The sequence below is a fragment of the Narcine bancroftii genome, chromosome 13 (genome assembly GCF_036971445.1).
Source record: "Narcine bancroftii isolate sNarBan1 chromosome 13, sNarBan1.hap1, whole genome shotgun sequence".
In the NCBI taxonomy this organism is placed as follows: Eukaryota; Metazoa; Chordata; class Chondrichthyes; order Torpediniformes; family Narcinidae; genus Narcine; species Narcine bancroftii.
This window is the reverse complement of record NC_091481.1, coordinates 80,468,508-80,756,865: the sequence shown is the minus strand read 5'-3', so window position 1 is coordinate 80,756,865 and position 288,358 is coordinate 80,468,508. Positions and strand designations below refer to the sequence as shown.

Here is a 288,358-nt window from a genome sequence, read left to right as displayed (position 1 = left end):
TCTTGCAGTTACATGGAAAAATTGAGTATCCAACGATGGCAGGTGGAGATGAGATCCTCTCTGCAACTCTCATGCTCCTCTGGATTGACCTCCAATCCATTTCTCTCAGCAACTGTAACACGACGCGATATAGCCGGCCAGGAAGCTCTCAATAGAGAGCCTATAGAAGATTGACGAAATGGTGGCCAGTAGCCTTGCCATCTTCGTTCTTCTCAGCAAGCTCAGTCACTGTTGTGCCTTCCCGACAAGTGTTCTGTGTCCACGATAGGTCACTAGTCAAGTGAACTCCAAGGAACTTGGTTCTCTCCACCACCATGCTGTTAATATGTAGTGGGGAATGATCGCACCTGTTTCTCCTGAAGTCCACAAACATCTCCTTCAACTTGTCCTCGTTGAGACTAAGGTTGTTACTCCCACACCATATCACAAGATTTCCCACCACTTCTCTGTGGGGCGACTCATCGTTGAGGCCAACGGCTGTCGTGACATCTGCAAACTTGATGACACTGTTGGAGCTGGATCTAGTGATGCAGTTGTGGGTCAGTAGCGTGAACAGGAGCGGGATGAGTGCACGGCCCTGAGGAGCTGCTACTGACCTGGACAGACTTTCTCAGAGACGGGTGATGTGTCCCAGAGAGGACAGCTTCTCCACCACCCTTTGAGGAATGATCATATTAAATGCTGAGCTAAGTCAATTTACTTGGCCTATGAGGAGTCATTCTCCAGGTGGGTCAGGACAAGGCTACAGCATCGTCTGTGGGACAGTTTCTTTTATAGGTGAATTGAAATGGGTCAATCACCAGACGCTTGAAGCATTTCATCATGGTGGAGGTCGGTGCCCCAGGGCAGGAGTCATTGGAACCTGTTATTGTTACCCTTCTGGGTAGCAGGTTGATGGTGGCTGTCTTGAACCCTGTGAGAGCGATGGACTGTTGCAGTTGAAGATGTCCATGAAGACCTCCTTCAGTTGGTCTGTACAGTCCTTCAGTATCTGAGCAGGTACGTCGTCTGGTCCAGCCACCTTGTGTGGGCTCACCTTGGATAGGGTTTTCCTCAGCTCAAACGTGGCCACGCAAGGGGCCCATTCATCAGGGAGACACTGAGCTTCCTTTGGTGTCATCCTGTTATTCTCATCAAACCGTGGATAGGAGATGTTCAGTCTACCTGAAAAGGAGGCTTCATTGTCCTTAACTCTCAAGGTTGACGTGATCTGTTATAATCTTGATCCCTTGCCACATGCTCCTCATGTCACCGGTATCGCACAGCTGCCTGTGGATCTTGGGTGCGTACCCTCACTTTGCCTTCCAGATTGCATGGGAGAGTTCATTCCTGGCTGATCTTAGTGCCATCCCATCCCCTGTCCTGAAGGCAGCATCAGGAGCTCTGAGAAGGGCCTGGACCTCTGCATCCAACTATAGGCTTCTGGTTAGCCCTGGTTGTGCAGCGTTTGACATCCTCAATCCACTTGCTGATGAAGACAGTCACTGAGCTTTTCTAGGTTTACGTGACTGTTGTATGTGGCTGCCTCCCTGAAGCAGATCCAGTCCATGGTCTGCCACCAACACTGCCCCCCCTTCCCCCCCCACATTCCCTGGCCATATCCTGATCTCCTTGTGAACTGACTTAGTTTGCTTTGCCGGCAGGTCTGTACGCAGGGTTAGCAGAATGGACAAGCGATCCAAGTAACCAAGGTGGGGTCTACGTGCAGCCTTTTATGCACCGGGGATGTTGGTGTAGACCCGACCCAGGGTCTTCTGGTGGTGAAGTTGATGAAACTGTGGCAAGGCTGCTTTCCGGTGGGTGCGATTGAAGTCGTCATGGCACCGTCAGGTGGGGACCCTTGGGTTTGGCAGATGGCACAGTCAATCTTCATCTTCATTAGCCAAAGGCAGAAGCTGGACTGTTGCAATCAGCACGGCTGAGGATTCCCTGGGGGCAGAGAGAAAGGTCTTCATTTTACCAGCAAGTACATTATCCCTGCTGAGCAGGCAGTCTTCGCAACAGAGGCATTTGTGCACCAGTTCCCGTTGATGTAAATGCACGGAATGCCAAGGAATCAAGAGTATCCACAGAGCACTGTACTCTTATCATGGTGTCATTAATAACCTCGGGAGAATTTAATCAGTTAACCAATAACATGTTACACAACAACTCCTTGGCAAACTTTGAACTGTAGGACTGATTAGTCTTTTGTACAATAATTGCTAAACATTCATTCAATTAATGAAAATGAATTAACAGCTGGCCAAGCAAATGACCAACAAGAAGCTGTCAGAGTGTTTCAGGAAAGGATCAGGATGAGAAGTGAAGGGCAAGAGACTGAGGCTGGCATGATATGGAATCCAGATACGCTCAGCCCAACCGCGTCTCGCTGAGCTGTGACAACGCACCTGCATCGTCCAGGCATGTACGGTGATTCCCCTTCCTTACTTGTGGTAATACTCCTGTCAGGGAATAGAGTATAAGATGTTGAGGTTTTATAAGGCCCTGTTGAGACCCTCACCAGTTTGGGGCTCCTCATTTGAGAAAGGATGTGCTGACGTTGGAGAGGCTTTGAAGGACGTTCGCTAGGATGATCCCAGGAATGAAAGGGTTATTGTATGAGGAGCATTTGCTGGCTCATAGCGTGTAACCATATAACAATTGCAGTACAGAAACAGGCCATATTGGCCCTTCTAGTCCGCACCGACTTAAGTGAACTCCATTAGATTCACCTACCTGCTCCCTGCCCCTAACTCTCCAACCCCCTCACATCCATGTACTCATCCAACCTCCCCTTAAATGACAAAATTGACCCTGCTGCAACCACCTCTTCCGGAAGGTCATTTCACTCAACCATCACTCTCTGAGTGAAGAAGCTCCCTCTCATGTTTCTTCTAAAGTTTTGCCCCCTAACCCTTAACTTACGACCCCTCATCCAATCTCTCCTACCCTCAAGGGGAAGAGCCTATTCACTTCTACTCTATTCCCCTCATAATTTTAAATTCCCTCTCAAACTTCTACTCTCCAATGAATAAAGACCCAGTTTACCCAATCTTTCTCCTTATTCTAGATACTGCAATCCAGGCAACATTTTAGTAAATAATATCTGCACCTTCTCTACCTTATTGATATCCTTCCTATAATTTGGAGATCAGAACTGCACACAGAATTCCAAACTTGGCCTCACCAATGCCTTGAACAGTCTCATTCATTGGAATTTAGGAAAATGATGGGGGCAGGGGGGGGATCTCATTGAAACATTTCTAATATTGAAAGGCATGGACAATGTAGATGCAGAAAGGTTGTTTCCCACGGTGGGACAGTCTAGGACAAGAGGGGGCACAACTTCAGGATTGCAAGGCCCCCATTTAGAATGGAGGTGCAGAGGAATTTCTTCAACCAGAGGGTGGTAAATATGTGGAACTTGTTGCCACAGACAGTTGTGGAGGAGAGGTCATTGGTAGTATTTAAGGCAAGAGATTGATAGGTACTTGATTAGCCAGGGGATCAAGGATTCTGGAGAGAAGGCTAGGCAGTGGGGCTGAGAGAGTGATTGAATGGTGAGGCCAACTTAATGGGCTGAGCAGCCTATTTCTGCCCCTACCTCATACGGTCTTATGGTTCAAACCAAGCCAACACCAGAGGCAGTGGAAGATGACAAATGGGTCTCTGGGGACTAGGTTTTTAATACTGACTGGACAAAACACTGAGGAATAAGAGAATGTTAATGAGAGATACTAATTTGCGTGAGGTTGCTTGAATGAATTCGTTAAACTTTATTGGTAGAGAAAATATGAATCTATAAACAATTATCCTCTTGTTTCACCTTCTTGAAGAAATATGAAATGACAGATTCTCAATTGAATAATTAGCAGAGAGGCAGATGAACAGTGACGAACCCAATTAATTACTTCCTCTCTTGTTACTCAAGCTGACATTGAGCGATGCCATTCAGCCCATCAATGACATCCTCCCCAAACTGCTTGGATGTCTCCAACTGAATTGATTCCTTGCTCTGGATCTTTCTAAACCTGCCGATTTTGCAATGATCCCCCTCCAACGAGGACATTGGCTGCGATTGAAGGAACGTCCTTGGTGACACAGGAGGGGATCATGAAGGAAATTTCTGACCTGTTTCTGAAAACAAATCTTGCACAGTTTGGGGGGGGGGGGTTAAATGGGGGGTAAATTTGGCGGCACGGACTCGTGGACCGAAATGGCCTGTTACTGTCTAAAAAAAAGTTGCAACCCAATGCTGGGGAAAATTAACAGGTTAAACAGTTTGAAAACATTTCAAAGATGAACCGAGTAAATAAATGAAAGGAATAAAGTGTCCGGCAGTTGAAAGTTGATCTTAGCAGTCTCTTTTAAAGAGGCGACTCTTGCACAATGGCCTCCATTAGATGATATTCTGTGAGTTGCTTTATCATCTCCTGCTCCCAATGTGACAATGGCTGGATAATCTGTGCAAGGAGAAAGATCTCTCCAGAGGGTAGTCAGTGGAGGAGAAAAGATTCCATCTGGGCTCCTGAGTGAGTGAATGGCATCTAGGGGGTGAGCCCGGGACGCCGCGATTCACTGCTGAACCCTATCAGCGGAGCATTGAGGAAGGAGGGTACCCTCTTGATAACCCAGAAGATGCCACCACTCACTTGGCTACCCCGCAGACTCTAGGCAGCAAGGCTCAGGAGTGCAATAAGGGATATTAACATCACGGTCTACATAACATGCCTCGCTGTAAGAACAAAATGATGGAGAAACTCAGCAGGTCAAACAGTGTACGTTATGTAGCAATGTTAAGATACCTAACCAACGTGTTGGACCAAAGTACGAGCAAAATGTTGGCAGGCGCCCAAACAAAATGGTGGGGGTAGAGGGGCAGGGGGAGGAGCACGGTCCCAACGGCAGGAAGTAATAGGTGGATAAGGGAGGGAAGGCACATCAGGAAATGGGCTCTGTGAATGAAGAGGTGGGGGTGGAGAGCTTGAGGAAATAAAACAGAGGGAATCAGAAGGGAGGGGGAATGAAGAGTAGGCTAGCAGAAACCGGAGAAATTGATGTTAATGGAGTCCAGTTAGAGAGTGGCCAGATAGAAAAATAAGCATTGCTCCCCCAATTGACGGGTGCCCTTAGTTGAACAGTACATGACATATCAAGACGGGAGTAGGGTGCAGAATTGAAATGGTTGGCCACTGGGCGATCCCTGTCGTCGATGCGGGCAGAGCGACAGTGCTCAGTGAAGCGATCTCCCAGTCTGCGCCAGTCTCTCTGATGTAGAGAAGGCCAGGATGTGCTGTTCCTTCACTTGAAAGGACTGTTTGGGGCCCCAAATGGTGGCGAGGGAGGAGGAGGGGAAGACCACCCGTAATTTGAAGGAGCAATACTTAACTTTCCATCAGGGCACCCTCCAACCAGATGGCATTAACATCAACCTCCAGTTCCTGCGAGCCTACTCTCCATTCCCGCTCCCTTTCCATTCCCCCTGTCTCCTTTCCTCCAGCTCTCCACCCCCCTCCCTCTCCATTCACAGAGCCATCCCCTCCCCCCACCTGTTTACTGGCGTGCCTTCCCTCCCTTATCCGCCAATTACTGCCTGCCTTTGGGACTGTGCTCCTCCCCCTGCCCCTCCCCCCCACCATTTTGTTCGGGCACCTGCCTACATTTTGTCATACCTCGATGAAGAGGGAGGGACCTGTTTCTGTGATGTAATGTTGGATGGTTCTATGGTTTGAAGAGGTCAAGCCTATGTAAACTACATTGGTTGACCTGCTGAGTTTCTCCAGTATTGCGTTTTTACTTCAATCACGGTGTCTGCAGACCTTCGTGGTTTTACTTCATGCAAAGATGCTCCAATCCCGTCACCACTTCTTCTAAACATTCCGCTCAAATCGATTTCTTTCTCATCTCTCCTTTCTGAGGTGGCAAGATGGGGGTTGCAATTTCTGACCTTTCTGTCCTCTCTGCTGTGGTTTTCAACCTGTTTCTTTCTACTCACGTACCACCTTAAGAAATCTCTATGCCATTGGTGCTCTGTGATTAGTAAGGGATTGGTGTATGAGTGGAAAGAAAAAGATTTGAAAACCATTGCTTTAATCGTACCTAATTGACTCGTACGGTTTCATAGTCCCAAAGGAAATGGGCCAATGACAAATGTTGTCAAGCAAAATATTTCAGTAACAATTGGGTCTAAAGCAGTGATTCTCAGCCTTCCCTTCTCACCCACATCCCTGTGGTGATATGACTACCAGCCGACTGCAGGGGGCGATCTCCATCCCTGCAGGAAGACCACCTAAGGACTGACTCCACCTGACCGGCTGTCAATCAGCTGACCCGATGTGATAGTACAGATCTATCACCAATGTACATAGTGTATATAGTTACTGTATCTAGATTGTGCTTACAGCGATTGGCTGAGAGCTAAGCCATACCTATTGTCTGGGCCTTAAAGGGTTGTGTCCCTAGCCAGGTCGGATCGTTCCGGACAGGTCGGCCACCTGTGAAGAGCTCTGGTCTTTTGCTAATAAAAGCCTTGGTTTGGATCAACAAGTCTTTGGTTCTTTCGACGAGCTCTACACCCGAATATAGGCCTGAGCCAGCCAGTCTCTTGGGAGCCACCACAGCTGAAACTGGGGTGTACAGACTTCTAGCAGAAGAAAGCCTGTAGTACAAGTCTTTCAAGTTTTTGTGTCTGCTTGCTGTTACCACAGCACATCACAATCCGAGCTTAAGCAACCCCTTACTAATCACAGAGTACCTGTGGCGTAGGGATTAGTTAAAGTGGGATGTGAGTGGAAAGAAAAAGGTTGAGAATCACTGTGCTCGACTCTGCGCTTCCAAACTGGGACTACAAAGTCTCCTTCGTGTACACAGATGAACTGCACAACAATGTGTCTTCTTCTTCGAACCAAAGGACGACCCATAATAATAGTGATGTTGCGCTGCTCACCCAGGGAAACCAAGCACCAACTGTATCAAACCTTGCAGACTGGGGCGGCGGGGGGGGGGGGGGGGGTGGGGGGCCGCAAAGTGAGAGTGGGAAAAGGCAGGGTGGGAAATGAATAAACTGAAGGATTAATTTTAGGAGGCAGGGAGGTTATGCTGCAACTGAACGAGGTCCTGCTTGAGGTCACACCTGGAGAACTCCGCCAAGCTCTGGTCTCCTTATATGAGGAAGGGATGTACTGGCTTTGCCAAGGAGGTTCATCAGGTTGATTCCAGTGATGAGGAAGACGATTCCAGAGATGATTCCAGCCTGTAAGAGAGATTGAATCGTCTGTGGCTGTACTTGCTGGAATTTAGAAGGATGAGATAAAATGATGAAAAGCATAGATAAGGTCAAGGTTGGTAAGTTGTTCCCATTGGTGGGGAAGATTTGATCTGAGGATCGCAGCCTCAATATCCAGGGTAGTCAATTTAGGATGGAGATGAGGAGGAACTGCTTTTCCCAAAGGGAGGTGAATCTATGGAATTCGCTGCCTATTGGAGAATATACTTGAGAAAAGGTTGGATAGACTTTTTACCAAATTGGTGAATCAGGGGATATGGGGAAAAGGAAGGCAGGTGGAGACGAGCCTATCCTCAGATCAGCCATGATCTCATTGAATGGAGGAGTAGGCTCGACAGGCCGATGGCCGACTCCCGCTCCTATTTCTTACGAAACCGTGCTGTGCTTATATGACGTCTTTCTCTCCACTTTGTCAGAGATGTTAACCCAACCGTTCCGAAGATTTTGATGGAAGAATTTCAGGCATGCGAATGCCTTGTCTGTTCGAATCACAGTTCCAGGTTTAAATTATTGGATACGTTTCAGGATCCTTAGCGCCTCTGATCCCAGAAACTAATGCTGTCTACTTACGAGTTGTCTATAATCATAGATTTTCTGCTCGCCCGTCATCTCCAAAGACTTCTCAGCAATTGTAATCTGAATCTTCTGTTTAAAAAAGAACATAATTATTACACTAAATACATTGATTTCACAGTTGCCAACAGCCCCTTCAGAATAGTTTTCACTCTTTTTTTTCCCAATTGATCTGCACATTTTATTAATCCAGATTAATAAATGCAAATAATTCAGAGTTTGATCTTTGCCTTCAGGCCTCATCTCCTATTCTTTGGAAGTTCCCCCCAATCCCATATCTTACACAAATGTATCTACGCTATCTTCAAATAGATGTTTGGTTAGGCAATTTCGCCTGTCGTTGCAATCGCTGTACAGCAGACACAATATCACTGGCTCTCCACTCACCCCTGGATCACCTCAAAAAAACATATGGATGCTCTTCATAGACTACAGTGCAGCTTCAACGCCATTATTCTCTCAGTGCTGGTCAAGAATCCCCAAACCCCGGGCCTCTACGCTCCCCATTGACTTCCTCATTGGAAGATCATAATCTGCATTGATTGAAAGCAATGTCTTCTCCTCACTGACTATCAACACGGGCACATCCCAAGAGCCCACTGCTCTTCTCACTATTCACCCATGACTGTGTGGCCAGGCACAATTCCAATGCTACTTACAAATTTGCCGATGACACCATGGCTGTCAGCAGGACCACCAACAGTAATGGCGCTTGCAGGGGGAAGAGCAGCTCACTGAGTGGTGCCACTGAGGAAGGAAGGGGTTAACAGCAAGTAAGAACACCAAGCCAGGTTTTGTAGCATTCTAGTAAGGCGAGCAAGGCAATTCAAAAGGACCAATTAGCACGGTGACTAACTATAGGAATTTACTTTGAACCAATCAACAAGCAGGTCTGATAAGAGGCTGTCAATCTTATGTAGCAATGGAATTTGTACTTAGTAGTAACTGCATTGGGTAAGAATGTATTGTGTAGACTTTTGATTGGGCCATATGTAACCCAACCCATGTGTACACTGAACAAAGGCAAGCTGTGAAACATGAGGTCAGTCTCTGCCTTTATAGAGAGAGCATCTTTGTGAGGCATGGCGCAGATAGCTCACAATTCTGCAGAATGAACTAATCTGACCGGGACGATCATCATTTCGTGAACGAATCAGAATCCACACCACTCTACCTCCTGAGAAGACGAAAGTGGGCAAGGCTACTGGCCGCCATTAAGTCGGCCTTCTACAGGAGTTGGGAAGGGAGGGAAGTGGAGCTGGGGAAGGGGGGGGAAGAATCACAGATGCTGGTAATGATAAGTTAAACTTTCTTTGCAACGGAAGGAGGGGAGGTTAACAAGTGGACAGGATCACAAAATGGAATGTTGAGCTGACCACAGATGAGGAGACCTTGAAGCAAAGGCACTTTGAGAATGGTAAAGGGAGCAGTTGGACCCCTTGCCGTTAGCTACATTTCTCATTACCCAGAGAGCAGATATAATCACATCAACTAAGGACTCAGACAAGAGGGAAAAAAACGAAGTTTCATTGCTCATTGTTACTGCCAATTAACGGCATACTAAATCATGTCACCAAATGCTCAGCGAAGGTTTATTGTCGCATCCTTAAAGATTCACTGGAATCCAAAATTATTATAAGGCGTTAACAGCTCTTTGTTAAATAGATTTTAATTTATGGCAACGCTCTAATCCCGCTGAGCATCTGCTAATTTTTGGTGACAATTTTACGGTTGAACATTTGCTGAGATTCTGCGGTGAGGTAAACATCAGACACCAACTCTACCTGAAATATGCAGTAAATCTTCTAAACCTTGTTGCTTGGAAAGCTTGGGCCCGTCCTGAAAGGAGCTGTCAATTTGATGTGGTTCAATTCTTCGTCAGATGGACCATGGGTTGGTACATCTGGGGATGATTATACCTGTAATAGTAAAATTCGACCCACACTTCCCCCCCCGCCTCCATATTTTCGGTCCCAGCTGCAGGGCCACCGCTACCTTTAGGCCAACTAGGCAGCTGCCTAGGGTGCAGACATAATTGGGGCGATTCCAACAGCTCCGGTACCTCTGCGACATGAATGATGTGGTTCTGACTAACACGAGTTAGTCTGGTAAGGCAGAGGGAGGAAGTGGTACGGTGCGCGTCAAACGTCACATCAGGTATTGCACCCACCACTCATCTCCTCGCCCCGCCACCACCATGCTCAGCCTGGCCTAAGGCGAAAATAGACTGACCCTGGACCTGACTGGCTGCCTGCCCATCCCAGCTCCCGACGCCCTGACCACGGACTCTTGCCTAGGCCCCGGCCGCCCACCCATCCAAGATCCTGACGTCCTGACCGCGGACTCTCGCCCTCCACTCAGTTCTTATCTCTGCTCCGTAGGAACCCTCTTTTTCTCCTGGACCCATTTCTGCTTTCAGACAGTTGACATATTGAAAAATTTGGACACAAGGTAAAATCGCTGTTATCTGAAATTCGACCTCAAGCAACCAGCAAAAGAAAAACATCGGAGAAAATGAATAGGTAAAAAATAGGGACGTTTAAAATTGGTGCACCTCACCGTTACTCCTCCATTCACACAACCTGCAGTCTCAAGCAACCAGAAAACTTGTTTATCTGGCATTCTTCAATCTCCATGGGTGCCAGACACGAGGGTTTTTGCTGTACGTGAAACTGATTGACCTGAACACCCCAGTGGTTATTTAATTCATTCAGTCATAATTCACAGATCAAGGTGTCAATCAGCGCCAACCATAGTGCAGTTCCCAAGATTTAAGCCTTTGGACTCCGGCCATTTTTAACCTTTCGTAGTATATAGTCCGGACTGAGCCCATGGCTAAACTACAGTATGAACACCAGAACATACTGGTGGTTAGGTATAAAACCAGTCTCATAAAATGGAGACATGGAGAATATAGTCCTGGAAAATTGGCACATGGATTCCAAAGGATTAAGCAAATATACACATTGGTGAATAAACAAGCCAGATCTCTTAAGGGGAGCAGATTTCTGTTGTTGCCAATAAAGTCTTTGATAATAACGATGAGTTTATTGCTGTGTACAAGATTATTATTGTCGTAATAATGTAATATTACTCAAAATCTCCTTCTGCCTGTTGTAAGGCAGGCAAAAAGTTGCCATTAGCGTCGCCCGGTGCACCTTACAGTACGAGAGAAAGAGAAGCAAATGAGAGTCCCTTCAGAGACACCGTGGATACACCTCCAGCCCTCCCGCAGCCTCCATCGGTGACCCAGGCTTCCCCCAAGATCGGGAAGCCTTCAGCGCCTTCTTGCCCTCAGCGCTCTCGTGAATCCCGGTTCCCTCGTGAGTCCCTCGGCCACAAGACTTGTCTGCAGCCTGCGTGGGCCCTTCACCGTTGACCTCCTCGCTGGTCCGCTGCCGTGGTCACCGTCCTGCCGTGTCCTTCAGCCACTGAGTCCCTCGCTGGTCTGCTGCCGTGGCCACCGTCCTGTGGGGTTGTCTCCTCTGCTTCTCCTTCTCACTGGCGACTGTTCTCCCTGTTTCTGGTAATGTTCTATGTTCTAAACATCCTTAGAAAGGGAGAGTGATGCTCTGTAATTGAATGTTTTCACCTACACACAAGCTTTTTGTGAGTGAAATGCTGACACCCAGTTCTCTCTGCAGCCTCACCTCATTTAGATCACAGTGCCTCTTCTCAAACTCTTCCTTATTTCCACCCAAGCCCACTCTTTGTGACAAGACCAGACCATCTTCGAGTTACTTTTCAAGGATACCCAGCTCTCCTATCACTTTGCAGGGCCTACCTGCTGTCTGAAGCAACGTGTAAATGATCTTCTTACTGGAAAGGATCACAGGGAGGCTGTTTCTCAGCAGATAGTCATTTTAATTACATTTTCATCTCGGAACATCCTATGGAATCAAGGATGAATTGTTTCCGCTCGGTTTCTGTGAATTCTGAGGCAACTGATGAGGCCAGTGTGGGGACGGCCGACTCTGCTACTGTACACAGTAATGCTACTGGTATCTGGGCACCTCATGGAGTGAGTTGATGCCAGATGTGTACATTCCGGTTGCTTGAGACTTAATCTTACAATGCCTAACTAATACACCTGCATTAAGAATAAAGAGTTTAAAAGACAAAAATTTTGCAGTGAGATAATAACTCACACTGCAAGAATGTAAATACACCTTGAGGAAAGGATGCCCTGACATTTCCCAGCTGTCTATAACCCTAACCCTAACCCCCTCCATAAATCTTCGTCCGCGAAGCCAAGCCAAAGAAGAATAGACACCACAAGGAACATGTTGTGAAAAATAAAATGCCAGCTGTGTGAAACTTGTGTGAAACTTGTAGGGTCTCACACAGACCCCTTCCCAAAGGAGTATAAAAGTGGAATGAGCACTCCATATGCTTTGAGTGGGGCTTAGTGTAGAGAACGAGTTACTGAAATCTTTCTTGCACCCCTCACTCCTGCTAGTGCTATCAAGGCCAAATAGGAAACCGTTGTACACCTCACATCGGATCTGCTGTTTGTTTTATTACAGCGTGGACTGACTTTAAAGTCACATTGATATTACTGGGATCTTACTGTATGCAAATTGTTTTATGTCTACAATGCATTTCAAAACATAGAATCATAGAACATTGCAGCTCAGAAACAGGCCCTTTGGCCCTTCTAGTTTGTACAGAACTAGTATTCTGACAAATCCCACTGACCTGCAGTCCATATTCCTCTATTCCCCTTCTGACCATGCACCGGTCCAAATTTTTCTTAAATGTTAAAAATGAGTCCATATTCAGCTGGCAGCTCTCATTACCCTCTGCGTGAAGATTATTCAAGATTCCTTTATTGTTCTGTAATAAAACAGAAAATGTGATATTATACAAAATTTCCTTTGGTTCACCAAAAGCCAGACGAAGATTCACTACCAGCTGCAAAATTGCCCAGTGCCCCTTACAGTCAGAGAAAGAGAAGCAATAGAGGTTTTCCCCAGAATCACGAGGCCTTTTTATACTGCTGAGCTCCATGGCTCAGGAGGATGGAAGGAGGGACAGTGCCGGGCAGAAGAGCTGGAAGAAGAATCCATGGCCATCTTCATGACCCATTAGCCCCTATGAAGCTGGAACATCTCTCCGTTTCCCAGAGCGGTTCCACCTGCGTGGGGGGGGAATTATGGGTAACGAAGGTGGCCATTGCTCGGCGTGGGTGTTCCACCTCACCGCAACGGGGCAGCGCAGCCCGCCTCCCTCAGCTCCGGAGGACGGCTCCCGATGCCGCTCTCTATAAAAGCAACGCTGGAGCAGCCTTGTAGACATTCTCCATAAAAGATACGTCTGCCTTTTCTCCTCTCTTTCAGCCAGGTGCAGTGCAGCATCACGCCATACAAAGGGCTACTGAGTCTCCATGGCTTTGCCTCCAGCGTTCCCATAGACACCGCAGCCACACTGATCCACACCTCCGACACGATCAGGAAGCTTCCAGCACCCTCTCGCATCCCAGTCCGGATACCCTAAAATGTTCCTCTTAATCCTTTCTTCAACCTTAACCCATTTCCTCTGGTTTGTATCTCACCGAACCTCAGTGGAATAAGCTTGCTTGCAATTACTGTATCTATACCTCTCGTGGATTTGTATAGCTCTATGAACTCTCCCCTCATTCTTCTATGCTCCAGGGAATTAGAATTTAATTGACTGTGAAATGCTTTGATGAAGGTACCTCTGGATATGCAAATCCTTCTTCCCAGGGATCATCTTTGCCTGGAATCTCAGGGAACTGCTCCAGAACCCTGCCTGACCTGGGAGCATTGCTCCAGGATGGCGATCAGGCTGACCTTGGCAACACAACATGAGCTTGGAGTCGAGACCATGACAGCACCCCCCCCGCCCCCCCCACCTCCAACACTTCCTGATGCTGCAAAATTTTGACCCTCTAAATCAGATGTCCTTTTCACAGAGTGGATTAAATCTCCCATTTACCATCTGGTTGTTGATATCACTGGGCAACAAAGATTTTGTTCCTGAACATGTTTGAGTATATGGATTTTGGGCTACTAATCATGAAAATCACCTTAAAACTTTCCTATCACATTCTGTTTTTTTAGCTATAACCTAGTTTTATGATTTCTTGTCATATTTTATGTCTACTTCAAGCATTCACAAAATTCATTTTCTGCATTCGCACTTGGACTCCTTCAGTGAAAAACACGGTGAAAGATTTCACCAGCACATTGCGACCATGGAAAAGAGGCACCAGAATCCATCAACGCGGGCCGACTATTGCTGGACACTGACATGAGAGGCATCAGATTCTGAGTACAAACGAAAACCAGCAGCAAAACATTTTTAGGTCAGTTGAACTAACGCAATGTGTCAGCGTCATTATGCTAAATTCAATAAAAGTTAATTGAATATTTCTCTAACTTCCTACGTGATACAGAAAATTTGAAATTACCTTTGTGTTCAGCTTGAGGTTGTCTATCGTAATCTCCAATTATTTTTCAGGAAGCAAAACTTTTTGAAAAATATGCGCTCTCCAGTGTATTCATTAACTCTGAAGAATGGAGAGTGACTGGCTTTGCCCGATTGTTGCTATTCTTGGATTAAATGTCATTTAGATGAAGGCTTAAAGACCCAAAGAAATGGTTTCTGAAATCCTTTTATGCTTCTTTCAGAGTCTAAAATGGCAAGAGACCCAGCAATAACCTGGAATAACCAGCTGCTCGTGTTGCACCTAGAGCTCTCTCCGTACTTCCCTGACACCCAATCTTCTCTGAAAGCCAACACTCAATGTCCCTGAGTAAGTGAGGGTGCGACGTCTTGGTCGGACAAACCCAGTGCCATCACGCTGGTGATGAAATATGGAAGGGACAACATAATTCAATGGTCGGAAATATGTTGGGGCATTGGATTCTGATTGTAAAGGTAAAAGGTAAATATTCCATTATCATCACGTAATACTACATTTAGAATGTTACATACATGTAATTCTTTAACTTTTGTCCACCATAAGGCAGACAGAGAGTCGCCACTTTGTCCAGCGCCCCTCACAGAAATCTACAGCACCTGGTGTTCCCAGGCTGTCTCCCCTCCAAGTACTGACCAGGCCTGAGCCTGCTTAGCTTCCCAGGTCAGACAATCCCAGGCATATTCAGACTATTAGGTACTTCAAACCCCTCAAAAACACATCATGCCTTGTCAGCAAAAAAAACCAATAACATTATGACGTGTGTGGTAAATCACTGCTATGTCTATAAAATTGTCTCGTCAGGCGCACCTATTGGCCGATTGTACTTGTGGCCCCTCCCCACAGGCTCCTGCATAAAGGTGGCTGTTCCACAAACCCCTCCTCAGTGCAGGATGGCCGAACAGTTGTTCGGCGTTGTTCTTAAGTGAATTAAAGCCTCCTGCTAAATTCAATGTAAGTTAATTGAATGTTTCTCTAACTTCCTATGTGATACAGAAAATCTGAAATTACCTCAACAACAGTCTTTCGAGTAATTGATGGCGCATCAACGTGACTTCCCAATTTCTTGCTGTACCTGCAAACTAACATTTCATATTTCGCGAAGCGTGCACCAAGGACACTCCCCATCCCAAACCTTTCATTATTCCTCGCCATTTTGAGGCACGTGTTTTGCTGCATTTTTGTTGAAGTAAACAATTTTCCACAACCTCCTTCTTCCCCTGGGCACTTAGCCAACCCTGAACTAACAGCACACATTTTGAGCTGACTTAATTTCTTTAGTAGCCCCAGACATGAACTTTTATTAAGATGGTCTGTTGTTTTGCATGGTCAATAGCCCAGAAATATATCGCGGTAATATGGAAATCTGATGCCCGACTTCACATTGACCGTTGGAGCATGGAAGGGCAAAGTTGTATTCCCCTTGAGAAGATTGCTTATAGTCCTAGGAATAGATACAGAGTGTTCGTCGAAATTTGGCAACCTTATTTAGATTACTTAAATGCCCAGAATGTATAATTTATTTTGATATTTGTCAATTAGAAATGTAAAATGATGTGACTCTGAGATGTCGAACTTTGCTCTTGTTACTTTCTCTTTTTTTCTATTTTTTTATTTTTCTCTCCCTCTATTCCCTGTTGTCTGTGTCCTTTTCTTCCAAATCTGGGGAGGGGGTGCTGGGAGAAGAGGGACTCTCCTTTACTTTTTAGTTTTCGGGTCTTATGAAAGTTTTTCAATTATTTTATATTCAATGCATTATTGATATTATATTAATCGAGTTCTATGCTCTTTATTTTCTTAAAACTTAAAATATTTAAAAAAAGATAGCCTGTTGTTTAAGAAAACATAAATATCTACAGGGTTCTGGTGAAGCTTTCGATTTTTTTTTCCATTTACAGCATGGTAGAAGCAGATTACGGCCGTTTAAACCAATTGCACCCAAATTAGCCTACAACCCATATTTTTGGAGGGTGGTTGGAAACTGAAGCGCCTGGGAAAACCCCCACATAGCTCACGGGGAGAATGTATGAATTCCTTACGGACAGCCACAGGTTCGAGGCTGGGCTGCTGGCGCCATAATAGCGCTGTACTAGCACTGGCCGCTCCCACGCCGCACTCTACAATTCTGACCTTAGTGAGAGTACCACCCAGGTAAATGCATCAGCTCTAATTGGCAGCAGTGTGCAAAACAAGTCAAAGATCCTAGCATTCTCTTGTTAATTGAAGGTAAAAGGACTGCTGGGCCCCTCTCTAGCGTACAGCGAGATGTCTGAAGATCAGGTCACCACACTCAATGCACTTTGGGAAGTTCTCCATCAGCCCAGAGGCTCTGGGGCTCCTTTCCTGAATCTAACAACAAGTTGCATTTTCCTAGCACCCAGATGCCCTAAGCAGCTTGAAGATACTTTGTTAAGGTGCAGAATCACTGTTGATGAAAAGTTTGGCCATAGAGATTTCAGGGGAAGGCAGAAAGATTGTTGAGATTGAGGGAGAGAATTCAGCATCCAGGCAATCTGAAGACAGGGCGACCAGTTAAATTAAATTGGGGGATGAAAAAAACAGATGTCAGAGGGCTGGAGGAGTAACTGAAACTGGGAAGGCGAGATGAAAGGTGGGTAGTGTGGATTATGGAGGGTCATGTGATCTTTCTGTCTGGAACCTGGTGGGAACGTGGATGGCGGAGAGTCTCTCCGCCTGGAACTTGGAGGGCATGGGGATTGTGGAGAGTCATGTGACCTCTCTGTCTGGGACTTGGTTGGAATGTGGATTGTGTGTGTGTGTATGTGTGTGTGTGGGTGTGTGTGTGTGTGTGTGGGGGGGTCACGTGACCTCTCCATCTGAAGTCTAGTTGGAAGACCCATCACCTTCCAATTAAGGCTGCCCACCCATTAGTGCACCCCTGACCACCAGCCCCTTTAATTACCTCATGATTACTTGGGCCGGACCCTGCAGCTTGTGCAGTAGCTCATCCTCCTTTGTTCTTCGGCCCTGAGATGAACTCAGCTGTGGAGTCGCTGATAAGGTGTGTACTATATGGGGATCAAGGCTGTTGTATACAGTAGTAGTTGTAGATAGCACCTGAGCCATGCCCACATTAGACAAGGAATGGTGAGTAGCGTATTATAGTCCTTGATTGCGATAAGCCTGTGTATGCTAGTATCAGTAGTATTAAGTCTGATGTGACTGGGTTGCACTGGGTTCTAAGTGTGTAAGCAGTGGCTGGTGTCGATAATGTTATGTCCGATGTGACTGGTTGCGCTGTGTTGTGTGATTGAGAATACTTGCTTGTGTTATCCCTGTTGCGATGCCCTTACAAGATTATTTCTGCATTCAGCCTGTGTCCAGACTAGCTATTCTTTGAGCCCACTGAACTTTTCTCTTCCGACACAACAGTGGAATTTGAAAATAGGATTCCCAATATCCCCCTCTGCTTTCCACTCCTGTCGGAATGATGAACGGTCCCCTCTCTACTATCTGTACTCATTCAGTTTACTGTCCATAGCGACCACACTGCTTCTGACTGAGTGCCCTGTTGCAAGAGAGCAGTGTTCTGGGTGGTCAGGAGACAGACAGGGTGTTAACCAAGCATCAGAGTTTTGGCTCCTGTTCAGTGTCTCCCGTCTACTTTCAAATGCAGAGCACCGCTGTCTGTGTGCCTGGAATCGAAAATGGACACAGAAGTATCTGAACTGAATCGCCAATGAGCTTGATAACTCATTCACACTCTCACTGACATTGCTGCAGTAGAGAATATAAACCGGGCATTGCCGGGGGGTTTGGGTGCCTGTCAGCTGGACGCTCGAACATGATGCAATTATTACAATTATGTTTTATTAGTGAGAGCCCCACCCAGGTAAATGCAACAGCTCTAATTGGCAGCAGTGTGTAAAGCAGCTCAAAGATCCTAGCATTCCCTTGTTAATTGGCTGTAGCCCCAGGTGAATGGAACTGCTCTCCTTTTGGTGACCCTGTGCCAAGACACCAGATACACCAGCGAGTTCAAGCACCCAGAGCGGCCATCTGTACATGGAGGGAATTTCCTTCCTTCTGACCAAGTGGAGTAACCCTGTCTATCAGTCACAATATAACAATTAAAGTACGGAATCAGGCCCTCTCGGCCCTTCTAGTCCGCACCGATTTAAGCGAAGCTCCACTAGTTCCACCTACCTGCTGCCTGCCCATAACCCTCCAACCCCCTCAAATCGATGCACTCATCCAACCTCTTAAATGACAAAATTGACCCTGATGTGACCACCTCTTCCGGAAGGCCATTCCACTCAGCTTACTTTTGATTGAGCATTTCAAAAAATTTCAGAATCAGAGTCGTGAAATCCATCGCATCACCGTGCAAACATTTCTATAAATCATTAATGATTTATACTCACAAAAGGCTGGTTTGTGAAGCTATCAGGGCTTTTTATTGACTGTCGGCTGGAACATTGACTGATCGAGGCAGAGTGGAATGGGGAGCTTGCAAAGGACTATGGGTAGGATCCATCTCAGTAGGCGTGTCCAGCCGGAAGCAGCCAATCGTAGCCACAACCACCTTACCAAATTAATAAAAATAGCGCGAGAAAAAGAAAATAGTCTACGTGAGGCAGTGTCTATGGTTCATTGTTCAATCAGGAATCCGATGGCAGAGGGGACGAAGCTGTGCTTGTGGCACTAGGCAGCCTTCTTGAATTGCTGAAGTCAAGTGGTGAACATATCCCCATAATGCTGTCGGAAAGGGAGTTCCAGGATTTAGACCCAGTGTGGCAAGATTAGGGTAGCGGTTCGTATAGCGACTCGGTTCAAATTCGGCGCCGACTGTAAGATTGTAAGTTACCCTTGTGGGTTTTCTCCTGGTGCTCTGGTTTCCTCCCACCCTTCAACCCCTATGGAGTTCTGGGTGAATTTGGTTGTAATTGGCCGACACGGATTTAAATGGCTGGAATCGGCTTCTGCCGTGTTGTGAATAAAATTTAAATTGATGATGAAGGGACTACTGATGAGTCAGGGAGATTTGGAGGGGAACCTATAGGGAACCTGAGGCCCGTTTGGGTGGGGATGCACAGGCTGACAGGTGGGCTATCAATCAAATACGTTTCACACAAACAAGCTGGAGAAAGTCAGCAGGTCCTGCAACATTCACGGGAGGTAAAGAGAGATAACTAGCATTTTGGGCCTGAGGCCTTTGTCAAGGTTTGACCATAAAAAAAGCAGGCAGGAGCCTGGATAAAAAAAAAATATGCAGGGGGAGGGGGAGGAGGGAAGAAGGGACAGGGAGAGGAGCACAGGCCAACAGGCAAGGGGCCATAGGGCAGGAGAAAGGTTGAGAACTGATCGGGGGAGGGGGCGGCTCTTAGGCTTTTTACACGATTTTTTCCATTATGAAGTGTCTCTATAGCTTCTGGGAGTGGCCGTTCACATCGGAACGACCAGGACTCCAAATATCCGTATCACACCGCGGGTTTAGACAGAATACCTGAAGTGCTGCCTCTAAGGAGGCTGGTCGTCCTATTCATTAGCCCGTTGTTCGGTTTAGACTGCAGGCAATCCGTGAAAATTGCAAGGGGTCGGAATGAGAATGAGTCCCTTATTCCCGTTCCAATCTCTTTACACAGACTGTGTTCCGGGAAATTGGGAATAATTTCCTGAAATACAGCGGCTGCATTTTAAAAAAAAAACATAACTGTAAACGCACATGGTGATGGAAAGGATCTAGAGCAGTGGTTCTCAACCATTATCTTTCCACTCACATCCCACTTTAAGTAATCCCTAGGCCATCGGTGCTCTGTGCTTGGTAAGAGATTGCTTAAGGTTGTATGTGAGTGGGAAGGGAAGGTTGAGAATCCCAAATGTTACTGAAATATTTTGCTTGAGAAAAATTGTCATTGGCCCATTTCCTTTGGAGTTCTGAAACCCTGCACATAATGAGTCCATGAGGTACGATTACAACTGTGGATTTCAAACTTTTTCTTTCCACCCACATACCTCCTTAAGCAATCCCTTTACTAATCACCGAGGGCCTAGGGATTACTTAAAGTGGGATGTGAGTGGAAAGAGAAAGGTTGAGAACCACTGATATGGAGAGACGGGGAAAGAGAGAGGGAGAGAGAGCCTGATGGACAGGCAGACAGACAGGGTTTAGGGAGAGCTAGGCAGAAGGAGACAAGAGCGTGGAGGGGCTAACAGAAACTGGAGAGGATTCAAAACTGGCTTCCAAATCCAATCGAATGAGATACTTTGTCCTGGTTGGTGATTAGTTACTTGGAGTTCCATTCATCCTGGCAGGGGGAGAGTATCCCATAACTTATCTCATAGTACTGTCAAGCTATGCTAATGGGTTCATCCAATTGCCAGACAACTCCTTAAACTGGTCGGGCTCATGAGGACACACCCTAACCTTCAACCAGGGAGGGAACAGAGGGAAGATTCTCGGGCTTGATCTGCTGGAGCCACGATACCAATACCCTTATTCCTGTTGTGACAGGGTATTTAGAGATGGTTTGGGAGGAATTATTAGAGCAGGTGGCACACACACATTTTAAAACACAGAATATTTGCAGAATGCTTTTTACAGAAAGCAACAAAGTATCGACAGCAGCTTGCAAGGCAAGGGACAGAACAATTTTGCTCTCAGAGAGGGAGGGTGCGAAACGGAGAGATAGGAGACAGAAATCAGTTCCAGAAGCTGGCAAACTTTGGAAGGCTGCCTGGTCAAAGGAGAAGACTGGCAGTCTGAAAGGTGACCTGAAAGAAAGAGGATCATCTGGAGAACCCTGAAGGGGGCAAGTTTCGTTAGCAAGACTGATTGAGAAGGAATCAGGTGCGGATGTCCTGGAAAAGGAATCTCTCTCTGAAAGCCAGCAAGAACCCTCCTGAGTGGTAACCATTCGCCTGTTAAGCACCAAAGACTGGTGAACTTTGTTAATCCTAACTCCTGTGCACAGAACAAGAATTGCCTGCAACCAATGAGATTGGACTTTGATCCAAAGAACTTTTCTGATCTTAAATATACATTACACACACCTGCGCTTAGTATTAGAGGGGGGATTAAGTAGGTTAGGTAGGTTAAGTAATAAGTTAAAGTTTAATTCTGTTTTCTTGTTCAAATATAACTAAAAACTACTTTTGTTTAAGTAACCCTGTGTTGTGGAGCTGGTTTTAGGGGTCCTCTGGACTCCGAAACATCGTTCCCTTACACTCGCACTTGATAAGAGGTTGATATTGATCGTAGCATTGGAAGCGCCAGCTAATACCCACATCTATTGATGGCAGAGCCAGATCTAATTGGAAGAGAAATTACAATTTTAACTAGGTCAAAAATGCAGAATACAATTTATTAGAATAATCCCCAATTCTCCATATGATAAAAAATGAATGCAATTTATGAATCAAATATATTATTAATAAATAATCAATCCAGACACAACATAAATAATTCTCATTGAAGCATATTATAAAATGCATAACTCATACTTGACCTATCTGCAGATTAAAAAGGGATGTTTCAAATGCATTTGACCTTGGAATCTGAACACGCTTCTCAATTTGGAGAATGCTTCAAATCATAATGAAATACGAGGAGAAGATTTATTTGGTTTAAGCTTGTGTTTCTTGCTCTTCGATGAAGACATCGATTGCCACCAATATGCTGACTCAGCTCAGCGATCTGTTGAAGGATAAACGCGCTGCATTACAAGGGGCGATCTCTTCAGATGACACTAGCACCCTGTTCCGGGAATGAACTGGGAATTCACTGGGAACAGGGCCCAGCGGAAAAGGAACACCGTCTGAATGCCGGCGTCAAATGATGTAATTTCACACCAGGGATTAATCCCCTCCACCCCTACTCATTTCCCCGGCATCTGCTGACACCAGTGAGCTGATAAAAACCAGTGGAAAAGAGACAGCAGAAAGCCACTGGTTTCCAGTGGAAAATAGAACACTCCGATCGCCGGGGGCTGAGTTGTGTTCAGTGGAAAAGCAGTTAGTGCCCAGGTGGAGACAACACAAAGGACTTCCTATCCCGGGACACTGCACTGGGATGCCAGTGGAAAAGGGGCGTTGTGGAGAGCGAGAAAGGCTTTCTAAGCTTGCAGAGGGATCTGGACCGGCTGGAAAAATGGGCTGAAAAATGGCCGATAGAATTTAATGCAGACAAATGGGAGATGTTGGTTTTGGAAGGACAACCCGATAAAGGACATCTACGGTAGATGGTAGGGCACTGAGCAGTGGGGTAGAACAAAGTGGTCTGGGGATACCGTAGTGGTTAGTGCAATGCCTTTACGGCACCATGGATCAGGACCGGGATTCGAATCCTCCGCTGTCTCGCCTTGTGCCTGTGTGGGTTTCCTTCAGGTGCTCCGGTTTCCTCTCACCCTTCAAAACATACTGGGGGAGAAGGTTAATTTGGTGGGACGGACACGTGGGGAAAATTGCCCGTTACCATGCTGTATGTCTAAATTTAAATTTAAAATACAGATATATAATTCCATGAGAGTGGCTTCACAGGTGGATAAGGTGGTAAAGAGAATTCTTGGCACATTGGCCGGGCAAATTTGGAGTATGGTCACCTAACTACAGGAAAGATATCAATAAAATGGAAAGAGTGCCAAGAAGATTTACTACGATGTTGTCCGGGCTTCAGGAACTGAGTTCCAGGTAACGGTTAAACATGTTTGGAATTTATTCCCTGAAGCACAGAAGAATGAGGGGAGATTCGATAGAGGTATTTAAAATTATGACAGTTCTAGTACATAGGCCTTTTTTCCATTGATGGTAAGTAAGATACAAACCAGAGGTTAAGGGTGAAAGGGGAAAGGTTTAGAGGAACGTCGGGGAGAACTTCTTCAAACACAGAGAGCGGTGGGAGTGTGGAATGAGCTGCCAGCTAAAGGCCTCAATTTTAACCTGTAAGAGGAATTTGGACAGGTACATGGATGGGAGGGGTATGGAGGGCTATGGTTGGGGTGCAGGTCAATGAGACAAGGCAAAACAATAGTTCAGACTAGAAGGGCCTGTTTCTGTGCTGCAATGTTCTATGGTATTATGATGCTATGAGGTGTTAAAAGTATGATCCTAACTGTCTGACAGGGGCCTACAAGAATGGAGCCCAGTATTTGTCTCGGGCAGTGTTTATGGTTTCAACTAAACCAGCAAGAACTGATTATCCAGTCGTTATCACACTGGTGTTGGGAGGAGCTGAGATACATGGGGAACAGGAGATAATAAATTCACAGAATATCATCCAAGGGAGGCCATTCTGTACATTGTGAACGTGCCGTCTCCTTAAAAAAGGCTTCCCTCAGATCAACTTTCAACTGCCGGACACATTATTCCCTTCAATTATTTATTCAGTTAATCTTTGAAGTGCTTTGTTAAAATAGGAAGGGAAAGGTACTTTTAGTGGTAATAGGGTCAGTGATTGGAGGATGCAACTTGAAGGTCATTGCCAAAAATCCAGAGGGGAGATAACAATTTTTTTTTACACTGTGTGTGGTTGTAATTTAACATGGTTTGTGTGTGAGTCTGTGTGTGTGTGTGTGAGTCTCTGTGTGTGTGTGTGTGTGTGTGTGTGTGTGTGTGTGTGTGTGTGTGTGTGTGCGTGTGTGTGTGTCTGGAGGTGTGTGTGTGTGTGAGTGTGTCTGTGTCTGCGTGCATGTGTGTATGTGTGTGCACGTGTGTGGTTGCAATTTAACATGGTCGTTTAACATGATGTGTGTGAGTGTGTGTGTGTGTCTGTTTGTGCGTGTGTAGGTGTGAGTGAGTGTGGGTGTGTGTGTGTGTGTGTGAGTGTGCATGTGAGTGTGTGTGTGGGTGTGTGTGGGTGTGAGTGTGTGTGTGTCTGCGTGCATGTGTGTATACGTGTGTGGTTGTAATTTAACATGGTCATTTAACATGATGTGTGTGAGTGTGTGTGTGTCTGTTTGTGCGTGTGTAGGTGTGAGTGAGTGTGGGTGTGTGTGTGTGTGAGTGTGCATGTGAGTGTGTGTGTGGGTGTGTGTGGGTGTGAGTGTGTGTGTGTCTGCGTGCATGTGTGTATACGTGTGTGGTTGTAATTTAACATGGTCGTTTAACATGATGTGTGTGAGTGTGTGTGTGTGTGGAGGTGTGTGTGCATATTTGTGAGTGTGCTTGCATGCAAGAGGTGTTTGTATGTACATGTGTGCATGTACACGTGAGTGTGCATGTCTGTTTTTGCGTGCATGTGTGTGTATGTGTGAGTGTGTAGGTATGTGTGCAAACATCATACATGTTTGTGTGTGTGTGTCTGTATGTTTGTATATTCATGTGCACGTATGTGTTTGTGTGAGCACTTCAACAGAATTTGATAACTTTTAAAGCCTCAATTAAAACTCCTAAACTCCCCATAGCAAGCTTGACTGTTCCACAAATAACTAAAATTCCCATACTTTCTATCATACCAGTAAATCTTCTCTGACTGAGATATCCTTCCAAGAACTGGATACAATATTCTAGTCAAGGTCTCACAGATATACAGGTAATGTAAAACTGGAAGCACCGAGATCCATGGTGACTTAATGTTCCATGAACAGACATCATTAAAATGTCATGGACAAGCACAGAATATAAACAAAGAGATTAATGGAAGATGTTTCACTGTTTCTTTGAATGATTTGTCTTCAATAATAAATTAAATATTGACCCCTCAAGCACACACAAACACACGCACACACGCACTCCCACACACACCCACACACATGCACACACAAACACACGCTCAAACCCACACCCACACCCTCATCCGCCCACACCCATACCCACATCCACCCACATACTCACCCACACCCACACACATAGATACTTGTACACTCAAATGTGCACGTGTACATAAACAGGGATGCAATTACACACATGTGTGCACTAACACACACACACACACACACACACACACACACACACACACACACACACACACACACACACACACACACACACACAAATTGTAGTTATGGACCACTGATCAATGATCTAGAGGAAGGAAGTTGAATGCCAGCACAGCAATAAACACACTCAAGTAATTAAAAGAAGATCTATCTTCAGAATCAGGACCGTGAAACTGCTGGGTTGTGGTTCCCATCGAGTTCACTAATGTCTTCTGGAAGGTGATCTGCTGCGCTGCAGTTATTCATGTGCTCTGGCCTGTGTGTGACTCCAGTTCATGGTAGCATGACGTCTTGTCCTTTGAAATGCCATAACAAGTTTATTACCATCTGGTTGTATATATACATATTCATATACAACCTGACAGAACAGCATATCTTTGGACTGTAGAACACATATACAGACACACAGTACACCCCACACACAAACGACATGCTTACAGTATCCCAAGGCCAGAGTAGTACACGGACCTCTTCAGATGTGTGGTGGAAGGTGGACTGATTGGTTGCATCACCCATGGCCCTGAGCATAATGCCCTCCAAAATGTCATGGATACAGCCCAGGATATCACAGCAAAAGCTCTCCCCACCATTGAGAACATCTACAAGGAACGCTGCCGTCGGAGAGCAGGATCCACCCCACCCAGCACACGCTCTGTCCAAAGCATCAAAAAAAGATTTAGGGACAAAAACTGGTCCAGCTTGAAAAATGTCTCAAAGTTTTGGCGGGTCATTCATTTTAATAATGTTAGCATTGTGGCGACGCACAAATCTACTCCCGCTTGTTATGCGCGGTGGGTCGGCATGCACGATTGCGCCAGCATGACACAAGCGGCAGAGCGTACGCACGGCCCTGCTGCACAGCTGGAAACCGAAGCACACGAAGTCTAGGTAAAGATTCCTGCAGTGATCCTCCGAGCTCACAGCCTGTGTCTCCAGTCTGTTCACGCGCTCGCATCTCGCCCGCCACCACATGTCCAATTAAGGACACTGAAAGTGCGGACCAATGAGTCCAGGACTTCTTAACGCAGGTTATTAAATTTCCTCATGATGGTAATACCCAGATAAGTAAATTGATTATTGACTATTTTAAAAGGAGCAGTGGAATCGAAAGAGTCCAATACAAACAACTCATTTTTCTGTAAATTTAATTTGTATCTTGAAAATTGACCAAATTGCTGAAGAGGAGATAGAACAGAGGGAATAGATCGATCCAGATTTGATACATACATCAAAAGGTCATCTGCGTAAAGAGATACTTTATGGACACCTCCAGCTCTGGTAATTCCAGAAATTTCATCTGATTGTTGAAAGGCCACGGCTAAAGCTTCCAATGCTGTTAAACAGCAAAGGGCACGATACAATTGAAAAGGTTTGGATTTAATTGAGTTAGTAAAAACTGTAGGAGATAAATGTATCAATTTTATCCAATTGATAAATTGGGGGCCAATTTAAATTTAGAAAATAGAATCTCAAGGTTGTATGTGATGTCTGACATTAAACCTGAAATCTGAATGCCACGTCTAGCCATGGTTTCTGGTTCCCCCTGGCGGTGTAGTCACTGAGACATTGTCCATGCACTGGCCTGTGTAGCTGGTCACTCTGCATGTTGATGATATGGTCATTGGAGTTGGCCTTCTCCCTGAATCTTCTCCACTCCGTGGTTCCAAAGCAGTCCTGCGGCCCTGCTGTGGCTTCCCCTGGCTAAGGTCTGATCGCCCTGCAAACTGGTTTGACTCGTCTCACTAGTGCTCCATAGGCCGGGGTGAGCAGAATGGAAACGTGGTCTGGGTTTCCGAGGTGGGCGCAGGGGACAGCTTTGTACATTCCAGGGATGTTTGCGTGCATCCTATATTGGAAGATATTGCAAAACAGATGGAAAATATGACTGTTCAAATGAATGCAGGTGTTTTCTGAATTTATGATCAATTTGATGCTATGAAAGTGAAAATGAATAGTATTTGTGAAGATGTTGCTACAGTGAAAATGGATGCTAATAACTGTTTGCAAGCAATGGATACTGTTCAAGATAAATTTAAGAAAATTGAAGAAGCTTTTATTGATTGTAAATATCAAGTGGATCAGTATAAGGAAAGAATGGATCAAATTGAAGATTCGTTTATGGGTTGGGATATTCAGAAGAGAGATTTGTTGAAGAGGATTGACTCATTGGAAAATCAGGGTCGACGGAATAATATTAAGATAATGGGTCTTCCTGAAGATTTGGAAGGGACAGAGCTAGTAAAAAAAATTTGGAAATGGATCCGTGAAACTTTCTGCCTATAATTTGCATCTAATTTTCTCCATTGTATCATGTAACCACTGTGTTTGAGTAGGTGAAGAGTCATCTTTCCATTTCATTAAAATTGCTCGTCTAGCTATCAACATGCTAAAATCTAAAAGAAAATTCCAAAACATGTATTTATATGGAGCGTACTTTATATAAAACGTACACAATTCTGTATAGAGGTAGGTGTGTAGAGAGATCGAACATCGATCTTAAAAGTGGGATGAGTCAAAGGAGAAGTTCTTGAAAAGGGATGAGTGTCCACAATTTGTTCAGTTCTGAAACATTGATTATGCATCACCTTTGCTCTATCAAGTTCAGGTAGTCCTCGACTTACGGCCGTGTCCTGTTCTGATCGACCGGTCGCATCTAGAAATGGACGCAAGTCGGAAATTCACTGCATCTGTTCTATCGTTCGTCAAGGACAATATGGCAGCCACCAAGGCCAGCTCTCATGAGAAGTTGGCTACCCCTGTCTTAGGCGCTACGTTGAATGGGTAGGCCCCTACTTTTGCCCCCAAAGTGTAAATTTTGTATTTACACATATCTTTTTCTTTATATTTAAAAAAAAATGCAGTATTGCTTTTGGCCGCATGTACGGATGGTCGTAAGTCGCATTGGTCATAAGTTGGGGACTACCTGTACACTGTTTGATATGCTGAGTTTCTCCAGAATTGTGTTTTTTTTAAAAAATAGATCAGATGCTCAAAATCATTGGATTCTACATCACCAGGTATTTCAGAGGGTATCATATGGGGAAGTGATAACAGAATAGCAATCATGAACCAATAAACTACACTGAATCCTTCTCATCCAGTTAAATCAGTTCATTGCTTGTTATACTGTCCTCTTGGCCTTTACTGTCCTCTCAGTTACTCCATTACTGTGGATATATTGGCCTCCAACCTCACCCTGTTCAAATAGATCCGCCCTAAGGCGAAACAGAAAAGGTGGCACTGAGTTGAAAGCTGCACTAACCGGACCTGCCCTAACTTTCCTTAAATGCAGGGTTGTCGATTGTGTTAGTTTCAAATTCCGGGTCTGCCGGCCTTGGGGATTAGAGGAGAAGAGGCAGAAGGGCGGCAAGGTTAGCCTGACGGCTTTACAGTCGGGATGGGTGTTCGAGTTTGTATGTTCTCCCCATGTCTGCGTGGGTTTTCCCCGGTGGGGGCGGGCTCCGGTTTCGTCTCACCGTTCCAAACGTACCGGAGGTGTAGATTAATTGGGTGTAAATTGGGCGGCATGGACTCCTGGGTTGAAATGGCCTGTTGCCGTGCTGTATGTCTAAATAAATAACAAATAAATAAATGTTGTACTCCAGCAATGTTCGGTCACCCAGTATACTGGGAGTGGAGCTGGATTCACACCTCAGTGATGAGTGATTGGTTGTAGAGCGAGCTCATTGCAGATTCATCAGAATGACGCCCACACACACACACACACACACACACACATGCATAAAGTATATATTCCCTGGAATTTAGAAGACTATGGAGTGGCTTCAATAGACTTCAGATTTATTGTCAGAGTCTGATTGTGGAGGGGTAGCAGCTGTTCCTTAACCTGGTGGATGCGAGTCTTGTGGCACCTACACCTCTTCCCTGATGGCAGCAGCAAGAACAAAACGTGCGCTGGGTGGGGTGGATCCTTGACGATTGCTGCTGCTCTCCGACGGCAGCGTTCCCTGTAGGTGTTCTCGATGGTGGGGAGGGTTTTGCCTGTGATGTCCTGGTCGGCATCCATCATCTTTTGCAAGACTTTATGTGCAGGGGTATTGATCGGTGCCCCCATACCAGTGTATGATGCAGCCGGTCAGCACACTTTCCACTGCACATCTGCAGAAATTTGGCCAGGGTTTCCGATGTCGCACCAAACCTCTGCAAATTCCTGATGAAGTAGAAGCGCTGATGTGCTTTCTCTACGATGCCATTTGTGTGTTGGGTCCAGGAATGTATTAAGAGGTTGGGACGAGGGGCAGTGCCTGGACCCAGGCTGGAACAGTGGAGCAGAGAGCAGATGCACAGTTACAGGGACCTGGGGTCCATCCTGACCTCCAGTGCTCTCTGGGTGCAGTTGGCTCACATTGCCTATGGGTTAACCCCTCCCCCCAACAACCCCAAGTCCTCTGAAGTTTTCCCACTTTCCAAATTTGCATGAGTCAACAGGTTAAGTAAGCATACAACAGAGCCTTTATTTAACCCTTTGTGATGCCAGCGGGAGTGAGGGGAATCAAGAAAGAGTTCACTGAGCCCCACACTCAAAGCACCGGAGTTTTCATCGTAGCAGGGGCAGGGGTCTGCATGCGATCCTTACAAGTGTCCCACGAGTTTCACACCCCTGCATTTTGTGTTTCCCATAACATGTTACCCTGTATAAATGTCTGGGAAAGTCAGAGGGTCTTGAACCCAAGGTATAATGGCATTCTTGTGGAGTCAGCTACAATCTCACAGCACAGATGTTAAGAAGGGAATTACATTCCCATCATTACACAAGCAGCTACTGTATTTTTCTTACCTAATCTTGTTAAGCATATTCGTAAAACTTATTCTTTCACACACCAAGTACAACAGTATTAATTAAATGACCACAAAGGGCCAAGATACAAACAGATAATAAGTACTAAAGAATAGATAGATAAATGTTTACAGTTGAAGTTAGCAGAAGGAAAAAGTGAAGTTTCAGAATCAGGATTTATTGCCATAAACAAGTCATGAAATTCAATGTTTTGCGGCAACGTCAGGGTGCAAATATTCATATTATAACCATCTTACGGCAATACTATAAAAATATTTACTAGCAATAAATGTGAGGTCGTGTCTTTGGTTCATTGATCATTCAGGAATCTGAGGGCGGAGGGGAAGAAGCCGTCCTTGTCCCACTGAGTGCTCGTCTTTAGGCTCCTGTACCTTTTCCCCAATGGTAGCAGAACAAAGAGGGCAAGGCCTGGGTGGTATGGATAGAGGATAGAGGCTTCAATTAGCAAAATTAAGTTCCCCAAGGTAGTTGACCGGGGAGGAAGGAAGACAAGATTGTCCTTTGCAGTCACTGAGATTGAGAACTGGGGTTTTGACATTCTTAAGCAGAAGCATAAATATTTTCAGATTATCCAGTCGTTATCACACTGGTGTTGGGAGGAGCTGAGATACATGGGGAACAGGAGATAATAAATTCACAATTAGTCTACCAGCTATCGGAACCGGGATTCGAGAGGGCGCAGCGTTGTGCCAGAGCACTGCAGGAGAATTCATGGGCACTCAGTGTCTCTGAAGGGAATCCCTTTCGCTTCTCTTTCTCCTGTTGGTGGGGGCGCTGGGCAATGCTCATGGTGATTCTTTGTTTGCCCTTACAATGGGCAAAAGTTGAAGCAGATCATGTATCCCACATTTTTAATGTATTATCACATGAATCAGAGCAGAAATTGCATTCTGCTTTTTCCAGGAGTTGTTGGGCATTGGTTGACCGGGTTCCATAGCTCAGGGGTTAGAGCACAGGTCTTGTAAAGTTCAAACCTCGCTGAAGCCTTGGAGAGTTCTATACGGGGTAGCAAGGCTGGCATTGGGGTTAGCGCAACTCCTTTAGAGTGCCAGCGATCGGGACCAGGCTTTGAATCCCGTACTGTCCGTAAGGAGTTTGTATGTTCTCCCCGAGTCTGCGTGGGTTTTCCCCAAGGGCTCCAGTTTCCCCCCCCCCCCCACCACCATACAAAGCCTACCGGCTATGTAGGTTAATTGAGTATAAATTGGGCGGCACGGACTTGTGAGCTGAAATAGCCTGTTCCTGTGCCATATGTCTGAATTTAAAAAAAATTGGCGTAGACTGCACGACAAAGCTGGCCAACTTCCTCTTTCACATATTCCTCATGAGTGAGTCCAAATTGTGTTCAGCAATCATTCGGTCCACTGAATGCCAAAATACCCAAGACAGCAAGGCGATTACATTGCCTTTTCACTCCATTACTTCATGGCCTGACCCCACTGCCAGCAATGCTACCCCTCAGCCTTTGATTCATTGGTATGAGACTCTTTCTGAGGCTCTCTTTCACGCAGGAGTGGCTTCTTGCCCTCACTGCCATGGAATGGTATTGGCTTGTGGAACACAAGAGTCACCGCAACGCTATTGCAGTGCGAGTGACCTGGTTCGAATCCAGCGCTGTTTATAAGGAGTTTGTATGTTCTTCCAGTGTCTGCAGTTTTCTGTTTCTTTCTGGTACTCCAGTGTCTTCTAACCCTTCAAAATATATGGGGGCTGTAGGTTAATTGGGTGCAATTGGGTGGCATGGGCTCATGGACCAGAAGGGCCTGTTACTGCGTTGGATGTGTAAAAGAAAATAAAATAAAATAAATTCAACAGCTACTTAAGGTATCTTTTCATTTGATTGACTTTTTTAAATTATTTAGCATAGTCCATTCTGTAATCCAGTGGTCCTCAACCTTTTCCCTTTCACTCACATCCCACGTTAAGTAATCGCTAGGCCATCGGTGCTCTGTGATTAGTAAGGGATGGCTTAAGGTGGGATGTGGGTGGGAATAAAAAGTTTGAAAGCCACTGTTTTAATCATCCCTCATGGACTCGTTATGTGCACCGTTTCAGAACTCCAAAGGAAATGGGCCAATGTCCATTTTGCTCAGGCAAAAATATTTCTGTAACAATTGGGTCTAGAGCAGTGGTTCTCAACCTTCCCTTCCCACCCACACCTCACCTTAAGCAATCCCTTACGAATGACCGAGCACCGATGGTACAGGGAATACTTAAGGTGGGATGTGAGTGAAAAGAAAAAAGGTTGAGAACCACTGCTCTGACTCAGGGGCACAATGAACTTTTCCCGAGACAATTAGATAGATGCTGAACATAAGTCAGGTCTTCAGTTTGAAAAATTGGGTCATTAGCTCTGTGCTTAAAGATTACAACTCAACAGCCTATCGTTCAGCCAATTACACAAGGAAAACAAAACTGTCCATTAAGTGGAGGCATCTGATGGAGAAACGCTTCGCTTCTGCACCTCTCCCTTGGCTCCACTTCCTCACCCAGCTCGAAATTAATTTCGATCTAATATGTAACTTTCTTTAAATTTTGACGTACAGTGCGGTTACAGCCCCCCTCTGGCCCACCGTCAGACTTCTCTTTCTTTTCAAAATATTTTTATTGAGTTTAACATATAAATTCTACCTACAAAATCATCTAATATAACGAACAGCAGGTCATATCACAAATTAAATATTTCCCTAATTGATTATTTAACAATAATTCTTTAAAACATCAAATTCTACCAATTTGGCAATTAACCGTCATCTCTTTCTCCTAATGAGGTACTGGATAGAAAGTAAGTAAGACTAAATTAAACAATCCCTTGATCTAAACAAAGGGTAAATTCTGTCTTAGTGAATGATATGATCCATGACAACCATTTTTAAACCCATATTTAACCAGTAACATTGAAAAATAGGTAAAAAGAAATGAATTAAATCCCCTCCCACTAATCAACGTTAGCTTGTAAAAATTGTGAAAATATGGATCGAATAGCGACCTTCAGACACTAGACTGAGGATCTCTGGAGCATCCAGAGAATCAATTCCTTTATTGGTTTATTCAAATAAATGTTCCATAAGTTCATCACGATAAAATAAAGCATTTACAAATCTCGTCGAGCAATTCAAATAGTACTGAGACCTGCGTTACATTAAAAAGAAAGATTAAAATGATACTGAATATCTAATTCAATCCCCCAACACAAACTGTCCACTACTGATAATTACAAAACAGATAAACATCGGGTTCAAAAATCAAAAACTAGTTAATCTTCCAAATTTTGAAACAAAATTAAGAACAAAGCGAAGATTCATTTCAGGAGTGGAACGTCCAATTTTTTTTCCAAAGTCAGGCATGCCATCACATCGGACGACCATTGAGTATGAGAGAGATGGACGCCATCTTTCCACCTCATTAACATGAAATCCCTCCACTGATCCCACTTCCCTGAGCTTACCCAACACCCCTCTATCAGTCTCCACACTGATTCCAGTCCCCCATGCTCTCTCAACAGCCCACTATCCGTCCCCACGCTGATGCCACTGCCCCGTGCTCTCCCAACAGCTCACTATCAGTCCCCGCACTGATCCCACTGCCCCGTGCTTTCTCAACAGCGCGCTATCAGTCCCCACACTGATCCAACAGCCCCGTGCTCTCCTGACACCCCGCTATCAGTCCCCGCACTGATCCTACTGCCCTGTGCTCTCCTGACACCCCGCTATCAGTCCCCACATTGATCCCACTGCCCTGTGCTCTCCTGACACCCCGCTATCAGTCCCCGCACTGATCCTACTCCCCTGTGCTCTCCCGACACCCTACTATCAGTCCCCACACTGATCCTACTGCCTCCAGACTGTGCTGTACCAGTCATATGTTGCGAGTTGAGGATTATCTGCAGTGGGTTCAGTTTTGGTCGCCGTTCTGCAGGAAAGATGTTGTCAGGCTGGAGAGGGTGCACAGAAGATTTATGAGGATGTTGCCAGAACCTGGGGGGGGGGGGGCTGAGTTATGGGGAGCTGTGGAGCAGGTTGGGGCTTTATACCTTGGAGCCCAGTAGGATGAGAGATGAACTCATAGAGGTGTACAAAATCAAGAGGGGAATAGATCGGGTGAACACAGAGAGTCTTTTGCCCAGAGTAGGAGTACCAGTTATCTGAGGACATAGGTTTAAGATGGGGTGGGGGGGGGAGATTTAATGGGGTCTGAGGAAAGAATGGGCTGCCAAAAGAGATGGTTGAGGCAGGTACTATTGCAATGTTTAAGAAAGAAATGGGACAGATACATGGATGAGATGGGTTTAAAGCAGCCATGCAATGCAGGCCATACAAACCCGGGGGGGGGGGGGGGGGCAGCACATTTAAGTGGTGGGGGGGAGGTCCACACGGAGAAGTAGGGAAGAAACCAACTAAACTTGACTGCTTCACGGGGAAGGGGGCTCATGAACTTTGAGCAGAGCCCTCAGTGGGCCTTAGCCAAAAATGAGTTAGTTTAGAACAGGGGTCTCCAAAGTGGTTGATGGGACTATCTAAGGGGTCGATAAATGCCAGTGGGTTGATAACACCGGCCGGGGGGGGGGGGCGGGTAGGGGTCGATTGAACTTTTGCGGTGTAAAGCAGGAGCTGATCAATGGAAAATAGCGCCTATGGCAGGGGTGGCCTAACTCTGAGCCTTGATGGCCACCATGTTGTATTTGGCTTTGGCCTTTGAGCAAGTTGAGAGTGGATGAGAGGATGGAATGAGCGTAGAAGCGTAGAAGAATGATGTATGTGTTCTTTGTACCTTTGGTAGCATCCCCCCATCAAGCGCCTGTGTCCATCGCCACCACCACCCCCCCACCCCCCTCCCCCACCCACCCCCATCCTGCAGTGCCGGGTTTCCCTGCCTGATGAGCGATCAAGTGGTCGATCGTCTAAAATGCTCGGGGAGCCCTGGTTTAGAAGGATATGGGCCAAAATGCAGGCAGATGGGACTCTGGTCGGTCTGACACTTTGGTCAGCATGGGCAAGTTGGGCTGACTGGCCTTGCCACGACTCGAGGGCGCACATAAACCCTTGGGTATTTACCCTTCTGGCACAGAGGAGACGTCTGTCTCCTGGAGCCCACTTAAGACTAGCGTTGCCAGGCATGACGAGGTTGTGAAGCCATTTCCCTGGCACTGAGCTGTGACAGCCACTTTGTTTACATTCACAGTTTATTGCTAGTATCAGAGTTGTGGGCGTAAATGCATTCTCGGAGCCTAATCATAGCGTAGGAACACTGACAATTTGACTTATTAGCATATTTATAATTAAATCTTCATAGAAACATTAATTATTTATATCAAAACTATTACATGTCTGCATTTCCAAAACTGCACAACAATTTAAATTCAGTTGCCAGAACAAGACACCTTCTCATTTTGATCTTTTATTAAAGCACTCACTGACCTTTAACCTCACTGTTACCTGGAAACTGCTTTGCCAGATCACTCCCTTTTTTTTAACAAAAGTTTATTCAAACAACAGAGCACAAAAAAAGTACACAGTGTTGGGAACTCGTGAGAAGTAGTAAAGTCAATATTGTCCCTCTGTTGTGTAAAACTTACATTTACAAATTAAAGTCTCGTCGTTACTCTCTCGACACACGCGATTCCCTGGGGCCCGTCCACCCGGATGCTGTGCGCTCCCTCTCTAACGATACACGGGCCTGGCCGTAACCCCGAAAGAGCGACTTGGCTTGAAACCTGGACCGCCCGCTGCCTCTACCCATGGATGGCCCACTCGGACAGGCCCAGCCACAGCCCCACAAAGAGAGCGTCCGAGGGCCCGCCGCCGCCCCTCCCTTCCACTCCGCACCGGATAACCGTAAATCAGGAGCGTGGGGGCTGAAGAGAAGCCAGAAGCTGAGGAGTAGCCCCTATCGCAGTTGACTCGGACTAAAAGGACCCCACCCCTTCCTGTCTTTATGCACTCACCAGTAAACTCCAAGACCTGGAACTGTGCAATTGGATCCTGATTTCCTCACCTCCAGACCCTAATCAGTGAGGATCGGTAACAACGGTGAGGGCGGCAGTTGCTGCATCGTCTTTACAGTGCCAGCGATCGGGACCAGACCTGGATTCGAATCCCACGCTGTCTGTAAGGAGTTTGTACGTCCTCCCTGCGCCTGTGCGGGTTTTCTCTGGGGGCTCCGGTTTCCTCCCACTACTCAAGACGAACCGGGGTTGTAGGTTAATGGTGTGTAAATTGGGCAGCACAGACTTGTGGGCCTGTTACTGTGCTGTATGTCTAAATTTTTAAAAAACCCATCTCCTCCACAATCTCCATCCGTACCAGAGCACCACGAGGCTGCGTCTTAGCCCCCTGCTCTAATCGTTATATATCTATGACTGTGTGCACTCGATACACCATCTACAAATCTGCAGACGATACCACGCTGTGGGTTGTACAGGAGGGAAATTGAAAACTTGGCTGAATGGGGCATCAACCTTGCAGTCGATGTGAGCAAAACCAGGGAGCTGATTGTTGACTTCAGGAAAGCCAGAGGTGCACAATCTGGTGATCATTCATGGATCAGAGGTGGAGAGAGTGAGTAAATTTAAGTTCTTGGAAGTCATTATCTCAGAGGATGTTTTCTGGACCCAACACACTAATGGCATCATGAAGAAAGCATGTCAACACCACTAGTTCCTCAGGAGTTTGCGGAGGTTTGCTATGACACTGGAAACCCTGGCAAAGTTCGACAGAGGTATGGTGGAAAGTGTGCTGACCGGCTGCATCACGCTCTGGTACGGGAACACCAATGCCCCCCAAGTGAAAAGCCCCGCAAACACAAATTAGTGGGCATAAATTAGGACATCACAGGCAAAACCCTCCCCGCCACTGAGAACATCGACAGGGATCGCTGCCGTCGGAGGGCAGCAGCGAGCATCAGGGATCCACACCACTCAGCGCACGCTCTGTTCTCGCTGCCGCCATCAGGAGAGAGGTATCGGTGCCACAAAGACTCGAACCCACCAGGTTCAGGAACAGCTGCTCCCCCTCCACCATCAGACTCCTCAATAACAAACTCAATCAGGGACTCAATTAAGGGCTCTAACTTCTGCACTTTATTGATTTATAGTTACTCGAAATGAAAAATGCTGCCTGGTCAGCAGATAAAGAACCTCAGGGTAATATGTGGCATCATATATGTAATCTAACAACAAATCTGAATTATGAACTTTGAAAGATAGACCATCAACAAAGTCCACCAGGCCGAGATTTAGGTGCTGAAGTAAAGGTTTAAATTATTGATATATTTCATACTATGAATTATTGAACTAATGCAGACGATGCATCTGGAGTGAAAAGGTGTCGAGGGTCTTTGTGAGTTTAGACTGAGGACAATTACGTTTTCCTTCAGCTGAATTGACCAGCATTTTTGCTCATTGCCCTGACTGGATTCTGCCGGGTCACAGATATTGGAGCAGAATTAGGTCAATTGGCCCATAAAGTGTCCTCCGCCATTCGATCATGGGCTGATCCGTCCTCCCACTCAATCCCACTCTCCGGCCTTCGCCCCCTGACCCTCGATGCCCTGACTAAGCAAATACCTGCCAATTTCTGCCTTAAGTACACCCAACGACCTCACTTCCACAGCCGCCTGTGGCCACAAGTTCCACACGGCCTTTTGCCTAAAGAAAGACTCTGCTTTAAATTACCGACTTTCCCCGTATCATTCTAGTAAATCTTCTCTGAACCCTCTCTAACACCAATATGTCTTTTCTCAAATAAGGTGCCCAAAACTGTACAAGCTACTCCAAATGAGGTCTCACTAGTGCCTTATAGAGTGTCCCTGCTCTTATATGGGATACCTTGAGAAAGGAATGCCAACATTGCATTTGCCTTCTTCAGCACTGACTCAACCTTCAGGTTGTCCTGCCCGAGGTCTCTGAAGTCCTCTTGCACCTCCGAGTTTTGAATCCCCCCCCCCACCTAAATGATAATCTGCCTGTCTATTTCTTCTTCCAAAATGCATGACCATACACTTTCCATTTCATCTGCCACCTCTTTGCCCATTCTCCTGATCTATCAAAGTCTCTCTGCAGTTGTTCCATATCCTCAGCACCACCTCCCCTACCACCTGTTTGGGTATCATTTGCAAATTTAGACACAAAACCATCTATTAAGTAATCCAAATCATTTATAGACAATGTAAATATTTGTCCTTGTTAACTCATGCTGAATGTATAAGAAGACGTCATTGAAGTCAACCAATGGTGGACATGGGTGCCACAGAAAATGAACAAATTTCATCTATGGTGTGGACCCGGGAGAGCAGGGAGCGGAGACACAGCCCTGCTCTGCTGGTCCTACTGCCCAGTCATGATGCTAATGGCTCTGTGCAGGCTTCAAACAACCTGTTCGAGGAGCCAATGGTCGTTTTCTTTCACATCCTGCAACCATGGAGGTCTGTGCCCAAGATGGCAATGCCTATCCTGGGAGTGTACCTTAGGGGGAGCAGTGCATTGGAAATAGGGAGAACACCCCATTTGAGGAGAAGCAGAGGAGACAGACGGGCAGCAAGGTGACCACATCGATGGAGGGGCTCAGCGGCTGACGGCTCCAGGTTGATGGCAACCGGCAGTCAGACTCTTCCTACTAGGCTGCGGGCTGCTGGCCACTAGCAGATGAAGGCTCGTTGGAACCAGGTATGGGAAGCAGGATTCAGGAGGGTACTGAGGGCAAGACGACCTCACAAAGAGCCTCAGGGGCTGAAAGATCCCTGATTATATTGGTGGTGGTTTGGATCTGGAGCTCGGGTCGCCAAGTGATGGACCAGGAATCTGTGAAGCTGGAGACATATCTACGGATACTCAGTGTCTCTGAAGAGACTCTCTTTTGCTTCTCCTTCTCTCATTATTAGGGGCACCGGGGCAATGCTCACGCCAACGCTTCATTTGCTTTCACAACAGACAGAAATTGGAGAAGAATGACGGGAGATTGGATCAAGTGGAAGGGAATAGGCTTTTCCCACTTGGATTGGGGGAGAGGTCATAGTTTTAAGCTGAAGGGGGAAGGTTTTCACTCAGTGGGTGGGAGGAGTATGGAATCAGCTGCCATCTGGTATGGGTGATGCAGGCTTGGTCGTGCGTTTTAAGAGTAAATTGGACAGGAGAGGCCTGGAGGGGTAGGGTATGGGCGCAGGTCAGTGGGACTAGGGTCGGCGCAGACTAGAGAGGCTGAACCGCCTGTTTTCTGTGCTGTAGCTCATTCTATGGTTCTATCTCGCATGTATCACATATATTACATTATTACCTGACAATTAAGGGAACCTTTGAATATTTCCGTTAAGAGGAGGAAAGTTTAAAACAAGAGGACATGAGTTAAGAATTAAGGGGCAGAGGTTTAGAGGTAACATGAGGGGGAACTTCTTGACTCAGAGAGTGGTAGCCGTGTGGAATGATCTTCCGGGAGAAATAGTGGCGGCGGAGTCAATTGTATTATTTAAGAAAAGGTTGGACAGGTCTATGGATGAGAAGAAGATGGAGGGTTATGGGCATTGTGCAGGGAGGTGGGACTAGAGAGGGGTGTTTGGTTCGGTGCGGACTAGAAGGGCCTAATGGCCTGTTTCCGTGCTGTAATTGTTATGTTATGTTATGTTATGTTATTCAGAAAGCCCGACTCTGGCCTGTGCCTGTTTAAACTTTGCTCTTGGTGCCCAGCACTTGTTCCCTCTAAGCTGTGCACATATGCGTGCATGCACACGCCTGGCAACCAGCGCCCAAAGAAAAGGTGCACACAATGCGTAGAATGCGACCATACTTGTATGATATTAAAACATCCCAGTACAGTTTTATTAGTCGTGAGAGATCGGCTGGGCCAAAGTAATCTTGAAATTGTTTCAAGTTTACATTTGCACAAGCGTTCGGGGTGTCCAGACCTTTGTCACAGGGGGAACAAAAATTGCACAATATAAGATTTTTGTGCACACTGACGACTAAAAATGAGAGGGAACATTGATGCCCAGTCACTTTATCCTCATGAGAGCAACCTTTTAGATACTGACAGTCTCCACATCGGCAGGAGCATATTCTGCTCATTGTCTGACTGTTCGTCTCCTTGCATTTGCTTCCCTGTGTGGTTTTGTAGATCGGCTGATTTATTCATGGGCATCCAATCATCCCAAGATCTTGTGCTACCCAAGTGATGTCACCACGTTCGAACGTCTGTTCCTCGACATTATGTAGGTGACCGCGATGTCCGCTTCACATGCTCATGCCTTGACCAATGTAAGCCCAGCTGGCGAGCTACATCACGCTCATGGGAAATTAGCATCGTTGTTTGCATAGGGAACATTGTCAGAATTTGAACGAGATACATCTACAAATTGTCAACTGCTTAGCGATGCAAAAAGACAAAACATTTGTTCAGGAATATTCATTAAGGACGTAAGGTTTGGCAGTGTTAAAGAGCAGATGTTTAGTTTCCACTTTTACATCAGAAAGAAGAATTTTTTTTAATCTAAGTGGAGCAGTTTGTCCCAGGGGACTTTTCCATCTCCATTTTGGTTGAGGAGGGAACCAAGTAGATGTTGGTCACCCTCCTTCTTATGCCAACTGCCTATAATGGCAGAAGTAAGTGAGCATCTGCACCCAGTCCTGGCAATAGAACCTAGAACAATACAGTACAGTATAGGCCCTTTGGCCCTCAATGTTGTGCCCACCTATATATTCCATAAATAAAGTACTAAACCCTCCCTACCCTGTAACCTTCTATTTTTCTTCCATCCTTTCGAGATGGCCCTAATGATTCTACTTCTACCACCATTTATGGTAAGGCATTCCAGACACCCACAACTCTCTGCATATAAAAAACTTATCTCTGATATCTCCCCTAAACTTCCTTCCTTTCACTTTGTGCACGTCCTCTGGTGTTTTCTACTCCTCCCCTGGGAAGCAGCTGCTGGTTGTCCACCCTATCTCTGCCTCTCATAATCTTCTAGGCTTCTATCAAGTCTCCTTATCCTTCCTTCTCTGCTCCAAAGAGAAAAGCCAGCTCTGCTAACCTTGCTTCACAAGACTTATTTTCCAATATAGGCAGTATCCTGGTAAATCTCCTCTGCACCCTCTCCATAGCTTCCATATCCTTCCTATAATGAGGTGATGAGAACTGAATACAACACTCCAAGTGAGGTCTCACCAGAGATTTGTAGAGGTGCAACATGACCTCTCGTCTCTGAACTCAACTCTCCTATTAATGAAACCCTCCATCCCATTGACCTTCTTGTATCCTATCAACCTGTGTGGTAATCTTGAGAGAGGTATGGATTTGGATGCCAATGTTCTTCTGTTCATCCACACCATTAATTATCCAACCATTAACCCTGTACTCAGCCTTCTGGTTGACATTCCAAACTGCAACATCCCACACTTATCCGGATTGAACTCCATCTGCCACTTCTCCACTCAACTCTGCATCCTGTCTATATCCTCTTGTAACCTTGGACAACCTTCAGCTCCATCCACAACCCTGCCAATCTTCATATCATCCGCAAACTTACTGACTGACCCATTCTTCTGCCCCTTCATCCAAGTCATTTATAAAAAATCACAAAAAGCAGGGTTCCCAGAACAGATCTCCACCAGACACTGACCTTCAGGCAGAAGACCTTCCGCCCACTACTGCTCCGCTCTGAGAGGTTGAATAGGCTGGGTATGGAATGTTGGAAGCTGTGGGGGGGTGGGGGGGGTGGTGGTGGTGTGCTAGTTCCTGCCTCATCCCATCATAATGATTCCTTCCCTAATTAAATACATTCCCATTTTGTCTGCTTTTATCCTTATCCATAGCTACGCTAAAGCTCAGGGAGATGTGGCCACTCTCACCAACATGTGCCCCCACCAAGAGGTCCACCGCCTGACCAGATTCATTACCCAGAAGTAGGTCCAGTATAGCCTTTCCTCTTGTCAGCTGTCCACATACTCTGACATTATGTCCACATAACCCTTCTTGGACACACCTGACAAATTCAGCCCCAGCCAGAAAGTGCTAGTCAATTTTAGGGAAGTTGAAATCACCCATAACTTACAGCCCTGTATTTCCTGCACCATTCCAAAATCTACCTGCTCATCTGCTCCTCAGGGATGTTTGGGGGCCTACAGTCTACTCCCAGTACAGAGATTTCTCCCGTCTAGTTTCTGACTTCCACCCACACTGTCTCAGTAGACACTCCTGCTGCATCTTCCCTTTCTCTAGTTGTGGATACTATCCCTGACCAGTGATGCTACTTCCCCCCAACTTTTTTACCTCCCATCCTATTCCTTTTAAAACATCTAAACCCTGGTACCTGCATCAGCCAATCCTGCCCTTCCTCCAGCCCTGTAATGACCACATCATCTTAAATCCATGGTCTAAGTTTATGTGACAATAAAGAGAACATTGAACCTTTTGAATATTTGAACTACTTCCCCAGATCTCCAGTGACTCAGGTTTGATTCAGATCTGTCCATTTGGGATGGACATTCTTCCAGTGACCATGCGGCCCTCGTCCAGCTTCCCCCTACATCTAAACGACGTGCAGGTTGGTCGGTTAATTGGCTGCTGTAAATTATCCTCATGTGTAGAAGAATCTGGGGGGAATGAATGGAAATAGCAAGACACAAAGCTGGAGAAAACTCAGCAGGTCAAGCAGGGTCCTTTATATAGCAAAGGTTTCGGTCTTGAGCCCTTCATCAAGGTATGGAAAAATGTCGGCAGGCATCTGAACAAAAGAGTAAGGAGGGGAGGTGTGGTTGCAAAGGCAGGAGGCAATAGCAGTGATCAAGGGGAGGAGGGATGGCTGGGCGAAAGGAAAGGGGAAGGGAGGGAGAACTGGAAAGAGGGAGGGAGGGGGGAGGAGGACGAGCAGAAACCAGAAAAGTCGATGTTAAAGCCATCTGATTGCCCAGACGGAAGATCAGGTCTTGTTCCTCCCATCAATGGAAATGTTGGAAGAAGAAAATGGGATTAGTGTGAAGTTTGCATAACTGACACTTGGTGGCCAGCATGGACTCGATGGGCCAAAGGGCCTGTTTCTGTGCTGCATGACTCTACGTGTGCACACTAAGATCATTTAGTCACTGAGCCCATGTCAGCTCCCAGCACAGCACGGTTCGATTCCTTGCACCTTATCTCCTTACGCTCAAAATTCAAGGTTCAGGTTTATTGTCAGAATGCAAACACAATGTCACGTACAACCCTGAGATTCGTTTCCCTGCGGTCCGAGCAGAATATTCCCACTTAAAGGCAGTACAAAAAAAACTGTTCTCAAGTGAGGAGAGAAATGTAAACAGGAAGGAAGTGCAAACAAACTGTGCAATACAGCAAATAAATGATGTACGAACTAAAAATCCTTAATTGAGTTTCTGCTTGTCCAGTAACTTACTATCTCCCATTAACTCAACAACTTCCCTTTGAGTCTGCAGTCATCAATCTCTATTAAGGGATGATCTTGCCTACAATAGTCAATTACTCATCCAACATGTCTTCAGGATGTGACAGGTTACGAGTCGCCAGAAGAAACGGGAGAAATCAGGGGTCCTTTTGAGGTCATGAAAAATGGCGGCGCTGCTGGAACTGCTGTCTACTGCTGTGTTGCCACCGGGAGAACAGGAAGCGGAGACACGGCACTGCTCCGCAGGGTCCTATTGCCCAGTCATGATGTCGTGCAGGCTTTAAACGGCCTGTTGAAGGAGTGTTTTTTTTTAAATCCTGCAATCATTGGGTCTGTGCCTAAGATGGTGGCAGCGGTGCTGGGCAGTGTACCACAAGGGGTGCAGAATCCAGGGAGGCATTGGACCAGTGTAGGGTGCTAGAAAGGAGTAGAACCCCACGCCATTGAGGAGGAGAAGCATAGGAGACCACTCTCCAGGAGGGTGACCACGGCAGCGAACCAGTGAGGGGCTCAGCTGGAGGTGGTTGGTGACTTGCGGTGGAAGGACTTGCGCAGGGTGCAGACTGCCAGAGAGCAGCTCGGGGGAACCAGGCATCGGAACTGTAATGCAAGAGGGGAATCGAGCACTGAAGATTTCCTGCTCGTATTAGAGATTTGAACCTGGAGCTCGGGATGCCCAATGATCTAAACAAGAGCTTGTGTAGTTGCAGAGGGGGCAGGAGGGCTAGAAACAAATCCACGGACGCTCAGTGGCTCTGAAGGGAATCCCTTTTGCTTCTCTTTCTCCTCAATCCTCCTGGCGACTCTGCCTTAAGTCGAAGTATATCATGTACATTACATTTTTATTTATTATTACGTGGCAATAAAATCTTTGACACTTTGAGGTAGAACCCACAAGTAGGATCGAGACCAGGAGATGAGGTACCTCCTGACATGTAGGGTTTCAGTATTTTAAGAGCCTATATGCTATTTAGTTGGCCACTAGCTATTTCCTCTATTCTATTAAAAATAATGTATTCCTGCACTTTTTTGCTTAATTATGCCAAATTAACGAGGATTTGTGAAATTTGATGGACCATTAACTCCTGATAACATGAGGGCTAATTACCCATTAGTTTTTGTACCTTGTTTCTTTGGGGTCAGATGCCAAATGAAAGCCAGCGAATGGGAGGGTCAGCTCTCACATAGTCCACTCCAGTGGCGCTGAGGAAACCTGAGGTGGACCTGCTCTTCCTCTCCCCTAAAAACTATTGTACCTCGACACGTTCAGCAAGTGGCAGATCCTGAGGGCATCGGTGAACGCTGACATTTGTCCACTGTCCAGCAACTCGTGGACATTTACATTTCTGGAATCTCTAAAAGCCAAGTTTGAGCCATCCCCTGGTGAACCTTGGCATTCATTTTCTCTGAATTATTATCAAGATTCTGCAAGAAAACAGAAAATGCAATATGACACAAAATTTCCTTTAGTCTTCTGTAAGGCAGATAAAGATTCACCATCAGCAGAAAAATTGCCCGACAGCCCTTTCAGTCAGAGAAAGAGAAGCAGGGAAAAAAGAGTCAATCAGGGACTCATTTAAGGATTCTTGCTTGTGAACTTTATTGATTTTCTTTTTGTTCTCTCTGTATTGCACAGTCAGTTTGTTTACATTGTGTTTACAGATCCTTGTTTGTTGAGATGTTTGTGTTGTGTACAGTTTATTTTTTGCACTACCAATTAGTGGTAATTCTGCCACGACCTCAGGAGAAATGGATCTCAAGGTTGCAGGTGAAGTCATGTATGTTCTCTGACAATAAATCTGAATAAATCTGAAACCTGAAAGGAATCCCTCCGGAGTCACCAAGTGTCCATGGATTCACCTCCAGTGCTCCCGCAGCCTCCGCAGCCACACCGACTTCAATCCAAACCGGGCTCCAGATTCAAGGCACCGTCACGATGCCCTCAGCCCACCCTCTCGCACCCGGCCTCGAGCCAGTCTTCAGCGGCCTGCAGCCTGGATGCGAGCCCCTTGACTGCAGTCAACGGTGCCCTGCAGCCTGCGTGGGTCCTCCGCCTGGAGTCACCAGCGGCCCGCTGTCCCCCTGGTCCCCCTACGCCAGTCCGCTGCTTCCCCAGAGTCAGCGCCGCCACCTTGAACCAGGATTTTAAAATATACCACTGCCGACTCCTTTAACAGGCCATACAGAGCCAGCGGCAGTTGGACTGGGTGGTTGGGCCATGAGGGGGGATCGCTGTATCTCCGGACCCCTGCTGGTCCATACCAGGGGCAACACTGCCCCTACAACCGCTCCAGCAGTGCAGCCATCTTTTATTTTGGCTTTCTTTCAGATACTCCCTTTCTCTTCAAACATGAGTATCCAATGTCACTTCCCTCCCCAGCCAAACCAACCACAGAAATCCTGGTCCCCTGGTACAACTGGTTTAATTAATTAGGGTTCATTCCGTCAACATATTAGCGATAAAACATGCTCACATTGATATGCTGTCAGAGCCAAAGCAGCCACCGGTAATTAAGCTTCATCTGGACGCTGAAATTCTACCCAATGCACATCCCAGCCAGACCAAGCCCACATACTGGCAATGTCACATAAATCAGATCATTTTAATCAATTTTAACACAGGCTACAGGGTCTCCACAAAGATCATCATCCGTTCCATTAATAATATGAACTCGACTTCCCCCTGAGGTGGGAAAGACAATTGATGCAAATCTGTCCCCCGAACGAGGTCCAGCGATGTGCCTGGCTTTCCCAATGCCGGTGGAGGCAGGGCTCGAATCGTAGGAATTTCACGCCCAAGTTTCGGTCAAAAGTCAAAATTTAAAAGCCCCAGCTGCAAACTCTCAGAGGAAACTTTCTACTGCCCTGTGTTCAACATATTCTGCCTGCTTTCTATGAGGTAGGAACTGGTGGTGGGGTGGGGGGGCGGGGGTGGTGGGGGTGCGGGTGGGGGGGGTGGATGGGGAATGGGAGTCAAAATTAGTGTCGCAAGTTGACCATTGGTTCTACCACTGATGGTTCAGGAGAGAAAGCAGCCAATTTGGTTAAATGCGGCTCTCTGACAATAAATCTGTGGCAGAACTGGGAAAGGCCGAGAGGGGGGAGGTCAGTGACAGTGAAATGTTGGATCGGCTCCTGTTGTACCTTCAGCCGAGGACTGGGAGAAATGGAACCTTCACTTAGAGGTCTTTGCACTGGGAAAAGTCCTGAATTCAGAGACAGGGGGAGATTGTTTCACTGAGCACTTTCTCTCTGTCTGTACCAATTACAGGGATCTCCCAGTGGCCAACCATTTCAATTCTGCGCCTCATGTACTGTCAAACAAAGACCTCCTGAAAGTTAGAGGAGCGACCCTTAGTTTTTTTGTCTGGGCACTCTCCAACTGGATTGGCTTCTCCAGTTTCTACCAGCCTACTCTCTCCGTCCGTCTGTCTTCTTTCTCCCAGATCTCCACTCCCTTCCTATTTCAGAGCCATCCCCCCCTCCCCCTGTTTGCTGCTGTGTCCTCCCTCCCTTATCCACCTATTACCTCCTGCCCGTGGGACTGTGCTCCACCCCAGCGCCATTTTGTTTGGGGCGCCTGCTTACGTTTTGCTCGTACCTTGATGAGGGGCGGAAGCCCGAAAAGTTGGTTGTGGATCTTTATCTTTGCTACATGAAGCACTCTTTGACCTGCTGAGTTCCCCCAGCCTTGTTTTTCTTTCAACCAAGGACTTTCATGTTTTACTAATGTCCAGAATTAGTTTGGAAAGTATCTCAGAATAAGTGGGCCACAAGTTGCAACTGAAAGGAAAGATGGTCAAAGTGCGCAAGGGGATGAAACTGGTTAATTATCCAAAGGAAAGAAATATTTAATATATTTAAATTAGTCTTCACCTTGGACATCTCTTTAAAGACTCCCCTACTGATAACTATTTACCTTATCTATGCCCCTGAACCTCACACCTCCACCCACCATTGATCCAAGGAGAAAAGTCCAGCGGCTCTTTATAATTCAAGCCTATTGGTCAGAATTAGAATCAGGTTTATGGCCATGAGCAGGTCAAACTTGTTGCTTTGCTGCAGTAGTATTTTGCATTACAGGCACCGAATCGATATACATTACAATTCCGTAAATGCAAGAATTTTTTAAAAATGCCGAGAAAAAGTGAGGTCGGGCCTATGGTCCATTCAGAAATCTCACAGCGTGGAGAGGAAGGAGCTGTTATTGGGTGTGGATCTTCAGCTCCTGTACCTCCCTCCTGATGGTAGAAGTGGTGGGGTGGGGGGGGGGGGGTGGTCCTTGGTGATAGAAGCTGCTTTCTTGAGACAGCAGGGCAACCTGTGAATCTTTTCTATAGCCGTTCCAGGGTTAATACATTATTTAAATCATGGATATCTGACCTCCGCTGCCTCAGATCCATCCCAGGCTACTCATGGCGCGACAGAGTCGCAAAGGTCCAAGTCCTGGAGAAGACTGGAAGTACGGACCGCTACCTAATCATCCGCGCTGGCCGCCTGCGGTGGGCTGGCCACATTGTCCATACAGATGATGTCTGATTGCCCAAAGATGTCCTCTATGGTGGGCTACCCCGTCCTGTTGGCTGCCCATGTCTTCGCTACAAAGATGTAATCAAGTACAATCTCCAGTTATTCCATGTCAACCGTACTGACTGGGAGGGCCTCGCAACAAAATCGCACTGAACGGCATTCCACAATTCGCAGTGGCACATCACAATGCGCCAACAAAAACAAAAGGTTCCGTGAGGGCAGAAGAGCTACAAGGCACCGTGTTCATCTTCGCTCGCGAAGAGATGGGCCGTGATGATGATGTGACCTTGTTGAAGTGACCAGTGTACCTCTGTTAGTGAATGGCCCTGCTGTTAACCCTGACGGGTTGTTGGTGACAGAATTGGGGTGACGCCGGTTCCTACCCTCACAGGGGGTTTCATCACATGATCAGAAACTAAAGTCGCTGAATATAAGAGGCAGAGGGAGAAAAAGGTTCTGCTGCCCCTTGTCTGCTCCAACATTTGAGATCTTGGCTGTCCTGAACCACTTTGCTGCACTAACTACTTCTTGATTCCCCGGATACCCAAGAATTCCTCAGATATTTTGTGTATATTTGGAAAGGTTCAAAAAGTGCAAATGGTTGTCAGATTATTCCAGATTCCAGATTCCTTTACTGTCATGTAATAAAACAGTGTAATATTACACAAAATTTGTTTTAGTCTGCCATAAGACACCATCAGCATAAATTGACAGAAAGAGAAAGAGAGTTTCCCCCCCCCCACCCCGGGTCACTGAGTATCCAGCGCTCCCGTGGACTCCATGGCCACACAGACCATTGGCAACCCGAGCTCTAGATCCAAACCACCAGCATGATCAGGAAGCCTTCAGTCCCTGCTCATGTCCCGGTTCCAATACTTGGTACCCACTTCAGCCAGTCTCCAGCCTGGTCCCTTTGCTACCCCACAGGGTTGAACAAACCAATTCACTCCTGAATGGCCTTGACGATATAGTGGACTATTACTAAAAATAATTTAAGGCAGACATGAAACCCATAATGTATAAGAGTCTGTGCACAACCTTGTCATCAAATGTTTCTCGAAGGAACATCATATTATTTCTCCAACTACCCTTCACAGGGTGGCGGTCTGAACATCTCATTCAGCACAAAATAAGCCCGGTGGAAAAAATATCGGCTCCCAAAAATATTGCAAAGATGTTCAGGTACAATGTACAATCCTAGAGCAGGAGGTGGGGACAGAAGAAACTGGGGTTGGCCCATTGTCGTACCTGGTTGTTGTTCATCCTTCATAGTCGAAGATGACCAGGGCTTCAAGGTCAAGTTGGGTTTGAAGTCATGACGTGCTTGACCTGGATTAAAGTAAGGGAGAGTTGCGTAGGTTGTCATCCTCACTCTCGCACCCCAGCCTACTGGACCCAGTGACAGGACATAGTCGAGATGGCTGGAGACAGGTCAGGATGCAGAAGATGGCCAGCAGTGTTCTGTATGTGTCTCCCTGTGCCCTCTTAGTGCTCCAATTGATGAGAACTGCCTTTCTACCTGTTGAACCAGTGATGGTTTCTTCCACGCAGTCCACTGAATCCAGTCTTCACACGCGAGGTCAACAAGCCCTGAGTGTTGGGGGGTCCATGGCAGTTCTTGCGGCGTGTTCGCAAGCCTTCCCATCCAATGTTGGGCATCCTTGTATGCCTTGGCAGCCGTTGGGAGAGGTCTCCTCTTCCATTTACTCTGCCGTTACAGCGAGGGTGATAGCCAGTAGAGGAAGGGAGGGATGAGGTAAGGGATTGATGAACCATGGAGGAGTGAAGAATGAAGTACAGATGGAGCTGGATGGGTGTGATTCAAGGGTGTTGGGAGACAGAGGCAGATGATTGATGTGCGACAAAGGGAGGGAGGGGGGTGGAGAGAAATGTCAGATGGTTCAAGATGAGGCAGGGAAGGGAAAATGGATCAGCTCATGATTGAATGGCAGGGCTGACTTGATTGGCTGAGTGGCCTATCTCTGCTCCAGCCTGAGGCATGGCGCCTGCAGTTTGTGCCGACCTTTGCTCTAGTGCTGGACAAGGATGGGCAGGCCAATGTGGGGGTGTGAAGGAGAGCTGGAACAACGTGCAACCTGGACCTTTATTGGTCATGGCAGACTGAGCGCAGATGCTCCGTGAAATGGTCCCCAAGTCTGCGCCTAGTCTCACCGACACCAGGAGCACCGGATGGAGTAGATGACCTTCAAGGAGGTACATGTGATTCATCATCAGATAGAGGTTACGTGTGTAAATGCTGCAGGTATCCTTGCACAGAGGATCTAGCAAACAGCAATAATATTTTGTCAATGAACACACACGCCAGGACAGATGGTAAACCGAGGGCCCATATGGCATCATCTGATTCACACTATCACCAACTCAATCCCTACCTTTTTGTTTTAGCGTTTAGGACTAGAGACAGTAATCACAAGGCTGGGCATGCCTCTACTAGCTGCCAGCTCAAGGTTATTTGCGAGCGACCATGTAGCGGTTAGTTCAACTCTACTTCAGCACTAGTGATTCGGTCTCAAATCCCGCGCTGCCTCTAAGGAATTGGTACATTCTCCTCGTATCTGCGTGGGATTTCCCCCGGGGCTCCGGTTTTCTCTTACCGTTCCGTACATACGGAGTTTGTAGGTCAATTGGGTGCAATTGGGCAGCAATGACCAGCTACCCCGCTGGATCTGTACTGGGACCCCAGCTGTTCACAATTTACATTAATGATCTGGATGAGGCGATTGGATGGAATATCTCCAAATTTGTAGATGACACTAAGCTAGGAGGGGTTGTGTGCACGGAAGAGGGGGTCAGGAAGCTCCAGTGTGATTTGGATAAATTGAGGGACTGGGCAGATACATGGCAAATGCACTACAATGTGGATAAATGTGAGGTTATCCACTTTGGTAATACAAACCGGAGGGCAGATTACTATTTGAATGGCAATAGATTGAGAGATGGGGAAGTGCAGAGAGACCTAGGGGTACTTGTACATCAGTATCTGAAGGCGAGCATACAAGTACAGCAGGCGGTTAAAAAGGCAAATGGTATGTTGGCCTTCATGTCAAGAGGGTTTTGAATCTAGGAACAAGGATACCTTACTGCAGCTGTACAGGGCCTTGGTGAGACCCCACCTGGAGTATTGTGTGCAGTTTTGGTCACCTTATCTAAGGAAGGATGTTCTTGCAATGGAGGGAGTGCAGAAGCGATTCACCAGGCTGATACCTGGAATGGCAGGAATGACTTAGGAGGAGAGATTGCGCAAATTGGGATTGTACTCGCTGGAGTTTAGAAGATTGAGAGGGGATCTCATAGAGACCTATAAAATTCTGGCAGGACTGGACAGAATGGATGCAGATGGGATGTTTCCAAGGATGGGAAAATCCAGAACCCGGGGCCATGGTTTGAGGAGAATAGGCAAACCATTTAGGACCGAGATGAGGAGGAATTTCTTGACCCAGAGGGTGGTGAATCTGTGGAATTCATTGCCACAGAGGGCAGTAGAGGCAGGTTCATTGAATATATTTAAGAGGGAATTAGATATATTTCTTCAGTATAAGGGAATTAGGGGTTATGGAGAGAAGGCGTGGACAGGGTAATGAACTTTAAGATCAGCCATAATCTCATTGAATAGCGGAGCAGGCTCGAAGGGCCGAATGACCTAACTCCTGCTCCTATCTTCTATGTTTCTATCTGGGTGGGTTTCCTCCGGGGGCTTCGGTTTCCTCCCGCCTTCCAGAAGGTGCCAGGGTCACACATTCATTTGGATTTTTGAGCAGCATGGGTCGGTAACCAAGCTGTATGTCGAAATGAAGACGAAATTTCTACGTTTATATCAACAGGGCATACTCCTCAGCTTGTAATTCACTCAAAGATCAATCTTAGTAAAACTGAAAAAGAACTTAATTACTTTAAAATAAACATTGAGAGCTTAGTTTATCAAATCCAAACTATTTAATTAAAATAAATTAATAGAGTTTTAATAATTGAAATTTTTAAAATCATCGAATGGATCTTGTATTTTAATATTTTACTTAAATGACCATTGTTTAATCACTTTGAAGATGGGGACTCAGTACTCAGGCTAGTCTGATATGAAGGGTTGCCTCAATTGCCAATTTACATTCTAGTCCCTCTACAGTGGAAGGGCATGAATGAGGAGATATGGGGAGAAGGCTGGTAGGTGGAGTTAGGTCATAAATTAGATCAGCCATGATCGTATTGAATGGCGGAGCAGGCTCGATGGGCCATTTTTGGCCTACTCCTGTTCCTATTTCCTATGTTCCTATACAGCAGATGTCCTAAATCTAGGCTGAGGGCCCTGTGATACCTGTCCCTGAGGACGTTGTTAGAACATCATTCAAGAGGGTGAAACCTCTCAAGGTGTCAGGCCCTGGTAGGGTACCGAAAATCTGCACCAACCAACTAGCCAGAGTGTTCACGGACATTTTCATTGCGGCTTCAAAAGGTCCCCGAGAAGAGCATCGTGGGCTGCCTCAGCGACTACCGCCCAGTGGCACTAACTTCTACTGTGATGAAATGCTTCGATAGGCTGGTCAAGGCCAGAATTAACACGTACCTAAGCAAAGATCCACAGCAATTCATCTCAATCGCTCCACAGCAGATACAATATCGTTGGCTCTCCGCTCAGCTCTGGATCACCTCAAAAGCAGCAACTCATACATATGGCTACTCTTCATCACCTTCAAAACCATTATTCCCTCAGTGCTGGTCAAGAGGCAGCAACTCCTGGGCCTCTGTACCCAAATCTGCAACTGGATCCTTGACTTTTCCACCGGAAGACTCTCTGACGGTAACGTTCCCTGTAGATATTCTTGATGGTGGGGAGGTTGTTTCCTGTGATGTCCACGACCTTTTGCAGGGCTTTCCTCTCAGTGACCCCCCATACCTCAGCACCCTCTGCAATTTAGTCACCTCCGTTCCTGTGGAGTGGGAATTAGAGACCTGGACTCCAGGTGAGGACTAACTCACGTTAACATCAGGACCTCCACAGTCCAATATTTGAATCATGGCAAGTATTTCACATTGCCTCATCTATCTTTGGGATTTGTGCTCCAGGGTCTATCTGCTCCTCATTACTTCCCAGAGTTCTACCTCAGAGGGTATCTCCAAGCCTTGTTAGCCCACCCAATTTTCAGGAATAAGCTCCATTTGCCCATTTCACCAGCTCATTGTGATGCAGATGAACACCCTGTCTCACTACAATAGCCACAAATTTTGTACCACAGATTAATTTGTCAATCATATATCCGACATTCAAATCCAGACCTTTCATTTCTAAAACAAACTTCAAGAATCCAGGTTCCAGTACACCATGGGTACAAGGTTTCCAATTTCTGCTTCCTTTATCCAAGTCAATTTCATGTCATTTCATTAAATGGCCTTCAATCCTTTGGGCTCTTACCTTTTGGCCCAATTTCCCATATGCCAAAGGCCTTCCTTAAATCCGTGTGGACATCTCAGCAACATTCAAATTCAATTAGTCGTCCAAAAGCTATATTGACTATCCTTGATTAATGTAAAAAAAAACACAGGAGCAAAAATCACTCAATACCCTGTAGTTAATTATCACCTAGATAATCAAAATGGAGTAAAATCCCCATTATCCAGAAATCAAGCAACCGGCAAAAAGTTAAAAAAAAATCATGGAAAATAGACAAAAGTTAAAAATCGGTGCCTCCTAGCAGTCAGTTCGCCACACAACCTCAAGCAACTGGAAAATTCACATCCGGCGTCTACCAATCCCCAGAGGATACTGAGGGTTTTATTGTATATTTGGAATGGTGACAGAATTCTGTTCGCCAGTCTCACAGCCTGTGAGAAGAATCTATTCCCCCTGCCTGGCAGTCCTGAGTTTGATGCTCCTTGAAGATGCTGTGCACTGGATGGAAAAGGACTTCTATAATTCCTTGAGTTCCTATTTGGACAGCGCTCCCAGTAACTGTCATCGACAGAAGAAAGGGAGACCCCCCCCCGTGATCCTCTCGGCTGTTTCGAGATGAAGGCATGTCATCTTCGTGCCCCCGGTGGCATGTTTCAAGATAAAAGCAGTTCAACCTGCCATTTCTGCTACGGCTTGACCCAATTCCCATGAAGGAAAGAGACTCACATTTAAACAGCATTGAAATGAAGGAAGGATAAGAATTATTGTCAATCACTCCATTTGAAACATAACCAATTTGTTTCGGCCAAGAAATAAAAGTGAAGCAAATGAAACCAGGTCATTTTCATACTGCAAAATCAAAATGAATGAATCATTAATTGTGATTTACAATCAATTATAAATGAATTTGTTAAAGAGATTGTTTGGATAGCTGCCTGCCAGAGCAGCAGGATTCTACTCTAGTAGCACAGAGCCTATAATGAGATCACAGAGAGCAGTGATGGGGCAGAAAGACTTTCAGTCTGGCCAATACAGCCAAGAAGTTAGACCCACCTTCTCACAGGTAAACATTGTTATTTACATGCTACCAGCTGAATCACCCAAATGCTTAGTCACTGGGCAACAATTTCTTTTTCCAAAGGTTTGCTTCCTTAAAACGGATTGGGGATTATGATAGAGACTTCAAGCTGAACATTTGGGATTTGCTGTGTCAACTAGGAAGTTGGACAAACATTCAATTAACATTTTATTGAATTGACCATGTTAAAGCGCAAAATGATGCAGACACATCGCGTTAGCTCAACTTGTGACCGACATCAACCACATGAAGCAGGGTGAAGTTTAAATGCAGGCTTTTATAGAGTGAGATATAGCTAGGTCTTGCCTCTGTGCAAGCCCGGGTCAGAAGGAGGAGCATGAACTCTGATTGGCGTCAGGTGACCTACTGGTGTGATGGCATATCACCACACGACTGACCTAAAAAATGTTTTGCCGCTGATTTTCTTTTGTACTCAGCATCTGATACCTCTCGTGTCGGTGCCCAGCAATAGTCGGCCAACACCGATGGATTCCAGTTACTCTGATACCAACCACATTTCCATGGTCCCAAAGTCCTGGTGAAACCTTTCACCATGTCCGCCACCGACTGCACCAAGATCAGCGGGGAAGGAGTCCAAGTGTGAATGAAGAAAATGAATTTTCAGCGACACGTTGCCCTTCATTGTTTTGAACGCTTGAAGTAGACTTAAAGTATGACTGGAAATCACAAAAAAAAGATTATATCGAAAAAGGAACTGTATGTGCAAGGAACATTTTAAGGTGATTTTTAAGATGTGCAGCCCAAAATCCATAAAATACATCCACAAGTGCTCAGAAACAAAATCTTCATTGTCCAGTATAATCTGGAAACACAAAACCACGGTTTCATTGTTAACACAAAACCACGGACAGATTAACCATTGAACAGCGAATTAAATCACAATCTGAATACATACTCAAAACAATTAATTTCCAACCATAGACAACGGGAAATCTGAACCAACTGTGGATCACGGGAGAAGTTCAAGAAGTTAAATTGAAGGAAAAGCCGTTGCAGAAAAGCCACAAAGCCCGAGGATTGGGGATGTTTTAGAATTTTACAAAGTACGAGTGAGAAAGCACAGGCAGCGGGACTCTCGCCGACTCGAGGCGAGGAACCCATGCAGGCTGCGGGCTGCTGGTGACTGCGTTCAAGGGACTGAACCCCAGGCCGCCAAATACTGGAAACTGGCCCGAGAGTGGCTAGGGGAGGTGGGGGGGCTGGTACCAGGTATGGGCTGGTACCGAGATGCGAGAGGGTGCCGAGGGTGGCGAGGGCTTCCTGATCGTGTCGGAGGTTCGGATCTGGAGCTCGCTTTGCCGACGGTTTGGCTGTGCAGCAACGGTGGCCGCGGGAGTGCTGGGCGCGAATCTGCAGACACTCGGTGACTCGGGGAGTGGGGTGGGGAACTCTCTTTTGCTTCTTTTTCTCTGACTAAGAGGTGCCGGAAAATTTCTGTTGATGGTGAACCTAAATGCCCAAAGCAAATTTTGTGTAATATTACATCTATTTTATCAGATGACAATAATAAAAAATGAAAAACAGAATATGAGCAAACTATTGAGAAACATTTAAAAAGGCTGTCAGACCTTCTAAGACATGTCGGTGCCACAAGACTCACGCCACCGAGTTCAGGGGCAGCTGCTGCCCCTCTACCGTCAGACTCCTCAACGACAAACTCAATCAGAAACTCATTTAAGGTCTCTTACTTGTTTTTATTGAAATGTGCTTCTTCTTTGGCTTGGCTTCGTGGATGAAGATTTTTGGAGGGGGTAAAAAGTCCACGTCTGCTGCAGGCTCATTTGTGGCTGACAAGTCCGATGCGGGACAGGCAGGTATGGTTGCAGCGGTTGCAAGGGAAAATTGGTGGGTTGGGGTTGGTTGTTGGGTTTTTCCTCCTTTGTCTTTTTCAGTGAGGTGGGCTCTGCGGTCTTCTTCAAAGGAGGTTGCTGCCCGCCGAAATGTGAGGCGCCAAGATGCACGGTTGGAGGCGAGATCAGCCCACTGGTGGTGGTCAATGTGGCAGGCACCAAGAGATTTCTTTAGGCAGTCCTTGTACCTCTTCTTTGGTGCACCTCTGTCACAATAACACAATAACGTAGCTTTCCCCTTAAAAAAAAACGTCTACGTAACAAAAACATCTACATTCCGTTTCCACCAGTTGCATCTGATGACTTCGTTCAAGTTCATTCAGGGCATCCGCAGGTTTCAGGTGAAGTTCACAAATCCGTGAGGAGGTTCCTGTTTATCACCAGGTTCACGAACAGTCAACGGCAGCTGTTGATCTGCAGTTCAACAGGTCACCGGATGCTGAGGAATCATTTCAGAGGAACTGGTTATGCGAGCAGAACTAACCTCACCCTCACAGAAAATACGATTTCCGCGCGCCTCTTCCAGTTCCATCCCACTCTGCAAGTGCCGTATCTCTGATTCTCCTTGTTGAGCAATGAAGCTTATTCGCCTCGTCAGTGCCTTTTTTGCAAACGGCGAATTTCCTTCATGGCATCTTCAAATTTAGCTGAGAGATTGGCCACAGATCTTTTCGCATGTTCATATTCTTCATGCAGGCACTTCAGAAGCGGAGATTTCATCTCCACTTCTTTCACAATTTCATCCGAATATTTATTCACTCTCTTACATTCCTGTTTTGCCAAGAGCTGTTGATCTTGGGCCTCAACATATCCATTATTACAACACTGTGAGCTTCGTTCCAGGCTTCCCAATCTTGGTCACAGCTGCTGCAGTGGATGACAAAAGCTGCCAATTCCTTTCTGGTAGTGTGCAGAGGCTTGCTTAAGCTTTGTAGCTGAAGGGAGATGGTTTGCATTTTCCAATTCCTTATCATGAAGAGACTCTTCAAGTTGTTTCCTTGAGCTCAGATTTTTGTATCGATCTATTCTTATTCTCTAATGTAGCCATTCTTTCTTTTAGATGCAGCTACTGGACCCTGACGGCAATGTGTCTGACAGACAGTAAGTTGTGTTCTTCATTCATTCTCTCTCTCTGTCGGCCCCTTTTGAGTTCCTGATTCCTTTCTTCAAGCTGAGTCTCTAAATGCCTCAAAGGCTCTTCTATGCTGCCACGCCACTCTTCAGCCTTTGTCCGAGCTGGGAACGTTCAGCAGCTACTTCTGGTAATATTGCTGCTCACTTCATTGTTTGCTGCAGTTTCTGTTCAGCCAGTTTCAGACCTTCCGGTAACTGTCAATTTTTGTCTTCTAGGCATCCTTATTTGCCAACTCATTTTCCAGTTGGTCACTCATGTCATGTCATGAGGTTGGTTCTCTCTGTACGTTAAGGTATCGCTTCTCCAGTGCAGTTTTCCTTCGTTTCATGAGTGATCTGTGAAGGCACTATGAAAACTCTTTTCACCAGGACGAGCACTTTGCGTGCACTCAGACTGTTCTCTCTTTTCTACAACCAGTAGCTGTGCCTTTAGATGCCGCCCTTTGTGTTTGAAGGTCACCAGACAGCCTCCTTTTGCTGGAACGCTCTCTCCAGTGTAGCCGTTCACTTTTAATTTCACAGGATAAATCTTGCTCTTTATGGTGAGGGTCCACAGTTAAGAGATTCACTTGGGCTCCGGTGATGAAATGAAATGGAATTTCTGTCTCATCCGCAGTCACTGGAACGATCCATTCTGTTTTGCCTGTAGTGAATCCATGAAAATTCCTCCATTTCTTCATTCACTATGTGTACCTTTATCTTGTTTCCACCCCCCCCCCCTCACAAGCTTTGCAGCACTTTGCGAAATTCTTCTTCTTCCCAAATTTATAGCAGGACTTTCCATAGGCAGGACCCATCTTTGGAATATGTCAACCTCCGCACCTGCTGCATTTGCGGTTTGAGTTCACCACTTTGCTTTGTTGTTGCTTTGGGAAATTCCTGGTGCCCATCGCATGCACTGTTGTGTCTAACCTGTGTAGCTCTGTAGTTGGGCTTGTGTGGTCTCTGCTGCCCTACATATATTCACAGCCTTTTCCAGAGTCAAATCTTTTTCACTCAACAATCTTTCTCTAAGGCCATCATCCAGGATTCCGCCAACCATTCTGTCTCTAATGACTGGATTTTTCATATCTCCAGATTCACAGGACTTACTTAGTGAGTGAAGCTCGGCTAAGTACAGGTCGATACCTTGTTTACGGTCACAGGAGCAAACGTTGAATCTCTCAAACAGGACCTTTTCACTTGGAACAAAATTTGTCATCAGGTTGTCCAAAACTGTCTCATCAATTTGAAAACTGTTGCAGATGTCCAAGGCATCTTCACCCATCATGTACAGAAATATATGACGCTTTCCGTTTTCCATCGGTCTCTCCCATTCCACCAGTTCCTAAATAATTGTTGAATCGCTGTTTGAAGCATTTCCAATTATCAATGAGATTGCTGGTAAACTGCATCTTTCAAAAAGAACAGCTTTATTTGAGTTTGACACTTAACCAACTTTATTTTCCTTGAGTTGTTTCAACCAAGTTCCTGTCAAATGTCCCTTCCAGTTTCTGCCAATCGCACACATTGCATGCTGGGAAATGCAGTTCTTAGTTGCCCTCATAATAACACAGAGTATATTAGTGAGGCTTTCTCTGTATATTTGGGGAAGGGATGTTCATTAGGATGGCGACACGGTTAGTGTAGCGGTTAATGCAATGTTGTTACAGCGCCAGCGTCAGGGGTTGGAATTTAAATTGACATTTTGTAAGTTACTGGAATGGCTTGATTAAAGTAAATTTACATAATTAACGATGCTGTACTGATGTGTTTTTTTTCAAATTAATTTACATTTTGCACTGTCTTTTGTATTTTAAACCGTTCGCTCTTAATGCAGGTGTATGAGTTAGGCATTGCGTCTCAGGCAACCGGAAAAACCCATAGGCGCCAGATACCAGGGATTCTACTGTAGTTGGTTGAAAGACAGCCAATAAAGACAAGCCCTTCTTGGGTGTGCAGGTTGCGATGAGTGGGATACTAGTTGGAACTCTTCCGTTAACTAGTTTCTCTTCCCACAGATGCTGCTTGACTGATTGAGTAGTTCCAATGGTTCCATTTTTGCTGAACTTAGCCAGAGTTTGTTTGAATTTTATCTTATGCTGTTTACTTACAGAAAAATAAAAGTAAATTAGTTACCTACGAACGCTGAAAGACCTGGACAGAGCAGAAGTGGCAAGAATGGTAGAGGATTCTAGGACAAGAGGCCATAACTTCAGGATAAAGGGGCGTCAATTTAAAACAGAGACGCAGAAAAATGTCTTTAGTTGGAGGGTCGTGAGCCTAGGGAACTTGTTGCCACAGGTGGAAGCGAGGTCGTTGGGTGCATTTAAGGCACAGATTGACAGGTATTTGATGAGTCAGGGGTTCATGGGTGAGGGGGAGAAAGCCGGGAAGTGGGGCTGAGTGGTACGATGGATCAGCTCTCGATTAGAATGGCGGAACAGACTCGATGGGCCTACTTCTGCTCCTATATTTCGTGATCTTGTGACCTTTCTAAATGAGCTGTTCACAAAACATTGCAGGAAGTTCAGCCACATCCTCTCAACATTCCTGATGACCCTTTGCTACAAACAACTGGCGGGAACTGGACCAAGGACAAGAACCCGAAGTTTCCAAAGATTAGAATTAAATGATTTAAATGTTATAAAAGTTAACTACAGGTTAGCTTGCTTCACTTCAGTGGAGAAATCGGGTCTGGACCAGGGTTCGAATCCCGCGCTGTCTGTAAGGAGTTTGTACATTCCCTCCATGTCTGCGTGGGTTTTCTCCAGGGGCTCCGGTTTCCTCCCACCATTCAAAAATGTGCTGGGGTTTAGATTAAGGGATGTAAGCTGGGTGGCACGGACTCGTGGGGCCTAAATAGCATACTGTATGCCTACATTTTTAAAAAAAATTATATTTCTGAGGATTATCTCTAAAGGGTTTCATTTGAAAAGAAATTCATTTGCTTTCATTGACTAAAGAACATTTGATTACCAGAGGTGGAATTGAAATGACCCATTGAGGCAGAAGCTAAAACCTAGAGTGGCCTTCAGGCAATGGGCAAGGATGCCATCGCCTCTGTAAACTGGCCACAGCATCTGTCTCGGCTCTCTGGGGGGGGCGGGGGGATGTCGTTAGGTGTGCCAGCTTTGTCCCACATATTCAGAGCTGCCCTTGCGGACGATAATGCGAAGTCCAGATCAGTGATGGGATAGGGGTTAACGGCGAGAAGCCTGCAGCAAGGGCTTTGTGGACAGAGGCAAAGCCAGTTGAAACAGGAAGCAGCGGTGAGGACACATCACAGCAACTATAATACTGAGATAAGAGAGAGGTTCATCTGGAAGGCCAGCAGCATTGCAAAAGCACAGTAAGTTCTGCTAGACACATGCAATAATCCCTTACTAACCACAGAGCACCTATGATATCCTTTGCCATAGGTCAGTGGTTCTCAACCTTTTCCTTTTCACTCATGTACCACTTTAAGTAATCCCTATGCCATCGGTGCTCTGTGATGAGTAAGATGGGATGTGAGTGGGAAGGGAAGGTTGAGAATCACCGACCCAATTGTTACTGAAATATTTTGCTTGAGAAAAATTGTCATTGGCCCATTTTCTTTGGAGTTCTGAAACCCTGCACATAACGAGTCCATGAGGGACAGTGGTCTTCAAACATTTTCTTTCCACTCCATCCCACCTTAAGCGATCTCTTACTAATCACAAAGCACTGATGGCATAGGGATTACTTAAAGTGGGGTGTGAGTGGAAAGAAAAAGGCTGAGAGCCGTTGGTTTAGTGGGAACACGAGGGGGAACTTCTTCGCACAGAGAGGGGTGGGTGTGTGGAGTGAGCTGCCAGCTGAAGTGGTGAATGCAGGCTCAATTTTAACATGGATGGGAGCGGTTATGGAGGGCTATGGACTGGGTGCAGGTCAGTGGGGCTAGGCAGAATAATAACCCAGCACAGGCAAGAAGGGCCGAAGGGTCTGTTTCTTTGGTGTAATTGTTCTACAGGTTCTATCCAAGCTTGGCACAGATGCAAAGCTGAGTGGATCTTTGACTGAAAAAAGGGAATAAAACTAGATAGGGAATCGTGAGATGGAATATCATGTGAAAATGTGAAAATGGTTGACCATTTGGGTAGGAAAAATAATGCCGGTGAAACTCAGCAGGTCAAACAGAGTATTTTATATAGCAAAGGTATAACAAAGGCTTAAGCCCTTCATCAAGGATAAATATATTGGCAGATCACATATTGCCCTATTGGGTTTGATGAGGAAAATGAGATTAATTTCCTGGACTGAGGTGCTCAGAACCAAGGACCACACTTCAAAATAATAATTCAGGACTGAAATGAGAAAGAATTTTTCATGAGAATTTCATTTAGGAGGTCTTGTGCATGAATCGCAAAAGGTCGGCTTGCAGGTGCAGAAGGACATCAAGAAGGCCAATGGGGCGTTGGGGCCTTCGTTGCTGGAGGGAATGAACTTTGGAGCAGGAAGATTCTGCTGCAACTGGACAAGATCGTGGTGAGGCCTCATCTGGAGCACTGCGGGCGGTTCTGGTCTCCTTACTCAAGCTCCTGATCCGAGCCTCCGACACGGTCTGGAACCCTCCGGCCTCCTTGGCGTCCCCTCGCACTCCGGTTCCGATACCCGACGTTCCGCGTTCTCGTGAATCTCTTTGTCAATAGGATTCTTTATCTGAGAACGTATGGAGTCTCAGATCATTGGAGATTAATAAAATTTTTAGATGATAATCAGGACTAAGGCCAGGGTGACCCACTGCTGATTCTATATTTTATGTTCGGAATACTAGAGAGGGGAATAAATCAGATGGAGTGAAACATGCAGATGCTGTGATTGTAAAAAATACCAAAATGCTGGAGGATCTCAACCAGCCTTTCAGTGTTCACAGGAAGCAAGGACCTTTGGGCCTTGGAGAAGGGCTCAGGCCCGAAACATTGGTTGTATATCTTTACCCCCTGTGGGCGCTGCAAAACCCCGCTGAGTTCTTCCAGCATTTCTGCGTTTATTTATTGAAATAAATCATTTCCTTGTTCAGTTCACTTCGGAACGGGAGTAACGTGTCGGTTCAGGCCAGATAGTTAATTAAAATGTGTCTGTCGTTGCCAAGACTCCCATGGGAATAACCGTTGATAAGTGGGAGAAACCTCCTGTGTTGCAAAAAGCCCAGTGCCCAGCTGGTTGCTTGGCTGAGCAGAACTCAGGCGCGAGGCTTGTCAACCACATTAAACAAGAATGGACAAAGAAGAGTGGCAGAGGGCAAGGGAGCACAGAAACTTCCACAGACACAGGTCAGTTAGGCAAGCCAAAGGCCATCACAGTGGGCGTAGCGGTTAGCCTTTACAGCGCCAGCGATCGGGATCGGGGTTCGAATCCCACGCTGTCTGTAAGGAGTTTGTATGTGTCTCCCCGTGTCTGCGTGGGTTGACCCCGAGGGCTCCAGTTTCCTTTTACACCTGTAAAGCTTTCAGGACATCACAGACAACGGGAGTTTGAAATTGAAAGCAGAGAAATGGATTTCAGTAAGGATGAGAAACCCTCCATTTTTTCCGTTAAAAAGACTTTGCCTTTCCTTTGAATTCTTCTTCTTCTGCAGTTGTATCTTCTTCACTTAGAATCATCTTCCATTCCAGGCAAGTCTTCTTCTTCTTCTTGCAGACCTGACGCGCTGGACTGTCCCTTTAAGAGGGGTGGTTTTTTTTCTCCCCTTTAACTTTTTTCATGCGCAGTGTGGAAGTAGTTTTCGGGACAGCACCATCTTTGCGGAGAGCCGCAGGGATGGCTCTGTGAGACGGTCCCTGGAAGAACTCCAACGGCCGGCTTCGATGGAGGGCTAGGCCCAAGTTCCTTCTCATTCCTTGGTTTGCGTTTTTCTTTCGGTGTAGTTTTCAGAGTTTTTTTCTTTCTTCGGTGGCATTGTAATTAAAACTAACGGCATTTTTAAAAAAAGACTTTAAATTAACTTTAATGATTATAAACAATTAGCACTTTTTAAATTAAAATCCCTGGGGGGTCATAAGGGAGCGCTGCGTCCCCTGCGGAATCATGCGACCTCCCCCATGAGAAACTCTCCTTCTATAGACGGGGGTTGCACCAGGAAAGGGGGTTGCACTCTCTTGCCCAGGAGCATGAGCCTTCCCCTCAAGGGTCTGGGGTTACCTCCGCCATAGTCTTGAGAGCTGAGATCCTCCTTCCACACTCTGGGGTTTCAGCGGAAACTCTCCCCTCTCCTGACTGGGATTAAGAAGCCTCCCCTCTAGGGTCCGGGGTGGCAGAAGGAACTCACCCCTCCCCAGTCTGGGCGTACAGCAGGAATTATTTCCTTCTCTTGCCTTACCATGGTCCAGAGATACTAATCTAAATGAAAAGTGTTAATTACCACCTCTGCAACTCCAACAAGGCCCCAGGAGTCGATGGGTTCGATCAGGACTTATTTCTTGTATTATGAACTAGTTTATTCAACTGGGAAATAAGATGAAACCTCAGTCAGACTCATTCTGACACTAAGGATATTCTTAGCTTGCTGTGAGCTCCCTTCTGTTTTTTAAACAATCTGTTAATCTTTTCCCTTATCTTAAACTGCCTGCTGTTATTGTTTCGGGCCTGGTTGCATCACAAAAATGCTCATTTAAAGAGAGAAAAAAATCCCTTTGTCAACCATTCATCAACTCTGCAGGTTACGATTCCCATCTCTTTAAATGGTTAAAAGTTCAAATTTAAACATCCAGCTCAGAAACAGGCCCTTCCAGCCCACGAGCCTGTGCCGCCCAATTACACCCAGCTAACCTACAACCCCTGTACATTTTTGAAGGGCGGGGCACCCATGCAGGACATGGGAAGAACCTACAAGCTCCTTACAGTGGGATTTGAACCTCGATTCCAATCACATCGTGCAAACTGTACTCGCTGGAGTTTGGAAGATTGAGAGGGGATCTCTTAGAGACATATAAAATTCTGGCAGGACTGGACAGAATGGATGCGGAAGGGATGTTTCCAATGGTGGGGGGGGTCCAGAATCCGGGGCCATGGTTCGAGGATAATCGGCAAACCATTTAGGACCAAGATGAGGAGGAATTTCTTTACCCAGAGGGTGGTGAATCTGTGGAATTCATTGCCACAAAGGGCAGTAGAGGCAGGTTCATTAAATATATTTAAGAGGGAATTAGATATATTTCTTCAGTATAAGGGAATTAGGGGTTATGGAGAGAAGGCGGGGACAGGGTACTGAACTTTAAGATCAGCCATAATCTCATTGAATGGCGGAGCAGGGCCGAATGACCTACTCCTGCTCCTATCTTCTATGTTTCTATGTGGCCATATGAACAGAAATCACAAAGGCTGCAAAACACCTTTCACAAGCTCACAAGCGAATGCAAAGGGTTTAGACGTGTCCATTTTTTTTTCATGGAGACAACAAGGTTTGCCTGGTTCAGCAATCCAGTTGAGGAATTGATTCGAAATTTTAAAATTTAGACCAGCCGCGTGGTAACAGGCCCTTCCGCCCATGAGCCCGTGCCGCCCAATTCAACCTCTGCAAAATGGCCGATGAACGCAGCGATCGGGTGGACCTGGGGGGATGGGATGACACCGGCTGTCATCGCAGGTGACGTCCGCACGGCGGGAAGGTGGGGAACTCTGGCAGGAACGCTGGCCGGTGTTCCGATGAAGCGGGGCTCTGACATCAGCGCCTGGACCTTATATAAGCGCGACGGCCAGAGCAATGAACCAGTCTCGTTTTCCAAGGCTTTGGTGTGTGCGTTGTTCTTCTCAATGTTCGCGTAGCACAAACACTACACTACCACCCCCCCCCCCCCCATATTTTTGTGGAGGGTGGGAGGAAACCAGAGCCCCTGGAGGAAACCCAAACAGGGCGTACGCACAAACTAATTACAGGTAGCGTGGGATATGAACCCCTAGGTCACACTGTTACAGCATTGTGTAAACTACTACCGAGCTGCCCTGAATAACTCAAATGTTTACTGCACTTTGGAAATGCCATTATCCATAAAGAATTCCATGGAAATCTTTGGACCAATACACGATGCTCAATTCTCTGCAACCTAAGGTGGATCCCTGGGTAAGTCACGAGCTCCTGGAGGGGCAAGAAGACTATATACTCTGGTTTCAGCACCAGGTGGCTTGTTGTTGAAGTTCCCCTCCAGTGTGCAGCAAGTGGTCCAGGCCTGTCAACTCTTTCAGCTCCTAAGAATTAGAAAAGAGACATCTTTGTACAATTCTCCAGCATTTCTTTGGCATTCAGTGATTTACCGCAAATGTTGTCAGGGAGACGAACAAAACTGATTTTACATGCACCAAACTAAATGGTTGATTTAAAAACAGGTTCAATTAATCTTTGTTTTTTTTGTGATATTAGCCTCCAGAGGTGTGTTAGCTAACGCAACAGGAGTTAATTTCAATAATGTGCAATAATTGCTGGTCCCCTCATGCAGTGCTGTGAGTTATTGAAGGTAGAATTAAATCAGAATCTCCCTTTTCCCTTACCAAGTATCTCCTGCAAGATGGGCATTGAGGATTCAAAACAGTGTGGAAGGACAGAGGGGTCCTTGGGGGTTCAAATCCATACATGTCGCAAGGTCACTGCGCAGGTGGTTAAGAAGGCCTGTGGGATTCATTAGTTGGGGAAGTAAGTTGAAGAGCTGTGAGGTAATGTGCAGCTCTGTAAAACTTTGGTTAACCACATGCAATCACAAAGAAGGCTGGCCAGCAGCTATATATTTGAGGAGGTTCGATATGTCACCGAAGACTCTCGTAAACTTCTACAGGTGGACCCGTGGAGAGCATTCTGGCTGGTTGCATCACTGCCTGGTACGGAGGTGCCAACTCTCAGGACAAGAATGAAACTCCAGAGGGTGGTTAACTCGACACCACGGGCACCAGACTTCACTCCATCGAGCACATCTACGAGGGGGTGTCTTAAAAAAGCAGGCTCTATCCTCAAAGACCCCCACCAACCAGGCCACGCCCTTTTCACTCCGCTACCATCGGGGAAAAGGTCCAGGAGCCTGAAAACGGCACAAAGACAGCTTCAGATCCCGAATGATCAATGAACCAAAGACACTGCCTTTTCTTTTGGTTCACCGTTATTGTTAATATTTTATTTTTATAGTAATGTCGTAAGATGGTTTATAATGTGAATGTTTGCGCTGTGACGCTGCCACAAAACATTGAATTTCATGACTTGTTCGTGACAATAAATCGTGATCCAGCTTTGCAATATTGTGTTCAGAGCTGGCCGCTTCATTACAGGAAGAATATGGAAGTTATGGAGAGTTGGCAGAGGAGATTTACCAGGATATTACGTGGATTAGAGACCGTGTCTTATGAGGCAAGGCTAGCAGAGCTAGGGGATTTCTCTTTGGAGCAAGGAAGGATGAGAGGTGACATAATAGAAGTCTACAAGCTTACGAGAGGTGGACAGCCAATACCTTTTAAACCAGAGCAACAGTGGCCAACACCTGAGAGCACCAAATCAAGGTGAGAGGCAGAAAGTTTAGGGGAGATGTCAGGGATAAGTTTTTTTCAGTGGTAGTGAACGCTGGCTTAATAAAGATGTTTAAAATAATTTTAGACAGGCACATGGGTGCAATAAAAAGGAAGGGTTATGGGTGTGAGGTAGGGAAGCTTTAGATGGTCGAGCAGGTTGGCACAACACTGTGGGCCAAAGGGCCTGTGCTATGCTATGACTAAACTGCGGTGAAAATCCTGTCATTTCAGCCATTTTTTAAATTGCCTCCAAGGGGCAGAAGAATGGTCAACATTGGAAAATGACAGGTGGCTGCTGAGAACTTATGTTACATCATTTCTCTTCTTGGCTACCACCCTTACTTTTGGGTCAGGGATACCACCCCCAGTAACAACAGGGACTGAAGTTTGCCTCCCTCATTAGTTACTGCAGTTTCAGGAGTTTCCAATTGTCTTTCCCTTATCCTCTGATTGGCTTAATAGAACATAGAATATTACAGGCCCTTCAGCCCACAATGTTGTGTCGACCCACATTTTAAACCCACTCAACGATCTAAACCAGTGGTTTTCAAACTGTCCCCCTAAACTCACATTCCGGTTTAAGTAATCTCTAGGCCATCGGTGCTCTGTGATTGGTAAGGGATTGCTTAAGGTGGGATGTGGGTGGGAAGGGAAGGTTGAGAATCACTGCTCTAGACCCAATTGTTACTGAAATATTTTGCTTGAGAAAAATTGCCATCGGCCCATTTCCTTTGGAGTTCAGAAACCGTGCACATAACGAGTCACTGAGGGACAATTAAAACAGTGGTTTTCAAACCTTTTCTTTCCTCCCACATACCACCTTAAGTGATTGCTTAAGCACCTATGGCATAGTGATTGCTTAAGGTGGAATGTGAGTTTAGGGGGGCAGTTTGAAAACCTCTGGTCTAAACCTCACACCCATAATCCTCTATTTTTTTTTGCATTGATGCACTTGTCTAAGTGTCTATTAAATTCACCAGCCTCCACCACCAACCCTACCAATGTATTCCAGGCACTCATGACTCTGCATAAAAGGGACCCTAACATTTCCCTTGAACTTTCCTCCTCTCACCTTAAACAGACGTCCCATGGTATTTGGTATTGCCGCCCTTGGAAAAATGGTGCTAGATGTTCACTCTAATTATATCTCTCATAATCTTGTGGACCTCTCATCCTTCTTACTCTTCTTCACTTCAAAGAGAAAAATCCTTGCCTCATAAGACATATTCTTCAATCCAGGCAACATCCTGGTGAATCTCCTCTGCACCCTCTCCATAGCTTCCACATCCTTCCTGCAATTAAGCAACGAGAACTGAACATATTATTCCAAGTGTGATCTAACCAGAGTTTTGTAGAGCTGCAACATTATCTCACAGCTCTTGTACTCAATCCGCTGACTAATGAAGACCAACATACCATAAGCTTTCTTAACTACCCTATGAACCTGCATGGCAACCTTGAGAGATCTATGGATTTGAACCCCAAAGATCCCTCTGTTATTCCACACTGTTAAGAATCCTACCATTAACCATGTAATCCACCTTCAAGTTTGACCCTCCAAATGCATTACTTCACGCTAATCCAGAGAGAACTCCATCTGCCACTTTTCCACCCAACTCTGCATTCTGTCTATATCCCATTGTACTTGTTTATTAAACCAGTTCATGGGCATTTAATTTGATATATGCAGTATGCAGAATGCAATAGAATGACATGTCACACAGTTAGTTGATAGAGCCAGTAAAAGGTCTGGTGAAGGGTATCAGTGATGAAGAACAAGCTGATGTCTCAGGGCTTCTGGTTGAACCGCTGTAAAGCATGGACCACCAAGTTTCCATTCTCTTACTGATAACAGAGGACAACAAATATTTTGCTTCCTTTTGGGTGTATATTGGGCATTGAAGCAGGACTGACAAGCCCTCCTTCAGGCAAACTGACAGGCCGTTTTCAGTGGTGAACCTGAAGATGTCAGAATGATGGATCAGAGATTAATCCACAGGACCTCAAGATTAACAGAGAAGATCACTAGAGTCTCCTCTCCCACTCCCCCCCCCCACCCACCACCAAATTGACCTGATCTACCAGGATTTTTTTATCTAAAGAGGGCCAACAAAATCATTGAGGACCCCTTCCACCCCGCACACAGCATCTTTCAGCTGCTCCCATTGGGGAAGAGATCCAGGAGGATCAGCTCCAGAACCATCAGGCTGAGGAACCGCTTCTTCCCAGGGGCAGGGAGAATGCTGAACAACCAAAGGATCGGCTCACACTAACCCTCCGAGACTCTCATATTTAGGAAATAATGTTTATTTATTTATTTGCACCGTGGTCCTGAAACTACCAACAGCAAGAATCGGGAACTGACCGTGGTCCTGAAACTACCTTTGTATGTATGGTTTGCCTATATGTGTGCTATGTCTGGTTGTGTGTCTGCGTGTTTTGCCCGGAGGACCAGAGAACGTTGTCTCGTCGGGAGGAACGTGTGTAATCAGGTGAAAATAAACTTGACTTGACTTTTCTTGACTTGTCAGAGGACAGCGAACTGCAGTTGGTCCAATCTGCGCTGACTTCGTCTATCAGTGTGTGGCTGTTCCAGACCGGGGTGCTTGGCTTTGACCCCCTGTGCGATCAGACACGTGAGCTCTAATTCATATGCATGTGGCGCTCAGTCACTCCCACTGCGAGCTGCCCGAGTGATTCGATGCCGCAGATTAAACCAATTTCCTCAGTCTCAAACCAGGCAAGCTTGATCTTTTATTTATTTTTTTAGTGGGGGGGGAGGGGGTCTGTCTTTGTGATTGGATTCACCAGGTGTGAGTGAGTGAGCGAGCGAGCGAGCGAGCGAGAGATTGAGAGAGCGAGAGAGAGAGAGAGAGAGGGAGAGAGAGAGAGAGGGAGAGAGAGAGAGGGAGAGGGAGGGATAGTGAACGTCAGCATTTCACCTCCACTCGTGCAGAGGATGCGGAGACTCTCACTTCCCAGATCAGGACTGATGCAGCCAGGATTTGTTTAAAGGGAGGCGACTGGCGAGGGAGGGAGCTGCTGTTCCAGATGTTGCTGCAGCTGTGGAACCCGCGGGTTTGCGGTGGGCTCAGTGAAGGGCACACATTTGGATAATCCCAGCCTTTGCAAGGACATCGGGAGCGGAGAGTGCCCGGGGTGGGGTGGGGGGGGGGGGAGGGGTGTGTCAGTGAGGGGGGTGTGCAGTTTGCTGGAGCTCACTCTGGGCTGTGCTGAGGTTCGGGTCTTCCCCGCACTGGCAGTGAGGATGCCCCTGGTTCACCTCCAGCTCACTGGAACCTTCCTGGGCGAGAGACTTCTCCTCGAAGCTGGGCGAGCGGCGCGGGGAGCCCGTTCTTTCTAGCGCCGTGCATCACGAAAAATAAGAATCGCTTTGGCTGCGCGGCGTCTGGAGCTCACGGCCGGGAGCCGAAGCCTTTGCAAGTGCCGCACGAAGAGCGTCGGGGGGTGGGTGGGGGTGTCAGGAACTGACCGTGGTGTTGAAACCACCAGCAGCAAGAATCGGGAACTGACCGTGGTCCTCAAACCAGCAGCAGCGAGAATCGGGAACTGACCGTGGTCCTGAAACTACCAACAGCAAGAATCGGGAACTGACCGTGGTCCTGAAACTACCAGCAATGAGGATGGGATTACATACAGGGGATCAATGCGCAGAAAGAACCTGCTGGTTCTAAATCAGTGCGACTGATTTTTTATTTCATTCTCTCTCTCTCTCTCTCTCTTTCTCTCTCTCTCTCTCTCTCTCTCCCTCCCTCTCTCTCCTCCCTCTCAGTCTCTCTCTCTCTCTCTCTCTCTCTCTCTCTCTCTCTCTCACTCTCCCCCCTTCAAGACTGTTGGTCTAGAGCTAGTCAGCACCTGCTGGACGCCAAGAAAGGAAAAGGAGTGCACAGAGGAAGTGAAAAGCTCACTGGAACTCTCTTTCAACTCATCCGACTGAACCAAATTAATGTTTCGTTGTGAAGGTAACACAATCGACAGATTGTTCTTTACCTCGGCCTGTAACTGTGTTTGCTTGTCTGTCGAATAATAAGGAGATCTCTGCTGGCAGTTTGCGCTAGTGAATGAGATTAAATATTACAGCTCCTTCTCAAGGGTTGAACCTTTTAGAGGTTCTGTAAAATGTAGAAATGCTACATAATATTGAGATATTAGAAAATATTTATAACTCTTAACTATTCACCTTGTATACATTGAGTTGGGCTTGTAGTTTAGATTAAAATTAGGATCATTTTTCAAAGATTTCCTCCCACTAACATTAATTATTGAAATATTTATTCAGTATATCAAATACAGTGGATAGAGTGTGCAAATTAATTCTCTGCAAACTGCAGTAAATGAAAATATAAGAATACAAAAACTGGTTTTATATTATTTGGATATGGTTTTGGAATGTTCTGAGTTTAAGCTTGGCATATTATTGAAAAAAAATTGAAGTATATTTTAAGGAGGGAGAGAGAGAGAGAGAGGGGGGTTGGTATTCATGTTGTAAAGGTCACATTGCCTTAACAGAGCTACTAATTTCAATTTGGAAGAAGTTCAAATTAATGAGACTATTCTTTCTGCAATTAATTTAGTGTTAAATATGTGCTGTAGAACTGAAATAAGATGGAGAGTGGCAAATTTGGGTCATCGTCTTTATCTGCTTCTGTGTTTTCTTCTTACTCAAACAATGGGCAGTCTGTGCAGGTGTGTACGTGTGTGTTTCCGTGCATTGCTCTCTCTCTCTGCAATTATCTCTCCCTCTGTATCTCTATTTTCTCTCAGTGTCAATCTCTCAATCCCTCTCTCTTTGTGTGTGTGTGTGTGTGTGTGTGAATGTGTGGTTTGTGTGGGGGTTTTGTGTGTCTGATTATATGGCTTGTGTGGGGGGTTTGTGTGTGTGTGTGTGTGTGTGGGGGGTGTTGTGTGTGTGGGTGAATATGTGGCATGTGTGTGGGGGGGTTGTGTGTGTGTGGGTGAATATGTGGCATGTGTGTGGGGGGGTTGTGTGTGTGTGTGGGTGAATAAGTGGCATGTGTGTGGGGGGTTGTGTGTGTGTGTGTGAATATGTGGCATGTGTGTGGGGGGCTGTGTGTGTGTGTGTGTGTGTGTGTGAATATGTGGCTTGTGTGGGGGTTTGTGTGTGTGTGAATGTGTGGTTTGTGTGGGGTTTTGTGTGTCTGATTGTATGGCTTGTGTGGGGGGGGTTGTGTGTGTGAGTGTGTGTGTGTGTGAATATGTGGTTTGTGTGTGGGGGGCTGTGTGTGTGTGTGTGTGTGTGTGTGTGAATATGTGGTTTGTGTGTGGGGGGCTGTGTGTGTGTGTGTGTGTGTGTGTGTGAATACGTGGCATGTGTGTGGAGGGGTTGTGTGTGAGTGTGTGAATATGTGGCTTGTGTGGGGTATGTGGGTGTGCGTGTGTGTGTGTGAGTGTGTGTGAGTGTGTGTGTGTGAGTGTGTGTGTGTGTGTGTGAGTGTGTGTGAGTGTGTGTGTGTGAGTGTGTGTGTGAGTGTGTGAGTGTGTGTGTGTGTGAGTGTGTGTGTGTGAGTGTGTGTGTGAGTGTGTGAGTGTGTGTGTGAGTATGTGCATAATTACTCATAGAATTGCAATTCATGTGCTAAGCAAAAGATAAAATCTGGGTTGTTTCAAAGCGGATTTTATGCTGGGTAATATTCACCAATGGACGAGAGCAGGTCACTGATGCCTTTCGCAAAGGCATTGCTTGTTGGGTCTCACTGACATCAGGTGTAACCTTGGGTGAGATCTGAAGGTCTCATAGATTGTCTAAATGGACAAAATATTCAAAGAAACATGAGATAAATGATTAGATGGGACAAAGCTTGATTCTAACAACTGGAGATTGTGAAAATGAATGGAAAAAGATTCCTCATTCATTACTTCTTTTTCACATGACTTTACCATCTGTGTTCATCGAAGATAAAATTTTAGTGCAAAAGGTGCACATTTCATTTTGTAATAATCATGTAAATAGGATTAAAACTTTTATGATTTATTTTATATAAAATTATTGTTACTATATTAAGAAAAGCCATCATTAAAAAATGAATTTTGGATCTAATGGTGTGTGCACGCACACACACACACACACACACACACACACACACGTGACTGACAAGCAAAGAAAAATCAATGAAGTGCACAAGTAAGAGCCCTTAAATGAGTCCCTGATTGAGTTTGTCGTTGAGGAGTCCGATGGTGGAGGGGGAGCGGCTGTTCCTGAACATGATGGTGTGAGTCTTGTGGCACCGACACCTCTTTCCTGATGTCAGCAGTGAGAAAAGAGCATGTGCTGGATGGTGAGGGTCTTTGATGATTATTACTGCCCTCCGATGGCAGCGTTGCCTGTAGATGTCCTCAATAGTGGGGGAGGGTTTTGCCTGTGTCCACCACCCTTTTCAGGATTTTACACTCGGGGGTACTGGTGTCCCAAACCAGACCATGATGCAACTGGTCAGCACACTTTCCACCACACATCTGTAAAAATTTGCCATGGTTTCTGGAGTTGTACCAAACCTCCGCAAACTCCTGAGGAAGTGGAGGCTCTGGCGTGCTTTCTTCACGATGCCACTGGTGTGTTGGGTCCAGGAAAGATCCTCCAAAGAACCTAAATTTGCTCACCCTCTCCACTGTCTCCACCTCTCCGCTCAATGATCAAGGATTGTACACCTCTGGCTTTGCTTTCCTGAAGTCATCAATCAGCCCCTTCGTTTTGGTGACATTGAGTGTAAGCTAATAGCATTCAGTTTATGTTCAGATTTGTATCATGTTGGGAGATACAAGGTTTCTTTTCATAGAATCCAGTCCATTATGGATTTGCTTCTGCTATCATTGGACCTCAGATCATAGGGACAGAACACAAAGGAGGTCCTTCATTCCAATCCCATGATGTCTGAGCCATCTCTCTTGAAGGAATTGATCACCTGGTGGGATTCCCCTGCTACTTTAGGGTCTCCCACATCTCACCCATTTGTGCTGAGCTGTCACTTTGTGAAAGAAATTCCGTTACAAAAGTGTTCAGTGCTTGTCTGCTGGTGAATGCTACCTATGTCAACACCTCTTCAATCCTGAATTGACACACCTTCCGTCAAAGTCCAGAGCCACAGTGCAGCCGACGAGCACAATGAACCTTCACTCACAAATCTATCCTGTCGACGTAATCTTGAAGAAGGCTCGCCAGCAGCTATACTTTGTTATGAGTTTGAGGAGATTCAGTATGTCACCAACGGCTCTTGCAAATTTCTACAGGAGCACCGTGGAGAGGATTCCACGATTGCTGTCGGGTACGGAGGTGCTAATACACAGGTCAGAAAAGTAGCTACAAAGAGTCATTAGTCTTCATTAAGGACATCTACAAGATGCAGTGCCTCAAGAAAGCAACCTCTATTATTAAGGAACCTCACCACCCAGGTGATGCCCTCTTCTCACTGCAACCATCAAGAAGAGAGGTCCAGGAGCCTGAAGATGAACATTCAATGGTACAGAAACAGCTTCTTCCCCTCCGCCATCAGATTTCTGAAGGGACAATGAACCATCTCACTTTTTCTCTTCCTTTGAACTTCTTATTTATTTTGTAAAAATGTAATTTATTACATTTTTTCCATCTGTGACGCTGATGCAAAACCATGTGACACAGGTTCATGACAATAAATTCTGGTTCTGATTCTGAACCAACACTGCCTGGAAAAAGAAATCTGGGACGTCAACATGACTCAGGGATTTTAACCATCATGTCACCATAGGAGCACAAAACTTGCATTGCATGGTAAATGAGCCTGCAATAATGAAAGCTCAGAATGGGATGACACCTCAGTGTAAGGCCAGTTCACACTTATTTACCAAATTGCTCCAACTTCTCCACAATTCAGGATTCCTTTATGGTCATGTAATAAGGCAGGTGTCTTTCTTTGGCTTGGCTTCGCGGACGAAGATTTATGGAGGGGGTAAAAAGTCCACGTCAGCTGCAGGCTCGTTTGTGGCTGACCAGTCCGATGCGGGACAGGCAGACACGATTGCAGCGGTTGCAAGGGAAAATTTGTTGGTTGGGGTTGGTTGGGTTTTTCCTCCTTTGCCTTTTGTCAGTGAGGTGGGCTCTGCGGTCTTCTTCAAAGGAGGCTGCTGCCCGCCAAACTGTGAGGCGCCAAGATGCACGGTTTGAGGCGTTATCAGCCCACTGGCGGTGGTCAATGTGGCAGGCACCAAGAGATTTCTTTAGGCAGTCCTTGTACCTTTTCTTTGGTGCACCTCTGTCACGGTGGCCAGTGGAGAGCTCGCCATATAATACGATCTTGGGAAGGCGATGGTCCTCCATTCTGGAGACGTGACCCATCCAGCGCAGCTGGATCTTCAGCAGTGTGGACTCGATGCTGTCGACCTCTGCCATCTCGAGTACCTCGACGAGGTACCATACTGCAATCCACTGAAGAGGTACTGGGCTTCTCCTCCAGGAAAAACAAGGACTGGTTTGACGAAAACAGCCAGGAAATCCAGGAGCTGCTGGCAAAGAAGCGAGCTGCCCACCAGGCTCACCTTACAAAGCCGTCCTGTCCAGAGAAGAAACAAGCCTTCCGTCGCGCATGCAGCCATCTTCAGCGCAAACTCCGGGAGATCCAAAATGAGTGGTGGACTAGCCTCGCCAAACGAACACAGCTCAGCGCGGACATTGGCGACTTCAGGGGTTTCTACGAGGCTCTAAAGGCTGTGTACGGCCCCTCACCCCAAGTCCAAAGCCCGCTGCGCAGCTCAGACGGCAAAGTCCTCCTCAGCGACAAGATCTCCATCCTCAACCGATGGTCAGAACACTTCCAATCTCTTTTCAGTACCAACCGCTCAGTCCAAGATTCCGCCCTGCTCCAGCTCCCTCAACAGCCCCTAAGGCTAGAGCTGGATGAGGTTCCCACCCTGGATGAGACATATAAGGCAATCGAACAACTGAAAAGTGGCAAAGCAGCAGGTATGGATGGAATCCCCCCAGAAGTCTGGAAGGCTGGCGGCAAAACTCTGCATGCCAAACTGCATGAGTTTTTCAAGCTTTGTTGGGACCAAGGTAAACTGCCTCAGGATCTTCGTGATGCCACCATCATCACCCTGTACAAAAACAAAGGCGAGAAATCAGACTGCTCAAACTACAGGGGAATCACGTTGCTCTCCATTGCAGGCAAAATCTTCGCTAGGATTCTACTAAATAGAATAATACCTAGTGTCGCCGAGAATATTCTCCCAGAATCACAGTGCGGCTTTCGCGCAAACAGAGGAACTACTGACATGGTCTTTGCCCTCAGACAGCTCCAAGAAAAGTGCAGAGAACAAAACAAAGGACTCTACATCACCTTTGTTGACCTCACCAAAGCCTTCGACACCGTGAGCAGGAAAGGGCTTTGGCAAATACTAGAGCGCATCGGATGTCCCCCAAAGTTCCTCAACATGATTATCCAACTGCACGAAAACCAACAAGGTCGGGTCAGATACAGCAATGAGCTCTCTGAACCCTTCTCCATTAACAATGGCGTGAAGCAAGGCTGTGTTCTCGCACCAACCCTCTTTTCAATCTTCTTCAGCATGATGCTGAACCAAGCCATGAAAGACCCCAACAATGAAGAAGGCAGGTGTAGCGTTACACTAAATCTGCTGTAGTCTGCCATAAGGCAGACAAATTCACTATCTGCAGAAACGGCCGGGCGCCTCTTACGGTCAGAGAAAAAGAACCACTGAGGGGCTCTGATGCAGGAGGCGGGCTGTAGGTGCCTCGAGGCGAGAAACCCACATAGGCTGCAGGCAACGGTGGGTCAGGGACTCACGCCAGGCTGCGGACTGCTGGGGGGCTGAAAGGGTGTAAACCCTGTGTTTTTAACTCTTCGTTAATTCTGTGCCTGTCTCTTTAAGAGAACTATTGTTTGTAGTGTTACCATAGTGACTGTGATGTAATATGTCATAACATCCACCCAGGCTAACAGCTTGCTCATTATTCAACCAGATATGAAGGAAGTATGAGCACAGGAAATTTTTCTTTGAATTTTTTTTACATCTCTTTAAATGCCATTATGCATCTCTAAAGTTTGTGTATTTCTTTAAAAGCTTCTTATATCTTTCATATTTCTATTATACAGTAAATACTTTGTTATTCATCTTAATACGAAGCTATACAAATGTTTATCAATGAATTTAAACTATATAAAGCAGCACAGAGTTTGATTTATTGGATAAAAGAGATTGACATTTGGAATATCATAGCTCACGCTTTTTGAACATAATACTTTGATATATTAGAATAAGGAAAGTGTTGTCTAAAAAGGGTACCAGATGTCAGATCCGGGATGCTAGAGGGCGCTGTCAGAGGTGTGCATTTGGAGTTTGGGGTGCTGACAAATCGGACTGCAGTCTGTGTGGCTGCGGAGGTTGCAGGAGTGCCGGAGGCGAAGCCACGGACACTCAGTGTCTTTGGGGAGACATTCTTTTTCTTTCTCTTTCTCTGGCTCTAAGGGACACTGGGCAATTTTTGCTGATGGCGAATCTTATGGTAGACTCAAAGAAGTATTGTGTAATGTTCTGTTTTTATTACCCGACATTAAAACAATCTTGGGAAGCCAAAGAGTCTCTCTCTCGAGTCATCAGTCATTAATCAAAGAAGAGCCTGCTATACCGGAGCCAAATATGGTGCAGTGGACTCACACTCAAGAATCCACACTGCATCGAGTCTCAGTTGCTCTCGAGGGCCACACTAGAGACTGCAGATGCTGGGATCCGGAGGAACTCGCTGCAAGGTTCTGACCCCAGATGTCACCGGCTCATTTCCTCTAGCAGATTATGTTTGACTCAATTGCCATTAAGTGGTGCATTGACCATGTGAATGGATTGAACTAATAAAGCAGATGATAAAGATTACAAAACTGATCTGTCCATTTGAAGAGGAGACAAGAGTCATCAATATAAGTGGTCTGGAGCCATGAATATTGTCCAGACTGGGCTCCTGTCCTTGTGGATTTTAATGAATCATTGTGTTTCGTTTATGTGACTCACTATTACCTGATACTAATACTTTAATCCCAGATTTATTTGATTAAATACATTTAAGTTCCATTCTGTCATGGTGGCATTTCACATTAGATATGTAAAAAGGTTGACGGGATCATCATGGCAAAGAATTCAATCAAGTCACTCTTATTTGTCGCGGGGCTTTGTGGGGGGGGTGGGGGCGGATTCTTGGAATGTGTGAAGCAAAGTGGCCTGTTGGCATATTTACCTGGATGCAGGGAGTGGAATAGTTTACTCTGATCTTCTACATCAGTATGTAAATACAAAAAGTACTCTTGGCCTGGGATGAGCACTTATCGTTTAATCCAATGGTGGGCAAAAAATTGCTTCAGGTGGTGTATGAGTCGGGCTGGGTTCGGGGGATGGTGGGGGGGAGGGTGGAAGTTGAGAACCACTGGTTTAAACACTAGGCGTTCCACACATATCAGGACAAAGCAGGTTTGATGTAAAATCAGATCCATTCTATCTATTCTGGTGATTTACGGGCCAATCAAACAGATATGTCACTCCAATATTTTTGGCTCAAACAGATCACCATGGACAGATTAACTGGTCTCGATTCTAATTAATGTGTCAAAGTCCTTCCTTTCTCTGCAGAAAACTTTCAAATTACTTTTTTATTCTGGACGTGAGCGTCCTAGCCCAAGCAGTATTGATTTTTCTTTGACCTTTTAAATCTTAAAAAATAATTTTGGACACTGCAACAGGCCAATTACTAGTCCATGCCGCCCAATTCACCCGCCCCAAAAAGGGTGGGGAGGAGGCCGGAGGCAACCCACGCAGACTCGGGGAGAAGGTACAGGCAGCGCGGGATTTGAACCCGGGTCCGGTGCCACTCGCTGGTGCTGTAAAGGCATTGTGCTAACCGCTACACCGACCCTGCCGCCCTTTGGCGGGTGTTAGTGGGCCACCTTGTTGAACCTCTGCAATTAAAGTACTACAGACACTCCGATGTGGAGGAATGATCTCCAGGATTTTAACCAGCAATATACATTACCAAGGGTAAAGGTAAAACACAAAAGAGGGTAAGACCTCATCTGAAATGTCCGTCTTCTTCCACAAATGTGGCTTCCCCTCAATCACCAATGAGTCAGCCCTTTACCCACATCTCCTCCACTGCCCTGGTCCCTCTGCCCCCAGACATCAGTATGTAAATACGAAAAGTACTCTTGGCCTGGGATGAGCACTTATCGTTCAATCCTACCTCCCCATCAGCCTCTCTATCCAATTATCCTCCATAATTTCTGCAGCTTACACCAGCCACATCTTCCCCTCTCCTCTCTGCCTTCTATGGAGACTGCTCCCTCTGTGACTCCCTCATCCCTTCCCACCTATCGTTCCCCCCCCACCCCCTTCCCTGCGGTCACAGGAGGTGCCTCATTTGTGCCCACACCTCCTCCCTTGCCACCACCCGGGACCCCGAACAGTCCTTTCCTGTGAAGCAACATTTTATTTGTGCATCCACGGGAGTCAGCTACCACATCTAGTGCTCCCGTTGTGACCTTTTCTACATTGGACGCAGGCTGGGAGATTTCTTTGCTGAGCGCTTTCACTCTGCCCGGGTCAGTGACAGGGATCTCCAAATGGCCAAACGCTTCAACTGCGTGCCTGACTCCTGTGCTGCCCATAGTCTCATGTACGGCCCCATCAAGACCACCCATAAACTGGAGGAACAACACTTGATTTTTCATCTAGGCATTACCAAATGGATAGCATTAACACAAACTTCTCTGGTTTCTGCTAACCTGCTCTCTATTCTCCCTCCCTTCCTTTGTCTTCTCTCCATTCCTTTCCCTTTCCATTCACAGAGCCACTTCCCCACCCCTCCTACTTGCTGGTGTGCCCTCCCTCCCTTATCCACTTATTACCTCCTGCCTTTGGGACTCTGTTCCTTCCCCCCCCCCAGCCACCATTTTGTTCGGGCGCCTGCCCACTTTTTGTTCATACCTCGATGAAGGAAGCCCGAAATGTTGGTGATGTATCTTTATCTTTGCTCTATAAAGTACTCTGTTTCACCTGCTGAGTTTTTCCAGCCTTGCGGATTTACTTTTTTATAGACATCACCAAGTCAAGATGGTGCATGGCTGAACAAAATCCTGTAGGATGTGATGTTCCCTACTGCTTTTATCTCTGGGTGATAAAACTTCATTGATTCAGGAGTGAATATTATATTTTGCAGATGGTAGTGGTGGGAATGAATGGATGGGGTACCGGTTGAATAGATTGTTGTGTCTCTCAGCTCTTGAGTGTTGTGGCGTCCAAGAAAAAGGAGAGAATTCCTTTGCAGTTGAGGAGGTTAGATGGTGTGGGAGCTGAAGAGTGCAGGTCAGAAATGCCTGTTGTTCTTCTCAAGACCATCTCAGTAAACACACAACACTGTAGAAATTCAGCAAATCAAATGGTGTACTTTATATAGCAAATATAAAGATACATAACCAATGTTCCAGGCTTGAACCCTTCATCAAGTTAAGAGCAACACACAGACAGACACCCAAACAAAAATGCTTACATTCAGGGCAGTCGATTTAAGATGGAGGTGAGGAGGAACTGCTTTTCCCAGAGGGTGGTGAATCTATGGAATTCACTGCCCATTGAAGCAGTGGAGGCGACCTCAGCGAATATATTTAAGATAAGGTTGGATAGATTTTTCACGGTAATGGATATGGAACAAAGGCAGGGAGGTGGATATGAGCCTATCATCAGATCAGCCATGATCTCATTGAATGGTGGAGTAGGCTGGACGGGCCGGATGGCCGACTCCCGCTCCTATTTCTTATGAAGGGCTCAAGCCTGAAACATTGGTTATTGCATCATTATCCTTGCTTTATAAAGGACACTGTTTGACCAGCTGAGTTGCTCCAGAGTTGTGTTTTTATTTCCATCACAGCTCCTGCAGACTTTTGTGTTTTACCGCGATGTTTCCTGACCAGAATCAATGATTTAGCATCTTCTCTTCGCAAAAGCCACTTGATCATTTATTAGAAATTATTCCCACACCTCCTCCCCCCTCCCCCACTTCACTCCATTCTGGTAAAGGGCTGAGTCAGCCAAGTTGAGGAGCCAGGAACGCAGTTTTTCAGGTAAAAACCCACAGATGCCATTGTGACAGGGACAGTGAGATTATTTCTTAACAACTTTCAATGCAGAATATTACAATTAATATGCATTCTTCTGCAGATTAATACTTGAGGATTGACATTATTGAAGATTATCCTTCATACATATGTTTCAAGGGAAGGCTTTTAGTCAAATTTTAGATGTTCTAATTTATATTTTCACCATCAGCTTGCATTAACTTTTCTTCTTTTTGCTTTGTGTAATTAACATTTCAAACAATATCTCAGTTGGAATTACGCTATAATCTTCTATTAATATTGAAGGATTCTATTATTTTCTGTCTTGTTCATTGAAATCCAGTTGTGAATGTTTGATTTTAGATCATTATAAGGAAGTTACCATACTCCTTCCCCAAAGCTTTCATAATTGTTTGTTAAAATTAATGGAATTCCAGATCAAAGCAATGTCGTAAAAGCACAGAAAAATTGAAAAATAGGTGCAGGAGGAGGCCATTTGGCCCTTCAAGCCTACACCAACATTCAGTATGATCATGACTGATCAGTATCCAGTTCCTGCCTTCTCCCCATACCCCCTGATCCCCTTAGCCACAAGGGCCAAATCTAATCTACTCTTAAATATTGACAAGGAACCAGCCTCAACTACTTCCTGTGGCAAAGAATTCCACAGAGACACACCCCTCAGCCCATCTCATCCATGCTGACCCAGTTGGCAAGTCCTGTTTCCTTACATTTAGTCTGTATTCTTCTAAACCAGTGGTTTTCAAACTGCCCCCCGGCACTCACATTCCACTTTAAGTAATCCCTATGCTATCGGTGCTCTGTGATTAGTAAGGATTGCTTAAGGCGGTATGTGAGTGGAAAGAAAACGTTTGAAAACCACTCTTTTAATCGTACCCAATTGGCTCGTTATGTACACATTTCATAACTCCAAAGGAAATGGGCCTTTGACAATTTTTCTCCTACAATATATTTCAGTAACAATTGGGTCTAGAACAGTGGTTCTTAACCTTTCCAATCCCTTACTAATCATGGAGTATTTATGGCTTAGGGGTTCCTTAAAGAGGAATGTGTATTTGGGGGGGGGCAGTTTGAAAATCACTGTTCTAAACCCTTCCTAATACATATATGTTGTAATTGAACCCAGTGAAAACCATAAGACCATAGGATAAAGGATCAGAAGTAGGCGATTTGGTCCATTGAGTCTGCTCTGTCATTCCATCGTGAATCACAGAAGGTTGGTTTGCAGGTGCAGCAGGCAATCAAGAAGGCAAATGGGATGTTGACCTTCATTGCTAGAGGGATTGAACTTAAGAGCAGAGAGGTTACACTGCAACTGGACAAGGAACTGGTGAGGCCCCGTCTGGGGAACTCCATGCAGTTCAGGTCTCCTTACTTGAGGAAGGATGGACTGGCTTTGGAGGTGGTGCAGAGAGAGGTTCACCAAGTTGATTCCAGCCCCTGAGGAGAAATTGAGGCCATGCAGGTCTGTACTCACTGGAATTTAGAAGAATGAGAGGGAATCTTATAGAAATGTATAAAAATTATGAAGGGCATAGATTAGATAGAGGTAGGTAAGTTGATTCCATTGGTGGGGGAGACTGCAACCAGGGCACAGACCCTCAAGATTCAGGGTAGTAGATTTCGGATGGAGGTGACGAAGATATCCTTTTCCCAGAAGATGGTGAATCTACGGATTCTGCTGCCCATTGAAACAGTGGGAGGCGACCTCAGTAAATAAGGTTGGATAGGAGCTTAACAATAATTGGGAAACGGCAGAGTGGTGGGGGCCTTGTCAGGGATGGTGGTGGAGGCTGAAACATCAGGGACGTTGAAGAGACAGGCACAAAGAGGAAGTGAGGGTTATGAGGTAGGAAGGGTTTAATATTATTTTTGTGGTCGGAATATATAGGTTGACGACACAGCATCAAGAGCCGATTGGGTCTGTACTGTGCAGAAATGATCTACGTTCTCTCCCTATAGCCCACCATTTCAGGGAACATTCTGGCGAATCCCGTCTGCACCCTTTCCAACTTACTGATATCCTTCCTATAGTTGGGTGGCCATAATTATTGGAGTGAAGAACTGGGTAACTGACGATGAACTAGAATTCTCAGTAAGTACAGTGGACCTCTCTAATTGAATTTAGAAGCATCCCAGCATTTCACGGTGGGGATCAGATCCCACCGCAGCATAACTATTAGCTAAACCAGTTTGGACTTTCCGCACAGCAAGGCTCTACAAAGGGCAATGTGATGGGTACTCCGATTACTGATATAAATAGCCCTTGTTCATAGTTGACAAAGAATTTGCTGCCCTATTTATAAAAGCCAGTGGCAGATTTTCATTTCATTTTTTCAGAAAGTGCAGCTTTTATTTAAAAAAATATTTTCATTGCATTTAACACACTAATATAGCAAAGAAGCATGTCATATTATATACATACCACAAATTAATATAATACTAATTCAAATCCATCCATATTTGTTGATTAAACATTATTTCTTCAAAATAATTCTGGATAGAAGCCAATTGAGTTACATTATACCAACCCTTGGTCAAAACACGGGGTAGTATCTGTCTAATGTGTTGATATAATTAAACCTGTATAGAATCCATTAATCTAAAAAAAATAAAAAGAAAAAATAAACAAAATTAAAAAACCCCTAAAACTAAAACTTATCTACCCCCTCCCTCCAATCAAGCTTACCTTGTACGAAAAAAAAGCATTGTGGTGATTGGGGGGGGGGGGGGTTGGGGGATTGGCTCTCTTTTGCTTCTCTCTGTCTCTCTGAGTGTAAGAGGTCCTTAGGCCATTCCTGCCAGTGGCAAATCTGTCTGCCTTGCAGCCAGCAAAAAGGCATTTCCTGCAAAACGACCCTGTCTTTTTACTATGACAATAAAATGAATCTTGAATCTTGATGTGTCCAAACTTAAATGATCTCGTTGCTATGTCGGAGTTGATCCATTATATGAGAACGGCAACATTTTCAAAGCATAATTGATCCATGTGTTTTGGGAGTGCCCCGATTTAGGAAGATCTTGGGAAAACATTTTGCAATCCTTATCAACGATTTTTCAGATCAAAATAGACCCGTGCCCTTTAATTGCCTCATTTGGTTTCTCGCGTGAACTGGAGATACTTATGTCGGCATCTCAAGAGAAACTTTTAGCTTTGAGCACGTTGACGGGCAGTTTTAATGAAATGGAAAGATGACTCCTCACCTACTCATACACAGTGGTTTACATGATGTAACGTACCCGTGGAGAAAATTCGATACGACATTATAGACAGAACGTTTCAATTTGATAAGATGTGGGGCCCGTTTATGGAATTTATCGTGATCGGCAGATTTAAGTCATTCAGATGCTTTGGAGACTCTCTGTCTGGTTTTTTGAAAGCCGCTATTCGATCCATAACATTATTTTTTTTCCTACAAAATGGGCATCTTTGACAGCTTTGCATTGAAGTTATAATTAAAAAAAAAAATTAGACAAACAGTACAGTAACAGGCCCTTCTGACTGTGCCCCGTTAACCTTTAATCCCCGCGCGTTTTGAACGGTGGGAGGAAACCAGAGTGCCTAGAGGAAACCCGCACAGCCACGGAGAACTAACGTACTAAATCCTTACCTAGACAGCACCGATTTCGAACCTGGGTTGCCGGCGCTGTTGCGGCATTGCATTAATCGTGTTGCTCTGTATCTCATCTTCTTACCTTAAACATTCAAAGTCTTCCATTTATACATCACAATGGAGAGGTAACTCATCCTGTGCCATGACCTGGGATTTCTGGGGAAGGGTCAAGGTATAAGAGGTATTATACAAGGTCAAAAGAGGGAGGGGACACAGGACCCCAAAACCAGCAGCATAGGGTTACTTAAACAAAAGAAGTTTTTAATTATAATTGAACAAGAAAACTGAATTAAACTTTAACTTATTACTTAACCTACCTAACCCACTTAATCCCCCCTCTAATACTAAGCACAGGTATGTGTAATGCATATTTAAGATCAGAAAAGTTCTTTGGATCACAGTCCAATCTCACTGGTTGCAGGCAATTCTTGTTCTGTGCACAGAAGTTAGCACTAAGAAAGTTCACCAGGCTTTGGTGCTTAACAGGCACCACTCAGGAGGGTCCTTGCTGGCTTTCAGAGAGAGATTCCTTTTCCAGGACATCCGCAATTGATTCCTTCTCAATCAGTCTTGCTGACGAAACTTGCCCCCTTCAGGGTTCTCCAGATGATCCTCTTTCTTTCAGGTCACCTTTCACACCGCCAGTCTTCTTCTTTGACCGGACACCCTTCCAAAGTTTCCCAGCTTGTCCCTCTAGAATTGATTTCTGTCTCCTCTCTCGCTCTGCTTCACACCCTCCCTCTTTGAGAGCAAAACTGTTCTGCCCTGCCTGCAAAGATCACATGCTCTCCCAGGAACCCTGATGAATGTTGCTACTTTGTTGCCTTTTGCAAAATAGCACTCTGCAAAAGTCCTGCAAAGGTTCTGTGTTTTGAAAGGTGTGTTGTGTGCAAGCTGCTCTAACAATTCCTCCCGCCAAAGGTTACAGGTGGACGGAGAGGGTGGAGAGATTGAACAGGAACCTGAGCGGGTTATTATTTTACAGAGGGCCATGGGTGTATGGAATGGGCAGCCAGAGGAGGTGGTTGAGGCAGGTACTATTGCAATGTTCAAGAGAAATAACTGGACGGATACATGGATAGGATAGGGCCAAATGCAGGGTGGGACATTTTGATTGGTTGTGTTGCAAGGTATTACTCCATGACTCTATAATTTTCCCCTCACTACCTGTCTTCATATCACATGTGTGACATTTGTTCCCATTTTTCAGTTCGTTTTGTTGTGTGGGACTGTCCCTTTAAAAGAACAGATTTAGCAAAAGCCTGCAGGTTTAGGAAAGTGACTGTGAACTAACAGCAGGCTTTGAATGCAGCATGTTCCAAAACGATGCATTTGCAGAGTGAAGGGGGTGGGGAGGGGGCGCAGCCCCGGAGAAGCCGGGGGCAGAGAGTATGTGACCAGCTTCTTGAAAAGACAGTAGACATTTTGTTCGAGAGGCCATTTTAAGAAGGCAAACATCATTTGTGGGCTTGAGAAACCCACTTGGCCTCATTGCGTGGTCATCGGAAGACTGCCAGAGTTCCTCCTTTTAATATAGAGGAATTAGAAACGACTTTGACTGACCCCCGAGAAGGGTTTTAAAGTTGCAGAAGAAATACTGCACTCTACTTGGCTGACCGGGAAAAGGATAAGGCAGAAAGAAATATTGCACTCCACTTTGAGGGATCCGACAAAGGGGTTCTGATTGCTGAAGGCGGCTGCCATCGAAAGATGACATTTCTCTGAAGTACCAAAGCAAGGGCTTTCATGAGTTAATCAACCTTCTGTAACCACCCCCCCCCCCCCCACCACCCCCCAACCCGGTCTCTTTCATCCGCTTCATGAACTGCTTCTTCCATCTTAGTGCACTTCTCACCAGTTAAACCCTCTGGGTGTCAGTCATAAGGTGATGCCTCAAATTCAAACCCACTGGACGTCTGAAACTGAACTTTCAATTGCCTCCCTAGAATTGAGCCTTGTCTTTAGTGGCTTGGAGCATTCCGTACACCAATATATTCGCTCATAGTTAAAGTTAGATAATTGTATATCCATTTAGATAAGTTAGTTAAGTTAGATTAGTTGTTATATAAATGTTGATTAATAATTAAAAATATTATTTTAAATTTAACGCCGTCTGGGCTCATGCTGCTGTTGTGCACCTGTTAAAGAACGTTTTGGCCTTCTGAGAAAAGGATTTTTCTGCTTGCTCATTCCACATGGAACCATAGAACAGTAACCGTCCCTTCTAGTCCATGCTGAACTATTAATCTCCCTAGCCTCACTGACCTGCACCCCAACCGTAGGCCCCCTCCCCTTACCCCTCCAATCCATGTACCTGTCCAAATTCTTCTTAAAAATTGAACCTGCGTTCACCACTCTGGCAGCTCGTTCTACACTCCCACCACTCTCTCTGGGTGAAGAAGTTCCCCCTAAACCTTTCCCCTTTCACCCTCTGGTTTGTACCTCAGTGGAAAAAAAACAACCTACATTTCATCTGTCAGAATCAGAATGTCTAGACCCTTCATAATTTTAAATGCCTCGATCAAATCTCTCCTCATTCATCTACGCTCCAGGGAATAGAGTCTTAACCTGTTTAACCTTTCCCGATAACTCAGACCCTGAAGTCCGGGCAACATCCTAGTAAATCTTCTCTGCCCTCTTTCAATCTTATTGATATCATTCCTGTAGTTTGGTGACCAAAATTGCACACACTACTCCAAATTTGGCCTCGCCATTGCCTTGTACAACTTTACCATCACATCCTAACTCGTACTCAATACTTTGATTTACGAAGGCCAATATGTCTAAAGCTCTCTTTACAACCCTATGCAGCTGTGATGCCATTTTCAGGGGATTGTGTATCTGCATTCCAAGATTCCTCGGTTCTTCTGCACTCCTCAGTGCCTTGCCATTTAACATGTGTGCTCTTTCTTGGCTTGTCCTTCCAAAGTAACACACTTGTCTGCGCCTCGTCATAGGCCTCCAGTCTGAGAAGCAATCATCCACGACCTCTCTCTATCTTCTCCCGTGAGCCGATATCGAATCCAGTGACCACCTCCCCATGGATACCTAGTGCCTGAACCTTCCCCTTCCTTCTTCTTTTCATTATTTTAATTCAAAAGTAAATTGACATAGGGCAGGGCTTCCCAAATGTTTTAGCTCATGGGAAGCTCTTGGAAATCGCCAAACTCCAATCATCAATTGAGGTCACGCTGCTGAAGATCCAGCTGCGCTGGATGGGTCACGTCTCCAGAATGGAGGACCATCGCCTTCCCAAGATATTGTTATATGGCGAGCTCTCCACTGGCCACTGTGACAGAGGTGCACCAAAGAAAAGGTACAAAGACTGCCTAAAGAAATCTCTTGGTGCCTGCCACATTGACCACCGCCAGTGGGCTGATAACGCCTCAAACCGTGCATCTTGGCGCCTCACAGTTTGGCGGGCAGCAACCTCCTTTGAAGAAGACCGCAGAGCCCACCTCACTGACAAAAGGCAAAGGAGGAAAAACCCAACACCCAACCCCAACCAACCAATTTTCCCCTGCAACCGCTGCAACCGTGTCTGCCTGTCCCGCATCGGATTTGTCAGCCACAAACGAGCCTGCAGCTGACGTGGACTTTTTACCCCCTCCATAAATCTTCGTCCGCGAAGCCAAGCCAAAGAGAGAAGAGAAAGAGTAAAAAGTAAATAAACTCATCATTCTCCACATTTAAATCATTTCTTGCCTCTAATTTACCTTTAATGGGACAAATGGACTTCTTGTTTGTCGTTACAGATCCTCTTAATGTTGGGCACAATATTAGATAGTTGTATCCTAATGTCAGGATGGAATAATTGCTGCCAGTTTCTAATTCGGTGGGTTGGGTCGGGACAACAAAAGGACCTTGTACCCATCTCTTGTTCTCACTAGAAAAGTCGGGAAAATAGCCATCAAGTGTAGAACGTAAAGTCGTTAAGTGCTGCACCATTTCATCCTCAATCAGGCTCCATCACAAAGTCTTGCGGCGTGGAAAAACAATCAAAGCCTTTTCCTTCCACCACTGAGATCCAAAAGCCGACTTTTCCTAGAGAGTGATCAAATTTTGCCCCACACATTAAAAAACGGTCACATTTTTGTCTCGTGGGGCCACGTTGGTCCCATTCAGTTTCGTGAAAATCTCAGCAAGACCTGCGAGGCGGATAAACCAGGAGGAAAACCGAGTCACCGAAATACGCCGCAAGTTCTTGGCGAGGTTCGGATATGTTTCCTCAGGCTGACCGTCTCACTTCTGTATGCATTAGTGAGGCTGTGTGTTGGCTTCCCATTTCGTCAGGTTTAAACGACGGAGACTGCTGGGGTCGACTTTTGATATAATTAACAATTTTGGCTGCTTCATTGAGCACTTTTGTCAGGGGCATGGGGCATTATTTTTGCCCTCCAAGTGCATGTCTATGGAGGGCCACAGTGAGTCCTGCTGCAATTTGGCGCCACCTCCTAAATTCTGGAAACTGTTCCAGCCACTTTCCCCGTGAGAGCTTTGTCTCCATCGGTGCACACAGGAAAACACTTCTTCCATGGAATGGTGTTCTTTATCATGTAGTCATTGATGCAGTTAAAGGTTTCTTCCTCAGTGGTGCACCCTCACAAAGAAGCCCATCTTCCTCAATATCCTTCTCGTACATGTGCCTAACGAAGACTAGCAGCACTGGAAGACCTACTACATCTGTTGCCTCATCCAGTTGTAATAAAAAAGCATCACATAACAGCAAAAGATCTATTAAATCCCCTTCGATGTCCTCAGCTAGATCCTCAATATTTCTTGCAACAGTGCTATTTGACATTTGCACTGCATCAGTTTTCCTGCTGACCTGCTCTTTGAACATATACTTCACTGTGTCCTTTGTACAAGGCTTAATGATAGAGTGGGCCTCTCCAGCAAAGGCAATTTGATAACTTACCCTGTAAGAAGCTTCAGTCGCATTCTCATCCTCTGTCTTTGCTCTCTTTACGGTTTCCATCATAAAATCTTTACTGGTTCCTGGTGAATCTAGTTTTCTTTTAAAGAAGGTCACACCCTCATCTATGTGCTGGGGATAGCTTGTTTCCAGATGTCTTTTTAATTTTGTTGGGGCCAAAGATCTGTTGGACAGTATTTTACCACATAAAACATATTGTGCATCTGGGTGCCTCTTTATGAGGTGAATTGAAGTGACCTTCGTTTCTTTATAGTACTTGATTTTTCCGATAAAGCCGTCATCAAAGAATCTTCATGAAAAAAAACAGTCCGACCTTAGTATTTTCTTCACATGAAATATCCTGTCTCTTAGTTGGCTTTTTAAAAATTCCAATAACCCATGGTTCTTAATATTGCACATGTGGAATGTCTTTAAAGTTTAAAAATACGGCCAGCTTCATGCCCAGAGAAATCCATTCTCATTGGTTGAAAGTGATGCGCGGCCCTAGTACCTGCACTGCTGACGTCAGGCCTCCTGACGCCATTTTGTTTCCTTAGGGCGGAGGCCACTGTTTGCCTCCGCCGCAGAAACAAATGGAATTAAAGGCAGGTCGATCATTATTACCCCCTGCCAGTTCTTCTGTGGAACCCCTATGCCTTTCCACAGAACCCCTGGGAACTCAGTTTGGCAAACGCTGACGTAGGGGATACAACACAATCAATGTGTGTCTCTCCTTAATTCACTATGTCAGCAAATCTACAGACTCTGCTTGCAATGCATCAACGCCACTTATATTTCCTCTGTGAATTATATACACACATTGATGTGTTAGGTCACATGCAGCTGTGGGACAGATTACAGCCCCAAAGGGAAAATAAGAAATTCTGTTATTGAAGGAATGGTGAGCCCATTCTAATTGTGTTTTTCTCACAACCACCACAGCATATCATTGCATTCTTTTAAAAAAAGAAAGACTAACCACTGCATTTTCTTCCTCTACAACCTCACTGCCTTATCTTGGGTAACCTCCTTGACCTCATCCATTTCCCTCCCTTCCCCCCCTCCCACCATTCAATGGATCCTTACCTCTCATCAATCTTCAAAACATATTAAATTTGTGACAGTTTGGGTAATGAAACTTCAAATGAGCCCAAAGCAATTTTTTTTCCATCAGCTGTGAGACTTGGCGCTGAAATATATATTGAGCTGAGAGGAGTATGGAGAAGCAGAGAACATTCGGAGACTGGGAATGTTGCTTGTGGAAGAATAAATACTGGCCACACCCCTATGCTGGTGTACCTTGGCCAGTTCCGGGCCCTGTCCTTTTGGAATGGATATCATCGCTTGGGAGACTTATTGAGGGTACCAGGGCTATGAGGCATTGATATCACTAGACAACGAGGATTTTTTGCTTCCTGAACACTTTTGGTTTTATGGATTTTGGGCTGCTGATCACGAAAATCTCCTTAACATTTTCCGATCGAACTGCTTTTCAGATGTGACCTATTTTGTGATTTCCTGTCATATTTTAAGTCTGTGTTAAGCGTACAAAACCATGCATGCCATTGAATATTTATTTTCTGCTTTCGTACTTGACTTATTCCCTGCTGATCTTGGTGCAGCTATTGCAACCATAGAAAAATGGTATCAAGGCAACTGGAATCCATTGACTAATGTTGGACACTGACATGAGAGGCATCAGATGCTGAGTACAAATTAAAATCAGTGACAAAGACATCAGTTGAACTAATGGGCATCGTTATGCGATTAAACATGCTCAATTCAATAAAAGTCAATTGAATGCTTCTCCAACTACTTACATGATACAGCAAATCCAAAATGATCTTGAAGTTGTCTAACATAATCTTCAATTTTTTTTCAAGAAGTAAACCATTTGAAAAAAAAATTGTTGTCTAGTGTATGTGGAGTGATTGGGGAAGCTGGGTGGTTGTCTGTAAACCAGATCTGAGAAGAATTTCAAGGAGGTTATGTTACGAGCCCAGGGGACCCCAAAACCCAGCAGCAATAGATATTAACCAAGACAAATGGTTACTTAAACAAAAGTTGCTTTTAATTATCTTTAAACATGAAAACAGCATCACACTTTAACTTATCACTATTGACTTAAGTAACCTAAATTAACCCTAAGCGCACGTGTATGTAATGTGTGTGTAAGTTCAGAAAAGGTTCACAGTCCAATCTCATTTCTCATTTCTCATTCCTCCAAGTTCACTGGTTTCAGGAAATTCTTATACTGTGCACAGAATTTAACATTCATAATGTTCACCGGGATTTGGTGCTTGAAAGGTAAATGATTACCGCTCAGGAAGGTTCTTGTCGGTTTTCAGAGAGAGATTTGTTGTTCCAGGACACCCACAACTGATTTACTTCTATCAGCCACTTCAGTGTCTTGCTGACAAAACCTGCCCCCTCAGGGTTCTCCAGATGATAACCTCTTTCTTTCAGGTCACCGCAGATTTCCTTTTTGTTTCCTTTATTTCAAGTGAAACATTAGACAGCCAATCCTCTCCTCGTGCATGACCCAGACTGAACTAAGAACTCCCAACCCGTCTTCCAAATGGGTTTTCCACAAACTTTCCAGCTTGTCCTGTTCCAGTTCCAGTTGCAGTTGATGCTGCTGACTGTAAAACTGCAGAACTGATCTCTGTCTGTCTGTCTCTCTCTAACTGATCTCTCTCTCTCTCCCTCCCTCTCTCTCTCACACTCTCTCTCTCTCTCACAGAGAGAAAGCCTGTTTGACTCTCTCTCTTTGCAAAACCACATGACGCTCTTAGAACAGCAAGCTCCCTCCAGGCAGCATGCGGCTCCGACAAGTTCTTTCATCTGTTGCCTTTTGTAAACAACAATCCATTAGTGAAGTCTCTTTGGCTCTCCCCAAAGCTTTTGCAAAGGCTCTGTGGTCCCGACATGTCTAGCATTAGCAGAGCTCCAGTATTTTAAATACAATCTTTTTGAAAATGTTTGTATGTGACCTCCACTCACAAGCCTGCCCCAATTTATCTCCCAAAAACATATCTATACACTGTCACAGATATGATTACTGAATACATAATTTACAGAATTACAGGCATAGGGAGAATGCTTTCAAAGATGTTCCAGAAAGCTTTCATCCATGTTGATACCATTCTATCATTCAATATCAAAAATGACATCCACTCGTCTTTTTTTCCCCAGAGAAAAATAGCAGAGCGACTGAGTCGAACAGTGGGAGGAGGTGTTGAAAAATATTGAGATGATAAAAATGCTAAGTTGGAGAAGGTTGAGGAGAGTGTGAGAAAGGGAAGGTGAAGGAGAAGAAAGAATAAGTGGAAAAGGGGGCTGGGGAAAAGAAATTGCACTCTGATACAATTTTTTTGTTTCCTTCTCTTAGAAGGAGCCCATACCAGCTATTCTGATGGAGGGTCATGCCCCCTCCCCCATAACCACCCCCCAAACCCTGGGGCCCACAGCACATTTAAGTAAAAGCCTTGTTCCCTTTTTACCTCATGTCACATAAATATTTTAATAAATATTTTTATGCAGTCAGTAGGAGAGAAGTCCCAAAGAAACCAACTAAACCTGACTTTGAGAAAAGTCCTAAAGGAGCCATAGCCAAAAAAAGGTTGAGAATGGCCAGCTCACAGAACATGCCCCGAACAAAACCACCACCCACCTCTAATAGGGACCATTAAGGGACCACACGAAGGACCAGGCCAGAGGAGGAACGTGCAACTCCACATGGACAGCGCTGGAGGGCAGGATTAAACCCTGTGGGGGCCTCAAGGCTGCAGCAATATTAGTACTGCTGTTATATTGTTTCCATCAGAGTTTAGCATCATATGCCATGCTGACGTACAATGACATGGATGGAGCAGTTCAAGTCAAGTCAAGTTTATTGACATCTGATTGCGCAGGTACAAACCCTATGTAACAGAGTTCTCCGGTCCTCGGTTCAAGACACGCAGACACACAACCAGACATAGCACACATACAGGCAAATGATATGTATGCAGGACAAGGATTCATATATACAAATAAATAAATGTTGTTCCGTAAATTTGAGAGTCTCGGTTCGAAAGAGTGAGCAGTTCCCTCAGCGTTCTCGCGGCCCATGGAAGTCGCTGCTCCTCAGCCTGGTGGTGCTGGCTCTGATCCTCCTGGATCGCTTTCTCGACGGGAGCAGCTGAAAGATGCCGTGTGCAGGGTGGAAGGGGCCTGTGGTGGTACACCACTGGCCTACTGCAGGGGGCAACCTCTGTACCTGCAGGAGTGTAAGGGGACAGGACCGACACCTGGCCGGCTGTCAATCAGTCGGCCTGAATGGATCAAGCCCCCCCGGTCGGGTGTCAATCACCCTCTGGGATATAAGCTTGCACCGGCCTCCCGAGGCCTCACTCAGAGTTGGTGCAGCCACAGCCAGCCTGGCTCTGTGGAAGTCTTTGTGGATTAAAGCCTGTTGTACAGTCTTTATCTTTGTGTGTGTCTGATTCTGGCTAACAGTGCACCACAGGGCCCTCAGCAACATCGCGTGCCCTCTCGTCAATGGGAGGGAGATTCCAGTGATCCTCCCTGCCACACTTAAGGTCCTCCGATCCATTTCTGCGCAGCCATCGTACCACTCTATGATGCAGCCAGCTGGGATGCTCTCGAGCGAGCACTGGCAGCCGATTGACATAGTGGTCAGTCTTCTCAGGAAGAGCGGTCGCTCTTGTGATGAGGAGACGTTGTGCGTCCACGATAGGTCACTAATAAGTGGATTCCGAGGAACTTGGTGCTCTCTAATCTCTCCGCTACAGAGTTATTGATACAGTTTGTAGTAGAGGGTGGCTGTAGCGCTCCCTTCATTGCTGACGGGATACATTTAAATATAACAAATAAGCAAATGATTTTTAAAAATTTTGGATTTGTTATAAATACGCCATTTGTGGCCCTAGTCAGACAAAATAGACAATAGACAGTAAGTGCTGGAGTCGGCCAATTGGCCTGTCGAGCCAGCACCGCCATTCTTCAGATCATGGCTGATCATTCTCTGTCAGTATCCATTCCCTTCCTTATCTAACTCCTTTTTGAAAATATCCAGTGAATCTGCCCCGACCGCCCTCTGAGGCAAAGCATTCCACAGATCCACACTCCCCTGGGTAAAAAAATTGCTTCTCATCTCCGTCCTAAAGGGCCTTCCTAAAGCATTGAGTCCTACCGACTGCATAAAAATATTTATTAAAATATTTATGTGACATGAGGTAAAAAGGGAACAAGGCTTTTACTTAAATGTGCTTCTTAAACTAGGCCCTCTAGTCCTAGTTTCTCCCAACATTGGGAAAATAGTAATTATTGCCAATGCCTTACATTTTCAGGGACGGTGTCTTGTTTTTGCAAGAAGCCAGAGCCCCTCTTTCAATTATTTCCCATTTATAATTTTGTTCCAAGGATTTGCACTGCTAGTCCATCCCAAACTTCTAAATAGGGTGAGGTCATAGCTTTGGACTTCCTGCAAGTATACTGTATAAGATTACCCTGCTTTCACTGGTGGTATAATCTGTGGCTAGTGTAGTGCCAATTCAAGTTTAAAGCTGCATTATTCATCACATTTTATGTCACAGGCAGAAGGCTCTTAAAGTCCTGACATCACTCGAGGGTGTGCTGCATGGCCTCTGGGAGCTTCCTTTACTGTCCAGCAGAATCAGAATTTTATTGTCATAAACGTGGCATAAAATTTACTGTTTTAGCGGCAGCATCACATGTGTCAATATTGTTTCAGATTTCATTAAAAGTAAATAAGGGCAAAAGAAGAGCTCCTTGTCCATTCAGAAATCTGATGGCAGAGGGGAAGAACCTGTTTTTGTATTGTTGGGTGCTTATCTTCAAGCTCCTGCTCCCAGGGCCAGTGCCAGCCTATTTTGTGCCCTAGGCCGGGCTGAGCACGGGGCGGGTGGCTGAGCTGGGGGTGGGGTCGTGACCGGGTTGAGCGGCGGGTGACGTTTGATGCGTGCCACACCACTTCCTCCCTCCACCTTACTGATGCGCGTGCTTGCAGCATGTTAGTCACGACCACGCCATTCATGACGCCAGAGGTGCTGGAGCTGTTGGAATCTCTCATCAATAGCACCTCTCTGAGGTCTGCACCCTAGGCGGCTGTACCCCCTTCCTGATGGTAGCAGTGTGAAGAGAGCATGACCTGGGTGGTGAAGATCCTTGAGGATAGAGGATGGGCAACGCTGGTGAATCCCAAACATAAAGGTTCAAAGGAAGATTCTGGAAATAAAAGGTTTATCATATGACGAGCGTTTGACAGTGTTTGGGTTGTATTAATTGGAATTTAGGAGAATGAGGGGTGGGAAATCTCAATGAAACATTTCGAATGTTGAAAGGCATGGGCAGAGTAGATGGAGAAAGGTTGTTTCCCACGGTGGGAGAGTCTCGGACGAGAGGGCACAACTTCAGGATTGAAGTGTGTGCACAGAACAGAAACGTGGAGGAATTCCTTCTGCGGAATTTGTGGCCACAGGCGATTGTGGAGGCCAAGTCATTGGGTGCATTTAAGACAGGAGATTGATAGATTCTTGATTAGTCAGGGCATCAAAGGTTATGGGGAGAAGGCTGGGCAGTGGGGCCGAGTGAGAAAATGTATCAGCTCATGATTAAATTGCAGGGCAGACTCGATGGGCTGAAGAGCCAGCCCATTGCTGCCCCTATGCCTTAGGGTCTTATGGTTCAATATGCAATGTGGTCAGGATAAAATCTTTTGTCTTCCTTTGGCCATCTCCTCAGTCACTTTTCCTAGGATCCTTTCTGCAGGAGATCTGACTGAGTTTGAAGCTTAGCAGCAAGTTGTCCCCCACCAGCATCCAAACAGACTGATTACATGTTCATAGATGGATGCATTTCGAACAGAGTGGCGAAGAATGAAGGTGATGGTGAGTGGATGATAAAAGGGGCTACTAGGTTTACATGAAGACCTCCGCAGGGCTGGAATGGAAAGGGACCATCCATCCCCTTGATCCAGATATATATGGGTGCTGTGGCAAGCTTCCCTCCTGCCCAACATCCTCACCATATTGGAAGGGAATAGTGACAACTTTCCAAATCTCTGGTGAGACCACTCTTGGGTGTTCAGCTCTGGTCACCTCATTGTAGGAAAAACGGAAGGGGTACAGAGGACTTTTAACAGGCTCTTGGCCGGATAGGAAAATATGAGGCAAGGTTTAACAGAACTGGTGTCTTTCTCTTTGAGCTGAAGAAGGATGAGAGGAGACTTAATCAAGGTTTACAAGATCCCGAGAGGCTTAGCCGAACAGCCCCCCCCGCCCCCCAGCAAATACCAGCTGTACAAAGTAAAGGGAAGAAAGTTTAGGGTTAATTCTTTTACACAGGGAGTTGTGGGTGCCTGGAATGCCTAGAAGCTGAAATGTTAGAAGCATTTAAGAGACCCTTATTCAGGCACATGGATGAAAGAAAAATAGAGGGTGACGAGGTAAGAAGGGTTTAGTTTTTTTTTTGAGAGGAATATACAGGTTGGCACAACATCATGGGCCGAAGGGACTGTATTGTGGTTCAATTTCATCAAGGGTGTCCGGTTGTCTATCAGTCAATGAACAATACAAGCACGTACACGGTGGCTGTACCTTGTAGAATCTGAATTGCCACTGGATATTGGGGTCTAGCGCGATTCGCAAAAGTGCGAGAAAAACTCAGCAGGCCAGGCAGCATCCATGAAAGCGAGCCGATGTTTCGGGTCTGAGCCCTTTCTTGGGGATGTGGTAAAAATACCCTTCCTCCTTTAAAAAAGCATGGCTGTTATTCAATTTCCTTGCAATGTAAAGCTCTTGAGATTGAAATAAGATTTCCTCTTGCTGGGTTATTCGCTTCGGCCTGAAAATGGAAGAGTCTTTATTAAAGGATGGAGAATCAGTAAAAATGTGATGAGATAAGGTTTGATTTCTTTTACCTCATTTGTTTTCCCCTCTGGAACAGCTCAACTGGAACCTCAGCTCCCTTGGGTCACAATGCCATCTCGCTGATTTACAGAAATGTTCTCTTTTGTTAAAACCACAGATGTGCTTTTTTTAAAATGGAAAATGAAAAGGTTGGCACAGATAGGCTCAAGGATTAGCAATGGACTTTCAAAAGGATAGGGAGGTCTGTCAGCTTCACCATGCATTTCCTTGTCTTGGTTCCAAATCTTTGCCCTTTCATAACACCCTGAAGATATGGGAGCTTAAGGAGGCTATTCAACCTATCGAGTCTGCTCTAACATTTATTCACCCTTTCAGCCCTATGGGATTTCTTTCTTTGGCTTGGCTTCGCGGACGAAGATTTATGGAGGCGTATGTCCACGTCTGCTGCAGGCTCGTTGGTGACTGACAAGTCTGATGCGGGACAGGCAGGCACGGTTGCAGCGGCTGCAGGGGAAAATTGGTTGGTTGGGGTTGGGTGTTAGGTTTTTCCTCCTTTGACTTTTGTCAGTGAGGTGGGCTCTGCGGTCTTCTTCAGAGGAGGTTGCTGCCCGCCGAACTGTGAGGCGCCAAGATGCACGGTTGGAGGCGAGATCAGCCCACTGGCGGTGGCATAGGAGCAGAAATAAGCTATGCAGACCATCGAGTCTGTCCCACCATTCAATCATGAGCTGATCTATTTTCCCACTCCGCCCCGTAGTAAAACACGAAAGTCTGTGGTTGAAGTAAAAAGACAAAGCTGGAGAAACTCAGTAGGTCAAACAGCATACTTTATGTAGCCAAGAAAAAGATACACAACCATCGTTTCGGGCTTGAGCCCTTCATCAAGGTGTGGTTTCATTCACTGTTTGGCCTGCTGAGTTTCTCAGTAAGGTGTTCCGCTCAGCCCCACTGCCTGGACTTCTCCCCATACCCTTTGATACCCTAGCAATCTCTGCCTTAAATACACCCAACAACTTGGCCTCCACAGCTGCCCGTGGCAGCAAATTCCAGAGGTTCGCCACTCTCTGGTTATTCTTCAGCATCTCTGGTTTAAATGCCTGCCCTTCAATTTTGAAGTCACGCCCTCTTGTTCTAAGAGAGAGTTCATTCCAAAGTTTTCAGATTTCTTCTCGTTCCCCCGCAATATCCAGGAAATCCTTTCATTTGGAGGATGCTGCTTCACCAGGTGACATGTGGACGCTCATACATCAGTGACACTGGGGGGGTGGTGTTGCGGTCAGGTGGGGGGGGGGTGTCTGCTGCTGTGAACGCCGCTCCAGTTCGCAACGACGGCTCAATGTGGGAGTGCGGGAGCAATAGCTGTCTTCCTTACCCATAATTCCCCATGGTGCTGGAATGGCTCTGTGTTTTAAATTGACACCCTTTTCATCCTGAAGCTGCGCCCTCTTATCTTACACTCCCCTACCATGGAGGCGACTGTGGTGGGGGGGGGGGGGAAAGATGCTAGGAGCACTGGAACTTGTATTAGTGTCACCAACCACACTGGGGGAACTCCCTCAATGCTGCGTTTCTCGGTGGGGTACTCCCTATCCCTCTGAGGTGCTCCTTCAGTGCTGCCTATCCCACTGGGGTGCTCCCCCAGTAACATCTATTCCACTGGGGTGCTCCCTCCATGTGGAATATTTCATTGGGGGGGGTCTTTCTTAGTGTAGGAAGTCTCTGTGAGGGAACTTCATCAGTGTGGAATATCCCCATGGGGTGCTCCCTCAGTGAGGAATATCCCTCTGGGGTGCTTCCTCAGTGTCGAATATCCCTCTGGGGTGCTCCCTCAGTTTGAAATATCCCCATGGAATGCTCCCTCAAAGTGGAATATCCCAGTAGGGCGCTTCCTCAGATCACCTTGCGCCAGTGGCGAGGTCACAGATTTGCCCCTCCCCCCCCCAGTGGAGTGACTCCCCGTCCCCACTGCTTCGCCCGCCCCTCAGAACTGCACAGTGAGGCGGACTGCAGGCAGGACCACAGCTGAGGGCTGGGGAGACGAGAAGGAGGAGTTGGGCAGGTCCGTGTCCCCCTTCCCCTCACTGTTCTGAGAGCAGGACTGAAGGCCTCAGCTCTACCCAGAAAGACTGGGTCCGTACCTCGCTCTCCACTACTCCGAACGCCACTTGAAATTGCTGTTTACTTGCTGACAAATTAGATACATTTAAGGCACGTCGATTTCCTCTTATTTCTAACACACACCTGTCCCTCGATCCCTGGTTGGTCTGTTAATTGCCCAGATTTACCATTTTTTTTAACTTAAATTTCCTTTTGCATATTCAGGTGCAGATTACTGTGTTTACAACGCAATTCTTTCCAATTTTAGAAACCCTGGGGCAGGATTGGCAAGCTTTCAATGCTGGGACTGAACCTTATTAAACACAGAAACTCTGCAATGCTGTTGCACACCCCAGGGACCCTTGTACAGCAGCAATATCAGTCGTCCACTCTCAGTGCCTAATGCAGGATAAATCCCCTCTGTCAGGTTCAGCTCAACGCCAGATCTCAGGCGTCCAGATGAACCTGAGCCAAGGGCTGGGTTCAGCGACCTCTCTGGGACCAGGACTGCATGGTCATCGGCCAGATGTCGGGGAGGAGGACAAGGTCAGCTTCGACTTGGAAGGTGGAGCCTGGCAAGGAGAGCGAGCCCCGGAATCGCTCCTTCGTCAGATGTCGGTGAATCAATCAGACCTTCTAATGAATGCCCCGGGTCCCACTCTTTTGAGTGATGTTTTAATATTTGTGTGTATTTTTAACATTTAGGGCCCCTTTTTATCGCCCCTGGTTTCTAGTGACCCCTTCTGAAGCAACTTCCATCTGGCAGACACCCCCTCAGCAATGGGCCAAGTCCTTCGATTCTGACTGACCGTGATTTTGTTGGATGGAAATGAATCCAGAGAATAAAATATTGTTATTATTCTTTTCTTTATGTAATTTATATTCAAGTCCCAGCAGGCAAAATATATTTCTTTGTGCTTAGAATCCCTGGAGGTGTTTCTGTAATGTTCCAGATTCAGTATATTACATTAAGTTGTCACTTTCTGGTGTAGATTGCCATCTCTCTGACTTGCTGACGCTTGGTTAAAAAAAAACAACATTTGAATTCAAATTTAAATTTAGGCATACAGCACGGTAACAGGCCCATTTAGGCCCACGAGTCCACGCCACCCAGTTAACGTACAGCACCATTAACATTTTGAATGGTGGAAGGAAACCTGAGCGCCCCCCCACAGGAAAAAAACCACCCGCCGACACAGGGAGAGTGTACAAACTCCTTACAGACAGTGCGGAGATTCGAACCCTGGACCCGCACGTTAGCGCTGCACTTACCGTGCCGCCCTGGATATATGGGCGGAGGAGAGAAGGGGAGGCAAGGAACTTGTTCTTTTCTTCCAATAAGAGATTTTATTGACGATAAATAATTTACAAAAAAATAAAGAAAAGCATTCCAACTCTCTTTGTCCCCTTTGTGTCTGTGGTGATACACCACTAGCCGATTGCCGGGGGCGACCTGTGTACCTGCAGGAAGAGCACTGGAGGACAAGGCCAGATCTGGCCGGCTGTCAATCAGCCAACCTGAATGGACCAAGCCCCACCCAGTCAGCTGCCAATCACCCTCTGGGATATAAGCTACATCTGGCCCCCTCGAGGTCAGTCTCAGAGCCAGCACAGCTACTCTCACAGCCAGCTCTGTAGAAGTTTGTGTGGAATAAAGCCTGTTGAACAGACATTAAGTTTTGTGTCTGCTTTTCTGCTCGATAGCGCTTCACAGTGTCATGTCTATACATTTCAATCATTATGCTCTCTATTTGCAACGTTGCCACCAGTGTGGCACCTTGTCCTTACCCCCATTCCCCTCCGTGAGGGGCATATGAGCAGGGGCTTGTGTGTCAACATGTGACAAGACGGAGGGAAATGTGCTTTCATTTCTCCACCCTTCATTGGAACCAGACATTTCAGCTGGAATAGAATATAAGAGCAGGGATGTGATGTTTTGGTTTTGTAAGGAACTGGCAGAGCCAGTTTAACACAGTAGCAAAAGTAGCATTTGGCTATGGGCCCCGCATTTTCAAGAGACCCCCACGCTAAATGCTTGTCGACTTGCCCCATTACTTTATGTACTAACCGCCTTGAACTTTTATGAATGATTGTGTGCTTAACTTAAACAATTTTATCTTTGTACAGCAGCTATGAGATACCACACTCCCATTCTTCTTTCTTTGGCTTGGCTTCGCGGACGAAGATTTATGGAGGGGGTAAAAAGTCCACGTCAGCTGCAGGCTCGTTTGTGGCTGACCAGTCCGATGCGGGACAGGCAGACACGATTGCAGCGGTTGCAAGGGAAAATTGGTTGGTTGGGGTTGGGTGTTGGGTTTTTCCTCCTTTGCCTTTTGTCAGTGAGGTGGGCTCTGCGGTCTTCTTCAAAGGAGGCTGCTGCCCGCCAAACTGTGAGGCGCCAAGATGCACGGTTTGAGGCGTTATCAGCCCACTGGCGGTGGTCAATGTGGCAGGCACCAAGAGATTTCTTTAGGCAGTCCTTGTACCTTTACCCGGTTAATAACCCCACATAATGGTGATAATTGGCTAAATTCGCTAAACTTAAACAGTAATACTTTCAGTGTTATGCATGTAGGCTTTGTCAGACCAGATCTCCTTAACTTGCACAAGAATTTTAACAATATATATTCTATTTGAGTAAAATGAGGAGCTCAACCAGTCCAGTGGCATCCATGGGAGGTAAACCTCTCAGGGACACTGTGAGACCGGCTGAGCTCCTCCAGCATTTCATTGTATTTTTACTACAAATTCAGTGTTGCAGTAAATCTTGAAAATCTGTCTTCCCTACATCGGAGAAACCAGTCGCAGATTGGAAGATCACTTTGCTGAGCGCCTCCTCTCCGTCCGCCACAACTATTTCAATTCTGAGTCACACTCCATGGCCTCGTGTACTATCTCAACATGACCATCCACAGATTGGAGGAACTCCTTATTTCCCCTCTGGGTACTCTCCAGCCGGATGGCCATCACATTAGCTTCTCTGCTTTCTGCTAAACCAGCTTTCCTTCTCTTCCCCTCCCCTTTCCAGTTCCCCTCCCATCCCTCCTCCTCCTTATTGCTACTGTCCCCTCCCTCCTCTCTCCACCTATTTTCGTGAAGGTTACTAAGAAGGTTGATGAGGGGAAGGCTCCCGATGCCGTCTATATAAGGCCTTTGACAAGGTTCTGCATAAGAGATTAGTTAAAAGGTTCAATCATTAGGTATTAATGGTGAAATAGTGAAATGGATTCAACAAGGGTTGGATGGAAGATGCCAGATAATGGTGGTGGAAAATTGTTTGTCAAATTGGAGGCCGGTGACTAGTGGAGTGCCTCAGGGATCAGTACTGGGTCCATTGTTGTTTGTCATATATATTAATGATCTGGATGATAGGATGGTAAATTGGATTAGTAAATATGCAGATGATACTAAGATTGGTGGTGTTGTTGACAGTGAGGAAGGTTTTCAAAGCTTGCAATGGGATTTAGGGCAGTTAGAAGAGTGGGCTGAAAGATGGCAGATGGAGTTTAATATTGAGAAGTGTGAGGTGCACCATTTTGGTAGGACTAAGTAGCAAAGGTCGTACACATTAAACGGTAGACAATTGAGAAGTGCAGTAGAACAAAGGGATTTAGGAATTCTGGTCCTCGATTCCCTGAAGGTGGAGTCACATGTAGATAGGGTGATGAAGAAAGCTTTTGGTACGTTCACCTTCATAAATCAGAGTATTGAGTACAGGAGTTGGGATGTCATGTTGAAGGCAAAATTTGGAATATTGTGTGCAGTTTTGGTCACCAGATTCTTGGAAGGACATCAACAAAATAGAGAGAGAGTGCAGAGAAGATTTATAAGAAAGTTGCCTGGGTTTCAGGGTTTGAGTTACAACAGGCTAACACTTTATTCCCTGGAGCATAGAAGTTTGAGGGGTGATTTGATAGAGGAATTTAAAATTATGAGGGGGTCAGATAGAGTAAATGGGGACAGGCTTTTTCCATTGAGAGTGGGGTAGATTCAAACAAGAGGACATGATTGAGATTGAAGGGGGAAAGGTTTAGGGGAAACATGAGGGGGAATTTCTTCACTCAGAGGGTGGTAGGAGTGTGGAATGAGCTTCCGGCCAAAGTGGTAGATGCAGGCTCGATTTTAATATTTAAGGGAAAGTTGGACGAGAGAGGATTGGAAAGTTATGGGCTGGGATCAGGTGCATGGGACTAGGTGGGAGAAGGTGTTAGGCATGGACTGTAAGGGCTGAACTGGCCCATTTCTGTGCTGTAATTGTTATGGCTATCATCTCCTGCCTTTGCCACTCCCTCCTCCCCCCCTTCCTTTTTGATCGGACGCCTGCCGGCATTCTCCCACACCTTGATGAAGGGCTTAAACCCGAAACGTCGGTTGTGTATCTTTACCTTTGCTACTCTTTGACCTGGCGAGCTTCTCCACAATTGTGCATTTTTATTTGTGTTGCAGTCTATTCTAGTCGAGGTCCAACCATCTGGATCTGGCAGGTTTAGAGGTTCTATGTCTGCCTATGGGTATGTGCCCATTGTGTTTGAATGCATTTGTAGGTAAAAGCGAATGCGGGCAATCTTGTATCTATCTCATTTGTATTTCTTTCCTGAGTCGAGACTATTACTGAACATTACTTACTTTGATAAAGTACGCAAATATCAGAACCCATTAAACTTGTATTAAAAGTGATCCATAACATAAGGATGAACGAGAATGAATTTGAAAAGTGTTCTTTTGTCTGTGGGATGTGGCCTTGAATCCAAATGGGAACAACGTCTCCTCCATCTCTCTGACAGCTGGCAAGCATAACCTTGTGAATATATGAGCTCAAGGAATCTTCTCAGTCCCCCTATTGGCTCAGATCCCAGAGCAACTTCAGCATTGTAAACCAACAGCCAGAATTGTCGAAATATACATGTATAACCCGTCTGTTAGCTGTTTGGGCCATGCAATCGATCTACGATGCTGGTCAGATCTATGTGTAGATAGTATGACTACCATAATTAATTCTAGATATAGACTGAAGTAAAACACAAAATTCTGTAGACGTGGTGGTTGAAGTGAAAGCACAAAATGCTGGAGAAACTCAGCTGGTCCAACAGTTGAGTTTCTCCAGCATTTTATATTTTTATAATTATATAACCTTATATATAATAATAACCATATATATATATATATATATATATATATATATATACAGTACGGAAACAGGCCCCTTCGGGCCCCCTAGTCTGCACTGATTTACTTAGATCCACTTACCTGCTCCCTGCCCATAACCCTCCAATCCCCTCACATCCATGTACTCATCCAATCTCCTCTTAAATAACAGAATTGACCCTTCTGCAACCACCTCTTCCAGAAGGTCATTCCACTCAGCCATCATTCTCTGAGTGAAGAAGCTCCCTCTCATGTTACTTCTAAAGTTTTGCCCTCAACCCTTAACTCATGACCCCTCATTCTAATCTCCCCTACCTTCAAGGGGAAGAGCCTATTCACATCTATTCCCCTCATAATTTTAAATACCTCTATCAAATCCCCTCTCAACCTTCTAAGCTCCAATGAATAAAGACCCAGTCTACTCATTCTTTTTCCATATTCTAGATACTGCAATCCAGGCAACATTTTAGCAAATCTTCCCTGCACCCTCTCTACCTTATTGATATCCTTCCTATAATTTGGAGACCAGAACTGCACACAATACTCCAAACTTGGCCTCACCAATGCCTTGAATAGTCTCAACATCACCTCCCTGCTCCTATATTCTATGCTATGATTTATAAAGGCCAGTGTACCAAAAGCCTTCTTCACCACCCTATCTACTTGGGAATCCACCTTCAAAGAACGCTGAACCGTTATTCTGTTCCTCTGCGTTCCTCAATGCCCTCCCCTTCACTGCATATATCCTATTTTGGTTATTCTTCCCAAAATGAAGCATCTCACACTTAATTGCATTAAACTCCATCTGCCACCCTTCCACCCAAGTGGTCCAAATCCTTCTGCAGTCCCCGAAAGCCCTCCTCACCACGCAACTACACCTATTTTTGTATCATCCACATATTTACTCTCCCAATTTACCACCCCGTCATTCAAATCATTAATGTAAATGAAGAACAACAAGGGACCCTGAGGGACGACGCTCGTCACTGGCCTCCATCCTGACGGACAGTTGTCCACCATGAATCTCTGGTGCCTATTTTCTTTTACTCGATATAGACTGATTTTCCGCACCTATTATATCTCACACCTCGAAAGATACATAAAAAATAAACCAGAATATCCTGATAGGTGTTTGAAGTGTGGCATAGATGATGGTACCTTTTTACATTCCACCTGGTAATGCATGAAATTTAAGACCCTTTTGGATAGAATTGGGGGGAAAAGCATTGACAACAATTGTTGGGGTGAACTTCCCTCTAGACCTAGAATTGTTTCTTCTGGGGAGTTTGGCAGTTATCAAAGTTAACTTCTCCAGAAGTAAATCTAAATTTATTAAAAGTGCATGGTCAATAGCCAGGAAATGTATTGCAGTAACATGGAAATCTGATTCCCGACTTCACATTGACCGTTGGAGCATGGAAGGGCAAAGTTGTATTCCCCTTGAGAAGATTGCTTATAGTCTTAGGAATAGAATAGATACAGAGTGTTCGTCGAAATTGGGCAACCTTATTTAGATTACTTAAATGCCCAGATTATATAATTTATTTTGATATTTGTCAATTAGTCTACTCTTTATGAGAAATGTCGAAATTTGCTCCTGTTATTTTTTCTTTTCTTTTCTATTTTCTTTCTTTTTCTCTCACTCTATTCCCTGCTTTCTGTCCCCTTTTCTTCCGAATTTGGGGAGGAGGCACTGGGAGAAGTTTTTGGGCCTTATGAATGCTTTTCATATAAAAACTTAAATAAAATATTCAAAAAAGATGTTTGTGTCAGTGAAAGGAATATCTCGATTGCTTCAAGAGGCCATGAGTTAAGGGTAAGGGGGAGAAACTGTAGGAGAAATATTAGGGGATACTTCTTCACTCAGCGAGTGGTGGCAGAATGGAATGATCTTCCACAAGAGATTGTTGCGGCAGGGTCCCTTCTGTCATTTAAGAGAAGGTTGGATGTGTGCATGGACAGGAGGGGGTTGGAGGGTTATGGGCGGAGAGTGGGAGGGGGGGAGCTAGTGGAGTTGTTCAAGTGAACTGGCGTGGACTTAAAGGGCTGACATGGCCCATTTCCACGCTGTAAACGGTTAAATGGTTATATATTCGTGAACCAGCCCTAACCCTTAACAGAGGGTCAAGAATTTCAAATTCCTGGGTGTTAACATCTCTGAGGACCTGTGCTGGAGCCTCCACGCTGAAGCAATCATGAAAAAGACTCTCCCGAGGAGCTTGAGGAGATTCAGTCTGTCACCAAAGACTCAAGGAAATTTCCGGAGGTGTCCCGCGTAGAGCATTCTGTCTGGTGGCATCGCCGTCTGGTGCAGAGAATCTTGGCATTTTTCTTGAAGAAGGGCTCAGGCCCGAAACATTGGCAATATATATTTGCTCTTTATGGACGCTGTGAGAGCGGCTGAGTTCCTCCAGTGTGTTTTCACTACAATCACAGCGTCTGCAGACTTTCACGATTCACTAACTGACCAGTGTACCCTGCATAAAACACAATACGTTTATCTGCAAACCCCACACTCAGTATTTTCTCCTCATTGATACGTGTCAGCAGACGGCTTTGTTGACACTACAGTCCCTCTGTAGATAGATCGCCCGTTGGCCGATCCGATTTATTTATCTATCTATTTATTTATTTCAGATTTAATATCAGAGTACACAGATGACATCATGTACCACTTTGAGATTCTTTCCCCTGTGGACCTGGCAGAATTAGCACTTACTGGTAGGGCAAAAAACTGTACCCAAGAAGATACATTTACATGTGGAAGAAGGAGGATCAGAGCCAGCGCCACCAGGCTGAGGAACAGCTTCTTCCCACGGGCAGCGAGAACGCTGAACGACCAAAGGAACTGCTCACACTCACCGTCCGAGGCTCTCATATTCACAAAACAATATTAATTTTAGATGAAGACTTGTCCTGCATGTGTATTGATTGTCTGTATGTGTGTTATGTCTGGATGTGTGTCTGCATGTTTTGCACCGAGGACCGGAAAATGCTTCTCCAATCAGATGACAATAAACTTGACTTGAACTAAAGAAATGTAAATGAACTTACTGTGCAAGACAGATAGAAAAATAATCAATAATCTGCAAAAGTAAAAGTCCTTATTTGAATCCCTGTTGAGGAGCCTAATGGCGGAGGGGTAGCAGCTGTTCCTGAACCTGGTGGTGTTGGTCTTGTGGCACCTAAAACCTCTTTCCTGATGGCAGGACAGAGCGTGTGCTGGGTCATGTGGATCCTTGATGATTGCTGCTGCTCTCCGACAGCGGCGTTCCCTGTAGATGTTCTCAAGGGTAGGGAGAGTTTTGCTTGTGATGTTGTGAGATGTGCCCATTACCTTTTGTGGGGTATTCCTGCTCATGGGCCTTCAGCCACGAGTTAGTACAACTGATATCGGCAAGCGATTTAATGCGGAGGTCAGGGTACCAGCCAAATCTGAGGACTTGTGGCTCCCGCTGCCTATCTGAATTCAATTCACAGCCCAGACTACTTGACATGGGGGAATTTAGATTTGGCCTGTTAGCTAACAGTTAAAGGAACCGACTCAGTGAGCACATCGATCAAACGTGGAGGCATTCCTGGTCAGGGTGACTGAGCACTACATTAGAAATGAATTAACCAGCTGAGCTATCATCTCTCAGCAGCTTTAATGTTGTTCAAATAGCCAGCATCCTTGGCTGACAATGAACGCAGGAACCTGACGCCAAGAAAAGAACCATTATGAGGAACTCGAGCAAGAAATTCTCCACGGACACCAACACCCAAGATGTTCTGTGGTGATACAAAATGTTTCATCTGATGGACCACCCAGTCCCACACCAACATACTTGAGATCTATCGCAGAGCAGAGCTGTGCTCTCAGCCAGAACACCACGTAGTCTCCTGGGAGAGGCCCACAGACGATAAAGAGAAAATTCTGCAGGTGCTGGAATGAAGAAACAAAATAGAAAATACTGGTAATGCTCAGCAGGATTAGTCAACATCTTTGGAGAAGAAATGGAATTACTGTTTCAAGTTGATGACATTATTTTCAAGCAAATTATGCCAACGATATGGAGAGCCTGTAGAGGGATATAGACAGGTTAAGTGAGTGGGCAAGGGTCTGGCAGATGAAGTACAACGTTTGTAAATGTGAGGTTATACACTTTGGAAGGAAAAATGGAAGATCAGAATATTATTTCAATGGCAACCGTTGTAGCATGTTGATTTGCAGAAGGACTTGGGAGTGCTTTGTGGGTGAATTGCAAGAGGTTGGTTTGCAGTGCAGCGGGCAATCAAGAAGGCAAATGGAACGTTGGCCCTCATTGCTCGGGGGATTGATGTTAGGAGCAGGGAGGTTCTGCTGTAACTGTACAAGGTCCTGGTGAGGCCTCATCTGGAGAACTGCGGGTGGTTCTGGTCTCCTTACTGGCTTTGGAGGCGGTGCAGAGGAGGTTCACCAGATTGATTCCAGGGATGAGGGAGTTGGCCTATGAGGAGAGATTGAGTCATCTTGGATTGTACCAGCTGACGTTTCGAAGAATTAGAGGGGATCTTATAGAAACATGAAATTTTGAAAGGCATGGATAAGATTGAGGTTGTTTATATTGATAGGGGAGACCAGAACGAGGTGACATAGCCTCAAGAATCAGGATGGAGGTGAGGAGGAACTGCTCTTTCCAGAGGGTGGTGAATCTATGGAATTTGCTGCCGATTGAACCAGTGGCAGCGTCCTCAGTCAATATATTCAAGACAAAGTGGGATAGATTTCTACATAGTAGGGGAATTAAGGGATTTAGGGAAAAGGCAGGTAGGTGGAGATCAGCCATAATTTCATTGAATGGTGGCACAGGCTTGATGGGGTGGATGGCTCACTCCTGCTCCTATATTCTTATTTAAAAACAAGTAAAATCTAAAGGAGTCCAATCTAATCCTTTGAAACCATTCCACGAACTGATTTTATTTGCAAATCATCCCTTGTATGAGAGGATATTCATTTCGACCAGAAAGAGGTGCATATCTTTTTGGAGCGGCACGGTTGACATAGTGGTTAGCATAATGCCTTTACAGCACCCACGATCAGGACCAGAGTTTGAATCCCATGCCATCCCATGCCAAATCCCCGTGTCTGCATGGATTTTCTCTGGGGGTTCCGGCTTCCTCACACTGTTGAAAAATATACTGGGGATTGTAGGTTAATGGGGTGTAAATTGGGCGGCACGAACTCATGGGCCGAAATGGCCTGTTACCATGCCGTATGTCTAAATTTACATTTAATCTGTTTCATTTGAGATTTGTAAAAGCATAAACAATTCCAAAATGCAATTGATGGTTCCTAATTGTCCATAATGATGAACAACTGAGGTTCTGATGGATATTCAGGGCCACGGTAGAGATGCAGGTCCATGGTCTTAGTGATGGGCCAGATGAAGGGATAATGTTGGTGAAGAGGTGGTCATGGTGAAGGGATAGTTGAGGTGAATGGACGGTGTTAGTGAAGAGGTGGTCATGGTGAAGGGATGGTGGAGGTGAATGGACGGTGTTGGTGAAGCAGTGGTCATGCTGAAGGGATAGTCCTGGTGAAAGGATGATTGAGGTGAAGGGATGGTGTTGGTGAAGAGGTGATCATGGTGAAGGGATAGTTGAGGTGAATGGACGGTGTTAGTGAAGAGGTGGTCATGGTGAAGGGATGGTGGAAGTGAATGGACGGTGTTGGTGAAGCGGTGGTCATGCTGAAGGGATAGTCCTGGTGAAAGGATGGTTGAGGTGAAGGGATGGTGTTGGTGAAGAGGTGATCATGGTGAAGGGATAGTTGAGGTGAATGGACGGTGTTAGTGAAGAGGTGGTCATGGTGAAGGGATGGTGGAAGTGAATGGATGGTGTTGGTGAAGCGGTGGTCATGCTGAAGGGATAGTCCTGGTGAAAGGATGGTTGAGGTGAAGGGATGGTGTTGGTGAAGAGGTGATCATGGTGAAGGGATAGTTGAGGTGAATGGACGGTGTTAGTGAAGAGGTGGTCATGGTGAAGGGATGGTGGAAGTGAATGGACGGTGTTGGTGAAGCGGTGGTCATGCTGAAGGGATAGTCCTGGTGAAAGGATGGTTGAGGTGAAGGGATGGTGTTGGTGAAGAGGTGATCATGGTGAAGGGATAGTTGAGGTGAATGGACGGTGTTAGTGAAGAGGTGGTCATGGTGAAGGGATGGTGGAAGTGAATGGACGGTGTTGGTGAAGCGGTGGTCATGCTGAAGGGATAGTCCTGGTGAAAGGATGGTTGAGGTGAAGGGATGGTGTTGGTGAAGAGGTGATCATGGTGAAGGGATAGTTGAGGTGAATGGACGGTGTTAGTGAAGAGGTGGTCATGGTGAAGGGATGGTGGAAGTGAATGGACGGTGTTGGTGAAGCGGTGGTCATGCTGAAGGGATAGTCCTGGTGAAAGGATGGTTGAGGTGAAGGGATGGTGTTGGTGAAGAGGTGATCATGGTGAAGGGATAGTTGAGGTGAATGGACGGTGTTAGTGAAGAGGTGGTCATGGTGAAGGGATGGTGGAAGTGAATGGACGGTGTTGGTGAAGCGGTGGTCATGCTGAAGGGATAGTCCTGGTGAAAGGATGGTTGAGGTGAAGGGATGGTGTTGGTGAAGAGGTGATCCCAGTGAAAGAATGGTCTTGGAGAAGGGACAGTCATGGTAAAGCAATGGTTGTGGTGAAGGAACATGGACCCGGTGAAGAGATGGTCCCAGTGATGGAACGGACTGATGAAGAGATGATCCTGGTGAAGGTTTGGTCATAGTGAAGCGACGGTTGTGATGAAGAAATATGGTTCTGGTGGAGAGATGGTGATGGGGCGGTCTGGTGCTGTGACAGTCCAGGTAAAGGGACAGACCTGGTGAAGGGACGGTCCTGATAATTTGACAATTCCAATGAAAGGATGGTCCTGGTGAGGTGACGGTCCTGGTGATGCGATGATAAGATAACTTTTATTGTCATTGGACAAGTACAATGAATTAAGTGCACATCCTGATGGTGTCCACGTACATTAAACAACAAAATATGTAAACAACAACACAAAAAAAATGCAACATTCAGTGTTCAGTGGTCTTCAGTTTATGTATGGCTCTGAGGTAAAAACTCTTAAATTCTGTTTGTCCATGATTTAATGAGCCTAAAACATTTACCGGAGGGCAGCAGTTCAAACAGGGGTGGTTGGGGTCCTTCAGGATGTTGGCAGTGAGATAAATTCCCCAAAGAGGGCTGTGCACAGCCGATAATCTGGGCTGTACTGATGACCTTCTTGTCTGTTGCCGAGCGGCTGGCAAACCATGTCGGAATGCAATAGGCCAGCACCCTCTCGATGGAGCAGCGATAGAAGGACACCAGCAGTTTGACCTTCATGGGAATCCTCAGGGCATGGAGACATTGCTGTGCCTTTTTAACTACTGCAATGGTATTGGTAGCCCAAGAAGGATCTTCAGCAAACTGCATACAGAAATCTAAAAGCAGAGATCCTTTCCACACAGTCCCCGTTGATTGTATAACGGGTCTGGAACTGTACTGTTCCTCCTACAAGTTCTTTTGTTTTTGAGGAGTTCAAGGTGAGATTGTTCTCTGAACACCATGCTTGTTGGTCTTTGGACTTCGCCCCTGTAGGCTGTCACGTGATCCTGGCTATGCGACGGAGCCGTTGATTGAGAAAGTGATCGATAAGGTAGAAAATTCCAGCTCCTCCGAAGATGAGTTTCTGCAGGAAGTCTTGGTTTGATTTTGTGGTGAGGAGGAAGGAGACATAAGATTATGTTGATGAATTTGATTTAAGCAGCTATGTGCAGAGCCAGGAGAATCCAGCTTGATATTAGGCAATAAGACGTCTGAGCCAGAGTGAGATGGATAATTGCAAATATATTGTGCACTTCAGTTTAACTTAATAATGTGAAGCAAGACATGATTTTCTACAATCCCCAATTCGATTTTCCAAAGTCCCTTTGAGTACTAACTGACCTATGTATCTTTGAAATTACACGGGTATTTTATCAAATGATATTGTTCGAAGTCCTGTTCCCTTTTTTTAGTTGAATCTAATAAAAACAGGATCTCAGCAAATGTACAATTTCTAGATTATTTGTAATTCATGTCATTCTTTGAACAAATTCCAAACGATGCAATTTTAGCCACATTGATTTTCCACAGAATCATTGTGCTTGGAAAGTGATATTGAGCTTTAGATTATTTGTGAACCTTTGTTGAGTAGGTTTCAAATGGTTTCTATCCCTGTATAATTACTTGTCGCTGTGGATACGTGAGGGCAAAGCGGGGGCAAATCTTTAATCGAAAGTTACTGATTTTGCTTTGAAATGCCCTCATAGAAAATAATAAATGAGGACAAAAATGACATGGAACCACTGGAAGAATCCAATAGCATTCGCTGGTGGCGAATTGAGGAACTGGGTTGAAGGTTCCCAAAGGACGGAGATTTCTGATAGGCTCCTGGGAAATCTGAAAGTGTGATTACTTCTGTCTGGCTGGTCCCTGGGGGTAATTATCCTCGGCTTTTCCACTGTTCTCTTTAATGTCTGTGGCATTCCCCACGTTGGTTGGGAACTTGGAGCATGGTTCTGACTTACTGATAAAGGTCTTGCCCCTCCTGAGCTAGCGGTTAGCGCAACAACCTGGGATCGAATCGGGCGCTGTCTGTAAGGAGTTGGCATGTTCTCCCCGTGTCTGCATGGGTTTCCTGCTACCCTTCAAAATGTACAAGGTGGGGGGGGGGGTGAATTGGGCTGCACAGGCCCGGGGGCTGGAAGGGCCTGTTACCACGCTGTATGTGTATATTTAAATTTTGTCAAAATAGCATAAAGTTCAAATTTATTGTATACATGGCATCATGTACAACCCTGAGATTCTTTTTCCAATTTATAATTACCGGTAACTCTAAATTGTACTGAAGAAGAAAGATTTGTTGTTGTTTAGTGTTGAGGGGACGATGGTGTTGAATGGAAAACTGCAGTCAATTAAGAAAAAGACATACAACATGATAACAGGCCCTATGGGCCCACAAGCCTGTGCCATGCCCAATTACACCCAACTGGCCTGCAAACACCCCCCACTCCCCTCCCCCCAACCCCCGTACATTTTGACAGATGGGAATTGGAGCACCTGGAGGAAACCTACACAGACACGGGGAGAATGTACCAACTCCTTCCAGTACAAACTCCTTACGGAGCATGCTGAGTGAGCCAATGAGTGGAGATGGCCAAAGAGGCATTGAAAGAAGGTCAACCTGGTAGCAGAAGGTGCATTCAACACTGAGATTCCTCATATCTATATTAGCCTTGTTTTGAGCTGATTTTGGATAACTGGGTATTTTATGCCAATGTTGAGTTTTTGGGGACGGAGAAAACGTTTAGGGACAGCATTCGTTATACATAATGTTCGTTTCTTTGGAAAACGGGAGACTTCATAGAATAAAAATTCCTAACTGTTATGAAACAGTTATTGAGCTCACTTTAGGAGCTTGATGTAATTCCTGGAAGACACAGTGGAACATCTGGACGGGGAATTAGTTGGACAACCATTTCTGCATTCAGTTATGTGTTTTATCAGATTCATTTGACCTTCTGCTGCTTTGAACTGATTCTTGTGACCATGACATAAAAACAAAGGAACAAAACTTTGCCTCAGTTCTAACTCCAAAGAAGTGAAGTCTTAATGTGGATTGAAGAGGACCATCTGTTTCCCAGATGGAGAAAATGATGTTTTATGGCCCCAGATCCACCCTGCAGATTGGATGGAAAGTTTGGATGATGCGGAGAGAGCCGGGCAGTGGGGCTGAGTGGAAAAAAAAATGTATCAGCTCATGATTTAAGTAAGGAGAGGGTTCAGAGGAGGTTCACAAAAATGATTCCAGCAATAAAAGGTTTATCATATGTGGAGCATGTATTTGTTGGAATGCAGGAGAATGAGGGGGAGATCTCATTGAAACATATCAAATATTTAAAGGCGTGGACAGAGTGGATGTCGAAAAGTTGTTTCCCACGGTAGGAGGGCATAAATTCAGGATTGAAGAGTGTCCACCTAGAACAGAGATGCGGGGAAATTTCTTCAACCGGATGGTGGAAAATTTGTGGAATTCGTTGCCATGGGCGGTTGTGGAGACCATGTCATCGGGTGTATTTAAGGCAGAGATTGATAGGTTTTTGATTAGCCAGGGCATCAAAGGTTATGGGGAGAAAGCTGGGCACTGGGGCCGAGTGGGAAAATGGATCAGCTCATGATTGGACGGTGAGGTCAGACTCGATGGGCTGAATAGCCTATTTCTGCCCTTATGTCTTGTAAGTGAATCCAATTATGTTGAAATATTGGAGAATGTGTGTGCTAGTGTTTGGAGATGGACTAGTCAATTCAGGAATGTTGGTGCCAATCATTTGGTGCTGAATGATATCATCAATGCTGACCAGGAAGGAGGAGATTTTATTGGTCATGTTGGCTGGGCTGCATCCAGTATTGTGATCACTTACTGTACTTTCTGAGAGAGAGTGGAGATTTTTGTACCATGGTGGTAGGGCTGGGAAAAATAATTTGTCTATTTCCTTGTTTCTAAGGGATAAAGATATAAGTAAAAACACTGGAGAAACTTAGCTGGTCAAACAACTTATCTTACATAGCAAAGATAACATTATATAACTGACATTTTGGGCTTGAGCTCTTCATCGAGGTATGAAGGGCTGGAGGGGCAGGGGGAGGAGTGCAATCCCACAGGCAGGAGGTAATAGGCGGATAAGGGTGGGGAGGGCACACCAGCAAACAACGGGGAGGAGGGACAGCTCCGTGTGAATGGAGAGGGGCAGCGGGCGGGGAGCTGGAGGGAAGGAGACAAAGGGAAAGGGAGGGAAAATGGGGAGTGGGCCAGCAGAAACCAGATAAGTCGGTGCCAATGCAAATGGAGCAGGAGATAGCCCACGTGAAATAGTGGCTGAGTATTCTGGGGAGGGAAGATAACTGAGGTCAGGTCTGGGATGTGACCTTGAGGAAGAATAAGCAAAGATGTGAATACGCTTTATTATTTCCCTTTAATTATCTTGTAAAGGAAGCCAGGCTGCTTGGATACAGATTCTCGACCCATCATATAAATGGAAAGGAATGATGAGAAGAACTTTCAGGAAAGTGATGGGAATAAAACAAAGGAGAATCTATAATGGAGGAGTTCAGACGCATGGATATTAGAGGAGAAATTAAGTAAATAAAGAGTGGATATAATTATAATGATAAACTAATGTTTTTTTATGCCAATATAAGAAACAAGTTATTGGCATTCAAAGAAGAATAAATTGAGAACATGGATAATTGGTTTAATGCCATTATGTTAGAGCCCAGAGGATGGGATTAAGTTTCATAAAAAAATATTCTGAAAGTACAAAGAAAGCCCTCAACCCTAAACATCAGGGCTAGCTGTTTGAAAGGGCAGTCATTGCCATGAGGCCACCCAGCCTTCCAGCTGTTTAACAGGTTGGCAGGTGGGCGTTGTGCAGGAGGGGGTTTTCGATCGTGGCCTCTTTTGGGGTTCCCCTATACCTTATTTTAAATGGTTTATTCTAAAATCCTGCAGGGTCTGGACCCATGATGGCAGCGCCTGTGATCGGCAGTGGCCACAAAGGGGTTGCAGGCTCCGGCGAAGCGGAGGACTGGGGAGGGGCACCAGAGAATGGGGCCACCGCACCTGGAGTGAGGGGAAGCAAAGGAGGATGATGACCAAGGCAGTGGGATGGCTGGGGGCTCTGAGGCCAAAGAACACGCAGGCGGCAGGGCCATTGGTGACTCAAGGCGAGGAACCCACACGGGGTGCAGGCGACCACGGTCGAGGGACTCACACCAGGCCGCAGACTACCAGAGACAGTCTTGAGACTGGCTAAAGGGCTACTAGGTATTGGAACTGGGATGAGAGAGGGTGCCGGGGGCTTCCTGCTTGAGTTGGAGGTTTGCGTCTGGAGCCCGAGTTGCTGATGGTTTGGATTGGTCTGTGTGGTTGCGGAGGCTGCTGAAGGCAAGTAAACGGGCACTCATAATTCCGAAGTGACTCTCTTTTGCTTCTCTATCTCTGGCTGTAAGGAGCAGATTTACAAGGCCAGAGGATCCCAAAACCCAGCAGCAAGATATTCACCAAGACAAATGGTTGCTTAAACAAATGTTCCTTTTAATTAGCTTTAAACATGAAAAAAGTATCAAACTTTAACTTATCACTATTGACTTAACTAACCTAATATAACTCCATTCTAATGCTAAACGTACGTGAATGTAATGTGTGTGTGTGTGTGTGTGTGTGTGTGTGTGTGTGTGTGTGTGTGTGTGTGTGTGTGTGTGTGTGTGTGAGTTCAGAAAAGTTCTTTGATTCATAGTCCAATCTCACTTCTCACTCCTCTAATTTCACTGGTTGCAGGCAATTCTTATACTGTGCACAGAATTTAACATTTATAAAATTCACCAGGCTTTGGTGCTTGAAAGGTAAATGGTTACCACTCAGGAAGGTTCTTGTCGGTTTTCAGGTTTTCACAGAGAGATACATTGTTCCAGGACAATGGATGTACTTCCACCAGTCATCTCAGTGTCTTGCTGATAAAACTTGCCCCGTCAGGGTTCTCCAGATGATAACCTCTTTCTTTCAGGCCATCACAGAGTTCCTTTTTGTTTCCCTTATTCCAAGTGAAACATTAGACAGCCAGTCCTCTCCTCTTGCATGAGCCACAAGGGCTTTGACCAGGCCATCTTCCAAATGGGGCATTCCATAAGCTTGCCAGCTTGTCCTGTTCCAGTCCCAGTTACTGTTATTGGCTGTAACATTGTAGAAGTGATCTGTGTGTGTCTCTCTCTCTTTCACTCTCTCTCTCTTTCTTTCTGAGAAAAAGCCTCTTTGACTCTCTCTGCTTGCAAAGCCACATGACCCTCTTAGAACAACAAGTTCACTTCCAGACAATCTGCGGCATCGGTTGCCTTTCATATTAGTGAAGTCTCTCTCCAAAGCTCTTGCAAAAGCTGTGGAGCTGATATGTCTAGCATGGGGGCAGAGCTCCAGTATTTCAAATAAGATCTGTTTTAAAGTGTTTATATGTGACCTACTCTAACAAACCTTCCCCAATTTATCTCCCAAAAACAGATCTATATACTCTGTCACAGCACTGATATCAATTTCTGATGATAGAAAATCTTTTTGTGCCTTATTGTAGACTAAAGAAAGATTTGTGTAATATCACATTTCTGTTTGATTACATGGCAATAAAATAATCTTGAATCTTAGCATGTAACTTTACTCGAGGCATCCCAGATACAATAAGCAGCATTTCCAGTCCCAGTCCCTGGTGCAGTACTGATTCCGTAATTCAGCACCAAATTCACTGGAAGCTTTAGGTTCTGACAACCTTGAGGTTATTTTTACTGACACATCCCATTAGATTTATATATCATCATTTCATAGTTAAAAGAAATGAGTGAGCTTTTAAAGATCCTTTCCAAAATGAATGTCAATTACTTCAGTTCAGGCCTTGTGCAGTGCTGGGACCATTCCACGCCAAATTTCTTTGCACCGAGCTAAGACTGTGCTCTCAGAGCAGATCAGAAGGGAGTTGACCTTGAAACAATTCTGCACTACACAAGAGCTGGGAGGTTTTACATTTTTTAAAATTTAAATTCAGGCCTACAGCACGGTAACTGGCTCTCTCGGCCCACGAGCCTGTGCCGCCCAATTAACCACAACCACCCCCCCCCCCCACCTTATGTTTTTGGAGGGTGGGAGGAAACCAAAGCATCCAGAGGAAACCCACGTGGACATGGGGAGAATATAAAAACTCCTCACAGACAGTGCCAGGTTCGAACCCCAGCCGCAGGTGCTGGGACAGCATTGTGGTAATCGTGCCTCCCCCCCACCAAGAGATTTTTTTTTCTTTTAAAACTTTATTTATTCATTCAAATAACAAATAACATAACATATACAATTAACCATAAACATGAATGTTATTTTTTATATATATAAAAAAAGAGAAAATAAAAGAACCCCCCACCTCCAGTCAACTCTCCTAAGAAGAGCAATAAAGAAAGAAAAAAAGAAAAAATATTAAAGAAAAATTAAATATATATATTAAGATCTAATCAATGTAAATTGAAATGTAAATATTCTGAATATAATGACCACTTATTAATAAAAACATATAATTATCATGCAAAACACGTAATTTTTTCCATTATTAAACAATATCTCATTTTGCCATCTATTAATATCAATCATATTTGTATCTTTCCAGGTACTAGAAATACATTTTTTCACTACAGATAAAGCTAAATATACAAAAGCAAGCTGAAACTTATTTAATCCCAAACCTTTCAGAGGTTGAAAACTACCCAATAAAAATACTGTTGGATCTAAAACTATTTTAATCTTGTACAGATATTCTAAAAACGATTGAATTTTCTTCCAAAAAGATTGACCAAACAGCATGAAAAAAGTTCCAACTGTATCACCACATCTAAAACACAAATCTGATTTATTAAAACCATACTTTTTAAATTTTTCAGGTGTTAAATATAATTGATGTAAAAATTATAGTTAATCATTGCATAACGTGCATTTATCAATCTAGTTACACTATCGTAACAGATATCTAACCAATTATCCTCGGAAAAAATAAAATCAATATCCGCTTCCCATTTACTTTTAGATCTATCCCAACCCTTTTTATCCAGACCATCCTGTAATATTTGATACATAGATGAAATATAACCCTTCTCTGGTACCTTCATAAGTCTCAAATTTAGTCATTTCAGGTAAAATCATCTCTCTACCAAACATACATTTTACGAAAGATCGAATTTGATAATAAAGAGTTCTTATCAATACCAAAATCTTCCCTCATCTGATTAAAAGATAAAAATTTACCCTCTTTAAAACAATCTCCCAAATTTTTCACACCTTTAAATCTCCAATGCAATAAACTTCGATTATGTATTGAAAAAGGAATAAGTTGATTATTATACAACGGAGTCAAAGCTGATAATTTTCCCCTAGAGCCTGTCATTTTATTTTTCTTTATCCATAACTTCATTAAATTTTTTAGTGTAGGCACATTATATTGTTGTAACAAATTTATATTCCACACCTAAACAAAAATAGATGTATTTCAAATTCAGAAATACTTGCCATCTCAATTTTAGCCCAACTAGGAGGCCGTACCAAATCCATCAATGAACTAATAAATTTAAGTTGGGCTGCCTCATAATAATTTTGAAAATGTGGTAAATGTAATCCCCATAACTCATATTTCCAAGTTAATTTATTCAAAGCCACTCTCGAAAATTTACCTCTCCATAAATACTCCCTAACTATTTTATTCAAATCTCAAAAAAAATTATCAAGTAAATATGGAATAGATTGAAACAAATATTGTATACGCAGAAAGATATTCATCTTAATTGTATTTATCTTACCCATTAAATTAATAGGTAAATCTTTCCATTTGATCAAATCAGTTTTAATTTCTTTCATTAACGGAATATAATTTAATTTATATAAAGATTGATAATTAACATTCAAAATTATACCCAAATATTAAATTCGATCAGTCCATTTCAAATTAATAATATTCTTATAAACTGAATAATCTCCTTCACTTACAGGTAATATTTCACTTTTTTCCAAATTAACTTTATATCCAGAAAGACATCCATATTGTATTAAACATTCCTTCAAATGCAAAAGTGACTGAGCTGGATTTGTTAAATACACCAATACATCATCAGGAAATAAATTAATTTTATACTCCTCATCTAAAACTTTCATACCTTGTATCTATGTATTTTGTCTTATCAACTGTGCTAAAGGTTCAATCACTAACGCAAACAAAGCTGGTGATAAAGGACAACCTTGACGAGTTGATTGAGATAGCTTAAAGGGTTCCGAAATCAAACCATTCGTCAATACTCTAGCTACTGGTTTACTATATAGAGCCCTAATCCAACCAATAAAGAAAGTACCAAACTTAAATTTTTCCAAAAATTAAAACAAAAATTTCCATTCAACTCTATCAAATGCCTTTTCTGCATCTAGAGATATCACCATCGGATGATCTGAAGATTGTCAAAATCTATTAATCAAACTAATCACGCACAAAATATTATCTGAAGCATATCTATTCTTTATAAAACCTGTTTGAACCATATGAATTAACTTGGGTAAAAATTTAGCCAATCTATTCGCTAATATTTTAGCTATTATTTCTACATTTAACAATGAAATTGGTCTATATGAAGATACTTTCAAAGGATCTCTATCTTTTTTTGGGATTACTGTAATTAAAGCACAAGAACAAGACTCAGGTAATTCATAATGTTCTCCAACTTGACGTAGTACATCCCCAAACACTGTAGATAATCATAAAAATTTTTATAAAATTCAACTGAAAATCCATCATCACCAGGCGATTTACTGTTCGGCATTTCCAGCATAGCCATTTTAATTTCTGAATGAGTAAATGGTTCTTCCAACTCCTGTATATCTGCATCCTCTAATATCGGTAAATTCAACTGTGATAAAAAAAGATCAATCGATACAGTTTCTTGTTTTCCTTCAGATGTATATAACTTTTTATAAAATGAGTAAAATTCATCATTAATCTCATGAGGTTTATGTAATAAGGGAATTCCGTCTAACAGCATTAATAGTCCTTGAAATCTGCTCTTTCTTTAATTGCCACGCCAGTACCTTATGTGCTTTCTCTCCCCATTCATAATACCATTGTTTAGTCCTATTAATCACACATTCAAATTGAAAAGATTGCAAAGTATTATATTCCAATTTCAGCCTAGGTAATTCTATCTTCTGTAGCATCTTTCTGAAATTCCTTTTCTAACTCATCAATCTGTTTCTCTAATTCAAGACTCTGATTTAATCGATTCTTTTTTATTTTAGAAGTATAACTAATTATTTGTCCTCTCAAATAGGCTTTCATAGCATCCCATACTTACTTTGAACAGATTTAGAATTTTCTTTCAAAAAAAAATTGTTTTTTCAAAAAAATCAATAAATTCCATATTTTTAAACATTGTATTAAATCTCCAACGATAGGCCCCTTGGATTTTCTCAGAAGTTGCATATGTAAAATATAACAAAGAATGATCTAAAATCACCCTACTTTTATATTCCGCTTGTTGTATTTTCCCTTGTAAATGTGCCGATTCTAAAAAGAAGTCAATCCTTGAAAACGATTCATGTCTAGATGAATAAAAGGAGAAATCTTTCTCTGTCAGATTGAGACATCTCCAAATATCTACTAAATTAAGATCTTTCATCAATGCTTGAACCTGAACTGCCATCTTGGATTTCTTAACTTTCTTTGGAGATTTATCTAATAAAGGTTCCAAAACACAATTAAAATCACCACCAACTAAAATATTATCATTAACTTGACCCAAACATAAAAATGCATCTGAAATAAATATTTCATCATCTGCATTTGGGGCATAAATATTAAGTAAAGTCCAAAATTCACTAAAAATCTTGCAATTCAATTTAAGAATACATCCTGCCTTTTCCTCCATTGATTGTAATTCAAAAGATAAATTTTTATGTATCAAAATTGCTACACCTTTAGCCCTAGAATTAAATGAGGAGAATATACATGCCCAACCCAGTCCCTCATTAATTTCATACTTTCCTTCACATTCAAATGTGTTTCTTGTAAAAAAACAACATCAATTTTCATTTTCTTAATATACGCCAAGACTCGCTTACGTTTAATCGTACTATTTAATCCTCGAACATTTAAAGTAGCAAACCTCAACTTTGACATATCTACTATGTTACTAAATACCAATAATATCTTTATATGAAAACTCAAATCAACATATATAGGCCCTCCAATAGGAGAAAAAAAATCACAAATTAAAAATTAACTAAAATGAAAATAAAAAAAAAAGAAAAAAAATCTCCCCCAAAATAACTACCAAAAGGTAGTAATCCCCTAAGCAAAAATTGGGTGTGGGTCACCCACCAGTGGCTGATGACTAGTAAAGAACTTAGAGCTCCCCAGTCAAACAATCAATAACATCAAAATATCATAATAACAAAAAAAGAGTAAGAAAAAAAAATTCTTCTTTTCATCCAAGAGATTCCAATCTCAAAGATCCCATTTCAGAAGAAGTTGGACTCTTTCCATTCCTGTTTTTCCCATTTCTGGTATTTCTTCCGTTTCCAGAACAACCAGATTTTTCTTTAGCAGATAATTCTTATATTCTTCTGGCAATAATTCTTCTGGCAATGAATCAGCAAAACTCATTGCTTCATAAACATTTTAAAAAAACCAAAACTGATAGTCTCCATAAAAAACCTTCAACACTGCAGGGTAGTGAAAAGTAGACTTATAACCTTTACGGCACAAAACTTCTTTAACTGGATTAAATCGACGTCGACGTTGAATGACCTCTTGACTCAAATTAGGGTAAAAGAAAACTCTGCTTTTCTGAATCAATTACGGAGTTTGTCGTTGTCTCGCATTCTGCACTGCAAGTCGAAGTATCGCTTCTCTATCCAAATAACTCAAACATCGAATTGTTACTGGTCTTGGTGGTTGACCAGCTGAGGGTGTTCTTCTTAGAGCTCTATGGGCTCTTTCCAGTACCAATTCCCCAGAAAAAAAATCTTGCCCTAATACTTGAGGGATCCAGTCTTTAAAGAAACGAAGAGGATCTTGTCCTTCTATACCTTCTGGCAAACCAACAATTTTCACATTATTCCTTCTGCTTTGATTCTCCAAGTATTCTATTTTTCTCTCTAGCTCCTTCTCGCGTTCTCCCAATTCTATGACTGATTTTTCAACCTTCAGCACTTTTTCTGTGTTAGAAGCCACTTGTTGTTTACAGTCCAAAAAAGCAGTCTGAAATTTTTTAAATTCTTCATAAGATGCACCCACATGTGTCTTAACCATATTTAATTCTGAACTTATACCAGCGTTCATTTGAGCCATTTCATTCATTTGAGATGTCAAAGGGTTAATAACAGCTTGAACATCATTATTTAATTGCATACACTGTAGGTCAGAAAAGCTCAGCCCTGCTCTTTCTGATGTAGTGACAGAACCAGGTAACTGCAGCTCCTGCTGCAACTCAACAGAAGGCATTTTAAAAGTTTTATTGTGGGTCTGGACTCCCAGTGATGGCACTCCGACTTCCTCAGGGAGTCGCTGCTGATCTCCCCCCACATCTCGTTGTTTTTTCATGAAGTCACGAAGAAAAGCAATTTCTTCAGATTGAAGTGCTTCCTGATGCATTTCCAACAATGGAGTCGTCTTCCTGCGTGCTCCCTCTGTTGAAATCGAAAGGCTTTCCAAATCAGGGTCCACTTCTTGGGAACACACACCTTCTTCCAGAGAACGAGTAATTCCAGCGCCATCCTTCACTTGGTGAGTAACAGACTTTTTTTTCAACTCCCACAGGCAGTCTTTGAGGTTTAGACACTGAAGAGATTAAGCCTGAGGCTGTATCAAGTCGTCTAGGCCCCAAATCTTCAGCACTTTGAAAATGTAACTTCTTCTGCTCTTGAGGTTTAATCTTTTTACCATTAGTAGCCATAAAAATTCCTTGATACTTTAAACTAAAATTTATAAAGTTTAAACTTGAAAACAAAGAGTTAAAAAACGGGTACTTAAAAGTCTGGCCAGAGAGGTCAGGTCCCCCCCATTTACTTTACCATAAATGGCATTGCCTGAAGGTAGACATAACCAAACCAGGCAGGTTGGACATGCTCAGCCTGGGCTATGACAGAATGGTGAAACGTCCTTGATAATCCATCATTGGATGAAAGCAGATATCTGGAGGTGCTAGGGAAAGACTTCATTTGGAGGCTAGGGGACATTTTTTGGCTCCTTATATAAGAAAGGATGTGCTGGTATTGGGAAGGGTTCAGAGAAGATTGACAAGAATAATTCCTGGAATGAAGGGATTAGAATGTTTGACGGATCATAGAATATTTGACGGATCATAGACTGTTCTCCTTGGAGGTCAGAAGAAAGAGGGGGACCTGATAGAAGCATTTGGAATGTTGAAAAGCCTGGACAGAGTAGATGTGGCAAAGTTGTTTCCCATGGTAGGGGAGTCAAGGACAAGGGGGCACAACTTCAGGATGGAAGGGTGCCCTATTTAAAAGGGAGATTTGGAGGAATTTCTTTAGGGAGAGAGAGGCATACCTCTGGAATTTGCTGCTGTGGAGGCCAGGTCTTTGGGTGTATTTAAGACAGAGATTGATAGATGTCTGAAAAGTCAGGAACTCGCAGGTTTTGGGGAGAAGGCAGGAGGGTGGAGTCGTAGGAGAATGGATCAGCTCATAATGGAATGGTGGAGCGGACTTGACAGGCTGAACGGCCTCCTTCTGCAGTCACTTGGGACACAGAGAAGATGAGGGGCTGTTGAACATCCACTGATGGGCCTGTTAAATTTTTAAAAAACTTCAGACAAACAACACAGAAAAAGGCCCTTCCGCCCACGAACCTGTGCCGCCCAAATATCCCAATTCACCAACGACCCCCCCCATACATTTTGAAGGGCGGTAGGAAACCGGAGGTAGCCCACATAGATGAAGGGGGGAACGTGCAACCTCCTTACAGGCAGCACCGGATTTGAACCTGGTTCGCTGGTGCTGTAACAGCGTGGCACTAACCGCCATGGTACCCTAGTTGTTCTCAGTACCTCTGCACTCAACTCTCAACCCACACGCCATGGTTAACCTTGTGAGCTGGAGGTGAGAGTTCTACAGAACAAGTCTTGTCAGGACCTCTTAGCGTTCTCATGTTCTGTGGTCAGGATGAGTGTCGATGGAATGCTGGCTCCAAGACAAGACAGTGATTCATCCCCTAAGCAAATAGTGGTTTTGAATTATTTGCTTTTATCCTTTTTAATGAATTTCATTCAGTTCCTTATGGTGCACTTTAATTTGTTTTCTACCATTTGTGCCATGTTAATACATCTCTAATGCTAGGATATTATTTCTAATCTTTAATGAAAAATTAACCATTTTCCCCACTGCTTCTCATCCTGGACCCACAAGACTGCCACTTACAAAAGTCTTTGTCACACACACTCGCCTTCTGTCTCATTTCAATAACTTGCATTTATAAAGCACCTCAATGTTAGAAAAGCTGGTCGAGGCAGTTCACGGGAAAGTCATCAAACTAATAAAGATTCATATGAAGATATCAAGAGAGGACGTCGAATTGTGGAGCATAACCACAGACCCTTCGGCCCATTCTGTCCATGCTGACTTTCAATCCATCTATATTAATCTCGCTTCACTGCATTCATTCCATATCCCTCTCAGCTCTGCTCATTCAAGTATCTCTCCATATTTATAGAATATAGAACACTACAGCACAGTGCAGGCCCTTTGGCCCTCGATGTTGTGCCAACCTATATATTCCTACCAAAAGAATGTAAAAGCCCTCCCTGCCCCGTAACCCTCTATTTTCTTTTCATCCACGTGCCTGTCTAAGAGTCTCTTAAATGCCTTTGATGTTTCAGCCTCTACCACCAACACTGGCAGGGCAATCCAGGCACCCACAACTCTCTGCGTAAAAAAACTTACCCCCGATTTCTCCCCTAATCTTCCTCCCTCCACTTTGTTCAGATGTCCTCTGCTATTCCTGCTCTGGCAAATAGGCGCTGGCTGTCCGCCCTATCTAGGCCTCTCAGAATCTTGTAGACTGGTATTAAGTCGCCTTTCCAAAGAGAAAATCTGCTAACCTTGCCTCTTAAGAATTACTTTCCAATCCAGGCATCATCCTGGTAAATCTTCTCTGCACTTCTCCAAAGCTTCCACATCCTTCCTATAATGAGGTGACCAGAACTGAACACAATTCTCTAAGTGTGATCTCATCAGAGATTTGTAGAGTTGCAACACGTCCCCTTGACTCCTGAACTCAATCCCCCTATTAATGGTCCAGCGTCTCAAAGGCCTTCTTGTGAAGCAACATTGCACATGTGAATCTGCAGGGGCTCATCTACTGCATCCAGTGCTCATGTTGTGGCCTCATCTACATCAGAAAGACTGGACGTAGACTAGGAGATCACTGAGCACCTTGGCTCTGTCCACTGCAATAGAGAGGATCTCCCATTAGCCACCCATTTCAATGCTCCATCCCATTCCCTTAACGACATGTCTATCCATGGTATCATGCACTGCCAGAATGAGGCCACCTGAAAATCGGAGGAACAACATCATATCTTCTGTCTGGGAACACTCTAACTTCTCTGGTTTCCACCCCTCGTCTTTCTCTACATCTCCTTTCCTCTCACTCTGTCAGTCTGTTTCTCACACACACACACACACACACACACACACACACACACACACACACACACACACACACACACACACACACACACACACACACACACACCCTCCCCACCCAATTCACACCTTTCCTCCCTCCTGTTTCCCATCCATATCTGATTAACACGTTTTGTCTCTTGGTCTGCACTCCACTCCCTGCTCTTTCTTTACTTCTCCCCAGCCTTTTAATTAGTGGTCTGTTTGCTTATTAATCATACCTTGAAGAGCTAGGAACATAGAACAATACAGTTCAGTACACGCCCTTCGGCCCTCGATGTTGTGCCACCCTATATACCCCTTCCTAAAAAGAAAGTACAAAACCCTCCCTATCCATGTGCCTGTCTAAGAGTCTCTTAAATGCCCCCTAATGATTGAACTTCCACTAATCTTTATGGCAAGGCATTCCAGGCACCCACTGTGTAAAAAACGTACCCCTGATGTCTCCCCTAAACTTCCCTCAGGTGTTGGCTATTCTTTCCCTGGGAAACAAGTGCAGGCTGTCCACCCTATCTATGCCTCTCATAATCTTGTAGACCTCTATCAAGTCTCCTTTCATCCTTCTACGCTTCAAAGAGAAAAGTCCCAGCTCTTCTAACCTTGCCCCATAATGCACATTTTCCAATCCAGGCGACATCCTGGTGAATCTCCTTTGCCCCATCTCCATAGCTTCCACATCCTTCCTATAATAAGGTGACCAGTTCTCTAAGCATAGTCTTACCAGATGACCTCTCTACTTAGGCCCGAAACATCAGTTATATATCTTTACCTCCTACGGACACTGTGAGACCGGCTGAAATTCTCCTGCATTTCTGTGTTTTTCCTACAATCACAGAGTCTATAGACTTTTGTGTATTGATGTCATCTACAGACCCGGAGCTTGATTTGCAAATGAGGCTGGAGAATTTTGTTGAGATTTTAGCTCCGCAGGCAGACAAGTGAAAATATTTTGTGCAAATTATCATCCTTGAGATTAATTGTTGTCGAAGCCTCCACAAGGGCTTGTCCTTCAGTGGACAGTGCAGACCTTGGCGAGGTTGGAATTGAGATAGCTTTTGTCCTGATGTGACTTTTCCAGGAGACTGTGTCGCCATCAAATGATCAAGAATGGGAAACCTGATCAATTCTCTTTCAGTGGCAAAGGGACTGCGTCAGTCTCTGATATCTGATCCAGTGCCACCCAGCTGAGTTACTGAGGCGGGGGAAAAACCTCAACTCCACATTGATGGCAATGGTCTTCTGAGGTTTATATAACTTGCTTAAGAGCCAGTCATGGACTGAGATAAAACACTGCTCCTTCCTGTTCAATGACAACGGTGGCAGTGAAGTGGATCTGCTGGTCCAGTGCTGGAATGATTAGAGTTTGTAGGGCACTACCAGTAACCACAGAGACAAGCTGAGGAAGCGATAGGCTTTAATACACAGCAGAACCTTGCTGGCCCAGACCCCAAGATAGGAATGGCGGCAAGGGAAAAGGTGGCTCGACCTTTATGGCCCAGGACCACAGAGGAGGAGTCATAGGGTAGGAGTCGTCCAGCTCCATATATAACTATATACAATGGAGGAAACATATCACCACAGAGTTTAATTCAGCAGGGACTAAAGACAGTGGTTTATAGTTGGAAAAATATACGTGTGAGGGCTTTTATGGTTTATGATTCAAGATTCCTTTATTGTCAGGTAGTAAAGCAGGTGTAATATCACACTGAATTGACTTTAATCTGCCAAAAAGCAGACAGAGATTTGCCACCGGCAGAAATTGCCCGGCGCCCCTTACAGTCAGAGAAAGAAGCAAAAGAGAGTGTTCCCCCCACCCCCCCACCACCCCCACCGAGTCACTGACTGTCTGTGGATTCGCCTGCAATGGCCTCACGGCCAACGCAGACCTCTGTCTAAACCATCGGCAACCCGAGCTCCAGATCCGAAACCTCCATCTTGATCAGGAAGCCCTCGGCACCCTCTTGCATCCCGATTCCGATACCAGCCAGCCTCGAGCCAGTGTCCAGCAAAGGTCGTCTGTCCCTCTGTGGAGCTGCGGTGACATTTATTGCGGGTTTTTGTTGAACTGAAAGCCAGTGTTGTGTTGCCGTCGCCAGCTTCGTAAATTTATTGACTCCTTTTAGGCTGAGTTTGTCATTTAAAACCCCAGCGGCCAGAAAATAACCTTGTCTGCTGAGTTCCTCATAATTTGCCTCCAATATCTCCTGTCTTTTCCCATCAGTCGTGGCCTTGACATTTCTGCGTGCAGGATCTTCCCGCCTGTGACGTAACATGGCTGTGGAACTGAGTGTCCAAAGAAGCTTTCTAACCAGAATAATGGATCCGCAGAATTGTTCAGGACCCCTCTCACTCTGCACACGGCATCTTTCAGCTGCTCCCGTCGAGACTATCGGAGCCAGACTCACCAGGCTGAGGAACAGCTTCTTCCCACGGGTAGTGAGAATGCTGAACGAGCAAAGGAACGGCTCACACTGACCATCTGAGACTCTTAAGCAATATTTATTTATATTTGACCTGCATATATATCGCATGTCTGTATGTGTGTTAAGTCTGCGCGTTAGGACCGGAGAACACAGTTTCATCAGGTTGATGCTTGTGAAACCTGATGAGAAATAAACGATTAGTTCAAAGAAAATCCCAAAACATCAGTGAGTCTCATTACGGATGTTCCTCTGTCAGTTCATCCTTACACCTGGCTATCAATGACACTTCGAGATAAAGTGGAGGGTACCATCACTCATTAGACATCAAGGACATTGGGCCATAAAGGAAAAGAAAATCCATATTTAAAAACTGATAACTCCACGAACTGGCTGACAACCAGTTTAAATACATTTCACTTTGTGTTGTCAGTCAGTTGCACCCTACTGACAGGATGCAGTTGATATCTCTTCATTTTCAAGTTCACCTTGCGTCCCATGCACCAGGAGAGCACGAACCAGTCCGCACTGAGGGGTCAGCAGTGGAGAGGATAAGGACCTTCAAATTCCTGGGTGCCAGCACCCCTGAAAATCTATCCAGCTGCCATCATGTCGACGCAATCACGAAGAAGGCTCGCCAGTGGCCACACCTCGGTAGGAGTTTGAGGTATATCACCAAAGCCAAATTTGCACGTTTCTACAGGTGTGCCGTAGAGAACGTTCTGACTGGTTGCATCGTTGTCTGGTGTGGACTTGCCAATGCACAGGGCAGGAAAAATTCCAGAGAGTTTTTCAACTTAGCCAGCACCATCTAGGCCGCCAATCTTCACTCCATTGAAGATACCTTTAAGAAGCAGTGCCTCAAGAAAGCAGGCTGTCCTCATTATCCGGGCCATGCCACCTTCTTACTGCTACCAAAGGAGGTTCAGGAGCTTGAAGACATACACCCAGTGCTTCGAAGAAAGAGGCGGTGTCTTAAAAAATGCAGCCTCTATCCTCAAAGAACCCCCACCACCACCCAGGCAATGTGTAGTGCAATCAATAACCACCCGCAGACATGAAGCAAACAGTCAAAGGCTTTATTAATCAGAAAACCTGGGCATGTCTCTAAAGGCCGCTGGCTCATGTCCAAGGCAGGTGTGAGGGAGGAGACCAGGGCTCTCGGCCTTTATTAGGGGATCTTATGGGAAGGGGATACAGGTGCAGAAGGTGGGCCAGCCTGCCCAGCCCAGCGAGGACATGGCCAGACATGGCATGCCCAGACATGGCCACAGTGCCATGTTCCACCACACCTTGCCCTTTTCGCTCTGCTACCATGGGGGAAAAGGTACAGGAGCCAAATGATGAACACTCAAAGGCACAAGGACGGCTTCTTCTTCTCCACCATTGTGAAAGTTTAAGGTTTTAGGGGGTCCAGACAGTATAAATATAGGAAAATATCACAGGCTTGTGTGACATATTATGTTAGTTTTTTTATTGTATATAGATATTTTTTAAAGGAGATAAATTGTGGGGTTTTTTTCAGTGTAGGTCACAAACAAACACAAACACTTCACAACACAGATCTCATTTAAAATGTCAGAGCTCTGCTCAAGCCAGACAGTCCAGGCTCCCAGTGTCTTGGTAAAGAGGATGGAAACTGCTTTGCTGAAGGACTTCACAAGTAGGTGTTAATTGGACATGGTGAGGAGTAATGGATTATTGCTTTGGAAAGCAACAGATGAACGGACTCGGTGCCACAGTCTGTCTGAATGCAGTTTGCTGTTCTAAGAAGGTCATGTGGTTTTAGAGAGAGAGAGAGAGAGAGAGAGAGAGAGACAGAGACAGAGACAGAGAGAACTGGTTTCTGCAGCATGTTTGAAACCCCATTTTGAAGATGGATTGTGAGTTCTGATTTCAGCCTGTTCAAAGCCCTTGTGGTCCATAAAAGAGGAGAGGGCTGGCTGTATAATGTTTTGCCTGAGATATGGAAAATAAAAAGGAATTCTGTGGTGACCTGAAAGAAAGAGGTTATCATCTGGAAAACTCTGATGGGGCCAGTTTCTTCGGCAAGACACTGAAGTGGCTGATCAGAAAGAATCAGTTGTGGGTGTCTAACGAGCACCAAATCTCTCTCAGAAAAACGACAAGAACCTTCCTGAGCGGTAACCATATCCCTTTCAAGCACAAAAGTCTGGTGAAGATTCATAAATGTTAAATTCTGTGCACAGTATAAGAATTGCCTGCAACTGATGAACTTGGAGGAGTGAGAAATGCAATTGGACTATGAATCAAAGAACTTTTCTGAACTTAAACACACATTACATACACGTGCGCTTAGAATCAGAAGGGAGTTAAGTGAGGTTAAGTTAAGCTAAGAGTAATAAATTAAAGTTTGATCCTGTTTTTATGTTTAAAGATAATTACAAGTAACCATTTGTCTTGGTGAATTTCTATTGCTGCTGGATTTTAGGGTCCTCTGGGCCCGTCACAAATGACAACCTCGAATCTGTAATTCAAAGTCCCAAAAAGCAGGTAGAAGCTTCTTTCCACATACTCAGAGATCCTTCCAGACTAAGCCATTAAACACCTTGTCTCCCCCTTCCCAGAAACAATTCAGGCAGCTAATTAGAATTCAAGGCCAGGAAGGGTATCTTTCATTCTGCTGTTAATTGCAACAGCTAAACGGACTCATATCTGCATAACGAGTTGTCAATGAAGTAAGACCATTCATGAACGCTTCCCGCCCGAAACTCTGCTGGGTCGTTATTATTCTGTCATGAAGAGTAACATTATTTCTACTGACAAAGGAGGCTGCCAGAAACCGGTGCCGACGGACAAGCTGGTACAGACAGACCTCCTCCCTGTGCAGGTAATGTCAGTCACCGTTGTATGGCCCATCAGCTTGTTAATTCTAGTGGCTACAACAGATTTCAATGTACATTTAATGTGAACATTTCCAGACAGACATCAACACTGCACAACCTATGAATTTCCACATGTACTTGTTACGTCCGACTGATGTAACCCTCTTTATCCTGCCTTTTGATATGAACAAATGTATAATGCTGATCTTTACCTGTAGCAGAGAGTCAGTGGAAATCTGGGTTTGATAATTATGCAAAAGAATGACTTATAAACTGCATGCCTTGAATCTTCGAATTAGGTTCTCTGGTATCACTAGCCCCTTTTTAAACTGCAGTCCTTCTGGGAACCGGGTGCGCCGTGGACGAGACCTAGGTAAGTTTCACTGGGTTCCCTGACTACCTCTGAGGTAGGTCAGGGGCAGGTTGGATTGCGATGGGGTTGACCAGGTCGGATTTTTTCTAACTGCTGCGTAACCAGGGCACTAACCGGGCAAACTGCCCGGTTAACCCCATTTTACATGGTAGTTTGAAAGGGCCTAGTGAGGTGACTCTGTCCACCCCTCATTGAATATCGTTTATTCCCACCGGTGAATAAAATTGGGTCTTGCATCTTTTCGGTTCTGCTGTGTCTTTTTTGTACCCTAACAGAAGGCCAGACTTTTAACACCATCAGATTCCTGAATAATCAATGAACAAAAGACACTGCCTTAATTTTCGTGCTCTCTTATTTTAATTTATAATCGTAATGTTGTAAGATGGTTATAATAGGAATGTTTGGACTGTGCCGCTGCCACAAAACATCGAATTTCTTGACTTGGTTAGGACAATAAATTCAAATTCTGACTCCTTCCCTCTGCCATCACACATTGAAATGGACGCAACCTCACTTTTTCTCTTTTCTGGCACTAATATTTTTTTACACCTTGAATTTACGGAATTGTCTTTTTATCGCAATCTTTGCACCGGTGACGTGCAATCCTGCCGCTGCAAAATGACAAATTTTGTGTCACATGTTTATGACAATAAACCTGATTCTGCTCAGCCTTTTAGGCCGGTGGTTCTCAACCTTTTTCTTTCCACTCACGTACCACCTTAAGTAATCCCTATTGGGCAGCACGGACTCAATTTAAAATTAAAAATGAAATTGCCCATCACCCCTACCAATAAGAGAAAGAGAAGCTAAAAGAAAGTCCCTTCAGAGACACTGAGTATCCATGGATTCGCCACCAACACTCCTGTAGCCTTTGCAACCTTAGAGACTCCCGTCAGACTACTGGCAGCCTAAGTTCCAGATGCAAACCTCTGATGTGATCAGGAAGTCTTCAGCGCCAAAGGGCCTTTAGGAGCTCTTCTTGCCTTCTCGAATCCCGGCTCCTACACCTGGTTTCCATGAGTCAGTCTCCAGCAGCCTGCAGCCTGTGTGGGTCCCCTGACCTCGCCAAACACCCGTAGCCCTGTGTGAGGCCTTCCGCCACTGAGCACTTTGCTGGTCCACTGCCGTGGTCTCCTTCATCCTTCAAACTGGGAAACCGCAACCCACCTGCCCCTCTCCCCTTCAATCCCTCACTGCCCCACCCACAAGCCGCCTATGCTCTTTCTAACACCCTCCTTCATTGCCATCCCTCCATTCCCCATCAATGTGGCCCCCTCTCCCTCCATTCCACGCACACCCCCTTATCTGTATTCAGCAGGGCAATTCCACAAGCAGGGCTTGAGGAACTTGCTCTCCTCTTCAATAGTAGTTAGACAAGTTAGCCATTCCCCAAACTGACATCCATCACCTCCATCTGGAAACTACAATGCATCACAGCTTTTTCTCTTCAGTCACTTCCCAGGCTCTTCCACCTGTGTTGCAATGATCACATTGAAAATAAGATGAATTACAGACAGTGAAATGTTAAATACAGCTCATTGTGCCAATTTAGGCTATTAATAATGTGGTAAGAATGGGTTAGGACATTCTCATTTTAGAGTCTGTTATCAAGTTGAGAGCTAATCCATTTTAAGCCTGACTTTCAGAAGGTCCAACATGTAACTGTGAAATTAATTAAACGAGTAAGTCCAAGGTGAGTTCACTCAGCCCCTCTTATTTGGAAGTGTCTGACCGGTGGACCAGCTCTCCCCTCATTAAAGTCCCATGTTTAATTTCCTAGAGGTGTACAATCCAGCAATCCTCAGGGGATCAGAGGCGGAGGAGGTGAGCAAGTCTTGGGAGTCATTATCACGGAGGATCTTTCCTGGATCCCACACGCTAGTGAAGAAAGCGCGTCCGCGCTTCTACTTCCTCGGGAGTTTGCGGAGGTTCGGTGTGACGTCAGAAGCTTTGGTAAGTTTCGACAGGTGTGTGGGGGAAAGTGTGCTGACTGGCTATATCATGATCCGGCATGGAGACACCAATAGCTCTGAGCAAGCTAATGGACACAGCTCAGGATATCACAGGCAAAACCCTCCCCGTCATTGAGGACATCTACAGGGAATGCTGGCATGGGAGAGCAGCAGCCGTCATCAGGGATCCACACCACCTAGTTGTTCTCACTGCTGACATCAGGAAAGAGGTCTCGGTGCCACAAGACTCGCACCACCAGGTTCAGAAACAGCTGCTCCCCCTCCGCCAACGGACTCCTCAACGACAAACTCAATCAGGGACTCGTTTAAGGGCTCTTACTTAGGCACTTTATTGATTTTTTTTGCTCTCTGGATGGCAGTCACTTTGCTAACCCTTCTTTATTTGTTTACATCTATATGTTGTGTTTATTTTGCACTGTGGGAATTCTGCCTGGCCTGCAGGGAAAAGGAATCTCAGGGTTGTACGTGATGTCATGTAGGTACTCTGACAATAAATCTGTAATCTGAAAATATTAATTTGTGAAGCAGACCCAGATCACAAATAAGAATGGAAAATGCTGGGATACTCTGCAAATCAGTCAGCCTCTGTGATGAAAAGTCCTGAGATGATGTTCCAGCTGAAGATAATTCATCTGAATGCTCCAAAGTCAGGGCTTTTTTTTTTAATGGCATTTCTACTCATTCTTTCTGAGTGTTTTAGTTTTCATTGATGCTCTTCAGGGTCTCCTCTACATTAATTTAATTTGGACATGGTGACAAGCCCCCTCGGCCCACGAGCCTGTGCTGCCCATTCACACCTTATTTACCTGCAACCCCAGTATGTTTTGAAGGGTGGGAGGATATTGGGAGAATGTACAAGCTCATTACAGACAGTGCCAGATTCGAACCCCTGGTCGCTGGTGCTGGAACAGCGTTTCGCTGACCGCGCCACCCATCCCCCCCCATCCTACTTCCACATCTGCCGCGGTGCAGACTCTGGCCACTGATCCTGCACTGACGCTGAGAATCGCTGGGAGAAAGGACCCGGGCTGAGAGGTCAGCTTGCGGTTATTCCTCCTTTCATACAAGGCTCCTTGACCTCTTCTTTTCCCCCAGGAGTTGCACCAAAGACCTGGTTAATCTCCCTGAACCTGTTTTGGGTGGTTTCGTGCAAGATCAAATGGTAATTCTTGGCATACTCAGAGGAATTATGAAGGTGGAACTGAAACTCAAACATAAAAGATGTTGGCTGGATATGAGGGCCAGGAGTGGATTTTATTTCACTTAGATGAACAATCATTATCCCAGCTTAAATGTCGATCAAATGGTGAGTTAATAGGGCAGCCCAGGTTACAGCATAATTGATCAGGACCATCAAGGACTGATCAGGGGTTCAGAATCACAGAGGAAAATGGTCTGACCTCGCCAACATCAAGGAGCAACGCGTGGAGAAAATGGAGGGAAGCAATGGCAAACCATTTAGTAGGTACGATCTGAACTCGTGCCTCAGACGGAGATTGATAACTATAAATGTTATCTGTTGATAGATTTTTCTCATTTACCATGTATAGATTGGGTCGCAAAAAGCAGAAAAACTGCCTGTTTTCCCCTGTGATCAGTTTTAGAGTTAGTAATGGAATTCAATTCGATTTAATTTCAATGCAATCTGTCTCCGAACTCTTCTGTAGTACACACACCTCAGCAATTTCTGATCCATTTTGCTCGTGAATTGATATCAAGTGCTGAAGCGCAGGATATAATTGCAGCAAAAAAAATGAACATTCACAATAATCAGACCATTATAAAGTGCAATAGGCACATGGACAGACTGAGCTGGTGAGCGGATAAGTGATTAGCATTTGTTAGGGTGACAGGTCAGGGTATGGACAGTAAAATTGTAGCATAAATTGAAGTATAATTATTCAAGAACTACAATGAAGGAAAAGCTTGTTCTAAGTTGTGTGTCATAAAATGTTTCTTTTATTGTGCATTGTGTGAAAGAGGAACTGTACGGCAATGAGTATCAATGAGAGGCATGGCTAATGGCTGCAGATATTGGGAACACAGGACGCAGCCCACGAGAGCATCCGAAAAGTAGAAGCTCAGTCTCCAAATGGACTGAGCTTCAGGTCTCTAAAGCCCGAGTCTCGAAGCGAGTCCCCAGCACAGAGCGTGCAACGGTTGGCATTTTCAAACATCGACATTCTGCTCACAACCAACAGCTTCCCACCAATCACGCTGCAATGGTATTAAGCACTCAATTCCTTTCTTTTTAATTCACAGTGCACTGAATTAAACAGTCAACTCTCAATCAACCCAAATCCGATCCACATGTTACACCAATTCAAGTGTAGAATTTCAAAAGGGTGAAACCATTCCTATTAACTTTTCTATTTAATCCCTGACCTAAGCATAATATTAATTCGTGATTTACATGTTTATATTTAAAATACTGAGTTCAAGGAAGATATTCATTACCAGGCAAAGTTGTGCCTTTTATCGGAACATAGAACATAGAATATTACAGCTTAGTATAGGCCCTTTGGCCTACGATGTGCTGATCCATAAATATCAATCAAAAGATCATGAAGCCTTTCCTACCTGTAACCCTCTTTCATTCATGTGCCTGTCTAAGAGTCTCTTAAACGCCCCGATGATTCCAGCTTCCTTTATGACCCCTGGCAAAGCATTCCAGGCACTCTGTGCAAAAAAAAAACATACCCCTGACATCTTTCCTCCCTTCACTTTGTACCGTGTTTGCTGCTCCCGCCCTGGGCAACAAGGTGCTGACTGCCTACCTTATCAATACCTCAGGAAGGAGAGTTTGTGGAATCCCTACGGGATGGCTTCTTGAAGCAGCTTGCAGATGAGCCCACTCAGGGGATCAGCTGTTTCAGACTGGTGTGCTCTCAAGTGAACCAGAGGTGCTTAGCGAGCTTAAGGTCAGGGGATCCTTAGGAGGCAGTGATCGCAGTGTGACTGAGTTCACTGTAGATGTCTCATCCTTCTCCGCTCTGATTAAGTTACCTCTTGTCCTTCTTCGCTCTAAAGGAAGGAAGCTGAGAGGCAGAATCTCCAATGTGGTAATCTCAGGATAAATGCCTGTGCCTCGTGCTAGCGAAGGTAACAATAGCAAGATCAGGCTTGGCTAAGAAACTGATGCAGAGGGCAGGGCTTTAGATTCTTGGAACACTGGGATCTCTTTTGGGGAAGTTACGACCTATGCAAAATGAATGAATACGAATACATCCAAAGGGGTCTAATATCCTAGCAGGCTGTTAAGGAAGATCGAAACCGATTTTGCAGGGAGATGGGAATCAGAGTGTTGGAACTGATGAAGGGCAAAGTAGAAATAAACCCAGGATAGTCTGCTGCAAGAATGAGAAGCTGGTGATGGGACAAAATTGCAACCGGAGGGAATGACAGAGACCCAGAGCATTGAAAAACTGGTCTGAAGGTATTCTACTGAAATGCAGACAGCTTTAGAAACAAAGTGGATGATCTTGCAGTACAGAAACAGGTTGGAGGGTATGATGTTGTGGCCATTACTGAGTCGTGTCACTAGGAGCTGAACATCCAAGGATACACGGTGTATTGGAAGGATAGAGAGGTAGGCAGGCGGGGTGGTGTGGGGCTGCTGGTAAGTAACAATATATTGCGACAGATTATGTTATATTTTATATTGTATATAGATATGTTTTAAAAGGAGATAAATTGCGGCAGGTTTTTTTAGTGTCAGTCATTTCAAAACAGATCTCATTTAAAATGCCAGAGCACTGCTCAAGCCAGACTGTCCAGGCTCCGGGTGCCCTTGCACAAACTTTGAAGAATGCCTATAAGGACTTCACAAGTAGATGTTAATTGGACATGCTGTGGAGTAATGGATTATTATTTTGGAAAGCAACAGATAAACAAACTCATAAGATTAGGTCTGGAGCCACAGTCGCTCTGAGTGCAGTTGGCTGTTCGAAAAGGGTCATGTGGTTTTTTTCAGAGAGAGAGAGAAAGAGAGAGAGAGAGAGAGAGACAGAGAGAATTAATTCAGTTCTACAGTTCAGAAGCAGCAGCTGGGACTGAAACAGGACAAGCTGGCAAGTTTCTGGAAAAAAACCCCATTTTGAAGATGGATTGTGGGTTTTAGTTCAGCCTGGTCAAAGCCCTTGTGGTCCATACAAGAGGAGAGGACTGGCTGCCTAATATTTCACTTGAAATAAGGGAAACAAAAAGGAACTCTGTGGTGACTTTCTTTCAGGTCATCACCTGGAAAAACCTTGTGTGGCAGGTTTCTTCGGCAAGACACTGAAGTGGATGATCTGAAGGAATCAGTTGTGGGTGTCCAACAAGCAACAAATCTCTCTCTGAAAACTGACAAGAACCTTCCTGAGTGGTAACCATTTACCTTTCAAGCACCAAACCCTGGTGAACTTCATAAATGTTGAATTCGGTGCACAGTATAAGAATTGTCTGCCACCAGTGAACTTGGAGGAATGAGAAGTGAGATTGGACGGTGAAGCAAAGATTTTTTTTTTGAACTTGTATACACATCGCTTAGAATTAAAAGGGGGTTAAGTTAGGTTAAGTTAATAGTGATAAGTTAAAGTTTGATCCTGATTTCATGTTTAAAGATAATTAAAAGATCCTTTTGTTTAAGTAACCATTTGTCTTGGTGAATTTTTATTGCTGCTGGGTTTTGGGGTCCTCTGGGCTCGTAACATTATGGAAAGAGGTGACATAAGATGAGATCCTTATGAGTTTAGTTAAGGAATGGTAACAGTAAAAGGACCCTAATAACAGGGTTCCAAACAGTAGCCGGGATGTGGACAAGAGGAAATAAAAAAGGACAATTTTATAATAATCCTGGGGAATTTTAACATGAAAGTAGATTGAAAAAGTCAGGTCGGTCTGGAATCCCAGAGGGAGAGTTTATGGAATGGCTACAGGATGGAACAGTCTGTTGATGAACCCACCAGGGGGATGGACTGTTTTGGGCAGGGTGCTTTCAAATGAACCAGAGGCGATTAGAGAGCTTAAGGTAAAGGGACCCTTATGAGCAGGGATGCAGTGCCGGAGCTCAGCAAAAACGGTGACAAGGAGGAGCCTGGAACGGCCCCCTGAGGTGACAGAGTGGCACCTTGAGGTACCTGGAGTGGCCCCCTGAGGTGCCGGAGCGGCGCTCCGGTGAGCTCCAGCAGCACTACACCCCTGCTTCGGAGGCAGCGATCACAATATGAAATTTGAAAAGGAAAGTCCGAAGTGGGGTATAGTCGCATGAGAGAGGATCTGGCCAAAGTCAATTGGAAAAGCAGTCTATTTGGGAAGACAGCAGATCAGCCGTGGCTGGAGCTTCTGCGAGAAAGGAGGGAAAGTGCAGGACAGGCACTTAACAAAAGGAAAGGAAGTTGTGGATGGAAAAATGAGATAATGAGACGAGAGAAGTTAAAACAAAAGAGAGGGCAAACACAAAAAAATAGTGGGAAGCCAAGAGGACTGGGAAATGGTTAAAAACAGACGGCAACTAAGAAGTTGATTGGGAAGGAAAACAGAAATCATGGAAGGAGGTTAGCAAAGGGGATTCTAAAATATTTTTAAAAATATATAAAGAGCAAAAGAGAGACGAGTGGAAAATGATGCTGGAGAGATTGTAATGGGAGACGGCAGAGGAACTGAATGAATATTTTGGATCAGTCCTCATGGTAGAAGATTTTAGTAGCTTACCGTTCTCTCAAGGGTCTCTGGGAAGAGAAGTTAGTGCCGTCAAGATCACGAGAGAGAAGGTACTTGGGAAGCTAAATGGTTTAAGGGTCTCCCAGACCGGATGGAATGCACCCTCGAGTTATGGAGGTTTCTGCAGAGCTTGGGGTAATCATCTTCCAGACTTCAATGAATCCTGCCATGGTTTCAGAGGATTGGAGAATCGGAGATGTCAAACTGCTGTTTAAGAAGGGAAGGAAGCAACAGAAAGGAAACTATAGACCTATTAGTCTGACGTCAGTGGTTGAGAGGGTATTGGAATCAGTTCTCAAAGATGAGGAGCATCGCAAGATCAGTCCAAGTCAACATGACATCCTTAAAGGAAAACCATGCCAGACAATTATTTGAGGGGATAGACAGGGGAGAAGCAGTGAAAGTTGTGCACTTGGACTTTCAAAAGGCCTTCGACAAGGCTGCTTAACAAGATGAGAGCTCATGGAATTACAGGAAGAATACAAGCATGGGTAGAGCATTGGTTAATAGGCAGGAAACACAGAGTGGGAATAAGGGAATCGCAATCGGGTTGGTTGCCTGTTCCCAGTGGTGTTCCGCAGGGGTCAGTGTTGGGGGCTGCTTCTTTTTACGCTGTATATACATGGTTTGGATTATGGAATAGATGGCTTTGTGGCTAAATTGGCAGAGAACACCAGCTGGTGATGCCGAGGACACAGAAAGGCGGCACAGAGATGTGGATAGATTCGGAGAACGGGCAAAGAGATGGCAGATGAAACACAATGTTGGGAAGTTTATAGACCTACACTTTGGTACAATAAAACGGGCTTTGGTGAAAGGATGGGGAGAAAATTCAAAATTCGGAGGTGCAAAAGGACTTGGGAGTCTTCATGCAGGATACTATAAACCAGTGGTTCTCGACCTTTTTCTTTCCACTCACATACCACTTAAAGTAATCCCTAGGCCATCGGTGCTCTGTGATTAGTAAGGGATTGCTTAAGGTGAGTGGGAAGAAAAAGATAGAAAACCACTGTTTTAATCGTACCTCATTGACTCGTTATGTGCTCGGTTTCATAACTCCAAAAGAAATGGGCCGACGACAATTTTTCTCAAGCAAAATATTTCAGTAACAATTGGGTCTAGAGCAGTGATTCTCGACCTTCCCTTCCCACTCACATCCCACCTTAAGCAATTCCTTACTAATCTCAGAGCACTGATGGCAGAGGGATTACTTAAAGTGGGATGTGAGTGGATAGAAAAAGGTTGAGAACCACTGCCCTAACTGTTAACCTCCAGGTTGAGTTGGCAGTGAAGAAAGCGAATGCATTCATTTCTTGATGAATAGCATACAAGAGCAGAGATGTAATGTTGAGATATATAGGGCACTGGTGATACCTCATTTGGAGTAGTGTGTACAATTTTGGGTGCCTTACTTGAGAAAGGATGTGTTGGCATTGAAGAGGTTTCATAGAAGATTTACTAGAATGGTACCAGGAATGAAGGGGTTGGCATATGACGATCGATTGTGGGCTCTTGGACTGTACTCGTTGGAGTCCAGAAGGATAAGGGGGGACCTCATAGACATATTTTGAAAGCCCTGGACAGAGTAGATATGGAAAGGTTGTTTCCAATGAGATAGGGGAGTCTAGATCAAGAGGCCACAATTTCAGGATGAAAGGGCATCAATTTAAAACAGAAATATGGGGAAATTTATTTAGCCAGAGGGCCAAGCGTCTTGAACTTGTTGCCACAGGTGGCAGTGGAAACGAGGTTATTGGGTGTATTTAAGACAGAAATTGACAGGTATTTGATTAGTTAGAACATCAAGGGTTACAGGAGAAGGCCAGTGAGTGGGACTGAGTGATAAGAATTGGCTCACGATTGAATAACAGAGGAGACCCGGTGGGCCGATTGGCCTACTTCTGCTCTTCTACCTTGTGATTTCGTGAAAGAGAGAAGCCCTGGATCTGCTAACTTTGCCCTCATAAGACATGTTCTTCAGTCCAGGCAAAATCCTGGTAAATCTCCTCTGCACCGTCTCCATAGCTTCCACACCTTTTTGGTAACGAGGTGACCTCAAAGGAACACAATATTCTAAATGTGTCTCACTGGAGGTTAATAGAGCGGCAACATGACTTCATGACTCCTGAATTCAATCCTCCGATTAGTGAAATCCAGCATTAATGAAGTTAGGACAGATAACATGGCCTTGTTACCTATCTTATCAACAGATGGATTCTTTTTTATTTTAAACATACAAACTTTATTCAAATTACAACATTACAAACACAAAACATACATAGAGCTACAACTAAAACCAAAGAACATGGCAACAAAACCGTGAGAAGCAGTAATTACGACCACCTCTCTATTACACATCAAATTAAAACATGATTTTCCTCGTCAACCGCACACACGATCCCCTAGGGGGGCCCACAGATGGACTTTAAAGCCATGTTTGTATTGATAAGTTGTTTGGTTTCAGTAAGTGAATTTTCAACTTAATGTCAACTACTACATGATTAAAAGAGGTGGCACGGTTGGCGTAGCGGTTACCGCGATGCCTTTACAGCTCCAGCGATCGGGACTGGAGTTCGAATCCCGATCCTGTCTGTGAGGAGTTTGTGCGCTCTCCCCGTGTCTGCGTGGGTTTTCTCCGGGGGCTCCAGTTTCCTCCCACTTTTCAAAAAACGCACTGGAGGGGTAGGTTAATTGGGTGTAAATTCTGAGGCATAGATTGGTGGTCCTGTTATCGTGTAATACATGTAAATTTAAAAAAATATTATATTTTTCCTGCCCTTTGTAGATAGTCTGATTTAAATTAATTCTCTATTTGTGTAGACACTTGTGCAAAAACACAATAGGTTACAGATTGGTTTCTCTTCCTCTGGGGATGAACTTAAACCCACACTTATTGTTGCGATTAGAAGAGACCACAACAATATAAACCTCTCTGTACAACATTAACTGATCGCCATGGAAACGCTTGCTATTTGGACAGATTAAACCAATTTTCAAAATGCCACTGCAATAATTAGATAGTAAGGAGAGAAAACACTTGAATTTTTAAGGGACATGGGATCCAAACCAAATTGGTTCATTGCTTGATGGTGGTGAAGGAAACATAATGGTGGGCAGATGCTTTTCTGACTGGGAGTCTGTGACCAGCGGTGATCGCAGGAGTCAACCTCCAAGGTCTGCAGATACCATGAGTGAAGCAAAAATGCAACGCTGGAGAAACTCCAGCGGGTTGTACTTTATTTTGTAAAGACAAAGTCGTCAAGGAATGAGCAAAAATGTAGGGCGGCGTGGTTGGCGTAGCAGTTAGTGCCACGCTGTCACAGCGCCAACGATCAGGACCCGGGTTGTCTGTAAAGAGTTTGTAGGTTCTCCCCGTGTCTGCGTGGGTTTTCCCCGGGAGCTCTGATTTCCTCCCACCTTTCAAAACGTATCGGGAGCTGGAGGTCAATTGGGTGCAATTGGGCAGCATGAGCTGAAAGGTCCTGTTACCGTGCTGTATGTTTAAATGAAATTCAAATTCATAATGAACCCTTCATCAAGGATGAAGAAAATGTGGGCAGGCGCCTGAATGAAACGGTGGGGAGGGAGGTGTACCACAAGGATCAGTGCTGGGATGTTTGTTAACATCTTGGATGTGAATGGAAGATTATGAATGGTAAGCTGGCAGATGAACCTTGTGGATGGTGTCAGTAAAGCATGAAAGTCTGCAGACACAGCAATTGCAGTAAAAACACTGCAGAAACTCAACAGTCCAAACAGTGTTCTTTATTTAGCAAAGATAAAGCCAACGTTTTTGGATTGAGGCCTTCATCAAGGTTCGAGAAAAATGTAGGCTAGGCAGTGACTCGAACAAAATGGTGGGGGAGAAGGGGGAGGAGCACAGTCCCAAAGGCAGGAGGTAATAGATGGATCAGGGAGGGAGGGCACACCAGAAAACAGTGGGGGGGGGGGAAATGGCTCTGTGGATGGAGAGGGCAAGAGGTAGAGAGGTAAAGGAGACAGGGAGATAGGGAAGAATGGGGAGGCTTCTAGCGGAAACTGGAGAAGTTGATGATAATGCCATCCGGTTGGAGAGTGCGCAGATGGGATATTAGCTGTTGTTCCTCCAATTTAATTCTGGTTTGACAGTGCAATAGGTGAAAATCAGGGAGGGATGACGAACCAGCAAATGGAGGGGTAGGGGGGAAGGCTCTGTGAATGGAGAGAGAGAAAAGAGGAAAGGATACAGGGGGATGGGGTACAGGGAGTGGACTCGCATGGACAAGTCAATGTCAAGGTACGAAAATGATTGTGGGGGATCAGACGTTGAATGCGGAGGCTGGTGGGAATCCTGTTTTGTGGGGAGCAGAGGGGACCAGGGCAGTTGTGCGGGAAATGGAGGAGATGTAGGTAAGGGGTGAGTTGATGGTGGTAAAGGGTATTAAAATAATTGTGGATGGGGAAGAAGGTTGTCTAAGGCTATGGCAGGGTAAAGGCCAAATGGAAAGTTTGGTGGAGCATTTACAGATAGAATGAATCCCAAATGTGTGAATTGCTTCATTTTGGAATATCAAATTAGGGTAGAATGTCTAGCAAATGGAAGATCCCAAAGAAAGGTTGCTGAACGGTGGGACCCTGAGTTTGAGAATCAGAATCAAAATTTATTGTCAAGAAAATGTCACAAAATGTGTTGTCTTGGGTCAGCATTACCAGTGCAAATATTGCTGAAAATTACATTTCAAAAGAAATAAATAATTCAAAAACAAAACCAGGAGAAAGTCTGTATTGGTGCTTCATGGTTCATTCAGGAATCTGATGGCAGAGGAGAAGAAGCCGTCCTTCTGCCGCTGAGTGCTCGTCTTCAAGTTCCTGTACCTTTTTCCCCGGTGAAGTGGGCATGGCCTGGGTGGTGGGGGTCCTTGAGGATAGAGGCTGCTTCCTTGTATATGTCTTCAATGTCCTGATGGCGCTGGCTGAGTTAATAACTTTCTCAAGCTTTATTTTCCCTGTCCTGTGCATTGGCACCTCCGCACCAGGCAGTGATGCAACCATTCAGAATGCTCTCCACGGTACACCTGCAGAAATGTTCAAGAGTCTTTTCTCCTCAAACTCTGCACACTGTATAGCCCCTGGCGAGCCTCCTTCATGATTGCACTGACATGGAAGCCCCTGGACAGATCCTCCGAGATGTTGTCACAAGCCGAGATTGGAAGTTCTTGATCCTTTCCATGGCTGACACCTCAATGAGGACTGGTTCGTGTTCTCCTGATCTCTCCTTCCTGAAGTCCACCATCAGTTCCTTGGTTTTGCTAACACTGAGTGAAAGATTGTTGTCGTGCCAACACCCAACTAGCCAATCTATCTCCCTCCTGTACACTTCCTAATCACTGGTTGTGACTCCAACTCTGGTGTTATCTGTAAGCTTGTAGATGCCATCTGAATTGTCAAGTTCATAGTTTCCTGAAACGAGCAACATGGAAGGAGAGGGAGATGAAGAAGTATCTGGAATGTTTGCCTTCATACAGCGAAGCATGGGATAGAAACACTGGGACGTTATGTTGCCATGTTATAAAATACTGGTTAGAATGCACTTGGAGGGTTGTGTGCAGTTCTGGCTACTCTACCTGGAAGGATCTGGCTGCACTGGAGAGAGTGCAAAGAGATTTATCAGGAGTGGAGGGAGATGCCGGGTTCGTATTCTCCGGTGCAAAGGAGGCTTAGGAAAATAAAAATCCATGAGGGGCATAGATAAAGGAGATCATAATTATTCCTATGGTGGGAATATCAAATGTAAAGGAAGAGCAGAGCTCAGTTAAAAATGAAAGGGAAGAGTTTAAAGGGGTATTGAAGGGATCAGATTTTTATCTCAGTGTGTTTGATTTCTGGTGTGAGCGGATGTGTTTCCAAATGCTGCTGTTTCTTCATGCAAACCAAGTCTCAGATTTGGGAATGTCCTGATAATTCAGGGGCTGAATGGGAGGGTGGGATTCGTCTGGAAAGTGCCAGATGTGATCCTTTTGACCACGACATAGGAGCAGAAATAGGCTACTCATCCCATCGTCTACCCAACTTGAGCTGATCCATTTCCCCACTCAACCCGACTGCCCGGCCTTCTCCCCATAACCTTTGATGCCCTGGCTAATCAAGAACCGATCAATCTCTGTCTTAAATGCACCCAATGATCTGACCTCCACGACCACCTGAGGCAATAAATTGCACATATTTACCACCCTCTGCCTGAAGAAATTCCATCCCATCTCTATTTTAAGCCTTCAATCCTGAAGTGCTGACCTCTCGTCGATCAGGGTGGCCAACCTTTTGCTTTAGACATACAGCATGGTAACAGATCATTTCAGGCCAGGGGATATAGGTTAATTGAGCGGCACAGACTTGTGGGCCGAAATAGCCTGTTACCATGCTGTAGGTATGTCTAAATTTAAAAAAATAAAAATTAAAAGTTTCGCCACCCCTGTCCGAGACATTCCCATGATGGGAAACAAACTTTCTACATTTAGTCTGCCTTTTGTCATTCAGAATATTTCACTGAGATCTTCCCTCCGTCTCCTAAATTCCAATGAGTTTGGGCCATCAAACGCTCCTCGTATGATAAGTCTTTCATTCCCGGAATCATCCTTGTGAACCTCCTCTGAACCCTCTCCGACATCAGCGTGCCCTTTCTTAAATGAGGGGCCCAAAAGTGTTTTCACAATACTTCAAGTGAGGTCTTACCAGTGCATCTATGGACCAAGATCTGAGCTGGGATGGTTTGGGAGCATTCGATCTTGTCCTCGACCAGGAAGGAAAGGGTCCTCTACAATCTACTATTTCAACGCCCTGACTGGAGAGGGAAATGGCCCATCCTTTGACTGAGGATTTATAGGTTGTGTTGCTTCACTGTTGAGAAATAATCCAAACCTGTCAGCGCAGCGTTCCCCTGAAAATTATTCTTATTTGGAGGGAGGCTAGTTATTACCTTAATGGACAGTAATGCATTAATAAGCCTTGGACCGTTGAAGGTCATAAACTGAGTACACTATCAACAATCATACTGTGCAGACTCAGGGCATGAAAACTCTGCTGGTTGAATGTCATTGATGCCATAAAAAGCAGGCCACTTACGGACACGTGACACATCAATCTCTCAGAGCCCAGTCAACCACGGAGAGATCTGCTCCAGACATTCATGAGTTGAGCAACAAACCCTGGTGCACCAAGTTCCACAGACTCGTGTTTTGCCAGTGTGTAGGATAAACATCCTGCTGCATATCCCTCTGGACACAATAATTAGCACCACAGACGGCAGCTGATTTTAAACAGACTCCCAAACAGACTCCTCTCGCTCAAGTTGCCAATAGATGGTATTTACAGCACCGAGCAGCTGTAGAATTCTACGACAAAGCCGTTCAGTCTTACTCTGGCAAGAGTTTCAGAGTGGACATTCTAAAGATTACTGGAGAGGCAAGGGAGGTGGCCTCACTGCATTCTCTGAGTTTTGCCGCAGGAGGAATGGCCTTGGCCTTCACGTAGGACAAATGTTGACCTAGATACAAGATTCACGATTCAAGACTCAAGATTCAGAATCAGAATTTATTGTCACGAACAAGTCATGAAATTTGGTGTTTTGCGCCAGACTCACAGTGCAAACGTTCATATTATAACCATTTTACGATAAAAAAGTAACAGTGCACGAAAAGTTCATTGATTATTCAGGAATCGGAGTGGCCATTCTTGTGCCACCGAGTGCTCGTCTTTAGGCTCCTATACCTTTTCCCCCCCGATGGTAGCAGAGTGAAGAGGGCATGGCCTGGGTGATGGGGGTCTTTGAGGATAGAGGCTGTTTTTTTAAGACACTGCCTCATGTCGATGGATTGAAGTCTGGTGCCCGTGATGTGGCAGGCCGAGTTAACAACCCTCTGGAGTTTATTCTTGTCTTGAGAGTTGGTGCCTCAGTACCAGGCAAATTCAAGATTCATCATTCAAGATTATTTTATTGTCATGTCATAAAAGAGAAAATGTGATATAACATGAAATTTATTTGTCTTCTGTAAGGCAAAGATTCACCATCAGCAGAAATTGCTTAGCGTTCCATGTGCATTTTATATTTTTTGTTATATATATATTTTTTTAAAATTTGGTCGTTTGTGCGGATGGACGTAAATCGCATAGGTTGCAAGTCAGGGAGTACCTGGAGCAAACAAGAAGATACCTTGAAATGAGGAACAAAGTAACTGTAGGATCAATGTACCTATCTTTCACATGGGATGTAGCTCAGTAGTAGAGCATGTGCTTCACATGTGTGAGGTTCTGGGTTCAATCCCTGGCATCTCCAGGTTCATGGGTTTTTTTTGGGTGGCATGGTTCGCATTGCAGTTAGTGCGCCAGCGATCAGGTCGAGGGTTCGATTCCCACGCTGTCTGTCAGGAGTTTGTACGTGTCTCCCTGTGTCTGCATGGGTTTTCCCCGGCGGCTCCGGTTTCCTTCCACCATTCGAAACGTACTGGGGGTGTAGATTCATGGGGTGTAAATTGGGCAACACAGACCCGTGGGCCGAATTGGCCTGTTACTGAGCTGTACGTCTAAATTTATAAATTAAACAGAAAAGTTGCAACATAATTCCTGTTGATGAGATTTTGACCCACATTGGATCACATTTTTCTCATATTTCTTGAAGACATAGAGGAGGTTTGTAAATCTATGGCATCTTATTGAATAACTCCATTATACCCACTCCCCACTTTTCTCCATGTGACCTACTCTGTTCATTAACACCCCACTGATTCTCACACAAGATGTCATAGTTTGGTATTATATTGTAAATGAATAGATCAAACAGAATATTATTTGGATAAAGAATGAAATGCATCACCTGGGGTGGCACAGTTAACATGACGCTGTTACAGCGCCAGCGACCAGGACTCGAATCCGGTGCTGTCTGTTCTCCATGCAACTTGCGTGGGTTTCCCTTGGTTGCTCTAGTTCCCACCCACCTTCCAAAAGGCAAATTTGGGTGTAATTGGGCGGCACAGGTTTAAATGTCCAGAATTGGCTTCTACCGTGCTGTAAATAAAATTTAAACTTGTGCATTCACAAGGAGAGCATGCAAACTCCACTCAGACAGCACCAGAAGTCAGGATTGAAGCCAGTCCATAGAATCGACTTGGCAGCCTGGTGGGTCATTGAGCACAGTTTTTATTTTCCTGACTTATAAGTAGGGGACATAGCCTCAAGATCCAGGGGAGTAGATTTAGGAGATGAGGAGGAACTGCTTTTCCCAGAAGGTGGTGAATCTATGGAATTCACTGCCCATTGAAGCAGTGGAAGCGACCTCAGTAAATATATTTAAGGTTGGATAGATTTTCACATTAAGGGCTATGGGGAAAAGGCAGGTCGGTGGAGATGAGCCCATCACCAGATCAGCCACGATCATATTGAATGGCGGAGCAGGCTCGACGGGCCGGATGGCCAAGTCCTGCTCCTACTTCTGATGTTCTTACAAGACTGATTCACATTTCTCCAGATCATTTCTTGAAATATTGACATCAATATTAGTGAAGATTAATCGGATGATTGGCCATTTTGAGCCAATCATCCTGGTGTAGGCTAGCATTGGGGACCAATGTCGATCGACACGACAGGGAATGAAGATTGACGGGAGTTAAATTGATGGGATTGTTCTCAGAACCTGGATTCAAATGACTCCTAAGCAACAACAAAAAGGATTTGGAGTTGGCTATCTGGGCTGTTGAACCTCCTCTGCCATTTTATTAAAATCATGGCTGATCTGGTCCTGGTCTCAATCTGCCTTTCTTCCATAACTCTTAATTACCCGACTATGCAAAACTCTAGACAACTGCATCTTAAATATATTTAAGATACAAGTTTCAAGATATTGTCATGTAATAAATAGTGTAATATTACACAAAACTGCCTTTAGTCTGCTGTATGACAGACAGATTCACCATCTGCAGAAATTACTGGGTGCCTCTTACAGTAAGAGAAAGAGAAGCAAAATAGAGCCCTCTGTGACAAAGTATATAGATCTATTTTTGGGAGATAAATGGGAAAGGTTTGTTAGAGTAGGTCACATACAAACACTTAAAAACAGATCTTATTTGAAATACTGGAGCTCTGCTAATACTAGACATAATCGGCTGCACAGCTTTTGCAAAAGCTTTGGAGAGTGCCCAAGAGATTTCACTAATGGATTGTTGTTTACAAAAGGCCACAAGTGAAAGAGCTTGTTGGTGTCACTTCCATTTGGAGCTGTTCTAGGAGGTTCATGTGGTTTTGCAAACAGAGAGAGAGAAAGACACAGAGATCACTTGTATAGTGTTACAGCCAGCAACCGTAGCTGGGACTGGAACAGGACAAGCTGGCAAGCTTGTGGAAAGCCCCATTTGGAAGGTGGTCGGGTCATAGCCCTTGTGGTTCATGCAAGAGGAGAAGATTGGCTGTCTAATGTTTCACTTGGAATTAGGGAAACAAAAAAGAACTCTGTGGTGACCTGAAAGAAAGAGGTTATCATCTGGAGAACCCTGACTGGCCAAGTTTCATCACCAAGACACTGGAGTGGCTGATGGAAGTACATCAGTTGTGGATATCCTGGAATAACAAATCTCTCTCTGAAAACTGACAAGAATCTTCCTGAGCAGTAACCATTTACCTTTCAAGCACCAAAGCCTGGTGAACTTTATAAATGTTAAATTCTGTGCACAGTATAAAAATTGCCTGCAACCAGTGAATTTGAAGGAATGAGAAGTGAGATTGGACTGTGAACCAAATAACTTTTCTGAAATTACACGCACATTACATACAAGTGCACTTAGAATCAGAAGGGGTTAAGTTAGGTTAGTTAAGTTAAAGTTTGATTCTGTTTTCATGTTTAAAGATAATTAAAAGCAACTTTTGTTTAAGTAACCATTTGTCTTGGTTAATATCTATTGCTGCTGGGTTTTGGGGTCCTCTGGGCTCGTAACCCCTTCCTGAGTTAGTGAGTGCCCATGGATTTTCCTCCAGCGTACCCACAGACTTCGAAGCCTCAGGGACTCCAGTCCCAATTGTCAGCTGCTTGAGCTCCAGATTTGAACCTCTGGCATCGCCACCCCATCTCGGTTCCGACACCTGGCACCCCTTTCAGCCAGTTTTGAACCAGTCTCCAGCAGTCCCCAGCCCAGTGTGGCTCCTTCGATTGCGGCCTCCTGCAGCCGAGAGACTGCATGGATTCCTCACCTTGAACCGCTGACGTCCTGTCAGCTGCGAGTTCTTCAGCCACAGAGCCCCTCACTGGTCCACCGCTGTGTTCACCGTCCCATGGGAATTCTCCTCTGCTTCTCCTTCTCTAGTGGGGGGGGGGGGGGGGAGGGGAGGAGGAGGATGGGGTGGTTGGTTTCCCTGTTTTCTGATGCCCTGCGCCAGTCCTTTGCTTCCCCAGCATCTGCAACCCTTCCTGGCTGCTGCTGTTCACAGGCAGTCTCAGAATCAGAATTTATAGTCATGAAAAAGTCACGAAATTCAGTGTTTTGCTGCAGCATCACAGCCCATCATTCACATCATGAACCATCTTAAAAAATTAAAATAATAGTGCCTGAAATGTACGGCAGTATCTTTGGTTCATTGATCATTCAAGTATCTGATGACAGTAGGGAATCCTAAGCTGCTGAGTGCTCGTCTTTAGCCTCCAGTACCTCCTTCCCGATGGTAACAGAGTGAAGAGGGCATGGTCTGGGTGGTGGGGGAGGGGTCTTTGAGGATAGAGGCTGCTCTTATTTCAAGACACCGCCTCATGTAGATGTCCTTGATGGAGTGGAGTCTGGTGCCCGTGATGTCGTAGGCCGAGTTAACGACTCTCTGGAGTTTATTCTTGTCCTGAAGCCTCCATACCAGGCAGTGAGGCAACTGGCCAGAATGGTCTCCACGGTCCACCTATAGAAGTTTGCAGGAGTCTTTGGTGCAATATCTCAAACGCCTCACAAAGTCTAGATGCTGGCGGGCCTTCCTCCTGACCGCATCGACGTGGAGGCTCCAGGACGGATCCTCGGAGATGTCGACACCCAGGAATTGGAAGTTCTTGACCCTCTCCGCGACTGAGCCCCCAATGAGGACTGGGGTCGTGTTCCCCTGACTCCCTCTTGACGACATGATCCTTTGATTGCTCGTGGAAACAGGAAAGATGTAGATTGGAGTTGGGAGCTTTTGAAGGTCCATTGAACGGGATGTTTATGAACACTGAGGTAACTGGATTCCCCCTTGCAAATATTCATCTGCTATCTCTTCCTCTTCTATTTTCCTAAGATCTGTTCTTAGTTCCTGTTGACAACCCTGCTAATTATTTTTCCCTCAGCATTTTTGCTTCCCATTCTAATCCTCCAATAAATCACCTTTCATTTGAGTACAAGTTATTATTTTCAGACCACCTCCTGATCTCATCTTAATTTGCAAAAACTAAGTAACCAGTAACAATGCAAGAACAGTTTCGTCTGAAGTTGTCTGCAACCCTGTCACCAGCTGGATAGCTCTAAACTGCAGAAATTCTAGGGTCTAGAATTTAACACCATCACTTCATTTTCAAATTTCGGTTTAAATCAAACTGGCGTCATCTTCCCGACTTGGAAACATATTGCTCGTCCTTCATTATCAGAAAGTTCTAGCTTTCAGAACTTCCTCCACAGCAGTTCATTGATAGCTTACTCTGTGTACAGTTTTTTTTTGCACTACTGGTAATTCTGGTAGAAAAAGGAATCTCAGGGTTGTATGTGTTATCCTGTAGGTACTCTGACAATAAATCTGAATCTGGTTTTCCCAGAAGGTATTGAATCTATGGAGTTCACTGCCCATTGAAGCCATGCAGGTGATCTCAGTCAATATATAGACAAGGTTGGATAGATTTCCACATAGTAAGGGAATTAAGAGATACGGGGAAAGCCAGGTGGGTGGAGTTGAGCTTATCACCAGATTAGCCATGAACTCATTGAATGGTGGAATAGGCTCGATGGGCCAGATGGTTGACTCCTGCTCCTATTTCTTACTTTCTTATGGGTTAAGGGCAAAAGGAGAAGTGAACATTTAGAACAGAGATGCTGATGTATTTCATTAGCCAGAGGGTGGTGAAAAATCTGAGGAATTTTTTTTCCCCACAGCCAGTTGTGGAGATAAGGTGTATTTAAGGCAGGATTGATAGGTTCTTGATTAGCCAGGGCATCAAAGGTTATAGGGAGAAGGCCAGAGCTGAGTGGGAAATTGGATCAGCTCATGATTGAATGGTGGGGCAGACTTGATGGGTTGAATGGCCTATTTCTGCCCCTAGGTTATGTGGCCTTATGGATCACATCAGGTGCTTTCCAGCTGAATCCCACCCTCCCATTCACCCAATGCATCATCAAGAAATTCTCAAATCTGAGTCCATCGAGATAAATTAAAGTTTGATTCTATTTGTCAAAGATCATTAAAAGCGACTTTTGTTTAAGTTACCCTTTGTCGTGGTGCATATCTATTGCTGCTGGGTTTTGGGGTCCTCTGACAGTGGAGCACACCCTGAGTACTGCCCCTCAGCTCTGCCCCACCCAAAGTATGACTTCCCCCTCCCTCAGTGCAGCACTTGGTACAGCAGGCTTGAACTGTGACAAGAGTTCATGGAAGTTGCATTTACCAATCACAGACCAGGCAGGTCATAATTTCCATGCAGTGGTTGAATGGCCAAGATGTTGCAAGATTAAATTTTTAATATTGGAAGAAATTATCTTGGGTTTGTGCATGAGCTCCGGAGTACAAAATGAACAGAGCTGCATTAATTTTACCTTGAAGCTAAAGAATGAGTTGATTGTGTTGGAAATAAAGCAAATGTCATCAAATCGCACACTACATGCAGGTTATCAGTAACCCAGAAGCCCAGACTGAAATTCCAGAAAAATCCCAGCTGTGTGATTTAAATTTGCTGAAAATTCCTCAGGTTATTAAAAATAATTTTTGTTTTGTCGGACAGTGGTCAGCATTCCACCTGGTTCACTCATATCCTTCAGGGTAGAAGTCATTCCACGCAGGCTGCTGGCGACTAGCAGAGGAGGGTCTTACACTAGGGCTGCTGGACACTGGCTCACGGGAACCAGGTCTCTGAACTGGATTCAAGAGGGCACTGAGAGCAAGGGCTCATGGGAATCTGGTCTCTGAACTGGATTCGAGGGCACTGAGAGCAAGGGCTCATGGGAATCTGGTCTCTGAACTGGATTCGAGGGCACTGAGAGCAAGGGCTCATGGGAGGCAGATCTCTGAACTGGATTCGAGAAGGCCCTGAAAGCAAGAAGGGCTTATAGCATTGGAAGTTTGGATCTGGAGCTTGGGTTGCCTATGGTTTGAACAGGAGTCTGTGCGGCTGCAGAGGATGTGGGGGCACTGGAGGCAAATCCATGGACACTCTGTGTCTCTGAAGGGACTCTCTTTTGCATCTCTTTCTCCTGTTGTTAGGGCTGCTGTTCAAATCTCAGGGCAACACTTTGTTTGCCTTACACGTTGAGGTATATCATGAATGATGCAGTTTTAATGTATAGCAACCATTGATGGTTAGCTTCTCTCTGATGTTGCCCCACTCACCACTCCATTGTTTCACCACCACTTAATTTAAACACTCTGCCTGCAGTGGATCAAATGACTTGCCAGCTCTTGGGAGTCATGAAGGATGGGCATTAAATGCTGGCATTGTCCAATGAATGAAAACTAACTGGGGGGGGGGGGGGGAGAAATATTAAGAAAGTGGGCTTCTCCATTTCCAGCTTGCATCCTTGCAGATTTCTGGATTAAATCTGCTCTGGACAAGGAGACTGCAAAACACCTGTGACCTCTTTTACAAGTGGGGCGCCTGCGGTGATTGCAGGCCTAACGTGGGCAGCACTGCTATTCCAGCGCCCGCGGCCCGGAATTGTAACATTTTGTATGTTCTCCCCGTGGCTCTGTTGGTTTCCACCGGGGTGCTCCGGTTCTTCCGCCCACTCCTACCCTCCAAAAACGTAGGGGATTGTACTTGGGTGGCATGGGATCCAATAGGCTTCAACATATTGTAAATAAATAAAGAAATAATAAATTAAATGTAATTAAAATAATCAACAGATCTGAGATGTCAAAAAAGTCTGCTAATTAATTTCACATCTGAATCAAACTGTTATCCAGATAATGAGTTCAAAACCCACCATGACAGTTTGAAATTGGATGATGAACCACAGATACGACCTCACTTTCTCCTCTCTTGTACCAACTTTTTTCAAAATGTAATTTACAGCAATAATTGCATCTGTAATGTTGTCACAAATGTGACATGTTCATGATAATAAATACTGATTCTGAAAATGTAAATTGTGCTTTCGAGCTAGTGTTTAGCAAAATTGACCGAGGAGAATTGTAAAGTGAACAGAGTGTTCAAAGGTGACCACGTGTAGGTAACGATTAGGACAGTCATCTCTTTGAACCTGGTCTAATTTTCACTCCATCTACCTCACTCTTTTGGAGTTTGAATGGTTGCCATTCTTGTCTTGAACATATTCAATGACTGCGGCTCGCTGAGGTTGAGGGTTCCAGAGATTCCTGACCCTCTGTCCCAGGTGGGGCATACCTTGTTCTGAAAATACTACTTCAGATTCCCCATACCTCCACTGTAAGAAGTATCTGCCATTCTCAAAGATTCTTCCTCAAATTTCCTCCCAGTCTCCCACCCCCTTACTTGAAACCCACGCAGACATGGGGGAGAACATGCAAACTCCTTAGAGGCAGCACAGGACTCAAACCCATGTCCCGATGGCTGCCGTTGTTACAGCGTTGCGCTAACCACTAATGAAAGGCAGAAACTTTTTTTCCCCCAGGGTAAAAATGTCGCAGCCTAGAGAAATATGCATTCATAGTGAGGGAAAGAAGGAGATTTGCAAGGCAAGTCTTTTACACAGAGTGGTGGGTATCTGGAATGAGATGCAATGGATAATGATGGAAGCCAATATCATGGTAGCATAAAAGAGACTTCTGGACAAACCCATTGATATGCTGGCAATGGAGGGATATGGATCACATTCAAGCCCTTCCTGATTGGACTGAAGTGGGCAAGGCTACCGGCCACCACCACGTCAACCTCTGTTGAGAGTGCCCTGGCTGGCTGCATCACAGCGTGGGTACGGTTGCGGCAGAGAAATGGGTTGAAGGTCAATCGACCGCACCACATGAGTGGTAGAGAGGATCACTGGAGTCTTCCTTTTCCCCCATCGAGATGATCTATTGGGATCGTTGTCTGAAGAGGGTGCGCAAAATCATTGAGGACCCCTTCCACCCTGCACACACTTGGGATTTTGACGCAGGAGGATCAGAGCCAGCTGATCTCCAGGCTGATAAAAGCTTCTTCGCACGGACAGTGAGAACGCTGAATGACCAAAGGAACCGCTCATACTCACCCTCCAAGACTCTCGTATTCACAAAACCCTATTATTTATTTTGTCTATAGGAATAGACATAAATCATACAGCAAAGTACCAGGCCATTACAACCCACTAGTCCTTGCTGCCCAATTTAAACCGCATTAACCTACACACCCGGTTTAGTTTTTGAAAGGTGACAGAAAACTAGAGCCCCTAGAGAAAGCACACACGGACATAGGGATAACATAAACTCATTACAGACAGTGTGGGATTTAAACTCCAGTCCTGTCCCGATCGCTGGTGCTGTAAAGGGTTTGTGCCAAACTCTATGCCAACCATGTCAATACTTGTCTTAATATATGTATATTGCTGGTCTGTATGTGACACACAGAAATGCTGCAGGAACTCAGCCGGTCTCACAGCATCCGAAGGAGGTAAATATACTGTACATTACCAAAGTTTCGGGCCTGAGCCCTGCTTCACAGAATCCCTGGTCGCTGCAAGACCAACCGAGTTCCTCCAGTGCTTTCTGTGGGCTTTTTTCACTTGTCAGTTACGTCGGGAGGTGTGCCTGCGTGTTTTGCACTGAGGATCGGAGAACGCTGTTTCGTCGGGTTGTACTTGTGCAATAAACTTGACTTGAAGCAGCAGAACCTTAGGTTGGTTTGGACTCCATGATAGGAGCAGGCATGTGGGCTGAAGGGCCTGTTTCTCTGTGGCACTGTTCTATACTTCACATTCTATCCAGCCCTTTTTCTTTCTCTTCCACCCACTCGGATCATCCTGAGCTTCCAGTCACCTGCTGCTTTAATTTTCATCCTACTCCTCCCTTCCCCTGTTCCAAAATGGCAAGGGATGGCATTTTAGCTTGGCAGGCCGTCAGGTTTTCGCACTGAAATCAACCATTTTCTCCCCCTCTCCCCCTCTCCCCCTCTCCCCCTCTCCCCCTCTCCCCCTCTCCCCCTCTCCCCCTCTCCCCCTCTCCCCCTCTCCCCCTCTCCCCCTCTCCCCCTCTCCCCCTCTCCCCCTCTCCCCCTCTCCCCCTCTCCCCCTCTCCCCCTCTCCCTGCCCAATAACACCCACATCTTAAATTTAAAAAAAATGGCTTTCTCTGACAGGAGAGAAGTCACAGGGGGCGGGTGGTGGAAGAGTGAGGTAGAGAGAGGCAAGCTGGAATATGGAGCCAAGACAAACTGCTGGAGGAACTCAGTGGATCAAATCAAAATTGGCCTCTTATATTAGCTGGCAGAAAGATTGGAGTGGGTGTGTGGTTTGGGTCAGAAGCTCACTGCTCGGAATAGTGGTGAAGAGCAGAAATCCATGGAGGGTTTTGACGAAGAGCCGAAGGTAGTCAAATCTATAACATTAACCGTAGGCCCAATAACACACTGATGCTTCCATGAAACCTACAGCGTAATACAACTGCAGTGACTCTATGACAACCTCTTGCAGTGAAACAGTGATTGTGATAAAAACACAAAAACAAAATGCTGGAGGAACTCTGCAGATGACATTAAGATTGGAGGCGTTGTGGTGAGCGAGGAAGGCTTTTGAAGTTTTCAGTGGGATCCGGGTCGGCTGGAAAAATGGCAGATGGAATTTAATGCAGACAAGAGTGAGGTGCTGCATTTTGGAAGGACAAACCCAAGTCAGACATACACAGTAAATGGTCGGGCACTGAGGAGTGCGATTGAAGAGGGATCTGGGAATACCGATGCACAATTCCCTGAAAGTGGGGTCACAGGTGGATAGGGTTGTAAAGAGAGATTTTGGCATTTGTCTTCTGAGTGAAGGAGTTGGGAGGTTATGCTAAAGTTGTAGAGGGCATTAGTGAGGCCAGATTTGGAGTATTTTGTTCCATTTTGGACACCAAATTACAAGATTGAAAAAAGCACAGAGAAGATTTACTAGGACGTTGCTGGGACTTCAGGAATCGAGTTACAAGGAAACATTAAATGTTAGGAGTTTATTACCTGGAGTGTAGAAGAATGAGGGAAGATTTTATAGAGGCATTTAAAATTATGAGAGGTATAGACCGAATAAAGGCAAGTAGATTTTGTCCACTGAAATTAAGTGAGATACAAACCAGAGGACATGGTTTAAGTGTGAAAGGGATAAAGTTTAGGGGGAAACTTCTTCACATAGTGGGAGTGTAAAGCAAGCTGTCGCCTGAATTGGGCTCAATTTTAACATTTAAAAAGAGTTTGGACAGGTACATGGATGGGAGGGAAATGGATTGGATGCAGGTCTGTGGGACTCGGCAGAATAATATCTCGGCACAGGCTAGAAGGGCCAAAAGACCTTTTTTTTTTCCTGTGCAGTAATGTTCTATGGTTCCAGGTCCTGCAGTGTCCAAGGGAGGGAATTATGTTTCAGGCCTGAGACTTTCTTCAAGGTCTGTGCAAAGTCTCTTACTCAGTCACAACACGTTGCATTAAGATAAAGTAAGGACTAGTGCCAGTTCGTTGTGGGATTAGCCCTGGCGAGGTTCTCTCAACCTATGGGGTGCCAAGGGCAGAAAGCATGTGCAACAAGAAGCAGGAATTCAGGAGAAAGAATGAACAACCGAGGCAGAAAAAATTCTCTCCCACAGCCAGCCTGAATGAGACCAAAAGTTCTAAGCTTCCACTGAGCTGTGTCTGACCAAAACACAATCTATCATGGACACACAGCATATCCTGACTTGTCGGGAAGGTGCAAGAGCAACTGCACTTCCTGAGAAGACTGAAGCAGGGAAGGCTGCCAGCCACCATCATGTGAACCTTCTGGAGGAGATCTATTGAGAGCATCCTGGCTGGGTGCGTCACCATGAGGGTACGCTTGCTGCCGAGAAATGGATTGGAGGTCAATCTGCAGGACCGTAAGGGTGGCAGGGAGGATCGCAAGAGTCTCCCTCACCAACCCCCCCACCCCCCACCTCCAGTCGATGTGATCTACCGGGATTGATGTCTGAAGAGTGTGGGCAAAATCGTCGAGGATGCCTTCCATCCCCGCACACAGCATCTATCAACTACTCCCAACCGGGCTGAGGAACATCTTCCCGGGGGCAGGGGGAATGCTGAATAACCAAAGGAATGGCTCACACTGACCCTCTGAGACTCTCATATTTAGGAAACAAATATTTATTTTTAGATGTGTATACTTGTCCTGCATCTGTATTGTTTGCCTGTATGTGTTATGTCTAGTTGTATGTCTGCATGTTTTGCAAAAGAGGACTAGAGAACGCTGTTTTACCAGGTTGTACTTATCCAATCAGATGGAAATAACCTTGAAAATGAAATACACATTAAAATAACACAATATGCCAAGACTGGAAATTATAAAAATATGATATTCATATTTACAGAGTTACAGGGAAAGGAGAATAACATCCAATCACTGACAGGCCTTTGCTCCTCTCCCCCTGCCCCAAGCTTTTACCCACTCCTTGGTGTCCCTGAAGACCATTTCTGAAGAATTTTGGACAGAGACGTACAAAATTAATGATGTGTGCAGATCAAATAAATGCAAGTCGGCTTTTTCCACTGAGGTTTGGTGAAATACAAACCAGAGGGAGTAGTGCTCAGACGGGCACATCAGAGAAAGGCTGAGAATCTGCATGCCGGCTGCAGTCTTCCATCCTCGACCTTCACAAACGCGATGTTGTTGACATTCAGCATTTCATTTTTTTTTGTTGTTGATTAATTACCTTGATCTCTGCCCTTGGCAGTGAATTAGGATTGGAAGGCGTTACAGCCGAGCATGCTTTATTCAAGACAAATAAACGTTTTGCTTAATTAACCTCCTAAATGTGCTGTTCCTGTTGAGGTTTGCGATTTACAAAGAAATGTTTTAAATATTAATTTCAGCTCTGTTTGTCTAAACAAAACGCCAACTCATCCGCTTCGATGAAATGGATGATGATAAACCTGCCTCCGATCGAGTGGTTCAGTTGGCATGGTTGGTTAGCGCAGCACCTCGACAGTGCCACCAATTAAGACGGGGTTTCGAATCCCGCGCTGTCTTTAAGGAGTTTGTACGCTCTCCCTGTGTTTGCGTGGGGTTTTCCCCCCGAGGGGCTCTGGTTTCCTCCCACCGTTCGAAATGTACCGGGAGTTGCAGATTAATGGGGTGTAAATTGGGCGGGGCAGACTCATGGACCGAAAGGGGCCTGTGGTCATGCTATACGTCTGTCTGTTTAAATTGTTTTCCAAAGCAAGAGTTGCCGATGACAAATGTTCCTCACCCACTGCTCTTTGTGCTGTGCTACATATTCCTTGCACATCTTAACCACACCCTTGATGATTGATGACCTCTCCAAAGATGCTTCCATTATTCAGACCGCCTCCATTGGGTCACTGGAGAACTGTCACGATGCTTCCAGATTCATCGGCAATATGACTGATGGTCCAGACCTAAACCAGCAGCATCGAGGCCCTCCTTCCTCTCTGTCAGCTGCGCCACACAGTCCAATCAGATCAGATGCTTTTTATTAGAACATTACACCTTAAGACAAAGGAGGAAAAACCCAACACCCAACCCCAACCCACCAATTTTCCCCTGCAACCGCTGAAACCGTGTCTCCCTGTCCCGCATTGGACTTGTCAGCCACAAACGAGCCTGCAGCTGACGTGGACATTACCCCTCCATAAATCTTCGTCCGCGAAGCCAAGCCAAAGAACACCTTACAGCACTTTATAGGCCCTGCCCCAGGATGTTGTGGCTGCTATATATTCTTACCAAGCCACTACACCCTCCCTACCTCATAACCTTCTATTTTTCTTCCATCCATGTGCCCGTCTAAGAGTCTCTTAAATGCCCCGATTGTTCCAGTCTCCACCCCCCCCCCACCCCCACCCGGCAATGCATAACAGGCACTTACCCCTGATGCCAAAACTTTCCTCCCTTCACTTTGGACAGATGTCCTCTGGTTTTTGCTACTCCCATCCTGGGGGAAAAAGGCGCCGGCTGTCCACCTTTCATAATCTTGTAGACCAAGTCACTTCTCATCCTTCTTCCCATCAGAAAGTCCCAGCTCTGCTAACCTTGTCTCATATGTTTGCCTATCTAGGCAGCAGCCTGGTAAATCTCCTCTGTCCCCTCTCCATAGCTTCCCATTTCTTCCTATAATGAGGTGACCAGAACTGAATGCAATATTCTAAGTGTGGTCTCAACAGATCTGCAATGTCAAATCTCTACTCTTGAACTCAATCCCTGACTAATAAAGCCCAGTATCCCATAGCCTTTTTAACTATCCCATCAACCTGCATGGGGACCTTTAGAGATCTATGACGTGCTATTCCTTCACATTGTTAAGTACCTGACTATTAACCCTGTACTCAGCTTTCATCTTTGACCTTCTAAAATGCATCACACCGCACTTAACCTGGATTGAACTCCGTCTGCCACCGGTTGTCCCAACTTTGCATCCTACTAATATCCTTTTGTAACCTTTGACAATCTTCAACACGATTCACAACTTCTCCAAATTTCATAAATATAAAATTACACAAAACTGCCTTTAGTCTGCCATAAGGCAGACACTTTTGTTTAGTATTCGCAATTTCCTGGAACGCAGTCTGGGTAAAAAATTGGAATGGGAATAAGGACTCATTCCCATTCTGATATTTTTACTCCTTGACCCCGAGTTATTTTCATGGATCACCTGCGGTCTAAACTGAACTGCAGGCAATTCATGAACCTAAGAAGCCTGGTCCTCATCCAAAAGATTGCCTTTAGTTACATGCCTTCAGTCTGAAAACCATAATTGATTAAATATTTAACTAACTGGAGAAACTTTTTCCCAGTATGTGGAATGCTGTTGCGCTCAAGATAGGTTTGATGGGTTGAAAGACTGGACACATGTCATCAACAAACACTTAGGAAGGAATAAAAGTATCGGTGGTAGTCAGCATGGGTTCCTTAAAGGAAAATATTGCTTGACTAATCTCCTGGAATTTTTTGAGGACGTAACAAGGAGGGTGGACTCGGGAGAGCCAGTGGATGTGGTGTACTTTCAGAAAGCCTTCGATAAAGTCCCACACAGGAGGCTAGTTTGCAAAATCATGGAATCGGGGGTAGGTGCTGTCATGGACAGACAATTGGTTGAGAAATAGGAAACAAAGGGTTTGGGATAAACAGGTCATTTACTGGATGGCAGGATGTGATGAGTGGGGTCCAGCAGGGGTCAGTGTTGGGCCCTCAGTTGTTTATCATTGGATGAGGGGATGAATAACTACGTATGCAAATTTGCAGATGACACTAAATTGGGTGGTGGTGTAAAGAGCGAGGAGTATGTCAGGAAATTGCAAGGGGACTTGGATAGTTTAGGGGAGTGGGCGGAAAGATGGCAGATGAAGTTTGATGTTGAGTAAATGTAAGGGTGTTCATTTTGGGGGCAGAAACGAGAGAGCCGAATATTATTTAAATGGTGTTAAGTTAGGGAGTGGGGTAATGCAAAGGGATCTGGGCGTACTTGTTCACCAGTCATTGAAAACTAGCGGTTCAGCAAGCGGTGAGGGTGGCAAAAGGTATGTTGGCTTTCATAAAGAAGGGAATGGAGTATAGGAGTAAAGAAGCCCTCCTGCAGTTGTTCAGGGCCCTGGTGAGACCTCATCTGGCGTCCATTCCTGATCCCCATATTTAAGAAAGGACATACTTGCTATAGAGGGAGTGGAGGGCAGGTTTTTATAAAGTTAGTTCCCGTGATGGCAGGATTGTCATACCCGGAGAGGTTAGAAAGATTTGGATTATATGCGATGGAGTTTAGAAGGATGAGGGGAGACATGATTGAGGTATAGGATTATCAAAGAGCTTGACAGGGTGAAATCAGAGCACATGTTCCCAATGATGGGAGAGACGAGGACTAGAGGGCATAGTTTAAGAATAGAGGGAAAGCCATTTAACACAGAAATTAGGAGAATTCTTTTTTACCCAGAGAGTTGTGGGTCTATGGAATGCATTGCCACAGATGGTAATGGGGGCAGATTTGTTGGATAGATTTCAGAGGGAGTTGGATAAGGTTCTTGTGGGCAGGGGAGTTAAGGGTTATGGGGATAAGGCTGGGATTGGTTATTGAAAGGGAAAGATCAGCCATGATCTAATAAATGGAGGTGCTGACTCAAAGGGCCAATTGGCCTACTCCAGCACCTATTGTCTAAACGGTGGGCTTTATGTGCACACAGGGGAATTTACAAAAGGGCACACACTCACACAGACAACCCCAGAATAATACACAAGGTATTAATAGCTGCAAAACAGTCTGAACTTCTGATTAGGAATGTAAGGGTTAAACACACAATGCCCATCCACCCACAGGCACAGCACATCAATGAACAGTATGCTAATTACAACTAACAAGTACATATGTCAAAATAACCTGATTTCTCGCATCAACCTCGGGGATCTGGAATGGGCCCGTCGCAGTCAGCCTGGATTTCAGTGATGGTCACGAGCCAGCAGCAGAAAAATGGACCAAACAGGCTCCATCCATGGCTTTTCAATGCAGGGCCCAATCATGTGATCTGCTTTGATCAATCGTTCATCAGCCTCACCTGTAAGCTGGTCCAACAATTGATTGACACCCTCCCCCAGAGGACCAATCACACACCAGCTGTAAGGACCAATCATCCCTATAGGTGGGCAGATCTAAACCTTGATTGGCCGGTGAGGTCACTTCCCATCTCAGGCTTGCTGGAGAGATCACATGACCCTCCACAATCCACACTTCAAATTCTCGATGCAAGTAGATGCCTGCCATATTCAGGACCACCAGCCCCATTAATGTTGATAGTTCAAACATCAATTATCCAGCTTCAGTCCTGTCTTTGGCCTGTGTCCATGTGAAGTTTTCATGTCCTCCGTGCAAGTTTGAGGCTTTCCACTAGAGACGGTTTCCTTGCACATCCCAAAGCCATATGGGCCAGAAGATTAATGAGCCACTGGAAAAACTGCCCTTTGCGGTGGATGGCAGGAAAGTCATGGTGAATATAAGGTTTTTTTCAGCACGTTTGAGGGAAAGGGGTGACAGACAATTAGATTGTTCTGTGAACTAGCATAGAGTTGATGGTTCAAATGGCCTCCTTTATGGCATCTGAGTCTGTAGTTCCCCATTGGTCTCATCGGTCACCTCAGAGCTCGCCGAACTTGAGTGAAAATGAGTCATCTTCAATCCCAAGGAACTGCCTGGTTAGATGAAGAGAAGTGTGTGACCCCAGTCCTTTCTCCATTTGTAATGTTGCGGACCAACAGCATAGAACTTCACCAAGAGATTGTTGTTCTTTTATTTTAAAACAATATATTTATTAATAATTACCAATAATATTACACCTTAATTAACTTAACCTCAACTATGCGGGGATATATGTGTGTGTGTGTGTGTGTGTGTGTGTGTCCCAAACCAATACAGCTTAGGCACAATTCTGGAAAGTTGGTCCAATGTTCAGTCTTAGAAATCCTGTGTTGGAACGCAGACTCTTGAACTGATGCACAGAAGTAATCACGAAGGAGGTGGGAGAGACTGCTGAAACTCATGAATCCTTGTTGAGTTGCTTGCTGAGGAATATCCTTTCGGACAAATGGTTGTCAGAACACCCCTTTCCCCTTGTGTAGGGGAAAATTAAATGTGTGACTTCCACTGTGCTTCCAAAAACCCCAGCATAGGCCAGTCGAAGTGACCTTTCCTTTGGTCATGGTGGGGTTTAATAATTCCCCTGACAGAGTCACTTCAGCCCAGCAAGATCCACACTATTGCTAGAGAGTTAACAGTGAAAAGGGAAAAGTTAAGGTGGAACTTCTTCACACAGACAGTGGTGGGAGTGTGGAATGAGTTTACAGCTGAAGTAGTGAATTCGGGCTCTATTTTAATATTTAAGAAGAATTTGGACAGATACATAGATGGGAGGGGTATGGAGGGCTCAGGATTGGGTACAGGTCAGCAGGACTAGACAAAATAAAATGGTTTGGAGCAGACTAGAAGGGCCAAAGGGGCCTGTTTCAGCGCTGTGGTGTTCTAACAGGGGAATGAACCCCATTCAGTCATCCCACTGTTCAGCTGCGCCTAAATTATGTTCTCTTTAAACTGTTGTGACAATTCTTTAGGCGTCCACTCATTTTGTCCCTTCAAGAGCCAAGTGAAATGTACATAATTTGTGGAGACACATTGCTGGTGAACAAAGTCATTGAATAATAAGCTAATTTTAGCTCAACTCTGCACATTTATCTCCAACTGAGATAGAGACCCCAGGAGATTGTGGGCAAGCTTCTCTCTGCGAAAATAATGGTCATTATTTTTGTCAGAAGCTGGATAGATTTTAGGATATAGGCACTGTCTGTGGGCCTAGTAATGGGTTAGATGAGCTGGTGGTCTCAGTGGGCATATTCATGGGGCACTGGCATCACATTGGGTATTGGTCTGTCCATTGAAGTGGAGGTGGGAAGGAGAGAAAAGAATTATAGTGGGAGAGGATTTTTTCAAGGGTGAGGGGCGGCAAGGTTAGTGCAACATTGTTACAGCACCAGCACTCAGGACCGGGGTTCGAATCCCGCCCTATCTGTAAGGAGTTGGTTCGTTCTCCCCACGTCTGTGTGGGTTTTTGCTGGGGGCTTTGGTTTCCTCCCACCGTTTGGAGTATGGAGGTTGTAGGTTAATTGGACGGCACAGGCCGAAAGGGCCTATTACCTTGCTGTATGTTTAATTTTCTTCCTTATTAATTTTTTTAAAATTGGTGTTTACATGATAAATGCAAACAGTACAGTTTATATATTGTGGTATAAGGTTAAAAAATGGCATTATTACAAAAAAGCTTTCCGTGATTTAAAACAAAATTCCAGTGCAGAATCATATTGAAGGATAGGATTAACCACACTAAAAAACCCAAAGAAAGAAGAACAATTTTTAAAAATCAAAATCCCTCCACTAAACAAGGTTAAAGTTAACATATAGGAATCAAATGACAACTACTTGGAAATTAACAGCTTAGCACCAAAGTTTCAGAAAAACCCAAATTCGTTAGGTGATGAGAATAGCCCATAAAAGGGCCCCACCTCTTTTGGACATTAATATTTGACTCTTTAATCATTTTTCTATTTTTCTTCTAAACTTGCACAAGACATAATATCACTTAACTATTGTGTATGGGTAGGTGGAGTATTATCTTTCCATTTAATCGAAATTGCTCGTCTGGCCATCAACGAAGTAAATTCAGTTTTGAGTTGGACTCAGAAACATCATCTTAAAATGATCCAAACAGAGCAATTAAAAGGGCAAGGTTCCAACTTGAACTCGAGAATCACCCATAATGTTTGGAAAAACAACTTTCGAAAATGCTTCCAACCTAGGGCAAGTCCAGAACATGTGAACCAAAGAGGCGTCAGCAATTTTACATTTGTCACATGGAGACAAAATGAAAACAAGGCAATTTAACTTTAGATATGTGTACTATATGGACCGCTTTAAATTGCAACAGTGCTGTGCACTAGAGAGGTCATATTAATCAGATTACAAATGGAGTCCCACACCCATGTCTATGTTTAAATTTAAAACATTTAAAATGTAATATGTATTGTTCGTCTGTATGTGGGTAATATGTATTGTTTGTCTGTGCGCCATGTCTGGTTGTGTGTCTGTATATTTTGCATTGAGGACTAGAAAAAGCTATTCCGTCGGGTTGTACTTGTGCAATCAGCCGATAATAAACTTGAGCACAGCTTGGCGATGGCATTCAGTGTCATCAGTTTGAGAATAGAGGGATGAGAGTGGGTCTTTGGAGAATAAATGGTAACAGCCAATGGAATGTGGTTTTGGGACGAGAAGCCTCCTGCTCCCAGAATAAACAGCTTAATAACTGGTTCCAATGCATGATAAAAATTTGTCTAAAAGATGCATGGTTTTCCTGGGACTAATTTTTATTCAAATGGGATTGAATTGAACCTAATACTTCATGAAATATACAGGAAGACGTCTGAATAAAGAGTGAAGAGTGGCAGGGAGAAGAGACCAGACCAACAGCTAAAAGCTGTTAATTCAATATGATAAGAGTATATTTGAAATGTCTTGGGGATTTAAGTCAATTTGTTGTGATTGGGCAGCATGGGTTTGTGGGCCGAAAGGGGCTGTTCCCATGCTGTATGTCTAAATTTAAAATTCCTGTGGCTACAAAGGAGACTCTGGGTTTGTGCGTTGCCTTCCCGGAACTAGAAGCAGCAATACAGGACATTCTGAATGAATGGTAAGGGTGCGCAGCCAGAAGTTGGTACCAATGACATAGGTCAGAGAAGGGGTGGGATCCTGCTACATGAGTTTGGACAGCCAACTAGTTGTTTCAAAGAGAAAGAACTCACAGATTGTAATCTCTGGTTTGCATTCCATAGAACCACAGCACAGAAAACAGGTCATTCAGCCTTTCTAGTCTGTGCCGAAATATTATCCCATTGACCAGTCCATAACCCTCCAGACCCCTTCCATCCAATTTATTAAAACTGATAATGAGCCTGCATTTACCATGTCAGATGGCAGCTCGTTCCACACTCCCACCACCCTCTGAGTGAAGAAATCTCCCCTAATGTTCCCCTTAAACCTTTCCCCTTTCATCCTAAAGCCATGTCCTCTCATTTAATGAAGACGCCTCAACACCTTCTCTGGGCAGAGAATTCCACGGATTCACGATTCTCTGGGGAAAACAGCTTTCCCTCATCTCTATTTTAAATCTACTCCCCTAAATCTTGAGGGCGTGTCCCCTAGTTCTGGTCTCACCTACTAGTAAAATCAATTTTCCTGCCTTTATCTTATCCATCCCTTTCATAATTTTAAATGTTCCTATAAGATCTCCTCTAATTCTTCTGAATTGAGTACAGTTTTTTTTTGCACTACAAAGAAGTGGTCATTCTGCCTCGCCTGCAGGTAAAAGAATCTCAGGGTTGTATGTGATGTCACGTATGGACTCTGACAATAAATCTGAAATCTGAAAAGTGCTTGAGAAACTCGGCTGGTCATAACCAATGTTTCGAACCTGAGCCCTTCGTCCAGCTTCTCCAGCACTTTTGAGTATTAAGCTAAGAGTTGGCAGACACTCTTGATTAATACTCTCGCCATGTCTCCAGGCATCCTTTGAAGAATAACCTTCAAATGACGATCCAAAGCCATTAAACCCTTTCCGTTTCACTGAGGACATGTGCCAGTGTTTCCTTCCTCAAGTACGGAGACCAGAACTGCACTAACCGCTACACTAACTGGGCTGGTACCTCATCAATCTTCTCTGGACCTCTTCCATGCACTTACATCCATCCCTAAATTGGAAACCAATACTGTACGTGATACCCCACTATCGTCTCAACCATGTCTTAACGTCTGTAAGTTTGCTATCAGTTTTCCAGTAATAAACTATGACATTCTACAAGTTTTCCTAATTACTTGCTTGACCTGCATAACAAACTATTCATGAATCATTCCCGAGGAATCGAATCCTTCCGAATCGTTTGGTTAACAGTCCTTATTATTTTGTTAAAATGGGCATTTTCCCACTTGCCCGCGCGTCCTATTTGCCGGATTATTGGTGATGCCGAGCCTCTCCAAATCCCTTGTGTTAGTTACACCCCCTCTGGTTCCTTCCACAATTTATTCTTCTCCATACCCTGAGCAAATTCAGCAGATGTAGTTTAGAAGCCTTGATCCAGGCAATTTATATAAATAGTAAAGACAGTTTATAACATGGGGGGGGGTCACAGTTAGCACAAGGCCGAAACGGCACCAGCGAGTCCAGCGCTACCCGGAAGGAGTTTGTGCACTCTCTCCGTGTCTGAGCAGGTTTCCTCCAGATGCTTCGGTTTCCTTCAAAACCTTCTGGGCTTATAGGTCAATTGGGTGTAATTGGATGGCACGGGCTCGTGGGCAGGAAGGGACCTGTTGCCATGCTGCATGCCTAAACTTAACGAGTTGATCCCGAGGCACATCACTCACTTCTCTTTGCCAATCACAAAAGGATCTAATTATATCTTCTCTCTCCTTTCTGTTGGCAGCCGATCTTCTCTTCATACTATTATGTTCCCTCTCACACCAGAAGTTTTTATTTTTCACATTAATCTCTGATGCCACCTTATCAAATGTCTTCTGGAAATCTAAGTGGAGCACATCCACTGATTCCCCTTCATCCACGGCACATGTTAATCTTCAAAGAGTTCTGATAAATGATTCAAGCGTGATAATCACCTCTTCAAAGAATCTTCATGCATAACTAACATCATTCTCTGGGGCAGAGAGTCCCGAAGAGTGTCGGCTCTCTAAATGAAGGAACTCCTTCTCTGCTCAGACCTAATTCTTTCTCTCTGAGCTTTGACTGCAGTCATCTTGGTCTTCATACCCGACGGAAATCAAGTCGCTAGCCACATGCTGGATGGATCAGAGGTGGAGGGGGTGAGCAAGTTCTAGGGAGTCACTATCTCGGAAGATCTTTCCTGAACTCGACGCACAAACGGCGTCATCGCCTCCACTTCCTCAGGAGTTTGCGGAGGTTCGGTGGAAAATGTGCTGACTGGATGCATGGGGACACCAATATCCCTGAGCAGAAAGCCCTGCAAAAGGGTAGTGGACACGTCACAGGCAAAACCCTCCCCACCATCGAGAACATCTAAAGGGAACGCTGCTGTCAGAGAGCAGCAGCGATCATCAAGGATCCACACCATCCAGCGCGTGCTCTGTTCCCGCTGCTGCCATCAGGAAAGAGGTATCGGTGCCACAAGCCTCGCACCCACCAGGTTCAGGAACAGCTGCTCCCCGCTCCACCATCAGACTCCTCAACGACAAACTCAATCAAGGGCTCATTTAAGGACTCTCACTTCTGCACTTTATTGATTTTCTTTTTTTCTCTCTGTATTGCATAGTCAGTTTGTTTACATTTCTTTATTCATTTATATGTGTACATTGAGCCAGCTTTTTTCGTGGTAATTCTGCCTCACCCGCAGGAAAAAGAATCTCAGGGTTGTATGTACTCCGATAATAAATCTGAAATCTGCGATTCCATCTGGTTGACAGACTGTAACTAATGTAACTAATGAACAAAATGCTTGAACAGAAGTGAAGGAACACAATATTTGGTAAGAAGAATAGAAAAGATTTAGGCAACTCAGTCCAATGACTAGAAATTTTAAAAAAATCTTCAGATGCTGAAGATCTGAACTAAAATGAAAAAAAAAACCTCCGCAGGTGAAGCAGTGTCTGTGGAGAGAGAATCTGATAGTGATTTTGGCCAACCCCTCCATATGGTGCCTGACTTGTTGAGAGTTGTTGGGTACGGTTTTTTTTTCTGTGGGCACGAATAAACATTGCACAGAGGCAGATTGAAAAGTAAAGCACGAAAGTCTTCAGATACTGTGGTTGAATTAAAAGCACAAGACTGGAGAAACTCAACAGGTAAAACAGTGCAAAGGTAAAGATCCACAACTGATGTTTTGGGCTTGGGCCCTTCTTCAAGGTGCAGAAAAATGTAGACAAGCACCCAAACAAAATGGTAGTGTGGTCCCGAAGGTGGGAGGTGGATGAGGGAGGGAGAGAACAGGAAGAGGAGGAGGAGGGAAGGAAGGGGTGGAGAGCTATGGGGAAAGAAGACACGAGGAAAGGGAAGGCAACGAGAATGGAGAGTAGGTCAGCAGAAACTGGGAAAGTTGATGTTAATACCATCTGGTGGGTGAGTGCCCAGATGGAAAATCAAGCAAGGCTCCTCCAATTTACATGTGGTCTAGGTGGGATGGTACACAAGGCCATGGGCACGCATGCGAGTATGGGTGTGGGACGCAGAACTGCGTCACGGATGCGGTCAGAGCAAAGGTCTCCCAGTCTCTCCGATGTAGAGAAGGCCATGGCAGGAGCACCAGATGCAGTCGTTGCTTCACTTGAAAGGCCTGTTTGGGGCTCCAAATTGTGGTGACGGGGGGGGGGAGGGGGGGTGGAGGGGGAGGGGTGGCCGCAGGTTTTGCACTTTTTGTGGCCACAGGGAAAGTGCTGGTGGGTGGAGAGGGAAAGATGAGTATTGGCATCATGTTGTAGGTGCCGGAAATTAGGGAGGGTAATGTGTCACAGGCAGTTGTGGTTGGTGATTGCTCCGATGTTAAATCTAGACCTACTGGGCGGTTAATGTGCTCTTCTGGCCCATGAGCTCGTGCCACCAAAATGCCCCAATGTACCTACAACCCCCCTCCTCCCTATATGTTATTGGTGGGTGGGAGTAAACGAGAGCACCCGGAGGAAACTCGTGCAGACCTGGGGAGAACGTACAAACAGATTCGAAACCGGGTCGCTGGCATTGCTGCTCTAACCATATTGCCTGGAACACCATCCCTGACATGAGTTTGATTGTGTCGTTTTTACCTCATCTGTTCTGAGAGTAGGTGGAATTATCTACAAAATATTCTGCAGTAGTGTGCCTGTGTCCATTCCCCTGTGAGGCTCGCTCTCTATTAAACTGCTGTGTTGGCGATCAGTTAATTAATGTTTATGTCTTCATCTTTCAGCAGTACTTTCCCTCCTCCAGCTCGAAAACTTCATCATTGTATGCGGGCATTTCATTGCTCAACCAATCCCTTTCCCTCCTCTAATTCCCCCACAAAACCCTACCCGGAATACCTTCAGTCACCGGAATACCCTCATTCCCCCGGAATGCCCTCATTCCCACAGAATACCCTCGGTCCCCCGGAATACCTCGGTCCCCCGGAATACCTCGGTCCCCCGGAATACCTCGGTCCCCCGGAATACCTCGGTCCCCCGGAATACCTCGGTCCCCCGGAATACCTCGGTCCCCCGGAATACCTCGGTCCCCCGGAATACCCTCGGTCCCCCGGAATACCTCGGTCCCCCGGAATACCTCGGTCTCCCGGAATACCTCGGTCCCCCGGAATACCTCGGTCCCCCGGAATACCTCGGTCCCCCGGAATACCTCGGTCCCCCGGAATACCTCGGTCCCCCGGAATACCTCGGTCCCCCGGAATGCCCTCGGTCCCCCGGAATGCCCTCGGTCCCCCGGAATGCCCTCGGTCCCCCGGAATGCCCTCGGTCCCCCGGAATGCCCTCGGTCCCCCGGAATGCCCTCGGTCCCCCGGAATGCCCTCGCTCCCCCGGAATGCCCTCGCTCCCCCGGAATGCCCTCGCTCCCCCGGAATGCCCTCGCTCCCCCGGAATGCCCTCGCTCCCCCGGAATGCCCTCGCTCCCCCGGAATGCCCTCGCTCCCCCGGAATGCCCTCGCTCCCCCGGAATGCCCTCGCTCCCCCGGAATGCCCTCGCTCCCCCGGAATGCCCTCGCTCCCCCGGAATGCCCTCGCTCCCCCGGAATGCCCTCGCTCCCCCGGAATGCCCTCGGTCCCCCGGAATGCCCTCGGTCCCCCGGAATGCCCTCGGTCCCCCGGAATGCCCTCGGTCCCCCGGAATGCCCTCGGTCCCCCGGAATGCCCTCGGTCCCCCGGAATGCCCTCGGTCCCCCGGAATGCCCTCGGTCCCCCGGAATGCCCTCGCTCCCCCGGAATGCCCTCGCTCCCCCGGAATGCCCTCGCTCCCCCGGAATGCCCTCGCTCCCCCGGAATGCCCTCGCTCCCCCGGAATGCCCTCGCTCCCCCGGAATGCCCTCGCTCCCCCGGAATGCCCTCGCTCCCCCGGAATGCCCTCGCTCCCCCGGAATGCCCTCGCTCCCCCGGAATGCCCTCGCTCCCCCGGAATGCCCTCGCTCCCCCGGAATGCCCTCGCTCCCCCGGAATGCCCTCGCTCCCCCGGAATGCCCTCGCTCCCCCGGAATGCCCTCGCTCCCCCGGAATGCCCTCGCTCCCCCGGAATGCCCTCGCTCCCCCGGAATGCCCTCGCTCCCCCGGAATGCCCTCGCTCCCCCGGAATGCCCTCGCTCCCCCGGAATGCCCTCGCTCCCCCGGAATGCCCTCGCTCCCCCGGAATGCCCTCGCTCCCCCGGAATGCCCTCGCTCCCCCGGAATGCCCTCGCTCCCCCGGAATGCCCTCGCTCCCCCGGAATGCCCTCGCTCCCCCGGAATGCCCTCGCTCCCCCGGAATGCCCTCGCTCCCCCGGAATGCCCTCGCTCCCCCGGAATGCCCTCGCTCCCCCGGAATGCCCTCGCTCCCCCGGAATGCCCTCGCTCCCCCGGAATGCCCTCGCTCCCCCGGAATGCCCTCGCTCCCCCGGAATGCCCTCGCTCCCCCGGAATGCCCTCGCTCCCCCGGAATGCCCTCGCTCCCCCGGAATGCCCTCGCTCCCCCGGAATGCCCTCGCTCCCCCGGAATGCCCTCGCTCCCCCGGAATGCCCTCGCTCCCCCGGAATGCCCTCGCTCCCCCGGAATGCCCTCGCTCCCCCGGAATGCCCTCGCTCCCCCGGAATGCCCTCGCTCCCCCGGAATGCCCTCGCTCCCCCGGAATGCCCTCGCTCCCCCGGAATGCCCTCGCTCCCCCGGAATGCCCTCGCTCCCCCGGAATGCCCTCGCTCCCCCGGAATGCCCTCGCTCCCCCGGAATGCCCTCGCTCCCCCGGAATGCCCTCGCTCCCCCGGAATGCCCTCGCTCCCCCGGAATGCCCTCGCTCCCCCGGAATGCCCTCGCTCCCCCGGAATGCCCTCGCTCCCCCGGAATGCCCTCGCTCCCCCGGAATGCCCTCGCTCCCCCGGAATGCCCTCGCTCCCCCGGAATGCCCTCGCTCCCCCGGAATGCCCTCGCTCCCCCGGAATGCCCTCGCTCCCCCGGAATGCCCTCGCTCCCCCGGAATGCCCTCGCTCCCCCGGAATGCCCTCGCTCCCCCGGAATGCCCTCGCTCCCCCGGAATGCCCTCGCTCCCCCGGAATGCCCTCGCTCCCCCGGAATGCCCTCGCTCCCCCGGAATGCCCTCGCTCCCCCGGAATGCCCTCGCTCCCCCGGAATGCCCTCGCTCCCCCGGAATGCCCTCGCTCCCCCGGAATGCCCTCGCTCCCCCGGAATGCCCTCGCTCCCCCGGAATGCCCTCGCTCCCCCGGAATGCCCTCGCTCCCCCGGAATGCCCTCGCTCCCCCGGAATGCCCTCGCTCCCCCGGAATGCCCTCGCTCCCCCGGAATGCCCTCGCTCCCCCGGAATGCCCTCGCTCCCCCGGAATGCCCTCGCTCCCCCGGAATGCCCTCGCTCCCCCGGAATGCCCTCGCTCCCCCGGAATGCCCTCGCTCCCCCGGAATGCCCTCGCTCCCCCGGAATGCCCTCGCTCCCCCGGAATGCCCTCGCTCCCCCGGAATGCCCTCGCTCCCCCGGAATGCCCTCGCTCCCCCGGAATGCCCTCGCTCCCCCGGAATGCCCTCGCTCCCCCGGAATGCCCTCGCTCCCCCGGAATGCCCTCGCTCCCCCGGAATGCCCTCGCTCCCCCGGAATGCCCTCGCTCCCCCGGAATGCCCTCGCTCCCCCGGAATGCCCTCGCTCCCCCGGAATGCCCTCGCTCCCCCGGAATGCCCTCGCTCCCCCGGAATGCCCTCGCTCCCCCGGAATGCCCTCGCTCCCCCGGAATGCCCTCGCTCCCCCGGAATGCCCTCGCTCCCCCGGAATGCCCTCGCTCCCCCGGAATGCCCTCGCTCCCCCGGAATGCCCTCGCTCCCCCGGAATGCCCTCGCTCCCCCGGAATGCCCTCGCTCCCCCGGAATGCCCTCGCTCCCCCGGAATGCCCTCGCTCCCCCGGAATGCCCTCGCTCCCCCGGAATGCCCTCGCTCCCCCGGAATGCCCTCGCTCCCCCGGAATGCCCTCGCTCCCCCGGAATGCCCTCGCTCCCCCGGAATGCCCTCGCTCCCCCGGAATGCCCTCGCTCCCCCGGAATGCCCTCGCTCCCCCGGAATGCCCTCGCTCCCCCGGAATGCCCTCATTCCCCACCGCTCTGGAATACCCCCCCAGAATACCCAGCCCCCCCAGAATACCCTGCCTCTGGAATACCTCGCCCCCCCAGAATACCCTGCCTCTGGAATACCTCGCCCCCCCAGAATACCCTGCCTCTGGAATACCTCGCCCCCCCAGAATACCCCACCCCCCAGAATACCCTCATTCCCCCAGAATACCCCACCCCTGTGGAATATCCCCCCCCAGAATATCCTGCCCTATACCCTCCAAGAATACCCCACCCCCAGAATACCCCACCCCCAGAATACCCCACCCCCAGAATACCCCACCCCCAGAATACCCCACCCCCAGAATACCCCACCCCCAGAATACCCCACCCCCAGAATACCCCACCCCCAGAATACCCCACCCCCAGAATACCCCACCCCCAGAATACCCCACCCCCAGAATACCCCACCCCCAGAATACCCCACCCCCAGAATACCCCACCCCCAGAATACCCCACCCCCAGAATACCCCACCCCCAGAATACCCCACCCCCAGAATACCCCACCCCCAGAATACCCCACCCCCAGAATACCCCACCCCCAGAATACCCCACCCCCAGAATACCCCACCCCCAGAATACCCCACCCCCAGAATACCCCACCCCCAGAATACCCCACCCCCAGAATACCCCACCCCCAGAATACCCCACCCCCAGAATACCCCACCCCCAGAATACCCCACCCCCAGAATACCCCACCCCCAGAATACCCCACCCCCAGAATACCCCACCCCCAGAATACCCCACCCCCAGAATACCCCACCCCCAGAATACCCCACCCCCAGAATACCCCACCCCCAGAATACCCCACCCCCAGAATACCCCACCCCCAGAATACCCCACCCCCAGAATACCCCACCCCCAGAATACCCCACCCCCAGAATACCCCCGAACCCCTAGAATACCCTCTTTCCCCTGGAATAGACTACCCCTCTGGAATTCCCCACCCCCCAGAATACCCCACCCCAGAATACCCCACCCCCAGAATACTACACCCCCCTGGAATAACCCCGCAACCCCAGAATTCCCGGCCCCCAGAATCCCCCTCTCCAGAATACTCCACCCCCCCCCCCCCGGTATACCCTTGTTCCTCTGGAATACCCTGCCCCACCAGAATACCCCACCCCTGGAATACCCTGCCTCTGGAATACCCCACCCCCCAGAATACCCTGCCTCCCCTGGAATACCCTGCTGGAATACCTTCGTTCCTCTGGAATACCCTGCCCCCTTGGTATACCCTCGTTCCCCTGGAATACCCCACCCCCCTGGAATATCCTCTCTCTGGAATTCCCCACCTCCGAAAACACCCTCCCCAAAATTACTGTCCTCAAAAACCTTGCCCTAGAAACACTACAAAATACTGTCACAAAACCACTGCCTCCATAATACTCTGCCCCCCAAAATGCCTCCCCCCAAAATGCCTTCCCCCCAAAAACACTGTTCTTCCCCAAATCACTCCCACTCTCTCCCTCTCACTTAGTGATGACTTCCCCCCTCCCCCCCCCATTAGCCTGACTTTCATTCATGGATGTTGATGCACCATCAATAATCTCAAAGGGCTGATATCATGAAGCCATTAGGCTTTTATTAACTTAAGACAGGAACTACCATCAACTTCATTGACTGATCGAAGCAAAGAGGAAGGGGAACATGCAAATGGCTATGGGTAGGATCAGTCTCGGGAGATGTGTCCAGCCGGCAGCAGCCAGTCGTGGCCCAACAGTGGTTTACCACAGATGTTATCCCCAAAAACGTCTGAGGAAGAAATGCCAGCCTGAATAACTGTTCATTCTGATCCTTTGAATGCCCGCGTTAATTTTAAGTATTTGCGCAACGCAATTGGCCTTTTTGTAGGACTTTGTCATCTTTGAATCCTTTAGAGGAGGTAATCTTCAACTCCCTTCGAACAGTGAATATCTAGCTAAAACACAAATTATTGCACCCCCCCCCCACCATTCCCCCCTCCCACAGTCGGCAGTGCTGGATTAGAGAAAGAGGTAGGCCAAGATTTCTAGATGCCATCTTACAATAGATGACCAGTTTGTTAACAATCTGGAGTTGAGAGCATCTGACAATCTCTTATTATGACGGCTGAATTTTAAGCTTTCAAGGCTGCCTCAGTTGATCCTTGACATTTACCATGTAGAAAACAAATGGGTCCATTTGTAACAGCAAATTGCTGAAGATACATTTCCCAAATCATTGAGCAAAGAGAGTTTAGAATTAAGGAGTTTGTCAAACTCATTTAAATACTCCATCGAGTTGATCAGATCTGGGGGCCATGGTTATTTAAAAACTGGGTTATGAAACTTTGCAGATATTTTTAGAGACCTTGCTGGAGGCCATGAAAGTCGCCAATAAAATTGATGGCTGAGGCAGGGTGCAGATTCTATCAATTGACTGATGCTTCATGAGCGGAACCAGCCATCCAACATTCAGGGGAACCATCTGATATTCAACTGGATTGCTGCATAGTTCTCTGAGAAAGGGGAGCATTGTGACCGTTGGCCCGTTCCTTTTTCTGTGTGATGTCTGGTGGTGGTAGGACATAATCTGAAGTCCTTATTGTTCGAGTAAAACTTTACCGTGATATCTAGCACCTATGGGAATCGGTAGATGCTGGCTGAGCGAGTGTTCCAGTTGCTTGAGACTGTATGGAGAACGGCGAGGTGTGCTAACTTTAAACTTCTGTAATTTTTACCCGCGATTTATCAGTTTGGCCGGTTGCTTGAATTGGGGCTGGCAGGGATTTTACTGCAAAGCTATTTAGGTTTGGGAGCGGAGAGGACTCAGCCTTACCACCAAGCTTGAAGGTCTACTGTGCAGTGGTCCTTATCACCCTCCTTTACGCCAGTGAGACCTGGACTGTCTGCACTTTTACCTGAGCTGTCTCCGCAGACTCCTCCTCATCAGGTGTCAGGACGAAGTCCCCGACACGGAACGAGCTGGGCTCTGCAGCACCTACGCCCTCCTGCTGAAAGCCCAAGCCAGGTGGGCCGGACATGTGGTCAGAACGCCAGACAGCCAATTGCCTAAACAGCTGCTGTACAGAGAAATGCATCAGGGCAAGCGCTCAGTCGGTGGGGGGGGGCAGAAGAAAGGATACAAAGACTGCCTCAAAATGTCCCTCAAAGACCTATGTGTCGACATCGACACGTGGGAGACCCTTGCCCTCGACCGTCCAGCTCGACGCAGCAAGATCACCACAGGAGCCCGTGCAGCTGAAGTCGGGCGCATCACCGAGGCGCGCTGTGCGCAAGGCCCGAGCAGCATCCACTGCTGCGACAGCACCCACCTCTTTGTGTTCCACATGTGGGCGAGCCTTCAGGGCCCGGATTGGCCTCACCAGTCACCTCTGGACCCACAGCCACCAATCTCCAATTCGACTACGAAGGATGAACAACAAGAACAACATTTACGTCTAAAGCCAGACAAATATTGTTAACAATATCTAGGGTGGGACATTTAGCCGAGTGGTTAGTGCCGACAGCGTTAGCAACACAGGTTTGAATCCAACGCTGTCTGTATCCTCTCCCTGTGTCTGCGCGGGCTTGGGTTGAAGATTAATTAGGGTATTCGAGTTCCACGGTGCCATGGACCAGAAGGGCCTGCTTCCAAGCTTCACCTACGGCTCCTAGAACGCTTCCACCAGCGTTGTCTCCGCTCCATCCTCAACATCCATTGGAGCGCTTTCATCCCTAACGTCGAAGTACTCGAGATGGCAGAGGTCGACAGCATCGAGTCCACGCTGCTGAAGATCCAGCTGCGCTGGGTGGGTCACGTCTCCAGAATGGAGGACCATCGCCTTCCCAAGATCGTGTTATATGGCGAGCTCTCCACTGGCCACCGTGACAGAGGTGCACCAAAGAAAAGGTACAAGGACTGCCTAAAGAAATCTCTTGGTGCCTGCCCCATTGACCACCGCCAGTGGGCTGATATCGCCTCAAACCGTGCATCTTGGCGCCTTACAGTTTGGCGGGCAGCAACCTCCTTTGAAGAAGACCGCAGAGCCCACCTCACTGACAAAAGGCAAAGGAGGAAAAACCCAACACCCAACCCCAACCAACCAATTTTCCCCTGCAGCCGCTGCAACCGTGTCTGCCTGTCCCGCATCGGACTTGTCAGCCACAAACGAGCCTGCAGCTGACGTGGACTTTTACCCCCTCCATAAATCTTCGACCGCGAAGCCAAGCCAAAGAAGAGAAGAAGAAGGAAAAAAAACTAATAGAAACACACACTAATAAAAGTTGGTGGAATGGCTGGTTAAAACCACCAAGGTTTGGTAATGTTTTTCAGGTATAAATTCGTAAAGTTAACTATTTCTGCAACTTGAGCTACCAGTTGTATTTAAATACCAGCTTGAATTACAATTACTAAATCTTCTGATACATCTCGTGGTATTCTGCAGATCTGAATTATTAATGGGCTGTTCAAATTTTCCTGAAATCTCAAGTCAGAACGTCTCTGCTTTCCTGGATTCAGTCTTCGGTGCTTTATTCCTGGATTTGGACCCCATCTTCCAGCACTCAGCCACCGTGTTTCAAGGGCCAGAGAGTCATTTGCTTCCCCCCCTTCCTTCCCCCCCCCCCCTCCCCAGGTCCTCACTTTCCACCCCGCCAGCCTCTGCACCCAACACCTTATCTTCCAATTACCGCATATGGTTCTGGTCTCCTTCCTTGAGGAAGGATGGACTGGCTTTGGGGTGGGGGGGTGGGGTGCAGAGGGGGTTCACAAGGTTGATTCCAGAGATGAGGGGGTTCCCCTATTGAGTCATCTGGGGATACTCACTGGAATTTAGAATGAGAGGGGATCTTATAGATATGTGTAAAAATTGTGAAAGGTATAGATAAGATAAGTTGTAGGTATTCCGGGGGGGTGGCAGGCAGGGTATTCTGGGGGGTTATTCCAGAGGGGCGGGGTATTCCGGGGGAATTAGGGAATTCCGGGGAATGAGGGTATTCTGGGGGAATGAGGGCATTCCGGGGACCGAGGGTATAGATAAGTGTAGATAAGTTGTTTCCATTGGTGGGGGAGATTAGAACTAGCGGACATAGGGTAGTAGATTTAGGACGGGGATGAGGAGGAACTGCTTTTCCCAGAGGGCGGTGAATCTGCGGAATTCACTGCCCATTGAAGCAGTGGAGGCGACCTCAATAAACATATTTCGATAGATTTTTGCCAAATTAAGGGATATGGGGGGGAAAAAGCAGGCAGGAGGAGACGAGCCTATCCTCAGATCAGTTGGAATAGGCTCGACGGGCTGCAAGGCCGACTCCTGCTCCTATTTCTTATGTTCTTGTATTGGTCTGCTCATCAGCACTGGGAATAATGGAGCTGATTCTAAATCTGCTCTCTCCTGAATGGTAGATACAGGGATAATGTGTGCAGAGTCAAGGAGAAAGAAGGAGAGGGAGAGAAAGAGAAAGACATTTTTTACCCAGTGGCTGCGTTGCAGGAAATTATTCCCTTCTTCTGGGAACGCATGCTGCGTGAAAAGGTTGGAATGGGAATGAGGGTGCCATTCCCGTTCCAATATTTTACCTCCTAGATCCCTAGTAACTTTCCCGGAACGCCTGCAGTCTAAAGTTAACTGCAGGCATTCCATGAACAGCGGGGTAATGAACAGCACGTATTGATGTTGCAAGTCCCGCCTCTTTAATTACCGCTCCCCAGGTACATTCGTCTAAACTCGCGAAACGAACTGGAGGTTTTCAGCTTTGGTCGTTTGTGGGTGAACGACCAATGCCGAGACGCTGGACGCAAATTCTAGCTTCTTTTTTTAAAAAAACCGTACGAGAGAGCACTGTTCAACAACATCCTGGCCGGGAAGAATGGGAGGGATACGCAGCCAGGTTCTGGGGTCAGAAAAACTCGCAAGGTTCCCTTTCTTCACTGCCCGTTGGCCGCATCATGGTCGTAACTTTTTTAAGAACATTAAAAAAAGATACAAAAGTGATTGAGTTTTGGAGGTAAACCATAGAGCGACAAGAAATGAATTAATTATCCGTCTCAAACTGAAACGTGACAAAGGACTATTTTGCAGATGGTAATTAGGTTGAGAAACTCATTGCCGTTGCTTGGAAACCAGAATGTCAAGATGTGTTTTTTTTTCAGTCTTAGCTCAGCAAGATCGAATGAGGCATCTGTATCACTTGGAGAACACTTAAATATGTTTACTGGTATCTACACCTCAATCTGATGTTGATCCTCTCTCACCCCTCAAAACATTCCATCAGGGAAGCTGATATGGAAGGCTACAGCAATCAGACCAAACCAACAGGCTGGGCAGAGCCTCAGCAGATTTCTACTCATGCACTCATTAACATCACATTGATGTTATAATCGTGTTATATGGCGAGCTCTCCACTGGCCACCGAGACAGAGGTGCACCAAAGAAAAGGTACAAGGACTGCCTAAAGAAATCTCTTGGTGCCTGCCACATTGACCACCGCCAGTGGACTGATATCGCCTCAAACCGTGCATCTTGGCGCCTCACAGTTCGGCGGGCAGCAACCTCCTTTGAGGAAGACCGCAGAGCCCACCTCACTGACAAAAGACAATGAAGGAAAAACCCAACACCCAACCCCAACCAACCAATTTTCCCTTGCAACCACTGCAACCGTGTCTGCCTGTCCCGCATCGGGCTTGTCAGCCACAAACGAGCCTGCAGCTGACGTGGACTTTTACCCCCTCCATAAATCTTCGTCCGTGAAGCCAAGCCAAAGAAAAGAGAAAGACATCAGCAACTCAAAAGTTCATCATTCAGAATCCAATCAGAGCTTTTCTGTTCCCCCCACCTTAGCGAAGGCATCAGAGAGAGAGCAGGCTTATGGAATATTACAATTCTTGAGTTGTTGATGTGGGTTGCCTGTCCTTGATTGATCATAAATTGGTGGGAGAAGAATCTTTCTTAAAGTAGAAACAAATCTGGAGAGACATAATCAAAAGTTAGTTGAGTGGAAAACCAATCATTACCTTGCCCCTTTGATCTTCTTCTGTAATTTTTTCCTTCACAGTTTGTACATGCTCCCAGATCTTGTCAAGTCTGGATTAGCCATTAAGCAAAATGAGCACGTGCTTAGGGCACCAAGGGAAGGGGGCACAACTGAGTTTTGTCCAGTGCCGGATTTACTGTGGTGCCGCTGAACTAGGGCCCCACAATAAATGAAAACATTTTTATATGTATATATATATATCTTCTTCTTTCTTTGGCTTGGCTTCGCGGACGAAGATTTATGGAGGGGGTAAAAAGTCCACGTCAGCTGCAGGCTCGTTTGTGGCTGACAAGTCCGATGCGGGACAGGCAGACACGATTGCAGCGGTTGCAAGGGAAAATTGGTTGGTTGGGGTTGGGTGTTGGGTTTTTCCTCCTTTGCCTTTTGTCAGTGAGGTGGGCTCTGCGGTTTTCTTCAAAGGAGGTTGCTGCCCGCCAAACTGTGAGGCGCCAAGATGCACGGTTTGAGGCGTTATCAGCCCACTGGCGGTGGTCAATGTGGCAGGCACCAAGAGATTTCTTTAGGCAGTCCTTGTACCTTTTCTTTGGTGCACCTCTGTCACGGTGGCCAGTGGAGAGCTCGCCATATAACAGGATCTTGGGAAGGCGATGGTCCTCCATTCTGGAGACGTGACCCATCCAGCGCAGCTGGATCTTCAGCAGCGTGGACTCGATGCTGTCGACCTCTGCCATCTCGAGTACTTCGACGTTAGGGGTGTAAGCGCTCCAATGGATGTTGAGGATGGAGCGGAGACAACGCTGGTGGAAGCGTTCTAGGAGCCATAGGTGGTGCCGGTAGATGACCCATGATTCGGAGCCGAACAGGAGTGTGGGTATGACAACGGCTCTGTATACGCTTATCTTTGTGAGGTTTTTCAGTTGGTTGTGTTTCCAGACTCTTTTGTGTAGTCTTCCAAAGGCGCTATTTGCCTTGGCGAGTCTGTTATATATATATATATATATATATGTTTAATATCACTGTGAGGTCAGGCCTGAATTTTTAATCTATTATTTCACATTCAGCACTTATCGAGCCTTAATGCCTCGTCAGTTAAACAATGGAAGGGTCGTGGGGGAACAATTGTTGGGCTGTACTTAGGGCATCAGTTGCCCTTAATTCCACCCTGGTTCTGGGAATCAGATCACGTGAGCCCCATTTTGTCAGAACTCCGAAGGACTGAAAGAGGGGCACCCCGTCTCTGCTCCAGATCCTTACCCCGGAGTCCACAGTAGCTAATTTAAATTTATTTAGTCACACAGCACGGTAATGACCTGAGCCTGTGCCGCCCAATTACATCCACCGCCGGTCCGTTTTGAGAAAAGCAGAGCACTAGGAGGAAACTCGCGCATATACGGAGAATACGTCCAAACTCCTTACAGCTTCGAACCCTGGTCGCTGGCCTTGTAAAGGCATTGCGCTGACCATGCCGTCCCAATTCGTTCTGCCTCGAACCTCTGACTGTTCGACGGGCATGCGATCAGCATCTTCTTTTGGCCCCGTTTTGTCAAATAGCCAGCCGTGAGTTTGGAGGAATGAAGATTTGATCTTGAAAGAGTTAGGAAATGAATTAGAACTTTCAAAATAAATGTTCAGGGGAAACGTCTGCAGGCCTGTGGGAAAAGAGCCAGGGAAGCAAAAATAATTTGGGATCTTTAGGTTTTATTGGCAACACAGTAGAAGCAGCTTCCAGCCATTTAAACCTGTGCTGCCCAGTTACAACCTCACTTAACCTACAAGTCCGTATGTTTTGAAGGGCGGGAGGAAACCGGAGCACTTGGGGGAAACCCACGCAGACACCAGGGAGAATGTACAAACTCTTTATGGACAGCGCCGGATTTTAACCCGGGTCACTGGAGCCGTAGCAGCTTCACACTAACTGCTACAGGCCACCCCTCAAGAGCTGGCATAGCCCGAAGGGCTGAGTGATTATCTCCTCAGCTGTCAGGTCCTATGACTCCATCCAATGATTCCTGGCTCAGCGGATGCTTAGGGTAAAATAACGTGAAAGACGTTGGGTGGCCCGCGCCCTGAGGTCTGGAATCCGACAGCAGCTGGGCATCTTTTCCTGAGTTTAATCGCCTACTTTAAATTTCTAAATGTCAGAGTCGACAGATCCCCATTTGTGATTCACCTGGCGATTCGTCAGAGTGATAATTATATATGAAATAGAAGCAGGAGTCGGCCATCCGGCCCGTCGAGCCTGTTCTGCCCTTCAATGAGATCATGGCTGATCTGACGACAGGCTCTTCTCCACCGACCTGCCTTTTCCCTATTGCCATTTATTTCCCTTACGATGTAAAAATCTACCCATCCTGGTCTTAAATATATTTATTGAGGTCCCTTCCATTGCTTCAATGGGCAGTGAATTTCATAGATGCACCACCCTCTGGGAAAAGCAGGTCCTCCTCATCGCCGTCCTAAATCTACTCCCTGGACCTTGAGGTTGTATCTCCTAGTTCTTGTTTCCCCTACCAATGGAAACATGTTACCTACCTCTACCTTATCGATGCCTTTCATAATGAGATCATTTCTATAAGATCCTCTTTCATTCTTCCAAATTCCAGCCATATCGTCCCAGATGACTCGATCTCTCCTCATAGGCTGACCCCCTCATTGCTGGAATCAACCTGGTGTCTCTCCTCTGCACCCTCTCTGTAGCCAGTACATCTTTCTTCAAGTGAGGAGACCAGAACCGTGAGCAGTTCTCCAGATGTGGCCTCACCAGTAACCTTCTTTAATTGCAGTACCACCGCCCTGCTCCTCAATTCAACACCTCCAGCAATTGAGGGCCAACGTTCCATTTGCCATCTTGATAGCCAGCTGCATCTGCAAACCAACTCTCTGTGATCTGTGCACAAGCCCACCTGCACGGCCACATGCTGCAATCGCTTTCCATTTAATTAATAACACTGGGCAACATTTTTTATTTCCAAAAGGTTGGCTTCCTAAAAAAAAATTGGGGATGTTGATAGACAACCTCAAGCTGAACACAAAGATATTTCTGATTTTCTGTGTCACATAGGAAGTGGGAGAAATGTTAAATGAACTTCATATTGAATTTAACACATCTAATCACATAACAATGCTGACACGTTGCGTTAGTTCAACGGACCTAAAAATGTTTTGCCACTGATCATCGTTTGTTCTCTGATGTCCAAGAATCGTCAGCCAGCATCGATGGATTCCAGGTGCCCTGCTACCACTTTTGCGCGGTCGCCATGCCCTGGTGAAACCTTTCACCGTGTTTGTCACTGACAGCACCAAGATCGGCAGGGAAGAAGGCCAAGTGCGAATGCAGAAAATGAATTTTCAATGACGTGTTGGGCTTCTTGGTTTTGCTTGCTGGACGTAGATATGACAGGAAATTAACAAAGCTAGGTTATAGCTAATATGTAATAGGAAATTTTTAAGGTGATTTTCATGATCAGATTTAAATCGATAAAACAAGTTGATAAGGCAAAATCTTTGTTGCCCCGTGTAATCAGACCTTCCCAGATTTCCCCAAATTCCTCCCCTTCACTTCCACAAGGGGAGAGTAACATTGAAAGGTTTTGAGTTGCTAGAACTCGGTTGGTATTTTTTTTAGACTGAGGAGCTCCGTGTGGTTTAGATTTGTGATCTCAGCACCAGGCCATTGAGGTAGAAAACTGATTGGACATTTTCGCAGGCTTTTAATGTGATTATAAATCCCCTCAGCTCTAAATACTTAAATGGATCAAATATGTGATGTACCAGTAGCTCCCTGATCATTGCACTTCATAAATGTGTAATAAACAGTAAAATTACTGGAGCTGAACTCTTCAATAGATTAGATGCATCTCATGACAGCGGCAGCACAATGCTTCTAGTTCAGGCAACAAAGATTGTGGAATGGTTCAAAATGGGCCTTGCTAATTTAACAGCAAATTTAAGTGATGGCAACAGACTCTGCCGTAGTTAATGAGAAGGCTTCCTGCTGCTACATTAATGGGAAGTTAGAGAGCTCATCCATCAGTTTATGGTTTCAAGTTTCAGTTATTATTATTTGATGAAAATCAGGCGGACTGACCGGAGGTTGGAAACTCCTCCGGGGTCATGCATCTGTTGAATTAGGTTCCACACCCTTGCAGCTGCCCCTCCAAACCCGCGAGTGACTGAAACTTTCAACCTCCTGGAGAGCTCGCATCGCAGCATCGGCAATTTTCCACTGGCACTGATTCTCTTCTCAATGTTTATCTCCAAGGATTGTGCTTGGAAGCGTCTGTTGGCCTGTTCGAGAAGCTGAATTTTTATTTGTAAAATTAGCACTTGCAAAAGCTTTGACATTTGTGCGGAAGATGACCGTTTTTTTTTTGGTTTATCTTGAAAGGTTGTGGGTAATGCAGGCGTTTGTCACCGCTGGCCCTACCCGCCATTTCAAAGGCGGTGGTGGGCTTTGTGGCCTTGTGGTAAAGGGGCTGAGGGTGCTGGTGGAGAGAGAGTTCCAAGATTTACTTGCGAAGCTGAAGGGACTGAAATATTTCCAAGTCGAGCTTGAGTGTCTTATAGAATATAGAACACAGGCATTACAGGCACAGTACAGGCCCGCGATGTGGAAACATCTCCAAACCTACTCCAGAAACAAATCCTTCCCTATCTCACACCTTTAACCCTCTAATTTCCTTCCATCCACGTGCCTGTGGAGGTGATATGAATAAGCAACTCCGATGGGTAGCTGGCCCATCCCTGGTGTCTCGGTCCCCAATAACTCCACCTCGTGACCCCGGAATAAAGGTCAACCTCCCTCTCCCTGTCCTCAGTTGAGCACTTGGAATCAGGTCAGATACATGTCTAAAGTATAATAGAGCCTTATCGTTCCTCACTCTACAGCTTTGGAGTTATTGATAGAGCCTATCACCTGTCTTTTAAATGCCCCCGTTGTAATAGCTTACACCACCACCACTGTCAATGCATTCCAGGCACCCACAACTCTCGGTATATGTGGTGATACACCACCAGCCTGCTGCAGGGGGCAACCTCTGTACCTGCAAGAGTGTAAGGGGGACAGGACAACACCTGGCGACCTGAATGGATCAAGTCCCACCCGGTCAGGTGTCAATCACCCACTGGGATATAAGCCTCCGAAGTCTCACTCAGAGTTACTCCAGCAACAGCCAGCCTGGCTCTGTGGAATTCTTTGTTGATTAAAGCCTGTTGTGTGTCTGGTTCTGCTAACAGCTCACTACAGTATATATATATATATATAAAAAAAACTACCCTTTGAGTCTCCCCTAAACTTCCCTCCCTGCACCTTGTATGATATCCGCTAGGGTTTTCTACTCTCGCCCCGGGAAAAAAAAGGTACTGGCTGTCCACCCTATCATTACCTGTACACCTCTTTTAAGATAACTCTCGTCCTTCTTCGCCAGCCCTGCTAACCTTGCCTCACAGGACACGTTTCTCTAATCCAGGCAACATTCCTGGCAAATCTCCTTCCTCCGCCCCCTCTCTCCTTCCTGTAACGAGGCAACCAGAACGGAACACAATGTTCCTTTGTGGGGCTACCTGGAAGGGAGGAGTCACAGGTTCGGGGGCCGGGGTGGGGGGGGGGGTGGGCGCGGGCCAGCTCACACAATACACATGCATTTTGTTTGTTTATGTTTCTTTCTTTATTTACATATATATATATACAAAAAGTACAAATTTTTGCACTACCCCTAAGCATAAATTCTGCCTGGCCCACAGGATAATGAATCTTAGGGTTGTACGTGTCATATATGGACTGACAATAGACAATAGACAATAGGAGCTGGAGAATGCCCTTCGGCCCGTCGAGCCAGCACCGCCATTTTACAGATCATGGCTGATCACTACTATCAGTACCCCTTTCCAGCCTTATCCCCTTAACTCCCTTGTCCACTAGAGTCTTATCTAACTCTCTTTTGAACATAGTCAGCGAATCCGCCTCTACCACCCTCTGTGGCAGAGCATTCCACAGATTCACACTTCTCTAGGTAAAAAAATGTTTTCTCATCTCCGTCCTAAAGGGCCTACCCTGTATTCTTAAACTATGCCCTCTAGTCCTCGTCTCCCCCATCATTGGGAATAAATCTGAACTTTGAATAAAGTGCTGGAACTTTATTGAAGAGTATGGATAGAGGCAGCCAGTCTCTCATTGAATAGAGAGGAGGACTTCATCCTCTTCCAGAGGTCTCAGTGAACTTTGCCCCCCCCCTCCCCCCAATGTAATAAATGTTTAATGAGACCCATTTCTAATTTTTTTTTGGAGATGATTCTGCTGTCTCCAAAATTTGTTGGCTTTCCTTAAGCCATCCTTCAGCTTCTTTTAATTGTTTGTTGTTGTCTCTTTTCCAGCTCATTGGTCTGCCTGACGATGGAGAGGTTCCTCTTCTCCCTGCTGCTTCTCAGCACGTCCGCGAGGGCACAGCTTTGCCCGAAGCGTTGCATCTGCCAAAACCTCTCGCCTTCTCTCGCCATCCTCTGTGCCAAAACCGGGCTGCTCTTTGTGCCTCCGTCCATCGACCGGAGAACGGTGGAGTTACGGCTGACCGACAACTTCATCACCACCGTCCGGAAGACGGACTTTAACAACATGACCAGCCTGGTTCACCTGACCTTGTCCAGGAACACCATCAGCCAGATCATGCCCCACACATTCGAGGATCTGAGAGGTCTCCGTGCCTTGCATCTGGACAGCAATCGGCTGACCAGGGTCACCCCTGAGCATTTCAACGGTCTGGTAAATCTCCGACATCTGATCCTCAGCAACAATCAGTTGCATTATATTTCTGCAAATTCTTTTGATGACTTTGTTACATCACTCGAAGACTTGGATCTCTCTTACAACAACTTGGAGAATTTGCCTTGGGAAACCATTGGGAAAATGACAAACGTCAACACCCTCAGCTTGGACCACAACTTGATTGATTTTGTTCCGGAAGGAACCTTTTCCAATCTCCACAAACTGGCCCGATTGGACATGACATCCAACAAACTTCACAAGTTGCCCCCTGACCCCTTGTTCCTTCGAGTGAAAATGTACGCAAGAACGAAAGGCTCTCCGCTGACATCGCTCGTGCTGAGCTTTGGCGGGAACCCGCTTCACTGTAACTGCGAACTGCTCTGGCTGAGGCGCCTAACAAGAGAGGACGATCTAGAAACGTGTGCCTCGCCGCCTCATTTGATGGGCAAATATTTCTGGTTCATTCCCGAGGAGGAGTTTACCTGCGATCCTCCGTTGATCACTCGACACAGCTCCAAGGTCTTTGTCATGGAAGGCCAGAGGGCTATTCTGAAATGCAAAGCGGTTGGTGACCCAGATCCATCTATTCACTGGACTTCCTCGGAGGGGCGTCTGATCTCCAACTCAAGCCGAGCCACCACCTATGAGAATGGGACATTGGAGATCCTAATTGCCACCCCTAAAGACACGGGGACGTTCAGCTGTTTTGCCTCCAATGCTGCTGGAGATGCTGTCGTTGAGGTGGAGCTGGTCGTGAACCCCCTTCCGCATTTTGCCAATAGCACAAATAACATCAAAGAACCGGATCCTGGTTCATCTGACATCACCACCTCTTCCAAGTCTGGTTCTCCTGCCATTACCAATGACACAAAGACTCTGCAGGATAAGAAGGTCACAGCTACTGACCTCACCTCCTCTTCAGTGCAAATCCATTGGCCATCACAACGGCACGTGCCTGGGATCCGCATGTACCAGGTCCAATATAACAGCTCCGCTGATGACGTACTTGTGTACAGGTATGCAACACTAACCATTGCTCTTATGCCCAGAGTGGAATCTGGGTTGAACACTCATAAGAATTCAGGGTAGACTTTCTGAGGGAGTCGTGAAGAATTGGACTGTTACCTGCAAACCCCTTAGAGCTTGTGAACTGCCCTGTGCTTGTTAGAAATTGGCCTGCCCATGAATTTTTGAACATGGTAGATTTAATTAACATGATTGATCATTTTTAAATGCTGTTACATTCTCACTATCCTGCCATTTAAAAAGCATTTTCATACATTTAATGTTAATGACATAAACTGAGGAATGAGGTCTGCAAGTGAGATCTGAGTTAGTCCAGTGAATAGAGTCTAATGGAAGTCCATGTTTCAAATTTTTGTGAATCTGTTACAAACTAACAAATTTTGTTATGAACTTACAAAGGAACAGCAATGGAAAATTCACCAGACAGTGGTAAATTGAAAATAATAGTTTTTTCATTAAACAATTAATAACATAACAATTCTTACTTACCTCTAAACTTAACTCTAACTTAATTCCCACTATGCGCAAATGTAGATATGTGTGTGTGTGTGTCAAAATTCAAACCATTACAGCTTGAACTTGTCTGAAAAGTCCGTTTTTAAACTTCAGCATCAAACATCTTGTGTTGCTTGAAGGATTTTAAATTGCACTCCAGAAGTAATTATGAAACACTTTTAAACATCATGTCTTCAGATCTCTTTAAACTCGTGTCTTTTGATGAGTTGTCTTTCGGAGAGATATTCTTCATGCAAGTGTTTTCACAAGTTTCCCCACATCTTGTTAGGGTTATGGAACTGAGATCTTCATGATGATTTCTTTCTTAATCAAGAGCAAAGTGGTCTTGTTTACTTTAAAGCCCACCTATTTTGAATATCTCCTATGATAAGGATAATACAAATCAGAGCAGCATCTCCCTCTCTCTCCAGAGACTTTACTGTTACACTCCTGTGTCTTTCACAGGAGGGGAAATTTCAGGCTGGTTTTTAAAATGTCTCTCTCTGCCTTCAGTTATGTTTCTCTGAAATCATGTGACATGACATCTCCACTGTTTCTGTTTCATTTTTACAATTTATCACTTCATATCCATTAAGATATCTGACCTCATCTCTGTCCAAGAGACTTAAATGCTTCTGACTCCATAAAGTCTGAGCACAGGTCACTCAAATAAGAACTTGCTTAATTGCACAATGCTGTAGTCACATCCGTTGTCCTGAAATCAGAAAAGACCCACTTCAGTTCCATTATGACTCAGTGACTCCAAAATGACCTCTCTCTCTCTCTCTGAGTGCAATAGGGACTCTGTAAATGTGATGTGATCTGTGTGTGGACCTAACCACCATAATTAAGACATATATATGTATAAAATGTATTTTAACATTAAATTAATCCATTACAGAATCAGTTAAAATTCTTGCAGTAAATCAGCTTTGCCTCATGTTCAATCCTCTACTGTCACAGAAACAGAGTGGAGAAAGGAGTCCGTAGCCCAACTGTTGTCATTTAAAAATCATCCAACCACATGGTCATCACCTTCGTGGATCTCTCTGTGCAAGGTGACAGAGAACATGGTGGTTGTGGGCTCCGTTTAATACTTTGAGTGGGAAGGTTCAGCCTTTGGGCAAATAACTCAGGGAATAATAACAGAACAGGTTTTGTTGGGTGGAAAAGTGGCAGACAGAGTTCTATCTGGATAAGTGTGAGGTGATGCATTTGGAAGGTTGAACCTGAAAGCTGAGTGCAGGGTTAATGGTCAGATACTTAACAGTGTGGAGGAACAGAGGGACCTTGGGATCCAATTCCATACATCTCTCAAGGTTGCTGGGCAGGTTGATAGGATAGTTAAGAAGGCCTATGTTATGCTGGACTGTTAATAGGGTGATTGAGTTCAAGAATTGAAAGATCATATTGCAACACTATAAATCTCTGGTGAGATTACACAGAGAATTGTATCCAGTTCTGGCCACCTCATGAATAAGAAGGATGTGAAAGCGATGGAGAGGGTGCAGAAGATGTTGTCTGGATTATAAAATATGTCTTAAGAGGCAAGGTTAGCTGAGAAGCAAAGAAGGATGGCAGTGATTTAATAGAGGTCTACAAGATTCTGAGAGTCATAGATAGGTAGACAGCCAGTGATTTTTTTTACCCCCAAGGCAGGAGTACCAAACACCAGGGGACATCTGTACAAAGTGAAAGTTTAATGGTGACATCAGGGGGACATTTTTTTACACAGGGAGTGGTGGGTGCCTTGCAAGGTTGAAGGTGGAGGCTGAAACATTTGGGACATTTAAGAGACTTTTAGATGAGAAGAAAATAGTACTTGAAGATAGGTACGGTTTAATATTTTTCTTGCTCGGAATATAGAGGTTGGCGTAACATTGAGAGCCGAAGGGCCTGTACTGAGCTATGTTTTATGTTCTCAGAAGAGATGATGCCAATCTGGGCAGTTGAGTGAAGGTGAACATCAGATTTCTTTGAAATGAGGGCTGTGCTTGAGCGATAATTGTAGAAACCGTTTAGGATTTTTCATGAAGACAAGAGGTGATCAAAGTGAATTTCTACTTCTGGCCTCGGACAATAGGACATTGTGAAGCAGAGTTGGAGTGAAGCTGGCCTAGCGTGTAGTGGGATGAGTGGGGAGGGAAGAAGGAGTTGTGGAGAGATTGCACACGGTCTCAATACATGCACCTCCTCTAACCTCATCAACTGCATTCGGTGCTCCCGACGGTGCCCTCTCTGCATCAGCAAGGCCAAAAGCAGATGAGGCAACTGCTTCACACAGTATCTACGCTCTATCCTCAGCCCTGCCCCGACCCACACTCTGCCTTCACCCACACACTCTGCTCTCAAACGCCATAGTCTTCACCTTTGTCCTCACATGCCAGCTGTCTTCTCTGTCCTCATCTGCACGCCTCATTGTCTTCACTTATATCTTCATGCACCACGGGTCCTCTGACCTTACCTACACTTTTTCTTCAACTCTATCCTCATCTGCGCTCTGTCCTCCCTCATCTCTTGCAGAGCATGTGGATCATCCCCATTGTCAGTTTCATTCTCCCCACTCATTCATCTTAAACATTTGGACCTATCTCTCATCTGAGAGCTTGTCGAGACCTTAATGAACCATGTAACTGCATCTAATCCCTAGTCCTCATCCATGCACTTTATTACTTCAAAAACAAATCACTGAGATCAGACACAGAATCTGCCCAATGAAATATGTTCACAAGATAAAGAAACAGAAGTAGGCCATTTGGCCCATTGACTCTGTTGCAGCAAGTGAGAAGAGGGCATTAAAATGATGCAGGGTAAACGTGATAAAGAGAGAAATGGAAGGTTATGGGGATACAGGAGATTGGTGTGGGGCAGATCCACTGGTGTTGTGCTAAATTGCCCACATCTCTGCCGGGAAGACCCTCTACCACCAGGTGATGGCGTTCTGGCCCAGATCTCACCGTGAATGGTGAAGGGGTTGGGGGCTGAAGATTAAGCGGTTCAGGTGCGTGGAGAGAGCACTGCGCGGGCTCCCCCTCTCCTGTCACCTCCAGCCGCATTGCTCCGTTCCCACCTGGCGGAAGGGCTCCAATCTGTCCGCGAGGTAGCAACAAAGGGGTCTGCGGAGCTGACTTGCTCAAATTTCTGAACAATCTTCAGCGGGATGTGTCATAGAAACAAACTAGTCATTGAACATATCCAGGCATGAATGAAGAAATTTCAGATCTGTGATAATTGTGGTACATAAATTAGAGTTAATTCTGGTTTGTATATCTGAGTTAATTACTGTTCATAAATCAGGATTAATTGTGGTTTGTATATCTGAGTTAATTGCAGTTCATCTGTCAGTGGTAATTGGCTGTTGAATTTGACCATAATACAATTGCACTTCAGAGAAGCAGAGTGTAGCTTTGCAATTGCATCTGCCCCACCTCCATCTTGGACCTTGCTGAAACCACGCCAAAGCTCATATTTCATTCCTCATTTCACCTGCAGCCAGTGACAGGACTACAGCAAATCTCTGTATATCCTCCCCCATTCTCCCCCCCCCCACCCCCCACCAACCCTTCCACCTCTGCGGTTCCATTCCCTTCCGTTAAAGCCGAAAGATAGAGCAGCAATCAGCTCAGGGAATTTGGAAAGGGAGGTGGATAGAAAACTTTTAAGTGAAGAATGAAACCAAAATCCTATCAGACAAAACTGAAGAGGGGAAGCTGTCAAATGGCATCTTTTTTGGTAACTCGCAAGAGTGCTCCAGCCATTGCACAGGATTTACAGAATAGACCACAATATCTAGGACCAGAAATAGGCCATCGAGTCTGCCCCACTATTTAATCATGAGCTGATCCATTTCCCCACCCAGCCCCACTGCCCAGCTTTCTCCCCATAGAACCTATCAATCCCTGCCTTAAATACACCCAGTGACCCGGCCTCCACCACAACCACCTGGGGAATCAAATTCCACAGATTCACCACCCAGTGTGGCCCAAACCATGATGGAGAATACAATCCTTTTTTCCTTTGGTGGGTGTGTCTAAAACAGAAGGGCATAAGTTTATGGTGAGAGGTCAGGTTAGAGGAGATCTGAGGAGGGATTTGTGCTGTTTGAGAAGATGGTGCAAGCTTCTCATGACCCCTAAAAAGCATCTGGAGAAGCACTAGAATTGCCAAGATATGGAAGTCTACAGAGTAAATGGGATTAGTGTAGGTAAGTACAACTAGGCAGCATGGTTGGCGAAGCAGTTAGTGCAATGCCACAAAGGGAGCACCGGGTTCGAATCCTGCCGTCTGTAAGGATCATCTGACGTAGAGAACGCCACAAAGGGAGCACTGGTTTTGAATCCTGCCCTGTCTGTAAGGATCACCCGATGTAGAGAACACCACAAAGGGAGCACCAGATGCAGTAAATAAATCCTGCGGATGTACAAGTGAAGTATTGCTTCACTTGAAAGGCCTGTTAGGGGCCTCGGACTGTGGTGAGGGAGGAGGTGTGGTTTCAATACGTTTGCGCATGTTGAAATGTGACAGGGTTGCTGGAGATTACAGGCTATTGAGGTTGTTATACGCCAAGCTGCTGTTCATCGACTTTCAGCTCGGTGTTTGATATGATGATTCCCCTGGGCAGCGTCGGCGCTGAGCGGAGGGCATCCGCGGCCATCGCTCGCTGACACGCCACCCCCCCACTCCCTCTGGCGTCACTAATGGCCAATGACGCTTGACGCCATCAAAGCAGCGCTCTCGGCACCGACACCGGAGGGGCAGATGATGGTAACAGCACCCCCCTTCCCCTCCCCCCCCCACCGCTGAGCCTTTCCCCCCCAACACTCTAATGCCCCACCCTAACATCCTGATCTGGTGCCGACACTGCCCCAGGGACCAGTGGAGAAGCTGTCCTCCCTGGGACTCAACATTCCTCCCTGTACCTGGATTGTGGACTCCTGCATGGATTTACCCCAGAGGGCCTCCCAAAGTTCGAAACGTAGGATAATTGGGTATAAATTTGGCAGCACAGACTCGTGGGCCAAAATGGCCTGTTACTGGGCTGTGCGTCTAAATTTAAAAGTGATACGAATGCAGTAAACCAAAGGGCCTCCTTCCATGTTGTACATCTCTCAGATTATCAATTATGTTTCTGGATTCACTCTTTCCTCTGGAAAGGAATATGTTATTTTTCTTTCCTTGTTACAAATGTTAAGCTCTTGACTTCACAGTTTTTTCTGAATATTTTATTCTATTTTTCAATCAACATGCAGTCAAAGTGAAGTATATCAAAGAGAAAAATATCAATAATATTAACAAAATAAAACAAATCTCGATCCACGCTGATATTAAGGAAAGTGAGAAATAAAGAAGAGTCAACGTGTGATTCAATTCTTATAAAGAAAGAAAAATGACCCATAATACTCCAAAAGTGCAAATTCAATGTCCATGTTGAACCAAAGGTAGAAAAAGATAATTGAAAGAGAACAAAATAAGAGAAAGCGTTCCCCCACCCCCAAGAAAAAGACGAAAAAGCAAGAAAAATAAAAGATTGGCTTCACCACGGATAAACCCTAATCCCATCAAAGGACAAATAACCTGTTTTTTTCAGAGTCCTTGGCTCTGCAAGCACCAGGAGGGGGAAGAGACAGTTGGGGGGGGATCGTTAAAGGTTTATCCCAATTATGAATTCTATAATCTTTTTCTGAGGTTCTAGATGATCTTCTCCAGGGGGTCACAATGATATGTTTCTATCTTCCAGGCTAAACCTAATTGGGAATTGGATTTCCAAGTACCGTATATTTTGGCATATAAGTCGAGACTTGAGCCCCTCAAGTTGACCTATATGCTAGATACAAAATTGAGACCTTAAATTCAACTCAAAAGTACAAAAAAACCCCCGCTCGATGTAGATTCAGTGTATGAGACGACCCTTGAGCACGCCCCCACAGTCGGCACCGCCGCTCGTCAACACCACCCCCACTGCCGCCTTAACCTATCCAGACATTTTACAATTGTAAAGCCTGAGGTCCGCGCTCCTGCCTGGGAGCCTGAGATCCACGCTCCTGCCCAAGCCGACACACAGCCACGGCCCCTGCGCCGAGCACACTTGGGCAGAGAGGCGACTTCTTCATTGCAAACGGCACCACGCCCAACTCCAGCTGCAGCCGATGCTGAAAACGTGGACCCAGCACCATTTGGCGTTTTCCCGGCCAAAGCAAAGGTTTTATTTTTACTGTTAATGTAATCACTTGTGCGCTTAATTTTTGAGGGGTCGACTTGTACAATATATGATACAACCATGAAAATGAGTCTTCTGTCATTGCAGTTTCTTTTTCCAAATAATTATTATTGGTTTCCTCTTTCAGTAAATGTATGAATGTAAATCACCTGGATTAAAAATTATATCCTCAGTGTTCTCAGAGTTTAATGTATTTCTCCCCCCCCCCCTCACCACCACCCTCCCCTTTTCCTGATCTAGTGCGGATATCACATGACTTGACATCCAATGTCTCCCCTATCTTGTTACTGAACACCAAAGGACTTAATATTTCTGCCATATCTAGGAGCAAAAATAGACCATTCAGCCCATCGAGTTTGACCCACTATTTAATCATGAGCTCATCCATCTCCCCGTAACCTTTGATGCCCTGGTGAATCCTTTTAATCTCTGCCTTAAATACACCCCATGACCTGGCCTCTACCACCACCTGTGGCATCAAATGCATAGAAGAATGAGAGGAGACTTGATAGAGGTCTGCAAGGTTATGAGAGGGTGTAGATAGGGTGGACTGCCAGGGCAGGATCAGCAAACATTACAAAGCTAAGGGAGGGAAGTTTAGGGGAGACATCAGGGGTAAGTTTTCTTTTACACACAGCGAGTTGTAGTGCCTTGGTGGTGGAGGCTGAAACATTGGGGGCTTTTAAGAGGGTCTTAGACTGGCACATAATGAAGGAAAAATAGAGGGTTATGGGGTTTAGTACATTTTTTTAGGAAGGGATATGTGGGTCGGCACAACATCGAAGGCTGAAGGGCCTGTTCTGAGCTGTATAGTTCTATGTTAGCTGCGGTATTGCCCTGATTTTCCCTGAATGAACATATTCTTCTCTCAACATTAATTTGATATGTCTGTAAAGTATTTTACTGTTTAGTTTTGTTTCTTGACAGTTAAATAATTATTACTCTGAGTCTTCCAATATTTTTTTATTGATGTTCTCTCTTACAGAATCCCCTGCTCCCTCTTTCCATCCCTCTTATATCAACACTTATCTTTGATATAAAGGCTCACGAGTGTTTCATTCGTTCTTTTGGCCGAATATATTTTCTCCTGCAGACAAGTCAAGTTTATTGTAATCCAATTGCACAAGTTACATCCCGATGAACAAAGCAATTAAAGGGCAAGGTTCCAATTTGAACTCGAGAATCACCGATAATGTTTGAAAACCAACTTTCCAAGATGCTTCCTAACCAGGGCAAGTCCAGAACATGTGAACCAAAGAGGGGTCCAGCAGTTTTAGATTTGTCACATGGAGGACTGATATCCGAATAAACACGAGATAATTTAACTTTAGGCATGTGTACTCTATGGACCACTTTAAATTGCAAACTAGGGGGGGTCGTATTAGTCAGATGACAAATGGAGTCTCACACCAATGACCAAATTTAAATTTTAAAATTAAAAATTAAAATTTAAAACATCTAAAATATAATATGTATTGTTTGTCTGCATGTGTGCCATGTCGTACTTTGCACCGAGTTCCGGAGAATGGTGTTCTGTCAGGTTGTACTGTGCGATCAGCCGATAATAAACTTGAGCTCGGCTTGACGGTGGCATTCAGCATCAGCAGGAGGAGGATGGAGGGAGGAGAGTGGGTCTTTGGAGAATAAATGGCAATAGCCAATGGTTGGGGGACGAGAAGCCTCCTGCTCCCAGAGTAAACAGCTTGACAACTGGTTCCAACGCATGATAAAAATTTGTCTATAAGATGCATGGTTTTCCTGGGACTCACTTTTATTCAATGTGACTGAATTGAACCTATAATAAATAATGCTTCATGAAATATATAGGGCCTTTATGAATCATTCAGCATTTCAATAAATATATTCTTTCATCTGTTCATTCTTGGCTGAGAGACATTGCAGTTTGAGTAGTCGGTTTCCAGATTGTCCCTCCAGATGGTAGCCATGAGCAGATTCCCCAGAAAAGTTGGCTTGTTACGTGATTACACTCCAACGCGACTGCTGGATCATCTGCACAGCACCGTCTCTGAAGAATCAGCTGAAAACTCTCCCTTTTGAGGCAAGATGAGCAGAGCTGGGGGATTTCTTTTTGGAGTTGCGGGCGAGAGTTAACTTAATAGAGGGCTACAAGTTTCTGGGAGGCAGAAATAAGGTAGACAGACGGTGCCTATTTTCCAGGGCGGGAGTAGCAAACACTGGAGGACATCCATACAAAGTGAAGGGAGGAAAGTTTAGGGGAGGCGTCCTTGCCAGGGAAGGTGGTGGAGGCTGAAACATTAGGGGCATTTAAGAGACTCTTAGACAGGGTGGAGGAAAAATAGAGCATTGTGAGGTAGGGAGGGTTTAGGTCAGCACAACATCATGGGCTATGTAGATAAAGTGAAAATAATCCAGCCAATTCACCCTCCCACCTTCTCTTTTTTTTAAATTTTTTATTTTTCACACCATAAATCACATTAACCATGATATACACTATTTCTTTTTCACACATATACAGTGACTTTTTCTCCCCCCCCCTTTCCTCCCAAACCACCCCCCCACCCCCCCCCTCTCATCCATTTTAGGTGTACAATCTAGGTTGCATTAAGCCAGTCAGACAATGTTGTCATTCAACAAAATTACACCAGAAATTCTACTGAGTCCATTCTTTTCTTTCCTTCTCCTTCCATCAACTTAGGTACTGTTTGTCCCCGGTAGGTTTTCGCTATTGTATTTAATGTAAGGCTCCTATACTTGCTCGAATATTTCAATATTATTTCTTAACCTATCTGTTATTTTTTTCTAATGGAATACATTTATTCATTTAAATTTAGTAGTTTCTTCCTTTTAATTTGGTTATGTATTCCATTAATATTTAAAGACATATAGTTCAGCGTAGCCCTTTTATATTTTGTTTATCTTCTCTTTCCGTTTTTCCATCATTACCTTTCCTCCTTTTCCATTTCTGTTTTCTTATTTTCAACTCTTTATAAGACAACATTCCTACAACATCCAACATTTTCCTTATTCTCCTATTTCTATCTTATTTATCCCCAATCTCCCCTTCACCTCCTGAGTTGTCCATATCCCTCGTCGGACAACCACATCTCCCCTCTCCATTTGGATTTGCGAATCCACTCGCAAGCGTCAACTGATTTTGCAGTGACCGCTATTTCCCCTCACCCCGCCTCCCCCAGAAAAGATTTCACTTTTCATATGTCACAATGGTCACTCTTTTAATTCCCTCCTTATTCTCTCTATTCCATTACCTTCCCTTATTAATTCTTGTCTATACTATCTATATTTTCCTCTAAGTACAGATACATTCATGTATGCTCATTGTCTCTATTCACTCTTATACCTCTTTACCCGCATACATATCAATCGTGATCATTTTTACTCTCATTACCCGTCTTCATCCCTCAGTCTATTTTTGTCTTTACCCACATACATATCAATCGTGATCATTTTTACTCTCATTACCCGTCTTCCTCCCTCAGTCTATTTTTGTAATTGTTCTGCAAATTTTCGTGCTTCTTCTGGATCCGAGAATAGTCTGTTTTGTTGTCCTGGAATAAATATTTTCAATACCGCTGGATGCTTTAGTATAAATTTATACCCTTTCTTCCATAAAATCGCCTTTGCTGTATTGAACTCTTTTCTCTTCTTTAGGAGTTCAAAACTTATATCTGGATAAATGAAGATTTTTTGCCCTTTATACTCCAGTGGTTTGTTGCCCTCTCTTACTTTTTCCATTGTCTTCTCCAGTACCTTTTCTCTTGTAGTATATCTTAGGAATTTTACTACAATAGATCTTGGTTTTTGTTGTGGTTGTGGTTTAGAGGCCAATACTCTATGTGCCCTTTCTATTTCCAATTCTTGCTGTAGTTCTGGACATCCTAGGGTCTTAGGGATCCACTCTTTTATAAACTCCCTCATATTCTTGCCTTCTTCATCTTCCTTAAGGCCCACTATCTTTATGTTATTTCTTCTGTTATGGTTTTCCATTGTATCTATTTTTTGAGCTAGTAGTTCTTGTGTCTCTTTAGTTTTTTTATTAGATTTCTCCAATTTCTTTTTTAAGTCTTCTACCTCCATTTCTGCGGCTACTGCCCGCTCTTCCATCTTGTCCATTTTCTTTCCCATTTCTGTTAAGGTCATCTCTATTTTATTCATTTTCTCTTCTGTGTTGTTTATTCTTTTTCTTAAATCCTTAAATTCCTGTGTTTGCCATTCTTTAAATGACTCCATGTATCCTCTAACAAGAGCAAGTATATCCTTTACCTTGCCTTTCTTTTCTTCTTCTATTTCACCGTACTCTTCTTCTTCCTCTGGGTTGACCACCTGTTGTTTCTTTGTTGCCCTTTCCTCCTCTTCTTTCTTGTTTCCATTGTCTTCTGTGGTCTCTTCTTGCTGCAGGTGTTCTGCAGCTGTCGTTGCCGGCTGTGGAGATCGACTCCCCAGCTGGTCCCCCCTCCCGTCGGTGTGTTTTTTTTCATTTGCATCGCGCATGCGCGGTTGCGCACTTTTACTCGGCTCTGCGAGCCATTTTTGTAGTCCATTATTTACCGACCTGAGGGAGCGGGTTTCTCTCTCCGCAGCGGGCCTCTTCGGACAGGTAAGGCCTTCACCTTTTTCCTCCTTTGTCTTCTCTTCCTCTCTTCTTACCGTTGCTTTCGATTTTTATTTTTTTGTCGCAATCTTCTTTCCACCTTTATACTCACTTTTCTGTAACTTTTATTTCTGTGTCTTTGTGTTTTTCTTTGTTTTTCCCGACTTTTCTGGAGAGGGCTGGAGTTCACCTTCCGGCCACTACTCCATCACGTGACTCCTCCCCCACTCCCACCTTCTCAACTGAATATGGGTCAGGGGTTCGGCTGTGGAGGTGATGGGGGTGGGGGGGGGGTGGAGGGTTGCTTTGTTTGGAATCTAATTTCAGCTCAACACTCACTGACAAAGCTCACAATAGTGGGATGACCACTTGGTTGAACGTTAGTCTCAATGAGAAAGAAGGGGAACCGTGGCAAGTAGCTGCAGTACTATATTTGCTGATACACAGGGGATAGATTCGGTAAAAAGTCCACTGACATAATGAGGAATGCATTGAATGTGGAGGCTGGCACGGAGGTGCTCCAAAGCCCCAAGAATGAATACCTTTGAAATTAACAACTGCTACATTAAGACCCCATTGGTCCACAATGCAAGATGTTGGAATGTCAAATCCTGGACGTTAATAATGTGTAGGAATGCAGCAGATGGAAAATGTCCCATGATCCCAGAAAATGACCTCCAAACCAATTACTTACCACATAAATCTTGAAGATAAGGCTAACTCCAATTACCTTACGGATTTTCATACCCAGAGTTCAAAATAATGGGATGGTCGATGTACTGGACAGGTGGTAACTAGGGCAGGTTTCATTTTGATAATTAATGGAAACAATATTCGAGTTCAGGGTATATTATGGTTATAATTACTGGACAAATCATCTTGAAATACGTTCATCCCACCTCATCTGTTGAAAGTGTAAATTCAGTTAATTGAGTATATCTGAAATAACAAAGCTCTTCTCGGTACTGGAACCCATGGAACTGTTAGATCACCATAAAAGCCCATCTGCTTCAATGTTATTTTTTTGGGAATGGAGGTTTGCTGTCCTCATCAGTCCTACCTGGACATAAATCCAGCCCATAGCATTGTAGTTGACCGTTAAATGCCTCTAATATAGCCCAGCCAGGCCCTCAGTGGCTGATGGTGGCAGACTGGGACCAGGTGAGGAGAAGATGTGTCGAAAACAAGAGTTTGATGTGGGAGGAAGGAGCTGTAAAGTGGCTTTGAGGGGCGTTTGAGGGGTGCGATTGCTGCCTGAAACTTATTGCTAGAGGTGGTGGTGGAAACGGCTGCAGTCACGAGATTTAAGATGCATTTGAAAAGGTTCTTAAGTGGGAAAAGCTTATTCCTAATGACCCAGATGACACAAAAGTAGTTGGGCTTCATCAGTAACAGTAATGAGTTGAACTATAGAAATGGAAGATATCATAATGTAATGTGAGATTAATTTCCTGAGTCTCAACATGGACAAGACAAAGGATTTGGAACATTGTGACTTACTAAATAAAATTTTTTAAAAAAAGACAAAGAAGATGATCATGGATTTCAAGGAGGATCAGGTACGACCACCCTCCACTACACATCAACAACTCTGTAGTGAAGAGTGGACCGCACCAAGTTCCTTGGAGTACATTTAACTAGTGACCTATCATGGACACTCATCTCCTCAGGAAGGAGAAATTACGACTTCACTTCCTGAGAAGTGGGCAAGGCTACCAGCCGCCATCATGTCAGCCTTCTACAGGAGCTCTATCGAGAGCATCCTGGCCGGCTGCATCTCAGTAGGGTACGGTCCCTGCGGAGAAATGGATCGCAGGTCAATCCGCAGAACAATTAGAGAGGCAGAAAGAGTCACTAGTGTCTCCCTTCCTCCCACCATTGATGTGATCTGCCGAGATCACTGTCTGAAGGGGGCGCGCAAAATCATCGAGGTCCCCTTCCACCCTGCCCGCAGCATCTTTCAGCTGCTCCTGTCGGGAAAGAGATACAGGAGGATCAGAGCCAGCACCGCCAGGCTGAGGAAAAGCTTCCCGCGGGCAGTGAGAACGCTGAACGACCAAAGGAACGGCTCACACACACCCTCCGAGACTCTCGTACTTACAAGACTATTTATTTAAGATGCTTTTGTTACATATATATTGCTTGTCTGTATGTACATTAGATCTCGTTGTGTGTCTGGGTGTTTTGAACCGAGGATTGGAGAACACTGTTTTCATCAGGTTGTACAAGTGTAATCAGATGATAATAAACTTGACGACTAAATAGGATTATTGTAATTGAGCAAAAGGGTTGGGTAGAGACGTAGCTGGCTGAAAGGATCTCCACAGAGGGAAGAGCCCCCCCCAACCCCCACAACTCTTCTCTTTCTGAGCTCCAGAGAACATTTTCCTCGTAGTTTACTCAGTCCACATCATCGAGGTGCTTCAGTGGAATTATCCCTTCCTTGGAGAGGTACTTGTTAAAAAGAGCCAATAAATACTTGGGCTTTATAGGATACCTCCGTAGTTCAGCTTCCAAGTCTGAAAATTATTGGATAGGGACTGGTTAATGCATTGTGCCTGAGGCTAATGGAATCTCATTGTCTGCTTCAGTAGCATGGCAAGATTAAAGCAGATTCTAGACACCCACAGACACAAGACAAGAGGTAATACACATGTCTCCAAAATGCACAATGCAATGCAGAGACGGACTCCCTACCATCTGCTCAGGTAGAGGGACTAACAGGAGAGTGGCACCGTTACAGTGTTACAGTGCCAGCGACCCGGGTGGGAATCCAGTGCTCTCTTTCAGGAGTTTGTACGTTCTCCCCATGGGTTTCTCCCCTGGTGCTCCGGATTCCTCCAAAATATTGTCAGTTTATCAGGGTACTTGGGCCGCATGGGCTCGTGGTCCCAAGGGCCTGTTACGGTGGTGAATGTCTGCATTTGAAACTTTAGATTTACAAATTTGAAATACTATTGTTGGATTCCCATAATTTTCCCCAAACCCCCATCCAGTGGTTTTTCCAAAACTCCACCTACTCTCTGATCTTTGATCTCCCATAGGAGATTTGGGGTTGAACCATGGCTCTGACTGCAGCTCCCGATTATCCATCCCTCACTTTCCTCCCGCTTGCTCACCTTTGCCCCTTCCCCCAGCCCAACGTACTTCCTCGACTTCGACTGACTACTAATAAATGCCTCATTCAACCCAGATCCCAGGTATCTATGTTGAATATAATTGGCAAAATTCCTTCATTTCTCCCCTCTTATTGGCCCTGTGCCACATCTCCATCGCACCCAGGCGCTCGGTGGCCTGAATTCAAGGTCACAACTATTACACCCACTTTTGCACAGTGATCCCATTTAATTGGCATGTGAATGGCCCGTGTTTAATGCCAGGTCAGGGCGTTCACACTAAACCAAGAAAAGCCGGGTCACTGTGACCTTTTATGCTGGGACCTGGTACAAAAGTGGTGGGACCTGCATCGGCATCCCAGGAAGACGGGCAAGCTGATGCAAAACATATTGGCTCTGATACCACCTTGCTGAGTAATTACCGGGATGAAAATGAACCCCCCCCCCCCCCACCATCCTGCGTTCGTTGTACTCACACAGGTAAGTGAAGTGGTTAAATCCTGTTTTTTAAGGGCAGTGTAAAATTAGAATCACCTTTTCTGAATTCCTCAAAACTCCTCGAACCCACAGACACATTCTTTGATATTGAACCTGCGCTATTAAAGGTTCCCACACGCATTTTCTGGCCAGTCTATCCCAATATAATCTGCAAAGATGGTAATGAGTCAAAAAACGCTAGTGGAACTCAGCCAGTTACGAAGTGCCCATGTGAGGTAAAAGCCATATAATCGTCCTTTCTGGCCTGAACCCTTCTTTGAGGTAAAAACAAAAAGCCCAAGCAGGTGCCTGAATAAAAAGGCTGGGGGTGGGGGGGGGGGGTGGGTATGAGATGAGCGAAGAAGGGGCAGGTGGATGATCACAGCCCAATTGGGAAATGTGGTAATTGGACATAGATAGGAGGCAGGAGAGAAAATAGACCATGTGACGGGGCAGGCAGGATGGAGCTCTGTGAATGCAGGGCTGGAGGGAATGGAAAAGGGAGAGAGAGATAGAGAGACAGAACTAGATGTTCTAGGGGTAGGGGAGAGACAGGGAGGGAGGGCTGACATAAACCAGAGAAGTCAATACTGGAGGGTGCCCAGACAGAATGTGAGGTGTTGTTCCTCCAATTTGCAGGTGGTCTCAGTCCGGCAGTGCATAGACGAACATTGTCAGCCAGGCAACGGGGCAGGAAATTGAAATGGGCAGCCAATGAGTGATCCACGCTATTGCCGCGGTCAGAGCCGAGGTGCTGAATAAAGTCAGCATCCAGTCTCTCCGATGTAGACGAGACCACAACGGGAGCACCGGATGCAGTAGATGACCCCTGCAGGTTCACGAGTGAAGTGTTGCTTCACTTGGAAGGATTGCTTGGGGCCCTGAATAGGGGTGAGGGAGGAGATAGGGCCACAGGTGTAGCGTTTGTGGCCAGGAAGAGGCAGTTACCATCAGAAATGTTCAGCTGTAATTCACACCAAATGTGTTGGGTCCAAATGTGTTGGGTCCAAATGTGTTGGGTCCAAATGTGTTGGGTCAGCAAATGTGTTGGGTCCAAATGTGTTGGGTCCAAATGAACTCATTGTGCATGTGTCAAGACTAGCAACATTAGCTCTCACCAAAAATATCCTTCCAGATAATCTGGGATGTACAATTTGTATTCGTCACTAAATAAAATAACTGTTATAATTTCCAATTTAGCTTTTAACTCACCTAAAAAAGCAGAGGACCTTTATCTGCTGATTTTATTGAAGGATAGCGAGGATTTGTTCAATTTTTATTCCAGATGGAATAAAATCAGTGGGGCATGCTTGCAGAGTTTAATTTACTGAGACTTTAATCCTGGATGGTGCAGTTGTTGATGAGATCAAATTATCTTGGTATAACACCATAGGACCAGAAATAGGCTATTCAGAACATCGTGTCGGCCCTGCAATTTTCCCACTCAGCCCCACTACCTGGCCTTCTCCCTATAACCTGGTTAATCAAGTACCTATCCATCTCAGCCTTAAGCGCATCCAATGACTTGGCCTTCACGACCACCCGCGGCAACAAATTCCACGGATTTATCAGCCTTTGGCTGAAGAAATTCCATCGCAATTCTTGTCGAAGCAGGCGCCCTTAAGTCCTAAAGACGTGCATCTAGTCCTAGGCTCTGCCGCTGTGGGAAACAATTCTGTCCTCGCCGTTCAACATTCAAAATCATGCCTTCCATGAATTCAATGTGAAATGGAAAACTGGACCTGATACAGGACCATGAAACTATTAATTGTCCTTAAAACAAAAACCCTTAACCTTCACTAAGCTTCCTGCAGCTATCCTTACTTTATCCAATTGATGGATGACCCCAGCTCCATAACTATTATCTATCCAATCACAGCTGGCCATTCATACCCATGCGAACCATTGGAACAATAACTAGACATAAACATAATACATTACTTGTATTAGTATCAAGTTTTCACAGAAATTTATGGTGAATGCAAAATGATTTTATTTTTAAATTTTATACATACAGCACGGTAACAGCCCTTTCCGACCCATGAGCCCATGCTGCCCAATTACACCCAAATGACCTACATGGGGAAAAGCCATGCAGACACAGGGAGAAACTCCTTACAGACAGAGCGCAATTTGAACCCCGGTCTAACCATGCCGCCCCAAAGTTCTACATAGCCGGCAGGATCTGATCCGTCGCGGGGAGACTCCAGTGGATTTCTACTCCATCGCCTTAACCAATCGGCCACGACGACTTGACGGCTAAGGTTTGTTCTTTGGCTCTCGGATGGTGTGTGAATTTAGTGAGAATGTGGGAGAGATTGAAGATCATGTTTTTAATTTGGCGAGTAAGCTGGTGTTGAGATTGCAGGAACATTTTTCTGTTTGGGGGCAGCAATTTTTGGATTAAATACCGGGTTTCTGTTTCATGAATACTGCCTGTTTGGCTCGTGACCCATAGCTCCCTCTCCTTTACTTATCTGAAATGGATACAACTGCGTATCTTGGATGGAGTACACACTCAGGTGGAATGGCAGCATGGTTCGCTCAGCACCGTTACAGTGCCAGTGACCCCCGGACTCGAATCTGTCGCTGTCTATAAGGGGTTTGTACGATATCCTGTGTGAGTTTCCTCTGTGTGCTCCGGTTTCCTCCCACCCTTCAAAATGTATGGGTGTTGTAGGTCAACTGGGTGTAATGGGGCTCGTGGGCTGGAAAGCCTGTTACCGTGCTGTATGCCTAATTTAAATATAAATGTCCATGGGTCAGTAATTCTTCATTTTAGTTCAAGTGGGCTTCATCTACACACAGCAGCAGTCGGGGACCTACTTTCCTGAATCTAGTGGATGAACTGCTGGTCATTTAATGTCACTGAACCAGCTCATCACTCTGCAATTGCAGTTGAGATGATTCAGTTGAAGGACTGATTGATCATTACAACTATAGACTATTACAGCACAGAAACAGGCCCATTCGGCCCTTCTAGTCTGTGATGGACCTTTTTTTTGGCCTAGTCCCACTGACCTGCACCCAGTCCGTACCCCTCCCATCCATTAATTTTTCTTAAAAATTAAAATTGAGCCTGCATTCGTCACCTCAGCGGGGAGCTCATTCCATATACCCACCACTCTGTGTGAAAATGCTCCCCTAAACTTTTCCCCTTTCTTGCCCTTTGGTTTGTATCTCACCGACCCTCAGTGGAAAAAAGCCTGCCTACATTTGCTCTGTCTGTCCCCCTCATAATTTTAAATACCTTGATCAAACCTCCCCTTTCTCCTATGCTCCAGGGAATGAAGTCCTTTCCCTGTAACTCAGTTCCCGAAGCCTGGGCAACATCCCAGTAAATCTTCTCTGCACTCCTTCAGTCTTATTGATATCTTTCCTGTAGTTAGTACTCCCTGCAATAATCCAAATTTGGCCTCGCCAAGGCCTTATACAACTTTACCATTACATCCCAACATCCTGCACTCAATACTTTGATCCCAAAAGCTCTCTCTACAACCCTATCCACCTGACACACCGCTTTCAGGGAATTATATATTTGTATTTCGAGATCCCTCTGTTCTACCGCGCTCCTCTGTGCCCGACCATTTACTGTGTATGTCCTTCCTTGGTTTCTCCTTCCAAAATGCAACACCTCACACATGTCTGCATTAAACGCCACCTGCCATTTTTCAGCCCATTTTACCAGCTGGTCCAGATCCCTCTGAATCTTTGAAAACCTTCCTCACTGTCCACAACGTCTCCAATCTTAGTGTCAACTGCAAACTTCCTGATCCAATTGGCCACATTTACTTCCAAGTCATTGATATAGATAACAAACAACACCGGTCCCAGCACCACTAGTCACAGGTCTTCAGACTAAGAAGTAATCACCTATTACACCTCTCTGGCTTCTCCTGTTCATCCATTGTCCAATCCAGTTCACCATGATTACCTAGCATCTGAACCTTCCTGACTAACCTTCCATGTGGGACCTTGTCAAAGCCTTACATCTAATGTAGACAATATTCACAGCCGTTCTTTCATCAACTTTGCTGGTAACCTTCTCGAAAAACTCTACAAGATTGGCTAAGCATGATCTACCATGCCAGCCCTCATCAGTTTCTAGCTATCCAAATAATTGTATATCTGATCTCTAAGAATACCTTCCAATAATTTACCTACTACTAATGTCAGACTCAATGGCATTCACCACTTCAGCTGGCAGTTCACTCCACACTCCCACCACTCCCTGTACGAAGGCCCTTCCCCCCCACCTCAATCTTCCATTTAAACATGTCCACTACATATATAAAAATAAATATTCTTTATTAAATAACAGAGTCACAGAGGGTTTGTATGAGTAAATCATTCAGTCCTTCAGCCGTCTCACTGCCATGGGAGGAACCTCCGCAGCTCTCAAGAATAGAATTCTAAAGTTACACCATCTTCTGAGAATATACACCTCATCCCCTTATTGGGCACTCAGCCCAGAGGCAATAAGTTCTCTCAGCATCCACTGTCAATCTCACTCTGAATCTTGTGACATGATAGCTGTCCAACTTTCAATAATATGTTCAACTTCCTCAACTTTCTCTCATGAGACGTCCATCAACTGCTTTAACCCTCCCAGCCCCGGGAACTGAGAGCTTACGGGCAACACACTGATCAACAATTTCCCGTCAGCTCCTGATGCATACCTCTCTCTCTCCCCCCTCACCCCCCCCCCCTCTGCTCTGCGATGCCCAGGAGAAATGTGTGAGAAGCACGGGTGGGAGGCCCGGTTTGCGGGACTTAGAGCGCCAGCGACCCGGGTTCTAATCCGGTGCTGTCTGTAAGGAGTTTGCACATTCTCCCCATGTCTGAGTGGGTGCTCCCACCCTTCAAAACGTACCAGGGGCTGCAGTTCGATTGTGGTATTGAGGCAGCACGGCCTCCTGGGCAAGAAGAGCTTGTGTGTTTAGGTTGAAAGCAATTAAAACATTAATAAATGCGTTTGTCATTTAAGATGGTCAGAGAATATAAAGCAGGTTGTAGAACCAGCGTGAGTGTAGCTTTCAGACAAAATCCATGAACAAATGCCAGGAGCAGAGATCAGAATAGTCATTTGATCTTTCGGTAAGCTAAACTGACCCCAACAGTGTTGGCCACGTTGAGACTCCCTATTATTGTTCCCATTGGACGTTGCCCCATTGCCCCAGTATTTGATGCTTACCAAGTGCTCCCCAGTGCAATACCACCCCATCATACCATCACACTCAGTTCCCCAACCCTCTCTGCTGCGAACATGACGACAATAGCGTGCAAGTGCTCGGCAAAATACATGAGTAGCATTAAACTATATTTAGATATGCTGTGCAGTTCATTTATGTTCGATCAATAACACTTCAGAGAGTGTGCAGACTTGGAATGAGGGGAACAGCTGCAACTCAGTAAAAGCTCGAACAAGATTTTGTGTTTTTATTTTACTTATAAATGACATTGAGTCATGACACTTGACAGGACCAATAAAAATGGAATTGTTTTATGGAAAAATCCATGTTGCTAATTCTCTCTGAGAGCTGGGTAATTACTTCACAGGAACAGGTCTGTCATAATTTCAGATCCATTCTTCCTGGCATTGGGAGCTCACATCAGAATAACCCCGATGGCTGCCCCGCTCTAGGGGTTGTCGATCACATAGTTCCTTTGAGAAGCTGTAGAACAGGAGACATCAGCAAAGTTCCTGTTAGCTTTACGCTGAGCTCGGTGAAGAAAAAGGCGGGGAGGTGGGGGTGGGGGGAGGTGGGGAAAGATGAGTCTTGGTGGACAAAATGGCTTCTTCTCACCCTGATATTCATCTGGTAATAAACCCTTGACACGAAATTCACGAGCCTCTCTATTAAGAATTGTCATTCATCAAGAACTAATAACTCGGGTTCGAATCTGGAGCTGTCTTTAAGGGGGAAAAAATGTAGAAAACACAATGCTGGAGAAAGTCAGATTGGGGTATTGAGGCAGCATGCCCTCCTGGGCAAGAAGAGCTTAAGAGAGGCCATGTTGCAACGCTACAAATCTCTGTTTAAGTAGTTCTGGTCGCCTCATAATAGGAAGGATGTGGAAGCTATGGAGAGGGTGCAGAGGGGATTGACCAGGATGTTACCTGGATTGGTAACATGAGACAAGGGTAGCAGAGCCGGGACTTTTCTCTTTGGAGCTTAGAAGGATGGGAAGAGACTTAATAGACTCTACAAGATTCTGAGAGGCATTGATAAGGTGGGCAGCCAGCCCCTGTTTCCGAGGGCAGGATTAGCAAATGCCAGAGGGCATATGGTCAAAGGGAGGTTTAGGAGTGTGATAGTACAGATTCTATCACCAATGTGTCTATGTACAGATGGTAGTGTAGGATGACTGTGATTGGCTGAGAGTGTAGCCACACCTACTGGCAGGTCTTAAAGGATTGCTCCGAGCCAGACCAGGCCATTCTGGACTGGTCGACCTCCTTGTGATAGGCTCCAGTCTTTTAATTAATAAAAGCCTTGGTTTGGATCAACAAGTCTTCGGTTCTTTCGACGCGCATTACAAGGGGAGACATCAGGGGTAAGTGGTTTTTTTTCGCAGAGATTTGTGGGTGCCTGGAATGTCTTGCCAGAGATGGTGGTGGAGGCTGAAACATTAGGGGCATTTAAGAGACTCTTAGTCAGAAACATGAATGGAGGAGAAGTGAAGGGTTACAAGGTAAGGTGGATTTAGTACTTTTTTTGAGGTATATCTGGGGTGGGACAACATCGAGGGCCAAAGGGCCTGTATTGTGCTGTAGCGATCTATGTTCTAAGCAATACACCTTATATAACCATATAAAGTACAGTGTTTGACTTGGTGAGTTTCTCCAACATTGTGCTTTTACTTTAATCATGGTGTCTACAGATGTTTGTGTTTCACTACTACTGCGAGGAGTTTCTTCATTCTCCCCTTGTCTTGTGTGTTTCAGTTTCCCCCCCATCCTTCAAAAACTTACAGGGTGAATTGGGGAATTTGGCTGGCATTGGCTCATGTGCTGGAAGGACTTGTTATCATGCTGTATATCTAGGTTTAAATTTAAAATTCATGACCCAGATACTGCAACACATAATCTGCATTATTTATACTAAAATTGAGAATTCAAGCTCTTTGCTGCCTTGCCACTCTTGAAATGGATGGAGAAGGAACGTTATTTTATCAGGTTTGTTTAATTCATTGTCTGTCCCCAATTGCCCTTTCCTGAATCTCTGCGGCCCTGATCCAAGTTCTCACCCAGTGCTGTTGGAGAGAATAAGCAACTGAGAGAGACGGCTTCATTCCCTGGAGCGTTGAAGAACGAGGGGATATTTGATAGAGGTATACAAAATTATGAGGGGTATAGACAGAGTAAATGAAGCAAGTAAAAACCTCCTCTGAGGTTTGATGAGATACAAACCAAAGGACATGGGTTAAGGCAGTGCTTCTCAACCTTTTTCTTTCCACTCACATCCCACTTTAAGTAATCCCTATGCCATAGGTGCTCTGTGATTAGTAAGGGTTGGCTTAAGGTGGTATGTGGGTGGAAAGAAAAAGTTTGAAACCCACTGTTTTAATCGTACCTAATGGACTTGTTATGTGCCCGGTTTCAGAACTCCAAAGGAAATGGACCAGTGACAATTTTTCTCAAGCAAAATACTTCAGTTACAGTTGGGTCTGGAGCAGTGATTCTCAACCTTCCCTTCCCACCCACATCCCACCTGAAGCAATCCCTTACTAATCACAGAGCACCGATGGCATAGGGATTACTTGAGGTAGGATGTGAGTGGAAATAAAAAGGTTGAAAATCACTGGGTTAAGCATAAAAATTTAAGGGGAACATGAGGGGGTAGAGAGTAGTGGGAGTGTGGAACGAGCTTCCAGCTGAAGTGATGAATAATAAAATATTTTTTAACATTTCACAAAATATGGACAGGTACCTGGATAGGAGGGGTATGGAAGGCTATGGATTGGGTGCAGGTCAATGGGATAAGACAGAATAGTAGTTTGGCACAGACTAGAAGGGCCAAAGGGCCTGTTTTCTGTGCTAAAATGTTCTATGGTTCCTCAGAGAGAGGAAGTTGGAGAATTTGTTATTAAATCTTGATGACTGCAACGTACCCCGGTGTTGGGCCTCACAGGTATGGTGGAGAGGCCACCAACGGATGCGGCAGAATACAAATGGGAGGGAGAAAAAGCGATTGGCTCCAGGATGCTCGGATTCTCCCCTGTGGACTGAGTGCAGATACCCTGTCAAGTGGCCACTTGTCTGCGCTTGATTTTTCCCACTGTTGATGGGTCTTCCCGCTGTGAATACTGAATGACAGTGAAAGAGTCAGGGAAAGTGACCTTTCAGGTCATCACAAAGTTCCTTTTTGTTTCGCTTATTCCAAGTGAAACATTAGACAGCCAGTCCTCTGAACCACAAGGCCATCTTCCAAATGGGGCTTTCCATAAACTTGCCAGCTTGTCCTGTTCCAGTCCCAGCTGCTTCTGGCTGCAACACTGTAGAAGTGTGTGTGTGTGTCTCTCTCTTTCTCTCTCTCTCTCTCTCTCTCTTTCTCTCAGAGAAAAGCTTGTTTGACTCTCTCTGCTTGCAAAACCACATGACCCGCTTAGAACAACATGTTCTCTTCCAGGCAATCTATGGCTCCAACAAGATCTACCATTTGTTGCCTTTTGTAAACAGCAATCTATTAGTGAAGTCTCTTGAGCACTCTTCAAAGCTCTTGAAATAGCTGTGTAGCCGATATGTCTAGCATGGGCAGAGCTCCAGTATTTCAAATAAGATCTGTTTTAAAGTGTTTGCATGTAACCTACTCTAACAAACCTTTCCCAATTTATCTCCCAAAAACCTATCTATATACTCTGTCACGAGAGAGAGAGAGAGAGAGAGAGAGAGAGAGAGAGAGAGAGAGAGAGAGAGAGATGGGGGAGAGAGGGAGATGGAGAGATAAATGCACTGTGGACCATTTTCACTTGGAGGGTCTGAATGGATGATGAGAAGGGAAGAGGTGAGCTGGAATGTGTTTCTTGTCCTGTGGTTGTTTGAGAAGGTGCCTTGAGAGGGGGATAGATTCTGGGTTCAGACAGTGGACCAGGAAGACGTGAAGGAAATGGTCCATTGCTATACTTTGGGTGGAAGATCAGAATGATGTTCCGCCACAGAGTCGTAATTAAAACACATTTAAGCATTCAGCACAGAAACAGGCCCTTCTGGCCTACATGCCTGTGCTGCCCATTTAACCTACAAAAGGTGGGAGGAAACCCATGCAGGTCATGAGGAGAATGTATCAACTCCTTACAGAAGGTGCCGGATTAGAACTCTGGCCGCTGACGCTATAATAGCATTGCACTAACCCGATGCTAGCCATGTCTCCCATATCTCCATGCTGACCATTACTTCTGCACTCATCCCATCTGGTCCACAATCTCCTATGTCTTTGAAGATCACATTTGCTTGGCTGCTTAGCCCAGGGTGTCCTTGTGAAACGTTTTTGTCCATCTACTCTGACCTCAAGTGCCTCCCTTCTCTCTCTCTTTAATGGTGATTATTTCTGATCCCATTACCACCCCTTCCACCAGGTTCCTGATTTCAATCACATACTGTTTAAAAAAAAATAACCCTTAGATCTCTTTTAAAAATCCTTCCTCTTACCTGAAATTTTTCCTGCCTAGTTTTGAAACCCCTACCAATGGGAAAAAGATCTACCTTCACTATGCCTCTCATAATCTAATGTCTATCGGGCCCCCTCTCAGTTTTATTTTACCAGCGTAAACAAACTCAAGTCTATCTAATCTCTCTCCACAGCGACAGGCCTCCGATCCAGGAAACAAGCTGGTGAATCTCCTTTGCATTTTCTGCTATCCTGTGGTGACTAAAACTGCACATAGTACTCTGAGAATGGCCTAACTAATTAAACTAACTAACATTGTGATAGAACTCCCCAGTTCTAGTTTTCTATGCACCAGTCTGTGAAAACTGTTACGAGCCCAGAGGCCCCCAAAACCCAGCAGCAATAGATATTCACCAAGACAAATGGTTACTTAAACAAAAGTTGCTTTTAATTATCTTTATACGTGAAAACAGAACCACACTGTAACTTATCACTATTGACTTAACTAACCTAACTTAACCCTCTTCTAATTCTAAATGCACGTGTGTGTAATGTGTGTGTAAGTTCAGAAAAGTTCATTGATTCACTGTCCAATCTCACTTCTCATTCCTCCAAGTTCACTGGTTTCAGGCAACTCTTATACTGTGAAGATAATTTAACATGTATAAAGTTCACCAGGTTTTGGTGCTTGAAAGGTAAATGGTTACCGCTCAGGAAGGTTCTTATCGGTTTTCAGAGAGAGATTTGTTGTTCCAGGACATCCATAACTGGTTCCTTTTTTTAACCGGCCACTTCAGTGTCTTGACAAGAAACTTTCACCCTCAAGTTTCTCCAGATGATAACCTCTTTCTTTCTTTCCTTTTTGTTTCTCTTATTTCAAGTGAAATATTAATTAGACAGTCAGTCCTCTCTTCTTCCATGAATCACAAGGGCTTTGACCAGGCTAAACTAAGAACTCACAACTTGTCTTCCAAATGGGGTTTTCCACAAGCTTGCCAGCTTGTCCTGTTCCAGTCCCAGTTGCTGCTGCCAAACTGTAAAACTGTAGAACTGATGTCTATCTGTCTGTCTTTCTCTCTCTCTCAGTGAGAAAGCCTGTTTGACTCTCTCTGCTTGCAAAACCACATGACCCTCCTAGAACAGCAAGTTCCATTCCAGACAGAATGCGGCTCTGACAAGCTCTTTCATATGTTGCCTTTTTGTAAACAACAATCCATTAGCGAAGTCTCTTGGGCACTCTCCAAAACTTTTGCAAAGGCCCTGAGGCCCTGACATGTCTAGCATGAGCAGAGCATCTGTATTTTAAATAAGATCTGTTTTAAAACACTAACAAACCTGCCAAAATTTTTCTCCCTAAAGCAAATTTATATACTGTAACAAAACATTAAAGCCCTTTTCATCTTCACCATTTTGTCAACATGTTCAGGAAATAAAGGGCTTGAACTATCAGGCCTCTCTGTTCATCAACATTCCTTGCTGCCCCATCATTTACTGTAAGCCAGTGGTTCTCAACCTTTTCCTTTCCACTCACATCCCACTTTAAGTAATCCCTATGCCAATGGTGCTCTGTGATTAGTAAGGGATTGCTTAAGGTGGGATGGGGGTGGGAAGGGAAGGTTGAGCTATACTGCTCTAGACCCAATTGTTACTGAGATATTTGACTAGAGAAAATTGTCATTGGCCCATTTCTTTTGGAGTACTGAAACCGTGCACATAACGAGTTCATTAGGTACTGTGGTTTTCAAACTTTTTCTTCCCACTCACATCCCACCTTAAGCAATCCCTTACTAATCACAGAGCAACGATGGCATACTTAAGGTGGGATGTGAGTGGAAAGGAAAAGTTTGGAAACCACTGCTGTACGCCCTACTTCCTATTAGCACAGAATCACAGGGTCACACAGCATGGGTGCAGGCCATTTGGCCCAACTTGCCCATGCCAACCAAGATGCCCCATGTCCCTCCAAAACACTGGTTCTCAACTTTTTTTCCCCACTCGCATACCACCTCAAGTAATTCTGTGGTTAGTAAATGATTACTTAAGGTGATACGTGAAAGTGGAAAGAAAAGGTTGAGAACCACTGCTCTAAATCCATCTTATCCCGTGTATCCATCCAATGCAATAGTACCTGGCTCAGTCACCTCTTCCTGCTGCCCGTTCCATACACCCTCTGTGAAAAACAGTTACTCCTCAGTTTCCTGTTAAATCACTTCCTCCACCACCACCCACCCACCCCCCCCACCTGACTTACCAATTCCTCTACTCTGGTCAAAAGTCTCTCTTCATTCACCCCCTTATGATTTTGGATACCTCTACGATATCCTCCTGCGCTCCAAAAATCATCTGCCAGTGGAGGAGGAAGTGAATTCCAGAGAGATCGTGAGATGGACCAAGAACAGTGGTGGTTCTCAACTTTATTCGGTCTAAGGCCCACCTGGCGCCCAGCCTAACATGCTAGTGGAAATGACTGAGCAATATTGTCAAGTCAAAGGCAGCTCTGTATGAAACACATCTTTATCTAATTTAATTTTATACGTTTAAAGAACAAAAAAACACTGCAAGGATACACTGAACATAAAAAAAATCTCCCAATGAAAATCAAACCCCAAGTCACATTAATGAGACCCCTGTTACTGATCCACTTCGATGAGGCTTCATGCCTTTGCCCGGGGAAAATCTTCAAGGAAAACTTTTGCAAATATAATTAATATCCAATTTTAGAGGAGAAATGCATCATGTCTTACCTTATAAACGGAGCCACTTGAGTCTTGACTGGTGAAGGTTAGTAAGAAGGCAGAAAATGCTCTAATCTGAATCTGTCTTTTACAGAGGTCTGATAGGAGTGGTGACTGAGTGCTAGGCTCCAAGCCGCTTATATTGAGGAATGGCCAGATGACCTCATTGACCTCCATGGCAGAATGCTCGCCGCCCCACCCAAGGTCAGCCGGGAGGATTGAGACATGACCTCACTTCCCCCCCCCCCCCCCCCACCCCCGACCTTATGGGTTGGGAAGTCTCCGTGGCCAAAAGGGAAACAAGCTTTGGCCCATTGGTTGGGAGCAACTGATTTAGAAGGGCTGGGGGTTTTATTGATAAATTATGAGGTGCAGTGGGATGACATCACCTACGGCTCCTAGAACGCTTCCACCAGCGTTGTCTCCGCTCCATCCTCAACATCCATTGGAGCGCTTACATCCCTAACGTCGAAGTACTTGAGATGGCAGAGGTCGACAGCATCGAGTCCACGCTGCTGAAGATCCAGCTGCGCTGGATGGGTCACGTCTCCAGAATGGAGGACCATCGCCTTCCCAAGATCGTGTTCTAGGGCGAGCTCTCCACTGGCTACCGTGACAGAGGTGCACCAAAGAAAAGGTACAAGGACTGCCTAAAGAAATCTCTTGGTGCCTGCCCCATTGACCACCGCCAGTGGGCTGATCTCGCCTCCAACCGTGCATCTTGGCGCCTCACAGTTCGGCGGGCAGCAACCTCCTTTGAAGAAGACCGCAGAGCCCACCTCACTGACAAAAGGCAAAGGAGGAAAAACCCAACACCCAACCCACCAATTTTCCCCTGCAACCGTGTCTGCCTGTCCCGCATCGGACTTGTCAGCCACAAACGAGCCTGCAGCTGACGTGGACATTACCCCTCCATAAATCTTCGTCCGCGAAGCCAAGCCAAAGAATGAGGTGCAGTGGGATGACACCACAGTTTGCTCCAATGTTCTAGCTACCACAGAGGAGTGATCAGTAAATCAGGCTCACATGAACAGCAGAGTTTTGGATTATCTTTAGATTCCAGAGGGTAGGATTGGGAAGGCACTCAGGGCTGACAGCAAAGACATTTCTGCAGCACACAAGTCAAGATCAGGTGATATTGTAGATGTTGGAAAGGATTTGTCTCAGGTGTAGAGAGCTGCCAGTGAGATGGATTGAGTGGGTGCCTTGGAAATGGCATTGGTAATTGGAACAAAAAAATCCACTTGGCATACGAAACTAAACCATGGTGTTGACTCGGAAGGACCTACAAATTTCTAATCATGTAGCACAATGTGGCGTTGTAAGAATAAATTGACTTGTCGGACTAAGAGTGAATGATTTGCAAGCTTGATTCAAATTGATTGATGCTGTAAAGGTCACCTTTGTTGATGAGGAGTTTTCCGTCAAAGTGTTTGACTAGTGGCTCGTATTGTCAGTTGCTGTCAAACGGTTCATCTCAACTAAAATTCATAGGAGCAAATGAATGGCAGCGGGATAGCCTTGGTGGTGCTGAGGGACAGGGTGTTCGGAGCCTGAATGTCATTCCAAGAGGAATATCTTCCTCTGTAGGAGGAGGTAATACTAACATAACATAACATAAACATAACATAACAATTACAGCACGGAAACAGGCCATTAGGCCCTTCTAGTCCACCCCAAACCAAACACTCCTCTCTAGTCCCACCTACCTGCACAATGACCATAACCCTCCACCTTCTTCTCATCCATATACCTGTCCAGCTTTTTCTTAAATAATAAAATTGACTCTGCCGCCACTATTTCTCTCGGAAGCTCATTCCACACCGCTCCACTCTCTGAGTAAAGAAGTTCCCCCTCATGTTACCTCTAAACCTCTGCCCCTTAACTCTTAACTCATGTCCTCTTGTTTCAATCTCTCCTACTCTTAACGGAAATAGTCTATCCACATCCACTCTGTCTATCCCTTTCATAATCTTAAATACTTCTATCAAATCCCCTCTCAACCTTCTACGCTCCAAAGAATAAAGACCTAATCTGCCCAATCTCTCCCTGTACTCTAGATGCTTAAACCCAGGTAACATTCTGGTAAACCTTCTCTGCACTCTCTCCACTCTGTTTATATCCTTCCTATAATTAGGCGACCAGAACTGCACACAGAACTCCAAATTAGGCCACACCAATGTCTTATACAATCTCAACATCACTTCCCAACTCCTATATTCCATGCAATGATTGATAAAGGCCAGCATACTAAAAGCCTTCTTCACCACCCTATTCACGTGAGTTTCTACCTTCAGGGAACGATGTACCGTTACTCCTAAATCTTTCTGCTCTTCTGTATTCCTCAATGCTCTCCCATTTACCACGTATGTCCTGTTCTGATTCTTCTTACCAAAATGAAGCACCTCACACTTATCAGCATTAAATTTCATCTGCCATTTTTCAGCCTTCTTTTCTAAGCAGCCCAAATCCCTCTGCAATCCTTGAAAACCTTCTTCATTATCCACTATTCCACCTATCTTAGTATCGTCTGCATATTTACTAATCCAATTCACCACCCCATCATCTAGATCATTAATGTATATAACGAACAACAATGGGCCCAATACAGATCCTTGAGGCACACCACTGGTCACCGGCCTCCAACCTGACAGACAATTTTCCACTACCACTCTCTGGCCTCTCCCTTTCAGCCAATGTTCAATCCATTTGACTATCTCAAAATTTATACCTAAAGACTGCACCATCCTAACTAACCTTCCATGTGGTACCTTACTGAAGTCCATATAGACAACATCCACCAAGCTACCCTCATCCACATTCCTAGTCACCTCTTCAAAAAATTCAATCAGATTGGTCAAACAGGACCTTCCGCTCACAAATCCGTGTTGAGTGCTCCTGATCAGACCCTGTCTATCCAGATATTTATAAGTACTATCTCTAAGAACTTTCTCCATTAATTTACCTACCACAGACGTCAAACTTACAGGCCGATAATTGTCAGGCTTTCTCCTTGAACCTGAAGTAACAATGGGACTGAGAGTATTCATGGTTGTTAGGGGAACTACGATGTAACTTCTTTGAGGCGTTACATAAGAAATAGGAGCAGGGTTAGGCCATTCGGCCCATTATGGCTCTGCCATTAGGTAAGATAGAACATTACAGCACAGTACAGGCCTTTTGGCCCTTGATGTTGTTCCGATCTATATATTGCTACCAAAAATATTATTAAACTCTTCCTACCTTGTGATCCTCAATTTTCCTTTCCATGTGCCTGTCTAAGAGTCTCCTACTCTCCCCTAATGTTTCAACCTCCACCACCACCCCTAACAGGACATTCCAGGCAGTGTGTAAAAAAAAATCTTACCCCTAAAATTTCCTCCCTTCACTTTGTTCAGATCATGGCTGATCTGATGTCAGACTCGTCTCCAGCCATCTCCCTTTTCCTCTTAAACCTTAGTTCCTCGAATATGCAAACATCTATCCAACCTAACTGAGGTCACCTCCACTGTTTCAATGGGCAGAGAATTCGACAGATTTTCACCTCTCTCTGGGAAAAAGCAATTCCCTCCTAAATTCTGTCCTTTGAGGCTGTGCCCCCCTCGGTCTCGCCAGTGGGAAAAGAAAATCTCCCAAAAGTAAAACATGATAAACTTTGTGAAAGCAGCACTTGTGGACCTTGTCCAGAAAGCAGTCACCCCAGGAAGACCAATCTTGTCATTATGTAACATTAGAATGAGTGAAACGTGAAAGTCTGCAGGCGCTGGGATTGTAGTCAAAGCACAAAAATGCTGGAGGAACTTGGCAGGTCTCGCAGCCTCCGTAGGAGGTAAAGATACATAGCTAGTCTTTCAGGCCTCAGCCCTTCTTCAAGGTATCAGTAAAAAGTAGGCAGGTGCCTAACCTCTGCCTTCTGCAGGGACCTCTCCTTCCACCTCTCCACCATCCCCGCCAATCGCCTCCTTAGCATGTACCCCCTGTGGCCGCAGGAGGTGCTCCACTCACACACCCTCTCACCCCCCCCCCCCCACCTCACACACACACCACCGTTCGGGGCCCCAAGCAGTTCTTCCAAGTGAAGTAACACCTCACCGGTGAATCTGCCGGGTTTGTCTCCTGCGCCCGTGGCTCCTCTACGTTGGAGACTCCGAGCACAGACTGGGAGATTGCTTTCGTTGAGCACCTCGGCTCTGTCCGCTGCAGTAGCCCAGTGGCCGCCCATTCCCTTGCTGACATGTCTGGTCATGGTCTCGAAGTGAGAACGCATGCAAATTGGAGGAATTTGCATCTGCATCGTATTCCATCTGGGCACCCTCCAACCAGATGGCATTAACATCGACCTCTGGTTTCCGTGAGACACCCTGCCCCCTCATCTATCCAAATCTTTCCTCAAGCTCTCTCGTCCCTTTTCCCCTCTTCCCATTCTCCTCCCCCCCACCCCAGCTCTACATTCACAGAGCCAACCCCTCCCCTTCTTCATCTATGAACTCCCACCTGTCCTCTTTCCTGCCCTCCTGCCCATGTCAGCCTGTATTCCTCTCCCTGCCATTTCTCTCCTTCTCCCCGGCCTTTCAATTCAGGCACCTGCTAAATAGGTTTATTTACTCATACCTTGAAAAAGGTACTCAGGATCGAACGTCAGCAATATATCCTACGGACACTGCAGAGTTCCTCCAGTATTTCTGTGTTTTTATAATGTAAGATTAATATTTCTCCTATTAATTTTTGCTATTCTCATTCTTTTAGTCTAAGTTGACAATTTTTGCAGACACCAGATCCCAGGTGCCTGAGTTCTGTGGGTGTCTGCAACTTGTCAGCCCCCACTTTTTGCAAACTGCAGGCCAAAGCGTTTTTGAAATCTCCACATGTCAGATCATGTGTCCTGTCTGGATGCAAAAATGATCAAGTTTCCAAATTATTTTATTGCCACGTAATAAAACAGAACATGTGATATTCCATGAAATTTCCTTCAGTCTACCGTAAAGCAGACAAAGATTCAGTATCGCCAAAAGTTTCCCCCGGACTGTCAGAGGAAGAGCAGCCAAAAAGTGGCCCCCCCAGAGTCACTGAGAGTGGCCTCTGCAGTCACATGACCTTCAGTCCAATCCGATATACACACGTCTGACAAGATCAGGAAGCCTCCAGCACCCTCTCACATCCTGGTCCTGATACCTTGTACTCCACCCCCCCACCCCTCACTTCGACCAGTCTCGAGCCATTCGCCAGCGGTCTGCAGCCTGGTGTGAGTCCTTTGACCGCAGTCACCAGCGCCCCGCACCCTGCGCGGGGTTCCGCGCTTTGAGCCGCCTTCCGCCTTGGGGTCCCTCAGCCTCAGAGCCCCCGCTGGTCTGCCGCTGTGGTCGCCGTCCCAGTTGGTTGTCTCCTCTGCCACTCTTTCTCAAATTAGGGGGGAGAGGTGGTGGGTGGTCTCCCAGTTTTCCGGTGCCCTGCGCCAGTCTCCCACTTCTTCAGAGTCTGTAACTCCTCGTGGCTGCCGCCAATCATAGGCACCGCCACCTCAGGAGGGGGGGGGGGCAGACCCCGCAGTGATAGGATTTCAAAATAAACCACTGTCGGCCCCTTCAGCTTGTACAGAGCCGACGGCAATCGGAGTGGGCGGTGTGACTCCGCAGCGGAGTGCCGTGACTTCGCTGCTCCTGTTCCCGTAGTCCCGTGGCAGCGCTCCGTTTCGGCAGCTCCGGGGAAGTTAAGGAGAGGGTACCCTTGTTCAGAAAGGACATTGCAAGGTAATCGCCACCAGATCCAGGCACCTTTACAACAAAGTCCGTGCTCCAAGTCTTAGCTTGAATGAGCCCCTTGGTGGCCAAATCTGCGTTGGTAACAAGTTACTGCATCAGGTTGCACAAGTTTGAAAGGCATTGATTTCGAGTAAGATTCTTTTCTGATGGAAGCTTTCAATATTGATGCTACAATGTCCCATAACGAGGCACATTAGACAGTAGAGATTATTAACTGCTCGTGGGGAGACTTTATCGACTCATTGAGCTTCAACAGGCCTCACTGCTAAGCGGTCCATTTGCAAAACTTTCAGCTGGATCTTTCCTGGGACCCAACACTCACATCCATTTATTTATCTGCTCTCAGTCTTTTCACTTCCTATCCATTCCGAGAAAATCAATATGCCAACCCCACATTACATTTTCTCCAAATTTGTGATAAATTGGTCCATTTTCAGTACCAGATCTTTCACCATGAATTTTTTCTGACAACAGGTTTTTTTTGCAAGCTGTTTCACTCAACAAGATCAGGCATTTTCTCACCTGATTTTTTTCGATTCTCTGAGAATTGTTGCTGCAAAATGTCACTTCCTCTGGTAACTTTGCTGGGTACTTCAGCAAGGCTCCCACCAACCTTGGTTTCTACCTGTTAATCCAGTTAAAAGTATCAGGGCAATACACCGCTATCCATGCACAAAACACCCCCCCCCCCCCACACACACACACACCCCACACATCCCATGCACCCAAAACCCACACACACACCATGCACATACACACACACACCCCACACACACACACCCACCCACCCCACACACACACTCCACACCACCCCACACACACACCCCACATACACACCCCTCCCCACACACACACACCCCATGCACACACAATCCACACACACACCATACACACACACCCCACACCCCCCCACACACACACACCCCACACACACACCATGCACATACACTCACACCCCACACACACACCCTCCATACACACACCCCACACCCCCCCACACACACACACCATGTACACACACACACCCCACACCCCCCCCACACACACACACCATGTACACACACACACCCCACACATCCCATGCACCCACAACCCACACACACACCATGCACATACACACACACCCCACACACACACACCCACCCACCCCACACACACACTCCACACCACCCCACACACACACCCCACATACACACCCCTCCCCACACACACACACCCCATGCACACACAATCCACACACACACCATACACACACACCCCACACCCCCCACACACACACCCCACACACACACACCCTCCATACACACACCCCACACCCCCCCACACACACACACCATGTACACACACATACCCCACACATCCCATGCACCCACAACCCACACACACACCATGCACATACACACACACCCCACACACACACACCCACCCACCCCACACACACACTCCACACCACCCCACACACACTCCCCACATACACACCCCTCCCCACACACACACACCCCATGCACACACAATCCACACACACACCATACACACACACCCCACACCCCCCACACACACACCCCACACACACACACCCTCCATACACACACCCCACACCCCCCCACACACACACACCATGTACACACACATACCCCACACATCCCATGCACCCACAACCCACACACACACCATGCACATACACACACACCCCACACACACACACCCACCCACCCCACACACACACTCCACACCACCCCACACACACACCCCACATACACACCCCTCCCCACACACACACACCCCATGCACACACAATCCACACACACACCATACACACACACCCCACACCCCCCACACACACACACCCCCCACACACACACCATGCACATACACACACATCCCACACACACACACCCTCCATACACACACCCCACACCCCCCCACACACACACACACCATGTACACACACATACCCCACACATCCCATGCACCCACAACCCACACACACACCATGCACATACACACACACCCCACACACACACACCCACCCACCCCACACACACACACCCACCCACCCCACACACACACTCCACACCACCCCACACACACACCCCACATACACACCCCTCCCCACACACACACCCCATGCACACACAATCCACACACACACCATACACACACCCCACACCCCCCCACACACACACACCATGTACACACACATACCCCACACATCCCATGCACCCACAACCCACACACACACCATGCACATACACACACACCCCACACACACACACCCACCCACCCCACACACACACTCCACACCACCCCACACACACACCCCACATACACACCCCTCCCCACACACACACCCCATGCACACACAATCCACACACACACCATACACACACACCCCACACCCCCCCCACACACACACACCATGCACATACACACACACCCCACACACACACCCTCCATACACACACCCCACACCCCCTCCCACACACACACACCATATACACACACACACACCCCACATACACAGCCCCTCCCCACGCACACTCACCCCACACCCCCCCCCCACACACACCATATACATACACCATGCACACACACACACACACACACACACACACACACACACACACACACACACACACACACACACTCACAAACACACACACCCCACCCACCCCCACACCCACACTTTCCATCAAGACAGGAACAACTCCAGCATAATCTCTTTCAGAAAGAAGACTACTAAAAGATGCCACTAAAGTCCGTTGCCCCAGGACACCCTTTGCCAGTGCAGGAATCTTCTGGGCACTTAAACCGTTCATTAAACATGTGCCCATCAGCTATTCAGTAACCAGTCCTGGGTTGAGTGCCAACCACAGCCCCGGCCCAGCTCTGCATCTTACGTGCAGAGAAGGTTCACGAGAATGTTGACAGGATTTCAGGGTCTGAGTTCCAGGGAAAGGTTGTGCAGACTGGGGCTTTTTTCTCTGGAGCGTAGAAGATTGAGAGGGGACTTGATCGAGGTGTTTAAGATTTTAAAAGGGACAGACAGAGTAAATGTGGATAGGCTTTTTCAATTAAGAAAGGGGGAGATTCAAATTAGAGGACATGGTTTAAGATTGAAGGGGGAAAATTATAAGGGGAACATGAGGGGAAATTTCTTTACGCAGAGGGTGGTGGGGATGTGGAATGAGCTTCCGGCAGACGTGGTCGAGGCGGGATGATTGGTTACATTTAAGGAAAGACTGGATCGTTACATGGATAGGAGGGGACTGGAGGGGTATGGAGCGGGTGCTGGTCAGTGGGACTAGGAGGGTGGGGATTTGCTGTGGCATGGACTAGTAGGGCCGAACTGGCCTGTTCTGTGCTGTAAGTGGTTATATGGTTATATGGTTTTAGCCCCTGCACCCCTCTCTTGACTCTAATCCAGGCAACAACCGAAGAGCAGCTCTCTGATTTGCTGGGCCATTATGGGCAATAGGTGGTTGGGTTGGCAGGCAGCTGGTCGCTGCAGGACGAACGACTGTTGAACAGGCCCAAGATAAACCCAAATGATTGTCGTCGTCCACAATTATTGCACAATCTCCTGCAATAAAATTCTGCTGTTTATCAGTGGGGAGAATTCATTATCAGGGCTGCAGTGTCCTGTCACATCAGATGCCCCTCTCAGAGAGAAGGCAGCTCCTGTCTGCCAAAACAGTGCCAGTGCACAATCCAGATATGTATTATAATAACTCCCTTACAGCACTTTGTGTGAAAAATTCTCATTTATGATTTGTTTTAAATTAGGGCAGTTGATCACCCTTTTGCCCCAGTTGGCTGCACAAATTCTCCTGAGCAGATTGCTCATTTATGATTTCATTAGTATTCATTTTTATGCTTCTTTCCAATTCATTTGACTCACTGCTAGTCCTAATTATTTTCTGAGGGTATAATTCTCAGACACATAATGTCCATCACCCTCTGCTCCACAGCCCTCACTCCTCGCTGATGTCCTTGACTTAATGACGGCTGGCGCAGGCTGGAAGGGCCGATTGGCCGGCCTCTCTGCGCTGTAGCGTTCCCAGGTGCTAGCATTTCCCTGAGCTTGCCGCGACGCTCTTCGTGTACCAAAGGCGTGTCGCCAACGTTCGGACTTTGAGCCCTTCGTCAAGGTACCGGCAAAGAGCAGGGCAGGGGCTTGAATAAAACGGTGGTGGGAGGGGCCCACAGACAAGAAGTCAAGGGTGGATAGGGGAGGGAGGGCAGAAGAGAGAAAAAAAGCCGAGAAGTGATGGAGGAGAGGTGTCTGGATGGATAGGGAGTTAGAGAAAAGGAGAGAGAGAGGGACAGGAGCGGGGCCCAATAGGAATTTAAGTTGATGCTAATGCCATCTGATTGGAGAGTGCCTAGACTAATGTTCCTTCTAGTCTGTGCTGAGGTCTTACTGTGACAATATATAGATAAGTTTTTGGGAGATAAATTGGGGCAGGTTTGTTAGTGTAGGTCGCATACAAACACTTTAAAACAGATCTTATTTAAGGTACTGGAGCTCTGCTAATGCTAGACCTATTGGCTCCACAGCCTTTGCAAAAGCTTTGGAGAGTGCCCAAGAGACTTTACTAATGGATTATTGTTTACAAAAAGGCTTGTCGGAGCCACATTCTGTCTGGAGTGGAATTTGCTGTTCTAGGAGGGTCAAGTGATTTCGCAAGCAGAGTCAAACAGGCTTTCTCTCAGAGAGAGAGAGAGAGAGAGAGAGAGAGAGAGAGAGAGAGAGAGAGAGAGAGATCAGTTCTACAGTGTTACAGCCAGCAACAGTAGCTAGGACTGGAACAGGACAAGATGGCAAACTTGTGGAAACCCCCATTTGGAAAATGGGTGGTGAGTGCTTAGTTCAGCCTGGTCAAAGCCTTTGTGGTTCATGCAAGATGAGAGGACTGGATGTCTAATGTTTCACTTGAAATAAGAGAACAAAAAGGTGATCTGAAAGAAAGAGGTGATCATCTGGAGAAACCTGAAGGGGCAAGTTTCTTCAGCAAGTGGCTGATTAAAAAGGGTCTCCTGGAACAACAAATCTCTCTCTGAAAACCAACAAGAACCTTCCTGAGCGGTAACCATTTACCTTTCAAGCACCAAAGCCCGGTGAACTTTATAAATATTAAATTCTGTGCACAGTATAAGAATTGCCTGCAACCAGGAAACTTGGAGGAGTGAGAAGTGAGATTGGACTGTGAACCAAATAACTTTTCTGAACTTACACACACATTATACACACGTGCACTTAGAATTAGAAGGGGGTTAAGTTAGGTTAGTTAAGTCAATAGTGATAAGTTAAAGTGTGATTCTGTTTTCATGTTTAAAGATAATTAAAAGCAACTTTGTTTAAGTAACCATTTGTCTTGGTGAATATCTATTGCTGCTGGGTTTTGGGGTCCTCTGGGCTCGTAACATTTTGTTGTGCAAACTTTTTTCCTGTGACACGAGGGGGATCTTCTTCATTCAGAGAGTGTGCAACGAGCTTCCAGCTGAAGTGGTAGATGAAGGCTCGATTTTAATTTTAAGGGAAATTTGGACAGGTACATGGATGGGAGAGATATGGAGGGCAATGGACTGAGTGCAGGTCAGTGGGCCTAGGGAAGGAAAAAGTGGTTCAGCACAGACTAGAGGGGCCGAAGTGGCCTGTTTCTGTACTGTAGTTGTTCTAAGGTTCTATGGACATAAAAGAATATTGAATCAAGGTCCTTACAGACAATATCTAATGCCCTGCCCTCATCAAATCTCTTAGTTACCTCCTCCATAAAAAATCAAATTAGCGAGGCAGGATTTCTCTCATTCTAGGGCATGATGACTATTCCTGGTCTGTTTTTTAAATTTAATCATTGAGTGAGGTAACAGGTCATTTCAGCCCATGTCCGCGCCACCCAATTTACACCCAATTAACCTACACCCCCGGCACATTTCGAACAAAACCGGAGCCCCCCGGAGAAAACCCGCGCAGACACAGGGAGAATGTAGAAACTCCGTACAGACAGGGTGGGATTCGAACCCCGGTCCTGATTGCTGGTGTTGTAAAGGTGTTGCGCTAATCCCTACCCCCCCCCCCCAGTTCTTCCCTTTCCAAATGTAAATAAATCCGCCCCTCAGAAATGCCTCCAATAGTTTTCCTACCTCTGACATGAAGCTCAACGGCCTGCAGAGGCCCAACCTTTTCAGGCCTTTATAGTAAATAAAGGAACAACAGTGGCTTCTCTCCAGTCTTCCGGTACCTCATCTACATTTGTCACCAGGTGCAATGAAGTTGTGAAAGTAACTGCTTGCAACGTCCACTCAGAGTTGGGGCAGAAAACCAAGCAACTCTGCTTAAAGTCATTTAATTTGAATTTTAAATGTAGACATACAGCACGGTAGCAGGCCCAATTAACCTAAACCCCCTGTACATTTAGAAGCACCCGGAGGAAACACACGCAGACACAGGGAGAATGTACAGAATCCTTACAGGCAGAGCTGGATTCGAACCCTGGTTGTTGGTGCTTTAATAGCGTCTCATTAACCACTAGGCTAACCCTGCCCCAGGTTCTTAGTCCTTGACCAAAGGTGACCGATCAAGATGGACGTAAAGCCCCTGTGACCACAGGCGAAGCCCCACCTGCGCCCACACCTCCTCCCTCACCACCGTTTGGGGCAGAAAGCAGTCCTTCCAATCGAAGCGACACTTCACTTGTGAACCTGCAGTACACCCTTTGTGGCCGCCTCAACGTCAGAGAGACTGGGCGGTTGCTTCGCGCAGCACCTCAGCTCCGTCCACTGTAACAGCGGGGATTTCCCAGTGGCCGCCCTTCTCAATTCCGCATCCCATCCCCATGCCCACCTGTCTGCCCGTGGACTCGTGCACTGCCAAACTGAGGTCACCTGCAAAATGGAGGAACAACGCCCAATCTTCTCTCTTGGCCACTGTTCCCTCTAAACTGTATGTTTTGCAACCAGTGCCCATAGGAAATCAATGTGCACACAATACCTAATGAAAATAATCTATTAGTTAACTGTTTCATTTGAATTAAACGGACAGTACGGTAACAGTCCCTTCTGACACACAAGCCCACGCTGCCCAATTACCTCAATTAATCTACAAACATTGCCCACCCCCCCCCCAACCTCCCAGCACCCCTGGAAGATTTGGGAAGAAACCAGAGCACCCGGTGGAAACCCACGCAGATGCAGGGAGATGGTACAAACTCCACAGGATTTGAACACGGATCGCTGGGGCTGTAATAGCGTTGTGCTAACCATTTCATTACTAGGTAGATTTATGCGCATTCTGGAGGGTTAGATCTCCGCCTCCACTCCTGACAAATCTACCTTGGACTGCTCAGACTCCAAAGTGTGCCGTAGTTCTGAGCCTGTGATTTTTTGCGGGGGGGGGGGGGTAATGCACCTGGGAGGTAGATTGGATGTGTTTTCTGCGTTAAGAAATCCAGGTGGTTGATGTTCTCAGAGGATGTGACTGTGGTGTAAAACTGTGATCAGCTGAGAGTTCTAGAGCCCTACAGCAAGAGACAGGCCCACGAGCAACTTGTCTGTGCCATACAATGTTCTCTCCTGCTTTCGTCCCACTTGCCCACATGAGGCCCCAGTCCCCTCCCATCCACGTAACCATCTAAGTGTTGCTTAAAGATGTAGCTGCCTCTGGCAGCTTGTTCCATGTGTCCACTGCCCTCTGAAGAACTGTCCTAGCACCTCCCTTCGAATCAAGGTTCAAGGTTCCCGTCACATAAATCACTCATAAAAAGGGTATATACTTCAGCTTTTGCCTGCCGTAAGGCGAACTGAGTTGCCATGAGCATTGCCTGAGACCACTAAAAATAACAGAAAGAGAAGCAAAAGAGAGTCTCTTCAGAGACACGGAGTGTCCGTGGATTTGCCTCTAGCGCTCCCGCAGCCTCTCAGGCTCCTGTTCGATCTGTCGGCCACCCGAGCTCCAGATCCAAACCCCCGGCACGATCAGGAAGCCATCAGCACGCGAGGCCCTTCAAGAGCCCTTGGCCCCCTCTTGAATCCCAGTTCCGATACCTGGTTTCCCATGAGCCATCCTCCAGCAGCCCTGCAGCCTGGGTGGATCTTTCGACCGCAGGGCGCCAGCAGCCCGCAGACCTTGTCGATCCTTCCCCCCCTTTCTGGCCTGCTGCTGTGATCCCTGTCCTGAAAGATCATCTCTCATTCTTCTCCATGGCTGGGGTGGGGGGGTGAGAGAGGGAGATTCTTCCCATTTCTGGTGTCCTTTCATCCACTGCTCCCCCGAAGTCATGGGAGTGTGCTGCTCAGCGAGGATGCCACCATCTTGGGCACTGACCTCTTTGATTGTAGAATTTTTTTTTAAAAGATACCATCAGCTCCTTAACAAACCATTTAAAGCCTGTATAGGACCGTAGGCATCAGGACTGGGGTGCAGGACCCTGCAGAGCAGTGCTGTGGATCCGCTCCCTGCTTTCCCAGGTCCACACCAGTGGCAGCGCTGCCATAATCCCCTGCTCCAGCAGCACCACCAGATTTGTTTTAAAACGCACCCCTTGCCTCAGAATGATGCCCCTCTCATTGTAAATTCTCTCATTCTGGCAAACAGGTCTTTGCTAATCACCTTATCGGTTCTCCTTGTGATTTTACAGGCTTCAACAAGAGCCCTCTTTCCAGGGACGTAGCCAGTTTCTAAAGTTAGGGTGAGTGAGCACGTGAAAGAGGGGCCGCGACACATACCAAACGGTTGAATGGTGGGCCGCACTGATTTTGCAGTGATGCCGGATCGGGGCGGGGTGGCGGTGGCGTCAGATCAGAGCGGCGGGGGGTTGGAGCAGACGGGGAAGAGCATCGGACGGGGCGGGAAAATGCGCCACATTTGAAAAATGTGCTCAAGGGGGACTATCACTCTACCTGCACCCCCTCCCCCCACCTTAGCTACGCTACTGCCCCTCTCAACCTCCTAAATTCTGTGGAAAGCTGACCTCACTTATCCAGTCGATTGTTGGGAATTATTGCCTTCCATTTCTCACTCCCCACTGAGCTTCTGAATCAGAATTCATCGCCGATAAATGGATCACGAAATTTGTTGCTTCTGGTCAGGACTGGCTTTATATTTAATCAAATGGATAAACATTTTTTTTAAAGTTAAATTTAAACTTTAAATTAAACTTTTACGCTTAGACATAGAACGGTAACGGGCCATTTCAGCCCACAAGCCCAATTAGCCTACACCCCGGGTATGTTTCAAATGGTGGGAGGAAACCAGAGGCCCCGGGGAAAACCCCACAGAAATGGGGAGAACATACCAACTCCTTACAGACAACGTGGGATTCAAAACCTGGTCCCGATCCCGGGTATGTTTCAAATGGTGGGAGGAAACCAGAGGCCCCGGGGAAAACCCACACAGAAATGGGGAGAACATACCAACTCCTTACAGACAACGTGGGATTCAAAACCTGGTCCCGATCGCTGGCGCTGTAACGGCGGTTGCGCTGAACGGTACGCCTCTTCTTATCGATATTTTCAATTTTTCAAATTGATTGTTTTGTTTAGATGATTTGAAATCAAATCAGTCAATATCAATATGAATTGTGGGCAACACGGTTGGTGTAACATGGTTATGGCATCAGCGAGCCGGGTTCGTGTGGGTTTTCACCGGGTGCTCCTGTTTCCTCCCACCCTTCAAAACATATGAGGGTTGTAGGTTAGTTGGGTGTGTTTTGGGTGGCACAGACTCATGTGCCAGAAGGGCCTGTTACCATGCTATATTTTTAAATTCAAAACTTACCGTATTTGATGGCATATAGGACCCATTGGCATATAACTCCCCACCCCCCCCCCCCCCATTTTAGCGGGAGATTTTAGGATACATTTGTTTTAATGTATTTATGGGTAAGTTGACAAATAGGTTCCTCCTGCAAGACCCCTTGTAGATAACAACATATGTATGTGCATGTGTGTGTGTGTGTGTGTGTGTGTGTGTGTGTGTGTGTGTGTGTGTTATTTGCGTGCTTGTACATGTATGTGCACGCACCTTCACTCACCTCGATGGAAACTCTCCAACCTTGCATGGCTGCAGCGCCGAAGCTTCCTTGCACGTGAGCAACAGCACCAACATGTCCCCCTGACCGCCACACATCAACGCTCAGAACACTTTCCCCCCCACCATGCAAATGTCGATTGATCAACAGGTGCGCCAGGGCCTGCAAGGGTGAGAAGCCAGTTGTCAGGGCCCACGGTCATGGGAAGCAGACAATTGATCGCTTGCTTTGAGGGGGGCGCTGGCCTCGATGATCAGGCTCCACGCTGAGCCTTTGTTGGCCCCCCCTAAACAAATTGAATGAAGTGCGGGGGCAGGTGGCCACTCACTCACTGCCTCTTCTCGCCCCCCCACCCCTTGCCTCATTCAATATGCTCGAGGGTTGAACTCGTCGAACAAAGGCTCAGCATGGAACCTGGTCATTGAGGTCCAGCGCTCCTCTCAAGGCAAGTGATCGATTGAACCATCGGCATGTACTACAAACGCAGCCACTGTGCTACTGGCAAGGACCACCGTTGTTTTGCCTTCCCACTAGGGGAAGGGAGCTGGAACTCCGGAAAGCATGGGCCACTGGAGGGAAGGTGGTCCACAAACCTGTGGGCTCGCTTCTTTGATAGCTGCGGAACCTTTGTGGGCTTCTTGAAGCTGTGTGTGTTGCTTGAGCGCTTTCCTCCTGTCACCATCTGGCAGAGAAAAGTTTGTGTTTCGGTGCCACATAAGACCTGGGAGGTTGGGGTGGGGGAGGGTTTGGGGCAATTTTTTTGGAAAAAAGTGGGGGACATTATATGCCGTCAAATACGGTAATCTCCTTCCAAGATTTAATCTGCGGCATTAAAGTTTCAGACAAACATTTGCTTGTGTGAGTGTAATATTTTATGAGTATTATTACGAGCCCAGAGGACCCCAAAACCCAGCAGCAATAGATATTCACCAAGAAAAATGGTCACTTCAACAAAAGTTGCTTTTAATTATCTTTAAACATGAAAACAGAATCACACTTTAACTTATCACTATTAACTTACTTTACCTCTAATTCTAAGCCCACGTGTGTGTAATGTGTGTGCAAGTTCAGAAAAGTTATTTGGTTCACAGTCCAATCTCACTTCTCACTCCTCCAAATTCAGTGGTTGCAGGCAATTCTTATACTGGGCACAGATTTAACATTTATAAAGTTCACCAGGTTTTGGTGCTTGAAAGGTAAATGGTTACCGCTCAGGGAGTTTCTTGTTGGTTTTCAGAGAGATTTGTTGTACGCTGACACCCACAACTGATTCCTTTTTTAATCAGCAACTTCAGTGTCTTACCGAAGAAACTTGCCCCCTCAGGGTTCTCCAGATGATAACCTCTTTCTTTCAGGTCACCACAGAGTGCCTTTTTGTTTCTTTTATTCCAGGTGAAACATTAGACAGCCAGTCCTCTCATCTTCAATGAACCACAAGGGCTGAACTAAGCACTCACAACCCGTCTTCCAAATGGGGTTTTCCACAAGCTTGCCAGCTTGTCCTGTTCCAGTTCCAATTGCTGCTGCTATCTGTAAAACAGGAGAACTGATCTCTGTCACTCTGTCTGTCTGTCTGTCCCTCTCTCTCTCTCTCTCTCTCTCTCTCTCTCTCTCACAGAGAGAAAGCCTGTTTGACTCTCTCTGCTTGCAAACCTCTTAGAACACCAAGTTCCACTCCAGACAGAATGCGGCTCCAACAGGCTCTTTCATTTGTTGCCTTTTTGTAAACAACAATCCATTAGTGAAGACTCTTAGGCACTCTCCAAAGCTTTTGCAAAGGCTCTGAGGCCCAGTCATGTCCAGAATGAGCAGAGCTCCAGTATTATAAATAAGATCACTTTTAAAAGTCTTGTATGTGACCTACATTAACAAACCCTACTCCAATTTATCTCCCAAAAACATATTATATTCTATCACAGTATGTACAAAGGCATTAGTAAACTTTAGTGAAGTAAACTTCAAGGGAGTGCAATGTTGGATTGCCTTTGGGATCTTGCACTAAACAAAAGATGTCTCACTGCCACTTTCTCAAAGGAATGATGGGTATAGATAGAGTAAATGCAAGGGGCAGTCTCCTACTGAGATTGGATGAGATACAAACCCGGGGACAAGTGTTAAGGGTGAAAGGGGAAAAGTCTAAAGGGAACATTGGGGCAACTTCTTCACACAGGGAGTAGTGGGAATATGGAACGAGCTGAAGAGGTGAATGCAGGCTCAATTTTAAGAAAGATTTGGACGGGTACATGGATGAGAGGGGTATGGAGCGAAGCAAGTCAATGGGACCAGGCAGAATAATCGTTCAGCACAAAACATAAGAACAAGAAATAGGTGCAGGGATCGGCCATCAGCCCTGCTCCGCCTATCAATGTGATCATTTATGATCTGATGATGGGCTCATCTGCACTAACCTGCCTTTTCCCATATCCCTTAATTCCATGACTCTGCAAAAACCTATCCAACCTTGCCTTAAATATATTTACCGAGGTCGGCTCCACTGCTTCAATGGGCAGCGAATTCCACAGGTTCATCGCCCTCTGGGAAAAGCAGTTCCTCCTCATCTCCATCCTCAATCTACTCCCCTGAATCTTGAGGTTATGTCCCTTAGTTCTAGTCTCCCCCACCAACTTACCTGTCTCAATCTCATCTCTGCCTTTCATAATTTGATATGTTTCTATAAGATCCCCTCTCATTCTTCCAAATTCCAGCAAGTACAGTCCCAGACAACTCAATCTCTCCAAACAGGCCCACCCCCTTTATCCCTGGAATCAACCTGGTGAAGACCAGAAGGGCCAAAGGTCATGTTTCTGTGCTGTAATGTTCTATGGAATTGAGGATGAGCAACAAATTGCAGCTGACTAGGGGTCAACGTCACTCAGTGCAGAGTCTCAGCCCCATCACAGCACATGGTAACTTGACTGGAATCCATACAAAGCTCCTTTCAGAATGCTTTTCCCTCCTCGAGTCTCTTCTTATCATTCCCAGTGGCGTTAACCAACGTTCATTGCAGTTGACAACAGTCCATGGAGATCAGATCCCCCAGAAGCAACATCATTCTCTATCTGATCCACAGCCACTGAAGTTAAAAAAAAACCCAGCATTGCTGAGGTTTCCTGAAACAAATGTTGATTTACCCACACACTGAGCAGGGAGAGGTTTGCCTGTGACTGGTTGCAACCTTTAATATGGGAAAAGGTTCAAGATTCCATTACTGTTGTTTTTTTCCCAAAATATATTTTATTCGCAATGAATTATATACAAAACAAGAAAATGTCCAAGTCTTTGACATTCATAATGCCAGTCATATCTATGTATTCTCATCAATGTGCTTTATTTATCTCAATACACCGTTACCATTATTATGGCACCTTGTCATTTCTTTGCATTGTCTTGGACAACCTTTCCAAGATAAAAAACTATTTACAAACTTTTTGCACTCCAAATGTCAGTCATATCTATATATTCTCAGCAATGTATACATTGTCTCTCAACACCTCGTTTCTCCTACTGGGGTACCTTGTTTCTCCCCACCCCAACTCAGTTGGTTGAGGGGTTTCTCCTCCGCCTCAGTCCCCCGGTAATGGGAGGACCCTAAATTGTGGTCCTTGCCCACAGTGACCTTGCGTTGGCCGTGCCAAGCCTCAACACTTGTGCCTGGCGTGAAATACGCCAGTCGGTGGCATTCCCACACCGACATCACTGTGGGCTGAAAGACCAATGGATTTCAGGCTGGTGTCTTTCACCGAGTTGATGGTCTTCCAGCAGTTCTGGAGGTCGGACTCAGAGTTCGTCCCCGGGACCAGCAGGTAGATCAGAGAATCCTCTGAAATGCTGCTGGCAGGGATGAACCATGATGAGGATCCTTGCATCAATGGGGGGGGGGGGGGGTGCTGGGGTAGGGAATCTTTGTCCTTCAGTGGCACCTTGATGAATAGTAAATCACCTAAAATGAAAATAGTTCTTGCTAGGGATGGTGGTGGAAACATTAGGGGGCATTTCAGAGACTCTTAGACAGACACATGGATGGAAGGAAAATGGAGGGTGATGGGGTAGGGAGGGTTTAGTACGTTTTTTTAAGCAAGGAATACATGGGACGGCGTAACATCGAGGGCCAAGGGGCCTGTACTGTATGGATTCTATGCCGTAAAGCATGGAAAGAGCACTGAAGCTTGGCCTGGCCGTTCCCTGCGACAGATCTCCCCCTTGGCCGTCTTGGACCTCACCGTGCCGCTGGATCCGGGAGGGGATATCTGGACCTACGCAACCCCCTACTCACCTGAAATCCATTCACACACGCACACGCTGCTCCTTTCTGAAGAGTGGGGCATCCTCATATCAAACCCCACAAACTGACTGAAAGGAACCATCATCGTCCAAGGGGACGGGGAGCCAGAAGAGGACGTCCCATGCTGGTAAAAGAGAGGATATATCTTATGTTGGTCAGCTGTTGAGAAACAAAGTTTGTGATCGTGTGCAATGTGAAATTGAAAAAGAGGAAAAGAGGCTTTTATACTTTCAAAAGATAGATAATTACATGTATTTAGATAATCATTAATATTTATAGTCATCTATTTGGAATTGTTATGGAGCACATCGTGATCACGTTCAGCTCAATTTTAATTTTTTTTTCCTGCATTGATTAATGTTATCATTTCATATTCAATGATTAAAAAACACAAAAAATCTTGTATTTCCTGCAGCACCTTGTAAGATCACTCAATCCATCATCTCCTCTGGGTCAGCAAAGTAAAAAATAACTCCAGCAATAAGGAGAAGCCCAGTAATGCGCACTTCAGCTGTGTTGATTGATGGCCAAAACATCTTCTGAAATCCTTGTCATGCCCTGAATGATCTGGGATTGTTTGCCCAGATCAGTAAGACCACAGAGATCACAGAACGTCACTGCACGAGTCTGTGTCTGCCGACTAATATCGTTCAGGCGTCTGGCCATTCGGCGTGGGCGACCATCGGGGTCTCTGACCCTCTGAATCGCAGCTGTTGCCTCCCCACGATGTTGATCCGTCTCTCATTTTCATTCTCTGTCAGCGGCTGCTTCTAGTCCCTATGTTGTCACTAAATGTCCTGAAGTATCACTTCGCAAGATGTGTCCGAAGAATTTTGATTGTTGTTTCCTGATTCGTTTTGCTTTCGCTCTTTGCGAAACTTCTTAGTTCGTTACCCCATTCGTTGTATGCACGCATTCTTCTGAACAACCACATCTCTGTGGTGTTGATTCTTTGTTCCAGTCCGCGACTCGCAGCCGTACGTCAATACAGGGAGAATGTAGCAGCAGAGAGTTCGAAAGTGGATGTCAATTGGTATATTGCTACCAAAAAGATACTAAACTCTCCTTACCTTGTAACCCTCCATTTTTCTTTCATCCATGTGCCTGTCTGAGAGTCTCTTAAATGCCCCAGTCTCCACCACCATCCCCAGCAAGGCATTCCATTCACCCACAGCACATTGCCTCCCCTAAACTTTCCTCCCTTCACTTTGTACAGATATCCTCTGGTATTTGCTAATCCTGTCCTGGGAAACAGGCGCTGGTTGCCTAAGTGATCAACACCTCTCAGAATCTTGCAGCCCTCTATTAAGCCATCTCTCATCTTTTTTCACTCCAAAGAGAAAAGACTTAGGTCTGCTAACCTCATAAGGCTTATTTTCCAATCCCAGGCAACAGCCTGGTTAATCTCCTTTGCACCCTCTCCAGAGATTCCACATCTTTCCTATATGGTTTAAAAGCTCTGAAAATGTCTCCATTTGTCACTGGGAATGCTGAAGCTTCTACTTAGATCTGTGAAGAGAAGCTTCCCAAGTGAACCAGTCCTCACAGATGATCTTTTTAATGGAAACGTGCCCATCATTTTGAATTGTTTCAATGTTCCCATCATTGTGAAGTCTTTCAACGTTCCATGCTTGAATCAGCCCTTATAACACAATAAATTTTCAAAGCAGAATTCCTAGTGAGCTTATTACTCTTGGTCTTTTCAGCTACAGAAATGTTTTAGAGTAAAGAACTCTTCCATCCATCAATAACTCCTTCAATATTTGCCTCTTTGTGGTGGTAAACCACCAGCCTACTGCAGGGGGCAGCTTCAATTCCTGCAGGAGTGTACCGCCGGCCTACTGCAGGGGGCAGCCTCTGTACCTGCAGGAGTGTACCGCCGGCCTACTGCAGGGGGCAGCCTCTGTACCTGCAGGAGTGTACCGCCGGCCTACTGCAGGGGGTAGCCTCTACACCTGCAGGAGTGCTCCGCCGGCCTACTGCAGGGGGCAGCCTCTGTACCTGCAGGAGTGTACCGCCGGCCTACTGCAGGGGGCAGCCTCTGCACCTGCAGGAGTGTACCGCCGGCCTACTGCAGGGGGCAGCCTCTGTACCTGCAGGAGTGTACCGCCGGCCTACTGCAGGGGGTAGCCTCTACACCTGCAGGAGTGCTCCGCCGGCCTACTGCAGGGGGCAGCCTCTGTACCTGCAGGAGTGTACCGCCGGCCTACTGCAGGGGGCAGCCTCTGTACCTGCAGGAGTGTACCGCCGGCCTACTGCAGGGGGCAGCCTCTGTACCTGCAGGAGTGTACCGCCGGCCTACTGCAGGGGGTAGCCTCTACACCTGCAGGAGTGCTCCGCCGGCCTACTGCAGGGGGCAGCCTCTGTACCTGCAGGAGTGTACCGCCGGCCTACTGCAGGGGGCAGCCTCTATACCTGCAGGAGTGCTCCGCCGGCCTACTGCAGGGGGCAGCCTCTGTACCTGCAGGAGTGTACCGCCGGCCTACTGCAGGGGGCAGCCTCTGTACCTGCAGGAGTGTACCGCCGGCCTACTGCAGGGGGCAGCCTCTACACCTGCAGGGTGTACTGCCGGCCCACTGCAGGGGGCAGCCTCTGTACCTGCAGGAGTGTACCGCCGGCCTACTGCAGGGGGCAGCCTCTGCACCTGCAGGAGTGTACCGCCGGCCTACTGCAGGGGGCAGCCTCTGCACCTGCAGGAGTGTACCGCCGGCCTACTGCAGGGGGTAGCCTCTGCACCTGCAGGAGTGTACTGCCGGCCTACTGCAGGGGGCAGCCTCTGTACCTGCAGGAGTGTACTGCCGGCCTACTGCAGGGGGCAGCCTCTGCACCTGCAGGAGTGTACCGCCGGCCTACTGCAGGGGGCAGCCTCTGTACCTGCAGGAGTGTACTGCCGGCCCACTGCAGGGGGTAGCCTCTGTACCTGCAGGAGTGCTCCGCCGGCCTATGGCAGGGGGCAGCCTCTGTACCTGCAGGAGTGTACCGCCGGCCTACTGCAGGGGGCAGCCTCTGTACCTGCAGGAGTGTACCGCCGGCCTACTGCAGGGGGTAGCCTCTGTACCTGCAGGAGTGTACCGCCGGCCTACTGCAGAGGGTAGCCTCTGTACCTGCAGTAGTATAAGCAGACAGGACAACACCTGGCCGGCTGTCAATCAGTTGACCTGAATGCATCAAGCCCCACCCGGTCGGGTGTCAATCACCCTCCGGGATATAAGCCTGCGCCGGCCTCCCGAGACCTCATACTGAGTTGCTGCTGCCACAGCCAGCCTGGCTCTGTGGAAGTCTTTGTGGATTAAAGCCTCTTGTTCATTCTTTACCTTGTCTGTGTCTGATTCTGGGTAACAGCGCACCACACTCTCTGAGTGCTCTCACACTTCCACTGAAAGCTGGCATTTAATCGCCTTTTTATTATTTCATCTGCCTGTGTGAACAGGACCAACAGGATAGTGGGTCATTTTCGTCCCAGTACTTACCCACCAATGTAGGTAGTATCAGAGCCGATGCGCTTCACATCGGCTCCTGTGCGAAAGGGTTACCTGCCTTCCTGGGGCGCCGACGCTGGAATGATGCAGACCCCTCCTCCTTTTGACCTGGGATGTGTGAAAGGTCGCACTGGACCGGCTTTTCTTGGTTCAGTGTGAACGCTCCATTCCGACCCGACCTGCCTTTAAACACGGGTCGTTGACACGCCAATTTACTGGGATCTCAGGCAAATGATTCAATCAGCAGTTTTCTCAATTTGTCTGAACGCCCTCCTTTCCATTCCTGTAGTGGGGAGACTTGGCATTACAGTAAAATCCCTGGTATCCGGCACCTATGGGGATTCTGGATAAGTGAATTTTCTGTTTACTTGAAACTCACTTGAACTATTAGAACCTCCACAAGAATAAACTGTTTAAAAGGCAAAAGGCAAAAATATTGCACTGAACAAACTTCACTTGCATGAATATATAAACACAAAAGCATTTTAATTTATTTTCAATCACATTCTTTAACCTTCGCTGCATCTGCAGGTTCCTCCCCCTCCATGGAGCTGCCCAAAAGATGAACAATAACATTATAGATAATTAACCCTCCCCCCCAAGTTTACAGATAAAGCCTTTGATGGGGGCGACTCTAACTAGGCAGGGATAATGAGACACTTGAAGAGGGTCACCCCAACGGCGAGCGGCATCAACCACCTCTTCATCCTGGGCAACTATAGTGATGTGTTTTCTCGTTGCACATTATTCCCTACCTGTGTGCTGTTGTATGTATGAGGCTAGCCTGCCCACTCATGACTCATCTCCTATGTCTTCTCCCCTTATGACTTGGCCATAAAGGTTGACCTCCTTCCCCCCTTTCGGCATTCCTGGACCTGGATCCAAGCCAGCCAAAGTCTTGTGTTTACTAAAGCCTATCATTCCCCTGTTCTTGACTTCATGGCCTATCTGCGACGCCATCGCTGTTTCAAACAAGTTTATTCAAACAGCTGCTATAAGCAAAGCCCGACCAAGGCTAGATATTTCCTCCCATTTTCACCTAAGGTGTTATATCAGAGAACATTTACTTTCACAATTTTAAACTTGCGTATTTTTACATGTTATTTTATTCTTATTCATTTTAATATTTTTATTTATTTTCCTTGATTTTTTTTGCTGGTGGATTGAGGCTGCCAGATGTTTGAATTCCAGGTAGGAATTCCAGGTATAGTCATGCACGTTCAGACAATGTCCAACCTCATATACATCTGTGGTCGGGACGTACATGGAACTAGCTGCCAGAGTAAGTGCTAGAATGCAGGTCTCCAAAGACACTTAGTCAGGGACATGGAAAGGGGAGGCTTCAAGATATATGGGCAGAACTAGAGCTGACTAGTCGGCGTGTTCAAGCAGGACTGGCGAGCAATATAGTTCTGTGCGGCAGTGGCGAGTGAAGCGCAATCCAAGCAACGGTCATGGGCGTTGCCGTACTGAAGAAAATCTGCAATTAACAGAAGGCCATTTGTGAACATGATGCTGAACAGGCTCAGCTTTGTGAGGTGGTTAAATGCAGAAAAGAAAGTCAACGTCCGATAACAGGGAGATTAAAGTCCTGGGGCACAAATTATACACGACCTGACTTTGGAAGGAAGGAGTTGATCTGGGACTGTCTGAGGCCAAAGATCGGAGTCACAGCCAGATACTTTGAGCTCAGTGGGTCTCAACCTTTTTTCTTTCCACTCACATCCCACTTTAAGTAATTCCAATGCCATCGGTGCTCCGTGATTTCTTAAGGTGGGATGAGGGTGGAAAGGGAAGGTTGAGAATCACTGCTCTAGACCCAATTGTTATAAAATATTTTGCTTGAGAAAAATAGTTGTTGGCCCATTTCTGTTGGAGTTATGAAACCGTGCACATAACGAGTCAATTGGGTACGATTAAAACAGTGGTTTTCAAACTTTTTTCTTTCCACCCACATACCTCCTTAAGCAATCCCTTACTAATCACAGAGCACCTATGGCATAGGGAATACTTAAAGTGGTAGGTGAGAGGAAAGAAAAAGGTTGAGAACCACTGATTTAGCTGAAATACAGTGCTGTATGTGGACAGTATCTTGGCTATTTAAGTCAGTACAGGTGCACTACAATATCCCATATAGCTTTGCTTTATACAATATGGTGTTTGCACAACATCCAAATCGCATAACGTCCTATTTCACAAAATGTATCGTGGACATTAAGAAACGCATGACTGTATTTTGATTACAAATATGTCGTTATTGGCAAGATAAAGTCTGATTAGAGGAAAGGATCCTTATTTTTCTCTAAGTTTAGCAAGCCCATTATTTGTTCTTGCTGAGAGGATTTTGTTCAGAAGAACATATGCATGTCTCACTAGATTTGGGCCTCCAGCCCAATGTAGATGTTGGCCATCTTTTGGGTAAGCAATTATATTTTCCCTTTCCCTGTCATATACTCCCACCACCTCCTTCCCCTGCCACACCCACCTGCAAGCCCCATCTTAGTGAGATGCCCCTCTCCCCCTGCACACCCCATCTTAGTGAAATGGTGGAGAGCTAAATGATACATCCATTGTATCATAGAATGGTACAGGGCAGAAGCAGGTCCTGCCAGTCACCTCACCATGCTGACGGTGAGGCCTGTCTGCAGTCCCTCGAGTCCTTTCCTATCCAAGTACCTGTCCAAAAACCCTTCCAACATGGTCATCGCCTCCTCCTCCCCTGGAAGCTTGTTTCAGAGATTCATCATCCTCTGTGCATAAATCTGCCCCTCAGATTGCCTTGAAATTCCTCCCTCCTCCCCTCTCTCTCGTCTCCTCTTGTCCACTCACATCCAACTTTAAGTAATCTCTATACCATCGGCACTCTGTGACTAGTAAGGGATTGCATAAGGTGGGTGGGAAGGGAAGGTCGAGAACCACTGCTCTGGACCCAATTGTTACTGGAATATTTTGCTCGAGAAAAATTGTCATTGGCCCATTTCCTTTGGAGTTCTGAAACCCTGCACATAATGAGTTCATGAGGGACGTTTAGAACAGAGATTTTCAAACTTTTTCTTTCTACCCACATACCTCCTTAAGCAATCCCTTACTCATCACAGAGCACCAATGGCCTAGGGATTACTTAAAGTGGGATGTGAATGGAAAGAAAAAGGTTGTCTGGCAGATCTACCCTCTTTATCCTTTCTCATAATTTTATAGACCTCGGTAAGATCACCCCTCAGCCTCTAGTGAGAATAAACCTAGCAGATCTCTTACAATCATGGCCCTCCATTCGAGACGCCATCTTCTGCACCTACTTAATTGCTACCACACCCTTCCTGTGGTGTGTGTGGCAACTAGAACCATATTCAAACCTCCAAGTACATTCTCAAGATTCAAGATTCAATTTATTGCCCTGTAATAATCAAAATCAATTTTATTTGCTGGAAGGCGGACAGATACGCCATCGGCAGAAATTGCCTGAAGCTCCTCTTACAGCCAGAGAAAGAGAAGCAGAAACGAGCGCCCCCCCCCCCCCACCCCACAGAGTCACCGACTATCCGTGGATTCGTCGACCAACATTTTCAACTGGGGCGACGTGGTCCCAATCTTCTGCTCGCTTTAGCCGTTGCTGGGTTCTGGTTTGACCAGTTGCCTCAGGACCCATCCTGGAGATGAGGGGCCGCATGTCAGTGGGACATGGTTGGCGCAGCAGTCAGGGCAACGCTATTGCAGCGTCAGCGGCCCCGGTTCGAACCCGACGCATTTGCTCCTCGTGTCTGCGTGGGTTTTCTCCGGGCACTCCAGATTCCTCCCAACCTTCGAAAATTTAGTTCAATTGGGCGGCACGGGGTCATGGGCCGGAGGGGTGTGTTATCATGCTGTATGTCTAATAAAATTATTTGGAGGGGAATCTCTTTATATTTTCACCATTGTAGCTTTTGACATCATATTAACTTCCCATAGAGCCAAGCTACTGTACATTATCAATACTTTGTGTGGCAGCTAAATTCTCATACAGAGCTCAAGATAAATGTTCTTTAGATTTCTTTTATTGTTCTGTGGCATTCGATTCGCAATCACTCCCCAACACACAGTCAGTGGAACGCATTGTCCCATCTGGAGGTGGCGATTCTTATCATTGGAGCAATAGCTCCTTGAGAAATTGCCTGCACGACCCCGCTGTGCCTCCACCCGAGCTCCGGAATCCTTTATCCACTCCACCCCTCCTATGTCAACATGGCCAAGCTGTGGCCTGGGACAGTTTACTCGCAAGGAGCCCGAGGGCTATAGAAATACTCGCTATTGTTGTTGTTGTCAACCCCCGACCTCAGTTGCGATCTCCTGCTAATGCCTGAAATTGTCTTGCAGAATGATTCCACCTTCGAGCAAGACCTTCCTCATCAAAGACCTGGTTGCCGGCCGGGACTACGACCTGTGTGTCCTGGCGGTCTATGACGATAGGATCACGGCTCTGACGGCCACCCGGGCCGTGGGCTGCGTGCAGTTCACTACCGAGCGAGAATACGCCCAGTGCCACTCCACGCACACCCAGTTCCTCGGAGGGACCATGATTATCATTATCGGTGGAATCATCGTGGCCGCTGTCCTCGTCTTCATTATCATTCTAATGATCAGGTACAAGGTGTACAACAACCCGGCAGAGCACAAGACAAAGGTCAGTAATGTTCACTCACAAACCAATGGAAGTCAAAATGGGGCCATGCCTCCATCTGCCTCAAAACTGACGGAGTGTCTGGAGGAGCACGTCCAGGAAATGCTGGCAGATCCCACCAAAGAAACCTTGGCCGTAGCTTTAACTTCGGGCTATGAGAAAGTCTCCATCACTCAAAGCCCGTCTTTCCCCACCGAGGATGTGACCCACTACAAAGGCAGGAGAAATCGTTCAGGTGCAGCCCTGCAGAAGGAAGGCTCTCTCTCCCTGAAGGAGGCTCACAGTGAAGATCAAGGTAGCCCTACTTTAAAACAGCCACAAAGCAAAGATCACAAGCAGCGGACAGATTGCACCACCCCTGGCCGTTGCTGTTCCCCTGGCGGTCTTCCAGTTCAGTTTGGGGTCTCCGAGGGCAGCTCCCAGGGACAATCTTGGGAATGGGCTGGAAGTTGAGATCCACAAGAAATGTCTTGTTTTCTCTTCCAATTTTTGTACATAATATATTTTTGATACCTTGAAGCATGGCATTTGAAGGTGATTGCTGTATTCTAAATAAGTGTGTGTCTGTGGGTGTCGGAATCTACAAGATATGTACAAAAATAATAAGGTGGAAGATTTCTCAGCCACATCATTGTCTTGGCCAACTGCAGAGGCTGTAACTCTGAATTGCAGCCAACAAATTGCCGGAACATTCTGCCACATCTCCACTAATCACCATGGATCCTAAATGAATTTTAATTCTTTCATTATGCTTCCTGTTGCCTCATTATATTAGTAACCTCAGCCATTTCACCAACTCCTGCTTGTCATTTCAGGTCAGTGCAGGTGGCATTTTCGGCGGTATTTTTTTTCTATTTTTCGGTTAAATCTGCTTCCTTTCTGCAAATATCGAGTGTACCTGGCTCTGAAGCTGGCAGAGTGCTCATTCATCATCCACTCATGTCAATGTGCGTGTCTCACCGTGTGACTCAGTGCGTCCGCATGGTTTTATGAAAGGGAGTATCAGTCCGTGTGTCTGTGTGCGAGTGAGAGCAAGAGAAAGGAAAGAATGCTCTGTGGTGTGTGGCCAAGTGCGTGTGAGAGAGAGTGGGGGTGTGCTGGGTGGTGTGTGTGTGTGTGTGTGTGTGTGTGTGTGTGTGAGAGAGAGAGTGGGTGAGCACTGGGTGGTGTGTGTGTGAGAGAGAGAGTGGGGGTGTGCTGGGTGGTGTGTGTGTGTGTGTGTGTGTGTGTGTGTGTGAGAGAGAGAGTGGGTGAGCACTGGGTGGTGTGTGTGTGTGAGAGAGAGTGGGGGAGTGCTGGGTGGTGTGTGTGAGAGAGAGAGAGAGAGTGGGGGAGCGCTGGGTGGTGTGTGTGTGAGAGAGAGTGGGGGAGCGCTGTGTGGTCTGTGTGCATGTTAATGGGCGTGAATGTGCGTGTGAGTGTTTATGTGTATCTGTGTGGTGTGTATGTGCATGTGGTTTTTTGTGTCTTGTGTGTATGTGTCTGTGTGCATGTGAGAGAAAGGGAAGCGCTGCATGCTGTGTGTGTGCATGCGTTGTGTATATGTATTTGTGTGTATGTGTGGTGTGTGTGTGTCTGTATGTGTGTGTGAGAGAGAGGGAAGTGCTGCATGGTGTGTGTCGTCTGTGTGTGTCTGCGTGTGAGAGAGAGGGAAGTGCTGCGTGTGTGTGGTGTATTTATGTGTTTGTATGTATTTGAGTGGTGTGTGGTGTGTGAGAGAAAGGGGAAGTGCTGTGTGTGTTGTGTTTATGTGTTTGTGTGTATTTGCGTGGTGTGTGTGTCTGTGTGAGAGAAAGAGGGAAGTGCTGCGCGTGTGTGTGTGTGTGTGTGTGTGATGTTTATGTTTGTGTTTATGCATGTGGTGTGTGCGTGTGAGAGAGAGGGAAGTGCTGCTTGTGTGTGCATGTGTGCTGTGTTTATGTGTGTGGAGTGTGTGTACGAGAGAGAGGGAAGTGCTGCGTGTGTGTGCATGAGGTAGAAGGGGAGAGCTGTGCCATGTGCAAGTGTCCATTGAGATGCCAGAGTACTTTCCCCATGGCCTGCCTCTGTCCTCCTGCACCCCCTTTCCTCCTTCTCTGCAGCAGCGTGACCCGTTCCACTCCCTCTCGCAATCCCTGGCCTGCTGACGGTTCTCAGCCTGCCCAGGTAGAGCGAGGTCCGCTCCTGGACGCAGGCAGGGAAGTGACCGAGACTTCTCTCAGTTTTTGCCTCTGCTGGGGGCAACTGCTGGCAATGCAGGGCAGGTCTGTTCTCCCCATCCGCTCAAGATCTCGGATGCTTTGCTTTAGCATCAGCACTAATTTAAAAATCGCCAAAACTGCTTGTGCCATTTAAATTCCAAAGAGTTGCTTTGAGTAGAACGCAGATGCAGTGGAAATGGAGTGCACTGAATCGCTTACTCACCTTGGTCTCCCCAACAATGGGTTGGCTGGGCAGGGAGATACCACTGGCTCCTTGTCCTTCTTCAGGCTGCATGTCTAGAAATATATCGCAATTCCTTCATTGCTACCAAATTATGGAACTTCCTTCCCCAACCTTCACCAGAAGGACTGCGCTGTCCTAAGGTGACGACTTCCCATCACCTTCTCAACAACCATCAGGGATGGACCAAAAAAAAAACGCCTGGCTGGCCACTGGAAGCTTGTGAGAAGACTCTTCGACAATTCCTGCGAACCTTCATCACTGGTGCCAGTTCATACAAGGTGACAAATTACCCAATATACCTTTATAACACGGTTATAATGCAAATACTTTATTACAGAAATAATTTAACATGGGAATAAACTAGAAACATTTGCAATGGAAAACAAAATCGACTTGAAAGCTTTAAATCATTCCACATCCCAGCATTTTACACCTAACCAGTTTGCCCTACTCTGTAGATCCTCCACTGCCCAGGGCTTTCAAATAGCCTCCCCCAAGAAGATTTCGGCAACCTGCGGGAGAGGTCTTTGAGGGCAATGTCCTGGTTACTGTCGGGAGGACGTTGGGGGTTGCCCTGGTTATTGTATTGGAGTGGGATGTTGGGGGTTGCCCTGGTTACTGTGCTGGGGGGATGTTGGGATTGCCCTGGTTACTGCATGGAGGTGACATGTTGGGGGTTGCCCTGGTTACTGTCGGGGGGATGTTGGGATTGCCCTCATAACTATATTGGGATGGGATGTTGGGGGTTTCCCTCGTTATTGTTGGGGTTGTATGTTGGGTGGGGGGTTATGTTGGTGGTTGCCCTGGTTACCTTTGAGAGGAAATGTTTGGGGATGCCCAAGCTACTATGGTAGACATAGAACATAGAAGATTACAGCACAGTACATGCCCTTCAGCCCACAATGTTCTGCTGACCTATATATACCTACCCAAGTTCCCTTTGTTCTTCTACCCGGTTAAAAATCCTGCCAATAGCCGTGTACTCTGCCTTCAGGTTTGACCTTCCAAAATGCATCACCTCACACTTACCTAGATTGAACTCCATCTGCCGTTTTTTCCACCCAACTCTGCATCCTGCTGTTACCTGTGACAACCTTCAATACCATCCACAACCTCTCCAACCTTCCTCTCATCTGGATGTTATGGGTTTCTCTGGTGACTGTGTTAGGGAAATGGGTGGATGGGGGGCGGGCTGAAGTTGGGGGTTCGTTGGCTGTTTTTTTAAAGCTCGAAGTTTGACCCATTTCTTTTATAGAGCTGGTTAAATGTTGCAACGCGTGTAGGAGATTTGAACTCAGAAAAAAAGCCTACATTTTGGTGACTCAAATAAATCAGCCTTTTCAAAGCTCATGAGATGTAAGAGGCTGGTGAATGAATCATAACAAGAGTGGAATTATGTACTTCGGAAATAACAGCCCAGGTGCATCATCTTCTCTGGATGGACACATTCAAAGTTGGCCCCTGCCAGCCTGCTGGCTTCCACTCAGCCAGTCACCTCTTCTCACCTCCGCAAGGACATCCCGCCAGAGCTGGCCTCGCCAATTGCTTCCGCTGCACTGCTCTGTCCCTGCACTCCTGGACAGCTGGGTTAGCGCAACCGCTGTCACAGCGTCAGCCATCGGGACTGGGGTTCAAATCCCGTGCTGTCTGTAAGTATGTTCTCCCCGTGCACGCATGGGTATTCCACGGGGGCTCTGGATTCCTCCCACCCTCCAAAACGTACTGGGAAGGTTGTAGGCTAATTGGGTGCAATTGGGCGGCACGGGCTCGTGGGCCAAAAGGGCCTGTTACCGTGCTGTAGGTCTAAATTAAGTTAAATAATTTTCCTTCCAAAGTACAACAAATTCCCCCTGTTGAATCTGAAGCCTCTGTCCTTTGAAAGAACTGTAAAAACAATGGTCTTACCCTCACTCTGGACCTTCGACCCACACTGTTTGGTCACCGACCCACCTCCGATGGAAGCAGTTTCTCCTTATTTACTTCATCCAAATGTCCTCATAGTTTTGAATATCACAATTCTTCTTACATCTCTATTCAAGGATAATGACTCCATCTCAACCCTGGCAGTAACACTCCGCTTAAAGGCAGTGACAGCCTGTTTTAAAAAATAAACATACAAACTTTATTCAACGAGAACATATTACAAAGACATTGAGCTACAACTAAAACCAAAGATCACCGTAAGCGTGGCCACAAAACCGAGAGAGAGGCGGTAATTATGGCCACCTCTCTATTTCACTGTATTTTCCGTCATCAACCACACACACGCAATCTCCTGGGGAAGGAGGGGGTAGCCCTGTCCCAGCCAATCTCCACCCTTTCCCTTTTGGCTTTGACCCCGCCTGAGGTCTCTGCTCAAAGTTTATGGGTCCCCTTCCCTGTGAAGCATTCAGGTTTAGCCAGTTTCTTGCCTACTTCTCTCCTATTGACACATGACCCCAACCCCCTATACACCTTGCCTACATCCCTTCCCCTCCCCCCCCCCACCTTATTGGGGATTTCAGAATTAGAATCAGAATTTATTGTCATTAACATTGCTTTCCGTCCGTGGCCCCTCTTATATGTGTTAAGGCTCACGCGGGCGGGGTTGGGGGGTGGGGAGGGACGCATACGGCCCAGGTTGAGAATGGCTGGTTTAAACCCAAGTAGAAAGGGGGAAAGAAGATGGGGAGGGCTCAAGGTAATAGGGTTAAAATAAAATCAGAAAGCTGGAGAAACTCAGCAGGTCACAAACTTTATGCAGAAATGCTTCAAGATGAGCCCTTTTAAAATTTTTATATTTTAAAAACTTTAGACACACAACTCGGTAACAGGCCCTTTCGGCCCACGAGCCCGTGCTACCCAATTGACCTACAACTCCCGGTATGTTTCGAACGGTGGGAGGAAACCAGAGCCTCCCCCCCCCCCTAGAGAAACCCACACGGACACTGAGAGCACATACAGTGCGGGTTTCGAACCCCCTGTCACAATTGCTGGCACTGTAACAGTGTTGCACTAACCGTGCCACACTAAAAAATTAATTATTTTTTAAAAATTTTAATACGTAGCCAACCTTTCGGGCTTGAGCCCTATTATCAAGGTGTCAGCAAAATGTAGGCAGGCAGCCGAACAAAGTGGGAGTGGCATTGGGAGGAAAACAGGTCCACAGGCTGGTGGTAATGGGTGGATAAGGGAGGGAGGGCACAAGAGAAAACCGGAGGGGGGTGGATAGGGTTCAGGACAGAGGGTGTGAGAAATGGAGAGGCAGGAAGAGACCTTTGGGAGGAGACATGGTGGGGCGGGGAAAGGTAGAGAGAGAAGAAAATAAAGACAAAGAGACAGTGGAATCAGGTGGAGGTAGGATTACCTAAAGTTGGACATAGCAATCAATGTTCATTTCATTGGGTTTAAGGCTGTACAGAAGGAATGTGATGTGTTGTTTTCTAGGGGGAGAGACAGCAACCCCCAAGGGAGGTCCATCAACTATCCTTCAATTCCCCAAGCAATTAACTTGCCTCAGAGAGCCGGAACTTTTTCCCATTTAAACTTCAACCTTATTTTCCTCTGTGCCATGATTTACCCACTTAAATACAATATTCAGCCTGTAGTCATTTAGAATTTAGAAGATGTGGGGGGTAAATCTCATTGAAATGTTTTGCATATTGAAAGGCGCAAATGGAGTAGATGGAGAAAAAGTTGTTTTCCCTTGGTGGGAGAGTCCAGGATAAGAGGGCAAACCTTCAGCACTAAATGCTCAGAACAGAGCAATGGCGTCACTGGGATGGGGGCGGATGGTGGGGGTGATGCCAAAATGACTGTCTAAAATTTCTGTATAGTGTTTCAGCAGACATCCATTATTTTTTATAAAAATATCCCTGTGGTTAGTTGATGCTCATTTACTTTTTGAACCTTCTAATGCGCTCCGGTCAGAGCAGTTATTATCCAATGACAAGGATGCTCCGAATCACGTGGGTCCGTCTGCACGCACCATCAGCAAGCGCTGTTGTTTTTGTTGCTGCTCGTGTTTTTATTAGTGACTGCTTTTGACAAATTTTCTTGTATTCTATCTCGCTACAATTTCCAGTGATCTATGGGAATTACAATTTACGAGTGGCATCAATACAAAAAGCATTACTAAGGATTCTGTATGGTCTAGAACAGGAGGAGGTCCAAGGGGGGAGGGGTTGGGGGAGGAAGGAGAGACACCATGAGTTATCGCACTGGGTGACACTGAAATAGAGATGTGTAGGAATTTCTTCAGCCAGAGGATGGTAAATCTATGGAATTTGTCACCAAAGGCGGTTGTGGAGGCCAAGTCATTGGGTGTATTTAAGGCAGAGATTGATAGGTTCTTGTTGAGCCAGGGCATCAATGGTTATGGGGAGAAGGCTGGGCAGTGGGGCTGGGTGGGAAAGTGTGTCAGCTCATGATTGAATGGTGGGGCAGACTCAATGGGCTGAATAGCCTATGTCTTATAATCTTATATTGGCAAAACAAAAGGCTTCTTCCTACCCGCCCCGAAATCACAACATCACAATCCCAAGAATAAAAGTCTGCAAGACCCTGGAAAATACAGACCACTCCCCAGGAGCCACCCCTCAGTAAAGACAACGTCAGTGATGAGATTCCTCAACACCCTTCAGAATTACAATGTAGCCATCGTTGCCCTGAGGGAACGTCGGTTTGAAGACCAGGACCTCAAACTCGGCACGAAGCTCAACATCTCATTGACCCCTGAGCTCCTGTCATCTTCTTGGACTACCCACAGCAGAGACCTCATTGCCATTGCCTCCCCAAAAATCCACCAAATCCTCTGACGGTGCGCACCAGTGTCAGAATCCACTGCCAGGCCAAGTCCCCAACGTTGGATTGGGTACGCCATCGAGTTAATGTTCCCTAATCCCTGAGATTGACTCTCTTTTGCAAACTCAGCCATGGGAAGGGATTGCCGAGAGGTCGGTGAGGAAGATTTGCTCTGAGCAAAAAAACCCACTAAATATTCGGGAATCTCTGGTGCATGATGGGAGATGAATCTAGGAAAGTTCTGAGAACCTCATTCATGCGTTGTGTGTGCACAGAGACCCAGTAGAAGTGCGGGGGCTGTACATCATCTTAAACACTCCCCCGCTGCTTTACCACATCCCTTCATGTCCGTGGGACCCCCTTGATCTCATCAGTCACCTCATATTCCTTTTTGGAATGGTCCTGAATCTCAGGGGGTGGCCTCTCCTCGCTAACAGGGTGGATCGCATGCAAGGAGGACAGGCTACGAGCAGGTTTTTGGGAAGGTGGATCACAAGGGCCGGGATCCGCCTTCACGTTGTGCAGTGAGTGTTGCTCCCACATGCCCACCGCTCGTGTTCTCCCACTGGAAGAAGTATATCACTGCGATCCTGGTACTTGAGTGGCCTGTGGACATTTGTGGCAGGCAAGCTATGGGCATGGGGCCAATTGGGGTTCATGATGGGAGGGGGGGTGGTATGCGGATTTCAGATGGGGGATTGTGGGGGATTTTCTCTCCTAGCCATTCTCTGATGACAGACTTTCCCTCTTCAGAGTCACCACGGAGCATGGGAGAGCAGCCCGATCGCCATCTCTGACACAGAGGTCCGGGGCTCCAACCGCACAGCGGATCACCGACTGACAGGCAAGGTCGAACTCCCCACTCACTGTTATTAACCCCTCCCCAACCCTGCCAGTCACCTGCCTCACCCGATTCCCCCCCCACCACAACTCCCTATCTCCACCCGTGCGATTGCCCCTCCCCACCCCCACCACCATCCACCCTCCTCTCTCCCCTCCCTCATTCCCCCCCACCCCCACCTTCCCCTCCCCATCGCCCACCATTCCCCCTCCCCCCCCCACCCCCACCCCCTCCCCTCAAGCTCCCACAAAAAGCAGTTCATTTCTGACCAATCCGTGTTCCCCCGTTGGACCTTGTGGAGAAGTTGCGGATCCCTCAGTGTCAGTTCCCAAGGACTGCCTGAACACACTGAACAAACAAGGCTATCCTTGCAATAGTTTGCAGATGGTGCTTGCAGGCAGTGAATACTGATGAAGCAGATATAACCAAGTAATTACTTTGCAATTATCAACCACACTGAAAGAGCAGTCGTCCACAACTAACATCATTTTCAGAAACCATTTTTATTTCTCCAAGTATCATAAATGTCATCAACGTATTTTAATTTGACCAGCTATGGCACTGGGATTAAGGCAAAGTGTTTGACAAGGGGGAACATGCATTTGGATTTAGCAAAGGGATCAGTATGTTCTCCTGTGCACAATTCAACTGCACTCCTGAACTCGAACCCCTGGAGAAGATGAATAAATCTTTCCAAGATGACTAGGTGTAATAGAGTCATCTACTGACACTGGCCTGAATGATCCCTGATGGGTTTTTATTTAGCCCAGTGGTTTTCAAACTTTTTCTTTCCACTCACATGCCAGCTTAATTTCTCCATTGGATTGTCGCCTCGTCGTGGTGGAGAACCTTGTGACTCCTGAGAGCTGTGCTCCTGGTAGGGTCACCCATGGTTGAGGGTGAGGTCCCTGACAAAGAGTCATCAAACCTAGACCTCAACGGTGGAACGGGCAGATGAAGTCACTTTGATTCCAACGCTATCTACAAATTTGCTGATGACATCACAGTTGCCGGCAAAATCACAAAGGGCGGTGAGGAAGCGTACGGGAGGGAGTTAGAGCAGCTCTTTGAGTATGACCACCTGGTGCTCAACGTCAGCAAAGCCAAGGAGATGATTGTGGACTTCAGCATGAAGTCAGGGGAACACGGCCCAGTCCTCATCCAGGGCTCAGTAGTGGAGAGGGTCAAGAACTTCAAATTCTTGGGTTTCAACACCTCGGAGGATCTGTCCTGGAGCCTCCGTGTTGATGCAATCACGAAAAGGCTCGCCAGCAGCTATACTTCATGAGGTGTCTGAGGAGATTCGGCCTGTCACTGAAGAGTCTTAAAATCTTCTACAGGTGGACCGTGGAGACCATGCTGGCGAGTTGCATCACTGCCTGGTACAGAGGCGCCAACTCTCAGGACAAGAATAAACTCCAAAGGGTTGTTAACTCGGTCTGCGACATCACGGGCATCAGACTTCACTCCATTTACATGAGGCGGTGTCTAAAAAAAGCAACCTCTATCCTCAAGGACCCCCACCACCCTGGACACGCCCTCTTCACTCTGCTACCATTGGGGGAAAAAGGTGCAGGAGCCTGAAGACGAGCACTCAGCGGCACAAGGACGGTTTCTTCTCCTCCGCCATCAGATTCCTGACTGATCAATGAACTAAAGACACTGCCTTACTTTTCATGCAGTAATATTGTTATTTTTTTTTATTTATTTCTGTTGTAAGATGGTTATAATATGAATATTTGCTCTATGACGCTGCCACAAGGCACTGAATTTCATGACTTGTTCATGACAATAAATTCTGATTCTGATTCTGAACTCAACGGCTGTGAAGGGGGACAAAGACTGCAACAAATCCATCAGCTCCAATCGCCGTGGTTTCCAATTTCCAATCGTCAGAATTAGTTGGATGACTTTTGGAAATATCGTGGGCTTCTTGGAGCGCAACATCAAATTCGTGCTAAACAAATGCATGCCCAGGCGTCTTCGCTCTGTGGATCAACAGAATGCCAGCCATCATCCTCGACCACGAGGGATAGCTACGATGACTGCCACCACATTAAGTAATCCCGTCCAAATCACAGAACACCTACAATGTATGGATTACTTTTGGTAGTATGTGAGTGGAAAGAAAAAGTTTGACAACCACTGTTTTAGCTTCAGCTGAGGTGCTTCGAATTGATGGATATGCTTCATGGTGCTGGCACCTAATTGGTCATTCCTGCTGTGATATGCCCATGGGTGCGATTGGCAGAATTATGACGCTTTCTGCAGCTGTGCAACTGGTGATTGACCAAAAGGCACAAAGAGGTGGGAGAGGAGGCAGAATTGGATTCCTGCTCAATTGTCGAAACCTGGAGAGTTCCAAGCTACAGTCTTCAGCTGCAGATACCTCCCTGGATATCTCCCGCTGGACTTCTGTCTCTGGACCTTTTCCTCTGGATCTATCCTTCTGGATCCCGCTCCCCTTGGACCACTCTTTCTGGAACCCCACCCCCCCCACCACACCACACCCTCTAGATCTCTCCCTTCGGACGTACATCTCTGGGTCACGCCCTCTGATCCTCTCCCTCTGCACATCCCTCTCTGCACATCTCACTCTGGACCTCCCTCTCTGGAGCAACATCTCTGAATATTCCTCTTTGACTCCCCTGTCTGAACCCCCCACCCCCACTTCAGGAGATCCCTCCCTGGACCTCCCCTTCTCAACCAAGCCCTCTTGACCCCCCCACCCTCCTGACCTACATCTCTGCACCTCTCTCACTAGAAACCCCTCCCTGGATATCTTGCTCCCTGGATCTCGCTCTCTCCACATCCCTGTCAGGACCTTTTCTTTCATTGCATCATATCTGGGATTGCTTGTGTTTAGACGCGATGTAGATAAAGATTTCAATTCCCCGCCTGAGCTGAAATTCAATCTGTGGTGGAAGAGTGGAAGAGATGCAGAGGAAGTTTTAGCACCTCCTTAGCCAATCTGTCCCACCGTAACATCTCATAGTTGATTAACAGTGGGGATCTAATTTAATACATTTGCTTGTATTCTCACAAATTAATAGGCATGGATCTGATCTGGAAAGGGGCCTTTGCAATAATACTCCTTCTGTCTTTGCCATCCAGCACCTTTGAAGTCACGTTGGACAACCGGATTGGACAAACTGACTGACCATCGATTGTTGAGCACCCTCCTTCCCGAACTTTCAGTTTCCTTCATCCCATCTCTGACTGATGTGTACTTCTGAAAGGAACTGGCCCCTTGATGCACAACAGCCGCGGGCAGTTCTCTGCCTGATTGGATTAGTGCTTTAAACTATTGCAATGTTTGCTTGCATCCACACCAACATTGTGTAAAGGGGATCGATTCTTAACTATATATCTTATCTTGGAACCGTCTTTCCATCAGGCATAATGGATTGGGCAAAAACGGTGAGTATTTTTCTTTCCTGTTCCAGTTTCTCTGGAGGAGACTGTCTGATTGTTCTTGTTCGCTCTTTTTCATACCTCATCCTGGACAATGATGAGCCAAGGCTTGTTTGGAAACTGAACCTTGGGTGGAGAAGGGGTGAGGAGGTGGGGTCTAACCTTCTTTCATCTGGGGAAATGCTGGATGTGCCAGACACCCAATTTGTGGTGTTCAACGAGCGGCACCATGCCCCTTGGAGTCAAACTCGAAAGCCTGCAGGCCGAATTAGAAATATAACGTCGGAGAAACTCAGCAGGTCAAACAGTGTCTAAAGATAAGAATGCATAACTGACATTTCAGGCTTGAGCCCTTCATCAAGGTATGAACCATCAAGGTATCAACTATTTCCACCCCATGTCCTCATCATTCTTCAGCTGTTAGACAGACGACATGGATGGAGATGGCACATCCCCCACCAGCATGTCCATTAATCGTAATGAAAGATCTTCCTCAAAGGTTTCATCAGTGAATCTAACCCAGAAACTGGAAATATTGGAAATTGAAAGGACCCTGTTTGAAATATGGTAGCTTGGTAGAAGTATGGAAGGAAGTGATTCATTAAAAGCATTGAACCAGCCTTTCATAACACAAGCTCTGTTCTCCTTCTGGGGGCCACAACAGATTCAAGTAAAAGCCTCATTTTCTTTTCACCACGCGTAACTTAAGTATTCTTTATATTTTCTCATGTGGACAGGAGGAGCGAAGTATGGGAGAAACCAAAACTTGCCTCCTTCACAGGTAAGGGGGCCCATAACATTTGAGTTGAGTCCAAAGGGGGCTATAGCCATTAAAAACAAAATGGTTGCACTCCACCCCTTCAACCCTCTCGGTTTCTGTGGGCAATCTCAACAGCGAGAGAGGGGTAAAATACGAAAGTCTGCAGATACCGTGGTTGAAGTAAAAGCGTAATGCTGGAGAAGCTTAGCAGGTCAAACAGTATGTAGCAAAGATAAAGATTACATCACCAAAGTTCTGGGCTTGAGCCCTTCATTGTGATGGGTTCAAGCCCAGAACTTTGGTTCTGTATCTTTATCTTTGCTACAGACAGTCCACTGTTTGACCTGCTGAGTTTCTCCAGCATTACGCTTCAACAGCGAGAGTCATCGGTCTCCCAGACATGTGCCCACTTATGATGTGCGGTTGCCCAACTCACTGCATCTTTCGGCAAAGGTTAAGAGGACCCTGACCTAAGGCTGGAACCAAGTGTGACTGAGCAAGGTGACTGAACTCAGAACAAACAAAACATGCCCCCATTTGTCTACACGAGAGCCACCCTGCCTAAGGCATTAAATTGTCAAGAAAACGTTGGATGACCAAAATCATTTTAATTAAAGATGATAGCCTCTCCGTTACCCTAATCATTTAGGACTTCTTCCTGTGCTCTCTTTGAACCAAATTGATGTCAATTAAACTTCTGTCAATAATATTGAAGATCTCAAACAACGGGAAAGGAGAATTCTCAATGACCCAAAAAGGTTATCAGCAATTACTACAATGCTGGAGAAACTCACCAGGTCAGGCAGTATTCTATATGTAGGAAAGATAAAGATAAGGGTGGCATGGTTGGTGAAGCGGTTAGCGCAATGCCTTTACAGCACCAGGGGTTTGAATCCCGCACTGCCTGTAAGGAGTTTATACATTCTCCCCATGTCTGCGTGGGTTTTCTCCGGGGGCTCCGGTTTTCTCCCACCGTTCTAAATGTACCAGGGGTGTAAACTGGGCAGCATGGACTCAAGGGCCGATATGGGTTGTTACTGTGCTATATGTTTAAATTAAAAATTAAAAAAAATAACCAATGTTTCTGACTGAGCCTTTCATCAAGGTATGAGCGAAATGCACGCAGGCGCCAGGATGAAATGCTCAGGGCAGGGATAGGGGGAAGAGCACATGCAAGAGGGCGCAAGAGCTGTGAAGTGACAGGGGAAGGGAAGGGGGTGGAGGAAAGGAGAAGAGAGGGAGAGCAGGGATTGGTCTAGCAGAAACCGGAGAAGTCGATGTTAATGCCATTCAGTTGGTGAGTGCCCGGACGGAATATAAAGTAGTGCTCTTCCAATTTGTAGGTGGCCTTGGTCAGGCAGTGCATGAGGTTGTGGATAGACATGTCGGCATGGGAGTGGGGCACAGGATTAAAATGGTTGCCCACTGGGAGATCCCTGACATTGGCGTGGACAGAGTGAATGAAGGTGTTCAACAAAATGATCTCCCAGTCTGCCCTCAGTCTTTCCAATGTGGAGGCAGCCACAGCGGGAGCGCCGGATGCAGTAGATGACCCTCGAAGATCCACAAGTGAAATGTTGCTTTACTTGGAAGGACTGTTTGGGGCCCTGAATCTTGGTGAGGGATGAGGTGTGAGTGCAAGGGTGGCACTTCCTGGGGGTCACAGGGGTAGGTACCGAAGGGGTGGTTAGTGGGAAGAGATGTGTGGACAATGGAAACATGGAGGGAGCGGTCCCTGCAGAAGGCAAGGAGAGGAGAGGGGAAGATATGTCGAGGTGGGATCATGTTGTGGGTGACAGAAATTTAAGAGGATTATATGTTGGATGCAGAGAATGGTTGAGTGGTAGTCGAGGACAAGGAGAAAATCCTGTCCTTGTTATGTCTAGGGTCAAAGGGGACCAGGCAGATGTGTGAGAAATAGAGTAGATCCAGGTGAGGGCTGGTTGAGGGGAAGCCACTTTCTTTTTGAAGAAGGAGGACAGCTCGAATGATCTGGAATGGGAGACCTTGTCCTGGGGGCAGACACGCCAGAGACGGAGGAATTGAGGGAAAAGGGGGCAGGGTATGAAGAGGTGTAGTCGAGGTAACTGTGGGAGTTGGTGGGTCATGGAAAATGTGGAATGTCAATCGAGTTGGAGAGATTGAAAAAGATGAGAGTGTTGAGAGAGATAGACCAAATTAATTTGAGTTTGGGGTGAAAGTTAACAGCAAAGTAGATAAAGTTGACGAGCTGCAAGCTGAGCAAATTTGTAGCAGAGGAATGAAGAGTGCTTTTGAGAATTTGACAGTGGAAATGTCGAGGGAAGCTTTATTCTGTCCTACTGATGTCTCTGTTTTGGTTAACTTGTCCTCCAAAAAGTTTGATTGTTAGAGGGAACATTATAGTGTTAACTGCATGTAACAAGCAACAATAGACAATGAACCAGATAGTGTTTAATTGAAGAACATTAATTTTATTTCTTACTCAAACTTTCTTTAACACTAACTGTATCCCCAACTATGCACAGGTGTGCGTGTCCGTGTGCGCGCGCGTGTGTGTGATATACCCAAATCATTACAGTTCAGGCCAAAATCTAGAAAGTAACTTCAAAGTTCAGTGTCGCAACGTAGCCCTTTGAAATTTGATGCCCAGAATTAATGTTGAACTGATGGGAAGGAAGACTGGAGTTGTGGCTTCTACAGACTCACGAATTCTTCTTTCGTTGCCTTTGAAGAAATGTCTATCCACACGAGCTGTGATCATAACACTCCTGGTCCTTGGGTAGGTGAGACTCGAACTGCAAGACCTCCACAAAGTTTCCAAGGCCCTGGCACCGGCCTCTCTAAATGACCTTCCCTGTTAGTCACACACAAAATGAAGCACTTTGCTTCCCAAAATGACCCTCCTGTCACAGGTCAATCCACCGAAAAGGCCCAGCCATTCACAGAGCCGGCGTGGCTCTGAATTCCACAGAACGGCCGGCCACAAGAGCTGCTTCAAAAAGATGCTTTCTCTTCAGCATCAAAATGGTTCTCCCTCGCAAAAATCACAATGTCTTTGCAAATGTATTGAATCTGGAACAGACTGCGACAAACCTCCCTCAGTTCTTCCAATGTATCGAATTATCACTGGGCTGTGACTTGAGTTGCACTTGTGTGAAATGTTAAATATTAACTGTGACCATTCAGTTCCTCCTGTCTATACTATCCCTTACTGTGATAATACCATTTTACTAAAACAGGAGTTTGTAATAATAGAAAGAACATTAATTAATTTAAAATTTAAAATTAAAATTATATTTTTTTAAAATTTAGACCTAGAGCACAGTAACAGGTTAATTTGGCCCATGAGTCTATGCCACCCAATTTATATCTAATTAACCTACGCCCCTGGCACGTTTCTGAAGGGTGGAAGGAAATCGGAGTCCCTGGGTAAAACTAACCCAGATGCAGGGAAAACGTGCAATCTCCTTACAGACCGTGCGGGGTTTAAACCATGGTCCCAATTGCTGGCGCTTAAAGGCGTTGCGCTAGTTGCTATGCCAACCGTGCAGCCCCAAAATTTTAAATCCAAATTTTAACCTGGGTTGTCCCTGAACTGGGAGAGGGAGATTGGACAGCGTAGTTCTCATTTTCATTTGAGTGGGTGACAGCAAGGTCCTCAACCTTGTTTCACTCTCAAACCACTTTGTATTCCTTTACTTGCAGTGGACCACCTGATGGGGAATGGGGGAAGTTCACCAGCTCGAGCTCATTCCCAAAGCACCGACAAGATTTTTGCTTTATTTTGATGGGAAAATTAATTTTGAGCATTTTCATTTTCTTTTGCTCTCCAATTGACAGCCTTGTTCCTCCTGGTTATTCAGTAATTATTTCTTGCCGCACCCCATGGAGTGACCTGAATCCAAACCCATGGGACCTGGGAGGCTTTACCCTGCATAGAACCACCTTGTCCATGTGCACTTCTCAGTGTCGACTTCCCTCTTGTTAAATTGCTTGCACGATTCTCGGAGTTAGATGGATTAGATTGAAGATGGAGAGGTGGCTGAAACAGAATTAGAAATTATTCTCATGAACAAGTCACTGATTTCATGGTTTTGAGGCAGCATTACAGCGCAAACATTTATATACACCACCTTCCAAAATAAATAAAAATAATACATGAAAAGCCAAAGTAAGGCTCAGTGGTTCGTTGATCATTCAGGTATCTGATGGCGGAGGGGAAGAAGCTGTCCTTGTGCCGCTGGGTGCTCGTCTTCGGGCTCCTGTACCTTTTTCCCTGATGGTAGCAGAGTGAAGAGGGCACGGCCTGGGTGGTGGGGGTCTTTGAAGATAGAGGGTGCTTTCTTTTTTTTTAAACAAGAGTGCAGAGAAGATATACGAAAATGTTAACCTGGGTTTCAGAATCTAGACTACAAAGAAAGATTGAGCAAATTAGGTCTTTATCCTTTGGAGCATAGGTGGTTGAAGAGGGGATTTGATAGAGGGTATTTATGAGAGGGATTGATAGAGTTGATGTGGATAGGCTTTTTTCCATTGAGAGTAGGAGAGATTGAAACAAAAGGTCATGAGTTAAGGGGCAAAAGTTTAGAAGTAACATGAGGGGGAGTTTCTTTACTCAGAGGGCGGTGGCTGTGCGGAATGAGCTTCTGGGAGAAGTAGTGGTGGCCATTTTGTCATTTAAGGAAAAATTGGATAGGTATATGGATGGGAGGGGAATGGAGGGTTATGAGTAGGTGGGACTAGAGGAGAGGACTTAGTTCGGTGCGGGCTAGAAGGGCCAAGATGGCCTGTTTCCGTGCTGTGATTGTTTTACGGTTATATGATTCACATTCAAAATTCATAAACAGCATATTAATATGTAATCATATTACATGATGGCTTTTAAAATCCAAATTTATTCTACCCACCCCCCCCCATAAAAAAAATCCCCAAAAAGAAATCAAAAAAGAAGACAGAGAAAAAAAATGTCTTCGAACTATCATCCAAACCCAGTAGAATCAATTTTTCTGGACTTTACCCTGTCCAGAGGGCGTCGGTATGAATTTCATAAATACAAAAAAGTTAAAATGACAGCGTTATATTGTCAGGTTCCATTCTCTCTCTTACCCTTGTTCTTGATTTTACAATATTGCATCTCATTAATAATTATATATTGTTATATTAAATATTCAAAAGCATCATTTCACAAATATAGGTTCCATATTTTTATTTATTTCTTACCCTAATCGTAATCATCTCAATAATGTCCACCTTCATCTTCTTCCCTTTCTGAACCTACATAATTATCAGTTACTTTTGCAAGATATTGCTAAAATAACTCTTTACAAATTCTTTGTAAAACGTCTTAAGCCACTGCTTCTTGTCGATGTCCTTGACGGCCTGAAGCCCGTGATGCCGCAGGCCGAGTTAACGACCCACTGGAGTCTTGTCCTGAGTGTCGGCACCTCCACAGCAGGCTGGACTTTCAATGAAAGGAGCACGTCACGATGATCCGCCGATCCAAGGTTCCACCTGTGAGGTCTTTATCAAGCACAGTGATGCCCCGTGAAAGCAAAGGTTCGATAGGAAATAGTTTATGAGCATCATTTGGTCTCTCACTGTCGTAAAACGAGCTGAGTGAAAATCAAAGCTGGAAGCTCGTGGGTTTGAATGAAGACTCGAGTTGAAAGTGTGTGGAGCTCGGAACACTCATTTGCTGCAGATGGATTTGGTTGTTACAGGCTGTTGAGCCCCATCAAAGAGCTTCACTAACTCACTGTCAGAAAATGTCATTACTCATGTACAGAGACAAGTATCTTCGGAACGAAGCGACACTGGCCTTTGCCAAGTCTAAATCCCATTAAAACCAAGGAAATTCTACTGGGCAGTGGGAAGACATTGGAAAACTAGTTGAACAAGGCAACACATGGAGTTGGGCATGAAGGTTTTAATAAAGCTGCCCAGTGAGAGCTGAGAACCAGCCATTTATCAGCTAAAGATTGGCCAAGTTTTGAAAGAATTTGCTCTGTAACACTGTTGCTGTGGATGTTAGAAAACGAAAACAACTGGGCACTTCACTCCAACTCTTCCCGGCCACAGGCCAGCTTCCCAACCTGGAATGGATAGCTTTGTGTCCAAGTTTGCGGATGAGACAAAAGTAGTGTCGAGGAAACATAAAGGTTGCAGAAGGGCTTAGATAGTTTAGGACAATGGGCAGAGAAGTGGAAAATGAAATATAATGTCGGAAAGTGTACGGTCAAGGACTTTGTTAGAAAGAAAATGGGCAGATTATTCTTTAAATGGCGATAAAATTGAAAAAAAAAACCAAAGGGACTTGGGAGTATCTGCATGTTGAGCCAATGGTTGAAGAAGGCAAATGTAATGCTGGTGTTCATTTAAAGAGGAATAGAATATAAGAGCAGAGATGTGATGTTGAGGGTTTATAAGACATTGGAGTATTGTGAACAGTTTTGGGTTCTTTATTTAAGAAAAGATGTGCTGTTGTTGGAGTGGGAAGTTCACTAGGATGATTCCGGGAATGAAAGGGTTATCATATGAGCCGTGTTTGATAGCTCTTCTGTATTCGTTGGAATTTCGGAGAATGAGGGGTGGGGGGGGGGGAAATCATTTAAATATTTTGAACTTTGAAAGGCGTGAGCAGAGTTAAACGCTTCTTTCCATAGTGGGAGAGTCTAATGGGGTAAATGTTAACAAACAACTTAAGGACCAAGAGGGTTCGCCTGTGGTGGATATTCTCATCTGAAGATCCTCTGACCTAACATGGTGGAAGACTGCTGCAGAGCCAGAGCTAGCGATAGACGGGAGTTCACGCGTCCTCGCCTGTCAGCGCAGGGTTTGGGCTCGTGGAACCTTGGGATTTGGAGTCAATGCATTCTAGCTGCCCTGGTTGTAGAGATGTGGAGGGCGAGGCCATGATTTATGATCGTGGATAAGAGTTATTGCCAATCGATGGTGCGCCAATAGCAATCATGTCACCATAACTAAGGAGCTGATTGTTGACTCCAGGAAAGGAAAGCCAGAAGTGTACGATCCAGTGATCATTTGGAGATCAGAGGTGATGAGCAAATTTAGGTTTTTGGGAGTTACTATCTCGAAGGATCTTTCCTGGACCTTACACACCAATGGCGACATGAAGAAAGCGCCTCTACTTCCTCAGGAGTTTGAGGAGGTTTGATATTTCACCAGAGACCCTGGCAAATTTCTATCGAAGTGCAGTGGAAAGTGTGCTGACCGGCTGCATCACGGTCTGGTATGGGAACACCAATACCCCGGAGCGTAAAGCCCTCCAAAAGGTAATGGACAGAATCAAGGATATGACAGGCAAAACCCTCCCCCACTTTTTTAAAGTACATCTACAGGGAACACTGCCATCTGAGAGCAGCAGCGATCGTCAAAGACCCGCATCACCCGGGCATGCGCTCTGTTCTCGCTGCTGCCATCAGGAAAGAGGTGTTGGTGCCACAAGGCTCGAACCACCAGGTTCAGGAACAGCTGCTCACCCTCCACCATCAGACTCTTCAGTTACAAACTCAATCATGGACTCATTTGAGGACTCTCACTTGGGCACTTTATCGATTTCCTTTGCCTGTGTGGCACAGTCAGTTTGTTTAAATTTGTTCTCTGTTTACAGTTCTTTATTTGTTTACGGGTTTACGCTGTGCACAGTTTATTTCTTCCACGACCAATTAGAGGTAATTCTGCAGTGCCCGCAGGAAAAAAGGAATCTCAGGATTGTGTGATGTACTCTGACAATAAACCTGAAATCTAATCAGGAACAGTAAGTCCATAAGACTTGATGTGAAAGATGACTTACCTCTCTATCACAGGACCAGCAATGGGATTCTTTCATCCTGAGGTAAAGGAGAGGACTGTGGGTTACAATAATGTACAGGGTGTTATCAACGGGGCTTGGGTCCCTGTGTAGGGAGAAGAGGAATCCCCAAAAGCTGCTTGGAGCATTGTAAGCAGTTTTTAGATCACCATTTAAGAAAAGATGTGCTGACGTTGAAGTGGGTTCGAAGGAAGTTCACTGGGATGATTTCGGGAATACAAGGTTTATCACACGTTTGCCAGCTCATGACCTGTCCCCATTGGAATTCACGAGGGTGGGGTGGGGGTGGGGGGGGAAATCGCGTTGAAATATTTTGAATCTTGAAAGACACGGACAGTGTAGATGCAGGAAAATTTGTTTCTCCTGGTGGAAGAGTCCAGGACAAGATGACACAACTTGCAACTGAGATGCAGAGGAATTTCTTTTAGCGGAGGGATGAAAACCTGTAGAATTTGATGCCACAGGTGGTTGTGGAGGCCAGGTCAGTGGAGTAAAGACAGAGATTGGTAGGTTCTTGAATAGCCAGTGCATCAAAGTTTATGGGGAGAAGGGCGGGCAGTGGGGCAGAGCGGGGAAAATGGATCAGCTCATGATTAAAAGGCAGGGCAGACTTGATGGGCTGAATGGCCTATTTCTGCTCCTATGTCTTTTGCTACACTAAGGACATCGCTGGAGTTGAACAGCACAAGCAGCTTCCATGGTCAAGGCGAGAATTAGCAGCGGGGTATCTGATAATGTCTAAGGGAATGCTCTATATCCAGAGAGACAAGATTAGGGTTCCTGGTTATCGAAAACTGACAGCACGTAGACGCTGCAAACATTTGGTGAGAGCAAGGAAAGGGTCATCTGACTGGCAGCATGGTAAATTCAGGATGTCCCGCCAAGAAGTTTGCCACCTCAGCCTGATATCTGTTGGTGTGTGGTGTCAGGATGAAAAGCCAGTGAGCCATTAGAACTCCTGGTCTGTGCCAGCTAATTGCCCAAGATTGATCATCAACTCCTCAACATAATGGGGATAGTTTTTTGACTGCCCATGTAATTGGTTTTATTTTTACCGTCCTCATTTTGCCCACTCGTGTCTGTTATCTTCTCCAAGGAAACCAAAATGTTCATTAGAAAAGCATAGGGCAAGAAGACATCTCTTAAAAAAAAATGCAGGATGCAAGATCACAAATGTCCAAAGCATCTTCAAATTCAAGATGTATTTACTGTACCCAGCGCAGAACCCACAGCAGTGGAAAGGTTTGATGGGGGGGGGGGGGGGGCGGGGGGAAATACCTACTTCTCAAATACTAAATCAGTTTAGCCCCTCACCCAAAGCCGACGTCTCCTCCAACAACCCTGGTGGTTGTAGCTGGGATCATCCTCTCCAAGTAGGAGCGGCCGGGTTCATGGCAGTTTGTAACCATCTCAGCTCAGCGACCTCCCAGTAGCTGGCCATTTCAGTTCTGTGTCACGCTCCCACACCCACGTATCTGTCCCTGGCCCTGTGTGCTATCCCGCCAAGATCACCCTCAGGTTGGAGGAACAACACCTGATTTTTCGTCTGGGCATCCTCGCACCAGATGGCATTAACATCAACTTTTCTAGCTGCTGGTAACCTGCTCTCCTCTTCCTCCTTCCCCCCCCTTCCATTCCCCTCTCCAGTTCTCCCCCCTCCCTTCCCCCTGCCTTCGCCCAGCCAGCCCTCCTCCCCTTGATCACTGTTGCCCCCCTCCCTCCCTTCTCCCGCTGTCACCTCCAGCCTTTGCTGTCCCCCTCCCTCCCTCCTCCACCTACCACCTCCAGCCTTTGCTGGCCCCCTCCCTCCCTCCCTCCACCTATCACCTCCAGCCTTTGCTGGCCCCCCTCCCTCCCTCCTCCACCTACCACCTCCAGCCTTTGCTGGCCCCCCTCCCTCCCTCCTCCACCTATCACCTCCAGCCTTTGCTGGCCCCCCTCCCTCCCTCCTCCACTTATCACCTCCAGCCCTTGCTGGCCCCATCCCTCCCTCCTCCACCTATCACCTCCATCCTTTGCTGTCCCCCTCCCTCCCTCCTCCACCTATCACCTCCAGCCTTTGCTGTCCCCCTCCCTCCCTCCTCCACCTATCACCTCCAGCCTTTGCTGTCCCCCTCCCTCCCTCCTCCACCTATCACCTCCAGCCTTTGCTGTCCCCCTCCCTCCCTCCTCCACCTATCACCTCCAGCCTTTGCTGTCCCCCTCCCTCCCTCCTCCACCTACCACCTCCAGCCTTTGCTGGCCCCCTCCCTCCCTCCTCCACCTACCACCTCCAGCCTTTGCTGGCCCCCCTCCCTCCCTCCTCCACCTATCACCTCCATCCTTTGCTGGCCCCCCTCCCTCCCTCCTCCACCTATCACCTCCATCCTTTGCTGTCCCCCTCCCTCCCTTCTCCACCTACCACCTCCAGCAAATGCAACCACACCTTCCCCTCTCCTTTTTTGTTTGTATGCCTCCAGACATCTTTCCTTACCTTGATGAAGGGCTCTAGCCCAAAACATTGGTTATGTATTTTAACCTTTGTTATATAAAGGACAATGTTTGACCTGTTGAATTTCTTCAGCGTTGTATTTTAACTTCAACCACGGTGTCGGCAGATTTCCGGGTTTTACTCTTTTCTGGACATTCTTCTGATCTATTCTCGGCCAAGCAACACTTTTGAACTCGTGACTGCTTTTGTGTCTTGTGGTTCGTTGAGATCACCAGTTTAGAACAAAGACATCATTCACCAGTTTAGAACAGAGACTCTTTTTCCAGGCTGAACCCTAACGCCAAGCCTATCTCGTCTCTCCACAGGTGTCTGAGGCAATAACTCAGTGACGTGTCACGGAGTACGGACAATAGCCTTTCCCTCCAAAGACTCGTTTGCCGATTCACTGCCTCTGCTCCACCCTCCACTGCCACTGTATGGGACATTGATGCAATATTAATGAGTCAGGGCGGACTGAACGGAGAGTATCCTCGCTCCAGATCCTCATTTCCCAATTTCCATTTTTCTTTTTTTTAAAAAATCAGAAGATTTTTTGTATTGGAAATAAGGGTGTTTTAAATCTTATAGTTTTGTACAATGTAATTTTTTTAAAGTGTGTCCTTTTAGTAAAGGCACTTGATGCACAGCTCTCTGATGTTTTTATTTTAATCGCATAATTTACCAATCTAATTACACTGGACAAGGAAGATTTTGCTTCCTGAATACTTTTGGACGTAGTTTATGGATTTTGGGCCGCTGATCACAAAGTCACCTCAAAATGTTCTCTTCGCGCACCATTTTTTTTTAGCTGTAACCTGCTTTTGTGATTTCCCTGTCATATTTTAAGTCTACTTCAAGCACACAAAACCGCAAATTGAAAACTCATTTTCTCCACTCGCACCCGGAGCTCGGTGAGGTCAGTGAAAGGTTTGAACAGGAGGGTGAGACGGTGAGGGGGGGGCAACTGGAATCCATCCCAATGCCGGGCCAGCTGTTGTTGGACACCGGCACAAGAGGCATCAGATGCTGAGTACAAACGAAAATCAGCAACAAAAGATTTTTAGGTCGGTTGAACTAACGCAACGTGTCAGCGATTAACCATGCTAAATTCAATAAAAGCTCATTTAATGTTTCTCCAACTCCCTACGTGATACAGCAAATCTGAAATTATCCTTGTCTTCAGCTTGAGGTTGTCTGTCATAATCCCCATTTTTTTTTCAGGAAGCAAAACCTTTTGCAAATAGATTGTTGTCCAGTGTTATTTATAAACAAGCCTCTTTGAACCTGTCGGACTCTTATTCCACTGTAAAGTGATGCCAAACTGACAGAAGAAAAGAGAAGCAAGACAGTTATTTTCTAACTAATCTCCTGCTGAAAGAATCTGAGATTATTTTAACAGCCACTGGCCACACCGAGTGGACCATCTCAGGAGGGCTTCGAGTGGCCACCAACTTCACTGAATGTACAGTGTGGGAGCGATAAAAGAAATAATTTTACACTGGTTCGTTCAGATCTGAGCTGGAAATTCACAACCCCCATCAGCTCCCCAACTCCTGGAGGTAAGTGCTGCCGGTGATCAGGGCAAATAAGAACGTGCTCGTAGGAACGTAAGAAATAGGAGCGGGAGTCGGCCGTCCGGCCCGTCGAGCCTGCTCCGTCATTCAATGGCTGATCTGGTGATGGGCTCATCTCCACCCACCTGCCTTTTCCCCATATCCCTTAATTTCCTTACTGTCTGAAAATCTATCCCACCCTGTCTTAAATATATTTACTGAGGTCGCCTCCACTGCTTCAATGGGCAGCGAATTCCATACATTCACTAGCCTCTGGGAAAAGCAGTTTCTCCTGATCTCCGCCCTAAATCTATTCCCCTGAATCTTGAGGCTAAGTCCCCTCGTTCTGGTCTCTCCTACCAATGAAAACAACTTACCTACCTCAATCTTATTTATGCCTTTCATTATTTATATGTTTCTATAAGATCCCCTCCCATTCTTCTAAATCAGTGGTTCTCAACCTTTTCCTTTCCACTCACATACTTCTATAAGTGCTCTGTGATCTGTGATCTATGATTAGTAAGGGATTGCTTAAGGTGGGATGTGAGTGGAAAGGGAAGGTTGAGAACCACTGCTCTAGACCCAATTGTTACTGAAATATTTTGCTTAAGAAAAATTGTCACTGGCCCATTTCCTTTGGAGTTCTGAAACCATGCACATAACGAGTCCATGAGGGACGATTAGAACAGTGGGTTTCAAACTTTCAAACTATGGCATAGGGAATACTTAAAGTGGTAAGAGTGAGTGGTAAGAAAAAGGTTGAGAACCACTGTTCTAAATTCCAGCGAGTACAGTCCCAGATGACTCAATCTCTCCTCATAGGCCAAACCCCTCATCTCTGGAATCAATTTGGGGAATCTTCTCTGCTCCGCCTGAACTGCACGCAGTACTCCAGATGCAGTCTCACCAGAAAATCACCCCCGTACCCCAACTATCTGCTTTCTAATGGTTAACCAATCATCTCTCCACGCTAAAACCTCACCCCCAACACCACTCATTTTGTATTGATGATGTGTGAGCAAGTGTGGCTGCAGGCGGACATGTTGGATGTGGGGATCTGGGAAGGTCGGTGTTAAGGCTTCAGGTGCTGAATGTGAACCTTCGGGTTCGTTCCTATTCAGCGACAAGAGATTTCCTCAGTGGTTGAGACAATTATAACGTTGCATGAAGGAACATTTTGATCGGAGAGATCGAGTTAAGTGGACCAATTCCCTTCCACTTTATTTTGGCAGGGTATGTAATTAGTTCGGAGTCAGAATTTATTATCATAAACGTGTCACAAAATTTGTTGTTTTGCAGCAGTGCAAACGTTAATTTCTGGTCTCCAAATTATAGGAAGGATATCAATAAGGTAGAGAGGGTGCAGAGAAGATTTACTAAAATGTTGCCTGGATTGCAGTATCTAGAATAAGGAGAAAGACTGAGTTGACTGGGACTTTATTCATTGGAGCGTAGAAGGTTGAGGGGGGATTTGATAGTATTTAAAATTATGAGGGGAATAGATAGAGTAGATGTGAATAGACTCTTTCCCTTGAGGGTAGGAGAGATTGGAAAGAGGGGTCGTAAGTTAAGGGTTAGGGGGAAAAACTTTAGAAGTAACAAAGGAGGAAGCTTCTTCACTCAGAGAGCGGTGGCTGAGTGGAATGACCTTCCGGAGGAGGTGGTTGCAACAGGGTCAATTCTGTCATTTAAGAGGAGGTTGGATGAGGACATGGATGTGAGGGGGTTGGAGGGTTATGGGCAGGGAGCAGGTGGGTGGGACTAGAGGAGTTCACTTAAATTGGTACGGACTAGAGGGGCCAAGATGGCCTGTTTCCGTACTATAATTGTTATGTAAAATTGGGCTGCAGGGTTAGCGTAGCAGTTAGCGCAACACCTTTACAGCACCAGCGATCAGGACCGGGGTTCGGATCCCATGCTGTCTATAAGGAGTTTGTATGTTCTCCCCATGACTGTGTGGGTTTTCCCCGGGGACTCCGGTTTCCTCCACCTTTCAAAACATACCGGGGGTTGCAGGTTAATTGAGTGTAATTAGGCGGCATGGGCTCGCGGGCCAAAATGGCCTGTTACTGCGCTGTATGTCTAAATTTTAAAAATGTTAAAAATAAAGGAGACAAAGTAAGGCAGTGTCTATGGTTCATTGTTCATTCAGGAATCTGATGGCGGAGGGGAAGAAGCTGTCCCTGTGCTGCTGAGTGCTTGTCTTCAGACTCCTAGACATTCTTCCCGATGGTAACAGAGTGAAGAGGGCACAGCCTGGGTGTTGGGGCTCCCTTGAGAATATAGGCTGCTTTCTAAGAAACCGCCTCTTGTAGGTGTCCTTGATGAAGTGGGCTGGTGCCCATGATGGCGCAGGCTGAGTTAACAACCTGTGGAGCTTTTTCTTGTCCTGTGCATTGGCACCTCCATACCGGGCAGTGATACTGCCAGAATGCTCTCCACGGTACACCTGTAGAAGTTATTGAGAGTCTCTGGTGACACACCCAATCTCCTGACTGGCGAGCCCTCTTCATGATTGCATCAACATGGAGGCTTCCAGATAAATCCTCTTGTTAGATGGGAATTTGAATTTCTTGACCTTCTCCACTGCTGACCCCCTCAATGAGGGTTAGTTTGTGTTCTCCTGAAGTCCACAATCAGCTAACGATGAGTGCTTGTTTGTTGTTGTGACACCACTCAACTATCTGATCCATCTCCTTTGAGCTTACTTCCTCGTTGCCGTCTGCGAGTCCGCTGACAATCATGGGGTCACCGGCAAATTTGTAGATAGCTTTTAAATTGTGCCGAGCTGCACAGTCAAGGGTGTAGAGTGAGTAGAGCAGTGGGCTAAGCGTGCATCCTTGGGGTGTACCTGTGTTGACTGTCAGTGAGGAGGAGACTTTGTTTCCAATTCCTACTGACTGTAGTCTTCCGATGAATAAATCAAGGGTCCAGTTGTAGAGGGAGGTGCAAAGGCTCAGGCTTTGGAACTTGTTGACCAGCCCTGAGGGAATAATAGTGTTGAAGGCTGAGGGACAGTTGAAGAAGGGCAGCCGCGTGTATGAGTTTTCTTAGTGATCCAGGGCTGAGTGGAGAGCCAGTGATATTGGAGCGATTGTGAAGGTAGGTGAATTGCAGTTGGTCCAGTTCCTTGACACATTGAGATGGGTAATAGAACAAGTTCATTTGCAAGAGGAGCTACACCAGCCTGCACTGCTGTTCTTGAGAAGTCTGTGATCAGTGCGCACGATCTCAGCGTGATCCGCATCAGGATTAAGCTGCGCGGCTGTTAAATCAATGTCAGAAACTGAAGCAACAGGACGCAGCTTGGCAAATTTCCAACGAACAATTTCTGGCTGAATTTCCTGCTTCCAGAATTGGCAGGCTGGTGAGACAAGGTCTTTAACAGTTCACAAGGACTGTCTTCATTTCCATTTGGACTGTCCGAAGTTATGGGTGGAAAAAACATCATCTTCTCTGGATCCATCAAATGCGGTTCTCTCAGTAGAAGGGAAATTACCCCCCTGGTCTTCCCCGCCAGGTCCGTAATTCTACCCTCTATTCATTCTCCAAGACGAGAAAAGCTTGCGGAGTGGCTGCATGTCGAATTTGTTTCAAGATAGGTTAATAAATTGATATGACCCAATAGCCATAATAAAGATTGTATATAACTGAACAAAATTTAGACTTAAATATTTCAGGAGACAAATTTCAAAATGAAAAAGAATGAGGATAGATCAAATGAAATGCTTCATAAAAATGGTTAGTGCCTTGCCGTTACTGCGGCAATGACTGAGGTTTGAATTCCGCACTCTCTGTAAGGAATTTGTACGTTCTCCGCAGGTCTGCGTGGATTTCCTCTGGGTGCTCCGGTTTTCTCCCCCCCCCTTTCAAAATCGTACAGGAGTCATACGTTAATTGGTGTATTTTGGTGGGCCAGAAGGACCTGTTATTGAGGTGTATGTCTCAATTTAAAATTGATTTAAAATCAAAAGTGGAATTAGTTTGGGTGAAGCTAGAAAGTTAAAAGGGGATGAAGTTGTACTTGGCCCCAGACATGGTGGTATCATTGAGTATGATATAAAGCATGACATTATAAATCTGTGGAGGAATTAATCACCAAGAACTGGGAAAATGGAAATAGAAGCAATAGTGTTGAGTGTAATTCGTGGCATATACACAGTACTACATTTCTAAATATGGAGGTTGAGGAACTGTTGGGGTAACAGGCGATGATGTCATGATCTAAGGGTTATCCGATGGTCTGGTAGTTGAAATCACCTTTATAAAAATCTGTTCACAGTATGAATGAAGTGCACGGAAAGATTGGAAGTGATGAGTTCAATCTGAAACTAGGAATCGAGCAATCTCAAAAAAATCACGGGGCATTTTTTTGCTATGGTAGCTTTGGAAATTACCATAGATGCTGGCCTATAAGCCGGTCCAATGTTAAAAATATCACCCCAAAACCATGGGTTGTCTTATACACCAAGTATAAAATCCAAACCTTAACAGGGAAATCTCAGCGCTCCCCCACCCCAAGTATAAAATCCGAATCTTATCAGCGAAGCCTCAGTGCTCTCTCGCGCCAAGTTTAAAATATGAACCTTAAAGCGAAGTTTCAGCGTTACCCCCATGCCAAGTTTAAAATACGAACCTTAACAGTGAAATCTCAGCACTCCCCCGCGCCAAATATAAAATCTGAACCTTAACAGCGAAGCCTCAGTGCTCTCTCGCGCCAAGTTTAAAATATGAACCTTAAAGCGAAGTTTCAGCGTTACCCCCATGCCAAGTTTAAAATATGAACCTTAAAGCGAAGTTTCAGCGTTACCCCCATGCCAAGTTTAAAATACGAACCTTAACAGCGAAGCCTCAGTGCTCTCTCTTGCGCCAAGTTTAAAATACGAACCTTAACAGCGAAATCTCAGCGTTCCCCCCACGCCAAGTATAAAATCCGAATCTTATCAGCGAAGCCTCAGTGCTCTCTCGCGCCAAATTTAAAATATGAACCTTAAAGCGAAGTTTCAGCGTTACCCCCATGCCAAGATTAAAAAATGAACCTTAACAGCGAAATCTCAGCACTCCCCCGCGCCAAGTATAAAATCTGAACCTTAACAGCGAAGCCTCAGTGCTCTCTCTTGCGCCAAGTTTAAAATATGAACCTTAACAGCGAAGCCTCAGTGCTCTCTCTTGCGCCAAGTTTAAAATATGAACCTTAACAGCGAAGTTTCACCGTTTTTCCCACGGGGCCCATCCGCCCAGTCCGACTGCCGTCAGCTCTGTACAGGCTTTAAACGGCCTGTTAAAGGAGCCAACGGTGGTTTATTTTAATATATGCGCATTTCCGGTTATCCTGAAAAGCGTGAGGACCGGACGTTTTTCAGGTAATGGCTTTAAGCAGCCTGGGTGTATCAGTGGGTAAGGAAACAACAACAAAATCAAGAGCAGGCTTTTCAAAGCAGGAAATAAGGTTTAATTCTTACCAAAAGCCAGCATGATCTCCACTTACAAAATAAGATAGATGCATAAATTTAAGAAAAGATACATTCTTTTCTACTTGATACGTCATGTCGCCACCGAAAAAATGTCTGGATAAATAGAACTTTTTGGTTAACAGAATTTTAGATATGGGGAAATGTAAATCTTTACTGGGTACTTTTTTTAAAAATATTATGGATTAAATATATTAAATATACCTCCAGCAACATCACTCTTCTGGTCAGTGGTAGGTGCCAGACTTGGGGAAGTTTTATCCAGCGAGTATAGAACAAAACCGACATTTTACTGCAGGTGGAAATTCTGGGGGTGAGGGATGGTTGGCGTCTTATACGCCAGCATATACAGTACATTGACCAGTATGTCTGAAAGCCAACACTGGAAACTTGTTGAAGAATTAATATTCTGTTTCCATATCCATTCGGGGGCAAAAGAAAATCCTGCAGGAAAAATGATCCAGTCCTGGTGGAAGAGGAGAAGTTGAAAGATATTATTGGATCAAAGGGTTAGTAATGTCACAAAGGTGGACCTAAAGATGGGAACGTTTGGAGCGAAGAAGGCTGAGAGGTGACTTAATAGACATCTATAAGATTAGCAGAGACATTAGGTGGGCAGTCAGCACATTTTTCCCAGGGTGGGAGTAGCAAACACCAGAGGACATCTGTACAAAGTGAAGGGAGGAAGATTTAGGGGAGATGTCAGGGGTAAGTTTTTTTTACACAGAGAGCAGTGTGTATCCATTGCCAGGGATGGAACAAAAAGGGGCATTTAAGGACAGGCATGTGGAAGAAAGAAAAATAGAGGGATTTTTTTGCCAGGGTCCACTCAACATTATGGGCCGAAGGGCCTGTACTGTGCTGTAATGAGATAGAAATGGGAACAGCATTGCAAAAATAAAAAAAATCGGGAACAAAAGACAATGACAAGAGCTTTCACTAATATAAAAACAGCTAAAAATAATATGGGGTTCGTCCAGACCTAAGCGAAAGAATTAAATTGAGGGATAAAGAGATGGCAAAGAGACAAATATTTTCAGTCCATCTCCACAGGACATAACACTAAAAACCCTTTTAGAAATAGTTTAGTTCAAACGAGGTAGAACCAGTGAAGAATTATTATTGGAGAAAAAAAATAAACCTTTGAGACCTGATTTCATTCTCTCCCTCTCTCTCTCTCTCTCTCTCTCTCTCTCTCTCTATTTCCATGTCTCTCTCCCTCTGACTCTCTCCCCATCTCTCTCTCTCTCTGCTCCTCTTTCACTGCATTTATCTCCCCTCTGTAACTCTATTTCTCTCCCTCCATCAATCTTTTTCCCTCCCTCTCCCCCCTCTCCCTCGCTCTGTAACTCTCTCAGATAGACAGAAAATATTCAAATTAAGTGTGACATTTTCAGATTTTCAGTGGCTGTGATGAGAGAAGTGCCACAGGGTTTGGATGAGAAGGTCGAGCATTATATATGCAGATTATGTGTTATATTTGCGGAAGGTATAAAGCTGTGTGGCAGTGTGGAATTGGAGAGGTTTGAGGGTGAAATGGGTAGGTGGACGGGCAAGGGCGTGGAATGTAATTATGCAGAAATGTGAGGGCATCCAATCTGGTTTAAAAAATGGAAGAAAGGAATATTTTTAGACAGCGAGAGACTGAAAAGTGTTGGCGTTCAGAGGGACAGCTATTCTCAGACACCGATTGAGGAGAATTGCTATGTTGGTTCAGCGAGCATTTAGGGATGCAAATCCTTTGTGACCTTTATTGTGGGAAGATTAAACTTTATGAATCGAGATATTTATATGCATCAATTACATGGAGACTGCATCTGGAATATTGTTCTGTGGTCTGGTCCTCTCTTCTTTTGAGAGAGTGGTTCACCAGATTGATTCCTGGGATGGTGAGTTAATTGGTGACTTGGGACAGATATTGAGGGATGGGGAGTAGGCCGGGCAGTGGGGCCGAGTGGCAGAATGGATCAGATCATGATTGAATGGTGGGGCAGACTAGAAGGGCTGAATGATCTCTGTCTGCTCTTATGCCTGGAAGCCTTATGGTCTTGCAGGATAAGAGGTAATTCATTGAAATATGCAAAATTCTGAAGGGGTTTGGAGGGTAGATGTCATCCTTGGAATCACAGTCTCTGGAGTTGGACCTTCAAAAAGAAATGTTCAGGACCGAGAGGTTTCATTAACTAAAGTGGGCAATGGAGGCCCAATCAGTCAAGGGGAAGATTAATCACTTGTAGTTACTGTATATACTCATGTATAAATATGATACAGTGCTAATACCAAACAGTGAAGCAAATTTACAGAAATTAGTATCTACCGTCAACACAGAGAGGGAAAGATTTGGTCTAACCTTAAGCAAATAGAAAGCTGAATTAACGGTAATATCAAAGAAACTTGATATTCCAAATTGTAGGAAATGAAATCCTGAAACAAGTTCCCAACTTCAAGTACCTTGGATCATGGGAACATCTGATGGCAAATGCGAAATAGACATAAAAAGAACGCATTTACAGAGTTGACAAATGTCCGAATGAACAAGAAAACGGCAACTGACGTCCGTCTTTGAGCTCTCAGCTGCTACATTCCTCCTGTGTTGATGTCTAGCTGCGAGACGTGGACCGTCAAAGATGCAATGGATAAAAGAATCAACGCCGCGGAACTGGGGTTTCTCAGAAGAATGCTGTGCAGGTTAACAAATGAAGAAGCTCCACAAAGAATGAAAACAAAATGTACATGACTTGAAAGAATCAGAAAACGGCCATCAAAATTTTTCGGACACATCGTGCGAAGAGATAGATTAGAACATTTAGGAAAATGAAAGCTGAAGCAGATAGAGAATGAAAATGAAAGATGGATTAACATCGTGGTGTGAAACAGGAGAGGCAACAACTACTATTTGGAGGGTCAGGGACCGTGATGGATGGAGAGACATGATGGCCCATGCCGAACAGTGAGGCACCTGACCAACATACTCATGTAAAAGTCGACCCTAGTCTCTCACCTCAGCCTCCCCGATGCATGCCTATTGGAGCTCCCGGCACATCTAATGTGGACTCACACCTTGGCCCCTGACGTTCCGTCCATCGGAACTCCCAACGCCTCGAACTCTTGCCATCCCTCGATCGGTACGACCGATGACTCAGATACTCACCGCAGACCGACCTACCCCGCATCAGCCGTGATCTATTGAATGGCGGAGCAGGGCTAGGAAGCAGAATGGCCTTATCCTGCTTCAGTTCCTGACACCCTGCTGAGCCCTAATGCCATTCAGACAGCATCGCGAGAGACTGGAGAATGTGAGGCAAAGAAACGATGTGCTGGAAAACTCCATGGACCAAGCAGCATCTGTGGAGGGAAAAAGAAGGGTCAAAGTGAAGAGACCTGATCTAAAACTGATACTCGAGCAGTTTGCTTTCACGCCGAAGGGGAGTTTTGTCAGGGCTTGTTAACATTGTGGAAGAGGACCCTGCGCTAATGGCAAAGCCCCCCAGACTTTGCTCTTAGTCTGTGTAGGCACCAAGAATTTTTAATTTGTAATATATATTTTAGACCGACAACATGGTAACAGGCCCTTCCAGTCCTGGGCCTGCAGTGCCTAATTACACCCAATTAACCGTCACCCGGTACGTTTTTGAGAGGAAAGAGGAGCCACCTGGAGGAAATCAGAAAGACACCTGGAGAACATTGAAGACTCCTTACAGACAGCGCAGGATTTGAACCCCGGGCTCAGGCACTGCACCAATATGGTACTAATAACTACACTAACTATGTACATTCTACATGAACCGTACCACCTCTACATGAACTGTGCCCCCTACACAAACCGTGCCCCCTCTACACGAACCATGTCCCCTCTACATGAACCATGTCCCCTCTACACGAACTGTGCCCCCTACACAAACCGTGCCCCCTCTACACGAACCATCTCCCCTCTACACGAACCATGTCCCCTCTACACGAACTGTGCCCCCTACACAAACTGTGCCCCCTACACAAACTGTGCCCCCTCTACACAGACCATGTCCCCTCTACACGAACCATGTCCCTCTACACTAACCATATCCCCTACACTAACCGTGTCCCTTTACACTAACCGTACCCCCTACACTAACTGTGTCCCCCTTACATTAACTGTACCCCCTCTATATTAACCGTACCCCCATGTCCCTCTACACTACCCGTGTCCCCTCTACACAAACTGTGCCCCCTCTACAGTACCTGTACTATCCTATATTTCCTGTATAATTAACACCACTGAATAAGTTTACAAACACAGACTCTGCCTTTATCTGAAGGTTGTGTAACATCAGCCCACGCTCCATTTCTGAAAGAATGATTAAACAATTAGGTTGTAGAAGCATAGGAAGGACATGCATTAAGTCTCGGCCTGCAGCGAGGGCTCGATTATTCAGGAAATTCATAATAATAGAGAATCTCAGCAAGTCAAACAGTGTCCTTTATATAGCAAAGCTAAAGATACGGAACCAACATTTCGGTTAAGCCCCTCATCAAGGTACTAGAAAATGTTGGCAGGTGCCTGAACAAAATGGTGGTGGGATGGGGCACAGTCCCATAGCAGGAGGTAACAGGTAGATAAGGGAAGGAGGGCCCACCAGCAAATGGAGGGGTGGGGGGTAGCTCTGAGAATGGAGAGGGAAGGGGGTGGAGAGAGGGAGTATAGGGAGTGGGCTAGTAGAAACCAGAGAAATCAATGTTAATGATAAGGAGGTTGAGCCTGCTGGATCTAAACACCTCCCTCTGCAATTGGATTCTTGACTCCCTGTCGGGGAGACCTCAGGCAGTCTGTATCGGTAACGGTATCTCAAAGGCCATCTCACTGGGCACATGGGTGTTTCACCCCCCACCCCCCCAGGGCCATGCGCTTAGCCCACTGCTATTCATTCTGCTGACCCACGACTGTCCAACTAAATACACATCAAGTTCGCTGTTGTTACAACCGTGGGGGGCCTGATCTGTAAGAATGGGGAGTCAACATTCAGAGATGAGGCGCAGTCATTAACGGACTGGTGCAGAGCCAACAACCTGTATCTGAATGTTTAAAAAAAAACAAAAGAGATGGTTGTTGACTTCAGGAGGGCCCAGGGGGGGCCTCACTCTGCTGACCATTGATGGCCCCATCATTGGGGTTGTCGAGTGTATCAAGTTCCTTGGAGTGCGCTTGGTGGAGCATCTCACAAGCCTCACAGCCAAGAAAAGCCCAGCAGGGCCTCTACTTCCTGCGTAGGCCGAGGAAAGTTAGTCTCCCTCCCTCCCTCCTCACTACACCTCTGCGCCTTCTGTGCAACTGCATCACCGCCCGGTTCGGAAGCTGTTACCTCCTCGGACCACAAGACCCTGCAGAGGATAGTGAAATTATTGGGGGCTCTCTTCCTACTGTGTAGGATGTCTACAGCACTCGGTGCAGTCAAAAGGCAATGAACGTGGTGAAGGACTCCACTCACCCCTCATGTAAACAGTTCTCTCTCCTGCCATCTGATAGGAGGTATGTATGGGCAGCACTCGGGGCCCATAAGTCCAGATTGTGCAAGAGCTCCACCCCTCCCCCCCTCTTCCCCAAGCCAACAGTCTCCTGAACTCCCAGAACATTTGGGGATTGGGAACCATGGAATGTTAATGTACAAGTCTTCATATTTTAAATGTGTCAGACTTCTATTCTAACCTACATTTATGTCAGTATGCTTCATGGTCCTGGAGAAACACTCTCTCGTCTTTACCGTGTGGGCATGGTAATGAACAACAAATAAAGGTGCTTGACTTGACTAATGCCATCTGGTTGGAGAATGCCCAGGTAGGTGCTGCTCCTCCAATGTACGGGTGGCTGCTTTACTTCCGTCTACCGTGAAGTCTCTTCGAGGGATGGCTACGCTGAAGAGGTTCTCCTTTGCTCTCCGAAGGGAGTTCTGCGGGATTCCCTCTCGCTGCACTCCCTACTGCTCTCTAAGTTTTAGCCACACGATCAGTTGCAGGAACAGCACGTAACTTTCCACCTGGGCCCTCTCCATTAACATCAGCTTCTCCAGAGCCTTCCTGTTCTCCCCCTCCCTTCCCCATCCTCCTGTCTCCTTTCCTCTAGCTCTCCCCCCCCTTCCCTCTCCATTCACAGAGCCAACCTCCCTCCTCCCCCCCCATTTGCTGGTGGGCCCTTCCTCCCTTACCCACCTATTACCTCAGCCAGTGTCCCTCCGCCTCCCCCACCCCCCCCACAATTTTGCTTGGGTGCCTGCCTACATTTTACTCCTACCTTGGCGAAGGGCTGTATGAAGGACATTGTTTGCCCTGCTGAGTTCCCCCAGCCTTGTGTTTTTACTTCAACCACAGTGTCCACAGTCTGTCGCGTTTTACTCCATTATTCAGGAGGCAGTTTCATCTATAAACCAGTGATGGAAGGAGCAGAGAAATAAAGCCCAGAGAAATTATGGCTCAGATTTTTTTTTAAAAAGAGGAAATGGCAGACCAGTTTGTGCTTAGGAGGATGCAGACAGACGAACGGGGTTGATTCAGAAGCAATCACCTGGGCAATCCTCGCCAACGCTGCTTCTGGAAGGACTACCCTCCACAATTTGAAAATAAATTGCATTCTCCATTTTAACTTTGACTGTTTGTTTCTTCTTTCTCCAGTTTTTACCTTATTAGCCAAGTCCGAGACCTTTATTCTCAACAGATCCAAATTTTCACTGTAATTACATGGAAATTCAGGAGGTTCTGAGCACAACAGGGTCTCTGCTAAATAACAGCTCTGCGGCATCAAGCCAATTTATATTGATCGGGGGGGGGGGGAGTTCTGGCTACCTGTGGACCCACGATTTATTGATCAAGATATCTACAGAGACAGGCTACTTACTTCGAGGAACTGTATAGGCTCAGATGCATTATTTAGACCAAGGTGCATTACCAAGGGGATGTGTTAATGCCAGGAGATCTATAGTCTCTGCCTACTGTTTCTCTGGGCTAAGAATTTTCTTTGGCTTGGCTTCGCGGACGAAGATTTATGGAGGGGGTAAAAAGTCCACGTCAGCTGCAGGCTCGTTTGTGGCTGACAAGTCCGATGCGTAGACCCTGGGTACAGCATTCAGGAGATATATTGGCCGAGGGTGAGAGCTGTAGGTGGAGAGAGTATTACTCAGTAATTCTCGAGTCTGTTTACATGAGAGACGAATGTATTGGCTGAGGGTACATTACTCAGAAGTTCTATACAGTATATACACACGTGATAGTCAATAACAGGTAGAGGATGACCCCTATTTTTGCCCTAGGCTTCCCTCCCATCTGAGCTCCAGACACCGTGAATGAGGATTTACCATCTGGTTCCGACCGCCCGCCCACCCATCCGAGGTCCGCGACATCTCAACTGCAGTCTTTCGCCTCGGCCGCAGCCACCAGCCTGTCGGAGCTCATGACACCTTGAACGCAGACCTACCACCCGCCCATCGGAACTCCCAAAACCTTGAGCAACGCAGGTACTTACTGTGGTCAAAAGTAATACACGACCCCCATAAATTTACCATGAACTAAAGGACTTAAAAATTTGATTTTTACACCGGGTCGGCGTCATGCCACCCCCCAAATGAGTTATTCCGTCCCCTCCCCACCAACCAGCAGCACCAGTGACACGGGGAGCGGGGGGGGGTTGTGGACTACACCGGGTGACACCATTAGAGGGGGGTGTCACTAAAATGAATTGTGTGGTTTTGTCTGCCAGCGCTATAAGCACGCGTCTGGCATTCCGGAGGGAGGGGTACATTTGGAGGAAGTCCATGGCAGGAATGTGTAGACCCTGGGTACCTCTAATGTCTCCCATAAATTTTCTTCCCTTTTATTTTAGACATGCAGTACTGTAACGGGCCCTTTCGGCCCCCAATTACATCCAACAGACCTGTACATTTTTGGGGGGTGGGAGGAAACCGGAGCACCCGGAGGAAACCCCTGCAGACACAGCGAGAGCGTACAAACTCCTTACACCAGATTATTCCCACCCACATCAAGCACTTGGTATCAAGGTCCCTTCAAGCACTGCTACAGGATACAATGTGGGGGCTAGAATTTCTCACCTGACCAGTTGTCATTTTCCACTGACGCACCAAAATGCTCTAATGTTCCTGCCTCCCTGAAATCCAGCTGAGTCAAAACATTGCTCCTTCCATCCTGTTCCACTTCGAATCTTGCTCACTCACCGCCCAATCCTACTGACCAGCTCTCCCCCCTCACCAAGGTCCACAGTTTAAAAATCTCAGCCTCCAGCAAATCCCTTCAATTCCTCCCCTTCTTCCACAGGGGAAGAGGAAGGTCAATGGTTAGTGCTGGGTCCAAAAGGTAGTGGACACACCCCAGGACATCATGGGCAAAACCCTCCCCACCAATGAGAACATCTGCAGGGAACGCTGCCGCCAGAGGGCAGCAGGAATCATCAACGATCCACACCACCCAGTGCAGCTACCATCAGGAAAGAGGCCTCGGTGCCACGAGGTTCAGGAACAGCCTCTACCCCTCCACCGTCAGACCCCTCAACGACAAACTCACTCAGGGACTCATTTCAGGACTCTTTTACATTTTATTGATTTTCTTCCCACTATATTGCACAGTCAGTTTGTTTACATTTATTTATTTGCTTTCATGCTTGTTGTCGTGTTGGGAAGAGTGTCAAGTTCGGTGGGTTCACAGAGAGAGGAGTCTGGACACAAGTGTTACAATCACCTGTAACTTTAATTAACACATGGGAAACAAACAGGGGAGAACATTAAACGATACTCGATCACTATTTCACTTAACCGATGATGTAGACATTTAACTCGGACTTCGTTTGGACTCTGAGTGGTAAACCTATACTCGACCTGCTCACACATTACAAACACCAGACGCTTTCAAACGTACACACCGGATTCTCTGTACCAACGGGGTTTGCAGGTCTCTGTAAGTATTGATCTATCGCAATACTAACAGCTCAACTTCAGTATAGTCCACAGCTTACCGGCGACACTTCTAGCAATGACCTGGCATGGATCAATGTCCGGGACTTAGACCATGAGGCAGAGAGGAAGAATGTGCTGCTCGTTGGTGTTAAATACTGTGCTAATCTGTGCTTCTAGCCAATAATAACCCAAGGTGATTTAAATTAGCCAACAGCAAGGTGTTCTAATGGGTGTGTTGGGACTAAAAAGGCCAAACTTTGTAGATCGTTCACTTACCTTGCCAGGTCGGTGTCCCGTAGACCCTGTGTGGTCGTCAGAGACATCCTGAGTTTGTTTGGCTTTTCGCAGCCTTCTTGGTTGTTGTGCGCAAACGCACGTGCCAGGAGCATGTGTGGTGCATTTGTGTGTTGGAGTGCCGGCTGGAGCCTGTGCAGTGCCTCCGTGTGTTGGAGTGCCGGCTGGAGCCCGCGTGGTGCATCCGTGTAGTGGAGTGGCGGCTGGAGCCTGCGCAGTGCCTCCGTGTATTGGAGTGCCGGCTGGAGCCTGCGTGGTGCATCCGTGTAGTGGAGTGGCGGCTGGAGCCTGCGCAGTGCGTCCGTTTATTGGAGTGCCGGCTGGAGCATACACGGTGAGCCTGTGTAGTGGAGTGCCGGCTGGAACATGCGCATAATGTATGACGTGCGTCGGAAGCTTCATAGAGAACATGAAGCGACATAGCAAATGGTGAATGAAATGCTCATAACTTTATTTGACCGTTAGCATTAATGTTACTCTGGGTTCACGGAGCTTTAATGCAAATGTTATTTATAGTCATTTCATCAAATGTTGAAGCAGATAATTTCATGTGTTAAATAAGGGATTTAAATACATCTGGATTTGTACTGGAAATAATTGAAACGCACCATTAACAAATGTCTCCCTTAGTCTTCAAGCGACTATTTAATTGGATCGAAGTCGGTCTAGGCGGGCCGGAGTATAACCTTGATTGAGAGGTGATGTGACTTCCAAATAAGTTTCAGACGGAGAAGACACGTGACCAGCCGCAATCCATACAATCCAGACAGGCAGAGAGGCCACGTTTCCTCCACACACACAGCAGTTGAGTACCGTTTTTTTTTGTAGGACCAATAAGTGGTAATTCCGCCTTGCTTGCAGGAAAAAGAATCTCAGGTTTGTATGTGATGTCATGTATGTACAATAAATCTAAAATTGGAAATCTTTTCTGTAGTCCTGGAGTCGCATGTGACCCAAAGATGACATTCTTGGCCACAGACCTGCACCATTTTACAATCCTCGATTTTCAACTCTGCAACTCTTCTATGATGACTGTTCCATACTCATTCTCATTGGCTAGACTCTTTGAGAGAGTCAATTAAGATGCTACAGAATTCCTTAAGGCCATTAGAAATAGGAACAGAAGAAGGAGGCTTGGCCCATTAAGCCTGTTCCACCATTCTATCATGAGCTGATCCATTCTCCCATCTGGCCCGCCTCCCCAGCCTTCTCCCCGTAATTCTGTCTATGCAGATACCGACCAATCTCTGCCTTAAATACACCCAACGACGACCTCCAGAGCTGCCTGAGGTTCCCTGTTCTCTGGCTAAAGAAATTCCTTTGCATCTCTGATTTAAATGGGCGCCCTTCAATCCTGAAGTAATGCCCTCTTGCCCTGCACTCCCCCAACATGGGAATCAACTTTTCCGCATCTACCCCGTCCAGGGCTTTTGACTTTCAATCGTTTCTACCATTGATAAGTAGAAAATCCTGCCCACAGGATCCTCCAACACTCAAGGCTGAATGTACCCTGACAAAAAATCTGAAGTCTAAATCTTACAGCGATAACATTCCCTTAACAAAACTCCCCTTTAGTGTGAAAGCAAGCTGCTGAAGTAACAGTTTCAGCTCAAGAACCTTCACCTTGGGCCTTCATTTCCCTCTACAGATGGTGCTTGACCCACTGAGTTCTTGTTAGTGATCTAGACCTCGTACCCCTCCATTGGAAACCTGCCACCTCTTGGTGCTGACCACTTTCAAGTCAAGTCAAGTTTATTGCCATCCGATGAAACAGCGTTCTCCAGACTTCGGTGCAAAACGTGCGGAGACACAACCATACAGACAAACAATACATATTCAGGACAAGTTTTCATACGTACAAATAAATATTGTTTCGTGAATATGAGAGACTCAGATGGTGAGTGCAAGCAGTCCCTTGGGTTGGTCAACATTCTCACTGCCCGTGGGAAGAAGCTGTTCTCAGCCCGGTTGTTCTGCCTGTGATAGCCCTGTATCTCTTCCCCGATGGGAGCTGCCTCTCAGACCTGCTCCACCACTCAATAGATCACGGCTGATCTCTTCCAGACCACTCCCCCCTACTACCTCCGTTCCCTTGGTCCGAAGGGAACCCTCTCCCGACCATCGCTAGTTTCTGGAGAGTGAGAAATTCCTCCAATCCCTGCTTCGAGATCAGGGAGAGTAGGATTCAGGGCTTGACGTCATCGAGGCATTGTATCAACAGCTCCCTGCTGCAAGAATGATATAATTCCGAACTTAGCATCTTAAACAGTGTGTGTTTAAGTTTCAAACATTCCAGTGATAGATCTCTCCTTTCACCAGTACCATGCCCATTAAGATGAGGGATGTGTCTGCAAATGTGATTACCAGTGGTATCCCTGAACTGTAGGATTAAAGAAGTTTGACACACCATATCTCCACGCACTCTTCCTGTTTAAGTTACTTGTTAGAGAAGAAAGGAACGCATAATTTAGAACTAATTAGCAGTGTGTTGAAAACCCTGCTCCGCAGGATTCCAACACAAACTGGCAAGAGAAACACATGTGACATCGATGAGATTGAAAGCTTAATTTTGACCATCTATGAAACATTAAGGGCAGCAAAGAAAGCATCATTTATCTTTCAAGACAGCTTCAGCTAACACACTGTTCCTTCTACATCAAGATGTATCTTGATCAATGTGGTTTATAGTGTGAAAAATAAATAAATAAATAAATAGATAAATAGCAAGTATCTCTCACCAAGGAGCCAATCTCAGCAAAAATGCAGACGTGGGCAGCTTTGGTAAATCATGTTCCTGGACGTTACCAGCAGGGAATGGTCAAGTGAGGAACTCCACTCCATTCCCCCTGGAGATCCACTATTCCAAGGGAGTAAGAAAGTACGTCTAGAAACTCACGAGTTTGCAGAGGTTTGGCATAACATCAGAAGCCCTGGCCAACTTCCACAGCTGCATGCTGACTGGCTGCATCATGGCCTAGGAGGGAGGCACCAATGCCCCTGACCAGAAAGCCCTGAAGAAAGTAGTGAACGTAGCCCATAGGCAAAGCCCTCCCCTTGGTCGAGAACATCTACGGGGGACGCTGCCGTCGGAGGGCAGCAGCAATCGTCAAGTATCCACACCACCCAGCACAGGCTCTGTTCTCGCTGCTGCCATCAGGAAAGAGGTATCGGTGCCACAAGACTTACACCCACCAGGTTCAGGAACAGCTGCTCCCCCTCAACCACCAGTCTCCTCAACGACAAACTCAATCAGGGACTCATTTCAGGCCTCTCACTTGTGCCCTTCATTGCTTTTTTTCTCCTTTCTGTATTGCTCATTCAAGTTGTTTACATTTCTTTATTTGTACATTTTATTTAGACAAACAGCAAAGTAACAGACCCTTTCGGCCCACAAAACCACATTGCTTAATTACACCCAAATGATCTTTAACCCCAGTATGGTTTTTTTTTTGAAGGCTAGGAGAAGACCAGAGCAGACACGGGGAGAACGTGAAAACATCCTCACAGACAGCGCTGGATTTGAACTCAGGATTCAGGCACTGTGACAGCGTTGCACTAATTGCTACATTAACTGTACCTTCCCTCCCCCCCCCCCCCCCCCCCACCGCCCCCCAGTTGAGTACAGTTTTTCTTTTTGTACTACCATAATACTGCCTGGCCTGGAGGAAAAAAGGAATCTCTGGGTTGTATGTGATGCCATGTAAAAGCATTCCGACAATAGATCTGAAATCTAGAGATAATATTTTGGAAGACTGTCCAAGCGTACAGCTTATCATACCCTTCAAAACCCTCCTTGCAGAGGTCCCTCCATCCCAGCAGGTCCTCCCTTCTCGACTGAACTGGTCCAGTCATGGCAGAAGCAACCTCACTCAG

The 288,358-nt window shown here is 46.0% G+C and overlaps 1 protein-coding gene, 1 long non-coding RNA gene and 1 pseudogene across 3 annotated transcripts; 2 read left to right on the top strand and 1 right to left on the bottom strand.

Annotated features, from left to right (window-relative positions):
• Positions 1-85,916: 85,916 nt before the first annotated feature.
• On the bottom strand, positions 85,917-90,902 carry LOC138748086 (zinc finger BED domain-containing protein 5-like; annotated as a pseudogene).
• Positions 90,903-123,811: 32,909 nt separating this feature from the next.
• LOC138747923 (leucine-rich repeat and fibronectin type III domain-containing protein 1-like protein) lies at positions 123,812-253,780 on the top strand. 2 transcript variants are annotated; one of them, XM_069907572.1, is made up of 4 exons: positions 123,812-124,105; positions 188,876-190,279; positions 245,433-246,031; positions 253,696-253,780. In XM_069907572.1, the coding sequence occupies exons 2-4, from the start codon at positions 188,895-188,897 to the stop codon at positions 253,737-253,739; spliced, it is 2,028 nt and encodes a 675-aa protein (XP_069763673.1). In that variant the 5' UTR covers positions 123,812-124,105; positions 188,876-188,894; the 3' UTR covers positions 253,740-253,780. The 2 variants fall into 2 exon arrangements, with proteins under 2 accessions (XP_069763673.1, XP_069763672.1); XM_069907571.1 differs by lacking the exon at positions 253,696-253,780 and having other exon boundaries at positions 245,433-246,533.
• Positions 253,781-256,900: 3,120 nt separating this feature from the next.
• LOC138748359 (uncharacterized) lies at positions 256,901-268,886 on the top strand. Its single transcript, XR_011347972.1, has 2 exons — positions 256,901-257,203; positions 268,567-268,886. It is a non-coding gene; the product is annotated as an uncharacterized lncRNA (long non-coding RNA).
• The last annotated feature ends 19,472 nt before the right edge of the window (positions 268,887-288,358 follow it).

Coding starts and splice junctions, on each gene's coding strand:
- LOC138747923 (XM_069907571.1), top strand. CDS start 188,895: ATGGAGAGGTTCCTCTTCTCCCTGCTGCTTCTCAGCACGTCCGCGAGG. Junction 190,280..245,432: donor GATGACGTACTTGTGTACAG/GTATGCAACACT, acceptor ATTGTCTTGCAG/AATGATTCCACCTTCGAGCA.